The sequence below is a fragment of the Protopterus annectens genome, chromosome 1.part1 (assembly GCF_019279795.1).
Source record: "Protopterus annectens isolate FY-2018-M chromosome 1.part1, PAN1.0, whole genome shotgun sequence".
Classification (NCBI taxonomy): Eukaryota; Metazoa; Chordata; order Ceratodontiformes; family Protopteridae; genus Protopterus; species Protopterus annectens.
Window position 1 is genome coordinate 1,824,767,278 of NC_056726.1, and position 288,358 is coordinate 1,825,055,635.

The 288,358-nt window shown below is 41.6% G+C and overlaps 1 protein-coding gene across 1 annotated transcript; it reads right to left on the bottom strand.

Annotated features, from left to right (window-relative positions):
- Window positions 1-2,303: 2,303 nt before the first annotated feature.
- On the bottom strand, window positions 2,304-242,075 carry LOC122812517 (cornifelin-like). The gene is made up of 4 exons (XM_044084815.1): window positions 242,014-242,075; window positions 169,827-169,945; window positions 43,292-43,428; window positions 2,304-2,532 (listed from the first exon to the last, which is right to left on the bottom strand). Exons 2-4 carry the CDS (start codon window positions 169,924-169,926, stop codon window positions 2,431-2,433), a joined length of 339 nt encoding a protein of 112 aa, XP_043940750.1. The 5' UTR covers window positions 169,927-169,945; window positions 242,014-242,075; the 3' UTR covers window positions 2,304-2,430.
- Between the last annotated feature and the right edge of the window lie 46,283 nt (window positions 242,076-288,358).

Here is a 288,358-nt window from a genome sequence, read left to right on the forward strand (position 1 = left end):
AAACACATATGGGTACATGAGCCCACACACACACACACACACACACACACACACACACACACACACACACACACACACACACACACACACACACACACACACACACACACACACACACACACACACACACACACACACACACACACCTCTGGGAAACTTCGAGGGTCACCAGTTCACCTAAAAGCTCATCTTACAATGCAAGAGGAAACCAGTACAATTAGTGAAAATCCATACAGACACTGGAAGGGCATACAGACTTTGCACAGTGCTAGTGATGACCCTTTAGTAAATTGATGGCATTATTCTTTACATTAATTGTCATTCTACTGCTCTCCTTCAAAAAGCTCTCCAGAAAGATTTTACCAAAGAATGTCAATAACTGAGAAGCAACTACCTGATACCCAGTTTATCCAAAACCTCTACCATATTATTTTGAACACAACTGACACTAGCAGAATTAGCTGACAATGTTAATTATATTTTTAGCAACTCTGTTCTACAAAACAGTCTTGTACACAAATCTTCTGTGTCAGATGTAGTGACGTAGCTGTTCAAAAGATGCTCTGCATCATAGCAACCCTTATTTATGTAACTATATATATATATATATATATATATATATATATATATATATATATATATATATATATATGGATCACCTTCAGATGACACACAAATCACCGACACCAAAAGACCGACAACAAAAAATACCGACAATGCAAAACACCGAAAACCATTACACCAACACACTACACGTAAACAACACAGTACACTACATAACATATCCACTATCCCTAACCCAAACCCTAACCCTAAGGTCTGACACTACCTGCACCCTAACCCTAACTCACTTACCCACCCGTAACCCCAAGATCCGACACTACCGCACACTCACCCTACCTGCACCCTAACCCTAACTCACTTACCCACCCCTAAACCCAAGGTCACACTCACCCTACCTGCACCCTAACCCTAACTCACTTAACCCACCCCTAAACCCACAGTCCCTCACTATCGCACACACACCCTACCTGCACCCTAACCCTAACTCACTTAACCCACCCCTAAACCCACAGTCCCTCACTACCTGTCCGCTCCCTAACACTAAATCCTCACTGGTTCTCACCTTGTCGGTCATCTGCATTGTCGGTGTTTTGTCGGGCATCTGAAGGTGACCCATATATATATATATATATATATATATATATATATATATATATATATATATATATATATAGATATGGTATACGTTTAACTATTTGCATTGTTCTTCTCAAAGGTATGTATTCTGCTAGATGTAGGGCACTGTAATGAATGGACAGTGCCCTGACACCCTACAGATTGATGTCTGAACATTGATTGCACCAATAACAAAATATTTTGCGCATGCTCCAGGGATTATCCCAGAGCAGAGTAAACCAATGGCAAGTGTTTCTGCAGTGGGGCAAGCCCCCCGACACCCTGCTAATTATGTATACTAACTCCAAGACTGCATAATCCCCAGGGAAAGGAAATATTCTCCTACTCAGGGATTGTTGGTCTAGCACACCTGTCAACCCCCTGTCTGTGTTGACCATTTGATGTTGACCTATTGTGGGGACACTGTATGTTCAATACAGTGTCCTACACCCATTCTACCATAGTGCCCAAATTGTGGCTGAATAAGGTCCCCTGACCTGGTTAGTTAATGAATAAATAAAAATAAGCAAACATTAACATAGCAGTAACTGAATTAATAATGGCCTCTTGAGCTGCACTGCCACCTTCATTAGCTACTTATTAACTTGAGAATGCTAAAATTGGTTATTAATAGATGAGCATTCAGTCATATATAATACACAAATGAACAGAATCTTTCTAAATATTTTAAGCATCTAAATGTATTTATTTAGTTATTCATTCATTCATTCCTTTTCATTTATTAATGTGTTTATTATGTTCGCTATGGAGTTCCCCTACTTAGCCAAGACTGTATCAATCAGCTGTAAAACATAAAATAAAAAAAAAAAAAAAAAAAAAGATTGCAGTTGTAAGGCACACAAATGGGCTGCAAATAAAATTTCCACAGCTAAATTTCTTAAGCTACCCTTCACATATATGATGCAGTGGCTCATGGCCACTGGCCCAGAATCTATTATTTTTGGTTAAAGTTACTATAAATATGGAACGGCAATTATAAAGTTATCACATTGATGTTATTATATTCATTAAATATGGGACAGTGACAGCAACTGCAAAGGATATCAAATTAGCTTAAAATGGTAAATCAGTATTGCTAACAATTAACATCACTATGCATGATATAAGCAGGACATAAAGCAGCATTTATTTATTTTTTAGACAAGGAAATAACATTTTAATACAGCAGGGAATTAAACATTTACATGAAAAAAAATCCAGTGGTGGAAAAGTCAAAACACAAAATGTTGTTTAATGACTGGCCCTAGTTTGGATTCGAACTTCACGAGCCATTCTGCATACTTCACACACATGACAGCAGCATACCATCAAGGCATCATTACATAGGGTTCCCTGTAAAAGAGAAAAAAAAAGACAAACTCTAATTTACAACAGTTAAAGTGTGTTTCTGAGTTTTCTGCATAGATTTCTATCAACAGGGTAATGAAACACCGAACTGAACTAGTAGGCCACAGAATAAGAAGTTTCCAGCTGCTCAACTCTCACAAAAAAATGTCTGCTGCATAAAAGAGGTGGGACTGGTAAAGGACCTGTATTGGATAATTTCATTTACCTGGCAAAGGCATAAATATAACTAATTAAAATAAACAAAAAATAACTGAACATGACATTTCTTAATATTTTTATAAATCAATAGTTCCCCAAAACACGTTATTTCGACTTACCAGTGATCTCCTCAAGATTTTAACATTATTGCAGAAAATTGCCTTAATGTTAAATCACAAAGACAAAGATAATGATTTTTGGCTTTGTCCAGTTTCTTCAGAGTTCAGACTGTTGACATATTTTGTTTACCAGGCATTCAAAAGCCTTCATGTCTGAATCAGCCAGCATCAAATTCCTATGTCATGTAGGTACTTTTCAGTTTACTGTTAGGCTTAAAATGGAAGTCCAGTACTGCAAGAAATATGTGTTCTTCTATTGCTTCTCCATGTCCTTAAAGCCAAAGTTAAATTCTGCAATTAGACTAATGGGCTGTATTCACAGATAGTGACTGTCACAAAGCACATAAAATGACATAAAAGTTATTTCAGATTTATAAGCATCATTTCACAGTAGAGCAAACCTTGGGCATGGTAATACCTGACTGCACAGGGACAGTGCTTTAAGTGCTAGCTTCCCAAGCTATTGAGCTCTTCCCCAGATCATATGAAATTCATTAACAGTATAACATTCTTGTACATGCTGGTACAAAATGAGCAAACTACATGAGGCCAGCTGAGTTCAAATGGATGATGTACCACTTGTTAGTGCAGTGATGCTTATTCCTTTCTAGTACTTTACTCAGCAGCTAGCTCTGAGCAACATAGCAGTGCTGTCAAAGCAAAAAAAAAAAAAAGTGAACGCCCTACTGACAATGGAATTCAATATAGTACAGAGAAACCTGCTGCCACACAAAACATTGCCCTGCCTGTGCACTGTGATGCTGGTGAGCTGCAACCAAAGGGAGATAACATAGCCAGACCATCCAAAGCTGCCCTCTCAAGTACGGCCGGTGCACAGGGCCAAAAAGCAGAAACGGCAATTCAAAAAAAAGAGCACAGCACCACATCTCCTCATTACATATGGGAATGAATCCTAGTCTACCTTCAGGCCTAATGACTGTGACGCCTTTATGATTCATTCAGGCATGATGGTACACCACATCACATGTTAAGGTACAAAATGCCTTACCGAATATCTACACTTGGTAAGGCATTATGTACTGTGATAAGCTGCTTTATATCACTGAGCTATGTAGCAACTGCCATACTATTGCTTTTCATTCCAAGAACAGGATCACTTAGTGTAAATTGGTGTATTAGATGCTCCTGTGGACTATGCATAAAAGCAGTATGGATACTGTACATTGCTTTTGACTACTGTGATTTATAACTGTGGATCACAGTAGTCCCCAGTGGCAAGTTGCTTATCCATAACAGATAAAAACATGCAAAATCTGAAGGCTATGCTGCTCAAAGCTAGAAGTCTAAACCTCAAAATGCACTCTCTCGAGTCACTCCTAAAAAATGGAGAACATCGATATCTGTGCAGTAACCGAGACCTGGTTCAAGGCTCCAGAGAGCACCCCTGCAATATCAGGCTACAACTCTTACCACACTTTTCAGCCACCAAACCAGGACCGAAACACTAAAGGTGGTGGAATGTCCATATTCGCCAAGGATACTCACACCTCCAGGCTAGTTGCCCAACACAACACTTCTGAAATATTACAGGTGCAACTAACACTAGGTAAGACTGCAATCCAAATTATAGTTTGCTACAGATCCCCCACCATGCCCCAAGATTCTCACTACACCTTTCTAAGCATACTGGAAAATATTAAGATACAACCTAACACCCTAATACTGGGCAATTTCAACTACCCTGCCACTAATTGGGGAAATTACTCGGGTACCAACACCTTTGCCCAACGGTTCTTGGAATTCATAAATTCCAATGCCCTGGAGCATCTAATCCATAGTCCCACCAGGGGCTCAAATATCCTGACCTGGTCATTACCAACATGGGAGATCAATGCTCCACACCAGTGGTCACCCCCTCATTGGCGAGGTCTGACCATAAGCTAATCACACTTGGCGTCCACATCCACCCCCACCCTCCAGTAAGGAAACCTCCATAAAAAACTTGTCCAAAGCCAACTTCATACTACTCAAGTCAGAAGTGACAAACTTCATGACACCCATGTAGACGGAAACTGAAAGGTCGACTGTAGAATCCTTCACTAAGGCACTGCATGAGCACATCCACTCATGCATAAATTGTGCCATTCCAAATAGAACCAAGATACTCTCCTCCAAAAAAAGGAAGACAATCTGGTGGTCCCCTGCCATAAACAAGTTATACAACAGAAGGAAGAAACTGTTACAGAAAAAAGGAAAACCCCAGGATAAAAAAAAACTATCTTACCAGGCTCAGTAAAAAGCTGAAGTCCCTCATAAAATCCTCCAAAGCTAGTTGAAAAAAAAAAAAAAGACTAAAGGACAACCACAAGGCATTCTATAGTTATGTCAAAAATCTAAATGGCAATACTCAGATATGCTCTGAGCTACAACAAAATGGCTCTAAATCTACCGATCCCAAGTTTGTTTTGTGTCTTTCGGCTTTTCCCGGTTAGGGGAAACCACAGCGGAACTCCGGTCCGCTAATGATCGGCAGTCGATTTTTACGTACCGAGTTGCCGGCCCTGACACACAACCTTCAACGAAGGTATGCCCATTCACGCATGTCTCCACGCAGAAGACACTCTAACTGAGAATCAAATGGACAACGTCTAACTGTGAGGCGACAACGCTACCGCAGCACCATCCCAAGTATATTGCCAATATCCTAGCAGATCAGTTCAGTGCCAATTTCACCCCCTAAAGGGCCCATGTCAGTACCAAAAGAGTGCCAAATGCCGGTAATCATGGCCACACAGATGAAAAAATGCACTCTCCAAAGCTAAGAATACAGCATCCATGGGACCAGACGACATCTCAGGCTGTGTACTACATGAACTACAAAATGAACTGGCACCTCACCTAAGTATCTTGTTTAATCATAGCCTCACCTCTGGCTTCATGCCCAATGAGTGGCACACAGGTACAGTTATCCCACTCCACAAGGGGGGAGGTCCACTTTGGACCCCAGGAACTATCGTCCCATCAGCCTAATGAGTCTGATCTGCAAAGCCATGGAATGCATTATCATGGAACTTATAAACAAAGACATTGGCAACCTTCAAACACTGGACCCCACCCAGTTTGGGTTTGTGAATGGCCGATATTGTCTCCTCAACCTGACTGGCTTCTTTGAATCAGTCTCCAGAGCTGTGGACAAGGGTAAGACAGTTCACACAGCCTATCTGGACCTCGCCAAGGCCTTCAACACCATCCCCCACTCTGGAATCATAGATAAACTTACTAAGCTGGGCATTAATCCCTACGTCACATGATGGATCGCAAACTGGCTTACTGACAGAACCCACACTGTAAAAGTAGCTGACTCCAAATCTAGCTCCAGACAAGTGACAAGTGGAGTACCTCAGGGTTCAGTCCTGGGACTGCACTTGTTTAGCATCTACTTCTCCAAAGTACAGGCCAACACCAAGGGACTCTGGCTAACAAAGTTCGCAGATGACTGCAAACTGGGAGCCATTATCGAAGCCCCAAATGATGTGGATATCCTACAAAAGGGCCTTACAGAGACAGATGCTTGGTGCCAGAGCCACGGGCTCAAGTTCAATGCCAAGAAATGTATAGCTATCCCCTTTGGGAAAAAACATGTACCCATGAATTACCAAATAAGTGGCAGTACACTAAAAACTGAAAGTGTGATAAGGGACCTAGGGACACAGGTGGATAGTGGTCTCACCTTCGATAACCACATTGCCACAACAGTCAGGAATTCCTTCTATGTGGCACATCTCATTACTAAGGGCTTTTCATCCAGGAAAAAGGAGGTCATTGTCCCACTGTACTCATCCCTCATTAGACCCATTATAGAGTACAACGACCTGTTTGGTATGTACCTCACAAGACATCTGCAACAGTTGAAAAGGCCTTAGAAATACCTCACTAAAAGAATCACAGGCCTAAAGCAGATGTCCTATGCTGACCATCTAAAAAAACTCCAGCTATGTTCTGTCACATATCGTCTACTCAGAGGCGATCTCTGCTGCTTAACATGTAAAACCCAGAGCTGTTGGACATGCTACACTTAAAGAAATCCCAATCCCTCAGAGCCACACACTCTAGGGATCTAAACCTGGTTATCACAATGAACAAAACATGCTGGAAGGATAGATTCCTGTCCCAGAGACTTCCCATTTTCTGGAATAGACTGCCCATACATGGCAAGCAGAGTGCCTCTTTGGCCCTCTTCTAAAGGAACCTTGATGACTGGATGGGAGATAGGAAATTCACCCCGGGGATCACGTCAGTCGTCCTGCCAGACAGGGGACCAGGGAAGTAAAATTCCTTGGAAAAATAGCCGGGGAAATGTTATGGCTAGGCTTGTATAGGTCCTAGGGCCAATAACCTAGTACCAACCTATGAACCTAAATCTGAGAACTAGGTCCATGAATACCAAGGTCCATAAATGTTCTGTAGACTGTGGCTTCCTATACTTCTTTAAATGGCTAAATGAATTCCTCTTGAAGAGATCCTAAGCCATTCCTTCACTACTGTTTTGTAACACAGACACACACACACACACACACACACACACACACACACACACACACACACACACACACACACACACACACACACACACAAATATCATGCAGTTTATCTTGCCTCCCTTAGTATAAAATGGCTTTGGTTCTTTCCCTTACACCCTCTCTCCTACCTAATTTCCATTTCCTCCACTTCAAGAGCACTTCTTAGCTTAAATGTACAATGACTGAGCAGTAATTTTCCAGCCAATTTTGAGTACTAATGGACCATCCCCATCAACGTCTCTCATTTGTCTTGTAGTCAGTGTGCTTTCTTAGACTTTCCATTCACACTGTACTTGCTTCTGATCTTTACTTTTCTGTATCAAACACACTGCCAAAATAATTAATGTTCTTCTCTGGATTGACTTACTTTAAGGGACTTGACTCCTACACCAACCTGATACCACACCTGACTTCTGGGCTTAGGCTCTACCAATATCTTGCTCTAAAATCCACGAGTTAGGAATTAACACTGTACTCCTTTTATTTAAATCCACTCATAAGGTGTATAATATGTTGCATCTATCTTGTTCCATGTATCCTTAGTTGTTAAATTACTTGCATCCTGCAGATACTAACTGTACTTATGTTCCATATCTTGTCTTGCTTCTTCCATGTAGTGGTACTTCACCCTGAAATCTAGATTGTTAGTCCACTTTCATCTTGTCCTTCTTTTACATTTCTCAACAATCTCAGCACCTCCCCTGAACCTCTATGTTCTGCCCCTGTTTGACATAGGCCCATATTTCTATGACACCAGCAATGTCTGTCTCTTCAACCTTCCTCCCCATAATGTATATATATATATATATATATATATATATATATATATATATATATATATATATATATATATATATATAGGGAAAGAGAGCAGAGACATGTTTTTTTCTAGCTGCAACTTCTAATGCCAAATAATGCATCTTAGAAATAACAGTTTAGAATGTTCACAGTGAAAGTTAAATCATCAAACGGTTTGAAGTTGAGGCAAATTGCATTTAAATAGCACATCTTATTCACTCAAAGGCAACGAAACAATTTTAAAACATGCCTTTAATACACAACAAAACAAATTTTCAGTAAATGTGAAAAGTGCCATCATGTTATTTAAGGTAGGGATGTGAATGGTGTGTGCTTGTTTCCGTCAGAGGTGATGTCAACTTATATAGCAATTAGCTCTCGGGTTCAAATAAGCTTAGGATACATGCAATAATATATTGCGCCATCAGTACTTCTGTTGTAATAACAGGGCTTGCAATGTCCATAATTCTTGTAAACTAAGAAACATCCTTTAGTTTTGCAACTGTGGTTCACCAAATGAATGAAGCTGTGGGAAAAAAAACATGTCAATGTGTGGTACTGAACTACACTGAATGTAGTCTGTAGATATAACCATTAAAGATGTGCAGTCAACAGGAAGAGGAAGCGTAAGCAAGTGAAGAAGAAAAAATACAGCAGAACTTGACTTTTCTTTCACTGCATAGCACAATATGTAGGGAGGGGGAATAACTGGAAGAGGAACTCATTTGCCGAAGTGAAAAAAAAATGTTTGTTACAGTTTTATAATAAACATGTCATGCATGTTGTCATTACTTCAGTCAGCTCCTGTTCTCTGTAAACTTTAATAGTTTTTTCATAATGCTTAATTAGCTGCTTTTATTTCTATGTAGATTAACGCTCCCTCTCTACCCTGAGGTTCAGAATCTTTTAGTTTGCTGGGTTAGCTCAGATCCTCATCATTATGACTCTGTTCTTCCTATAACATTCTTTTATTCTTTTATCTAGTCTATCATCCCTTTCCAATACATCTGGTAGCCACAAATACCAGAGTGCTTACCTTGGGTTATGACCCAACTTCCTGTCTTGACCCAATCTTCATGTGCCTGTGTTCTGCTACTCTGAATTCTGGGTTGCTAGTTTTCCACCCCCCGCCCCCATCTCTGTCATTCCTAAGCAACCACTGCCCTGGCAACTCTGTGTTACACCCCTTCTTGTCAGTGGCCCATATTTCCATGATAGTAACAATATCTAAACTGTCTTACCTTAACTTTTCCACATCTGCTGTTTTTCCAGCTATCTTACTGATCAACTGCAATCAGTTAAATGGCTTTCTGCTCTATCCCCCTCCCCCCCATTAAAATGGGAGTTCCACAAGGCTCTATACTTGGTCCACTACTTTTTAATATCTTTACCAATCAACTCCACACCTCATGCCCCCAATCATCCCTGGTTCAATATGCTGATAACTCCACAGTCGTCACTATTGCTGACACCCTCTCTGAACTTTTATCCACTACCCAGGCTTCTTTTAACCTAGTTGAAACCTGGGTCTCAAAAATCAGGTTATACTGAATCCAAAGAAAACAAAACTCTTACTTTTCCTACCAAAAAATCTCAACCACCTTAAACATACCTTCTCTATTCAGTCTCTCAACAACTCTCCCATAGATGTAGATTCAAGCACAAAACTCTTAGCTGTCATCATAGATGATCAACTTGTTTCACTTACATGTCAATAACTACTCAGAAGACTCACTTAAAACTTGGCCTGCTGTATAGAAATAAAAAATTTCTTACTAACAAAGCTAAGGTTACTCTCTCTTATGGTTACTTCCTACCACGTCTACTGTATAGCTCACAAATCCTGACTAATCTCAACTCCTTCCTTTTTACTGAACTTGAATCAGCATATAATAAAGTAGCTAGATTTGCAGCAAGCCACACACATAAATCCCATCACTGCCTCTCACTTAAATTTTTGAAGTGGCTAGAATCACCACATCAGATTCTCCTCTCTCAGCTCCTAATTATTCACTCTATTCTATACCAGTCTTCCTACTGCCCTAGCTTACTTCCTCTTATTTCTCATTACTCTCCCATCAGATCTCTGTGTAGCTCTGACCATGATCTCCTTCAAATCTATAAACCTAAGACCAAAATGGGCAGCAGCCTCTATAGTTACCAAACTACCATTTCTTGGAATAGGCTTCCATTAGAAATTAGATCCCTCAATAAACTTAATCACTTCAAAGCAGCCACCAAGGGATACATAAAAAGACACTGGCTCTGTTCTTGCATTCACCCTCTTAACTCTCCTTTTATGCTAAGCTGATACTTTTTCTGCTCACATACCTCTTACCCACTTATAACCGTCTTTTCCTCCTCTTACACTTGCCATTTCTTACCATGTACAGTAACCTCTATAATTTTTACTATAAATAAGAATATTTTACTTCCCTCCTAAATCCATATTAGACCGTAACAGTAAACACCAGAGAATAATTCTTCCTACTGCTTCATGGACTACACCATATTTCCTTGATTTATTGTCATCTATATTGACTTGTATTGTAATTAGTTCTTTTTCTTCTTGCTTTTATATTCTTAGTCTAATGCTTTTTGCTATTCAATGTTATTTTCAATATAATGTGTATTTGTGGAGCTTTTCTCCCCAGGCCTCTGCTGAAAAAGGGCTACTATTAGCTCAGTCGGACATTCACGGTCAACAAATGTAAAATAAAATAAATAATAAAAAAATATCCACCCTCCCTTAATGCATCCCTGCTTAAATCTCCCCTTTCTTCCTCTTCAGTATCCTTGTGCTCCGTAGTGATACTACTAATAATAATACCCAATCATGCCTGAGTGTCCCCTGCTTGTTGCTCTGCTATATTCTGTGCTTGTTTTCTCTTTTTCTGTGCTGCCTAAATACTTATCCTGATCTCATTCTTCCCAACCCCCTCTGAGTACTGCCGTCCCTTCTGGATGAAAAAAAAGAATGTGTCCCTGCCATAAAACTGTGCTGCTGCCAGGTCATGTTCCCATCTTCCTACCAGTCTCAAGTTCCCAGTTTATTCTTCTTTGACAGTGGCCACAGACAATCATTATACTTCTTAATCCTCTCCTTCACTATGCTTACTGCTAATACAGGTATCAATTTTGATAATACTACATTCAACAGCCTATCATGGCATCTCTCCAACAAGGTTTGCCACCACCTCAGCTGTCTTCTTTTGAAGGTCATTGGTGCCTGCATGTCACAGCATATGCCCACCCTTTCCTATGGATGCCCATCTTGGTCACTACTTTCCACATATTAGTAAGTCCAGTTCCAACCTTCAGACTCGAGCCTCCTTCCAGCATATCATTTGTCCCATTCTTTTCTTCTAATGTGACATCACTTCAGCCCATTCATTCCCTTGAAGGCATGGGTCAAGCCACCAAGAAGGGATGTCATCAACTACTCGGTCATTATTTTTTTATTGTTTTTTTTAGGCCCTAGTGTTTCCCTGTGCATGCCCAATTGTATACAAAGGATTAGTGTGCAATGGGACATTACAATGTATGTACCTCCTTCTGGCCATATGTAAAGGCCTTCCACCCTCGTAGACAGAATCTCCACATGATCCCCAGTCTCCACCAGGGATTTTAACATGCAAGAGTGTCCATGCATGCATACATCCTCTCCTTGAGTAGAGCTAGCCCAACCAAAACATACCTCTCCTTTGCCCCCACCAGCTCCAACAGATGCCTGAGCCACAAATCTAACTTAGGTTACCTGGGTCATAGCCCAGGCTTTATCCCTTTATACCAACATGGCTTCAAGACTTGGTGACTGAGTCCTCAATTTTCAACATACTCTTCTCTGTTCCCATTTCCGGTCCTAGCCCATGCCATCCCCCCAACTATCTACAGTGGTTCTGGTTCTACTTAGAGTTTCATCACTCATAGCCTTTTCATTGTGAGGCACCTGATTTTCTTCCCATTCATCCTGCATTTTTCCACAAGCCCTTTTCAACGTTCTGTCCTTTTCACTGTGTGTGTTCCAGCCATCTGGCCAAGTACCCCAACTGCTCATTTTTGCCATTTCCTGCATGACAACCTCTGGCTCTAGATCCTAATTATCACCTGTGATTGCTCTCTGCACTTGTTCTTCCATCTTGTTTTCCTTCATACTGTCTTTGCTTTCATGGCTGCTTTTCCCACCTTCCTTTTCACCTTATTCTGTGCCACCTCATTTGCCTGGCATCTTCTGACATCCTCTATCTTCACCCCCTACTTTCTACCTTGCTTTGCTTACATTTTCCATCCCTTCCTCTGTAATGATCCTTTAGTCTAGCTCCCACTCTAAAATTTCTACCTGATTAGCCAATCAACTAGCACCTTTAGCATCCACGTTATCTTCTAAAACTCCTCATTCTTGTACAGACACCACATCCTCTGAAAACGCAAATCCTTCTGGGTCAAATGGCCACTCCGCCTTCTCTGTAATTCACAAATGTCTCTGGCATTCTTCATAACCAGCCTGCACTGCTACTTTAAACTAATCCCATGTTTGGCTTCTTCAAGTTTTTAATTATTTATTTTTTTGTTTTGATTATATTTTTGTTTATATAACTGTATCTTTTTATTAGCACCTGGCTTGGCCTCACTACTCTTTAAGGGTCATCTTTAACCAAGTAAACAAATGCCAGCCAAGTGAAAAATTAAAGGGTAAGAGAGTCAGAGCAGCAAAATTAAAATAAAATCATTGCATTGTTTATCCCAGTGATTCATTACTCAATGACTTTGAAAACAGTATGCACCAGAAGCTATCCATTCAAAATGATGGAAGTTTACAGGTTTCTGTTCAGACACCAAACAAAAAAAATATGTTTGTTTTGTATTCAGTCTCACATCAGAAGTTAAAAACAGAGATAAAAATGTAAGACTGAAATAATAAAATGTAAATGTATGTGTGGCTATACATTTATTAATTTATTTTAAGTTATAGACATTGAACATTGAACAACCAATGCAGCGTGGTGGCACCAGATGGATGTAAAAGATCCCTTAGCACTTATCAAAAAATATTGGGAGGGTTTCCTTGCTGCCCTACCTAGTGCAGTTGAATATTTCCACCTATTTTTACTTACTGTGTGACCTTGAGCAAGTCACTTACCAGACAGTGCTTTGGAGCAATTGGGAATTTGGGTTAGGCTTTTTAATGGTCTCCTGGACCGTATGCCTAGTAACTACCTATGAAACTATGGTTGTTTTTTGCCAACCATTCCCCACTGCATAGCTGATCTAGTTCTGGAAATGTTATGGTAATATCATCAGCACACCAACGGTTTAATGCAACATAGGTCATTCCATTCTTCAAGGGAAGCAGGCACTACATTTGTAGATGAAGGCCTGAAATGTAAAGTTGTATGCCAACAGCAACATCTGCATTAGTAATAGTTCTCTTTAATGTGGAATTATTCAGATGACTTTTACTTCTGCAGTGATTGTGCCTTTTAGTGGTTCACTATGTACTATGTATTTATTTCTTTAGCATTTTTTTGATGGGGAAAGTCTGACTAGGACAGAGCTTATTTTCTGTGGAGGACGGGGAGAAAGTCTCCAGATGCATATCTTTGGAATGTGGGAGGAAACCCATGCAAACGCAGGGAGGACATGCAGACTCTGCACAGAAGGCACCCAGGCCGAGAATCGAACTGGAGAACCTCTTGCTGTGAGGCAACAATGTTAACCACTGCAACATTGTCCCATCCATTTGACTGTGAATCCCAGCATGTATCTTGTAGTTTGATGGGTTGCTAGATACTTTTTCACTAAATGTTACTGCACGAGTGTAGTGTGACATCGGTGAGGTCTGTGGGTGGGAGTGACGGATGTGTTTAAGGTGGAGGTAAGATTACATCAAGGATCAGCTCTGAGCCCTTTCTTATTTGCAATGGTGATGGACAGTTGACAGACAAGATCAGACAGGAGTCCCCGTGGACTATGATGTTTGCAGATGACATTGTGATCTGTAGTGAGAGTAGGGAACAGGTGGAGGAGACCCTGGAGAGGTGGAGATATGCTCTAGAGAGAAGAGGAATGAAGGTCAGCAGGACCAAGACAGAATATGTGAGTGTGAATGAGAGGGAGGATAGAGGAATGGTGAGGATGCAGGGAGCAGAGGTGGTGAAGGTGGATGAGTTTAAATACTTGGGATAAACAGTTCAGAGTAATGGTGAGTGTGGAAGAGAAGTGAAGAAGAGAGTGCAAGCAGGATGGAGTGGGTGGAGAAGAGTGTCAGGAGTGATTTGTGACAGACGAGTACCTGTAAGAGTGAAAGGGAAGGTCTACAAGAGGGTAGTGAGACCAGCTATGTTATATGGGTTGGAGACAGTGGCATTGACAAAAAGGCAGGAGTCAGAGCTTGACGTGGCAGAGTTGAAGTAGTTAAGATTTGCACTAGGTGTGACTAGTATGGACAGGATTAGGAATAAGTATATTAGAGGGTCAGCCCAGGTTGGAAGGTTTGGAGACAAAGCCAAAGAGGCAAGATTACGCTGGTTTGGACATGTGCTGAGGAGAGATGCAGAGTATATTGGGAAAATGATGCTAATGATGAAGCTGCCAGGTAACAGGAAAAGAGGAAGGCCTAAAATAAGGTTTATGGATGTGGTGAGAGAGGACATGCAGGTGGTTAGTATGACAGAGCAAGATGCAGAGGACAGGAAGAAATGGAAACAGTTGATCTGCTGTGGCGACCCCTAACGGGAGCAGGCAAAAGAAGAACAAGTTACCAGGTAATTAATAGTTTTTATGCTCTCATCATAAAACTCTTCTATTTAAACTGTGTCCCACATGGCTGGGGCTTATGGTGTAGTGCTAGTGATCTTTATAAAGCAGTTAATAAAAAGGCAAGTTATAGTGATCAGACAGTGGGGTGTTAAACAAAAAGTATTACATTTTAGTATATGCAATGAAACGCCTTAACATAATGTAAGCGCTAAATACTTTTGGACTCTGTAATATAAAAACTGAAGTGTTCTTACCTTTGAAGCAGGTTTAAAATTATCATAAGCCTTTTAGTGCCTGGCACTTTAAAGGCATATATTAAGACATGGGCTTCAGCAGTGCCTAGGAGAGGTGAAGAACATAACAATGCATGACCATATGGTAAGGTGATAGAATACCTCATTCTGAAATGGATACTACAGCAATAATTAGGAGATTGCTGTTTTACTTTAATGGTAATTTAAAGTGGTCAAAAGAAAAGCATAACACATAATAGGCTTTGCATTCTTTTATTTTGTAGTTTGCAGATATTAGGAAGTTGAAAAAGGCTTTAGAGGGAAGTGAAGAAATAAATGGGAGAGCAGATGAGATTGAAAATTAACGGGAATAACAAAGGATAACAAAGGAAGGACAGGATCTACGCAAGATATATACATCACACCTCCAACATTTGACATCTACCTGAGTAAAATTCTTTGAAGTCTGCTTGGGGTATAAAAATACCTATGGAAACACTTCCAAGCAAAAATCGTAAACCTTCTGGACTTTGTTGCATACTTGGAACCATACATATGTCTTCTCATTGTTCTCTTGTACATTGCTTATCCGACCTTTCTTCCCAATCTTTTCTAACCTCCTCCAAATGATTCTTATAATTATTGTGCAATATCTTATATGCTCTACCAATTATTCCCTTTTTAACAGCAGCTCCAGTTCTACATTCAACCAAAAGCTCTACTAGATGAAGAGTTTCACTTAGGATTCTCCTATCCCTTTTTCTTTGCCAGTACTCTGAAATCAATCCTCAATAGGGAAGACAGTCTATCCTGCAGTCCAAATGTCTTTTTGTCCTTATCCTATTCTATTACCTTTCCCTGTCTAGTTATTTGCTCCCAATACCTTGGTCGCTTTGGCAGTTTTCTCCAATAAATTCCAGCCCCCTCTTGTGTATACCATGTACCCCTACTGCAGTGATCCCTAATGGCAAAATCTCATTACTTCATTATCATATTTCTTAGTTCTTAGAATACTTTCTGCTACTTTAAAAATGTTTAATTTTTTTAAATTTTATAAAATTCTGTATGACTGTTATATATATTCTCCTTAAAGATCTGCATCCAAAATCCTACTCCCTACTTATTTCTTGAATCCCCCTCCAAATTCATCATCTTCCCTTTCTACTTTGAACTATAACCTTCTGCCTGTGTTATGCACCTGTGCCTTAAATGGGTAGCTCTAAAGTATCCCATCAAATCAGGTAATCCTAAACAACCTCGTTCTATTGGAAGGATTAACTTATCTCACTTAACTTTTGCCCTGTTCCCTTCCCAGATAAATTTCTCCAACCCTTTATTAATTATTGTCCACAAGTTCTTCTCTGGTTGACAAAAATGTACCTGACCATTAAATAAAACTAAAGAGACTAAAACATTTCCACTGCTTGTATCTTGCTATCCATATCCATAAGCAAGAGCTTCCAGTTCCTCAGTTTTTGTGTTAGCTTTTATTTAGTCCCTTTGCACATATCCAAAGCTGCCATAACAAAAGCCTTTTGAATCCATACTCCTAAATACTTCATCTTATCATGTCTCCATAAATATGGGTATTGCTGAACCAATTCACATAATTTGCTCTTACAGTCTTGTTTTATCTTCATTAATTTTTTATCCTGAAAAGACCTGAAACTGCTTCAAAATGTTCCATAACACTGAGATATCCATTTCTGGTTTTATCAGATACAAAATTATATCATCAGTAAATAAAGCCAACTTTTCTTGATTACCATGCCAGTTATAGCCTTGAATTTCTGTGTCCCTTATTTTCTTTGCAAATGGCTCTAAATATAAAGCAAATAACAAAGGGGAAGAGGACAGTCCTGTCTGGTTCCTTTGTTTATGCACAAATTATCAGAAAGGAAACCTTCCACTTTAATCTTTACCTCGGATCTCTTGTATCCTGGAATGCAAAGGCTTTCATTGCCCTGCTCACGTTATCTCAGCTTACTCTGTGGAATGCTTTCTCTGGATCAAGACCCACCAACATAAGTGATATTTTCTTACATTCTGATTCCCTCTGGATCATCATTGGTCTATTAATGTTGTCAAATGTTTGCCTCCCCTCCACAAAAACAGACTGATCTATAGCTATCAATTTTGAAATGCATTTGCCATCCTTTTAGCTATTATGGACATAAAAATTGATAATCATGGTTTAAAACTGAAATAGATCTACATAAAGCTGGTTCTGCTGGGCCTTTACTGTCTTTAGGTCTTCCAGCCAGCATGGCTTTTTTACCAGGATGTTGGTGCTTCTCTTCTTTTGAAATACTGTTAAAATCTTCCATATCTTTATATTTCCCTTCTAGCTTTCAAACTTCTACAGGAATACCATCTGTTCCTGGAGAGTTTAATGCAGATTGATTATATGTTACAATTTTTGTCTCATCTCCTCCTATCTTACCTGTTAATTGTTGATCCTCATCAACCTCCATCTAACCTTGGCATATTTAATTCTTCCATAAATGTTTCAATGTGTGTTGCTTCCTGATTTCCACATTTATATGCTTTATACAAATTTTCACAAAATAACCGAAATATATCTAGGACTGCTGCAGGACCTCTGGTTATTTTTCTTGTTATAGACTCTAAGTTTGGCAACAACCCTTTCTGCTTTCTTTTGCCTAAGTTATTGTGCTAAATTTTTTTGAGCTCTGGAGCTATTATAAAAAAAAAAAAAAAAAAAAAAGAAGTTACGTACTCACCATAATGTTCCATCTGAGTAGTTGTACTTCATTTGTCTTCAACCTGTGGGTTACGGATCCGTATTGGCTCTGAGCTGGCAACTTTTGCTAGCATCAGCTTCGAGCTCCAAACTCCTCCCCTTACCCAAAATACACCTTCACTGCCTTCCATCCCCAGATCTCTTTTGCCGTGATTTGCTTCACATCGTGTCTTCTGAGCTCCAACTAGCAGTGGGTTTAAAACTTTCTGTGAATAGTTATTTTTTTTTAATTTCTCTACAGTTAGGCTAGTATAGGTCTCCCTTCTCCTCCCCTCGCTTGGTGCATTGAGTGTAGTGGTTTTTAGGTAGTTAAAGTAGATTATTGTAGTGTAGCTAGTAGCTTCCTCTCCCCACTCAGTGTTTTCTAAACACCAGTGTGGTGTGTGTGTGTGTGTGTGTGTGTGTGTGTGTGTGTGTGTGTGTGTGTGTGTGTGTGTGTGTGTGTGTGTGTGTGTTTATTACTTAGAAAGATCTTGCCTGTCTTTTTTCTAAGGCTGTCTTTCTGTTATTTAGGATGGCTGAAAAGCTTCTTTTCAAGCGCTGCACGGAGTGTTGCCATAAGATATCCCCAGTCGATGGCCACACTCTGTGTTTTGTGCTTGAGTGTGGCCCACCTGAGTGTGGATTGTAATATTTGTGTGGGCTTCAACCCCCGTGCCCTAAAGGATAAGAAGGCCAAGTTGGCCCTCAAAGTTTTTCCTCTTCCTTCAGACTCTCTTTCCTCAACTTCAGCTTCGGTCACAGCGGCTGCTATGGCCTATCTCGCTCCTCTCTTCCTCTGGCTTCTCCTCCCTCCCAGGCTGGGACTCAGCCTCCTTTACCAAAGCCTGTGGTAGCAGAGCAGAAGAGAGGTAGAGAAAGGGAGAGAGAGTTGAAGATGAGGGAAAAGAGTAAGAGGTCCCCAGACTTCGCTTCTCCAAGCAAGACAGCATGGATCCGTGACTCCCCTTGGCTCCAGTCTCCGAGGTTCTCCCCGGAGCAGGAGGAGAGACATCCAGCCTCTCGGGCCTCGGTGCCCCGACCCACCAGGTTGGAGTCCGTGGCCTCATCACGGTCCTCTCGCTCCTTGTCAGATATGGATATGGATAAGATGATGAGGGGCTTTATCCATACACAGATCCAGGTGGGGGTCTTGCCAGCCCCCTCCCTCTGGAGGGGGGAGCTCACTTCCTTTTTTTCAACCCATTTCTCCTTCTCCAATCCGACCTTCAGATTCAGAATAGTCAGATCCAAGGTTGGCTTTGGTTAGGGGTTGGCGTCGGCGGTACCTGCTTCCTCGATGCAGACAGCTGCCTGGAGCATTTTGGATCTGACCAGCTCAGATCCGAGCCACTCTCAGAGCCGGAGCTCGGGTGTCAGATCCTAGGGAGTAGAACCTTTTTCATCATCTCTGACTTTATCAGACCAGGTTCCCTCCCTCAGAGCTCTGTTCACCTCGGGCCTGGTTCCAGTTCTCATGTCGGACCCAGGGAGACTGACCTCCTTATTGGTTTCTCAGGAGGTTCGCTCTCCTTTGGCCTGTGATGTGGTAGAAAGGGTTCTCTCCATTGGATTGAGACTCCTGACCTCCCCCTCGGACTCCGCCCAGATCCCATCGGCTCAGTCTACAATCCCCACTGTCTTACCCGATGGACCGTCCATGCTCAAAGAGCCCCAGACGGTTTCCCCTGAGGAACAAATGGCTTGCAAGCACCCCCCGGAGAGCCCCACTGGAGATGTGCCCCACAAGCATACATGCAATTGGAGGCACTTGGACTCCCCCGAGTCCCTCACCGAGGACACAGACTTACATGATGGAGAGGGTTCCCCAAGGTCACCTCCTGAGGATGTCTCCTTTGGAGACATCATGGAGATTCTGCACCAGCGGGGAGGTTTGTCTGCCCCCAAACCTTCTTCTGATGAGGCTGTGTTCCTGGAGGCTTTTGGCACAGGCCCATCTACTTCCTGGGTGTCCCCTCTTGTGGATCCTTTGGTGGATTTGGCCACCTCATATGCATGGAAGGAACGGGACACCATGGAACCGATTCTGAAGCCACCTGATAAAATACTAAGCCCCCCCATAGATAGGCCATCTTGGAATAAGGGCTCCCCCATGGACGCCATGGTGGTAGCAGTGGCCACTAAGAAGGAACTTGCCCAGGAGAGTTCCTTGGTCCACCCTCCTGACCGAGAGTCATGGATGATGGACTGCCTAGGGAAGCGGATATATGCTTCAGCTACCTTCTCGATTAGGGCGGTGAATTACTTGGCCCATGTCACTAGACTCCAACACGACCTAGTAAAGGAGCTGGAGGAGTTTCCCTCCAAGTTCATGTCACAGGAGGACAATGCTTCATTCTCAGTGAGGATGGCCACTTTAAAAGCAGTATCTAACACGTCCATGCAAATCCTCTCCCATGCTATGGAAGGAGCAGCTAGAGCAACTGGGTACACCTGGCTCAGGTTATGTCAGTTTTCCAAACCCTTCAAGGCGTCGTTTGCCAATGCCCCTTATGACGGCTCTACACTCTTCAGTTAGACCATCAAGGAGACATTAGTCCAGAGTGAGAAGGATCAGAAGGCACTGTCTGCCTTTGGACTCTGCTTCTCTAACCCTCAAAGGTCCTTTTCCCGGAACCAGAGAGGGCAAAAAGAAGATGTGGTTCCAAAAGTCACAGTATTCCTAGGACACTCAGGGCTCTTCTTCCCCCAGAGGCAGAGGGAGACAGAATGGATGCCGGCCTAGAAGCAGAGGGGGCCCGTGGAACTTTGGGTCTCAAGAACCTTACTTGGACAGACCTTGGCAGCAACCCTGAGGAGTTGCCCGACTGCTCTACTCTGGAGGCAGTCAGGGGACAATTATCCTTGCATCCAGCAGTGTGGGAGTCCATAACAATGGACCACTGGGTGCTTCAAATCATATCCAGAGGATACTCTATCCTCTTCCTGGGTCCCTCCATATTTCCCGGACACCTCCCAGACATACCAACCATGCAAAGGGAGGCAGCAGCACAGGAAATTTCCAGGCTGCTAGGAAAATAAGCCATCAAAACCGTTCCCCCAGATCAGTCCGGATCGGGCTTCTACTCCAGGTTCTTTTTGGTGCCAAAGAAAATGGGGGACTTAAGGCCCATTCTGGACCTATCTTCCCTGAACCTGTCAGTTGCCAAAGAGAAGTTCTGGATGGTCACATTACAGTCCATCATGCCATATCTGCAATAGAGCAACTGGATGTGCCTGTTAGACTTCCAGGATGCTTACTATCACATAAAAATGCACAGAAGCTCCAGAAGGTTCCTCCAAGTCTGGCTAGGAGTCAATCATTACCAATTTTGAGCCCTACCCTTTGGTCTCACCACAGCCCCCAGGGTGTTTACCAAAGTGATGGCAGTTGTAGTGGCTCACTTGAGGCTTCAGGGCATTCAGGTCTATCTATACCTGGACAATTGGCTCCTCACTGCTCCCACCAGGTGTCTACTTTCCCAAACCAGGGATTATTTCCTGACACTTTCCCTGCATTTGGGGATCACAATCAACACATCCAAATCTCTCGTAGATCCTGTACAGGTGATAGACTACATTGGTGCCAGGATAGATACTCTTCAGTGCAAAATATTCCTGACTTTGGAGAGAGCTCACAACCTGAGGATGCATGTGTCCCTGACCTACCATACTCATCTTCCAATGGCGCAATCTGTGTTAAGGGCCTGACCATAACTCTTCTCCTGTGTGCTCAGTTGCACATGAGGATTCTACAGTTGACTTTAGCTGTACAATGGTCCCTGTTGACACTGCCATTGACATATCCAATTAAACTCAGTTGAGTCTTTTGGTCATCCCTCATATGGTGGATGAGCTTTATTCCTCCCCTGGCCCAAACCACATTGACCACGGATGCCTCCCAACATGGGTGGGGGGGCATTGTTCTGGCAGGACAGTCTAAGGCCTGTGGTCCCCCATAGAGGCCAGCTTGCATATAAATGTCCAAGAGATGAGGGTGGTCCTTCTAGCATTGCAGGCCCTTCATGCCTTTCTTCCTCTGGGAACGATTGCAATCCAATCAGACAACATATCAGTGGTCTGGTATATCAACAGATAGGGAGGGACCAGATCTTACTCCCTTTGTCACGAGGCCATGAGAGTGTGGGAATGGGCGATCTCCACCAGTCACTTTCTCATTGCAATGCACATTCCGGGACGGTCCAACATCCTAGTGGACAGGCTAAGTCGGACCATTCTGATGCCTTACAAGTGGTCTCTGAATCTGTCAGTAGCGGAACAGATCTTCAGTGAGTGGGGTCACCCTTGCTGTGATCTCTTTGCATCTCCTTCCATTGTGAAGTGCAGCAAGTTTTTCGCTTTGAACACCCTGTCAGGGGAGTCCCCCAGAGACGCTTTGGTTCATGCTTGGCCTCCCAGTCTTCTATATGCTTACCCACCGGTGCCTCTCATTCTGAGGTTTCTACAGAAAGCTTGTCAACTGGGGAACAAAGTGATCCTCATTGTCCTATTCAGGCCTCACCAGGCATAGTTTCCCTTCCTTTGGTCTCACCTTCTGGCTCCACTTTGGATCCTAGATCCCATTCAGGATTTAATTTCACACCCTTTAGGTGTGCCTTATCCGAGCCTAGACAGCCATTAGTTAAAAGCTTGGCTGCTTCAGTTCCCATGATTGCTAGGACTCCTGGACTATCCTCCTCAGTTAGAGCTATTTTGGTAGCTTCTCATAAGTCTTCGACCAGGAATGTTTACTGCAGCAAGTGGAAATGTTTTTCTTTCTGGGTCTCTCAAAGGAGTTTAGACCCTTTAATGGCTCCTATTTCTGCCATTCTTGATTTTCCAAATGATATTTTTCAACACAGAGCTAGTTCTTCTACTGTCAAAGTTCAGTTGGCTGCCATTTTTCATTTTCATGTGGGTGAGAATTCTGCCTCCTTAGCCTCTTCCAGACTGTGTAAAGCACCTTTTAGTTATGCCCCCCCCCGGTCAAAGATCCTGTTCCCCCGTGGGACCTTGCTATGGTCCTTCAAGCTTTGGTCGCTCTGCCTTTCGAGCCTGCTGCAATGGCAGATCTAAAATTTTTATCTCGGAAAACAGCTTTTCTGGTAGCTATTACCTCTGCAAGAAGGGTTTCAGAATTACAGGCCTTGTCCATCAAACTTTCGTACATGATTTTTCACAAAAATAGGGTTTCCCTTTGAACCAATCCATCCCTTCTTCCTAAGGTGGCATCACCAGTCAATATCAATCAGACTATCAATTTACCTGCGCTTTTTCCTAATTTTATGAACAAGATGGAATACAAACTCCACATGTTGGATGTTCATAGACAGTTACGATTCTATTTACACTGGACAAAAAATTTCCATAAATCTGATCAATTGTTTGTATTCTTCTATAAACCCTTTTTGGGGAAACCTATCTCAAAGGTCACTATAGCTAGATGGATTTCTTCATGCATCTTGCAGGTCTATAAGGACTGAGGCATGTCTCCTCCAGGTCAGGTGAAAGCTCATTCCACTAGGTCCATGGCTATGTCTGCAGCCTTTTGGTCTAGAGTGTCTTTGGATTATATTTGTTCTGCAGCTACTTGGTCCTCATCTCATACGTTTATTTCTCATTACAAATTGGATTTGACTTCCAGAAGGAGAGCATCCTTTGGTTCTGCGGTGCTCCGGAATATCCTTCCATGAGGGCCACCCAGGAGTTTAGTAGCTGGGGACTCTGTCTCACAGGTTGAAGACCAAATTAAGTAAACTACTTCAGATAAATAAGTTATGTACTCACTATAACATTCCATCTGAGTAATTGTACTTCATTTATCTTCAATCATCCCTGTTTCCTTCCCCTGGACATTGGCACATGATCAGCCTATGCGCTGCAGTACAAGTCACAAGTAAATCTTTCAGGTAGAGTTCTCAGTATAAGTTCAGCAAACTTGATCTGGGGATGGAAGGCAGTGGAAGTGTATTATGGGTAAAGGGAGGAGTTTGGAACCACACCAGCAGTAGATGAATAATTAACAGCAGCAATATATGAATAAAAAACAGTATTGGCAACCAGTTAAAAGTTCCAAAAACGCCAAGTGATTGATCTATTCAGATGCAATTCTTTTTACACTTGGCGTTTTTGGAACTTTTGACTGGTTGCTGATACTGTTTATTCATCTACTTGTATAGTTAATTATCCATCTACTGCTAGTGTGCTTCTCTAGAGGAGCACAGTGGGTTTTGCTGTTTTGGACCTTTATAGGATTCAGCAAATCATATGCTGTTATCGGTGCATGACCTGAAATAGTTACTGGATGTTTGTTGAAGCTTTCAATTAAATGAACATGTTCCTGTGAAATATAATTCTGTCTAGTCTATCCTAGTTATTATACTTTGGGAATAATATGCAAATTCTCTCAGAGTTCCTACTATTGAATTCACGTCATTTATTTTCTTAAATATCTTCAGAAATCTAACATTGTTTGTTATATTTCCCCTTCTAGGTCCCCCAGATACATCCTCGTTTTTGCAAATCAAGTTTCAGTCCCCATGTATATGTAATATTCCCTGCTGAAAGTTAATTATTTCTCCCAGAACTTTCTTAAGCTCCATAACAGCAGTTTTAGGTAGAATATAAACACGTGCCAGCCTAATCCTCCTCCCTTGCCAGTAGCCCCTTACTATCACAAATCTACCATTGTTATTTTCCTCTTCTATCACTACTGGAGCTCCTCTAGCAATTATTATTATGTACTTTCCTTTTCCTTTGTCCCTGATATTCTGCTGAAGATCCACCCTGAAATCCTTTATCAAATTTACATGCTCACTTTTTTCCAAATGTGTCTCCTGTACCACTGCTATTTGCACTCTGCATTTCTTAATATTAAATGCTCTTACCTTTTTGCTATACCTGTGAGGCCATTCTCAATCCAAAATAATATGGATAAAGTAATCATTATAATAAGAAGTTATTATACCCACCTATTATATATGTCAGCTTTTTAAATGTCTATTTCCAGCTTTTGTGTTACATGTACTCACAAATGTTTAGCAGGTTGATCCTTTATACAATTGTTTCTTGTCTACTGCATTTGAATCTGTGTCACATTTTACAAGACTTTTTGTTTTAATGAAAACCCTCAAAAAAAACACAAACAGAACCTATTAACTTAAAACAAACACACAAAACTATGTGCATCTAACCATCCTGATAGGAACAATTGTGTCAAATCAACAGCTGCACCCACAGACTAAAATTAAGCTAAAATTAAGGTTATCCATGCTAAGGCACATGTTCTAGCCTGTGCTCCTGTTTACACTAATTTGTTTATTGTCTGTTTTAGTCTTATCTTTATTCCCCTCCTAGAGATGAAAACCAGCTTGTATACTTTCAGAAAACATTACATTTTAGCATTAAGAGAAAGTGTACATGCTATCTTAAATAAAACTAAATTATACATTGTTGTAGTAAATGCATTTATATATTTAGGTTCTAGGAAATCTGCTCTTATTTACTTCCAATAATTTCAGACCTTATTTTATACTAGGTTGCTTGCTTTTGTACTTTTTAGTTATGTTTCTTTCAACAAACAATGTCCAGAGCTCTTGAGATTTATTGCCCGGAACTATAGTCAGCTTGTCTCCATGGAAACATAACAGAATATACAGCTGCCCCAAGTGCAGACATCAAAACTCACCTTGAACATTTATTTGCTAAGGGAAAACGTTTCATTACAGTCATTGTTTTTTTTATTTTTTATAGCATATATGCTTAAACAACAAACTTGTTATTAGATCACGCCAAAGGCATTAACGCAGACATTCACCTAAGCAAAAGATAAACGTGATCAACCCTACAAATGTTATACAAAAGAAAGAAAAGTACTTTGCTACTTTAGTATCTTTCTCACATACAACAATCACTGAAAAGGCTGTACTTTGCATCAAATTTATATCTTGAAATTCTTTATACAAATATTAAGAACAAAAATTGTTTTACTTACAGTTACTCTTTTTCCCATCTTTTTTCCTTTTAGTGTCCTTCTAAACATTAATGACAGGAAGTGGGGTATATGCCTTTCTGTCCCACCCCTCAAAAAGTTTAACAAAGTCAACCAAAGTCCAGTCTTTCTCAGACTCTTTTTCTTGTAGCCTTACTTCACAAATGTGATTGATGCTTTATAGTCTCACATTTATTCACTAATTTCAGTGTTTCTGGTTTTCTTTTTGTTCATTTTCATCTCACAACTCCAAACTCCACCTGAAGTCCAAGATGCTTCTGATCTTCTAGTCCATTCCTGTGCTTTTTTTGTCTCTCTGGAATTAATGGCAATGTCTGTCTATAGACTTTACTTACAGAAGCATGAGAACCAGAGTCCCCTTCTGCTTGATGACTCACTTTTTGTTGGACATTTTTTTTTATTTCCTCTTTAGCCTGTTCTGCATCAAAAAATGACTTTGATTCACCAGGAAAAAAATATTCTGATGACAGATAGATACACTAGCTTTAATCTCACACCTGCCTCTCGACATTCCCTAATTCCTGAGATTTGCTTCTCTTCTACCTGGTGTACAGTGAATAATCATTTTCAGCACTCTACCATCTCCAATGTTTAATATTTTACTGTTATGCCACAGTTTTTACAGGATCAGCTCATTCTGCTGGTATGATTGCATCTTTACTAATACAGGTATTGGCCGTGGCCATTTTCTTTTGGCCAGGTTTGGAGCTTAGACATGATGTGCCCTTTCAATTAACAAATCCTACTGTAGTCCAGTCCAGTTGCTTATTTGTGTTTTCATAAAATTAATACAGTTTGTTCTTTCCAGTTTCTCAGGTACAGTAGAAAATTTCAAGTTGTCTCTGTATGTTCTGTTCTCTAATGCTATCATTTTTTGAAACAACTCTTTTTCAGCTAGCCTTTTCTTCATTTTGACCATTGTTTTTTCAGTGTTATCAGTTCATCTGATAGCTATTTACAGCTTCTTCCATTTTTCCCCAACCTTTTGTTATTAAGAGTTGATATACGCCTCCAATGTTTGATTTATTTTAATCAGCTTTGAGCACATTTGATTAATGTTTTCTTCTAAATCACTCTTGCATCAAAGCTGGAGCTTGAACTTCTTTTTGCTGAACAGCTGCAGGATTCTTCCCAGTCAGTGGTTTCTGTTCACTTCTTCTAAACTACTTTCTTTCAGGCTCTCTAAGTTTCTTCTTTGCTGACATCCAGTACAGTGTACTCACTATCTAGAAACTGAATTTTACTCAAGCTGGCATAATTACCAGCTTTTACTTCTCAATTTCTTTTTTCACACTGGGAGAGATGAAATTAAGCTGCTGATCAGTGTGCAGCCATTTTGGAAGTCCATGGGCAGTGAATCTTGATCCTGCTTTAATATCAATATATATGTTATCCTCTGATGGTAATCTTAACTGGATAGCAGAACAATTGCTTATTGTAGGACACTTTAAATTATTCATTGTTGTTGTCTACATTCCACCCCCTTCTTCTATAGTCATGCTACTTTGCACTTATCACCGCAAGCTACTTATAATTGGTGATATAAACATTTTCTGTCTAGTCCCACTAAATCCACAATCGAATAGGGTTGCCTTTTTCCATAATCTCAGCTAGGTTGTATCTCATGGTACTAGGCCTAACTATGCTAAGCACAAGCTTACATGTTTAGCTATACTACTTACTAAACATACATGGAAAACTTGATCTTCGTCTTCCCTAACTCCCTAAATGGCCAAAAAAAAAAGCACACAAAAAAATCTCATCATCCAAACCACAACTATTTTAGGCAACTCTCTAGGCAATCTTATCTCAGAAGTATGTAACACTGATAGGGACCCTCTGCATTCTTGTACAGCTTCTATTTCTACTCTCGGCACCTTCTATAACAACATTCTTAATCACATTCAAGACTGACTCTTCCCCATTAGAAAAATCAGAAAACATGGTATACCTTGCCCTTGGATCACTTAGAAGTTATCTTTTCAAAGTTGGGGCAAAGCTTGGTCTGAAAGGAAATCTGTCACTTCCATTCCAGACAAACATAATATGCATCTCAAAAAAAAAAAAAATCGGACTAGCTACAAACAAGGGTAAAACTGAATATTGCAGGAAATTTTAAAGAAATACACTGGTCCATCTGTAAATCTACCTTTAGCAGGGGAGCCCGCAGGATTTTTTTGCAGGAGGGTACAAACCCAGGGCCCCCCCATGCAGCCATTCCCGTGTCCCATTACTTGACTATTTCTCCCCAGTTGTCATAAACACTGTTCAAAAATCTCAATGTGCATACTGTTTTATGCTTTACCTCTACGATGTTTATAGATATTTAGACTTAATTTACAACTTTTATTTCAAATTTTATATCACAAACACTGATAGACATTTGCTAAACAAAGCAATAGTCTTACAATGAAAACAGACTTAGCATTACAATGTCTCTACCTTTGAAACTCACATTCACTGAAATAGCACTGAAACCCACATTCAAAGAAAATGCATCTGGCCAGAGGGAGGTTAAGTTTACCTTTGGGCTGTTTTCAAATCATAGGCCCCTTAGAAAGTTTTAGGACCATGCAAAAGTTCTTTGATTCACCTTCTTGATTGTATTAATTATAATATATAACAATTGACTTATATCCCTTGTATAATACAGCACCGTTTTAAATTTATAGTTAACATTTTTCCAGTAAGCAATAAAAAAAAACATATGAACCAATAATGACAAACCACCCAATTCAGAACATTTCAATCATAAAACGCCATTCAAACTTTGTCATTATAATCCACCAATATCAGTCAATGTGCACAATCTCTGCAGAGGAAAAAGTCATTTGAATAATTACACATTAAAGAGATCTGAAACTAATGAAGAGGTTGTTGCTACAAAACAACTTTATATTTCATTGTTTCATCTACAAATTCAGTGCTGCCCTTAAATAATAAATTGCCTGTGTTGCATTAAAAAATGGTAAGCTGGTATACTGCAGTAAGGAATTGGTGACAAGCTGAAAAACAGGTTCATAGTTACTAGGCATCTCATCCAAAGGAGGACATATGCAGGACTGCAGCACCCCACCCCCTTAAAATACATATCTACATGCTGTGAGAGTAGAACCTACAGCCCTCTACATCAAGATGCAAGTATGCTACATACTAATACTGCTTTAAAATTCTATCCCACAATAGTGATACCATTTGCTAAACAAAACAGCTGAACATTTAAAGCAGAGTTAGCATGAGCAGCAGTAAACTTTTATTCCCTTGAAGCTCATAATTCCTTGAAAATGCACTTTAAATAAAATCCACCTGCTAACTCTAAATAGGGCATTTCACTCACATACACACCTCATCCTCTTAGTGCAAGAAATCTGGACAAAGCCTAAAATAAATAGGAACATATTATAAACATTACTCTCATCAACTTAAAAAATCGCTAGAATAACAGGATTTGTGTTAGTATGCATTTTTCTAAAGGATATGACTCTAAAACGCACGTCTGTTATTTAGCAACTTCAATCCTTTTTAGGAGGAATATGGGGCAAAATTCTGGACATTCTGCAAAAACCTGTACAGCTGAGGGATATGCAACCTTACACACACACACACACACACACACACACACACACACACACACACACACACACACACACACACTTATCAATCTCTTAGCACAAGAAATCTGAGCAAAGCCTGTTATAATGTTGGGGAAAAAGGCCCAAAACTAGGGACACATTTAGAAAATTGTTAGAATAACAGGATTTGTGTTAGAATGCATTTTCTAAAGGATATGAAGTCTGCAACTCAAAAACATGTCATTATTTAATAACTTTAAACCTTAGTTCATCCCAGTGATTTACGAGGAACAGACCAAAATATAAGGCACAATTTTGGACATTGTAAAAATCTGTACAGTTGAGAGGTATGACAAACACATACATTCACCTACCACCTTAGAAAGTGGATAGAACAACAAGCTTTGCATTAGTAAGCATTTTCTGAGGATATAAAATCTAAATCTCAAATGTCTGCCATTATTTTCTAACTTCAGTCCTCAATGGTTTGCCAGAAAAAAGTCAACTTTATGAGAAACAAACTGAAAATACAAGGCAAAATCTGGATAATTGCGAGGTATGACCCTCACACACACACACACACACACACACACACACACACACACACACACACACACACACACACACACACACACATACACACCCCTACCTTTACCTAGCTACTTCTTACATATACACACCCCCTACCTACCTACTTCTTACAGCCGCACAACCCTACCTATTTCTCACATACAAACCTCTTAAACACACACATGCACACACCTTCCTCTCACTTGACCCTTCGTCCACAGTACAAACATGTTCTGGAATTCAAATTCCACGTAGGTGTGGAAGATGAAGACGTAAACCATCAGTTGCACAGACAACTGTACACAAAGGGTGTTCTTAAAGAAGAAAGCTCTTAAAATTTTTTTTTTTATTAGTTTTATTTAAAAGAAAATTAATCTCCTGGCCTGCTGGTTCCGGGGGTGTGTGCAAATGCACCCCCTTGCACCTGTCTGTGGGCATCCTTGACCTTTAATCTCGTCCCAAAGTCTTGTGCCAGTCACAGACTTTCCACCTTTTTTCTCATACAAGTTAAGAGATTGTGTCACAAATGCTTTTGAAGCTGTTTAGTACACAGGAAATGAGGCTACATGGCCAGTATACTGGAGACACCGATAATTTAAAGGAGGAGGCCCCACAGTTATACATTTTTGTGTCATTTTTGTTATTCTCATTTTTTTAATCTTGTATTTCTGCTGACAATTCTTCTAGAAATGGGATGGTTTCGGTATTTAGATTTTATGCTAATTATATGTACCTACTTTTCAAGAGCCTTTGTACCTATTTTCAATGTCTGCAGGTTGAAAGGAATGATGACATTTTAAGTGAATTTTGAGACCATCATAAAGTTTAATGAGATTTTTTATCTAAAATCTTTGAACTACAACATATTAGTTTCAGTGGGTTTTACATCTATGCTTCTGTCTCATCAGGAGACAAATTTGGTATTAAGCAATATATGACATATTTCTTGCCTGACAGGTAGCACAGAAGGCTTTGAGGCAGTCATCAGAGCTGTGGACGAGGGTAAGGCAGTTTATACAGCCTACCTCGATCTGGCCAAGGCCTTTGATACCATTCCTCACTCCAGAATTATTGATAAACTCACCAAACTAGGCATCGACCCCTATATCATTAGGTGGGTTGCAAACTGGCTCACAGATAGAACCCACCGTGTGAAAGTAGTGGACTGCAAGTCAGACTGCCGACCAGTCACGAGTGGAGTCCCACAGGGATTGGTCCTGGATCCTCTCCTGTTTGGCATCTACTTCTCAGAAGCCCAGGCCAACATGGAGGGACTCTGGCTGACCAAGTTCGCAGATGAATGCAAGCTGGAAGCCATTATTAACTCCCCAAGTGATGCAAACATCCTACAGAAAGACCTCACTGAGACAAATGAGTGATGTTGAAACCATGGCCTTAAGCTTAATGGCAAAACAATGTGTCATCATCCCCTTTGGGAAAAACTCAGTTCCCACTAATTACCACATCGATGGGAGCCCACTGAACACTGAAGGCATTATAAGAGATCTGGGGACACAGGTTGACAGCAACCTCTCCTTCGACCACCAAATTGCCACTGTAGTCAGAAAGTCCTTCTATGTAGTACATCTCATTACCAAGGGTTTTGCACCCAGGAAGAAAGAGGTCATCATCTCTTTCTATTCTTCCCTCATTAGACCAATCATTGAGTTTAATGCTCCATTTGGCACGTACCTCACTAGAGACCTGCAACAGCTGGAGAAGCCACAAAAGTACCTCACAAAGAGGATCCTAGGACTTAAACATGTCCTATGCGGAAAGACTCAAAAAACTCCAGCCTTTCTCTGTCTCATATCATCTACTAAGAGGCAATCTCTGCTTGACCTACACTACAAAGCCATGTCTGACCCAGCTCTGTTAGAAATGCTACATCTAAAGAAATCCCAATCCTTCTGCACCACACGGTCCAGAGACCTCATCCTCATTACCACAATCAACAGAACATATTGGAGGGACAGGTTCATAACCAAAAGACTTCCCATGCTCTGGAATAAACTTCCCATACACGCCAAGCAGAGGCGTTTATATCACGTTATTGAAAGATGAAAATGGCGAACACTATTTCATCGGCCCCAAAACATCTAAACATGAAAATATCGAACATTCAGAACAGCGAATTTTTCCCATGGAAAAAATTTGCTGCTCCGAAACACATACACACAACACAAGTACATCAAACAAACTGCAACCACACACATACACTTAAATTCCTACATCTAATGCTACACTAAACTAAACATACACTACTATCTACCCACTTACCTTAACCCAAACCCTAACCCTAAGGTCCGTCACTATCGCACACTCACCTAGCCTGTGCCCTAACCCTAACTCATTTAAACTGCCCCTAATCCTAAAGTCTGTCACTATCGCACACATGCCTAACCCACGCCCTAACCCTAACTCACTTAACCCACCCCTAACCCTAACGTACAATCGCACACTTATCTGAACCCAAAACGTAACTTTCCACCACAGCGCTAAGAATAGTGAAGCCACAGAAACGGCCAACCAAATTCTTTCCCGAGGAAAGAATTCACTGTTCTGCAGCTTCGCTATTCTTAGTGTTCACTGAATAGTGTTCGATATCAGAACATTTGAAGTTTTAATACTTTGATGTTCTGATATAGCCCCAAGCAGAGCACCTCACTGGCCCTCTTCAAGAGAAATCTTGATGAGTGGATGGGAAATAGAAAGTTCACCCCGGGGATCACTCCAGTGGCTCTACTTGATACACGCACTGGTAACTAATGTCAGGTGGCACAATGCCAGGACACTTCTACGGCCTAGGCTTGCAAAGGCTCCAGGGCCATTGCCTAGTACACACCTATGAACCTATGAAGACACTTGACTGGGCTATCTCTATGGGATTCAGTGATTATAGTCAAGTGTGTATCAACACTAAATAGCAATTATTGGCAAGCCCTAAAGGGAAAGAATATAGGAGTTTGACTATATCCAGATATTCTAAACTTTACTAATTCCCTGCATTATTCCAAATGGTTAGTGTTGATACATAGTTTGGTCCACCCTCAAAACAGCATAATGGAACTGGTTTTCACATTAGTTATTTTATTTTCCGGCAATGTCTTCCTCTTGGAATATATCTTTCTCCTTCACAGCATGATGATGATGTTTGCTATTATCTCCCAACCTAGCTTGTTTCCATTTATTTATCTGTAACACCTTGAATCCAAGCTTTATGGAGTAGCTCTTGAAACAAGTATGGGTGGGTTTATTTTAATTAAATTCCATTATATGTGCTAGTTGTAAACTTCGGCATAGTGTTTTTACCTTTTCTTGCTTGATAAACAGCAAATTATCTTTCTTTTATAAGGAGCAAACCATATCTATGAATGACAGACTGAATGTAGGGTATAATTACTTTATAAAGCAGGGTGACTGGCAGTTTTATTAGTTGATTAAAAATAACACATTTCTCATTTATCTTATTAAACTGTTCTTCAAGTTTTCAGCCAAGACCCAATCTAGAAGAAAAAAAATAGTTCAGCCATATTACATGGCTTACTGACTTTCAACATTTAAAACACTGAATTGAAATAAAAAAAAGAAAGAAAAGTTGCAAAGCACTGTATATGCAGTGCTGCTGTTTTGACAACTTGCCATAATTTCTGGTCTGAGTCTCATCATTCTGATATAATGGCCTTAAGCAAAGAATAGGGGAATGGAATGCAAAACTGAAGGCACATGGGATGAAAGTGAGTACAGATAAAACAGTTGTAATGGTGGCCAATAGTGGAGTTCAAAAGAAGCTGAGAATTGAGATAGAAGGAAAATAGTGGAGCAGGTTAACAGTTTCAAGTAGCTGTGAGGGTTGGCTGAGGAGAAGGGAAGGCTGATGAGGAGGACAAAGCTAGAGTCAGCTGGGCTGCAGTCAACTGGCACATAGTGGCAGGGGTTGTTTTTGACAGAAGAATTTCAAAGAAGCTGAAAAGTAAGGTGTACAAAACAGCGGTGCAACCAGTACCACTGTATGGTACAGAAACACTGGTAGTAATGACAGAGCAGTTAGGGAAGCTAGAGGTGATGTAGATGAATTGCCTGCAAAGAGTTGTAGGATGCACACTGTGGGACAGATGAAGAAATGAGGGTATAAGAGCAGAATCCAAAGTAGCTCTAACTGCAGAAAAGGTAAAAGAGAACAGATTACGGTGGTTCAGGCACATATTCAGAAAAGCAAAATACAATCTGTTGAAGATGATTTGAGACAGACAGGAAGAAGGCAAGAGGAAACAAGGGCATCCAGTACACAGGCAGATGCACTGCATGAGAGAAAACCTGCGACAGTCAGTCATGAGTGTTAAAGAAGGCAGGACAGTGGCATTGAATGAAGAGACATGGCGACAGCTGACAATACCCTGACCCCCCCCCCATAGAAAATGAGAAAAAGGGGGTTAATGATAATGATTATGACACAATGGCCTTATAGCAAACATTTAGTTCATCTCCTGCTCAGAAACTGATTTTTCCTGTATGCTCCCAGAATAAGACAGAATTATATAATGACACTGTCTTAATTTTATGCAATCATGAATAAGTTTTCCCTATTTAGTATATTGAGCATCTGAGACCTGGAGCGCTATATTTAACTCATGTGCAGGTGGCCCAGGTTCAAGTAAGAGTTTTGGCAAGTAAAAAGCTAACCAGCTGAGATAGGATTGCACAACTAAAGGTTATGTCCTGTTTGTGGATGGGCGATAGCTTATCTGATGCAATCAAATCTTCCTTTGGAGACCAGGAGCTAAGTCTGATTAGTATACACCATGGTTGATCTGGGCAGCACACAATGTACACCTGCAGAATGTTTGGTGCAGAGGACACACTCCTAACTAGAATAAACCTCAGTATAAGAAGAAAAGTACAGTTGTATGTAGATGTTTGAGTGTATTCACTGTTGCAGTCATCACTTGTGGGTTAACCCTGGTGGTTAGCCCTCGGCCAGCCCAAATACCAGAGTAAAGGATTTCCCTCCTGTGTCAGCTGTTTAGGTACACAGACTGACGTCAGGTAGTCAGAGCTATAAAAAGAGATAGCCGACATCATTACATCAGTTTTTCTTGCCCCCAACTGGTATGAGCCCCCAAGAAGGAGGAATTAAATGGGGAAGGTGAGAGGGAAACAGGACTGCAACAGTGAATACATTTGAACATCTACATTTATGGTAAGTGCACACAACTGCACTATGTTCTTCTTGTTTTACTGTTGCAGTCATCACTTGTTGGAGGATTCCCAAAGCTGAGAAAAAGGGTGGAGGACGGAGTATAGGAATTAAAGGCAAGCACCATATTAAGAGGATTCCAGCATGCCCTGCAGGACTGCAGATGCAAAGGCTGCCCTGGTTTTGGAGAATGCAGCCAGCTGATATTGCTTGGTGAATATTTGGATGGATGTCCAGGTAGCAGCTTCCAAAGTATCCTTAGTTGGAACCCTTCTCAGGAAGGCAGTGGAAGTAGAGGCTGCTCTAGTGGAATGAGATCTGATAGATTTGGGAGGACGCTTTCCATGAAAGGAATAGCAAAAATGGATGCAATTAGAGATCCATTTAGAAATGGTCTGTTTAGAAATGGGCTTCCCCTCTGCCCCAGGAGCAAAGGAAAACAAAAGCTGGTCAGATTTCCTGATGATTTGGTCCTATCCAGGTAATATCTCAATTGTCTGTGTACGTCAAGGGTATGCAAAATTCTTTCCCCTTTATTTTGGGGGTTATGAAAGAAGGTAGGGAGATGGATGGCCTGGTTGAGGGTAACCTCCGAGACCACTTTAGGCATAAAGGAGGGGTTGGTCCAGAGAGACACCCTTTCAGCATGGAAAATAATGAAGGGCTGAGTGGCCATAAGGGCCTGGAGTTCAGAAACTATCCTGGCTAAGGTGATGGTCGACAAGAATGCAGTTTTCCATGACAGGTACTTTGGGTCAGCTGAAGCAGCTGGCTCAAAAGGAGGCAAAGTCAATTTTTCCAGGACCAAGTTTAGATCCCACACTGGAGCAGGTGGTCTTCTAGGTGGTCTGATGTGTGCCACTCCCCTAAGGAACATTTTTAACTGGTGTTGAGAAAATATAAGCTGATTCAACTGGACAAAGGCAGAAATAGCCGAGGCATGTCTCTTGATGGAAGAGTAAGACAATCTCTGTTCTAGGAGCAGGTAGTCCAGAACCAATGGCAGGAGTGGCATGGGAGCTGTTGACGCCCTTGCTGTGGCACCAGATAGTAAATCTTTTCCATTTGGCTGAGTAGGATTTTCTGGTGCTGGGCTTTCTGGCCTCCTTGATGATGTTTAAAACCTGCCTGCTGAAGGCTGTAGTGTCATCCACCTTTGGGGTATCAGCCATGCTGACAGCTTGAGAATAGGGAGGTTTTGGTGCAGTACCATCCCTTTCTCCTGAGTTAGAAGGCTTTCTAAGAGGGGCAGGTTCATGGGAGGCTGTTTGGCCAGACTGAGGAACAATGGGTACCAGTGCTGTCTGGGCCAGTCTGGAGCAATGAGAATAACCTTTGGTCCTTCCTCCCTGATCTTGAGAAGTACTCTGGGGATCAGGAGCAAGGGGGGAGGGACCGTACAGAAATAGGTTTCCCCAGTGGAAGGATAGGGTGTCCACCCTCCATGCTTCTGGATGGAACTCTCTGGAATAGAACTTGGTTAGCTGGTGGTTCTCTAGGGTTGCAAAAAGGTCTCTGTCCAGGTTCCCCCAGTTTTGGGTGATGATAAGGAAGGTCCCTCTGTGTAACTGCCACTCGTGGGGATCCAGGAGGCTTCTGCTTAGCTGGTCTGCCATGGTGTTTTGTTTCCCTGGGATATATTGAGCTATCAGGTGCAGTCCCAGATTTGAGGCTGACTGCCAGATTTGCATAGCTAAGTGACATAGAGGGTAAAAGTGAGTTCCCTCCCTGCTTGTTGATGTACCACATTACTGTTGCATTGTCTGTCTTGATTAAGAGCACTCCTGGTCTCAGACATTCTTTGAAAGCTAAGACTGCCCAGTGCACTGCCAACATCTCTTTTAGGTTGATATGGAGGCCCTTGAATTTCCTGTTCCCAAATGCCCAGAGTGCATGTACGCCCTTGCTGTGCCCCCCCCCCAGGCTGTGTCTGAGGTGTCTGTAGTGATGGTCTGGCCCTATGGGTTAGTGATGAAGGGTAGGCCCTTGTTTAGGGTACACGCCTCTGCCCACCATAAGAGCTCCTTCTTTAAGCAAGGAATCAAGGGCAGGTGGTGTTCTAGTGACTGTGAGTGCTGTCACCAGAAGTTCCTGAGGTACCACTGTAGTTTCCCCATGTATGTAGTCTGGCTAGGGGTTCCAACAGAATGCAGGAGGCCTTGTACCCCAGTGCTTGCAGGAATTTCCTTGCTGTGAGGTGGGTCCTGTGGGCCAGCTGTGTGAAGTATGAGTGGAGGAACCTCTGCTTCTCCCGAGGGAGGGAGTCTGTTTGAGTAGATGTGTCCAGTAGAGCTCCTATGAAGGTTAACCTTCTTGTGGGAAGAAATTGGGACTTCTCTTGGTTGATAGTGAAGCCCAGGGAGGATAGGAAAGTTTTAACAAAAGTGAGGTCCTGCAGGAGTCTCTCTTTGGTGTCTGCCTGAAAAAGCCAGTCATCCAGGTAGGGGTAAATCTAAATGCTCTTCTGTCTGCAAAAGGCAATGACAGGAGCCAAGCACTTGGTAAAGACTTTGGGAGCAGTAGATAAACCAAAGAGCAGAGCAGAGAACTGAAAGTGTAGTGACCCTGCTCTGAAGTTCAGGAAACTCCTGCAGGACTTCCTTATGGGAATATGGAGGTAGGCATCCTTCAGATCTAGGGTCACTAGTCAAGCAGAAGGCATCAGCATTGGTAAGAGTTTGTGTAAGATCAGCATTCTGAATTTTGGTACCAGGAAGGACAGATTCAGAATGGATAGGTCTAAAATGGGGTGCTAGATGCCCTCCTTTCTGGGTACCAGTAACAGTATTGAATAAAACCCTTTTCTGGCCTGTTCCTTTGGTACAGGTTCCACAGTGCCTTGGGCATAAAGATTTTGTATTTGGCAGATGGCTTCTGACCTCTGATTTGCTGGTACATCTGGGAAGCCTGAATATCTGGGGCTTTCTTTGAAAGATAATTTGTACCCACTGGAAATAATTTTTAGGACCCACAGATCTCAGGTGATGGCCTGCCAATTCTCTAGGAAGAGGGAGAGTCTTCCTCCTAGTCTCTCTGGGTGGTTGTGGGGAAGAGGGGGTGTAGAGTCATTGTGAGTCCTTCGAGAAGGGAGGGGGCTTAGAACTCCCCTGCCTAGTCATTGCAGCGGTCCATTGTCTGGATCTCTGTTGGCCTTGTGACTGGTGCCTGGTAGGTCTCTCCCTGCATGCCTTCCTCTGGATGGCTTTGTTTGAGTAGGAAAGGACTAATGCTTTGTGGGGAAGTTCCTGCTGAACCTGGGAGGCTGAACCTGCAAGAAATCCTTCACAGTCTGCATAGACTTGGCCTTGTCTTCCATTTTCTTAATAACCTCCTCAGCTTTGCGTCCAAACAGCTGAGCCTTATCCATATGGGCATCTAACAATTTGGACTTTACCTGGTCAGGTAAGGACTGTTTCCTTAACCAGGCATACCTTCTGATCACAGAGCCAGTGACTGCGTCCCTGCTGGAAGCCTCCAAGGCATCAAACCTGCAATGCAGGGAATGTTTGGCTATCTGGGAGCTGGAAATTATAAGATCCACTAGTTCCCTGGTAGTACTGCTGTCAGGTAGGGTTGAAATTTCCTGTTTTAGTAATTCCAGTACATTCTGCTTGTATTTCAGCATATGGAATTGACAATTCAGGGCCCTAATGGCCTCCCTCACTCTGGCAACAGCTGACTGACAAACTCGCAAAACTGCTTCTGCTTCGGGCTCCACGGCAAGAAAGACTGATGTAATGACTCGGCTGTCTCTTTTTATATCCCTGACGACCTGAAATCAGCCTCTGTATCTAGACAGCCAACAGCTACCCAGCAGGGATAACCCACAAGTGATGACTGCAACAGTGAAACACGAAGAACATCTAGGGTTAAACAGTTTTACACAAAAATGAAGTGAAAGGCCAAATTATTAATAGTGATTAGTAAAAGTGTACAGTCAGTAAGATACTGTTGAGAACATGCCAATAGTAGGCTTAGCAAGAGACAGAAATGAGAAAAATGTAAACATGAGTTAGAGGCAGTGAAGAAACTGAGCCCTGAGGCATGTGTTGGGCCAGTGAGGGGTTAATGAAAAAAACTGAAGACTATACATGCAGCTTTGTAGCAAATTTTACCACAAACAGAAAACTAGGCTAAGTCATTTTTCAGATTTGTCTGTACTGTTGCAAGCCAAAAGAGGTTTGAAGAGAAAGGTATTTTAAAGTGTAGCACGGAAATAGAGGATGACCATAACAACCTGGGAAAGTTTCATTTACCAAGCTATTCTAACAAATGCCAGTACTACTCCTGCTTTTACCAAGTCCAGACAGCTCATGTCATTGGATCACTTTTCTAAATTTTCAGGGATGCAATGTAGTTTTCTTTCTTTCTGTTAGGATTTTGTCTTTGGTTGACTGGTTATCTGCAATGTCCCAGCTGCTGGGTTATTTGTTGCCATAGTATAATAAATTGTGGAATATGGCCATAACTGATGAGATTGTTACCCAGTGAGAGGAAAACTGGAAGAATATATGTTTTTTTAAATGGAAGCATGGCTTTTTTATTTCAGAAATCCTACTAGTAGAGTAAGCATATAGCAGTGTCCTGTACTGAAACAATTACTGGAGAAAGGGCGGACATGCAGGAGGAAAGCAGAACTGTGGTGAATGAGAAGGGTTTTTGCCATTTTTTAAATCATAAACTTTAGTCATGATTCATATGAAATGACCACTTACTTCACTGCAAGCTAAGCATCATAGCAGTATCAACAAATGATCAAAGCACTTATAGTTTAAAGAATACTTTCTAGTTTTCTTTATTTCATATATGTCTTTAATTAATTTCTTTGTTTATTTTTTATTGAAGTTTAATAATTGGGGTAGTGGTATGATCTATAAGATCTAATTTTAGCTACTGTCCAGGAGGTACACAATAGCACATTTATTAAGTAAATAAAGTAACTGGTACTGTCCTTAAGTATTGCAGGGTGCATGCATAATTACATGAAAAGTATACAGTGGATATAAAAAGTGTACACACCTCTGTTAGAATGCCAGATTTTTGTGATATAAAAAAATGAGACCACAATAAATCATTTCAAAACTTTTCTCACCTTTAATGTGACTTATAACCTCTACAATTCAATTGAAAAACAAACAAATCTGTTAGGGGAAAAAAATATAAAAAATAAAAAACGTACAATATGCTGGTTGCATAAGTGTGCACACTCTTAAACTAATACTTTGTTTTAGGCAAAGAAGATAGTACAGTGTATGGACTTCATGAGGGTTCACTGCAAACAATGACAAGCAGCAATCTTGTTGAGATAATCTTGAAGGCCAATACTAAATTCTTTAGTAGTCAAGCAATTTCTAATGAAAAATAAACTGTCTCAAAGTTTGGGACCTGTGATGTGCAATGCATAGTCTGAATTAACAGAATTGGCCAGTGTGAAGATCATGGGTTATTGTTTGAGGGGGAGTGGAATTAATATGAGGTTGATCCAGAACAGGATTTTGAAGATAATTGTGGGTAAGCAAAATTGTTAAGGTTGTGAAAGAGTACATCAGTCATTTCAAGAATATGAAGTTACTTTGAACGAGATAGCAAGGTGTAGTGATGTTTAAAGTGTGGTAAGAAGAGAATAATTCTTTAAATTCTGTTTGAGAGAGACTGTAGATGAGCAATATTTTTTGTCAGTAAATAGCCATAAGAAATCTTGAGATTCTACAGTAAGCAATTATTGTTCTGATGATTTTACATTTTACATGATCAGTGTGAGCTTACTGGTATAGGAATCCAAGGTAATACCAAAGTATTTAAAGGTGGTAGGTTCTATGTTGCTGCTATTGGTGGAAATAGTTGTGGTTGTTTTGAGAACTATAAGCAGAATGCAGGTCTATGCTTAGCAGTATAGGAGCAGATGCTTACAAAGTACAGGAACAGGGACACTGCAAGGATTTTTTGAAAATGTATACCATTGCATAGTTTCCTGTCCCAGACAGTGCATGTTTCTGGACTGCATTCCTTTACAAGACTGAAAAAAAATCTTTGTCTCCCCTTTAGGACTATATAGGACCAAAATGTCTGCCCCCTCCATTTGCATATACCTCCAGATGACCATCAGCTGACCAGCTCCACCATTTATCCTTAAGTGTATCCAGTGTTATCCCTTGGGAATGGGACAGCCTGCCAATGGTAGGTTGGGCAGAGGAAGTGCAGGAGAGCAGTCATAGACACTGATCTTGCATGACACTGGATTTTTTGGTATGTCCAAACTGAGCAGAGCCAGTGATATCACATGCAACACCACATGCAGCATCAGCTGACTCTGGTCCCCCAGATGATGTAGTTTTAGTGTTAAGCTGTTCCACAGTTACTGTATATCCCCAGCACTGGGATGTATCTACATCTTAGACAGAAACCAATTATTCCCTCCCAGAGTGGATCAGCTAGCAAATATTCTCTTTCCTACCACTGCCCCTCCCTCTCCAACTCCTCTAGCACTCAGGCTGATAGCCATTCTCAGGTGTTTTGGTCACAGGACTCTATTCTTCTATGCTGTAGAGCTGGGGCAAGACCATAACTTGTTCTGTAAATGTTTACAATTGACCAATAGAGTCAGATGGCTTTTCAACTAAATTAGAATTATATAAATAGACTTCATTCACATTTTTTCATCTCCCTCTTTCCTGTCTTTTCCCTAAATCAGTTAACTACTCATCTAACCCAACATCATAATATATTTTCCACATTTTGGACTGAATTATTTAGTGGTAAAATTATGCATTTACAGTCTATAGTTTTGTAAATTTAAGTCCTACCCTTGGTCCATGTCTCAATGAAATTGCCCTTCTTAGTCAGTAATCAAATCATAAATTAACGAAACTAAAAAAAAAAACTTTTCCCCAATATGTGATAAAGGAAGCATTGCAGAATTATTGATTCATAGGCTCATATAAGGTTATTAGGCAATTGGCCCTAGAGTCCTTACAAGCCTTGCTATATTTATCCCGAGTTGCCCCAATTGTCGATGGCTAGATGACTGAAGTTCGCAGAAGTAAGGGTTTATGGTAGTTAATACTGATTTCCTCTGTCCAGTGGGGACATGGGTGCCACTCCAGGAGTGAATCTGTGGTCACCCATCCATTGATCTATGTTCTGTCTGAAGACAGGGAGGGGCTCTGTTTCACATGAATTGGAAGCTTCTTTCAGAGAAGTGGCATTCTCTGGGAGATGCATCTTTCTCTCCAGCATGACCTGTTCAGAGAAACACAGAAACATAGTCTTTGATGGGACAGAGGGGAAAATATCTTCACCATCTCTTACAATACTCCTCTCTACTGGATAAACAAATGATTCTAGGTTAAGCAACAGCCTCCATTTTCTTATCCCACACTAAAACTACTATACTTAACAGCTACATTTTTTTTAATTATCCTTTCACAGACCAACTTTTCCATATAAATATCACTCTTTCTGTGATAATTAAATCAACACTACTTCCTCAATTTGCTACTTAGTTATTCCATCTCTGTTGACATAATCCTGTTTTGTATCCACATGGAGAAAGTTTGCAATCACATCATAGCCTCTAGGCAGGTAAAAACATACAAGTTCTGGTGTGCTCTTTCAATGCATGTCACTTATTGATAAGTTAGGTTTCTGGATGTACATAGCTGGACTTGAGAGGAAAAGAAAGGCTAAGCCTGTGCTAAAATACAGTGCTGTGGGATTCACTACTCCAAAAGCAGAAAAGGAAACACACATCCAGTGAAGATACAAAAAAAAAAAAAAAAAAAGAATGAACTGAATAATTCTAATCTAGGAAATGAATACATTCAAATGAGTGAAGGAAGGGGAAGAGGCAACCGAAAATACTCATAAAATATTTGCGTTTTAAAATTAAAAGTGAAGAACAGTCTACCAATGAGTCCATGAAAAGACAAAGTGTAACCACTTAATATGGCTATATATATTCAATACTTCAAGCTAATGCGTAAGAAAAAGCATTATTAATTTACCTCAATCCCATAACTAAGACGCATATGAGTTCTCATGGCTGTCATGCCTCCAGGAACCACAGCCAGAAGAGGATTTTCTCCATAACGATCAGCTGCATAACATCCCAATATTAGTGGACAGAATGTTCCAAGTACACCTGCAACAGAAAAAGAAGTAAAAGCTTTTAATTCATGAAAATTGCTTGCTACAGTGTTGGATCAGGACAGATAACAGTTTTAGAGCTATCACGTGATTCTTTTTACATAGGACACTATTCATATGTGAGCTGTAGAATTCAACCCATATTTGTTAATGTCCATGTTTAATTCTTGGTTCCTTCATTGCAGCTCTGTCATTAAAATATTAATCAATCAATCAAGGACCTAAAACCAATAGCCAGATCTGGTCTACATATGTAGGGTCCATGTTTAGAAATATGACTGCATTTACAAAGTATATGAAACCAGTGAATGAAGTGATAGTGGTAGTTTTCTCCCTGGGTCTCCACTGAAAATGGATATTTATTAACCAGTTGGACTTTCCTAGTAAATAAATGTCAGTAAATAATCAAATAAATAATTATTGTGGCATTAATACTACAACCATAAAAAGCTGCAGTATAACAATCGTTACTTATTTGTGCTGTAACAGTAGCATGACAACCCTGTAATGGTGCTACAGTATAAAAATAAGTGCCACTGAGCAACAACAGTAGAGATATTTTGGGTACAGTTAAACTGAATCTTTGTTTTTTTTAATGAGAAGTTCCAGAGCTGAAAAAATTGTCTATTTTCAGAGCTATCCCATGGAAAAAAAATCACAAAGACTCCACAGGACATAGTTAAATTAAAAGAGGAATATTCACACACTCACACGTGTGTGTGTGTGTGTGTGTGTGTGTGTGTGTGTGTGTGTGTGTGTGTGTGTGTGTGTGTGTGTGTGTATGTGTGTGTGTGTGTATGTGTGTGTTATAAAATTGTTTTAGCATATATAAAGAAGACATACAGAATTTGCCTCTATCAAGAACAGCTACTGGAGTGATACCTGGGGTGAACATTCTATTACCCATTCACTCATCAAGATTTCTCTTGAAGCAGGACAGTGAGATGCTCTGCTTGACATGTATAGGAAGTCTATTCCAGAGCATGGGCAGTCTCTGGGTGAGGAACCTCTCCCTCCAGCATGTTCTGTTGATTGTGTTAATGAGGTTGAGGTCTCTGGAGTGTGTGGTGCAGAAGGATTGGGATTTCTTTAGATGTAGCATTTCTAACACAGCTGGGTCAGACATGGCTTTGTAAGTCAAGCAGAGACTACCTCTAAGTAGGTGATATGAGACAGAGAATAGCGGGAGTCTTTTGAGTCTGTCCATGTAGGATGTGTTAATGCCTAGGATCCTCTTTGTGAGGTACTTCTGTGGCCTCTGCAGCTGTTGCAGCTGTCTAGTGAGGTTCATGCTAAATGGGGCATTATATTCAATGATTGGTCTAATGAGGGAAGAATAGAGAGAGACAATGAGCTCTTTCTTCCTGGATGCTAAACCCTTGGTAATGAGATGTGCCACATAGAAGGACTTTCTGACCACAGTGGCAATGTGGTGGTCGAAGGAAAGGTTGCTGTCAACCTGCGTTCCCAAATTTCCTATAACGCCTTCAGTGTTCAATGGGCTCCCATCTATGTGTTAATTAGTGGAAACTGAGTTTTTACCAAAGGGGATGACGACACATTTTTTGGCATTAAGTTTAAAGCTATGGTTTCGACACCAGTCATTGGTCTCGGTGAGGCTTTTCTGTAGGATGTCTACATCACTTGGGGAGTTAATAATAGCTCCCAGCTTACAGTCATCTGTGAACTTGGTCAGTCAGAGTCCCTTTGTGTAAGAATCATACCCAATCCACTGTAAAAATGTGAATTATCTGTTGTATAAGGTGACAACAATAATATATATATATATATATATATATATATATATATATATATATATATATGTATATATATATATATATATATATATATATATATATAAAATACAATGGAATAGCTATACACTTGCACAATGCTAAATTCACTGAGTGAGCTGTCACTTTGTCACTTTCTAATATGTATATGCAAACAGTGATTGGGTTAGGGAGTAAGAGAAGGTAAATGTGTAAAAACAGAGGTTTCTCTGTAGGAAGAAGGTAAGAATCAGGTAACACAGGAGTGATGACACTTTCAGAAGGGTGGGTGTTAGGTAAGAAAGAGTACACATTGCAGTAGTAATGATAATGGGGGGTGGCACAGTCACATATCTATGATGGTAAAGTTTTTTAGAACATGGGAATCTAGTAGGAGAAAACAGCTGTACATCTGTTTTGAGATTTGAAAACTACTATGGAAGTTGTTGGCACTTGCTGGTGCTTTTGAATGGGTATGGATTTTGACCTGTAGTGTAAATGGAAGGGGCAGCTTTTTTGGAAATAATCATATACTGTAGAAAGGTGGGTTATAACGAAATGAGTATAAAGTGTAGGGCAGTTTAAAGATATTTAAAATGATTAGTGGTATCTCTGAGCGGATTCCCTTCTAATATTCAAAAGGCTGTATCATCGAATTTCATTTTCGCAAGGCGATAATTGCGAAAACGAAATACCCAAACAACAAATTTTTCCCAGGGCAAGTAAACCTTTGCCCAACATGCCCTTTTCTAAACTGTGGTGTGATCCCAGAGTTGGTATGTATAGTTAGGTGGGTGTGTGGGCTATGCCTCCCACATTGGGGGGTATGGGAGCATAGTCCCCTATCTAGGTGGGTGTTCTTTACTCTGGTGTGTGTGCTTCATTGAAGTTTGGGCAAGACTTTACTTGCCCTGGGAAAAATTTGTCATTCGGGTATTTCGTTTTCGCGATTTTCATCTTGCAAAAATGAAATTGTATGATGTGGCCTTTTGAATATTAGAAGTAGATCCCTCTGAACAGATGCTTTGGTCACAGACTTAATGATTACATGGTAGGTCATTTTAGCTTATTTTTAAAAAAGCTACAGAAGTACTTGTTAGACATATACGACTGAATAACAGTTTGGGAGGGTAACATGAAGCTAGTTTTTGTTGATCTGATCTCAAGGGTTAGGAAAATATTTGCTCTTTATAGAAATCCAGTCATTCTATGTGTGTTGGACATGAAAGAATGAATGGGATTATTTAAGCTAGATCATTATTAAGGAGCATTCCAACATATTTTATTGTTTTTACTACTTTGAGGGTGGATCCATAAGTAGAAAGTATCACGCATTTTGGTCTTTAGGGATTATGTAGAAGGAAACAGTGTCTTAGACAGAGTTGTAGAGAGAAGAGTCGTATTGGAGTTTCAGCTTCTCTAGCAGCTTTTGATGAACAGATATGGAAAAGACCATCTGTATAGTCTGCGATAATAGTACCAGGGCACTGGAACTGCATGTTGCTTACAAATTATGTGAAAAGAAATGGCCCAAGAAAGGATCTGTGTGATATCCCTTGAAGCACTGTTCATGACAATGTGACTACAAATGCCCATTGTATTTGTGTTCCCATGCTACATGAGTGCATGCTGATGTGCAAGAGACAATTAGAAACAGGGTGAGGGTGACTGAGTCAAATGCTTTTGAAAGTTCTACAAATGCTGCAGCCATTAAGTGCCCTTTGTTCAGTTATTTTTCTGGTAGCATCCATAAAAGCTAATAGACATGTGTCTACACATTGCTAAGGTTTGAAATTATGCTGCAAACCAGTGGATTGTGGGATAAGAATTGCTTAAATAGTCTGTGCATAGCTTTCATTAGAAGTATCGATAGAGGAGGGTTTTATGTTTAAAGTTGTTTAGCATTGTACTAAGTCCACCTTTATTACAATGAGAAAATAATTGCATTTTCCAGAGTTGTGGAATACAGGATTCTGTAATGCTCAATAAATTTAAATGAAACTGGTTCAGATTTACTAAAGTATACCATCTGAATGAATGTTGAAGGGGATGAAGTCGAGTCCAGGAGTGAAAAATAGGTAATCTTTAGTAACACAGCTACATGTACTGTTTGCTCAGTGGCTGGATTTTGAAATAAATGAGGCAATTAGCTACTACTGTGCATTGGTGGACATGATTTGTAGCTGAAGGCTTCGATTGGGTGGTTGGAAGTAATTTGCAAATTCTTGTACTCTGTGGTAACTAAGAGTTCTGGAAGGGATTTCAGATGTGTATTTGTGCTGGGATAAAAAGGGACGATATACAATTCCAGAAAGTCCTCCGGTCAGCTGTGAAAGTAATCTGGAGGTGACCAAAGTGATTTTGTTTATCTGTGTAAAATCTCTCATAGTTTTCTGGTCTTGGTATGAACAAGGTAGTTTTGAATCTTTGCAAATTTCCCACAACAGTTCTCTACCAGCTTCTTCATTATGAATCTCATTGTGATCTATTGTAATAAATTAATTGTATTCAGTTCTGAATGTTTTCATACTTGAACAACAAAAGCCAATTATAAATGCTTGAAAGGTTTTAAAGAGAGACCAGTCAGCTAATATTTTCAGTTAGTTGTACTCTACAGGGAAGTTTTAGCAGTTTCTAATTTGAATGTTGCATGGCTGTTAGTTGTTCTTTTTTAATGGATTAGGTTATGAAAAAAGATGTTATGTCTTACCATAACATTCCATCTGTGTTGTAGATCTTTATATAATCATTACTATTGGGACCTCGGTTCCATCCTCAGAACCGATACAGCCGTTTCCAAGCTTGTCCAGCCAAAAACTCTCAGCTAAGACATACCCATAATGCCCCTCTCCTAGTTAATCCAGATCGAGTTTACCCGCCCCTATATAATAGACGTAATAATAGAAAAAAAAATAGCAGAAGGCTCTGTCTGAGCAAATACCCTAATCAGGAGTTCCTAAAGTCCAGCAGGAGTCCAGGCAGGGGGAAGGAGGGTGGGAAGTAATGAATGAACAAAGATCTACAACACAGATCGAACGTTATGGTAAGACATAACTTCTTTATCTGATGTTGTAAATCTTTGTTCATTAATTACTATTAGGACCGAGTCCCCAGCTACTTGAGTCCTGGGTGGCCCTAAGGAAGGATATTCCTGAGCACCATAGAACCAAAAGATGCTCATCCCCTGGAGGCCAAATCCAATTTGTAATGAGAGATAAAGGTATGAGGTCTTGCCCAAGTGGCTGCTGTGCAGATATCATCCATAGTGGCTCTGAAATGAAATGCTACAGAAGTAGCCATAGATCTGGTAGAATGAGCCTTTATTCTGGAAGGTAAGGATAGCTTATTCTGTTAGTAGATAAAGGTAATGACATTTCTAAGCCAGGAGGATAAAATCACTTTGGAAACAGGTTTACCCAATCTGGGTCCTGCAAAGGCCACAAACAATTGATCTGTTTTCCTGAAAGATTTAGTCCTGTCCAAATAACAATGAAGCTGCCGATGCACATCAAGGTTGTGCAAAAGGTACTCCTCTCTATTAGAATGCCGAGGGAAGAAAACCAGCAGGTCAACAGACTGGTTAATGGAAAAGCCAGAAATAACCTTGGGCAAGAAAGAAGGGTCAGTACGAAGGGACACCCTATCAAGTAAGGTCTTTTGACACTCAAGGCCTGCAGCTCACTCTTTTCACTGAGGAAAGTGCTACTAGAAGTAAGGTTTTCCATGACAAAAATTTTAAATCACATAAATCAAAGAGCTCAAAAGGAGGACCTGTGAGAGACTGAAGTACCAAAGTCAAGTCCCAGGGTTCTAAGGGAGGCTTGACCGGAGCTTTAACATGTAATACTCCTTTCAAAAAAGTCTTGCACAGGTGGTGTCACATAATCGAGGAATTATCAAGTCCATTATGAAAATTGACGATAGCTGCTAAATGTACAGTGATCATCGATGCTGAGGCTCCTGCATGTAAAAGAGTAGTCAGGTATCGTAGGATCTTTTGAATAGACATAGAGAAAGGGTCTAAGTTCTGATCTTTGGCTCAAATAGAGAAACTAGTCCATTTACTAGAATAAACTTTCCTGGTGGAAGGTTTGTGTGAAACCAGAAGAATTCCACGAACAGGAGATGGGATGTCAGGCAGCCTGGCAATCATTGGAAGTGGAGGAACCAAGCTGTGAGCTTGAGACTGTGGAGGTTCAGATGAATCAGTCCCTGAGGATGAGATAACAGGTCTTGGGAATGATCCAGGATCCACGGGCTGTGAATCAGATGAGGCCACAGAAACGGTAACCAGACTTTACGGGGCCAGTAGGGGGCAATGAGGATCACTTTTCTTCTCAACCTCTGAGCTTTCTGGAGAAATTTTGGAATGAGGGGAAACGGGGGAAAGGCATACAGAAGACCCGGGGGCCAATCATGCATTAGCGTGTCCCTCAGTGGTTCCCCCTGATGGGGGATCGGTGCAAAGTAGCTTCTGCATTTGTAGTTTAGGGGGGAAGCAAAGAGATCACAGCAAGGCTTGCCTCAGCATTGGAAGATCCAATCCGCTGTTACAGGGTTGAGGGCTCACTCATGAGGCATCAGAATGTTCCTGCTCAGATTGTCCACAATAAGGTTGGAACTCCCGGGAATGTGTGCTGCTATAAGTAAGCAGTTGGAAGCTATCACCCAGTGCCAAATCCTCATGGCTTCCCAATGCAGAGGTAAGACCTAGTTCCACCTTGCTTGTTGATATACCAAATGACTGACATGTTGTCTGACTGAATTGCAATGGTCCCAGAGTGTAGGGATGTATGGAACGCTTGCAACGCTAAGAGAACTGCGGTCAGTTTCAAGACATTTATGTGCAAATTGGCCTCCATCTTTCCCTGGAAATGCCCCCCCACCCTAACAGGAAAGCATCCGTGGTCACCATGACCGTGGGCTGGGGAAGACAGAATGGTCGACACCAAAGATTTGTTTGTGGTTTCATCCACCATAGCATTTCTTCCTTGCAATGGTTTGTAAGACGTATCATGTGGTCGAGTGGGTGAGTTAGAAATGACCACTGTGCGGAAAGGAGTCACTGCAGGATTTTCATGTGTAGTCTTGGCAGTGGTACTAACGTAATGGCAGCCGCCATGGAACCTAAGAGTTGCAGTACAAGACGTGCTGGTACATAGGTCTGAGGAAGAAGGTCTTGGATTTGGTGTCTTATTTTCAAAAGCCTGTGAGGGGGGAGAGAAGCTTGACAGGATGTTGTGTCGAAGACCACTCTAATAAATTCCAGTGTCTTCACTGGGGACATTTGAGATTTGTCCTTGTTGATTGTAATCCCCAAGCGGAGAGCGAGACCCTGAGTGTAAGAGAGGCTGTAGACTAGGAGATTCCTGGTCGAAGCGGTAAGGAGCCAATCGTCTAGATACACAAACACCTGGAATCCTTGTAGTCGAAGATGAGCTACCACAACTGCCATACATTTGGTGAACACTCGGGGGCTGTCATGAGACCGAATGGCAGTGCCCTGAACTGGTAGTGATTGGCTCCCAGCCGAAAGCGGAGAAACCTCCGAGAGTGGTTATCCATCTTTATGTGGTAGTACGCATCCTGGAGGTCTAAAGAGCATATGGAGTTGTCCCTCCCTAGGAAGGGAAGAATGGACTGTACCGTGACCATCCGAAATTTTTGAGGTTTGATAAATTTGTTTAAAAGACCGAGATCTAGGATTGGTCTCCAGTCCACTGTCTTTTTTAGCACTAAAAAGAACCTTGAGTAAAACCCGGATCCTGTCTGGTCTGATGGGACTGGTTGGATGACTCTTTTTCTTAGCAGCTTTTCTATTTCTAAGACTGCTAATTCCCTCTGATTGGGTGGTACATCAGGGATTCATTTGACGGGTCTGGGAATTAAATCGAATGGTATTTGGTTGTCTCTGGATATTATTCTCTGCACCCAAACATTGGTAGTAATAAGATGCCAGGCTGGAAGGTGCAGAGAAAAACGATTCCCGACTACTTCAGAGGAAAGCAATCAGGCCGCTGCTCAGGAGTGCTAGTAGGGTCTGCCGGAGAAATAATCTCTAGTGCCCTGGTTACATGGACCCCCCTCTACCCCGAAAGGTGTGTCTTCCATATGGGTTGCCCCCTCTGCCCCGAGAGGATTGTTCACCACAAGTGTCATGAAAAGATCCTTGGGATTTCTTGAACCACATTTTTCCTCCCTTCTGGTTCCTGGAGTAGGACCTCTGGGGGTTGGAAAAGCGTATGCCCACAGCAGGCAAGGTCTTTCCATTTTTCTCACTACGTGCAAGTGTGTCTCGTACTTTGGGTCAAAAAAGTGCAGATTCGTCGACAGGTGCATTGACGAAGGAAGATTTAAAGGGGTTTGCGAAGTCACATAACCACACCCAAGCATTACGTCTCATGACAATGCCTGATGCGGCAGCTCAAGCTGCCCCCTCGGTGGTGTGAGATATCAAACGCATTGAGGAGTTCGAGATGGATTCAAGGGTAGCTAGCTGCGAGGCAACAGTATCACGCACCTCATCAGGCAGTACCCCCACCAAAGAGGAAGACATTTTGGAAATTAGGTTTCTTTGAAGGCAAGTAAAGTGTGCCAGATAGTTCAGCGACTGAATGGTGAAGGTCGCTGAAGCATAGGTCCACTTCCCTAGTCTGTCCATGGTCCAGGACTCCCTGTTTGCAGGATGGCAGTGGAGCTATCTTCTGCCAGTTCCCTCTTGGTGGCCACTGCCATGACCATAGAATCAACTGTCAACTGCTTGAACCAGTGGGGCTGGTCTTCAGGTGTAGATAAAATTTTGTCTGGCCTCCGGGGGGGCAGGTTCTACATTGTCCAGGGCCTTCCAGGCGCACTGCAAAATGAGTTTAACAAGGTCATCTGCCGGTGGGGTCACCCAGGAAGTAGATGGTTGGGCACAAAAGGCCTGCAAGAACAACAATTCCTCAGAAGAAGAGTTAGAGGACTTCCAGTCTCCCTGCTGCTTGAGGATTTCGAGAATGTCTTTGAATGAGACATCATCTGGGGGAGACCATGGGGACCGTTCCCCCTCATCACAATCAGTGTCTTCGGCGATAGATTCCTCTGGGGAATCAAGGTGCTTCCTCTTGCACCATTTCTTCCAGGGTGGCTCCCCAGTGGGATCTTCTGAGGAGGACTCCAGAGAAGGGGTTCCCTTCAAAGGGGGTTCTTGTGACTCCCGTGCCCCGGGGTCCCGAATTAGAGGGTTGGGAGAGGTGCATGATAAGGGGGTTCTGATACTGATGTCATTGGTGCTGACTGTGAGCCTTCGGAGTGAAGGACCCTCTCCATCACCTGGACAGCAGGCCCACCCGAGGAGGGATGGGAGCCCAGAACCAGGAAGGACAATCTTGCAAGTGGAATCACACCCTGCCCTGAAGAGCCCACCTCCAGGTGAGGAGCTCCGAGAGGACTGGAAGCCATTGGAGCCATGGACATAGACGGCGCCAACAAGAAAATAGGCACTGACCTAGGTACCAAGGTATGGACGGTCCAAGCACTGCTCTGTGAGAGCATTGGCTTCACTGAAGCTGATGCAGCAAGGGTGGTCGGTGCCAACAAGGGAAAAACTGCTGTCAGAACTGAGACAGTATGCACCAGAGTGGACATCGGTACTGAGATGTCCGGGATCTGGCTAGAGGCCAGAGGAGGATAAACAGGGGAAGATGTAGTAAAAGATTCCAAGCCAAGAGGGCGGAAGGTCTAGATAGAATGGGCAATCCCCTAGCTGCCAGAAGCTGGTCCACAACCCGCACAAAATCTAATTCAGAAAAACTCCTAGTGGCTCTAAAGGAGGCTGCTGAAGGAGAATCAGGTCTTTCTAGAAAGGGGCTAGACCTCTGCCCCAAAAAAGGATCATAAGTTGAAGAGTATCTTGTCCTTGGCAGATATTTGAGTTTTGGAGCCGATGGAGCCAAAGAAATGGTCGGCACCATGGCCGGGATGGTGCCGAATCAGGTACAGTCATCAGAGCCAATGTCAGATCCAAGGACGGCACCGAAGGCAGTAGTGCCAAGGTTGGAACCGAAATAGGGGTGAACATCATCAATGGCACTGAGGGAGAAGATACAGAGCCTGGTGCTGAAAAGGTCTGAGCCGAGGGCACCGGCAAAGCATGGAGCCAATTTGGTTCTGTAACTGACGGAGATGCAGGAACCAAGTGACTCCGTTTTTCCTTATGTTTTTTGGTCTTTGGAGGGGGTGAGACCTCCAACCCAGATACAGCCTCTGAAAAAGGTGTCTTGATTATACCTTTTAAAATAAGTTTATTTTTACGTTCTGCTAGTGTATGATTACTAAAACTAGCACAAATGTCAGAGACAGCTTTAATATGATCCATGCCCAAACAGTAGACACAACAAGCATGTGTATCCGAGTTAGACATCTTACGCCCACACTTGTCACACTGTTTAAACCCCAACTTAGCTTTGTCTGATATAGTAAGGCAACAAGGCTATCCTATATAAAAAACTAAATAAGGGAGAGAGAAAGGTGAGAGAATACCAATGATGGTATTTAAAAAATACCACAAGTGGGAAGGAAGGGCCTGTCAAAGGCAGGAGAGAGGGACAGTACTAATAATGGTAGAAATTAAATTACCAATTATGCAGACTTCCTCAGAAACGTAACAACAATACAAGAATACCTTTTAGATATTATTGCAACACTGGCAATGTGGTATATATATATATATATATATATATATATATATATATATATATATATATATATATATATATATATATATATATATATATATATATATATATTTATATCTTTGTGTTCTGGATGTCCTGCATACTATATAGGGATGACCACTAGATGTCTTAGTACTAGGATAAGAGAGCATTATTATGCCATTAAAACTAAGGATATCAACGACGCACTTTTCAGACATACACATTCTTGTGAGACATTAAAAAAATGTTTGTTTTCTATTTTAGAACAAGTTTTAGATGATGGTGGGGGGGTAATAATAAGAACAAAGTAGAAAGAAGGGAAACTTTATGGCAAATGAGATTAGGAGCAGACAGTTTTCAAAAGTGTTTGCACAAACCATCTACTTACAACCCCCCCCTTGCACACAACTTTAAAAGTTTTTGAAAGATATTGTGAGAAAGATATAAGGATGTTGTTGAGTGAAAAACCAAGACATCATTTTTACAATTTTACTAATGAGGACAGGAAATTTTTGTTGAATTTTGGTAAAGAAAAGCAGATACGTTGTATGAAAGCTGACAAAGGATTGGTTTTAATGTATAATAATGATTATATTACAGCTATTGAGCAAATGTTGAACAATGTAAATGCATATTGTAAAGTCACTTTTGATGTGATACTTAGAAGTCACAAATATGTAGAGTATTGCCTTTATGACTCCCTGATGAATGGTGAAATGTCAAATGAACTTTATAATTTTTTGGTGGTGGATAATCCTAAAGTGGGTATACTATTTGGTATACCCAAAATACATAAAAATGTTGAGAATCCACCGTTTCATCCTATAGTTTCAGCATCAGGGAGTTCAACTGAAGGGATATCCCTATTTTTAGATTCAGTTTTGAATCCGCTTGTTCAGCAATTAGCTTCTTATATCAAGGATTCGTGGTCCCTTTTAGATGGTATTCGTTTGTTTTCTTGCAGTAACCAATTCTTACAGTTGAACAATGAAGAATTTTACATGGCAGTACTTGATGTTCAGGCTTTATATACTTCTATACCGCAGATAGTGGGATTGGAATTTGTTACCAATTTCTTACACAAATATACTATTTGTGATTCTAGTGTTAAAATGTATAACACTTTGTTGGAAATATTGTTAGAAAATATTTTTTTTCTGTTTAATAATAAATATTATAAGCAGTTAAAAGGTGTGGCGATGGGGGCTACAGTAGCCCCTGACTTTGCAGGCCTCGTTATGGGATGGTGGGAGATGGAATTTTTAGTTAATCTAAGTTTCTTTCCCAATGTATTATACTATCGTAGGTTTATAGATGATTTGTTTTTTCTCATTCGAGGACCAGTAAGTTCTTTCTGTTCCTTTCTTGAACAGTTGAACTCTAGTAGTTCCTTTGTAAAGTTTGTGGTGGGTGATGGGCAGAAAGTGTGTTTTTTAGATGTCGAACTTAGCTGGCATTTGGATAAAAAACAGTTTGTCAGCAAAATACACAGAACACTTATGTGAATAATTATGTACATTACAATAGCAATCACCCTTTATGTATGAAGCAAGACATCCCTAAGGGACAGATGATTAGGGCCTCTCGAATGGTAAGTGAGGAAGTTGATTTCTATGAAGAAATGATTTTCATCACTTTGTTATTTGTAGAAAGGGGATATCCTTTAGAAGTGTTAGATAAAATTATTTCAGAAATAAAAAGTAGGAGAGAGACATTTCCACCTATTTTATCTCAAGGTCTAATAAGTAACAACAACAATAATAATATAGATCACAATTCTGACAATAACAAGAATGTTTCTTTACAGACCAATAGTTCAGTTGTCCCAAGCTTAGCAGTTGAAATGACAGTAGATAGCAGTGGGATCATTTCTACTGTGCGTAACAATTGGAAAATTATAGCCAGGAACAATGAACTGAAGTTGGTATTAGGTTCTACCCTTCAGTTTGTACACAAAAAAGGTTTAAATATAAAAAGTATGCTGGAAAGGAGTCAAGAGATCAGCCTTGGCATTAAATCTAATAAACCCTATGGCACTTACAATTGTAATAGTTGTAGGTATATACATGAGGGGCCTTATATTTGTTTGGATAAAGTGTTGCATACATGCTATCAGAATACCTGGTAGATATTATTGCAACACTAGTAATGTGGTATATATAGCTTTGTGCTCTGGATGTCCTGCATACTATATAGGGATGACCACTAGATGTCTTAGTACAAGGATAAGAGAGCATTACTATGCCATTAAAACTAAGGATATCAACAACGCACTTTTCAGACATACACGTTCTTGTGAGACATTTACAAATTTTTCGTTTTCTATTTTAGAACAAGTTTTAGATGATGGTAGGGGGGGTAATAATAAGAACAAAGTAGAAAGAAGGGAATCTTTATGGCAACTGAGATTAGGAGCAGACAGTTTTCCGGGTTTAAATGAGTCCATTAATATTAAATGTTTTTTAAGTAATAGAAAATTGATGATTTAATTGTTCAATTGCTTAATTGTTTCATGTGTTAATGGTTTTATCATATAAATCAACGGTGTTTGTATTGTTGTTATGTTTCTGAGGATGTCTGTGGATGAAAGCAATAATAAAAAGTTTTTTATGCTAAGCTGTTATAGTTCGTCTTGGTTCCAGCCTCATCTACCAGTTTATTGTTTTATTTGGGTTTATTTGGACTGGTGTTCCTAATTTTCTACTTAGCTTTGAGAGAGATGACTAGCATGTCTGACTAGGAACGTGGCAAACAAGATCTGGAGTAACTAGGAGAGGGGCATTATGGGTAGGTCTTAACTGAGATGTTTTGGCTGCTGCGAGCTTGGAAACGGCCGTATCAGTTCCGAGGACGGAACCAAAGTCCTAATAGTAATTAATGAGCAAAGATTTACAACATCAGATGTAGGCTTATGGTTGCTTAGACTATGAAATACAATATTGCTAGATGATGTATTCTGGAATGAGGATGCCAGAATCCAGTTAAGACAGTATTTTCTATTTGCAGATTTCTGCTTTTTTATCGCTGGAGAAAGTATCTGACAATACCTGAATGGAGTTAGGGAAGGACAAAAGTACTGGTTTAGAGTTATTTGTCCAGAAAATGTTTAGATTACCTAAATAGATTATAGGCTTGCCTTGTATGTTTGTTGAGATCCACAAAGTTTACTCTAGTAAATGTGGAGAATGTATCAGTGCAATGTAAATGTATACTATAGTGAGAATTTTGTGTGGGTTAATATTGGCAGATGGAAATGAGGTCTCTCTACATACAATGACTGGAATCTTTTTTTCCCATGTTTTTGTTTTCTCTTTCCCTGACTGTCATGTCCGAGAACCCCTCTATCACCTCTGCAGAGTGCTGATCTGTATAGCATTATTATAACCCCTGTGTGGGCTTTGTCATTTCTAAAGATACTGTAGCCATAAAAAACAATTCTTTCTGCTGAGTAGTTTAGGTTTCAACCAAATTTTCAGAGTGTACTAATATACCAGGCTTATATCTCTTAGGCCATACCTGCATTTGTGTTGGTTTGTTAAGATATTTTTTAGTTTATGTGGGCAGTTTTGCATATGTTGCTACTGCTGCAAGTTTTTGAAGAATAGTCACCTAAAAGCTAGTTTGTGGGTAATGGAACACGACTTGGGCTGGTATGAATGTGTCCACATGTGATTACCAAGACAGAGTTAAGTTTACAAAGGTAGCTACACTTACAGAGAATGTGGATTGAGTCTTGCTTTAGTCAACTTTTTTGTCACCTAGATTAATTTGGCATACCTCTCAACTGTACAGATTTTCACAGATTGTCCAAATGTTTGCCTCATATTTTTCATCTATTTTTCATAACATTATGGTTTTCTGTCAAGTCATTGGCAAATTATTGAACACTGAAGTCAGTAAATAATGACAGATGCTTGAGTTTCAGACTTCATACCCTGCAAACAATTCACGCTAATGCAAAACCTATTAATCTATCAACTTTCTAAGTTTGTAAGAGCAATATTTAAAAATTGTCCCTATTTTTGGGCCTTTGTCCCCCCATTATTTATAGCTTTGTCCAGATTCTTGCTCTAAGAGGTTGAGAGGTATGACTGGAGACAGGTTTGTACATGTGGCAGTTTGTGTGGGTATTGTACTAACAGGTATTTTCATATATTGTGGTAATGCTATCTGGTGTAGTATATTAATGCAGTATTCACTCATTCATTTCCAATGGGCTCATAAATTACCTGGCTGTTTCCTATAATCTAGGGCACAGGGACTAATCCCTTTCACCTTCATTTGCCTGCTATGTTTCTCTGAGCAAATTACTATCCAGACAGTGTTCCCAAGTCACTTTTGTTCAGATGGCTTATCTGGTTAACATGTGTATAAAAATGAATGTTAAGAGAATTGTAGTACTGCATGAAATAGTAAGGAATCAATTAGTATGCATAAAGTATAGGAAGAATTTATACCTCAGTATATTAAATGTTTATTGGCTAATGAAAAAATGTCATACACTTTAAGAAGGTGTTTATGCAGAGTCCAACACCAGGTCCATGTACCTTGAGAGTTTTCTTGCTGTTAAACAGTAGATGAATCACATGTGCTGGGTTGCTTTGAGGTGTGTCCCTCTCCAAGTGCATTACATACATTTACTGTCTGGTAGTTACACTGCTGCTGATGCCCACTCAGACTTCGGACACCATCTTTGTTTTTTCCTTGACCTAATGAGTATGTTATAAATAAGGGTGCACTAACTGGTATGTTAGCTTAGCGGAACACTGGAGTTCTTCTTACCCCTTTACATTTTGTTTATACTTTGCATGGGGGCGGCTGGGGCACCATTGATCTTCAAATGTCTATGCCTAAGTAAATGTTTTTGTATCAAGTTAGTGCAGGGTATCACACTCTACACCACATCTCCTTCACATACTAATTTTTTTGTACCTCTGAATAAAACAGAATAAGGTAGTACTCATCTTCATCTAGAATAGCAAACATTTATTGACTGCAGCCCTTGTTTTCTTAGCTTTCCTGAAATAAACATAAGATCCCCTATCTGATGTTTCAACTGCAACTAAAATAGTTGTGACTGCTTAAAACCAAAGTTGGTAAAATGTTAAGAATGACACATTGACGTGATAATTTTATTTTACTCTTTCAGTGTCTTTTCTATATACTTCGCTATCAAGCACACTGCATGTTATATATCATATATGTAACTATTTATTTATTTATTTGTTTCTTTCTTTCTTTATTTGTTTATTTCACCAGAACTCCAAAACTGTTTCTGAGTCTTTCTGGCTGATCACTCTTGATAGCTGACATATCATTAAGTAGTGATCACTCATTCATGTGATCATTAGTGTGTGACTATCCAACTTTTCATTGTTATGACAAATTCCCAGTGTAACAGGGATTCCCCTTACATCATGCATGTGTAACCTAGGAGTTGGTATATATAAGTAATGGGAGTGCAGGAAGCTTGGCCCCCAGCAAAAATGCTTTCTTTTTGTGTTTGTGTTTCCTCTCCTGAATGTTATTCACATTCAGGACATTTCAGTCATCTGTGATTGGACTTTTCTGAGGGGAATCACAAACGATTTGCAGATTTGTCAGAATCCCTATGCTCTACTTTAAAGTATGTAATGATCATTTATGAACTCCAGCTCTATTCAGTCGCTTACCGCTTGCTCAGAGGTGACCTTTGCCTAACATACAAGGCCATGTCAAACCCAGATTTGATGAATATGCTTCACCTCAAAAAATCTAGATCCATCAGAGCCACAAGGGCGGGAGACTTAAACCTCGACACGGCTATTAATAGGACGTGCTGGAGGGATAGATTCATCACCCAAAGACTCCCTATGCTGTGGAATAAAATCCCGGTATATGTGAGGCAGAGCACCTCGCTGGCCTTGTTCAAGAGAAATCTTGACCAATGGATGGGAGATCGCAGATATACCCCAGGGATTACCTCAGTGTCACTGCTCAACAGAGGCACAGCAAAATAATGGGTATAGTTCCCCATACTAAAGGGGTGGCGTAAGCCACAAAACTATGGGCTAGGCTTGTAAATGCCCTCGGGCAGATAGCCTAGTATGAACCTATGAACCTATGAACCTATGAAATTGAAATTAAAGAAACACTTCTGATAGTAAATTTAACAAAGACCAATTGTAACAAATTATGATGCCCTACTGGAAGACCCGAGACATGGCAGCATGAGTCCTGAAACTACAAAGTGAGTGTGAGTCAATGGAAATACCTGCAAGTTGTAAGTTACTGTTATGCATTAAAAGAAGACAGTAACAATTTAAGAATGGCACATAGGTGATGTTTTACTTTACTGTTTCATGTCTTTCCCATATTTAAAATACATTGCTATCTAGTACACAGCTTAAGTAATGTAACATACATCCACATGTTTATTTTATTTATTTAATTTATTTATTCATATTTATTTATTTATTTTACGATAGCTCCTAAATTGTTTCAGAAACTCTCTGGTTAATAACATTGGATGGTTGTAATATTGTTGTCGTCACAGAAATCATTATGCTCTATTTTAAGATCAGATGAAGTAAGATATTTTTTAAAACAAAAAACAGACAACTTAATGACATATACTGTGAATTTTATAAATAATTAACATAAATTATATATTATTTAGTAAAGCAAATAACACCACAAAATATCAGCCTGCTACACCTTCTGAAAAGTTACTAAGAAGACAACTATCAAGGGGAGTTTGATTAAAATGGGAGCTGCACAAGAACATGTATGAAACAAAATAGAAAACTCTGCCTTATTGTTCCCTATTGTGAAGTTATTCATGTATAGACGTGAAAAAAACAACGATTTTTCAACAAGTCAGAAATCAGTGGCCCACATAGTCTGCCAGTTTATCTGATTATTACATAAGGTGGACTTTCGACAATAGCTTCTTTCCTCTTAGCCCTCAAACTCTTTTTGTAACTGTAGCATGCATTCTTGACATATAGCATTCTTAGCACAAAATGAGAAGCCAATGCAAAAAAGTATACAAAACAGGGGTAATTCAAAAATATAGTTGTGTACTATCACAGATGTACAGTAGGTGTGGCTATATCACTAACATTTCATTACACTGATCAAAATAAAATTAAAGTCTATAACCTCACTGAAGCAGTAATGTGTTGTCTGGAGAACAATACTAACCACTGCAAAATGACTTCTACTTCATACAATGGTGAAAATCAAGAACAAAGAAAAGACGTTATGTACTCACCATAACGTTCCATCTGAGTAGTTCTACTTCATTTGTCTTCAACCTGTGGATACCGGATCCATATCGGATCCGAGCCGGCAACTTCACAAGCATCTGCTCTGAGCTCCAAGCTCCTCCCCCTACCCATAATACACCACCACTACCTTCCATCCCTCAGATCGAGTTTGCTGCACCTTACACTAAACAACTCAATCCAAACCACCTTACCGCACACAATGTGCCACCTATGTAACATGCCCATATGTAAGGCCAGGGGGAAGGAGGGAGGGATGGTTGAAGACAGATGAAGTAGAACTACTCAGATGGAACATTATGGTGAGTGCATAACTTCTTTATCTGATGTACTTTACTTCATTTGATCTTCAGTTTGTGAGACAGAGTCCCCAGCTACTTAATACCTGGGTGGCCCTCATGGAAGGATATTCCAGAGCACAGCAGAACCAAAGGACACTCTCCTTCAAGAAGTAAAATCCAATTTATAGTGAGAAATAAAAGTAGGAGATGAGGACCAAGTAGCCTCAGAACAAATGTCGTCTTAAGGATACTCTAGACCAAAAGGCCACAGAACAAATGTCTAAGGATACTCTAGACCAAAAGGCCACAGAAGTAGCCATGGACCTTGTCGAATGAGCTGTAATATGACCCGGAGGAGACAAACCTTTATCCTTATAGATGTGAAGGATGCATGGAGAAATCCACCTAACAATGGTTACCTTGGAAATAGGTTTAACCAAAACAGGTCTAGAAAAGGACACAAACAACTGGTCAGATTTACGAAATGATTTGGTCCTGTGCAAATAGGAATGTAGCTGTCTATGAACATCCAACAAATGCAACTTGTATTCATCTTTGTTTGTGAAATTTGGAAAGAAAACAAGTAAATTGATAGTCTGATTGATATTGACCTCGGATGCCACTTTTGGAAGAAAGGAGGGATTGGTGCAAAGAAAAACCCTGTCCTTATGAAAAATCATGCATGGAACCTTGACAGACAACACCTGAAGTTCTGAGACCCTCCTAGCCAGGATGATAGCCACTAGGAAGGCTGTCTTCCAAGACAGAAACTTAAGATCAACGGTTGCTGCAGGTTTAAAAGGAGGGGTAACCAGCGCTTGTAGTACCATAGTAAGGCCCCACAGGGGGATAGGATCTTTTACTGGAGGACATAAGAGAAAGGTACTTTTGATAAAGGCTTTGCACAATCTGAAAGGGGCCAAAGAAGCCAAGTTCTCACCAAAGTGAAAATGAGAAAAGGCAGCTAGCTGAACCTTCACTGTAGATGAGCTACCCCCTGTTGAAAAATTTTGCCAAAAAATCAAGGATAGCCAGAATGGGAGTGATGAAAGGATCTAAAATCCTTTGAAAGGCCCAAATGGAAAAACGCTTCCATTTGCTACGATAAATCTTCCTGGTGGATGACTTATGAGCTGCCACCAGAATCGTCCTGACCGAAGAAGACAACCCGGGAATCCTAGCAATTAAGGGAACTGGAGCAAGCAAGCCGTGAGCTTCAGACTGTCCAGATTCAGATGAGGGACCCTTGAAGGGTGAGAGATGAGATCCAGAAAGGAATCCAAGATCCAAGGAGGAGCTAGAAGATGAAACCAAAGGAAGGGAAACCATATCTGGAGAGGCAAAACGGGACAATGAGGATCACTTTGCTCCCCAGTCAACGAGTATTCTGGAGGAACTTTGGAATAAGGGGTACAGGAGGGTAAGCATAAAGAAGACTGGGAGGCCAAGCATGGACTAGAGCATCTCTGGGGGATTCCCCCACCGGGGGGGTTCAGAGCAAAGAACTCGCTGCACTTTGTGTTGGAAGGAGATGCAAAGAGATCGCAACTAGGCCAACCCCACTCTAGAAAGATCTGCTTCTCTACTGAAGGATTCAGAGACCACTCATAAGGCGTCACAATAGTCCGGCTTAGTTTGTCTGCCAGAATGCTGGACCATCCCAGAATGTGCGTTGCTACCAGAAAACAACCGGTGGAGATCGCCCATTCCCAAACTCTCGTGGCCTAGTGACAAAGGAGGTAAGATCTGGTCCCTCCCTGTTTGTTGATTTTTTATTATTTTATTATTTTATTTATTATTTGTTAACCGGGAAAGTCCGACTTGGAACGAAGCCAATTTTCAGTGGAGGCTCGGGGAGAAATGCTCCAGATGCATGTCTTTGTAACATGGGAGGAAACCAGAGTACCCGGAGGAAACCCACACGAACACAGGGAGGACATGCAGACTCCGCACAGAAGGCACCCCAGCTGAGAATCGAACCAGAGAACCTCTTGCTGTGAGGCGACAACGCTACTGCTGCACCACTGTGCCGTCCATTCATTGATATACCAGACCATCAACATGTTGTCTGATTGAATTGCAATGGATCCCGGAGGTAGAAAGGCATGAAGGGCCTGCAACGCTAAAAGGACCGCCCTCATCTCCAGAACATTTATATGCAAACTGATCTTGACCGGGGACCACATGCCTTGAACTGTCCTTCCCAAGCAATGCCCCTCCACCCTAGCTGGGAGGCATCCATGGTCACTGTGGCTTGAGCAGGGGCTGTGACAAAAGGTCGTCCTTCCAAGATTTCTGAAGAATGCATCTACCAGAGAAGGGACGATCTGCAGGCTTTGCTTATGTGTATCGGGTATGACAACGGAAGATCCAACATAGACCATTGCACTGCTAGAGTCCACTGAAGTACTTGCATGTGTAAGTGAGCACACGGTAGAAGTGTGATCATTACTGCCATAGAGCGTAGGGCCCTGAAAACTGACTTTGTTGAGGAGAAATGAGATTAATAAATGAAAGCGGCATGCATCCGTAAGCTTCGAATTCTCTCCGAGGTCAGGAAGACATTTGTCTGTAACATGTCTATCTATGCTCCTATGTATTCTATAACCTGGACAGGGTGCAGAAGAGATGTCTGTGCTGACTGTAATTCCCAGATGGTGTGCAAGGCGTAGGAAATAGTCTCTGGTCTGACACTTTGTGGGAGCAGTAAGGAGCCAATCGTCCAGGTAAAGGTAGACCTGAATACCCTGAAGCCTTAGGTGAGCCGCTCCAACTGCCATCACTTTGGTGAACACCCTGGGGGCTGTAGTGAGACCAAAGGGTAAGGCTTGAAACTGATAATGATTGGCCCCTAGCCAGAAACGGAGAAATCTCCTGGAACTCTGCATCTTTATTTGATAGTAAGCGTCCTGGAGGTCGAACGAGCACATCCAGTTGCTTTCTTGCAGGTATGGCAGGATGGATTGTAAGGTGACCATCCAGAACTTCTCTTTGGCAACTGACAGGTTCAGAGTAGACAGGTTCAGAATGGACTTTAAGTCCCCCGACTTTTTTGGCACCAAAAAGAACCTGAAATAGATGCTCGATCCGGACTGATCTAGGGGCACAGATTCAATGGCTCATTTCTTTAGCAGCTTGGAAACCTCTAGGGGTGCTGCCTCCCTTTGCATGGGTGGGATGTCTGGAAGGTGTTTAGAATGGGTGGGGGAACCAAAAATGGGACTGAATAGCCTCTGGATATTATCTGAAGCACCCAATGGTCTGATGACACAGACTCCCTTGCCACCAAGTGCAACGACAGGTGACCCCCGACTGCCTCCAGAGCAGAGCAGTCAGGCAACCCCTCAGGGCTGCTGCACGGGCCTGTCCGAGAACATTTCTTGAGACCCAACATTCCTCGGACCCCCTCTGCCTCTGGACCGGTGTCTGCCCTGTCTCCCTCTGTCTCTAGGGGAAGAAGGGCCCTGAGTATCCTGGGAATACTGAGACTTCTGGAACCTCATGGCAACACTGGACCCAGCCATCCTAGCCGCTCCTTTGGTAGTGTGTGAGAGAAGTCACATGGACAGATTAGAAACCACTGTGAAGGTAGCCATCCTCATGGAAAACGTACGCCTGTTCTCCTGCGACATGGACTGTGGGGGCGACTCAGACAGTTCCTTAACCAGGTCGTACTGTAGTAGAGTAACATGGGCCAGATAGTTCAGCGCTCTTATAGAAAAGGTTGCCGATGCATACACCCGCTTCCTTACACGATCTATCGTCCTACACTCACTATCAAGAGGATGGACCGAGGAACTCTCCTGGGCTAGTTCCCTCTTGGTGGTGGCTGCTACCACCATAGCATCTACCGGGGACCCTTTATTCCAAGCAGGTCTGTCCACAGGGGGGGCTTAAGATTTTATCCTGGCACTTTGGGATTGGTTCCATGGTGTCCGATTCCTTCCAAGCCCGTGAGGTGACCAAGTCCACTAATAGATCCGGGGGGGGGACACCCAGAATGTAGATGGGCCCATGCCAAAGGCCTCCAGGAACACCGATTCATCTGAGGAAGGCTTTGGGGTGGACCAACCTCCCCGCTGGCAAAATATTTCCAGGAGGTGATCTGGGGGAACCTTCCCCTTCATCCAAATCAGTGTCCTCAGTGAGGGACTCTGAAGAAGAGTCCAAGTGCCTCCTCTTGCATGTATGCTTGCAAGGAACCTCTCCACTGGGGCTCTCTGGAGCGGGCTCGCAAACCACATGTTGTTCCTCAAGAGAAACTGCCTGGGGCTCCTCGAGCATGGACTGTCCCTGCAGTAAAATGACAGGAGTTACACCAAAAGCAGAGGGAGTTGGAGCAGAGTCCGAAGATATAGGCAGGGGCCCTGCCCCAGTGGAGAGGACCCTTTCCACAATGTCGAACGCCAAAGGAAAGTGAGCTTCCAGGGACACTAGTAAGGGAACCGCTCTCCCCGGATCCGATGCAGGGATTGGAGCTGGGCCCAAAGTGGACAGAGCACCAAGGAGGTGGCCCTGACACGACAAGGTCAGCATTGACAGAAAAAACACCACCCCCTCAGATCTGACACCCAGACTGCGGTGCTGAGAGTCACTCGGATCTAGGCTAGTCAAATCCAATGTGCTCCAGGTAGCTGCCAGATTCAATGAATTAGGTACCATCTGCGCCGACCCTCTGACTAGGGAACCTCTCGGATCCATGTACTCTGAAACCAAGGATCAGATCAGAGAAGGAGATAAAGGTGTAAAGAAAGGAAGTGAGCTCCACTCTCCAGAGGGAGAGGGGGCCGACAAGACTCCCATCGGAATTTGTGTGCAAATAAATCTTCGCATCATTTTATCCATGTCAACTTCTGAAAGACTGTGGGTAGACTGCGATGAAGCTATGGAAGCCCTAGAAGATGGCCTAGACTCCTCCGGCTCCGGTGAAAACCTAGGAGATAGGAGCCGAGGGGAGTCAGGTCGGTGCCTAGTCTGAAGTTTAGGGGAAGGCCTGGCCAGAGCCAAATGGTCTGGGGACCTCTTCCTTTTGTCAACCTTGTGCTCTCTTTCCTTCTCTCTGCCCTTTCTATGCTCTCCTTCTCCAGGCCTAGTGGCAGAAGGATGAGTCCCAGCCTGGGAGGGAGAGGAATCGAGGGTGGGAGCCGAAGGAGAGGCAGTCACAGACATGACCAAAGCAGACATGGAGGCAGCCACTTCCGTAGAAGGGAGAAGGCCCTTCATCATAAGTTTAGCCCTATGGTCTTTAAGGGCTCATGGATTAAATCCCATGCAAATACTGCAATCAGTGGAGAGATGGGCAACACCCAAGCAAAGAACACACAGAATGTGGCCGTTGGCAGGCGACAGTTTGTGGCCACTCTCTGTGCATCTTTTAAAAATTTGTTTTGGCTGATCAGCCATAACCACAGCCAAAGAAAATACAAAAGACACCCCCCACCACACACTCAGAAACACTGAAAGCTGGGGAGGGAAGGGAGAAACTCTAACAACTTCAGAACAACTACCTAGAACTAAAAAAATATCTACAACTTGACGCACCAGCTAGGGGGAGGAAGGGAGAAGACCTACTCTACCAACAGAGATACTGAACTATCAAAAAGAAAACCAGAAAACTTCAAAGACTCTACTCATGACCAGGGATCACGATGCATTGCGAAGCCACTGCAAACAAGATCTGAGGGATGGAAGGTAGTGGTAGTGTATTATGGGTAGGGGGAGGAGCTTGGAGCTCTGAGCAGATGCTTGTGAAGTTGCCAGCTTGGATCCAATACAGATCTGGTACCCACAGGTTGAAGATCAAATGAAGTAAACTACTTCAGATCTTTATTTTCCTAAAAATTATAAGATGATAACTTATGAAATTGAAACTAATGAAATAATTCTAATACTTTATTAAAAGCCACTGATACTACATTATAGTGCCCTATTAGAAGATCGAGATTTGGCAATGTGAGCCCTGAAAAAAATGAGTGTGAGTCATCACGAGTACTAGCAAACTGTGAAAAAAAAGAAGTTATGTTCTTACCCTAACGTTCCATCTGTGTTGTCTTTCATCTGTCTTCAACTCATGGTTTCAGATCCGAACTCGGATCCGAATCCGCTGCATTGCATAGCTTGGCTCCAAGAACTGAGCTCCTCCTCCACCCACAATTCCCTACTCCACCATCATTACCTCAGATTGAATTTGATGAAACAGCCAGAGCAAAAGAATAAGAAATATGTATACCAGGAAAAAATAACACACCATCTTCAGGAGCTCAAAGGTGATCAGGAAATGGTCTGAGCTCCATCTCACCAGTCCTCGAAAACAAGGAAGGGGGATGGAAGGCAGGGTTGAAGACAGATTAAAGACAACAACACAGGTGGAACTTTTTAACTTCTTTATCTGATGTTGTTGCTTTCATCTGATCTTCAATCCATGGGACTCAGTCCCTAGCCACTTAGACCCTGGGTGGCCCTAAGGAAAGATGTTCCAGAGCATGGCAGAGCCAAAGGAAGCTCGGCTTCTGGAAATTATGTCCAATTTGTAGCGGTTGACAAAGGTATGAGGGTTAGCCCACGTAGCTGCAGTACAGATGTCATCTATGGCAACTCTGGACCAGAATGTAGAGGAGGTAGAAATGGATCTGGTGGAATAATCTTTCACTTTGTCTGGTAAGGTAATACATTTTAGATTATAAAGCAAGTGAATATACTTGGAAATCCAATTAGAAATTGTCACCTTTGAAACCAGTTTTCCTAGTGTGGACTTTGAAAAGGAGACAAATAATTGATCTGACTTGCGAAAGGATTTGGTTCTATCCAGATAAAATCTCAACTGCCTATGTATGTCCAGAGAATGGAGTCAGTATTCCCCTTTGTTTTGGTAGTTGGGGGAAAAAATGGTAGGTTGATCTCTTGAGTGATGTTGCCCACCGAAGCAACGTTTGGGACAAATGAGGGATTAGTGCAGAGAGTAACTCTGTCCTTATGAAAAATAAGGTATGGGGGCTTGATGCCTGATGCTTGAAGTTCTGAAACTCTCTTTTCTGATGTAATAGCTATGAGAAAAGCGGTTTTCCAGGATATGAATTGAAGATCCACTTGGGCAGCTGGCTCAAAGGAGGTAGATGTTAAGGCCTGAAGAACTAGGGTGAGATCCCAAGTAAGGTTGCCACCCGTCCCTTTGTCAGCAGGACACTCACAGGTTAAACCACCTTATCCCGTTGCCCACTGTATCAAGTAGTGGGACCTGAAAAGTCCTGCTTTTGTGATCGCACTGAATTGCCGTGGAAAAGTCACAATTACTTCCTGCTTTTTCATGGCAATTCAGTTACGTTACCAACCCGGACCTGCAGACAAAGCTGCTGCCTGTTAGGTCCGGGTGCTTTAATTTGTGCAGCAAATGGCTGTCATTCACGAAAGGGTGGGGATTGGGGCAGGAAGAGTGGACGCGAGGGCAACTGCAGCCATGGAAAACGCTCACAGTCTTGCATATAACGAAGTTTTAATTCACTTCCAAATGAGTGAATACGCGGGGCTCTCACCATAGCAGATGAAGGAAAAACCTGGAGATATATGGACCAAATGGTAAGCATTTAACTTCTGAGTATATACAATAAAATACAAACACAACAGTGTACATTAGCACCTCTGATAAAGCCCGACAAAATTATTTAGGTATATTTTATGTTACGGTCAAAATTAACAAATTTGCTGTGGGATGGGTCTTGGCAGATAACTCTATGACATCACGCTTCATTCAATTATGTTTTGTTACATTAAACTTTTCAGAATTTCAGTCAGTGCCACAATACTGTAATAGTTTCCAAAGGAAGATCTGGCATTTTCTTCAACCCCGGCAGTGTCTGCAGAGCCCTGCAAAGATCACAGCTATAGGAGTGTTTTGTTTTAAGCGCTTCTACAGCCGCTAAAAAAAAGACTGAGATTTTTTTTTATAACAAGCGATCCAGCCAGCCAGCCATCATCCTCCATCCATCCAGCCAGCCAGCCATCCTCCTCCAGCCAGCCATCTTCCTCCAGCCAGCCAGCCAGCCATCCACCTCCATCCAGCCAGCCATCCTCCTCCTCCATCCAGCCAGCCAGCCATCCTCCTCCATCCATCCATTAATCCAGCCAACCAGCCATCCTCCAGCCAGCCAGTCAGCCATCCTCCACTAGCCAGCCATCCTGCTCCAGCCAGCCAGTTGTCCTCCTCCAGTCAGCCAGCCATCCTCTTCCTCCATCCATCCAGCCAACCAGCCATCCTCCTCCTCCATCCATCCAGCCAGCCAGCCATCTTCCTCCAGCCAGCCAGCCATCCTCCTCCTCCATCCAGCCAGCCACCCTCCAACCATCCAGCCAGCCAGCCAGCCATCCATCCATTCATGCAGCCAGTCATCCATCCAGCCAGGCATCCATCCATCAAGCCATCCATCCAGCAGCTACTCCCACCATCCAGCTAGTCACTCCAGCCAGCCATCCATCCAGCCCCCAGCCATTCATGTAGCCAGCCATCCATCCATTCATGCAGCCAGCCATCCATCCAGCCATGCATCCATTCATTCAGCCATCCATCCATTAAGCCATCCATCCAGTCATTCATCCATCCAGCTGCTACTCCACCAACCAGCTAGCCACTCCAGCAGCCATCCGTTGTACCATAACAGCATCTCCTTCACTACTCTGGTGGTGACGTCACAGTAGAAGGTGTGGCCAGTGTCATATTGGCAACACCCCCATGACCCACTTTGGCCCACTTAAAAGGTGGCAACCCTAATCCCATGGGTGAATGACTTCTTTAGCGGGTGGATGGAGAAGGAAAGTATCCTTGAGAAATATTTTGCAAAGTTTTGAAGAAGTCAAAGAAGAGGCATTAAAACCAACATGTTAATTAGAAATGGCTGCTAATTGCACTTTAATGGTAGATGAACTGGAACTTTTGTGAAAAAGGTTAGAAAGAAAGTCCAAGATAAAGGGAGTAAGAGCGGGGAAAGGGTCAACTTTGTGTTGCTGAGCCCAGACAGAAAATCTCTTCCACTTACTAGCATACATTTTCCTAATGGAAGCTTTGTGTGCTGCTAAAATGATATTCTTAACAGAGGATGACAGCCCAGGAACTCTAGCCATCATTGGAAGTGGATTAGCCAAGCTGTCAACCTAAGATTGACAATGTTCAGGTGAGGGCGATCGGATGGGTGTGAAAGAAGATCCTGAGATGGATGCAGAGTCCAGGGAGGACACAACAGATGAGACCATATCATGGGAAACCATATCTGTTGAGGCCAGAATGGGGCAATGAGGATGATCTTGCACTTCAACCTCCTGTCTTTCTGAAGGAATTTTGGAAGAAGGGGCAAGGGAAGGAATGCATAAAGAAGACCAGGGGGGGGGGCCAAGTGTAAACTAGATTGTCTCTTGGGGATTCCCCTGGTGGAGGAATTAGGATGAAGAACTTGCTGCACTTTGTGTTGGAAGGAGAGACGAAGAGATTGCAGCAAGGATGACCTCATTTCTGGAAGATCATGTTCATCACTGCTGGGTTGAGAGACCACTCATGCAGCATCAACAGAGTTCGGTTGAGCCTGTTGGCTAGAATTTGAACTTTCCTGGAATGTGCATCGTGACAAGAAAGCAGTTGGAAAAGATCACCCATTCCCACAGTCTCATGGCTTCTCTGCATACGGGATAGGATCTGGTTCCTCCTTCTTTGCTTATATACCAGACTACTAACATATTGTCTGTCTGGAAAGCAATAGTCCCGGTCAGAAGAGAGTCCTGAAGTGCTCGCAATGCCAAAAGCACTGCTCTCATCTCCAGGATATTTATATGCAAATTGGTCTCCAGGGCTGACCACGTGTCTTGGACAGTCTGTTCCAGGTAATACCCCCCACCCCAACTAGGAAGCATCCGTGGTCACCATGGCTGAGGGTGTAGGAGGTAAGAAAGGATGACTATCCAGAAAATTTTGAGGGTGAAGCCACCACATCAGAGAAAGTTTGCATACCCTTGACAATCGAACTGGATGTGAGAAAGGAAGGTCCGAGAGAGACTATTGCACTGACAGGGGCCACTGACGTACTCTCATATGAAGTTGGGCTGCAGGAATAATGGTAATGGTTGCAGCCATGGACCCCAGAACTCAAAGGACCAGGTTTGCCAGGGGGCATGGAATGTGTAGAATTTGTCTGATATGAAGCTGCAATGACAGGATTCATTGGGGGGAAGAAAGACCTTGAACTGCAAAGTGTCAAGATGTGCTCCTATAAAGTCTAGGACTTGTACTGGCTGGAGATGTGACTTTTTCAAGTTGATAGAAATTCCCAAGTACTGAGATAGTTGTAAGATGTAATTCCTGGCTAGCAAGAGTCGATGTCTGGTGGAAGCAGCTATGAGCCAGTCATCCAGGTACAGGAATACTTGGAAACCCTACAGTCTGAGATGGGCTGCCACTACTACCATGACTTTGGTGAACACCGTGGGGGCTGTGGTGAGACCAAAGGGAAGTAGTCGGAACTGGAAGTGACTGTCTCCCAACTGGAAGTGGAGAAATCCTCTGGAGTGCCTGTCCACTTTTATATGGTAGTACGCATCCTGGAGGTCTATGGAGAACATCCAGTCATTCTCCTGTAACATGGGGAGAATGAAATGAATAGTGACCATGCAGAACTTTGTTTTGGCAACTGATTTGTTCAGATCTGTGAGGTCCAGTATAGGTCTCAAGTCCCCAGACTTTTTTGGCACCAAAAAGAATCTTGAGGAGATGCCTGATCTGGACTGGTCTGGGGGGACTGGCTGGATGACTCTTTTTCTTAGCAGACCGGAAATTTCCACAGCTGCTGCCTTCCTCAGATTGGGTGGAGCATTGGGGAGGGTTTTTCTGGTTCTGAGTTTGGACGAAAAGGAATGATGTACTCTCTGGATATGATGGTCAACACCTAACGGTCTGTGGTGATGGCTTCCCAGGCTGTTGGGTGAAGCGATAGACGGCCCCTGACTGCTTCCATAGTGGAGCAGTCGGGTAACCCCTCAGGGATGTGGAAGGGGTTTCTCTGAGAAAGGTTCTCGGGAACCCTTCTGCCCCTAGAATGGCATCCATTGTTTCGCCACATGCCTCTGGAGGGAACCTCTCCCTGAGACTGAAAGGACGAGCTCTGGGACTTCTGGAACCACAACTTCTTACCACCACACTGATTTTGGGAAAAGGATCTTTGTGGGGTAGCAAAGCGGATCCCTATGGCATAAAGTGCCTTCCCATCTTTCTCTCTCTGGAAGAGAGTGTCGTGAATGGAGGGACCAAACAAAGCTGATCCGTTGAAAGAGGCGTTGGTGAATGATGCCTTGAAGGGTTCAGAAAAATTGCAAAGCCATGTCAACTCATGGCATCTAATAGCAATGCCAGAAGCAGCTGCCCTAAAGGTTCCTTCCGCAGCATGTGAAAGTAGACTCATAGAGGTGTTGGAGATGGCAGTGAGGGTGGGCAGCTTAGAGGAGACGGATCTCTTTTCCTCTTCAGGCGTGGACCCTGTGGGAGGCTGAGTGATTGCTTTTATTAGATCCCTCTGAAGCCTAGTGATATGGGCCAAATAGTTCAGTGCTCTCAGGGCGGAGGTTGCTAAAGAATAAACCCACTTCCCGAATCTGTCCAAAGCCCTAGACTCCCTGTTATGGGGAAGGACAGTGGAACTTTCTTGAGCAAGTTCCTTTTTGGTGGCCACTGCAACCATCATGGCATTGACAGGGATACCCTTAGACCAATGAGGCCTGTGTGGGGGAGCACTAAGGACCTTGTCAGGATGACAGGGTATTGACTCTACCATGTCTGGTTCCTTCCATGCCCTGTGGAAGATAAGGTCTATCAAGGGATCTGCAGGGGGGGACAACCAGGAAGTAGAGGTCCTTTTTCAAAGGCCGCGAGGAACACTGATTTTCCAGACAGGGTTTTGGGTAGGCCACCCACTTTTCTGCCTGAGGATTTCCGTGATGTCTCCAAAGGTGACATCATCAGGTGGGGATCTGGGGGACTCTTCTCCTTCCTCAAAATCAGTGTCATTGGTGAAGGACTCTGGAGGTGAGTCCAAGTGCCTTCTCTTGCACTTGTGCTTTGTGGGTCTCCTCAGTGGGAAGATCTGGGAAGTCAACAAAAGGCTGTTGGGGTTCCAGTTGTGGAGCAAGGCTCAAGGACTGAAGAACCGCCAGTCACTGAGAGGACAGGAGGGATGCCTGCTGCACAGATACAGAGGGAACCGACAAGGTATCCGAAGATGGGAGTGTCGATGCTCTCACTGGAGTGGGGAGAACTCTGCACCACCTCAAATGCCAAATGACAGCGAGGACCCAAGGACAACTCCACTGGAGCTGAAGCCACCAACGTTGAAAATCCCTGGTCTCCAACTGCCCCCAGTGCCGAGGAGGCCATCAGAGCTGAGCTGTCAAATGCTGAGGTGCAGAGAGGTAGGGACAGATCCAAAAGCCTCGAACCAGATGACCAACCCTCAGATTCATCACCGAAGATGCGGCTCCAAGAGTCTATTGGCACTGAACTGGTTGGAGCCAAAGGACTCAGAGCTACTATCAGCATCGAGGTAAGAATACCCATCAGTGCTGAGGTCATGACACTTGGGAGCTTTGCACCAGAGAGTTCCGAAGCTGAGAGTTGGATCGGAAAAGGAGCCAAAGGTAAAGGTTGGGGCTGGGTGCTCATGGCTCTGGAGGGAGACAGAGCAGGCAGAACCGTCATCTGCATCTGTGCATGCAGAAAATGCATCAAAATCCTATCCATCTCAGTGTCAGAGAAGGAGCGAGAGGACCTGGTGGATGAAGCAATGGACCCCGGTCTGGAGTGGTGCCCGGGGGAGGTGATGACTGGGGAAGTGTGGGCAGGAGCAGGTTCAAGGGAGAACCTTGGAGTGGATGGGTGGGGAGAGGAGTGCTTTCTTTTGGGGGAGGGAGAACGAGAAGCCCTGGAGTCAGTAGGCCTCTTATGGGGTCTGTCTTCCTTGGGGCTTATGTCTGAATCTTTGGATTTGGCCGGGCAATCCCGGTCAGATCTGGAGGGAGTTTGGGCTCCTGAAGTAGAGGCTTGTGTAGAGGAAGAAGAGGGAAGCAGGCCCTTGAGAATAAGTTTGTTCCTCCTGTCTATCAGCGTTCGCTGGTTGAAGACCACGCAGAAGAACAGGAGGACTCTAGATGACTAACACCCAAGCAATAAACCCATAGGGTGTAGGTATAGGAGGGTGGTATTTTGTGCCCATACCTTGTGCATTTTTTAAATCCAGCCTTAGGGGCTTCGGACATGGCTAGAAGAGAAGGTTAGAAGAAAGAAGTAAAGCTTGTCTATAAGATTTTTTTTGCAAGAAGAACACGCTGAAAAAAAAAAAAAAGTTAAGAAGGGAAGAAAGGTGGAGAAAAGGCAAAACATGGTTTGCAATTCATGATGGAGGCAAACGAGATCTGAGGTAGTGATGGTGGAGTGGGGAATTGTGGGTGGAGGAGGAACTCAGTTCTTGGATCCAAGCTATGTAATGCGGCTGAGTCTAATCAGAGTTCAGATCGGAACCCATGGGTTGAAGATCAGATGAAAGCAACAACATCAGATGTTGCTATTAAACAAAAACATTTTTTCTCATGGGCAAGCCCTCCTGTACCCCATCCCACTGTAGGGAGTTGCACCCCCAACATTTATATATATACTAACTCCAATATCACTATACCTCAGAGAAAAGGGAATTCTCTAAGAAACATTAATTTTGGACTTACTATATTTTCCCCTAATTCCACCAAATTTTCTGTCATTCCAAGGATCACATGTATAGCCATGGTTCTTACAACAAGAATCCCCATGTTATGCTTTGCAGTACTATATTTCTAGACAATAATTAAAACTTAAGACCTAATTAGCTTCTTAAAAATATTGTAGATGGGAACTGAACAATTCACTGAAATTTTATGATACAAAATAATTGTTTACTTTCAACCTTCAGTTTACATTTCATGTATTTATTTCCAGCTTTCTGTTTTAGTTTTCTGCCTGTTTTGAAGCATCTTGGATATTATCAAACAGCTACCGCCACTCATTTCCATTCACTTCTGCATGAACTTACTCTGTCTGTTGATATTTCCAAACCAATACAAAATTTCATACATATCTGCAAAATAATCTAAAATCAAAGATTAACTGTCTTGTGGCAACAGGTGTAAGTGTAGGACTGTCATACACACGGTACTGGGTTCTAATGCAGGATATTCCACACACTTTTGACCTCTGTCTGGCATACAGAGAAATCTCAGACCCTGCTTTGATGAGACTACTACATATCCACAAGTCAAGCTCCACTCAAATAACCCGCACGCGTGACCTCACCCTGGTCTGTGACATCAATAGGACTTGTTGGCGGGACAGATTTTTGTCCCAGAGACTCCCCTTCTGTGGAATAGACTTCCTCTCCACATGAAGCAGAGTACCTCATTAACCCTTTTTAAGCGCAATCTGGATAACTGGATGAGGAACAGAAAATACACCCCTGGGATTCCACCTGTGTCCCTGCTGGACATGGGCATTGGGTGCCGACTTGTCAGAACGTGGGCTAAATTCTTGACTAGGCTTGTAAGGGCCTCAGGTCCAATAGCCTACTAACGTCCTATGATCCAAAATATTAGCAGATACATTTCTTCCTAGCCTTACCCCACCTACTCACATTATTAACCCACTTTAAATGAAAATTCAGCCCCCCCCCCCCGAAGCTACACTGGGTCAAGTCTTAGAATTCCTCTCTAAGGCTCAAAGTAATACTTCACTTGATGAGACAACGTAACAGGCTGTATTCTCATCATTGCCAAGAATGCAATATGTGAGCCTCTAGTTACACTTCAGCCTTATCCTATCCACACTGTTTGGGCCTGATGCTTGGAGAACAGCCAGTGACTCCCCTACACAAGGGTGACAATCTTGTAGTCCTGCAGCAGAAGCTGCAATATCTGCTGCCCGATGCTAGATGCTTAAACAGTCCATGCTCAGGATGCATGTTGTCCTGTATTATTTTAGTGGCCTTTCAGATGCTTCTTGCAGAATAAAGATGTTGTATCGCTGAAAGACTGGAACCTGTTACTTTCTCTGCAACCCTCATCACTCTTTGTAGCACCTTCCTTTCTGTAACTGTGCAGCTTACAAAGCACACTGTGAAGTTGCAGGTGAGGATTCTCTCTACTGCACCTCTATAGAAGGTTGAGAATATGAGAAGGAAGCTTAGCTTTTTTCAGCCTTCTTAAAAAGTGGAGGCATTGGTGTACTTTCTTGACCAGTTGGCTTGTGTTTCCTGACCACGAAAGATGCTCTAATATTTTTACACCCATGAATTTTGTATTCTTAACCCTCTCCACACTTTCACCATTTATCCTGAGCACTGGGTGGTTTGTTCACCTTTTCCTGAAGTTGATGATAATCTCTTTGGTCTTGCTTACATTCAGGTCAAGGCTGTTCCTCTCACACCAACTGATCAGAGATGCCACCTCCTCTCTGTACGCCCTTTCATCCTCATTTGTGATGAGACCTACGACTGTGGTGTCATCAGCAAACTTGATAATATGGTTGGACTTGTGCTTAGTATAGCAGTCATGGGTCAGGATGGTGAATAACAGTGGGCTGAAAACATATCCCTGTGGAACCCTGGTGCTAATTGTGATGCACTTTGATGTGTTCTCACCTGAACACACCCTCTGTGATCTCTCAATCAGGAAGTCCAGGATCCAATTACAGAGATGTTTACTGATTCCTAAATGTACCAGTTTTTCAGCTGCATTGGTACCACCGTATTAAATGGAGGGAGATGTGTAATGTTACTGATATGGCATCAGCTGTGGATCTGTGCGTATACACACACACACACACACACACACACACACACACACACACACACACACACACACACACACACACACACACACACACAAGTTAAAAAATGTGTTCCTAAAAACAACTTCTAAACCATTGAAAATCATTTATATCTCAATTCATGTTTTTTGAGAATATGTTTGAAATTAGTAAGTTCATTTAAACCACCTGAATTAAATGCATTTAACTCCATTTGTCATTCATATGCTTTAACATCTAATACATTTTCGGCATCATCTCCTCTTAAATCTGATTCTGTTACATCAATTACAAATAAAAATAAATCTTTTAAAATGTTTACATTTTAAAAGGTACTTGTTAAGGGCATTCTTTTTATCCCTCAGTTTTATGACATAACAGTGCTCGTAAATTCTAACAATATAAAAACCCTGACATGACAAGCATTCAGCCACATTTACTACATTGTTTGTAGCAAATTTACAATATTTTGGAGTTGAATCACTCCTTTCAGTATTGACACATAAAAATAGGGGGAATTAAAAAAAAAGACTACATTGACTACTGCAGTTACATGAAAAAGTACCCTTATTCCTCAACTAACAGCAACTTCCTTTATACAGATTTGTTTCAAACACTTTTTTGAGATTCTTACTCTTCCTATTACTCCTATCCCATAAAATTACACTTTCAAAAAAATTCTGAGCTTTTTATCAATATCAGCTTCAAAAAAACCAGGATAGAAAAGGATATATTTGTCCATATTCCCTATTAATATCATCCAAATCTACTTTATTCATAAAACATTTCATCACTTAATATTTCAATCATCTTTGTTTCATAAATGTTGGTGTTTATATAACATTAGACTTTCCTCGTCTACCTTCATGATCATAAAAGGTATTTTTGTCTTTTGACAAATTCATCTGTGCCTCTCTTTCCTCTTTAGTCAAATTATAAAATCTCTTCTTAATATAGTTTTAATAAAACAATTTCATTCTTAAACATTCTCTGAAATGAATCAAGAACATTACAGCCAGGTGGGGTAATTATATTTGGTTTTGCCAAAGCATTCCCCTCATTATTATTAGCTATACTATGCATTTTAAAATAGACCACTAAACTCAGTTTTCTAGTGTATAAATGCACTGCAGTCAAAGTATCCATTATGGTAGCCCTTCTAGATGGAATAAGACCTACTCCTTTCTGTAACACTACTGTATCAATGTATACCAAAATATTTTGTACAAGTTCAAAATTATATAGTTTGCATTACTTACATGCATGGATTCTTTATTAAGACTTGAACTAACCATCAATCCCAAAGCTTCTGTCACTGGGTGTTACAAAATATCCAAGACTTTTGCATTCATTGGTTGTAACCTACAGAGTAGATCTCAGTCTCACTGGGTTGATTCCCGTCCTGATGAAGTGACCAACTTGTTAGAGGATATCATCTCTGTAACACATTGCTGGTTTTCATTGTCCATGATTGTGGTTTTTGTCACCCAAACCATTCCTGAATCAATTGTTCTTGATCCCTTTTTCTCTATTTCATGGTCTCCCTGTAAAACTTGAATTTGTGATACTGAAAACAATTCCAAGCCAGCTCTCTCCAAAATGTCCAACCACTCCTTCATAAATTCATCACATCAAGAAACACTGTGTTTTAGTTGGTCTCAAACCTCATAGCACTCTTTTAAAGAGCTAACTTTGATAAAAAAAAACACAAATACCATGCAAGTCTCTTGCAATTTAAAACAATTCTTTCAATTTATCTAAAGTTAATATAATTATTAATTCCAGGGTCTCGCCTCAAAAGATACTGCAGGGTCTGAAACAGATCAACCAAAGATGGGTCTAACACACTGATGTTGATCTTGTTACTGCTTTCTCCATGTACAGCAGTTGCAGTATGTCAACTACCATCTTTGTTACTGCCCTTCTTGTCATTATTTTTATTTTTATGAACTAGTCCTTGAGTTTCAACAGGGGTGCCTTCACTATTACAATGTATAGTAAGCCACTGCGGCAACTCATTCAAAAATGATGTATCCTCATTGTTCTTGGCATTGTCTGAACAGAAATGAACCCCTTCATTGGTTGCAATATTTAATTCTTCAATTAGCTCCAATGAAGCCTCTCCTCTGCACACAGCCAGTCACACTATACCACTCAAAAAATAAATGCAAAATATACAGGACACCAGCTCTGGAAATAAAAAGTAAAACAATCATTAAATCAAAATCCCTTTCTTCACTGGAAGAAGGCAACAGGCACACTGCCAATGAAAACAACAACAATGAAAACTTTATTCTTTAGTGTATGTGCTTTTGTTTGCACAAAGACTTCCTCGGACTCTGATAAAAAAAAATCAGCCACAATAAATACTATAAAAGTTCTATAACATCATAAAAAGAGACCGATGGAAACCAAGAAATAAGCTAATAACTTCCTCCACAAGAAAAAAAAGTTTTTTTTTTTTACTTTTATAAGCACACTTTAAAATATAATAATTTTAGAATATTTATTTTTTATGTATTTGATGCAGCAGAACTAGATTTAAGAGGGGGGAGGATATGGAAAATGCACTGGATGTGAAAAATGCGAATGACAAATGTAGCTGAATGTACTTAATTCTGATGGTTTAAATAAACATATCAATTTCAAATGTATTCCCAAAAACAGATATTGAAAAAGAAAATATTTTAATGGTTTAAAATTTTTTTTCAGAAAAATATTTTAACATGTATGTATGTGTATATATATATATATATATATATATATATATATATATATATATATATATATATATATAAAACCCAGTCACTGGGGATGCACAAGCCAGTGCATTTCTTTGTGCCGGTCCCAAGCCCGGATAAATGGGGAGGGTTGCGTGAGGAAGGGCATCCGGCGTAAAACTTCGCCAAATCATTTCATGCAGACACCAGTCAATATTTCCATACCGGATTGTTCGAGGCCCAGGTTAACAATGACCGCCACCAGTACTGTTAGCCAACAGAGTGCTGGCGGAAATTGGGCTACTGTTGGCCGAAGGAGGAGAAGAGGCGGAAGGCATGGCCAAAGGCAGGAAAAGAGGAGAAAGGCTAGGACTGTGGTAGTGAGGGTCGGAACTTTGAATGTTGGCAGTATGACTGGTATAGGGAGAGAGCTAGCTGATATGATGGACAGAAGGAAGGTTGGTATATTGTGTGTGCAAGAGACCAGATGGAAGGGGAGTAAGGCTAGGTGTATCGGAGGTGGGTTCAAATTGTTTTATCAAGGTGTGGATGGGAGGAGAAATGGCATATGAGTTATTCTGAAGGAACAGTATGCTAAGAGTGCTTTGGAGGTGAAAAGAGTGTCAGATAGAGTGATGTTTATGAAGCTGGAAATTGATGGTGTAATGATGAATGTTGTTAGTGCATATGCTCCACAAATTGGGTTTACAATGGATGAGAAAGAAAAGATTTAGAGTGAATTGGATGAAGTGGTGATGACTATACCCAAGGGTGAGAGAGTGGTGATTGGAGCAGATTTCAATGGGCATGTTGGTGAAGGGAACAGAGGGGATGAGGAAGTGATGGGTAGGTATGGTGTTAAACAAAGGAATACAAAAGGTCAGATGGTAGTGGATTTTGTGAAAAGGATGGACATGGCTGTGGTGAATACGTATTTTAACAAGAGAGAGGAGCATAGGGTGACATACAAGAGTGGAGGAAGATGCACACAGGTGGATTATATCTTATGTAGGAGGGCCAGTTTGAAGGAGATTGGAGACTGTAAAGTGGTGACCGGAGAAAGTCTAGTTAGGCAGCATAGGATGGTGGTTTGTAGGATGACGTTTGTGATCAACAAGAGGAGGAGGAGTGTGAGGGCAGCACCAAGGATCAAATGGTGGAAATTGAAAACGGATAATTATGAGGTGGAGTTCAGGGATGAGTTAAGACAGGCACTGGGTGGCAGCGAAGAGTTACCAAATAGCTGGGTAACTACAGCAGAGCTAGTAAGGGAGATGGCTAGAAAGGTGCTTGGTATCACATCTGGACAGAGGAAGGATGACAAGGAGACATGGTGGTGGAATGAGGAAGTACAAGAGAGTATACAGACAAAGAGGTTGGCAAAGAAGAAGTGGGATTGTCAGAGAGATGAAGAAAGTAGACAGGAGTATAAGGAGATGAGGTGCATGGCAAAGAGAGAGGTGGCGAAGGCTAAGGATAAGGCATATGAAGAGTTGTATGAAAGGTTGGACACTAAGGAGGGAGAAAAGGACCTGTACCAATTGGCTAGACAGAGGGACCGAGCTAGGAAAGATGTGCAGCAGGTAAAGGTGATAAAGGATAATGAGGGAAAGATACTCACAAGCGAGGAGCGTGTGTTGAGGAGATGGAAAGAGTACTTTGAGGGGTTGATGAATGAAGAGAATGAGAGGGAGAGAAGGTTGGATGATGTAGGGATAGTGAATCATGAAGTACAATGGATTAGCAAGGAGGAAGTAAGGATAGCTATGAAGAGAATGAAGAATGGAAAGGCTGGTGGCCCAAATGATATACCTGTGGAAGCATGGAGGTGTTTAGGGGAAATGGCAGTGGAGTTTTTAACCAGATTGTTTAATGAAATCTTGGAAAGTGAGAGGATGCCTGACGAATGGAGAAAAAGTGTTTTGGTACCGATTTTTTAAGAATAAGGGTGATTTGCAGAGCTGTAGTAACTACAGAGGGATTAAATTGATCAGTCACAGCATGAAGTTATGGGAAAGAGTAGTGGAAGCTAGGTTAAGAAGGGACGTGATGATTAGTGATCAGCAGTATGGTTTCATGCTTGGAAAGAGCACTACAGATGCGATGTTTGCTCTGACAGTGTTGATGGAGAAGTACAGAGAATGTCAGAAGGAGTTGCATTGTGTTTTTGTAGACTTAGAGAAAGCATATGACAGGGTGCCTAGAGAGGAGTTATGGTATTGTATGAGGAAGTCAGGAGGGTCAGAGAAGTATGTAAGAGTGGTGCAGGATATGTACGAGGGTAGTGTGACAGTGGTGAGGTCTGCGGTGGAAGTGATGGATGCGTTTAAGGTGGAGATGGGGTTACATCAAGGATCAGCTCTGATCCCTTTCTTATTTGCAATGGTGATGGACAGGTTGACAGATGAGATCAGACAGGAGTCCCCGTGGACTATGATGTTTGCAGATGACATTGTGATCTGTAGTGAGAGTAGAGAACAGGTGGAGGAAACCCTGGAGAGATGGAGATATGCTCTAGAGAGAAGAGTAATGAAGGTCAGCAGGACTAAGACAGAGTATATGTGTGCGAATGAGAGGAAGGATAGAGAAATGGTGAGGATGCAAGGAGAAGAGGTGGCAAAGGTGGATGAGTTTAAATACTTGGGGTCAATAGTTCAGAGTAACGATGAGTGTGGAAGAGTGGTGAAGAAGAGAGTACAGGCAGAATGGAGTGGGTGGAGAAGAGTGTCAGGAGTGATTTGTGACAGACGAGTACCTGTAAGAGTGAATGGGAATATCTACAAGAGGGTAGTGAGACCAGCTATGTTATATGGGTTGGAGACAGTGGCATTGACAAAAAGTCAGGAGTTTGAGCTGGATGTGGCAGAGTTAAAGATGTTAAGATTTGTACTGGGTGTGACGAGGGTGGACAGGATTAGGACTAAGTATATTAGAGGGTCAGCCCAGGTTGGAAGGTTTGGAGACAAAGCCAGAGAGACAAGATTACATTGGTTTGAACATGTGCTGAGGAGGGATGCTGAGTATATTGGGAAAAAGATGCTAAGGATGAAGCTACCAGGTAACAGGAAAAGAGGAAGGCCTAAGATAAGGTTTATGGATGTGGTGAAAGAGGACATGCAGGTGGTTGGTGTGACAGAGCAAGATGCAGAGGACAGGAAGAAATGGAAACAGGTGATCCGCTGTGGCGACCCCTAACAGGAACAGCCAAAAGAAGATGATGATGATGTGTGTGTGTGTATATATATATATATATATATATATATATATATATATATATATATATATATATATATATATTTAAATATTTTTTCTTTCATTCTGCACTCTTATACTGCTTTGCATACTCTTTATACCCTTAAAAGTTCATGACTCTTATCACACCTTAGCTCAATGTTATGTAGCCTTTATCAGTCTGTGGATCAAATTACCAAAAACCCAAAATGGATCTATGCAAAAGAGCCACAGAAACCATCCATACACATAACATATATATATATATATATATATATATATATATATATATATATATATATATATATATATATCAGTAATTAACTCTGTGTCCTTTAACCCTTTAACTTCTTGATCTATATATATATTGTTTTGTTAATTATCATGGGTCTATATTATACTTGCGCCCCACACCCCCTGATGTGGGGGGCTGTGCCCCCCCCCCCAATTAAACATACCAACTCTGAGATCGCTCTACAGTAGACAAAAGGGCAAATTCCCAATGACAGCCAAGCGATTTTTGCCCCTGGGAAAAAAATTGCTGAAGTGGCAGTTCGTAGTTTTGTTACTTCAGTCTTTATGTGTCAATATTCTGGTGTTCAGCTAAAGACCCAATTATCATACCCTCAGATCCCAGGAACTACCATCCCATCAGTCTGATGAGCCTGATCTGCAAGGGCATGGAACACATTATCATGGAACTTATAAACAAACACATTGGCAACCTTCAAACACTGGACCCTACCCAGTTTGGGTTCGTGAAGGGCCAATCTTGTCTCCTGAACCTGATTGACATCTTCAAATCAGTCTCCAGAGTTGTGGATGAAGGTAAGGTGGTCCACACAGCCTATCTGGACCTCGCCAAGGCCTTCAACACCATCCCTCACTCTGGAATCATAGATAAACTTACTAATCTGGGCATAAATCCCTATGTGAAGAAACAAGCAGGTCCACCACAGGATGAGGCTGACAATAAGGCTGAAATCACGAACAGTTGTTAAGGAAGCCGTTTATTACAAACACACTGACTGAGCGCTTTCACCAGATAAACTGGTATCATCATGAGAGTCCAGTTTATCTGGTGAAAGCGCTCAGTCAGTGTGTTTGTAATAAACGGCTTCCTTAACAACTGTTCGTGATTTCAGCCTTATTGTCAGCCTCATCCTGTGGTGGACCTGCTTGTTTCTTCACTTGTTGTGGATTCCTTGTTTGGAGTCTGTTTTTGTTTTACATAAATCCCTATGTCACTTGATGGGTTGTCAAATGGCTTACTGACAGAACCCATACTGTAAAAGTAGCCGACTCTAATTCCAGCTCCAGACAATTGACAAGTGGAGTACCTCAGGGTTCAGTCCTGGGACGCTCTTGTTTGGCATCTACTTCTCTGACGTACAGGCCAACACTAACGGACTCTGGCTAACAAAGTTCACAGAAGACTGCAAACTGGGGGCCTTTATTGAATCCCCAAATAATGTGGATATTCTACTAAAGGGCCTTACAGAAACAGATGCTTGGTGCCAGAGCCACAGGCTCAAGCTTAATGCCAAGAAATGTATAGTCATCCCCTTTGGGAAAAACCATGTACCCATGAATTACCACATAGGTGGCAGTACACTAAACACCGAAAGTGTGATGAGAGACTTAGGGACATGGGTGGACAGTGGCCTCACCTTCAATAACCACATCGCCACAACAGTCAGGAAATCCTTCTATGTGGCACACCTCATCACTAAGGGCTTTTCATCCAGGAAAAAGGAGGTCATTGTCCCACTGTACTCATCCCTCATTAGACTCATTATAGAGTATAACACCCCATTTGGTATGTACCTCACAAGACATCTGCAACAGCTGGAAAGGCCGCAGAAATACCTCACTAAAAGAATCACAGGCCTAAAGCAGATATCATATACTGACTGTAAAAAAACTTCAGCTATACTCTGTGGCATATTGTCTACTCAAAGACTATCTCTGCTTAACATACAAGGCTAAGTCAAACCCTGAGCTGTTGGACATGCTCCACTTAAAGAAATCCCAATCCCTCAGAGCCACATGCTCCAGGGATCTAAACCTTGTCATCACAATGAACAAAACATGCTGGAGGGATAGGTTCCTGACCCAGAAACTCCCCATACTCTGGAATAGACTGCCCATACATGTCAAGCAAAGCACCTCCTTGGCCCTCTTCAAAGGGAACCTTGATGATTGGATGGGAGATAGGAAATTCACCCCAGGGATCATGTCAGTCACCCTGCTAGACAGGGTCCAGGGAAGTAAATATTGTGGGAAGAAATATCCATGGAATTGTTATGGCAAGGCTTGTAGGCTGATAGCCTAGTACCAACCTATGAACCTATGAGAATAATTCAGTTTTATTTAGTCTTAAATAAGCCCGGTGTGGGTAGCTCAAAAACTGCTGAAAATTCTACCTCAAATGAACACAATTGTGATCAGCAGATGCCAAGTGGGTATTTATCTGAAATTAATACTTTATACAGGTGGCAAGCTGTTTGCACTCCTACACTGCTATTACTTACAATCTCCTCCGAGGTTACTTATATTCAGAGAAAAAGCAGATATTTAACTTAGGATTCAGTAAAAGTTTCACTGTCTGTGCTAACGGCCTAGCATGGGTTGAGTAATTAGCATGAAGACAAGAAATTCTGATTCAGAGATAGGTATAGCAGCAATGAGAAAGACCTCATAATCAGTTCATTACTACGACTGTGAATCAAACCTGACCGAATTAATGTTCTCTCTAGCAACTCATGCATCATGTTAGCAAAGGCATCCCTCTCTACATGCTCACCCTTTACATGTTCAGATGCTGATGCACGTGCGCACTCACGCACACATACACATGCCCAGACACGCCCCCCCCCACACACACACACACACACACACACACATGCACACACATCCACTCATTCACAAACAAGTCACCCCTCACAGTAGGTCACACAGCAACACTCATCCATTAAGTCATATACATACGCAATAAACACACACACACTTCTAGACTCACAGTTCCTTACATAACCTCCTAGTATGACTACCTGGACAGACACACACACACACACACACACACACAAACACACACACACACACACACACACACACACACACACACACACATACATGCACACACACACCCCGGCTTACTACATTATTGATTTACCAATGATTTGTAGTCTGAGACATATATTCATTAACTATTATCTTTCTGTATTCAGCCAGACCCTACTTAAAACCAGTAATGAATGGGTTATACTTAAAGTATACAACATTTTCTGACTCCCTGAGAGCCCCTCAAAACAGGCATAGGTTTCCACATGTTGGCTACGCTCACCATTTGAGAAACACTGATCAAGGACTATCATGCATTGAACAGATTTATCATGTTCACCTATTTGCATCTGAGTTGCGATAATTCATTCCAAGCTGCCTAAATGAGGAGTGTGCCCTTTGAATGAATTCTGTCAGCTGTTAGTCTTTCTCAAGTTAACTACCATATGTTAGTCAGCATGGCATTGCAGCTGTGAAAATGATTTAGCAGCAATTGTTAGCATTTTTTTAAGTTGTTTTGAATCAGCCCTGTGATGATCTCTAAGCATTGCAGTCGTTAGCCCAAAGAGTTAAGGGATCTGGCCAAGGGAGCCCGCAGGATTTTTTGCAGGGGGGTGCAAACCCAGAGCCCCACCCACATAGCTCACCACGCCCCCTGCCAACACAGCCCCGCCCAAGTCCACCCACCCAAGCCCTGCCCACACAGCCATTCCAGTGTCCCATTGCTTGGCTATTTCTCCCCATTTACTGTAGACACTGTTCAAATCTGTGTGCATACTGTGTTATGCTTTAGTTCTACAATGATTACAGGCAGTTGGATTTAAATTTACAACTTTTATTTCAAACATTATAGCCCAAACACTGAGACATTTACTAAACCTAAACAAAGCAATAGTCTTGCAATGAAAACAGACTTGGCATTAAAGCTTCTCTACTTTTGAAACTCACATTCAATGAAACGGCATTGAAACCCACATTCAAAGAAAATGCATCTGGCCAGTGGCAGGTTATTTACCTTTGAACTGTTTTCAAGCAATAGGCTCCTTGCACACCGTTAGGGCCATGCAAAAGTTATTTGATTTACCTGATTGTATTAATTATAATATATAATTGAATTATATCCGTTGTATTAGACAGCAACACTTTTATATTTCAGTGTTTCATCTACAAATTCAGGGCCTGCTGTCAAAGAATAAATTGCCTAGGTTAAATTAAAAAAATGGTAAGCTGGTATATTGCAATAGAAAATGGATGACAAGCTGAAAAACAGGTTCATAGTTATTAGGCATCTCATCCAAAGGAGGACATCCTGAGGACTGCAGCATACAAATGTATATGCTGTAGGAATAGAACCTCAAGCCTTTACATTAAGATGCAAGTATTCTACTTGTGGTGCTACTAACATAGCTTTAAAACTTTATACCACAATAGAGATACCATTTGCTAAACAAAATGGTTGCACATTGTAAATAGACTTGGCATGAGCAGCAGTGAACTTCGCTTCCTTAAAACTCACAGTTCCTTGAAAATGCACTTGAAAATTCCACCTGCTAACTCTAACTTGGGCATTTCACTTTCTCTCTCTCTTACAAAGATACCACACCCCTCAAGGCTTCACCCTTCATGCAAGAAATCTTGACAAAGCCTAAAATAAATAGGGACAAATTATAAATATGGCTCTCAGAAAATTGCAAGAGTAACAGGATTTGTGTTAGTATGCAGTCTCATTATTTAGCAACTTCAATCCTTTTTAAGAGGAATATGGGGCAAAAATCTGGACAGCTGAGGGGTATGCTACCTCCCTCATACACACACCAAATAATTCTGGTCAGACTTGAATTAGTTCTGGGAAGGTTGCACTGAACGGCACCGTGCTTGATCTGAAGTGGGTGAAATCCTGGTAGCTAGTGATTGCAGCTCAGCAATGTAGAGCATTAAAGCATTTTTAGCAGAGCATTGTTTCATCACTACCTATTGTGTTTGCACATAAGCTGTAGTCATTTCAAACATTTGCCTTTTTTGATTACTACAGAGTACATTTACCCACCAGAGCTATTGTGTTTTGACTTCATTGTGGAGCTAGTTGTTGCAGGGCTTGGCTTTAAGTAAGGTAGCAATGCTTATTTACCATATACCATTAAAGCCACCCAACTACAAGTGTACTAACACACAGACACTGGTCTCCAATAAAATGTAATGAGCTTCTGAAAATACTGTAATCCTGTCCTTTTATTACAAATACTGTCATATGCATTTCAATACCCAAGGCTTATACATTATCTAGCTATGTAAATATTCTCTGCATGGCAACAACGAAAAGGCTTTCAATGCTAGCAATTCTTTAACAATATGCTTACTAAAGCTTACTTGCATCTTACAATGTCCGACAAGCTTACTAAAGCTTACTTGCATCTTACAATCTCCGACAAGCTTACCTGATGTTCATTAAACCATGGCTACTTAAAACAGAGCAACAGGACACTGATAGCATGCAGTTCCTGAATAATAAGAAGCATAAATCAACAGTATAAAAATCTGATAGAAAACCAGAACATTTTGCAAAATCAAGGACAGATGAAAAGCCACGGTCATATTTGTGATCTACCTTGGATGGGGGAATACTCTGCACACTTACTGCATAACTGCTTCTTGCCTTCCTTGGACACATCCCGAGCCACTACAATGGGGGCTGGGGTGCAATGAGTATGTCATAATTTGAAGGCTCTGACACTCCTACCTCTCAACTTCAGAGCAAGAAATCTGGACAAAGCCATACATAGAACTAGAAGTGGGACACAGGCCCAAAAATAAGGCCAATTTTTAAATATTGCCCTTATTAACTTAATAAAACAGGTAAATCTTGCATTAGTACAAATTTTCTGAAGGGTATAAAATCTGAAACTCAAATGTCTGCCATTATTTTCTAACTTCAATCTTTAATGACTTGCCACTAATTTGCCAGAAACCACAATTTTATGAAAAACAGACCAAAATGTGATGCAAAAATACCTGTCAAAAAGGGACACCTTTTAATATTAACAGTTAACTTGAAGCAGCTAACAAAATAAGAGCATCCACATGCATTTCTGAAATAAAGGTAATCTACAACTGATCATTACAGTTATAATTGTAAACCCTCCACATTTTCTTCCAAAATTGCCATTTTGGAGGAGGCATTATTAGGGAGAGCAACATTTTGAGCCAGAATTGGGGACAATTGAGATGTTTGGATATTCCTAATCTACAAAGTGATTTGCACGTACCTCTCAACCTCTTAATGCAGGAAATCTGAACAAGGCCAAATATATTGGGGAACATAGAAACACTACTAAAAATTGCTCTTGTATAAACTTAGACAGTCTTGCATTAGCATGCATTTTTCTGAAGATTATGACATCTGAAACTCAATGTCTGTCATTTAATGGCTTAATTCCTAAATGATTTTCTAGAAAACCACAAATTTTGAGAAACAAACCAAAAATAAGCAGCAAATATCTATTAATTCTGCAAAGATATGGACAACTGAGAGGTATAGTTCAACCGGGGCTGTCGAGTTTGCTACCCCCCCCCCTCACAAAATCATGGTCAAATGGAGCCTCCCCCCCTGCAGCCATTCCAATGTCCCATTCCTTGGTTATTTTGCCCCATTTACCATAAACACTAATGTGCATACTGCTCTACTTCTGCGATGATTTAGGATTTCATTTGAAAGTTTTATTTTACATTTTACAGCACAAACCCTAATACATATCTGTTAAAGCAATGCAGTCTCAATGAAAATAGACTAACATTAACACTTCTCTGCCCTTGAAACTCACATGCATTGAAACAGCACCGAAACCCACTTTCAGAGAAAATACATTTTGCCAATTGCAAATATTAACTCTGGGCTGTCTTCAAAATCATAGGCCACTCGAACATAACATACACATGCTCTTTGATACACCTTCCTGACTGTATTACATTATATTCCTTGTACAATACAGTACAGTTGTTAAAGGGCATTTTAAATTTATTGTTTTGAAAATTTTTCCAGTAAACAAAGAAACAAAAGCATCCACCAATGACAAAATTGCCCAATTCAGAACATTTCCATCATAACGTCTACTCAAGTCCACCAGTATCATTAAAAAATACACAATCTCTGTAGTAAAATCCACATTGAAGAAATTTGTAACTAATAGAGGTTGCTGCTCGCAAACACTTTTTCATTATTTAATCTACAAATAAAGTGCCCGTTACCCTTGAAGAATAAATTGCCTTTGTTGCATGCAGTAAAATGAAAAGCTAGTAATACCGCAATAGAGAATGGATAGCAAACTGTTAACAGGTTCATAGTTACTAGGTATCTTTGCCAAAAGGACTGCAGCATCAACCCCCCTTACAACACAATACAGCATCAGCAATGCATTTACTTACTGCGGGAGTAGAACCCACAGCCTTCAGCATCTAAAGCGAGTACACTATCTGTTGTGCTATTAATGTAAGCAGACTAAACATAATCAGCACTAAACTTTTGCTCCCCTGCAGCTCTCAGCTCCTTGTAAAATCTACTCGACACTCAGCTGTATCTCTGAACTTTGCAGCACAAGAAATCTGGAAAAAGCCGAAATTTATTGGGGGGGGGGCAAAAGGCCAAACAACAGGGACACATTTTAAACATTGCTTGTATAATGTTTGAAAGTTGCTAGAATAAAATGCTGCATTACCACCATACATTTCACTGCCACGTCTTGAACCCAGGGGACCCGTGCAAAAGTCAAAGCAACATACCACTACACCAAATCAGTTTTGTGAAAGAGGAAGACTGAAACTTTACCATTTAGTGAATTCAGTTCTCACCATAGCACAGCTGTCAACCTCTTAGCACAAAAGACCTGAACAAAGCCAATAATGGGTGACTACAACCACCAAACATTCAGTGAATTCAGTTCTCACCATAGCTCTCAACCTCTTAGCAAATAACACCCGGACAAAGCCAGTAATGAGAGAATATAGCCCCAAACATTTTCAGTGAAATCAGTTCTTACCATAGCTCTCAACATTAGCAAAAAACCTGGATGAAGCCAATAAATACCTGAACAAAGTCAACACTGGGTGAATACAGCCCCCAAACATTCAGTGAATTCAATTCTTACCATAACTCTCAACCCTAGCACAAAACCTGGATGAAGCCAATAATGGGGGGAATACAGTCCCAAACACAGGGATACATTTCAAATATCCATCTTGTACACTTAGAAAATTGCTAGAATAAAAGCTTGCTTTTGTTACCATACACTTTCTGAAGAAAAGAAGTCCAATATTTACATTTATTAACCAGGAAAGTCTGACTTTGAAAAAAAAAAGCTAATTTTTTTAGCAGAGGCCCAGGGAGAAACACTCCAGACATCCAAGAATATCAGGCAACAAGGACACAAATGCAGAAACCACAGATTTTATGAGGAACAGAAAAGGTATGAGGGAAAATCCTACAATATTTTTACAAATGGTGGTGGGTAGGGAATTCAGGCTCTTGCCACTTGGGCCCAAGGTACAAGGTTCAAGCCTTATTCTCTACCCACCACCATGTACACATGGGGCATTTTACACACACACACACACACCGGGTCTTCCGTTCCTGCATACTCCTACCTGAACGGATCTTCCGTCTGAGTTCCGCTGTCAGACTCTCCATCTTCCGTTCCCGCATACTCCATACTCCATCTGATTGACTCCGATTGACTCCCAATCTTCCGTTCCTGGCCATACTCTGAGTTCCTTTCCCGCTCGAATACCCTGTCTAAGTTCCTGCGATGATGTCAGCTCAGCCCATCTAAGTTCCCGCGATGATGTCAGCACGCCTACCCGCGATCTTCTTAAAGAAGAACGCACAAAAGAAAAACTTTGCTGTAGTCAGACAAACTTTGTTTGATGTATTCAGCCGATTGCTGATTCCAGGGGGGTGCAAGTGCACCCCCTTGCACCTGCCTGCGGGCGCCCTTGGATCTGGCATACAGAGGAGGTGAGTAGTGCTTATTTAGGCCCAAATACATATTTTCAATGTATTGCTCCTTTCTTCTTGTACTAAAGTGCCTGTTATTTATCTGTGTCTCATACCTTCCTCTGAAAATGAGAACATGTGCTTGGTCATTCATCTTTTCCCACCTTGGCTGATCATTTTAGTAACCTGACACTTGTCACTGGGACTAAATTATGCCTGCTGAGTAAATTAATTAAAAAAAAATATTGACCAGTAAGCCCACCCTACAGCTGTTGACACTGACAGCTCCAGATACTAGCTCTGAAGCAACATCTTTAGTAGGACCAGCAATCCTATCTCTCCGTCCCACACAAAGACTAGAAGCAGAATAGCCTGCTTGGTGGCACAGAGGGAAAAATCCCTGACTACTACCCCAGCATCCCAAGTTTGACTACTGGCTCAGGCACTTGACGGTACAGACAGGGAGGATGGGTGCACCCATCCTGGAGGGGGAAAGACCATGATTCACATCTGGCTTCTGCTGCTACTCCGAATACAGGGCCTTGGCTTGTGAGTGAAGGTCAGTCCTGATGCATGGAAGCAAAGCTGAAGATGTGTGTGTGGCTGCCTAAGCCAGAGATGGTATCCCTTGCTGATGCAGAATAAAGCATATGTGGGGTAGGGTGCATAGGTGGCCCTTGTGGTGATGAAAGTGCTCACATTATCACCAGAAGCAAGGTTAAGCAATAAAATAACAAAAAAAAATCACAAAGCACTGTCATGGCTGCATGGATGACAGTCCATCCTTGGACAGGGTATATCTGATTTGGGGGAGTCTTGATGTGCATCAGGCAGTGGTTAGCAAACATTACTTAAAAAAAAAATAAAAAAATAAAAAAAAAATCAGACTTTCTTCTGAGCAACTGAAAAACAGCTGAGATCTGCAATGTTCAGTTTCTAGTTCTAGTGGCCAATAAAAGAGACAGTTTTAAGTGCTCAGCTATGAAGCAGGCTAAGAAGTTTGAAGAAGTGTCAGGAGCAAGTATAGGTCTGTGAGTAGCAAAAGAGCTTTCAGATTTACAAACAGATCCTACAAACCCACCTATACAGTAATCACATTAAAACTAGGAGGATGAACACAGAGGGACTACCAGTTATACATGACACTTTAGAACAATATTTTAGTCATTAGTCAGTGAAATAAAGAAGTTATGTAGTCACCATAACATTCCATCTGAGTAGGTGTACTTCATTTGTCTTCAACCTGTGGGTTACGGATCCGTATCAGATCCGAGCCGGCAACTTTTACTAGCATCAGTTCTGAGCTCCAAGCTCCTCCCCTTACCCATAATACACCTTCACTGCCTTCCATCCCCAGATCGAGTTTGTTGAACCTCATACTGATAACCCGACCTTAAAAACTTTACTTATGACTTATACTGCAGTCCGTAGGCTGATCACATGCCAAGGTCCAGGAGAAGGAGGGAGGGACGGTTGAAGACAAATGAAGTACAACTACTCAGATGGAACGTTATGGTAAGTACATAACTTCTTTATCTGAAGTAGTTTACTTCATTTGATCTTCAACCTGTGGGACAGAGTCCCCAGCTACTAAACTCCTTGGAGGCCCTCATGGAAGGATAATCCGGTGCACTGCGGAACCAAAGGATGCTCTCCTTCTGGAAGTCAAATCCAATTTGCAGTGAGAAATAAACATATGAGCTGAGGACCAAGTAGCTGCAGAACAAATATCATCCAAAGACACTCTAAACCAAAAGGCCGCAGACATAGCCATGGACCTAGTGGAATGAGCTTTCACCTGACCTGGAGGAGACAAGCCTTTGTCCTTATAGACCTGCAGGATGCATGAAGAAATCCATCTAGTTATAGTGACCTTGGAGATAGGTTTCCCCAAAAAGAAGGATACAAACAATTGATCAGATTTATGGAACTTTTTTTGTCCTGTGTAAATAGAATCATAACTGTCTATGAACATCCAACATGTGGAGTTTATATTCCATCTTGTTAGTAAAATTAGGAAAAAAACACAGGCAAATTGATGGTTTGATTGATATTGACTGGTGATGCCACCTTAGGAAGAAGGCATGGATTGGTTTGAAGGGAAACTCTGTCTTTGTGAAAAATCATGTAAGGAATTTTGGTGGACAAGGCCTGTAATCCTGAAACCCTTTTTGCAGAGGTAATAGCCACCAGAAAAGCTGTTTTCCAAGATAGAAATTTCAGATCTGCAGTTGCGGCATGCTCGAAAGGCAGAGCAACCAAAGATTGCAGAACCATAGTAATGTCCCATGGGGGTACAGGATCTTTGACCAGGGGGAGTAACAAAAAAGTGCATTTGAAAAAGGCTTTACACAGTCTGGAAGAAGCTAAAGAAGCAGAATTCTCACCCATATGAAAATGAGAGATGGCAGCCAACTGAACTTTGACAGTAGAAGAACTAGCTCTGTGATGAAAAATATCAGCTAGAAAATCAAGAATGGCAGAAATAGGAGCCGTGAAAGGGTCTAAACTCCTTTGAGAGGCCCAAAAGGAAAAACGTTTCCACTTACTGCGATAAACCTTCCTGGTCGAAGACTTATGAGCAGCCACCTAACTGAGGAGGATAGTCCAGAAGTCCTAGCAATCACGGGAACTGGAGCAGACAAGCTGTGAGCTTCAGGCTGTCCAGATTCAGATAAGGCATCCCTGAAGGGTGTGAAATTAAATCCTGAATGGTTTCTAGGATCCAAGGCGGAGCCAGAAGGTGAAACCAAAGGAAGGGAAACCATACCTGGCGAGGCCAGAACGGGGCAATGAGGATCACTTTGCTCCCCAGTCGACAAGCTTTCTGTAGAAACCTCAGAATGAGAGGTACTGGCAGGTAAGCATATAGAAGACCAGGAGGTCAAGCAAGAACTAGAGCATCTCTAGGGGACTCCCCCGGCAGGGGGTTCAGAGCAAAAAACTTGCTGCATTTTGCATTGGAAGGAGATGCAAAGAGATCGCAGCAAGGTTGACCCCACTCGCTGAAGATCTGTTCCGCTACTGAAAAATTCAGAGACCACTCATAAGGAATCAGAATGGTCTAATTTAGCCTGTCCGCTAGGATGTTGGACCTTCCCAGAATATGCATTGTGATGAGAAAGCGACCAGTGGAGATCGCCCTTTCCCACACTCTCATGGCCTCGCGACAAAGGGGGTAAGATCTGGTCCCTCCCTGTTTGTTGATATACCAGACCACGGACACATTGTCTGACTGAATAGCAATTGTCCCCAGAGGAAGAAAGGCATGAAGGGCTTGCAACGCTAGAAGGACCACCCTCATCAATAGGACATTTATGTGCAAGCTGGTCTCTATGGGGGACCAAGGCCTTGGACTGTCCTGCCTGAACAATGCCCCCCACCCATGTTGAGAGGCATCCGTGGTCACTGTGGCTTGGGCCATGGCTGGAACAAAAGGTCGTCCCTCCAAAATGTCCGGAGATCACATCCACCATATGAGGGATGACCGACAAACTCGACTGAGTTGAATTGGATATGTCAATGGCAGTTCCAACAGGGACCATTGTACAGCTGGAGTCCACTGTAGAATTCTCATGTGTAATTGAGCACAAGGGAGAAGAGTTATGGTCACCTCCATCAAGCCTAAGGCCCTCAACACCAATTCCGCCATTGGGAGATGAGAGTGGTAGATCAGGGAGACATGCATCCATAGGTTTTGAACTCTCTCCGAGGTCAGGAAGATTTTGCTGTGAAGACTATCTATCCTGGCACCAATGTAGTCTATCACTTGTACAGGATCTATGAGAGATTTGGATGCATTGATTGTAATCCCCAAACACAGGGCAAGAATCAGGAAATAATCCCTGGTTTGGGAGAGTAGACACCTGGTGGGAGCAGTGATGAGCCAATCGTCCAGGTACGGATAGACCTGAATCTCCTGAAGCCTCAGGTGAGCCACTACCACCACCATCACTTTGGTAAACACCCTGGGGGCTGTGGTGAGACCAAAGGGTAGGGCTCGAAATTGGTAATGATTGACTCCTAGCCAGAAGCGGAGGAATCTCCTGGAGCTTCTGTGCATTTTTATGTCATAGCAAGCATCCTGCAGGTCTAACGAGCACATCCAGTCACTCTCTTGCAGGTAAGGCATGATGGACTGTAATGTGACCATCTGGAACTTCTCTTTGGCAACTGACAGGTTCAAGGTAGAGAGGACCAGAATGGGCCTTAAGTCCCCTGTTTTCTTTGGCACCAAAAAGAATCTGGAGTAGAAGCCCGATCCAGACTGATCTGGGTGGATGGTTTCTATGGCTCATTTTTCTAGCAGCTTGAAAATTTCCAGTACTGCTGTCTCCCTTTGCATGGGTGGTACATCTGGGAGGTGTCTGGGAGATTAGGGGGAACCCACAAAGGGGACAGAGTATCCTCTGGATATGATTTGAAGCACCCAGCAGTCCATTTGTTATGGAGTCCCATGCCGCTAGGTGCAAGGACAATTGTCCCCTGACTGCCTGGGTCTGTCCAAGAAAGGTTCTCGAGACCCAAAGTTCTTTGGACCCCCTCTGCCTGTGAGCCGTGTCCATTCTGTCCCCCTCTGCCTCTGGGGGAAGAAGAGCCCTGAGTGTCCCAGGAATACTGTGACTTCTGGAACCACATCTGCTTTTGCCCTCTCTGGTTCTGGAAAAAGGACATTTGAGGGTTAGAGAAGCAGATCCTGATAGCAGAAGGTTTCTTCCCATCCTTTTCACTCTGGACTAATGTTTCTTTGATGGTCTTACCAAAAGAGTGTAAAGTCATCATAAGGGGCATTGGCAAAGGATGCCTTGAAGGGTTCAAAAAACTGGCATAACCTGAGCCAGGCATTGCACCTCATGGACACACCGGACGCACCCACCCTAGCCGCTCCTTCCATAGCATGTGAAAGGAGTCACATGGATGTGCTAGATACTGCTTTTAAAGTGGCCATCCTCATGGAGAACAAAGCCTTGTCCTCCTGCAACATGGACTTAGGGGGAGACTCCTCCAGCTCCTCTACCAGGTTGCGTTGGAGTCAAATGACATGGGCCAGGTAGTTCAGTGTCTTAATCAAAAAGGTAGATGAAGTATAAACCCGCTTCCCTAGGCGGTCCATCATTAGCGACTCTCGGTCAAGAGGATGGACCGAGGAACTCTCCTGAGCAAGTTTCTTCTTACTGGCTGCTGCTACCAACATGGCATCTATGGGTAAGCCCTTGTTTTATGCTGGTCTGTCTATGGGGGGGGGGGGCTTAGAATCTTATCCGATCTTTTTGGGATAGGTTCCATGGTGTCCGGTTCCTTCCATGCCCACGAGGTGACCAGATCCACTAAAGGATCCACAGGAGGGGACACCCAGGAAGTAGATGGGCCCGTGCCAAAAGCCTCCAGGAACATGGACTCATCAGAAGAAGGTTTGAGGGCAGACCAACCTCCCAGTTGGTGCAGGATTTCCATGATGTCTCCAAAGGAGACATCCTTGGGAGGTGACCTAGAGGAACCTTCTCCATCATCTAAGTCCGTGTCCTCGGTGAGGGACTCGGGGTAGTCCAACTGCCTCCTCTTGCATGTATGCTTGCAAGGTACCTCTCTGGTGGGGCTCTCCGGGGCGGAGCTCGCAAGCCACTTTTTCCTTGGGGGGAATCGTCTGGGGCTCTTTGAACATGGGATGTCCCTCTGGTAAAATGATGGGGACCATAGTCAAAGTCAAGGGGGTCTGGGAGGAGTCCGAGGGGGCAGTCAGGGGTCTCAATCCAGCAGAGAGAACTCTTTCTACCACGTTGAACACTGAAGGAAAGCAAACCTCCTGAGAAACCAATAAGGAGGGAGGTCTCCCTGGGTCCGATGAGAGAATCAGAGTTGGGCCCAAGGTGGACGGAACTCCGAGGGAGGGAACCTGGCACGACAAAGTCGGAGCCAGAGAAAAAGGTTCCACTCCCTCAGATCCAACACCCAAGTTTTGGCTCCAAGAGTGGCTCAGATCCGAGCTGTTCAGATCCAAAATGCTCCAGGCAGCTGTTGGCATCGAGGAAGCAGGTACCATCGGCACCAACCTTTTGACCAAAGCCAACTTCAGATCCGAATACTCCAAACCCAAAGGTCAGATCAGAGAAGGAGATATAGGCTGGAAAAAAGGAAGCAAGCTCCCCCATCCTGAGGGAGGGGGGGCTGGCAAGACCCCCATCTGGAGCTGTGTAGGGATAAATTGCCTCATCATTTTATCCGGATCCATGTCAGACAAGGACCTGGTGGAATGTGGCGAGGCCACGTACTCCAACCTTGTGGGTCGGGGCACCAAGGCTCGAGAAGCTGGATGTGTCTCCTCCAGTTCCAGGGAGAACCTCGGAGGTCAGAGCTGAGGGGAGTCATGGATCCGTGGCATCTTAGTAGACGAAGTGAGGTCCGGAGACCTCTTTCTCTTTTACCTCGCCTTCGACTCTCTCTCCCTCTCTCTACCTGTTTTCTGCTCCACTACCACAGAGTTTGGTACAGGAGGTTGAATCCCAGCCTGGGAGGGAGGAGAAGCCAGAGGAAGAGAAGAAGGAGAGGCGGCCACAGCAGCCACTGTGACCGAAGCCAGAGATGAGGAAACAGAGTCTGAAGGGGAAAAAAGGCCTTTGAGGGCCAACTTGGCCTTACTATATTTAAGGGCACGGAGGTTGAAGCCCACACATATGTTGCAGTCCACACTCAGATGGGCAATGCCCAAGCACAAAACACACAGAGTGTGGCCATCCACTGGGGATAACCTATGGCCACACTCTGTGCAATGCTTGAAAACAAGCTTTTCAGCCATACTGCCTGAGTAGAAAGAACATGAGAAAAAAAAAAGGCAGTATATTTCTAAACTGGCACACTCACACTCACTCACCACACAAGTACAGAAGAAACACTGGGGGGGGGGGGGAGCTACAATCTATACAACAGTACAAACTACTTTTACTATCCTAAAATACTAAAACTCGATGCACCAAGAGAGGGGAGGAGAAAGGGGACCTACACCAACACTACCTAACAAAAAACTGTAGAAAAAGAGATACTCACTAAGGTTTTAACCCACTAACTAATTTGGAGCTCAAGAGACACGATGCAAAGCTATTCGTGGAAAACGAGATCTGGGTATGGAAGGCAGTGGAGGTGCATTATGGGTAAGGGGAGAAGTTTGGAGCTCGGAGCTGATGATAGTAAAAGTTGCCAGCTCGGATCCGATACAGATCCGTAACCCACAGGTTGAAGATCAAATGAAGTAAACTACTTCAGATTATAAGTTCTCTGACACCACCTTTACAACACAGCAATGACATATGGGATTTATAGGGGCTTGGGCTCTGTTAAGGAATGCAGATCAGACTGCAAACTACCTTGTTCTCAGATTAATGTTGTGTTGTGTGCAGACATAACACACACATTTTCACTGCCTTACAGGTTGCAATGAGCTTGTACAAGCTGTATCTCCCCATATAAGTACAACTAGCCGACAAAAAGACTGAAATGGATGAAGAAGAAAGCCAATCTTACTTACATATTCTGCATAAATAACGATGCTAACTTCTGACTTTTGTTTGCATTGTAAGCAAATGGTACCATATGTTACAAATTACAACTTCAAATGGATTGGACATGACATGTCAAAGCTTTAACAATACCTTACATTTCAGAATTTTACTAAATTAGCACAGTCAGCAACCAGGCATGATCAGCTTATGGGTACTGTATCACTCTTTCATATTGTATTTACAAGATGGATGCTGCAAAACAATGAATTATTTCCTACTTTATTTGTGATCATTGTTCAATAATCTTTTATTGGTCCTTTAGAAGATAAAGTCTGAAACGTCTTAATAAAATAAATATAACTTCCATTCTTTAAATAACATGTTTTTCACTCTAACTTATCTGAGTTAGACTGAGAAAGTCTTCTTTTATAAATTATGTTGAGGTTGCAATCCAAATGCTTACAAATGGTCTTCCGATGAATAAATAAAATATCTCATCTGGCACTGAAAAGTCTTAGGAGCCTTAGATGCTCATGTTTAACCAATGAATACAGGGTGCTGAGTTACATCAGTATTCTTCACTCTCTCTTTGTGTGTGTGTGCGTGTGTGCGTGTGTGTGTGTGTGTGTGTGTGTGTGTGTGTGTGTGTGTGTGTGTGTGTGTGTGTGTGTGTGTGTGTGTGTGAGTGTGTGTAAAGTTGTAAATGCTACAATTAAAAAATAAATTCCCACCCCAAAACACTTTACGCATAAATATTTCTAATAAGGAAGTACTCTAGTAATAATGAAACAATTATCCCAAAAAACTAACTAAAATAACCTAAGAATTAATCTGGAAGTGAGATGCACATTATTTATTACTCTTTTGTAACAGGTGATGGCTAGATAATGTATGACCCGCTACTATGGAAAGGAAGCACTAAGATCAGTTGCTGAAATGTAGCCAGTGTCAGTGCTTACCCATGACTGCCTCTTATTATAGGTTCATAGGTAAGTACTAGGCTAGCTGCCCTTGTGGGCTTTTTAAGCTTAGCCAATTTCCCTTTATGTGCTTAAAATAGCCTATCCCATTTTGTTATAGATTGGCCTTACCCATCCCATTGTTGATAATTATATATCATTACTAATGAGAATAACTGGGATCATACCATAGATAATCTGTGGGGATCCATGCATGGTAGAAAGCATTTAGGAACTGCCACTGTCCATTAGCAGTACATGGGGCAGTCCTGGGGTAAATTTTCTGTTTCCCATCCATAGATCTAAGTAGTGCTTGAAAATGGACAGGGAGGAAATGTGTTTTATGTGGATGGTGAGTCTGTTCCATACCAGCTGTATCCTCTGTGAAATATAGCTGTCCTCTGAACCATTCTGTTGATGTTGCAGAAGAGATTTAGAACCTTAATCTGAGTATTTCTGATGCCATTTGACTTGTTAAAATACAATAAATCCATCAGTAATGGGTTGGAGGATGCCTTGTATGCCTGACACAGGTCATCTCTTAGCAGTCTGTAGGATACGGAGTATAATGATATGGTTTTGAGTCAGATTATATTTTATTTTATTTTGAGACAGATCTTTGAAGGAAGCAAATGTTCTAACCTTCAAGTAAAATTTTATGTTGCAGTTTATATTAAATTGGAAAAATACTGCCAGGACCCTTGATAAAATTGTGTTGTAATCACAACAGTCAAAATCCACAACAACAATCAAATAATTAATTTACTTATTATACCAGTGGTGTCTGGAGGTGGAGTACATATAATATACAACAAATGCTGTTTGGAGCAGAAGACCAAATAACAATCAAAGTAAGACATCAAAGGTGCACAGTCAGATTGTGGTTATATAAAAGGAGTGATGTCACAAGCTATATGTGAAGGCAAAGAACATTAAATGTACTTATCTCAGTTAAAAGAACCATCAGTATGGCTTATTGTGGATAGGCTGTGCATGCATGTGAGAAAAACATAATGAAATATTTTACTATAGACATTATTTCTTTGAGCTGATCACAGTAAAACTTCAGTGGTGTATACAGTCAAGGAATGGTTGTATTGGAGGGACGGGAAGGCATACTGATTGAGAAGGCATGGGATATTAGATTTAATTCATTGCAATTAAAAGGCTGTTGATATGGATATCAGAGAGGGACACTGCATGTTGGTGTAGCCAATATTTCTTTCATCAGATAACAGTGAAACATCAAAAGTGTAAACAGTCAGGAAGTACTTATTTTGTACACTGTGAATGGATGCTGTATGTCAAGATAAGGAGTATTACATTTATTTGACTAGAGTTAAATGATCATCAGTTTAGCTTCTCAGGAAGAACAGTTAATGTGTGTAAAACAAGTTGAAATCTATTATTGCTACCATTATTTTTTTCATTAGATGATTGTCAAACAACAGAGGCATACATAGACAAAAAGCTGGTTATTTTGGGAAGGTGGGAGAGGAGGATATGTGTGAAGACAAGAGTAATTACATTTGACATATCACAGTTAGAGCAGTTCATATGCTTGAGTGAACCATTTGAATAGCATTATGGTGGCTATTTTTCATTTGATCACAGTCAAAAATCAGAAGCCTATACAGTTACAATGTAGATATTGTGGGGGTGGAGAGGTACTCTGTGTGTCTGTGTATAAAAGTAGTTGATCTGTCTGGTTTGTGTGTGTGTGTTCATGTCCGTATGTGTGCATACAGGTGTACTTCTAAATTTCAGCGTTTCAAAACTTCGAATTTCTTATGGTCGAGACCATAGGATCAAAGTTTTGAAATTTCTAAAAGTAAATAAAATAAAAATAAAAAGTAAAGACAAAAAATCTTTTCTTTCATGTTTTTGAAGGGGCAAGCCCCCCTGCACCACCCACTAATTAAATTAAATATACTAACTCAGAGATCGCACTACAGTGAGGAAAACAGTAACTGCACAGCAATCTCCATTTAAACGTTTTGAAGTTTCAAAACTTCGATCATATGGTCTCAACCATAAGAAATTCAAAGTTTTGAAACTTTTACATTTAGAAGTAGACCAGTGTATACATCAGTTTGTGTCTGTGCATGTCTCTGTGTGTGTAAGAGAGCTAGAGAGAGAGAGAAGCTGAATTACACGTGAAAGTGGGCATTCTTGAAGAAGGGGTTAGAGAGACAGGCTGTGTTTCAAAGTATCTGTATAAAATACACAGAAATATATTACAGTGACCAGAATTTACTTCTAGTAGTCATATAGATCAGAAGTGAATCCAAACGGTGATTATTTAAGGGATCCTGTGTGAAATAAACTGAATGAATGTTTTTCCATTGATCAGTCAAACATCATATATGTACTCAGCGACAAATTTATTGTTCTTTGAGAATAAGGAGGCAGTCTGTAAATGAAAGTGACATTGTCCACTACTGTTGTTTGATCACAAGTTAAACAATCATACTTCAGCCCTGTGAACAGCAGTATGAATGTTTGTTTGTGGGGAATCTGGGTGTGAAACAAACAGTAATCACCACAGTTTTTATACATAGGTAATCTGACTTTTATTAGTCAAACAGATACATTCTCTCAGCAGGGTACTTTTTGTTTGGAACAATATATTAAAGGATATGAAACTAGTGTTTGCAATACTTTAAGAACAAACTGAAAACACAGTCAATGCTCTGTCTTTCAGAACTGTAACTTTGTTATTATAATTTCATGTCAGTCTTACTGCAAGCATTCTTAATTCATTTTCAACAAATACATACTTTCATTTTTCTGACTAGAGCAAATACATAATACACAAAAATTATAATTATATTTTGATGTCATAAGAATTCAAGTCAATATTTTGTCCCCAAAAATGAGTTTTTAAGCATTTAAAATTGTCAGGTAGAAAAAAGAGAAACTGTAATGGGAACTGTGGTCTTGTGTGCAAAAGTTTAACATGCAACTGTTCATTATCAATGCACATAGAACTATAACTTATGTACAGTTTATAAATGAGTGTACAGATTTGTGATTCAAAAACTTTAATAGGAAATGTTAAACTGTTTTCATATTAATAGAAAATGTTAAGCCTTTTCATAAAAGATGGTTAAGGTCTTCACCTCCCATGCACAAGGTACAAGGTTAAATTCTGACCCCTGACCAATGCCTGTTTGGAGTTTGCAAGTTCTCCCTGTGTCTCCGTGGGGTTTCTCCCATTTCAGAAAAACATGCCGAGTGCTTCATCTTAAACTCACCAATGAATGGAGCTGTGGGCAGCAGCACAGACTCTACATGATGCCCTATAGGTGGAAGAGTTGTACAGACCAACTGCTTTGGGCATCTACTGTGGTGTGCAGTATCCTCAAGATAGAAGAATATGGATCACAAACTGCACACTTTGGCAGGACTAGCCACTTGATGGTGTAAACAAATATGGCTCTAGGTGATTCGGTCATGTTGACTAATGTCACCAAAATGGGAATGTAGTTACTGGTGATAAGTGGGTTGAGGACCCGGCCTACTCTGACCTAAGCCAGGGACCCTTGCTAACAGCGGGAGGGGTATATGTGCCCCTACTGGCCACTGTGTGTCCACCATAAAGCCCAGCACTGGATCAATAAGGTACTGGCCGGCCGATGTCTAGTTGTCCAGACTGGGTTACCTGGGATAGCTCCGCTGAGCAAAAGCTGGACGTAAAACTAACTAACCTGCCAAACATGAACCAAGAATTGGTATGCTTAATGGAGGTTCACTGACAAGATGCAGCTTGGAAGTGGATGACATGATGATATGGAGGAGACTGGACATCGTATGCATCCAACAGACTAGACAACATCCTATGTATCCAAGAGATGAGATGGAAGGTCAATGCAACAAAGCCACTTGGTTTGGGATCCAGACTCTCTTAGTCAGGAGTAGGACAGGCTAGAAATGGTGGAGGAATTGTAGCGAGAGGCTTCAGAAGGCAGTGAGGGATATCATTAGAGTCATCAGTCAGACTCCAGTGTAATGATAGGGCAGTATTCATAATCTCAACTATAGTCAGACACCCTTCATAAGGGATGATAGTGTGGAAAAGAGTGCATTTATATAGCAGTTGCAGGACCTACTAGATAAAGCAGGACAACATGAATTGATGTTGATAATGGGTGACTTGAATGCACATATCGGGAAGACAGAACAGGATATGAGGACTGACTGGGACTACATGGGTGGGGCAACAGCAATAAAGAAGGAGAAGCCATGCTTCTCTCTGGCATATGGCCTGATAGTAGCCAAGACATGGTTCAGAAAGAGAGACAGTCACAAGATCACATAGAAGAGTAGCCAACATTCAACTCAGGTAGACTTCCCCCTAGTAATAAAAAGACACTGGGGTAGAAACCATGACTGCAAAGTCATCCCCAGTGAAACATTCAGCCCACAGTACAAACCACTAGTTGCCAAAATCAACTGCAAGCAGTGGTCAGAGAAGGTTCTAAGGTCAACAGAGACCGGGATGAAGAGCTGGAAGTTGACTGGAGAGAAAGGACAACAGTTCAAGGAATTACTCAGGGCTCTAGCACCCCAAGATGAGGAGGAAATAGGTGGAGTTGAACAAGAATCCCAAAAACAAATGGTTCTGCCACCAATTCCACTTAAAAACACTTAAAACTTGAAAACTTTAATAAAATATACGATGATAAGATAAAATAAAAAAAAAACACACTGGCTCATAAACCGGATAAGCGCTTTCGGTATAAGACAGTCATTCTTTCAGGTTCATGGCACTAGCTAGGCTTCATGAAACACCAAGAGGTGGGGATTTAGTAAACCAAACAGAAATTGAAGAGATGAAGTGGATAATGAATTTGCAATCAGATCAGTCACCAGGTCTGAATGCATTTGTCCCTTTAAAACCTGCACTAAAAGGGAAAGCTCTTCAGCACTCAAAATGACATAATTAGAAGGGTGTGTATGCTGCTATGGTCACTAAATTCATCTAAGTGAGTGAACACTAGGAAATCAAGGTATTTAAGAAGAAGTTTCACTGGCAAACATTTAGGATTTGAAAAAGGTATTATACCGAAAGTGCTTATCTGGTTTATGAGCCAGTGTGTTTATTTTATTTTATCGTATCATCGTATATTTTATTAAAGTTTTCAAGTTTTAAGTGTTTTTAAGTGGAATTGGTGGCAGAACCATTTGTTTTTGGAGTTTTATATTTTGATGTGCTCTGCCTTTGGTGACGCTTCTTCTTTTTTTTGCAAGTTGAACAAGAATGGCAGCACCTAAAAACAGCATGTCTTAGGACTGCAGATATGATGTGGCTGAGTCAGGTACGGAAATAAGGTACATAAGGAAAGCTGGTGGTGGAATGCAGAAGTCCAGGAAGTCATCAAAAGAAAGAAGGAGTGCAGAAAGAAGTAGGAGATAGAAAAGACTGACCAGGCTAGAAAGGACTACTGGTTGGCTAACAAAGAAGCTAAGAAAGAGGTTGCAATAGCAAAGAATAGGGGATCAGAGGCACTCTACCAACTTCTGGAAATTGACTCAGCAAGGGGCATAAAGAAACTATAACAGGTTGCAAGGCAAAGACAGATAGATAAAGAAGATAGTCAGACACCCTTCATAAGTGCCAGAAACAACCTGCCCACCAGTCCGCAGGACATCAAAAAAATAAGTTATGTACTCACCATAAGGTTCCATCTGAGTAGTTCTACTTCATTTGTCTTCAAACTGTGGGATACCGGATCCATATCGGATCCGAGCCAGCAACTTTACTAGCATCTGCTCTGAGCTCCAAGCTCCTCCCCTTACCCATAATACACCTCCACTACCTTTCAACCCCCAGATCGAGTTTGCTGAACCTTATACTGATAACCCAACCTGAAAAAATACTTGTGACCTATAACTGCAGCCCATAGGCTGTTCATATGCCATGGTCCGGGGGAAGGAGGGATGGATGGTTGAAGACAAATGAAGTAGAACTACTCAGATGGGACATTATGATGAGTACACAACTTCTTTATCTGAAGTAGTTTACTTCATTTGATCTTCAACTTGTGAGACACAGTCCCCAGCTACTAAACTCCTGGGAGGCCCTCATGGAAGGCTATTCTGGAGCACGGCAGAACCAAAGGATGCTCTCCTTCTGGAAGTCAAATCCAATTTGTAATGAGAAATAAATGTATGCAATGAGGACCAAGTAGATGCAGAACAAATGTCATCCAAAAACACTCTAGACCAAAAAGCTGCAGACGTAGCCATCAATCTTGTGGAATGAGCTCTCACCTGACTCGGAGGAGACATGCCTCTGTCCTTATAGACCTGAAGGATGCATGAAGAAATCCATCTAGCAATAGTGGCCTTGGAGATAGGCTTTCCCAAAAAGGGTTTATAGAAGGATACAAACAATTGATCAGATTTACGGAAATTTTTTGTCCTGAGTAAATAGAATCATAGCTGTCTATGAACATGCAGCAGGTGGAGTTTATATTCCATCTTGTTAGTAAAATTAGGAAAGAGCACAGGCAAATTGATGGTCTGATTGATATTGACTGATGATGCCACCTTAGGAAGAAAGGATGGATTGGTCCGAAGGGAAACCCTATCTTTGTGAAAAATCATGTAAGGAACTTTGATGGACAAGGCCTGTAATTCAGAAACCCTTTTGGCAGAGGTAATAGCCACCAGAAAAGCTGTTTTCCAAGATAAATATTTCAGATCTGCTGTAGCGGCAGGTTCAAAAGGCAGAATGACCAAAGCTTGAAGACCCATAGTAAGGTCCCATGGGGGAACAGGATCCTTGACCAGGGGCGTAACAAAAAGGTGCCTATAATAAAGGCTTTACACAGTCTAGAGGAAGCTAGAGAGGCAGAATTCTCACCCACGTGAAAATGAGAAATGGCAGCCAACTAAACCTTGACAGTAGAAGAACTAGCTCCATGTTGAAAAATATCAGCTAGAAAATAAAGAATCGTGGAAATAGGAGCTGTGAAGGGGTCTAAACTCCTTTGAGAGGCCCAAAGGGAAAAACGTTTCCACTTATTGCAATAAACCTTCCTGGTGGAAGACTTATGAGCAGCCACCAAAATAAACCTAACTGAGGAGGATAATCCAGGAGTCCTAGCAATCATGAGAACTGGAGCAGCCAAGCTGTGAGCTTCAAACTGTCCAGATTCGGATGAGGTACCCTGGAAGGGTGTGAAATCAGATCCTGAATGGGATCCAAAATGCAAGGCGGAGCCAAAAGGTGAGACCAAAAGAAGGGAAACCATACCTGAGGAGGCCAAAATGGAGCAATGAGGATCACTTTGCTCCCCAGACAACGAGCTTTCTGTATAAACTTTGGAATAAGAGGTACTGGTGGGTAAGCATCCAGAAGACCGGGAAGCCAAGCATGAACTAGAGCATTTCTGGGGGACTCCCTTGGCAGGGGGCTCAGAGTGAAAAACTTGCTGCTCTTCGCGTTGGAAGGAGATGCAAAGAGATTGCAGCAAGGTTGACCCCACTTGCAGAAGATCTGTTCCGCTACTGAAAGATTCAGAGACCACTTGTAAGGCATCAGAATAGTCCGACTTAGCCTGTCCGCTAGGATGTTGGACCATCCCGGAATGTGCGATGCGATGAGAAAAGTGACCGGTAGAGATCACCCATTTCCACACTCTCATGGCCTTGCGACAAAGGTGGTAAGATCTGGTCCCTCCCTGTTTGTTGATATACCAGACCACTGACATGTTGTCTGACTGAATTGCAATTGTTAACAAAGGAAGAAAGGCATGAAGGGCCTGCACCGCTAGAAGGACCGCCTTCACCTCTAGGACATTTATGTGCAAGCTGGTCTCTACGAGGAACCACAGGCTTTGGACTGTCCTGCCCAAACAATGCCCCCCCACCCGAGTTGAGAGGCATCCGTGGTCATTGTGGCTTGGGCTGGGGCTGGAACAAAGGGTCGTACCTCCAAAATGTCCGGAGAACACATCCACCATATGAGGGACAACTGACAGACTTGACTGAGTTGAATTGGCTATGCCAATGGCAGGCTGTACAGCTAGAGTCCACTGTAGAATTCTCATGTGTAACTGGGCACATGGGAGAAGTGTTATGGTAACCGCCATAGAGCCTAAGGCCCTCAACACTGATTCCGCCATTGGGAGATGAGAGTGGTAGATCAGGGAGACATGCATCCTCAGGTTTTGCACTTTCTCTGAGGTCAGGAAGATTTTGCACTGTAAAGTATCTATCCTGGCGCCAATGTAGTCTATCACCTGTACAGGATCTAGGAGTGATTTGGATGCATTGATTGTGATCCCCAAAAGCAGGACAAGGATCAGGAAATAATCCCTGGTTTGGGAGAGTAGATGCCTGGTGGGAGCAGTGAGGAGCCAATCGTCCAGGTATGGATATACCTGAATCCCCTGAAGCCTCAGGTGAGCAGTTACCACTGCCATCACTTTGGTGAACACCCTGGGGGCTGTGGTGAGACCAAAGAGTAGGGCTCAAAATTGGTAATGATTGACTCCTAGCTGGAAGCGGAGGAAACTCCTGGAGCTTCTGTACATCTTTATGTGATAGTAAGCATCCTAGAAGTCTAACGAGCACATCCAGTCGCTCTCTTGCATGTACGGCATGATGGACTGTAGTGTGACCATCCTGAACTTCTCTTTGGCAATTGACAGGTTCAGGGTAGAAAGGCCCAGAATGGGCCTTAATTCCCCCATTTTCTTTGGCACCTAAAAGAACCTGGAGTAGAAGCTCGATCCAGACTGATCTGGGGGGGATGGTTTCAATGGCTCGTTTTTCTATAAGCTTGGAAATTTCCTGTGCTTCTGCCTCCCTTTGTGTGGGTGGTACATCCGGGAGGTGTTTAGGAGATTTGGGGGACCCACAAAGGGGATAGAGTATTCTCTGAATATGATCTGAAGCACCCAGCGGTCGAATGTTATGGACTCCCATACTGCTAGGTGCAAGGACAATTGTCCCCCAACTGCCTCCAGAGTAGAGCAGTCGGGTCACCCCTAAGGGTTGCTGCCTGGGTCTGTCTGAGAAAGGTTCTCAAGACCCAAAATTCCTCGGACCCCCTCTGCCTCTGGGCCGGCATCCATTTTGGCCCCCTCTGCCTCTGGGGGAAGAAGAGACCTGAGTGTCCCGGGAATACTGTGACTTCTGGAACCACATCTTCTTTTGCCTTCTTTGGTTCCAGGAAAAGGACCTTTGAGGGTTTGACAAGCAGATCCTGATGACAGACAGTGTCTTCCCATCCTTCTCACTCTGGACTAACGTCTCTTTGACGGTCTTACCAAAGAGAGTAAAGCCGTCATAAGGGGCATTGGCAAAGTACGCCTTGAAAGGTTCTGAAAATTGACATAATCTGAGCCAGGTGTTGTGCCTCATAGACACGCCCGACCCAGCCACCCTAGCTGCTCCTTCAGTAGCATGTGAAAGGAGTCACATGGACATATTGGAAATTGCTTTCAAAGTGGCCATCCTCGCGGACAACGAGCCCCTGTCCTCCTGCGACATGGACTTAGGGGGAGACTCCTCCAGCTCCTTTACCAGGTTGCATTGGAGTCTAGTGACATGGGCCAGGTAGTTCACCGCCCTAATAAAAAAGGTAGCTGAAGTGTAAACCCACTTTCCTAGGCGGTCCATCATCCACGACTCTTGGTCAGGAGGATGAACCGAGGAACTCTCCTGGGCAAGTTCCTTTTTTGTGGCTGCTGCTACCACCATAGAGTCTACAGGGGAGTCCTTGTTCCATGCTGGCCTATCTGTGGGAGAACTCAAAATTTTGTCGGGTCTTTTTGGAATTGGTTCCATGGTGTCCAGCTCCTTCCATGTCTGCGAGGTGACCAGGTCCACCAAAGGATCCGTGGGAGGGGACATCCAGGAAGTAGATGGGCCCATGCCAAAAGCCTCCAGGAACATGGTCTCATCAGAAGAAGGTTTGGGGGCAGACCAACCTCCCCGTTGACATAGGATTTCCAAGATGTCTTCAAAAGAGACATCCTTGGGAGGTGACCTAGGGGAACCTTCTCCATCATTCAAGTCCATATTCTCGGTGAGGGACTCGGGGGAGTCCAAGTGCCTCCTCTTGCACGTATGCTTGCAGGGCACCTCTCCAATGGGGCTCTCTGGGGGGAACTCACAAGCTACTTGTTCCTCAGGGGGAACCGTCTGGGGGTCCCTGAGCATGGGCTATCACTCTGGTAAATTGATGGGGATCATAGAAAGAGTTGAGGGGGTCTGGGTGGAGACCGATGGGACAGTCAGGGGTCTCAATCCAGTGGAGAGAACTCTTTCTACTAGGTTGAATGCCGAAGGAGAGCAAACCTCCCAAGAAACCAATAAGGGGGCCGGTCTCCCTGTCTCTGATGAGAGAATCAGAGCTGAGGCCGAAGTGGATGGAGCTCCGAGGGAGGGAACTTGACCTGACAAAGGTGGAGCCAATGAAAAAAGTTCCACTACCTTGGATCCAACACCCAAGCTCCAGCTCAGAGAGTGGCTCGGATCTGAGCTGGTTGGATCCAACACGCTCCAGGCAGCTGTCGTCATCGAGGAAGCAGGTACCATCGGCACAGACCCCCTGACTAAAGCCATCCTCAGATCCAAATACTCCGAACCTGATGGACGGATCAGAGAAGGAGATATTGGCTGGAAAAAAGGAAGTGAGCTCCTCCCTCCTGAGGGAGAGGGGCTTGCAAGACCCCCATCTGGATCTGAGTATGAATGAACCTTCTCATCATTTTATCCCTATTGACCTCAGACAAAGACCGGGTGAACCTCGATGAGGCCTGGACTCCAACCTTGCGGGTCGGGGCACCAAGGCCATAGAAGCTGAGTGTGTCTTCTCCCACTCCAGGGAAAACCTCAGAGATCGGAGCTGAGGGGAATCATAGATCCTTAGCATCTTGACTGGTTAAAGGAGGTCTGGAGACCTCTTACAGTTTTCCCTTGACTTCGACTTTCTCTTCTTCTCTCTGCCCCTTTTTTGCTCCGCATCCACATGCTTTTGCACAGGAGGTTGTCCCAGCCTGGGAGGGAGGAGAAGCCAGGGGAAGAAAAGAAGGAGAGGCAGCCACAGCAGCCGCTGTGACCAAAGCCAAAGACTAGGCAACTGTCTCAGAAGGGAGACGAAGGCCTTTCAGGGCCAACTTGGCCTTCCTGTCTTAAATGGTGCATGGGTTAAACCCCGCGCATATAGTGCAGTCTGTGCTCAGATGGACTACACCCAAGCACATAACACACAGAGTGTGGCCATCCACAGGGGATAACTTATGGCCACACTCAGTGCATCTTTTGAATATAGGCTTATCAGCCATGGTATCAGAAGAAAGAATAACTGAAAAAAGAATATTTCTTTCTTACTGAAAAGCACACACTCACCACACTCACACACAGAACACACTGGAGGGGAGCAAAAACACACAGAACTACTCAAAACTAAGCTAACAACTCTAAAAACTAGAAACTCAACACACCAAGCGAGGAGAGGAGAAAGGGGAACCTACACTATCACTGCCTAAAGTTTAGAAAGAAAAAAAGAGATATTTTAAATGTTTTCACCCACTTACAACATGGAGCTCTGGAGATTACGATGCTTTAGCTATTCACCGCAAATGAGATCTGGGGGTTGGAAGATAGTGGAGGTGTATTATGGGTAAGGGGAGGAGCTTGGAGCATGGAGCAGATGCTAGTAAAGTTGCTGGCTCGGATCCGATACGGATCCGGTATCCCACAGGTTGAAAACCAAATGAAGTAAACTACATCAGATGCAGATGGAAGGAGTATTTCTAGCAGCTTCTGAATGAAGAAAACCCAACAGAAGTGCTACTGCTCCAGAAACAGACTACAATGAGAGAAGAAGAGGAGCCCACCCTAGAAGTAAGAACAGCACTAAGGAAAATTAACTCAGGGAAAGCAGCAGGTTCAGATGAGGTCCCAGCAGATATGATAAAGATGTTGGGTGAGCTAGGGAAGAAATGTGTCCCGAAGGTACTAACAGCAGTGTGTAGAGAAATGTGTATCCCAGATGACTGGAAAATAAGCATACTTGTGCTAGTGTACAAGAACAAAGGGGACATCCACAATTGTGGGCAGTAGAGAGGCATCAATCTCCTATCACATTGCATGAAAGTTCTGGAGAGGGTGATTGATAAACAGATATGCAGAGTAGTAGAATATAAGATGGGAGATGATCAGTTCGGATTCAGATCAGGATGCAGCACAACTGACCCAATGTTTGCAGTGAGGCAGATACTTGAGAAGAAGCTAGAGATGAGGAGATAATCCAGCTGGGCATTCCTAGACTTGGAGAAAGCATATGACAATGTCCAAAGAAAGCTGATCTGAGCAGTACTGTGGTGGTGTGAAGTCCCAGAAACATTGGTAGAATTAGTGCAGGCTATGTACAGGGACCCAATGTCTCAAGTACAAACACTGTTCGGCCTTACAGAGGGGTTCCCAGTGGGGGTGGGTGCACACCAGGGTTCAGTTCTGAGCCCACTGCTGTTCATACTGGTGATGGACTACATTAGCAAACAGATCAGAGGGGACAGATCAATAAAGTTGCTGTATGCAGGCAATGTGGCATTACAGGCTGACTGTGAGCTACAACTTCAGCAAAGAATAGCAGAATGGAATGCAAAACTGAAGGCACATGGGATGAAACTAAGCACAGATAAGATGATGGTAATGGCAGCAAACTGGGGAAATTAGAAGAAGCTGAGAATAGAGATAAAAGGGAAGACAGTGGAACAGGTAAATAGCTTCAAGTATCTGGGAAGCGATGTTGAGGAGAAGAGAAGTCTGAAGCAAGAGGTCAAAGCTAGAATCAGAGGGGCTGCAGCCAACTGGCATAGAGTATCAGGTGTAGTATATAAAAGAAGAATGCCAAAGAAACTGAAAAGTAATGTGTACAAGGCAGTGGTGTGACCAGTACTACTGTGTGGTACAGAAATCTGAGCAGTAAAGGCAGAATAGTTGAAGTAGCTAAAGGTGATGGAAATGAAGTGCCTGAGAAGGGTGGTAGAATGCACACTGTGGGACAGACGAAGAAATGAGGACACAAGAACAGTAGCCAAAGTAGCTCCAATTGCAGAAAAGTTCAAAGATAACAGATTACAGTGGTTTGGATATGTGCAGAAAAGCAGAAGACAATCTGGTGAGGAATATTTGGGACAGACAGGAAGAAGGTAAGAGGAAGTGAGGATGTCCAGCAAAGAGGAGGATGCATTGTGTGAAAGAAGATCTGCAACAGTCATACATTAGTGTTGAAGAAGGCAGCAGTGTAGCACTGAATCAAGAGAGTTGGCAACAGTTAACATGATACCCCAACCCCATGTAGAAAAAAATGGGGAAAAGGGGGCTGATGATGATGTTAAACCTTTTCATAGTTATAAGCATGCACTGACAAATACCACAAATACATCTGCATGGCTATTAAATTGTATCAGGCTGCTAAGCAACACTATATTCTTTGACTGTTTCTGTATGGTGCATGTACATGACTTCACTTCAGGATGGAGAATGCAATACAGACAAAGAATAGATCTCTGGTAAATTGGGATTATATCAGAAGCAAAAATGATATGCATTTCTCCAGAGTAGGGAAACTTTGTTAATAGAAAAATGCCACTACCAAAACTCTAAAGTAAGATTGGATATGTGAGTCATACTTATGGTGCAGAATCCAGTACCTGTCTAGAATATATTTATATTAAGTTGGTATTACATCAGAAGTCAAGCTATATATATATTTTCTTTCAAAATTAGGAACACTTTGTTACTGTAACTTTGTTACTGGAAAAAATTCAAGTTACAAGATGAGGAACAATGAATGTCATCATAACACTTAGAAGCAGCAAAATATTATCAGACAGTACCCCTACAAGTATTATAGCATATCACAGTACATTTGGACTTATAGATGAGGTAGAAGATTTGAAATGTTGATTGTCTTTTACATATTAATACATTTTATCAAAATGAAATAGCATTTTTTATTAACTTTACTTTATTCAACCAAATTTTCTTACATTCACTAATTACTTTCAATTGTTTTATTCATTTTGTTACTCTTACAGCTCCTTTCCTTCCAATAAGTGACTCTTCGTGCCTACTTCATCTATCTAATTGAATCTTCACTTGTTCCTGTAATGTCCTACCCCCGGTTCTTGCACTTAATCTCTCTAATTGCTGGATACATTTTCACATTCAGGTACTTTAAAGTCTAATACAGAGAAGTCTATCATTCCATTCCTATTCTCCCCTGCCATAAGACCAAGAATGATACCACAATACCAACAAAAACTAATTGACTTTAACAATTGGCTTAGTTTCTGTTGTCATTCCAAGGGATCCAGTATCTGTCTGCCTGGGATGACATGGTTGACAGGCCTCAATGCTATGCCAGAGATGGTCTTCACCTGTTACCACTGGGATTCCGGATCCTGGCCAAGGCTCTTGCCTCCCCATATTGTGTCTTTTTAGGCAATGTCCCAAAGACAAATCTTCCAACATAAAAGATCTGTCAAAAAACAAACTGAAGGTCATGGTGCTAAACGCTAGGAGCCTTAACCTGAAAATGCACTCACTGGAAGCTCTCCTCATACTGGAAGATGCTGACATCTGTGCAGTCACAGAAACATGTTTCAAGGCAGCAGAGAGCACCCCTGCCTTAATAGACTTTACCTCATTCAACAAATCCTGACCCCAAAATGAGGTTGGGGAGACTAAGGGTGGTGGAGCCTATCTTCATTAAGGACAGGCACACCTCCAGACTGGTTTGCCAGCATGATGCACCGGAACAACTCCAGGTGCAACTGACAGTTGGCAAAGCACCTATTGAAGTTATAGCCAGATATAGACCCCCATCCATGACTCAGGTTACCCACTCCTCCTACCTGTATCTACTTGACTCCATCAAGGTAACCCCTAACACCCTGATCATTGGTGACTTCAGCTACCCCTCTATAGACTGGGTGAACTATTCCTGCACTAATGCACTCACCCAACAATTCCTTGACTTCATCAGTTGTAATGAACTAAACCAGTTTGTCTCACCCCCCACAAAGAGAGACAACGTTCTGGACTTGGTTCTCACCAACATGGGCAAACGCTGCATCACTCCCTTAGTAATGTTCTTCCCTGGAGAGATCAGATCATCTGTCTGTCTCATTCAAAGTTTCTATCCCCCCCCCACCCCCAGTCGTAATCAAGCTAAAAAATTTTTCAAAAGTTGACTACAACCTCCTAAGGGAGGGTATCAGTAGCTTCACACCACTGCCCCCCTCAGAGGATGCATACAACTATGCTGAACAGTATACCAGTGCAGTATACAAGCACCTGTACAACTGCATGGACTCAGCCATACCCAACAGAACTAAAACCTGCTCCTTAAGGAAACACAAACCTGTCTGGTGGACATCCTCTATCAAGGCTTTACAACCAAAGGAAGAAGTTGTTGTCCAAGGGTAAAAAGGAAAAATTCCCTCCTAAGTCTCAAAAAGCAAGTTAGATCACTAGTGAAAACCTCCAAAGCCAATTATGAATCAAAACTAGCCTCTGAAACAAGGGGAAGCCACAAAGTCTTCTTCAGTTATGTCAGGAACCTCCATGGCAAGCCCAGGTTTGTTCCGAATTAGTACTTAAGAGTATCACTTACACTGATCCTGCTGACTTAGCCAACCTGCTAGCACATAGGTTCAGTGCAAACTTCACCCCTACCCCCCCAAGGCCCTTTTGACATCCCCAATACTTGTCCCATACCTCACATCTCAGTAGATCAAGTGTTAAAGGCCCTAGCCAAGGCAAACAACACAGCTTCCATAGGACCTGATAGTATCCCAGGCTGTATTATGCACCATTTCTAGCATGAACTAGCTTTGCTATTGAGCACCCTATTCAAACACAGCCTAAGTACAGGCTTCATTCCAGCAGAGTGGAGAGCTGCCATTATCATCCCCTTGCACAAAGGTGGTGCCACTAATGACCGTGGAAACTATCGCCCCATTAGCTTGACAATTCTGATCTGTATAGCCATGGAGTGTGTTATTATGGAGTCATACACAAGGACATAGGCAATCATTTTGGATTTGTCAAGAGCAGACCTTGCCTGTTGAATCTGGTTGACTTTGAAACTGTCACCAAGCCCCTGGATGAGGGAAAGTCAGTACATACAGCTCAGCTTGACATTGCCAAGGTCTTTGACACAATCCTCCACTCAGGCATCATCAAAAAGCTAAAACAACTTGGCGTAAATCCCTATCTCATCAGGTGGGTGGCAAACTGACTCACTGACAGGACTCCCAAGATAAAAATAGGCACCTCCACCTCCTATAGCAGACCTTTCCCAAGTGGAGTTCCCTAGGGATCTGTCCTTGGACCCCCTGCTGTTTGACATCTACTTCTCAGAGGTCCAGACAAAGACAAAAGGCCTGTGGCTGACCAAGTTTGCAGACAACTGTAAGTTGGGTGCTGTCATTGACTCCCCAAATGATGTTAACATACTGCAAGAGGGTATTACAGCAACTAATGACTGGTGCCAAAATCATGGCCTCAAATTAAACATTAAAAATTGTGCTATCATACCATTCAATAAAAACACAGCCCCTACTGATTATCACATCAATGGCAACCCCCAAAGCACATAACCTGTGGTGAGAGACCAGGGTACTCAGGTTGACAACAATCTCACAGTCAACTACCATGTAGAGGCAGTGGTCAGAAAGGCCTTTTACTTGGTTCATCTCATAAGTAAAGCGATTGCATCCAGAAAAAAGGAGGTTATTACCTCTCTATACTCCTCCCTCATTAGACCAATAAATGAGTATAATACCCCATTTGGTATGTACCTCTCCAAACATCTTCACCAACAGGAAAGACCACAGAAATGCCTCACAAAGAGAATCCATGGCCTCCAACACCTGTCCTATGTGGCCAGGCTCAAATCACTATCACTCTACTCGGTATTGTACAGATTGCTCAAAGGTGATTTGTGTCTCGCCTACAAGGCAATCCCGGAAACCGCCCCATTAGAGATGCTCCATATTTGTAAGTCTAACTCCTCTTGCATTACCCACTCAAAAGGTCTGAAACTAATATGCAACATCAACAAAACCTGCTGGAGAGACAGGTTTGTCTCCTAGAGGCTGCCCTGCCTCTGGAATATACTTCCCATACATGTCAAACAGAGTACCTTGCTGTCTCTCTTCAAGCGCAACCTTCATAAATGGATGGGAAACCACAAATATGCCTCAGGGGTTCCATCTGTTTCCCTCATTGACAGGGGTGACAGGTGCTGACTGAGGTTTCTTTCTGGGGATAAACTCTTGCTAGGCTTGTAAGGGCCCCAGGGCATACCTCTCAACTGTATACATTTTTACAGAATGTCCAAATTTTTGCCTCAATTTTGGTCTGTTCCTCAAAAATAAAATGCCAAATAGAGAACATCTTCCATTTGCTGGAATAAACCTTTTTCATGGAAGGCTTCTGAGAAGCCAAAATAATGCCCTTCACTGGGGAAGGCAACTTGGTTTGGCTGACGATCACTGGAAATGGAGGTACCAAGTTGTCAGCCTCAAGGACTTCAGGTCAGGAGGGGGAAGTCCCCATGGATGGGAAATGGGATCCTGAATCGGATCCAATATCCAAGGCAGATATTTTAGATGAGACCAAAGCAGGGAGAACCATGTCTGATGAGGCCAAAGGGGGCAATGAGGATGAGGTGAGCCTTCAAGTGATGCTTTTATGCAGAAATTTGGGAATAAGGGGCACTGGAGGATAGGCATAAAGTAAACCCGGCAGCCAATTGTGAATCAGAGCATCCTGTGTGACTCCCCTGGTGGGCAGATCAGGGCAAAGAATCTGCTGCATTTGTGACTGGCTGGAGATGCAAACAGATCACAGCACAGAGATCCCCAATGATGGAAGATCCGACTTGCCACTGACTGTTTCAGGGACCACTCGTGGGGGCTCAGGATATAGTCCTGGTCAGCTTGTCTGCTAGCACATTGGAATCACCGGGAATTAAAAAAAAGCTGCCCGAGGCCATCGCCCATTCCCAAATTCTCATGGCCCCACTGCACAGTGAGTAAGATCATGTCCCCCCTTGCTTGTTGATATACCAGACCGCAGCCAAGTTGTCTGTCTAAATTGTCACTGTCAAGATTAGGAGAAGGTCCTGGAAGGCTTGCAACATTAGTAGGACTACTCTCATCTCAAGGACACTAATGTGCAACTTGGCCTCTGAGGTGGACCACGTGCCTTGGACAGTCCTTCCCTGGAAATGCCCCCCCCCACTCTAACAGGGAGGTGGTCATCATGGCTTGGGGTTGCAGAAGGCAAATGGTCTCCCCTAATAGGAGAGTCTCAGTCCAGACCCACCAGCTCAAGTCCTGCTTGAAGACCCGAGAAATTCCAACTGGAGTGGACATGGGGTGAAGATGAGCTGACCACTGTATCAGTAGGGTCCACTGTAGCACTTGCCTGTGATACCTGGTGAGTGGAACCAACTGAATCATTGCTGCCATCAACCCAAGGACGTGAAGAATGAGATGGGCAGAAGTAAGAAAACTAGCTCCCAGATCTTGATTACTCTATGCAGGGAAAAAGCTGCAGTCTCCAACACCGGGTTGAGAATCACTCCTAACTCCAGTGTCTGGCATGGGAGCAGGTATGACTTCGGAAGATTGATAGTAATGCCCAGATCTTGAAAAAGGCTTAGAGTGAAGTCTGTGGCTAGGGAAAGAAGATGCTTTGTGGGAGCCGTAAGGAGCCAATTGTCCATGTATGGAAAGTCCTGAAATCCCTGCAGCCGGAGATGGGCTGCAACCACTGCCATATATTTAGTGAACACCCATGGAGATGAGGAGAGACCGAAGGGCAGGGGTCTGAACTGATAATGATTGGCCCACAGCCAGAAGCGCAGAAATCTCCTGGAGTGCCTGTCTAATTTTATGTGATAGTATGGATCCTTGAGTTTTATTGAGCACACCCAATCATCCTTGTGCAGAAGCAGCAGAATGGACTGAACAGTGACCATCTGGAACTTCGACTTCTTGACCGATAAATTCAGTTTGATAAAGTCCATAATGGGACACAGATCCCCTGTTCTTTTTGGCACTAAAAAGAAGCAGGAGTAAGTACTGGATCCTTGTTGTCCTGTTGGGAACTTTTGGATGGCCCTTTTTTGAAGGAGGTCATGCAGCTCTAAGAGAACCAACTCCCTTTGGCGAGGTAGGATATCCAGGAGTGACCACTGGAGTAGAGGGGGGGTGATAAAAGGGTATAAAGTAACCCCTGGACATGATGTTTATCACCCACTGGTTTGAGGTAATAGCTGCCCAGGCCAGGTGATGCAGGGAGATATGACCCCTGACTGCCTCCAGGGCAGAACAGTCAGGCCACGCTTCGGGAGTGCTTCTGGAGATTCTCCAAGAATGGCTCTCAGAAGCCCTGATTCTGCAGACCCCCCTCTGCCCCTAAGGTGGCATCTGCCATCAAATCTCCTTCCTCGACCAGAGGAAGAGGATTCCTGCGGCACATCCTGGAAGGAAGACTGTGTCCTGTGGAACCATAGCTTCTTACTACCCCTCTGACTCTTAGAGAAGGATCGTTGGGGAGTTGAAAACTTGATCCTGACCTCTGACAAGGTCTTACCCTCCTGCTTACTACAGGTCAATGTATCCTTGACCAAGGGACCAAAAAGTGGATCCATCGAATGGAGCATTAGTAAAGGACACCTTAAAGTTGTCCACAAATACGCAAATGCAAATCCAGGCATGACACCTTATATCAATGCCTGTATCCACCACTCGAGAGGTGGCCTCGACAGAGTTCAAGATCAACCTCATCGATGCATTAGCTAGGGAAGTGAGTATGGATAGCTTCGGAGAAACCACCTTGAGGCTCTCTGGAGGCAACAACTCCGAAAGGGAAGAGGAGAGTTTCAAGACCAAATACTTTTGCAGCTGGGTAAAGTGTGCCATGTAATTTTCAGTCCTTAGTCCGCATGTGGCTGAGGCATACATCCGCTTCCTGAACTGATCCATCGCCCTAGACTCACTGTTAGGGGGATGGACCATAGAGCTCTGTTCTGCGAGCTTCTTGGTGGCTGCGGCAACCACAACAGCATCTACCGGGACCTGTTTGCTCCAAAATGGCTTGTCCTTGGGGGGCTAAGGAATTTCTCCACCCTCCTGGAAACCGGTTCAACTGTGTCTGGCTCTTTCCATGCCCTACAGTCCACGAGTTGGACTAACTCGTCCACAAGGGAATACAATCAAGAATAGATGGGGCACTCCTAACACCTTCAGGAAGACAGATTCCACAGAGGACAGGGTTGGGGAAGACCAACCACCCCTCTCTTTCAGGATTTCCAGAATGTCGCTGAAGGACATCTCCTCAGGCGGTAGTCTGGGGGACCCTTCTGCTTCCTTGAAATTCATGTCTTCTGTTACAGAAGAGACCATCGAAGGGAGTCTAGGTGCCTTCGCTTGCACATCCTCTTCTGAGGAGGCTCACCCACCGTGGGCTCTCGGGAGGACTCAGAGGAGAAGGAGGGGACCACAATGGAGGTAATGCCCCTCTGACGGTGATCCCTGGGTGGGGTGGAGGGTTTGCTGACCCCGACCAGTGATGTAAGCTTGCTGCCCAAAATGGAACCAGAAAGGGTAGGGTTCAGAGCCAAGGAAAAGGCTGCCGACCAACCAGAGATGGTCCTCTCTATCGCCTGAAAGGTGGAGGGACTGGATGAGGCCCCACACTCCTCCCCACTGGCTATGACTGACTGGGGCAGGAGGGGAGACCCCAGCACAATGCTGATGTCTCCAGACGATATCGGGCCTGAACTATCCAGGGCAGAGGCCCACAAGGGAAGGGAACAATCTGAAAACTTTGGACCAGAGGCCCCCCCAGTGCCCCCCCCATGGAACTCTTGGGCACAAGGCAAAGCTGACCTAGTGGGCAGATGGGCTGACTCAACCAGTGACCCAGGAGGTGTGGGAGTAGGGGCACTATCCAACACCAATTTCCCCTCCTTCAGCAAGCTCTGACCCTGGGGCACTGAACTCACAGGAGTTGGGTGGGTGGAGAGGAGATCAGGAGTGGGTGAAGCACCCCTTGGTACATAGCTAGGGGATGGGAGCAGACCCAGTTCCATTTGGGCTTTGAGGGAGCTCCTCATCATTTGGTCCATATCCAACAGGCGCAAACTCCTGGTGGACCAAGAGGAGACTGAAGAATGTCCATAGTGGGTAAAGTGCCTGCAGTCCCTGGATTAGGACCTTCTAGGCCCCTTCGGATCTGAAATCCTGGAGGGGGTTGGGGAGTCATCAATCACAATCAGCTCTAATGGAGCTGTTGGACCTGAATGTCTGGACAGATCCAAACTAACTAGAGTCCCTGCCAATGGATCCGATGAGGTTGTTGGAGCCGAGGGGGACCTCAAACCACTGATCGGATCCGAGGATCTGCCCACCTGAGAGGAGTTGGATCTGGCTGTGGGAGCCCAGGTTTTCAAGACGAACACCCCCGAGGCTGGGCTTGGATCCAGTGCACATAGATCCAAGAGCCTGACCATTTAGTTATGGAGTCCCGAGAGGAACAGGAATTCCTCTTGGGATCCGAGGGAACTTTGGAGGGAGACACTGAGACCAAAGGGCCCCCTTTTGCCAGTCCCTTGAGCAGCAGTTTATTTCTACAATCTAGGAGAGCACAGGGATTGAAACCCGCACAGATGTCCCACAGTCTCCAAATGGGGTTCTCCTAAACTGTAGATGCACTCCTCATGTGTGTCAGTGGGAGCAAGCTTCCGAATGCATGAGGAGCAGTGTCTGAATCCCAAACGTGTTTCAGTAATAACTGGGAAGAAATACCCTACCAGTCACACTCGCACAGAAAAACACCCTCACAGAAAGAGAGAGAAAGAGAGGGGAAAAAAGGGCGGGAAGAAACCCTAATGCCTGAGAAACACTAATATGGGGGGGGGGGACTACAACTTACCCTACCAAAAAACAGATATTAGAACTATTAAAAGGGAAAGAGAGGGAGACAAAAAGTACAGAAATAATAATAGTAATGTAATCCATAGTCACCATTCACCATGTCTGTGTCTAAGCTCCGACATCAGATCCAAGCCGGCACACTTTAGACAATATCTTAGCTCAAGCTCCTCCCATCCCATGATGCTCTGCTGCCCTCTAACCCCTCAGATAGAGTTTGCCCTGGATGAAGAAGACAGACAGGAGGAACTTGCTACCAACAAAGGTCCACCAAAATCCTGCCAATCCCTCAGGAAGGGGGTGGGAGGGTGGGATCATGATGAATGGTGACTACGGATAACACAGATACCAAGTTAAGGTGATTACATAACTATTAATCCGATGTTATCCTAGTCAACATTCATCATTTCTGGGTCAGACTCCCCAGCTACTCAAAATCCCTGGATGGCCTCAAGGAAGGACATGCAGAAGAACAGTGGAGCCAAAGGAAGCCCTTCCTTTAAAAACTAAATCAAGTTTGTAATGGAAGATAAAAGTATGAGGAGAAGAACAAGCTGCCACTGCACAAATATATTCCAAAGACTGACAGGCTACAAAGGCAGCTGAAATGGCCACTGACCTAGTGGAATGAGCCCTAACTGGTCCAGGCAAAGGAAAACCACATGAAGAATAAATTAAAGAAATGCGCTGAGAAATCCAATGGGAGATAGTAATTTTTGATACAGCTTGCCCCTTCATGTTAACTGAAAAGGCCACAAACAATTGGTCTGAGAGCTGAAAAGGCTTGTATTTGTGCAAATAGAAATGAAGCTGACGATGAACATTTAATGTATGTAAAATGTACTTTCCTTTATTAGCATAATTAGGGAAGAACACTGGAAGTTGGATTGATAGATTGAAATTCGCTTCAGTGGCCACCTTGTGCATAAATGAGGGGTTGGGTTTCAAAGCCACTCTATCTCCATGAAATATTAAGTAAGGATGCTTAATTTTAACAGCCTGCAACTCTGATAATCTCCTAGGTGAGGTTATAGTCATTAAAAAGGCAGTTTTCCAAGAAAGAAATTTAAGATCGCAGGATGTAGCAGGCTCAAAAGGGGACTTAGTTAAAGATTGCAGCACCAGAGAAAGATCCCATGGTAGAGAAGGATCCTTGACTGGGAGGGCACAACAAAAAAAAGAAGTTATGTACTCACCATAACATTCCATCTGAGTAGTTCTACTTCATTTGTCTTCAACCTGTGGGTACCGGATCCATATCGGATTCCAAGCCGGCAACTTCACAAGCACCTGCTCCGAGCTCCAAGCTCCTCCCCTATCCATAAATACACCACCACTACCTTCCAGCCCTCAGATCGACTTTGCTGCACCCTACACTAAACAACCCAATCCAAACCACCTTACAACACAAAATGTGAGAGAGAGAAGGAGAATTTCCACTATAGTGAAACCCTGTACTTTGAGGTATAGATGAACAGATGTTTTTTTTCTCTCCTTACACCACCTTACTATGTGTGCTAACCCTAAACCTACCCTTGTTCCTAACACTACATACTATATTAATAAAATCCCTTTCCCTAACAGTACCACTACTCAAGAACAAAGGGCACACACAACACTGAATCAATCTATCCTATTACCTAAAAAGGACATATACAACACTGAATCTGTCTCTTCCTTTACCTAAAAAGGACATATGTGATGCTGAATCAATCTCTCCCTTTACATACAAAGGACATACACAACACGGAATCTATCAAATCCCCCTAACCTTATTCTGACCCTAAACAATGAACATTTGCACATACCAGCTGCTATAACAGTCTTGCACATCTTCACAACCACAACATTAATTTTCCTGTATATTCCTACTTACTAACATGATATAAAAAAAGAAGTTATGTACTCACCATAACGTTCCATCTGAGTTGTTGTTCTTCATTTGTCTTCAACCTGTGGGCTCCTGGATCTGACACGGATCTGACTCGGACGCACATCCAGCATCTGGTCCGATCTCAAAGCTCCTCCACTACCCATAATGCACCTGTCTCTTTCCTCCCATCAGATCGAGTTTGCTGCCCAACTAACTTCCTCACCCGACCCAACACTTTATCTCAAATTAGACATCTGCATAAGCAAAATAAAGAGAGTAAGAGGCATGCAGGAGGTGACTACATCCTCTACTCATCAAACCACCACACAGTCTATGCAAGGCAGGGGGAAGGAAGGAAGAATGGCTGAAGACAAATGAAAAACAACAACTCAGATGGAACATTATGGTGAGTACATAACTTCTTTATCTGAAGTCATTGTCTTCATTTGGTCTTCAACCTGTGGGACAGAGTCCCCAGCTACTAAACACCTGGAAGGCCCTCATGGAAGGATGTTGCAGAGCACGGTGGAGCCAAAGGATGCCCTATTCCTGGATATGATGTCCAACTTGTAATCTGAAATGAAGGTATGAGATGAAGCCAAAATGGCCGCAGAGCAGATATCATCTAATGAAATTCTGGACCAGAAGGCCGCTGAAGTAGCCATTGATCTGGTGGAATGTGCCTTCACATGACCTGGCGGGGATAACCCACTAACAAAATACGCTAGAATAATACAGTGGGAAATCCAACGGGTGATGGTGACCTTAGATATTGGTTCCCCAAAAAAGGCTTAGTGTAAGAAATGAAAAACTGGTCACATTTGCAAAAGGATTTAGTCCTGTGCAGGTGAAAACGCAACTCCCTTAATACCATTTCTGTTGTTGATGACTGAGTTTGGAGAAGGCAAATGATGTGTAGCCTCAGAGACTGAATCCTGTCCAAGGTAAGAAAGATTTTGGTTTGAACTGTGTCCATTCGAGCCCCAATGAAATCTAACACTTGAACCAAGGCCAGAGAAGACTTGTTGTGATTGATGGTAATGCCCAACTGCTGGGCTAAGAGAAGAAGGGAATCCCTCACCTGATTGAGCTGATGCCTGGAAGGGGCTTCGAGGAACCAATCGTCCAAGTAGGGGAAAACCTGTATGCCTTGGAGTCTCAGGTGCACTGCTACCACTGCCATCACTTTGGTGAATACCCTGGGGTCTGTGGTGAGACCAAAGGGGAGCACTCTGAACTGATAATGATTAGCCCCCAGCTGGCACCAGAGGAACCTCCAAGAGCTCCTGTCAATTTTTATATGGTAGTATGCATCCTGGATGTTGATTGAGTACATCCAATCACTCTCCTGCAGGAAGGGGCAGGACAGATAGATGGGTAACCATCCGGAATTTTGTCTTGGCCACAGACAGGATCAAGGTGGAAAGATCCAGAATGGGTCTTCTTTGGCAGCAAAAAGAACCTGGAATAAATGCCTAACCCAGACTGGTCTGGGGGGACATCTGGGGGACAGGCGGGATGACTTGCTTTTCTAGCAGCCTTGCAACCTCCAGTGCTGCATCCTCCCTCTGCGCAGGTGGAACATCCAATAGGTGTCTGGGTGGATGGGTGTGACATGAGAAAGGGGAGTGAATAGCTTCTGGATATAATTTGCAACACCCAATGAGCTTCTGTGATGGACTCCCAAGCTGTTAGGTGCAGCGATAGTTGACCCCCGATTGCCTCCAGAGACAAGCAGCCGGACAACCTTTCAGGGTTGCTGCATGGGTCATTCCAAGAAAAGCTCATGCAACCCTTGATTCCTCAAACCCCCTCTGCCTCTAGGGCAGTGTCTATCAAATCCCCTTCTGCCTCTGGGGGAAGGAGAGTCCTGTGTGTCCTGGGAATAGTTCTGAGATTTTCGGGACTGCATCTTCTTGGCTCCCTGCTGATTCCTCGAGAAGATTCACTGAGGGACGAAAAGTGGATTCTGATGGCAGACAGAGTCTTCCCGCCCTTCTCACTCTGGACTAAGGTGGGATGTATCGACTTTCCCAAAAAGGGAGGAACCGTAGTACAGGGCATTTGCAAAGACGCCTTGAAGGGTTCCGAGAAGGCACAGAGCCAGAGCCAGGCACGGCGTCTTGATGGCAATGCCTGTTCCAGCAGCTCTAGCGGCATCCTCGGTAGCATGGGAAAAGAGATGCATAGAGGTGTTAGTGATAGAAGTCAGGGTGGCCATTCAAGAAGAAAACACTTTCTTGTCCTCTGCCAACATGGACCCAGGGGAAGACTCAGTGACCTCTTTGACTAGATCTCGCTGCAGCCTAATCACGTGCCATATAATTCAGTACCCACACAGAAAAGGTCACTGAAGCATACACCAGGTTTCCCAAAATGGTCCATCGGCCTGGACTCTCGGTCAGGAGGGTGGACCATGGAACTCTCCTGAGCAAGCTCCTTCTAAGTGGTGACCACCATCACCATGGCATCAACCGGAGATCCTTTATTCCAATGGGTCCTGTCCGAAGGGGGATTCAAAACCTTGTCAGGGCGTTTGGGAATGGGCTCAACTGTGTCTGGTTCCTTCCAAATCTGAGATGTGATAAGATCCAACAAAGGATCTACAGGAGTGGACACCCAGGAAGTACAGGGTCCTGCGCCAAATGCTTCCAGAAACACCGATTCGTCCAAGTTAGGTTTTTGGGAAGACCACCCCCCCACGCTGGCGTAGGAAGGAGACATTCTCGGGAGGGTGACAAGGGGTCGGGACCTTCCCCTTCCTCCAATTTGGTGTCTTCCATGAAGGACTCTGGAGGGGACTCCAAGTGCTCCCTTTGCATGTACGTTTGCAGGTGATCTCCTCAGTGGGGGTCTCTGGGGAGGACTCACCAAAGTCTCTCTGCTCCCAAGAGGGAATGCCCTGGGGCACAGATGCAGCAGGCTGTCCTTGAGATTGTAGAATGGCCAGGTCTGTGCCAGAAATAAAGGAAGCCAGAATGGACTCCAAAGATGACATTGTCAAGGGTCTCAGTGGGATCAAGAGGACCCTCTCCACCACATCGAAAACTGAAGGGGAACATATCTCCTGAGAAGGCACAATGGTCAAAGCCATAACCCTCTGACCTGACGGGGGGCTGAAGCTAAACCTCCAGGTGCCGAAATCCCAAAGGGAAGGCTCTGCTCCAAAAGGCTTGGAGCAGATGCCCCCCTCGGATCTGGTGACAAGGCTACAGCTTCGAGAGCTGGATGGATCTGAGCTAGTCGGATCTGACCTGCTCATGGCCATAGCCAGCATTGAGGTACAAGGCACCATTGGAGCTGACCCCTCAATGCCGAGTGCCCTCAGATCCAAGGGCTCTGAAACCAGTGGTTAGATCGGAGAAGGAGCTGAATGCCAATTGCATGCCCCCAGCTCAAGAGGGAGAGGAGGCAGGCAGGACTCCCAACTGAATCAGGGCTTAGATAAACTTCTGCATTATCCTATCCATCTCTGTTTTGGAAAGGCTGACACTGGCCTAGAGGGGTGGTGAGGGAAAGCCTGCACTGGTGACCAGGTCTGAAGCTCCTCCAGTGCAGGAGAGAACTGAGGGAAATGGAGTTGGGTAGACTCTGTCCTCGGAGCCGACCTAACTTTAGTAGGAGGGCTCACCAAAGCCTAGTGATCCGGGGATTGCTCTCTGGCCCTGTCCTTAGACTTGGCAGATTTGTCTGACTTATCTCCGTCCCTGGACCTCCTGGTAGGAGTGAGCCCCAGAGGCCGAGGCAAAGACCAAAGTAGAAGCCAGGGTAGAAGAGGCCTGTACTCCAGTGGTAGGAGGGGGAAGTAGGTGCCTCAAAATTAGCTTATTTCTCCTATCAGTGCCTGGGGTTTAAACCCAGCACAGATAGAACAGGAGGTGTCCAGATGGGCTGCCCCAAGACATTCAATGCACAGAGTGTGGCCATCAGCTGCAGAGAGCTTGTGGCCACACTCTGTGTATTTTCAGAAACCTGGTTTAGATGCATGGGACATACTCCTAACCTAAGGCCTAACATGCTCACTCACACACAAACCACACACATGAGAAAGAAAGAGAAGGTTTTTTTTTTACCAATGCAGAGAGCGCGAGGGGAGGTAGAAAAGATAGAGAAGTGGATAATATGAGAAAAAAAAGAGGAAATTAACAGTTATAGACATTTACCCAAACTTTATTTATTTATATTTATTTATTTATTCCAGTTTGATGACCGGGGAGGTCCACTGGGCTCGGGGAGCCCGTTTTCAGTGAAGGCCTGGGGAGAAAAGCTCCAACAATACATAGTTAGACCAGTCTTTTCAGCTCATCGTCTTAGTATCTTCAGCCATTGAATTCAAATTTGGTTCATCCAACAGGTCACCATTTTGATGAAGTTATTATGTATCCCTGTACAGAAGGAGGTTTTGCCATACGAAAAGAGAAATCTTTGTCAGCAAGTACTAATACAACATGTATACAGTAGTGAACAGCATCTTGTAGGGCATTGAAAGATTTAAAGAGTTCAGGAACTGGTAAACACCGACGAGCATCGACCAAAATGGTAAGTCCCAAAGCTCTGATTTCAATACTGATAATACTGGAGAAATACAAGAGTAAATGAACAAGGTGACAGCAATTACAATGTGGACTCAGCCAAACTGGATTCTTTGTAGAGATTATTATGACAGCACGTCCACTTCTGTCTCTGGTTCCAGGTAGACAGGCAACTCCAGACCAAAGAATGTCAAGATTAACTTCTTGTGCTTTAGAAGTAGTAGTCAATGAAAGTCTTGCAGTAGACGGGGGTGTTAACAGCAACCTGTGTTGCATAGGTACATTCTCCTTACTGGGCAGCAGTTGTGAAACGAGCACGTCTTCCTTTTTTTCATTAATGTTTTGTTCTTTGTATAGGCTTTTTGCTGAAGACACTGCAGAACGTGCTAATACTGCAACAAATGACTGTAAATAGTTTCGCCCACGCTTAAACTATTACAGAATCGCAATTAGTAAATAGTCCAACAACACAACAATATCCAAAAATTAAATATTTATAATATGAAGTATTTTCTTTTCATGGATTGCCAAGTCCCACCTGAATTGATGATGTCATACTGTAAAGTAAACTGCCTGGCTTATTTAAAGGACCGTTCAAAGCTGAGTTGAGCTTGGATCAGATGCTGGATATGCAGCCAAGTCAGAATCATGCCAGATCTGTGAACCCGCAGGTTGAAGACCAAATCAAGACAACAACTTCAGATCTTAATTTATCCATATGTGATTCACACAAATGAGTATTTCCTCATTTGTGCACTCTCTTCTTTTTACCACAAAAATGCTTCAACCTTTTATATATATCCAGAAAAAAAAAGGTGTGTGTGTGTGTGTGTGTGTGTGTGTGTGTGTGTGTGTGTGTGTGTGTGTGTGTGTATGTGTGTGTGTGTGTGACACCACTACCATGAAAATGGCACAAAGTCATAATGTAAATCTTTAATAATAAAAAGTTAAGAACTTTCATTTCATACAACACTGAAACTTCAACAGAACCCTTACAGAAAACAGCCTTTGCCTATTTAAATATATTAGCCTACTGATCCTGTTCTTGGTTGCATTTAAAGTTATATAGTATACATAATACATTTACTAAGTTTTTTTCCAATTCCATTTAAACATACCCATCTCCTTAACCCATAAAAGTGTGAAAAAAATTGTAATTAGAAAATATTAATACTAATTTCAATTTTTAACGGAATTTTACCCACAAAAAAGGATCATTGTAGCTTCATAGTTTACAAATTAGAACTTAGCTGTACTAAGTTTTTAATCAGAGGTAATGTATACATTCTCATTCAATCCTGGGGCAAGTGGCATTCAATATGAGCTGCCAATACAGCTTTCTATTTTCAAATAACATCTCCCAGTCTCCTCCCCTGGAGGGTAGATTAACTTTGTCAATAATACCAAATCTGAACTTTACAAAACCTGCACATTTCTCACTATGTTTAAACAGAGCATTATTGGTGTTTTAGTTGATATGTCATAAGAAAAGGATATACAGGGTAGGATGCATACTGTGGGAGAAACAACAAAATGAGGTCAAAGCAGACGCCGAAGGTGCCTCAATTTCAGAAAAGATCAAGGAGAAGAGATTATAATGGGTTGGTCACGTATACAAAAAAAGCAGAAGATGATTTGCTGAAGAAGATTTTGGAGAGACAGGAAAAAGGCAAGATGAAACAAGGACATTTAGTCAAGAGACAGATAGATGGAGGGATGAACGGACTGCATGAGAGACAGTTTAGCTAGGGTGGGGCAAAAGAGGCAATTGCCCCAGGCACAACGTGTTTGGGGAGGTGCGACCAGCCAGTCTGGATCTCTTTAATGCAATACTGGCTTTTAAAAGCCGGTATTGCGTTTTTGGTCAAAGCTGAGTGCTGTAGAGCTCTGTGTGGTCTAAACTGTACCAAACTACTTGCTATAATGGTTGGTGTACCAGTAGAAGAACAGCCTTTTTTTTTTTGCTCTTCAATGGAAGAGCTAGGGGTGGATCTATAATAAGCCAGTCACTACAATGTAGCAGATTGGCATATTACAATTAAAAAAAAAATTATATTTTCCTTGCTGTTTAATGGAGAAAGGTGGGTGGTGGGGGTGGGTGAGTGTAACTGTAATAAGCAGATTGCTACAATGTAGTAATGGGCGTATTACAGCAAAATGCTTTTTTTTGTTTTGCTCTTCACTTGTAGAAATGAGAGGGTGAGATTGTAGGGTGCTGATTGAGCCAGCTACACTTTTGAGAGAGAAAATCTGCAATAGTCAGAGAATGTCAAGTTTTTGCCTCATATTTGTGATCTGTTCCTCACAAAAAATGTGGTTTTCTGGTAAACCACAAAGAACTGAAGTCACCCATAATGACATACGTTTGAGTTTCAGACTTCATATTTCTCAAAAATATGCATGCTAACACAAATCATGTTATTCTAGAAACTTCTGAAGTTCATGAGAACAACGTTTAAAATCTGTCCTTATTTTGGGCATTTGTTACCCCGCTATTTTAGGCTTTGTCCAGTTTCTTGCTCTAAAAGGTTGATAGGTATGTTGTCAAAAAAGATAAGAAAGTGGCACTAAATTGAGATAGGTGGTGACATTTGGTGCTGCATCTCGATCCTATATAGAAAAATGGGACAAAGGGGGTTATGATGAACTTCAAGACAGCTATGACCTTAATAGTCAACAGCATATAGTGATGATGTGGAACTGCTTTAACCAGAGTGACGGGTCTCGTGAGGTATCCCAGAGGTACAGCAAGAACAGCATCATTGGCCATGACCAAGAGACTGTCCAATCATAAGTGTGGTGGCTGCCATGGCCAAGAATGACAGTGATGCAGTCTACAGAACACTTTATGCCACTGGAGTAAGTCTGGCCTATAACCATTCGGCACACACCCAACCCCCTGCATGGTCATGGCTGATAGAGCCAGGAAAGGAACAATGGAATGCACTTGCTACATAGATGTACCAGCGTGTAACATATTGGCTACCATTGACCTCAGCATGCATGGTCGCTCCAAGTTCCTATATGCCATGTCATGCTACATGTGTTGCAGGCCATCCCACAAGCCACAGAGTTGTAGCACATCTTCATAAATGCCTTGCAGAATTCTCATCAGCTCTACTATGATGTGTAGAGTGGCCAACCTCCATATCTGCTGACTGACGCCAAGTATCTTACTCAGGTTAGGGAAAGACATGGAGTCATGGTGGCGATGGCTACAATGGTAGGTGCATGCACAATGGAGGCAGTGTGGCTGACAAGTACTATCTGTAGTGGTACTCCTAGGCAGCCTGAAGAGGTTCACATTGATAGAACATCCAGTGCCAAACACAAGTAATACTGGACGTTTGTCCTGCTCCTCCACCTAGTATGTGGAGAATGTGAGCTTGGCCCTCCAATGTTAATGTTGCTGACAGTGTCCCTGTAACAACATCTGACCGTGCCATATGCATATTATCATCACTCTCAGTCACAGGTGACTTGCTGATACCAGACATGTGCTTTCCTGTTGTACTGGACTCTCCACCAGTGGAACCTGTGAAATCATAAGGATAACATAGCTGCATCAATGTTAAAACATATGTCTCTCTTCCCTAGTCCATGGCAAACATGTCGATACATTCTAATTATGTCACTTTTGTATGGACAAGTAATAACTTGTGCTGGAGAATAAATGTGCATAGGTGTTCTACTGCATAACTCCTTTTCACCAGGTGTGGCTCTTGGTACTGAATGCTGAGCTACAGCCCATTGTTGTTATTATTATTGTTATTATAATTTAAAAATATAAGTAATCATTATTCCTGTTTCAGGGAATCAAATTAGCACATGCAAATATGTATGTGTGGAGTTTCATGTTCTCTTAAAAAAATTGGTTTACTTGACAAAACAGCACTGTGTTATACAGAGCTCCTTGCACAAAGGAACTGAATGGGCTAATAAATGAAGCAGTAAGAACTTCTTTCAATTGATTCCTGAAAAAGAAGTGAAAGAAGTTATCAGGGATGAATTAGATGTGAGAGTAATTTTTTTTTAAGTTTTATTAATTTTTAAACTGATAATGCACAAATCCAGAAGTAATTAAGAACAAGAAGGCACACTTTTAAAACAGTACTGTTAAGTTGAGAAGTTGATAAAACAAGAGAATGTGAATTGACATGCATTTTCTTCCAATACCACCAGTTTTATAAGGTACAGAGGAGATTTTGATCCAGAATCTGGGTCATCCCTGAAAATCAAGACAATTGCAGGTATTGTGCATGTGTGTTTGTGTGTGTGCATATGTGCACACGCATGTGTGAGTGCATGATTCTGACAGCAACAACCTGAAATGCATTTATTTATTCATTTGGGGGCAAGCAGAAATTTGAATTTCATACAATCACACACATGGCACTGTGTACACCAGGAGGCTGTCTGTAGTGGTCTGGGCAGGATCTGAGTGACAGTAACTCCTCATTGGCACAGTGGGGCAGTGAGCAGCTTTGTAATCTCAAAATGCTTAGATCTGTGGTTGAGTTTTTGGCTGCAATTCCTTCTGTGTAGCAACTGCACATCACCCCTGTCTCACTGTGGGTTTTATAAAAGTGCCCTGGTTTCCTCCCTGTGACAGTCACTTATGTTATATATGTTTCCATCTGTGCTTTTACTTTTATAACACCAGAGGTGAACAGAGAAAGTAAAAAGAAGTTATGTCTTACCATAACGTTCCATCTGAGTTGTTTCATCTTCATTTATTCATTACTCTTGGGATTCGGTTCCGATCTCGGAACTGAACCGGCCTTTTTTTTCAAGCTCGCGTCAGCCACAAACCTCTCTAGCTAAGATTTTACCCATCATGCCCTTCTCCCTGTTACCTCAGATCTAGTTTGCAAGTTGGAAAGAATGAAGCCGAGGCTACCTCTGGTCAGACATGACCTAACAACCGGAAAGAAGGACAAATGAGATCCACCAGAAACCTTCGGAGGGGGAAGGTGGGTGGACCATAATGAATAAACGAAGATGAAACAACTCAGCTGGAACATTATAGTAAGACATAACTTCTTTATCTCATGGTGTTAATCTTCGTTTATTCCTTACTCTTGGGACAGAGTCCCCAGCTATCTTGTTCCCTGGGTGGCCCTATGGAAGGACATTCCTGAGCACCATAGAACCAAAAGAAGCTCTGCCTCTGGAGGCCAAGTACAACTTGTAATGAGTAATGAAGGTATGGGGCCTAGCCCAGGTTGCAGCTGCACAAATGTCATTGAAAGATGTTCTCACATGGAAGGCTGCAGAAGTTGACACTGATCTTGTAGAGTGGGCCTTTATTCTGCCAGGTAATGGGATACCAATCTTGCCATAAACGAAAGTAAAAATTCCAGCAACAAATGAATAGGAAGACACAGAGACAGCTGATATATCCAGTTCAAAACTTTTACTGCAGTGCAACAAAACACAAGTGCTTTCACCAAACAGGCATCATCAGGTATATAAATGAAAGTAATACAATTTCTCAACCAAGTGGCTAAAGTAACTTTTGAAACCGGACAACCTAGTCTGGATTCAGAAAAGGCCAAAAACAGCTGGTCAGGTTTTCTATTAAATTTAGTCCTGTCTAGGTAAAAACAAGTTTGTCTCTGTACATCCAAGGTATGCAGGCAATATTCCCCTCTGTTAGAATGATTAGGGAAGAACACTGGCAAATCAATAGTTTGACTGATAGATAACTCAAGGTCGGATTGGACCTTAATGAAACTCTGTCCTTGTGAAAGATGAGATAGGGGGGTTTGATAGATAAGGCCTGTAATTCAGAAATACATCTGGCAGAAGTAATAGCAACTGAGAACAACGTTTTCCATGACAGATACTTTAGATCACAGGTAGATGCAGGCTCAAAGGGAGAAGCTGTCAACCCTTGAAGGACTAAGACCAGGTCCCAAGGTTGAACAGGTTCTCTGAATGGAGGCTTTAGTTGGGTTATGCCCTTCAGAAAGGTCTTACAAAGTCTGTGTGACATTAAGGAAGCCCTAGAAGCCATTATGAAAATTAGAAATCGCAGCCAAATGAACACGAACTGTGGAGGCTGCTACCCCCGATTTAAAAAGGTGTGAAAGATATTCTAGCACAATAGAAACAGGGGCTGTAAAAGGGTCCATTTGTTTATTTTTTAGCCAGAGAGAAAACCTCTTCCATTTGCTGTGGTAGAGTAGTCTGGTGGATGATCTATGAGAGGCAATCAGGATGTCACGCACAGGGAAAGATAGATCCTGCTGCCTGTTAATCACTGGAAGTGGATAAACCAAGCTGTCAGTTTCGGGCTGCATAGGTTTGGATGAACCAGATTCTGTGGGTGCGAGATCAACTCTGGAGTTGGATTGAAAATCCATGGTCGATCTAGCAGGTGAGGCCACAGGAAGGGAAACCAAACTTGTCGAGGCCAATATGGAGCAATGAGGATCACTTTGCTCTTCAATCGACATGCTTTCTTGAGGGACAGGGGAATGAGAGGTATTGGAGGATAGGCATATAGCAGATCCAAGGGCCAATCGTGGACTAGGCATCTCTCGGTGACTGTCCCCAAGGGGGGATCAGGGCAAAGCAGTTGCTGCACTTGTGATTGGACAGGGATGCAAATAAGTCACAGCAAGGCTGGCCCCAGTGGTCAAAAATCTTCGCTGCCACTAGAGGATTGAGAGACCACTCTTGAGGCTGTAGAATTCATTTGCTCAACGTGTCCGCTATCACGTTGGAGCTCCCAGGAATGTGCGTCGCTATCAGAAAACGGTTGTAGGCTAACGCTTGCCATATTCTCATGGCCTCTCAACAGAGTGGGTATGATCTGGTTCCCCCTTGTTTGTTGATGTGCCAGACTACTGCCATGTTGTCTGACTGAATTGCAATAGTCCCTGATGGAAGGATCGATTGGAATGCTTGCAACGCTAGTAGCACCACCCTCAGTTCTAGGACATTGATATGCAGATGGGCCTCCATCTGTGATCAAGTGCCTTGGACTGTCTTTCCCTGAAACAGCCCCTCCACCCTGTCAGGAAGGCATCTGTGGTCACTGTGGCATTGGGCTGATGAGGGGTGAAGGGGTGAGACCACTGGTGAGGGTTGTTTGACATCCACCAGAGCAAATCATGTTTGCAAATCTTGGTTATTCGAATCGGAAAAGATAAGGGGTGCTGGGATGGGTACCACTGAGTAAGTAGTAGCCATTGAAGAAGCCTCATGTGTAGCCTTGCTAGAGGGAATATGGTGATGGAGGCTGCCATCGATCCCAGCAGTTGAAGAACGGATCAAGCTGAGGCTAGATTTTGTAAAAGTATTGCCTGAACCTGTTCTTTGATCCTATGAATTCTGTGATCTGGAAGAGAGGCTATGCAATTCATTGTGTCCAGAATCACTCCAATGTACTCTAATGAGTGACTTGGAGTAAGGTTTGACCTCTTCCAGTTTATCGATATTCCGAGCTGCTGTGCAGTGTTTAGGGTGTAAGTCAAGGCCTGATTCAGTAGACGTCTTTTTGGGGCAATAATGAGCCAGTTGTCTAGGTAGGGAAACACCTGGAATCCTTGAAGCCGCAGGTGAGCTGTGACTACTGCCATGCACTTTGTGAACACTCTGGGAGCTGTAGAGAGTCTGAAGGGCAGTCATGAAACTGGTAATGACTGGCTCCCACTCAGAAGTGAAGATATATTCTTGAGCACCTTTCCACCTTTATGTGGTAGTACGCGTCTTGAAGATCTATGGAGAACATCCAATCATCTTTTTCCAAAAGTAGAAGTATAGACTGAACCATAACCATCCAGAATTTTTCTGTCTTTACGAATTAGTTTAGTGCGCTGAGATCCAGAATTGGTCTCCAGTCCCCTGTCTTTTTTGGCATCAAAAAGAATCTTGAATAGAAGCTGGATCCTGTCTGGTCTGAGGAGACTGTTTGGATGACTCTTTTTTGAAGCAGCTCTGATATCTCTATAGCTGCGGCTTTCCTTTGACTGGGTGGTATGTTGGGTAAGCTTCTGGGTAAGGGGAGAGTGAATAAGAAAGGAATATGGTATCCTCTGGTGATGAGCCTTTGTACCCAAGCATCTGTGGTTATGGTTTGCCAGGCCGAAAGGTACAAGGAAAATCGACCCCCAACTGCTTCCAGAGGAAAGCAATTGGGCTGCTCCTCAGGAGCGCTGACAGGGCTGTCCAGAGAAAGATTCCCTGGAACCCTGGTTTCGCAGACCTCCCCTGCCTCGAAAAGGGCATCTTCCATTAGAATTCTCCCCCTTGCCTCTAGGGGAAAACTCAGCCTGAGAGTCACAGAAAGGATCCTGAGACTTTTTGTGCCACATTTTCCCACTCTTCTGATTCCTAGAATAGAACCGCTGAGGAGAAGATAAACGGACACCCATAGCAGATAGGGTCTCACCGTTCTGTTCACATCTGGCCAATGTATCTTTCACCTTGGAGCCAAACAAAGTAGTGGTCTCAATAGGGGCATTAAGGAAGGAAGCCTTGAAGGGATCCACAAAATCACAAAGGTGGATTCAGGCATGGCGTCTCATGATTATGCCTGCACCAGCAGCTCTCGCCACTCCCTCAGTAGAGTGTGATATCAAACGCATTGAGGAACTGGAAACTGATTCTAGGGTCTCTAACTGAGAGGCCACCTTGTCTTGGACCTCATCAGAAACTGCTCTTGTCAAGGTCTCAGAGAGTTCAGACACCAGGTCTCTCTGTAGCCTTGCAAAATGTGCCATGTACTTCAAGAACCTAACAGCAAAGGTCGATGATGCGAAGACTCACTTCCCTAATCTGTCCACTACCTGGGAATCCTTATTGGGTGGGTGAACAGCCTGGCTTTCCTCTGCCAGTTCCTTCTTTATAGTGGCAGCAACCACCATGGCATCTACTGGGAGACCTTTCGACCAATGGGGGCACTCTTCTGGGGGAGAAAGGATTTTGTCTGGCCTATGAGGTATGGTCTCCACAGAGTCCAGTGCCTTCCACTCATGCTGCACGATGAGCTTGATGAGTTCATCGGCAGGTAGGGTAATCCAGGAGGTAGGGCCGGGCACGAAAAGCCTGCAGGAACACAGACTCCTCTGAGGAAGGGTTAGAGGACTTCCATTCACCTCTCTGCTTTAAAATTTCAAAGATGCCACCAAAGGAAACCTTGTCAGAAGGTGAGCATGGGGACCCCTCCCCGTCATCATAATCTGTGTCTTTGGTGACTGACACTTCCATGGAGTCCATGTGCTTCCTCTTACATGTAGTCGTGTGGTGGACTTCCTCAGTGGGAGACTCTGGGGAAGGCTGCAAGGACGGGGTCTCCAGGGGGAGAATGGCCTGAGACTCTTGCACCCGGAGTCCAGGGGTTGTGACTTGAGACAGCTGAGACTCAGAGGAAGCAGCAGTCTCCAACAGAGGTGGCCGAGAAGCAGCAGCCAGTGTCCTCTCCAAGACCGAGAAGGTCGGCCTGCCCGAGGAGGGATGCCTTGAAACCTCCACAGAGGTTGAAGGAGTATAGGTAGGAGTCTGTTTAGAAGGGTGATCAACTCCAGAGGGGAGAGGCACTTTTGTAGGGGCAGGAATTCCTCTGGCCAATAGCAGCTGGTCTATAAGACGAACCACATCATGTTCAGAAAGGGTCCTGGTAGAACTCATTGAAAGTCCTGAAGGAGATTCAGGCCTGTCCAAAAAAGGACTAGCATGACCACTGAAAGAAGATGTCTGAATGGGTAATGTCTGCACCGAAACTGGCAGTGTTTGTATAGTCTGCGCCACTAAAGCTGGCGCAGAAGCAGTATGCACCAAAATCAATGGTGTGCAAGATTTCTGCACCGAGACTAGTCAGTGCCATAGTAGTCTGCACCATGAAGGCTGAAGTCTGTGTCAAAAGCAATGGTTTAGAGGGACCAGCAGACATAATCAGAGACAGAATCAACTGAGTCGGTTCCGAAGCAGCCGCTGGCACCAACGACTCTGATAATTTAGCCTTTTTATGTTTGAGTTCCTTAGGGTATCCAGAGGGGAGATGATGGAAGAGACTTAGACCTTTTATGTTGTTTGAAAGGGGTAGAAGATTCCTGCGACCCAGAAATAGCCTTGCAGAAAGAGGTCTTAAGGAGACCCTTTAGTACTAGTTTATTTTTACATTCGTTCAAAGTCCTGGAAGAAAAACCTTTACAAATCTGACAGGGCAGCTTCACTGTGAGATGAGGCATGCCCAAACAGTAAACACACAAATCATAGGTTCATAGGTTCATACTAGGCTATCTGCCCGAGGGCATTTACAAGCCTAGCCCATCGTTTTGTGGCTTACGCCACCCCTTTAGTATGGGGAACTATACCCATTATTTTGCTGTGCCTCTGTCGAGCAGTGACACTGAGGTAATCCCTGGGGTATATCTGCGATCTCCCATCCATTGGTCAAGATTTCTCTTGAACAAGGCCAGCGAGGTGCTCTGCCTCACATGTACCGGGATTTTGTTCCACAGCATAGGGAGTCTTTGGGTGATGAATCTATCCCTCCAGCACGTCCTATTAATAGCCGTGTCGAGGTTTAAGTCTCCGCCCTTGTGGCTCTGATGGATCTAGATTTTTGAGGTGAAGCATATTCATCAAATCTGGGTTTGACATGGCCTTGTATGTTAGGCAAAGGTCACCTCTGAGCAAGCGGTGCGACTGAATAGAGCTGGAGTTCTTTCAGTCGGGCAGCATAGGACAGATTTTTGAGACCCTTTATCCTTTTGGTGAGGAACTTTTGTGGCCTCTCCAGCTGCTGCAAGTGTCGGGTCAGATACATTCCGAATGGGGCATTGTACTCAATCATTGGTCTGATGAGTGATGAGTAAAGGGAGACTATGACCTCCCTTGATCTAGATGAGAATCCCTTCATGATAAGGTGGGCAATGTAGAAGGTCTTCCTAACTACTTTAGCTACATGGGTGTCGAATGACAGACTACTATCAACCTGGGTCCCCAGGTCCCTGATAACTTCTTCTGTGCTCAGTGGATTGCCACCTATTTGGTGTGTCGGAGTGAGGCAGTTTGTGTCCACACTACAAACACCTCTTAAAGGCTGGATTCCCTTTCTTCTCAGACATTATAACCACAAAATATTCAAAACTTAGGCACATACACACACACTGCAGCAAGGCCCAAGTGAGGGTGAGGAAAGACTACCAATAAAGGTAGTAGAAGATACCAAAAACGTACAGGTAATAAAAAGAAAGAAGATACAACTTAATAAAGTTGAAAAAACTAAGGATTCTGTGAGAAAAAAATAAAAAAAATCATCAAAATATACACTTAGCTGGAGAGGAACAGCTCAACACGGCTGAACAGCAACGCAGCAAACTAGATCTGGGGCAACAGGGAGAAGGGCATGATGGGTAAAATCTTAGCACAAGAGGTTTGTGGCTGATGTGAGCTTGAAAAAAAGGCCGCCTCAGTTCCGAGATCAGAACCGAATCCCAAGAGTAAGGAATAAACGAAGATTAACAACATCAGATCTATTTTTTTATAGAGAGGCAGGCATTACTCCCTTAGGAAATTTATATGTCCATGCAAGCATTTGCTTACTCATTTTATTGGAAACTACTATTTTTTCAGCTATGAACATTAAACTTTGGACAGAAAAAAAAGTTATGTACTCACCATAACATTCCATGTTTGTAGTCCATCTCATCCTTCATTCTTACTCATGGGATCAGAGCCAATCCTCGGCTCTGAATCAGCCTATTTATAAGCTTGACGTCTTCTAGTTGGGCTTGTGGCTAGGTAGGTATCCCATGGTACACCAGTACAATCCCCAGATCTTGTCTGCTGCTAACTAAGAGAAATAATAACAAACATACAGAAAGAAGCCAATAATAAAAGGTCTCCAGTGAATAATAATAACAATACTTTTCTGTCTCCAGATACTTCCAGGATGGGGGTTGGAGGGTGGGTTCATAAGAATGAAGAGTGAGATGGACTACAATCATGGAACGTTATGGTGAGTACACAACTTCTTTATGTTCTGTAGTCCTATCTCGCCTTCATTCTTACTCATGGGACAGCATCCCTAGCACCTTATTCTTGGGTGGCTCAAGGAAAAATATTCCTGAGTACCGTGGAACCAAAGGATGCTCTACCCCTGGAGGTTAAATCCAATTTATAATGAGTAATAAATGTGTGAGGGGTAGCTCAAGTTGCTGCTGCACAGATATTATCAAGTGGGACTCTGGCTTGAAAGGCTGCAGAGGTAGACTGAGATTTCATAGAACGAGCCTTAATTTTGAAAGGTAAAGGCTTACCATCAGAAGTGCAAATGTAAGCTATACAGCTAGAGATCCAATTTGAGAGGGTCAATTTGGAAACTGGTAGACCTGATCTGGATTCGGAGAAGGAAATAAATAATTGATCTGACTTCCTGATTTCCTTAGTCCGGTGCAAATAAAAACGTAATTGTCTATGAACATCCAACTGATGAAACCTGTATTCTGCTGCGTTGGAATGATTTGGGAATAAAACCGGAAGTTCTATGGATTGGTTCAAAGTGATACGGGAATAGACCTTGGGGACAAAGGATGGATTAGTATGAAGAGATACTCTGTCTTTGTGAAAAATCAGATAAGGGGGTTTTACAGACAGTGCTTGTAACTCTGAAACCCATCTAGCAGATGTGATTGCCACCGGAAACAAGGTTTTCTAAGACAGAAATTTCAAAGGCGATGAATGAGAAGGCTCAAAGGGTGGAGACATTAATTTGGATAGCACAAAATTCAAGTCCCATGAATCAACCAGTTCCTAAAGTGGGGGTCTTAACAAAGTGGCACCTTTGAGGAAGGTTTTGCACAGCCTATGTAACATCAGATTAGACTCTTGTATGCCTAGATGAAAATTAGAAATTGCTGCCAATTGAACCCTGATAGTGGCAGTCACAGATACCAGGTGAAAAAGTTCAGACAGGAATTCCAAAACCACCAGAATGGAAGCGGTATAAGAGTCAACATTCTTTTTCTCAGCCCAGATAGAGAATCTCCTCCATTTACTGGAATATAATTTCCTAGTGGAGGGTTTATGAGATGATGTTAGGATATGTGTCATGGAGGGTGAGAAGTTGTGAAGCCTGACTAGAGATGGAACTGGAGCAGCCAAGCTGTCAAATTGAGGGTGTGTAATGTGGGATGAAGCGAACCTGATATGTGCGTCAAGAGATCTGGCACTGGGTCCAGAATCCAAGGATCGTCTAGGAGAAGAGGCCCAAGAAAGGGGAACCAAACCTGACAAGGCCAGTAAGGAGCAATGAGGATCAGTTTGCTTCCCAGATTTTTTGCTTTCTGAATAACTTTGGATAAGAGAGGAAAGGGAGGGAAAGCATAAAGGAGACCCAGAGGCCAATCGTGAACAAGTGCATCCCTCGGTGACTCCCCCAGAGGGGAGATGAGGGAGAAATAGCTGCTACATTTGGCATTGATCGGGCTGGTAAAGAGATCTCAGCAAGGGTGTCCCCATCTGTGGAAAATTTGCTCCTCTATTTCCTGTTTCAGAGACCACTCGTGAGACATCAAAATTGCCTGGCTGAGTTTGTCGGCTATCATGTTGGTAGTCCCTGGGATGTGCATTGCCACCTGAAAATGCTAGGAAGATATCACCCATTTCCAAACTCGAATGGCCTCTCAACAGAGTGGGTATGATCAGGTTCCACCTCATTTGTTGATATACCATACTACCGACATGTTGTCTGATTGTACTGCAATTGTCCCAAGAGGCAGAAGGTCGTGAAGTGCTTGAAACACCAGGAGCACTGCCCTCATCTCTAGAACACTGATATGCAGGTGAGCCTTGTGATCTTGTCATGTGCCTTGGACAGTCCTGCCTAGATAATGCAACCCCCACCCTATCTGTGAGGCATCCGTGGTCACAGTGGCAATGGGTTGGCGAGGGACAAATGGAGTGCCCATGGTTAACTGGTTGGGTTGAGTCCACCAAATGAGGTCCTTCTTGCAAGAGTCTGTCAGCAGTATGTGATGAGGTAATGGTAGATGTTGAAAGGACCACTGGGATGACAGCAGCCACTGAAGAATCTGCATGTGTAGTCTGGCTAGCGGCACTAGTAGTATGGTAGAAGCCATGGTCCCTAGAAGATTCAGAACAGTCTTGGCCTTGACTTTTCATAGGGGGAGAAGACGGTGAATTTGAAGAACCAGATTCTGTGCCCTTTCTACTGGAAGACGAGCCAACATGTCTACTGTGTCTATCTCTGTGCCTATAAAATCACAGATTGAGAGGGCAATAAGGCAGATTTTTCCCAATTGATAGTAATCCCTAACTGGGAACAAAGTTGAATGGTAGTGTCCCTGGTCTGAAGAAGTAGATGCCTGGTGGGGGCGGTCAGGAGCCAGTTCTCCAGATACGGAAACATCTGGAATCCTCGACATCTCAGGTGAGCTGTCACTACTGCCATACTCTTGGTGAACACCCTGGGGGCTATTGCGAGACCAAAGGGCAGAGCACGAAACTGGTAGTGATTGACTCCCAGCCAGAAGTGTAGATGACTCCTTGATGCCCTGTCCATTTTTATGTGGTAGTAAGCATTTTGGAGGTCTGTTGAGCATGTCCAAGTGTTTTTCCCTAGTAACGGGAGTATAGACTGCAGTGCCACCATCCAGAACTTGTCCTTCTTTACTGATTCGTTCAGTCTGCTGAGGTCCAAGATGGGCCTCCAGTCCCCTGTACGTTTTGGCACTAAAAAGAATCTAGAATAAGTTCTGGATCCTATTTGGTCTGCTGGGATGGTTTGGATGACTCTTTTTGCCAGCAACTTGTTGACCTCCACAGTTGCCTGATCCCAGTGATTGGGTGGAACATCCAGGATCCTCTTGGGAACATGAGGTGGCAGATAAAAGGGTATGACATAACCTCTGGTGATAATTCTTTCCACCCATTTGTCTTGAGTGATACTTAGCCAGGCTTCCGGATACAAAGAAATGTGAACCCCGACCTTCTCCAGAGAAGCACAGTCAGGCCCTACATTAGGAGCACTGGTAGGGCCGGCCCCAAAATGAATCGCAGCCTCCCTGGTTTTACGGTCCACCCCTGTCTCTAGGGTGATGTCTACCATTTCCTCCTCCTCCTCTGCCTCTGAAGGAGGAGTCACCTTGTGCATCCTGGAAAAACCTCTGGGACTTCTTGAACCACATTTTACCACTCCTCTGACTCTTAGGGTATGGTCTAGAAGGGACGGTGAAACATACTCCCATGGCAGAGTGTTTTTCCTTCTTGCTCACACCGGGTGAGTGTATGCTTTATCTTAGGTCCAAACAATGAAGAACCATCAAAGGGGGCGTTGGCAAAGGTAGACTTGAATGGTTCCACAAAATTACACAAGCGCATCCAGGAATGACACCTTAGGGAAATTCCTGAACCCGCTACTCTACTCACTCCATTGGCTGCATATAAGATAAGCCTCATGGACGAGTTGACAATAGAGTTCAAGGTGGACAACTGGGCAGAAACCTTCTCAGGGACTCCATCAGTGAATATACCTTGTAGAGAATCTCCTTAAGGAGATCTCTCTGAAGCCTCATGAAGTGTGTAAAGTAGTTCAGTGTTCTAAGAGTGAATGCTGCTGATGAAAAGATATGCTTCCCGTATCTGTCTATCGTTCGAGATTCTTTATTTGGCAGATGAACAAAAGAAGAAGTTTCCGCTAACTCCATCTTAGTGGCTGCCGCCACCACCATGGCATCTACGGGAACACCCTTAGACAAAAATTCCATTTCCCTGGGCGCAGAAAGAAATTTGTTTGGTCTCCTGGGGACTAGCTCCACAGCATCAGGAATATCCCACACCTTCCGACTAATGAGCTCCATCTGCTGGTTGAAAGGTGGAGACACCCAAGAGGCTGAAGGTTGAGACCTGAAAGCCTTCAGGTACAATGACACCTCATCAGAAGGGATGACAGTGGGCCAGCCACACCTCTGCTTAAGGATTTCCAGGATGTCTACAAAGGAGACATCATCAGAGGATGACTTGGGGGACCCTTCTGACTCCTTGAGGTTGGTGTCTGAGGTAAGAGACTCATCCTGGGAGTCTACATGCTTCCTCTTGCATGTTCTCCTCTGTGGGGGCTCCTCAGAAGGATATTCTGGGGAGGTCTCGGAAGAATGGGGGCCACCAGCCGGTGATTCCTGAGGCTGCAGGTCTCTGCTGTCCAGAGAGGGAGTAGGAGCTGAGACAGAAGTAGGTGCCCTAGGAGGGAGAGTGTCGGTACCCCTGGTAGGAGCTGATGATTGGGACAGCCACTCCTCATCATCTCGAATGCCGACCTCTCCGGCTCTGAAGACCTGCCCGGCTCTGAGGAGGCCAAGGATGCCATCGGTTCCAGAGCCATCGGCTTCGAGATAGACGTAGGATCTGAGCTCACTCTCTCCGATGCACTGAGAGGGAGGCTTGGAACCAAAGAGGTATGGTTCCAGGTGTCCCTGTTGGGGCCGACTGAGGAGCTTCAGCTCCTAGACACCACAGATGGCACAGAGAGTGTCAGAATGGAACTCAGCTCCGAAACAACCTCAGGGGGAGCTGGAACCGAGGGTTTCACCAGTGGTACCAAACACTCTGGCTCCGAAAGACCAGCACAGCTCAGTGGAGAAATCACCGAAGGGGTAATGGACTCAAGTGGCCCTGGGACTGACTGGGTCGGAGCCAACAACAATTTAGGTAAGGCAGATTACTTTAGGAGTCTCAGCACTACTCTCTCCACATCTTCTTCCGATAAACGCCTGGAAGACCTGGTAGACATTGTGGGAGAACGGGGTCTCTGCAATATGGGTGACCTTAATGTAGGGGAGACTGGTAAAGGATCCATAGACCGGCTCCGGTGAATACTCTCAGTGGTCAGCTCTGAACTACTTGGTGCCAACCCTGTAGCCACAGTAGTAGAACCCTCAATCAGCTCTGAGCTCAGTAGAGCCGAGGAGGCAGTAATTTTGACAGATTTGGCAATTTTAAGAGGTGACTCCGAAGCACCAGCCAGCATTGGGGAGGGCCTCTTAGAAGATTTGGATTTCTCCTTTTTAGATCCCTGAGATCTAGCAGTGGAGGAAGAGCTAGCCAGATCTTCCTCAAAAGAGGGCTTTAGGAGACCTTTTAATATATTTTTCCTCTCTTGCAACACCCTGGCACTAAAAGAGTGACAAAATAAGCATGTTTTCTGTAAGTGGCTGGCCCCAAGACAGTATACGCAGTTACTGTGGCCATCCGTTATAGACATCTTCTGTGAGCATTTCACACACTTTTTAAAACCAGATGGCTTATGATCCTTGACCTCCTTAGACATCTCACAGAAGACTGCAATCAGACACACAGAGAAAGGGAAAGTGGGAGTACTAGTTCCTCTAACTTAAATGGGCCTAGCCCTAAAAGTACCAGCAAAGACACACCACTAGGACTAGATCCTCTAACTTAAATGGGCCTAGCCTTAAAAGTACCAACAAAGACACACCACTAGGACTAGGTCCACTAACTTAAATGGGCCTAGCCCTGAAAGTACCAACAAAGACACACCACTAGGACTAGGTCCTCTAACTTAAATGGACCTAGCCCTAAAAGTACAAACAAAGTCACACCACTAGGACTAGGTCCTCTAACTTAAATGGGCCTAGCCCTAAAAGTACCAACAAAGACACACAACTAGGACTAGGTTCTCTAACTTAAATGGGCCTAGCCCTAAAAGTACCAACAAAGACACACCACTAGGACTAGGTCCTCTAACTTAAATGGGCCCAGCCCTGGTAGAGAAGAAAGGAGGAAAGGTAGGTTGTCTAACCAAAATGGTCCTAGAGGGAAGTATAGAAGACAAGTCAAGAGTCTCGCACACACACACTAGAGCAGGAATACAAAGTCTAATTATTGAAAAAACAAGAACGAAGGTCAAACAGAACCCCGTTCTGTATGCAAACACCAATAACTGCAGGTATCAACAAGCGGAAAGCTCCACAAGTAAAGCTATTAATTATAATATATACGAAAAGCACAAACAGTCTAAACTAAGTGCAAAAGGTGCTTACAACTACTAATATAAACAGTATGAGGACTATGAATGCATATATATATATATATATATATATATATATATATATATATATATATATGTATATATTTATATGTGTATGTATATTAACAACCCAGTGAAGAAACAGCTGGCACACAGGATACCAAAGAGAACGCTAGGGCCAACGGCCAACTGTTCTCAGAGAAACTGCACACAAGAAGCACTCTAGTAAACAATAACTAACTACAAACATGACACTAACTATAGCTATATAAGGCTATCAAAATATGAAAATAGTAGAAATATCCAAAAATTAGAACAAAATGTGTTAGACTTAGCCACAGCCAAGAAGAAGCACATCCAAACTCGACGACGCAGCAAACAAGATCTGGGGATTGTAATGGTGCATCATGGGATACATACCTAGCCACGAGCCAACTAGAAGACTTTGAGCTTGTAAATAGGCCAAGTCAGAGTCGAGGATCGGCTCCGAACCCATACGTAAGAATGAAGGCAAGACAGGACTACAGAACATCTTATGTTTCATTGAAAGGAAAAAAAATAAGACTATGTTTGTTTACTTGTGATTTTGTACAGGCCATCACTGGATCAACTGGCTGGGAAAAAACTCTCTGTCCTTCAGATCATGTTGTACCCTATGGTTTCTTGCAGGATAGCAACCCTTAGATCCCTAGCTTAATTCATTTACTTCTTCCAGACTTATTGCAGTGCACTCTTGGTCAGTTAGAGTGTGTTAAATAGGTAGGGAAAAACTGAACAGTAAGAACAGGTATAGAAAAAATGCAAAAGAAAAGAAAATTTCTGGATGGTCAGGGAAACAGGGGAGGGGCACTGGGGGGTGCAGAAGGAACTAGTGTGTAATAGAGTGGTCCAGTACTGTATTTTTATCTAGGCATCCATTTCAACCAAGACTGGACCTGTTAATAACAGTCAGAAATCTGAGGTGTATATAGTCAATAAAGCAGCTAGAATGAGAGTACTGTGCCAATCTGCAGATTCAAGTAACTTAACCCATCTGTTGTGATCACAGATAAATGGGTATTGACCTACCATAATACAGCCTCACCCATTTCCAAATCACACCACCCATTCAATTGCTTCTTTCAATACCCTCTTGCTCTGAATTCACCAACTGCCAGTTTGTCTCATAAGTGGTTTTTATTGTATAAATTGAAATGTACCTGCTATTACTAACCTAATGCATACCCTACACACACTTGGGCAGTTGTTACCAGCCAGATGTCTGTATCCAAGCCACCACCAGGTATAAAAGCTCACTCACCTGCTCCAGACAGAGTTACCAGGAACCCTACCTCTGGCATCCATTTTTGTGTTGGTGGTCCATGTACTGTGTTGGAGGTTTTCCTAGTGATGTCTTGAGTCTTGGTGTTGGCATGCAGTATCACACTGGTGACCCTGCAGTGTACCTATATTAGTGCCCTATTATGGACACCCACATCACTGATGTTCTGCACCACTCTTTGCCACATTTGGTCCAAGAAAGCCTTGTTGGATTCTCCTTTTCCAAGATGCACATATGTTGTATGTGCAGAGCCTGCAATAAACCTCTGTCAACCTGAGGATGAACTTTTCCAGGTTTTGATGCTTTATCAAACTTATGCAAGTTTAAACCTGTGAGTTTTATATGTCATTTTGAGTGTGATGCATGCATAAATGTGTGCGTTTGTCCTTGGCTGATCTCTGTGTCTTGAGCATTCCCCACTCTCTACATTTGGTGGCCATGTACCTTTCTATTTTTCAGCTGTACCATATCCCATACTGGCAGTAGTAAAGGGCATGTTATCACTGTCCACCTTCTTACAGCATTGCGCTGAAATGATGTGCACTTACAGTGCCTCTCCCCTCCTTTACGTATAGCCATGCCTTGGCCTACCATTGTTTGCTCTGTAACCTTACAGTTTGTGCGCACAGACCACAAGGTTGACCCCACTGGGACATTTACCTATCATGCTCCAGTGCTATGCTGTCTATCATGCTGAGTCCCCCCCCCCCCCCTGGTTGGACAATCACCTCTCTTGCTTTAGTGGTATGCTTTCGGTCATGGTGAGATGCCCCTTCACATGTGAACATTCACCTGACATACCCTTGTGTTATGGTACTCTGTAATGGTATGTCCCCCAATCTGGATATTTATCTGTCATGCCCTTGTGCTATGTTTTCTGTCATGGTGAATCCCTTCAGCTGGATATTTACCATTCATGCTCTTGTGATAATGTTCCCTCATCCAGTCTGCATTTTCCAATGTGTCCCTCTTGCTGTCATGTATCATGTGTGCCCAGTGTAATGCAGAGGCATATCACCAGGTGTCATATCACATGTGGATGTTTTCTTTACTTAAACCCTTTTCCTGGCATGCTCATCATTACACAATCTTCTGTAATAAGGTAACTGCAGTTTTTATCATGGTAAAATGGATCTTGTAGTATGTCAGTTATAATGAGGTAACATAGTGTGCGCTATCACTCCCAGGTAGTGCTACCATGCCTGTAATGCCCATCACAGTGCTCAAGGGACATCTGCACACTATGCTTATACATGGAGCCTGTGAGGCTCATAATACTGTGACTGAGCTAGTGATATTTTTGCTAGCAAGGTTGCTTCCCAAGAACACATTGTATGTGATGATCAAATGTGTAGCAGTGTGAACAGAGCTACCATTCCATATCCTATGAAGGCCAATGGAATGGCTATGACCCCTTTATGCTTTTCCTAATTTCTCTGCAACCAGCCTGGCGAATATGGATATCCTGAGACAATGTAGCAATTGTCTTATGTTTACTGACAACTACTTAATCTTTAAAGCAACAGATGCAGTATGTGAGAGGTGTACATACACACTGTCACTGGAGGCTTAACTCTAACATTTAAGTACAAATTAGGTTGTCTAAACCATCCACATAACACCCACCAAACAAAACACACACACACACACACACACACACACACACACACACACACACACACACACACACACACACACACACACACACAGACATATAGACCAACATATGCTGAGGCACTTAAATGCAATCTTCCTAAACAACAAAGACCTCCTAAAATACCCATCAGCAAAGATTATCCTCAGCAAACACAAAAGCAATACCTAACTACATATAGCACAGTGTAGTCTCAAATACAAAGCCCATAGGGTAAGCAAACACTTCCCAGAACTCTAGTCATAGGGGACTCCATTGTAAGACATACTGATGCCCCTCGAACCAGGCAGAACAAGGAGAAGAGAACCGTTAGTTGCCTATCCAAGACCAGGATCTGCCAAATTACTTGTGCTCTCAAGTCACTGCACCACAGGTACCAGTATGATTCCATCATAGTCCATGTAGGTATAAATGACCTGAGACATACCCCCCTAGACTATATGAAGAGAGTCATTATAGACCTCCACACAAAGTAGGAGGATGTTAGCAGTAATTAAATCTTACCATGTGATTCATTGTCCAAGGGAGTAGTAGAGGAGAGTAAGGGGCACAGTTGAAAATGATGAGCAGTGGAATATGTTTTTTGGAGTAAGATAAACAGCAAATTATGGTACAGTTAGGAATCATATACAGACTGCAGGGTGCTACATGGTAAACTGGTAGAAGATAGGTGGCCTAAAGATTTGTAGAGGTTGATGGTGACAGTGTATAAGAATGACTGTGGAGTGCAGGGGTATAGCCAAGATTTATGCAGAATGTCCTTGTGAGTATTGTGTTGACTGTAACACTAGTAGGACATGTTGGAGAGACAGATATGTATCTCAGAGAATTCCCCTCTGTGTGGGACACATTTGGGTTGCTCAGCTAGGCTTATAAAGGCCCTAGTTGTAGTATAAATGGCATGATGGCACATTACATAAAATGGATGCTTGGCACCAGATTATCAAGGTGGTGAGCAGTGCCATTGCCATTACTTAGAATGCTGAGAAGTGGTGCAGACATCACTATAATGTCCTGCGGAGGCACCACTCTGACCTGCTCTGAGAGTGTGAGGCAGAAGTTAGGGATAGTTTGTCAATCTTTTGTAGTAAGAGCCACATATCTGACTTTTTTCTTTTTCTTACTTTTTTGTTTTTTAGCTATTTCCTATTTGCCTGAATTTTTCTTGACAGTGTCACAGTGTTCTGAATTGTCCCAACTTTCTTTTTAGTGGCCGGGGGGTGGGGGTGGGGGGTTGTAATACATGTCTTTCTAGGGAGGACGAGAAGCTGCCCCAGTAGTACAGTACATACACTAAGTCCAGGGCTGTAATGTGCAACTGCAAATCTATTTGTAACATATATGGGTACAAATGCAGTTTATGTATTCACTGTTTTCCCTCATCCTTCTACAGGCCCAGTTGTAGTGCAAATTGCACAGTGGTGGTAGGCACCTGGGCCTGTGCCAGATGACATGCCTGATGCTGGTCAGCAAGGAGTTACCAGGCTTGCTTCTCATCAGATGAGTGAAGATCATATGGGCTACCTATACCCTGCTATATCCCCCATCCTTGTGTTCCTCTCGATAAACGTGTCATTCTTGTACCATGTTGTGTCTAAGACTTCTACTGTAGGCCATACATTTTATATACATACCACCCTGTCAGTCTCTATCTGCATTTCATGCTTTTCTGTCCCTTTTTAACTTCCTTACCTTCCTTTCCTTCCCACATAAGCCACTTGTTCCCTTTGTCATCGACCTGTTCCCTTATACAGTATAAAATGGGCATCAATTCCCCCAGTGCCTTTCCTTCTCTAACTTATCTTTCCTTAAGGTTACTCCTGTATGTGCCTTGTTGCTTATGATTCTTCCTTTTCAGCCTTTATTGTCTCACCCTTCCTCCCCATTCATATAACTGAGTTGGCACTTCGCTGTGCCAGACCTCTGTGACCTGCTCACAATGCCTGAGTTGCTACTATGAGGCACGCTGTGGTGTAGGGAAAGGCCATAGCTCACCATGAGGCACTTTGTTGTACATGTGAAAGTCCACAGTATAGGGGATGCCACCTTACAGTTAGTCATGTGACTGCCCATAGCACAAGACCATTACTATTCAAAAGCATTACTACTGATGGTAACACAGCCATTCTAAATGTATAATGCATCTCTTTTCTTAGAATGCAGCACTATGAACGTCCTACTATATACCCAACGGAATCAGGCCACATTGTGTTTTGACATATTAGATACCTACCACTGTGCCATAAATTTGTAAATGCTTCTGATGTACTTTGTATACAGGGAGGTAATAGGTAAATAATCTTGCTAAATGGTCCCAATTATTAAAGCAGATCCAGATTTTTTTCAGACCACTTTATTTACTGGGTAACTCGCATGTGAGCTTCTGCAGGAAACCGTAGAATGTAATGCTTTTATAGCATAAAATTATACAAAACTGTAGGCATGTTAAGTGTTTTTAATTTTGATGTGTAACAATAATCAACTTATGTGAGTGTTACTTTATGTGACAGTTTTATTTTTTTTATTTAGTCATTTTTCCCTGTTGCCAGCTAAACATCAGATCCCATTTTCCTGACTTCCATGTGGGACCATCATGGAGGCAGTTATCTGGGATGTCTTGTTTATGGTCTTTAAAAAAAAAACTGTCCCCATGACTGTTCTGCCCTCACCTCACTAAAGCAATGATTGGACTGTAAGGCCTGTTAATGTGTGTTTGCTACAGCATACATTAATCATCAAATCTGCAGTGCAGCATAGATTGGTGATCTTTGTGTTGGATTACCCCACTGCAATCTGATGCATTGTTTTAACTTGAATTAGGAGGTGTTAGCAGGCAAAAATGATCAGCCTTTCCTTCCCCAGGACAATATCCCCAAGTCTGTCAGCACCCCAGTCACTAATCAGTCCTGGGTTGTGAGTCAGGGCTTCATCTGTCTGCACCACAGAAATGGACGGAACTGTACAGTGAAGTATATAGCATTGAAGGCACTTGAAAAACGTACACAATACTTAATGGAGAAGACATCAAAGCAAATTGGTTGTTGCCAATTCACTAGCACTGATCATAGAATAATATTTATTATATTTGTTTGTCTTTATTTACCAGGAAAATTTGACTGGACCATAAAAAAACAATTTTCACTACAGACCCCTGGAGAAAAGCTTCAAAAGATCCTTAACATTCAGAAAATTATTAACATTTAGAAATGACATTTCAGTAACAAGAAAGCAATTATAAAAGAACATAGATAAATTAATTAAGAACAATTATGTAAATATGTAGATACAGCATGGAAATTAAAAGTAATGAGTAACTGATAGCTTTGTAAGTATTAAGACACTTATGTGGTGTATTTAGATAAACAGTTTAGGATGTTAGTGATAGTACATGGGTTGCGGTGGTATACAAAGGAAGAGGATGTTAGCAGTGATTAATATTACAGTTTAATAGATTTTCCAATGGGAGTAGAAGAAGCACACAACGTAGGAGGATGCAAGCAGTAATTAAATCTTATCATGTGATTCGTTTTCGAAGGAAGTAGTAGAGGAGAGTAAGGGTCACAGTTGAAAATGATGAGCAGTGGAATATGGCATTGGGAGTAAGTGAAAGAGCAAGTTATGGTACAGTTAGGAATCATTACAGACTGCAGGATGCTACAAGGTAAATTGGTAGAAGATAGGTGGCTTAAAGATCTGTAGAGGTTGATGAAGACAATGTATAAGAATGACTGTGGAGTACAGGGGGAGAGCCAAGATTTCTGCAGAAGGTACTTGTGAGTGATATTAAACAAGAGTATGTTGGACAATTGTTTGATAGAGTTTAAGTATGCACAGAGTTTAAGCAGCCTCCATAGCTGTTATGGGAGATGTGCATACTTTCTGAAGATTTATATTTCAAGCACAGGGATCTTGCTGGTGTATACCATTCTAGGACTGACTTAATATAGTGTGTTGTAGGTCCATTTTAGCTGTGAGAAGAAAACCTAGCTTGGGACTTCCAGCTAATTTAGACTTCTGAAATGTGTGCAATGATATGATCTGATGTTATCCATGTCAGTATTCCTCACTTCTGGGTCGTAGGATCTGACATCGGATCCAAACCAGCAACGTTCCAGACATATCCTTGGCTAGAGCTCCTCCCACTTCCATAATCCCTTGCTGCTCTCTAACCCCTCAGATCTCATTTGCCACTTCACCATTACAGACGTGATTCCTTTGGCTCGAGTCCTTCTGTGGGATAAGTTCTCATTTTCAAAATCACTTTTGCCTTTGTCGTTGTCAGTTTTCTTGTATTATCTTTAGAATTATAGTCTTATAGTTTTTGTACCTAGCCCCCCCCCCCCCAACGAATTTCTTATTGTCAGTCCTTTTGGCACCAATTTTCCAGGTTAAGAATTTCTCTTTCAACGTAGGCTTAATTTAATTTCTTGTCTGTTTTTTGAATGAGTTAATTGTGTTAGTGTAGTTGTTGGCTTTTCCTGGTTTTTTACTTGGTTTGGCTCTCATTTACGGTTCTGGTTTGTGTTTTTGGCTTCCATGTCTGGTCAGCTTTTCTACCCCATGTCTGACAAACCAGCAGGGTTTAAGAGACATTTCTTGTATGGTTGGAAGATGCTCCTTTCCATCTCGCATGAGGAGTGTCTGTAGTGTTTGGGCACCAACCACCTGGAGGTTGAATGCAGCATTTGTGCCGCCTTTAATCCCAGGGCCTTAGTCAAGTGCCTGAATAAGTTGCTTTTAAAAGGGATGGCTCAGGGAGGTCCTTTGGTCAGGCCAGGTCCCTCTAACCACAAGAGGAAAGCACCCTCTGTCTCTGGGTCCTCTTCTAAGAAGCCTAGGTTGTCTGATCTTAGCTCCTTGGATCCAGATCCAGCACCGGCACTGTCAGATCTGAGAATCTTGGATCTGAGGTCCCGCTAGTCAACTCCTGGATCGAATGTCTCTGGTTTGAGACCTTTGGATCCAAGGTTCCAGAGGTCTACACCCCGATCCAAGGCCTCTGTATCAAGGCATTTGGATCCGACCCAGCCTATATCTGCCACTGATCCAACCTCCTCAGACAGATCCAAAGCGGACGGATCTGGGACCTGTGCTGGATTCCATCTTGACTGTGGATTCTCCATCAGGTTCTGGCCCAGAGCAGCGCTTTATAGCTCCTAATTACAGGAGCCATTCTTCAGAGAGGTATAGGAGGTCCTCAGCGTCTAGACAGGCATCACCAGCTAGGTCCTCAGCCTCTTTTAGATCCTCCAGGAGCTTGCTCCCATCGGACATGGACAGAATGATGAGGTCTTTCCTCAAGGCTCAGATTGAGCTAGGGCTTCTTGCGTCCCCTGCCCATCCAGCCAAAGGTACTTCCCCTGCCCCTACATTTCAATCTCCTTATCCAACCCAGGTGGTTTTGGAGTCCCAGGAGCAGGGGCGTAGCGAGGAGGTGACAGGGACTCCTACAGCCCACTTTATCTATACCCCATCCGAATCCCTGACCAACTCTGCTCTTCCTCCCTCAGAGCAGACTGTGCCCAGTCCCCAAGCAGTCATTCTGGAGTCCTGGTAGGCAGTTCTTGTCCATTTTGTTTAGTCAGGTCTCTGCTCCTCAGTGCTTGCTTTCAACAGTTCGGGGCCAGTATTATCCAGAAGTCTTGAGGCAGTGGCATGCTCTACTCCCTCTTTTCAGGTTGTCTTGCCTGTCGGGAATGGGGAGGGGGCATCCAGCCCTTTGGCCTTCTGGATAGTAGACAGGACCTTCTCCACTGCTACAGCTGGCTCCCATACACTCCAACCTCCTTCCCAGCCCCCCATCTCTGAGAGCTGAGCCTTCTTGTCCAGTTCTCGGTCAGCCCTCCTGAACTGGCCTTCAGGGGGGAGTTACCCCACTTGAGGTTCCCCAATTTTCTGAGTCTTCCCCTAAGCCCCCTTCAGAGGATATGCCTCAGAAAAGAAATGTAAGAGGAGGCACCTAAACTCCCAGATGGAGTCTCTCACTGAGGATAAGGATCTCAATGAAGGGGATGGGTCCCCCCAGATCTCCGCCTGAAGTTGCCTTCTTTGGAGACATCCTAGAGATCCTCAAATTTAAGGGTAGACAGTCTCCCCAACCCCTGTCCTCTGAGGAGTCCATGTTCCTGAAGAGGTTTGGGACAGGACCATCTACCACCTGGGTTTCCCCCTCTGCTGGTGAACTGATAGACCTTATCACTAACAGGGCATGGAAAGAGCCTGATGCTGTGGAGCCAGTGCCCAAATGAGTGGACAAATTCCTAAGTCCACCCACGAACAGACAGTTTTGGTCAAAAGGTGTGCCAGTTACTGATATTGTGGTAGCTGCTGCCATTAAAAAGGAGTTGTCGGAGCAGAGTACATCTGTCCACCCCCCCAAGTCGAGAATCCCGGGCAATCGACAGTCATGGTAAGTGGGTTTCACCTCAGCTACCTTTGGTCTGCAGGCGCTTAATTACTTGGCACAATTTGCCCACCTCCAAAGGGATTTGGTTAAGAAACTCACCACTTCCCTTTGAGTTGATGCCTGCCGAGGACTTGAATAAAGTGTCTCCCAAACTATCCACTCTTGTGCCCCTCGCTAATTCCTTGGTGAGGTTGACTTCCAATGCTGCAAAAGGCACCTCTCAAGTGGCTGGCACAAGCATCGCTATCAGGCATTTCACCCGGCTGTGCCTATGTGGGTTTGCAGAGTCCTTTGAAGCTTCCTTCACCAATGCCCCCGTTGATGGATCAACTCTCTTTGGTCTATCAGTCAAAGACACACTAACATGCAGTGAGCAAAGAGGGAAGACCTTGTCAACTGTGGGAATCAAATTTTTTACCCCTCAGTGGTCCTTTTCTAAGACACAATGAGAAACTAAGAAATTAAGGTTCCATAAGTCACAGTCTTCTTTTCAGGAGGCTCACGATGAACCCCCTTCTAGTGGTCAGGGGAAAGTGTCCAATGGCAGACGCTGCCCTAGAGGCAGAGGGGGTCCTCAACATAAGGGCCCCAGGAACCATTTTCTAAGAAGCCTTTCAGCACTCCTGATGCATTGCCTGACTATCTTACAATTGAGGTAGTTGGGGGTCATTTGTCTCTGCACCCTTTGGCCGGGGCAAACATCACAAGAGAACAGTGGGTGCTGAGCATTATTTCTAGGGGCTATTTTATCCCCCCCCCTCCACCAGTCAAACTCCTCCTTGAGGCACCACCCTGTCAAAGGGAGCTAGCTCAGCAAGAAGTGTTACAGCTTCTTCAGAAGAGGGCCATTCAAGAGGTCCCTCCAGGACAATGGGAATCCAAAAATTACTCTTGCTTCTTTTTGGTGTCAAAGACAATGGGGGACCTGCATCTTATTCTGGACTTGAGCAAGTTAAACCTCTCCATCAAGAAGTCAAAGTTTCAGATGGTCACTGTCCAGTCCATCATGCCCCTTTTGTACAAGGATGAGTGGATATGCTCTGTGGATCTCCAGGACGCATACTATCATATAAAAATAGACAAGTACTGCAGGAGATATCTCTGCTTTCACATAGGGGTCAATCATTACCAAGTGCGACTAATCAGATCTGAAGTTCAGTACCTACTAGAGTGGTCTCATCCTCAGGTCCTCTTCATTCTCAGGGTTTGGGGTCCATGGTGGTGGCAACCTAGTGCCAATAGCCAGGCTTTACATGAGGGTTCTACAGTGGACTGTAGTGGTCCAGTGGTCTTCTCTGTCTCATCTGATGACAATTTCCATCAGACTGACTCTGATGTGCAAGTGTCATCTTCTTTGGTGGATTCAATCTTCAGATCGCCTTGTGGGCAGACCTTTTTCTCCACCTTCCCCTGTGCCATGGTGACCACAGACTCTTCCCTGCTGGGTTGGGGGCACTGCTAGAGAAAGATGGTCCAAGGAATGTGGTCCTCTGCAGAGACCAAACTGCACAAAAACGTACTGGAGATGAGAATAGTTCTTCTCATGTTGCAAGCCTTTCAGGACTGCCTTCCTCTGGGTACCATTACAATGCACACAGACAACATGGCTATTGTGTGGTACATCAACAAGCAAGGGGGCACATGTTCATATCTGCTTTGTTGCAAGGCCAGGAGAGGGTGGGAATGGGCAATGTCCTTGGGACACTTTTTCCTTGCAATGCACATTCCAGGGAGACCAACGTTCTAGCAGACAAGATCATCAGAGCTACCTTGAGTCCCCACAAGTGGTCCCTGAATCCCTCAGTAGTGAGATAGATCTTTCTTTGCTGGGATCAACCAAACTGCGATCTGTTTGCTTCCCCTCTCAATCACAAATACAGTGAGTACTTCACCCTGATCCTCCCAGCTGGGGAATCCCCCAGGGATGCTCTAGTTCACAAGTGGCCTCCAGATCTCCTTTATACTTACCCCCCTATACCTCTCATTCCCAGGGTGGTTCAGAAAGCTCAATACCTCAAGGTACCCTTAATCCTCACTGCCCTCTTCTAGCCTTGGTAGGTGTGGTTCCCCCTCCTCAGATCTCATCTGAAGTACCCCCCTTGGGTACTGGATCCCCTTCTGGATCTGATCTCTCACCCCTAATCTTCAGATCCCAAACCTTCAGACCCTTTGTCTGACTGTGTGGTTTGTCCACTTTCTGCAATTCAAAACCAGCCCAGGCTTGCCTCTCTAGTTTGAAACATCATTCTGGCCTCTCAGAAGGCTTCCACCAGAAAGGTCTATGATAGTAAATGGATAAGGTTTTCTACCTGGGCCAATCAACAGAATATGGATACATTTTCAGCTCCCATTCCAGACATCTTACTGTTCTTGTCTTCTCTCTTTCAGGATGGAGCCAGTTTTTCCACTATTAAGCTGCAGCTGGCAGCCATCCCTAATTTTCATGTTGGTGACAAACCTACCTTTTCTTCTCACCAAGGCCTTTTTGAAAGGTGTCTTCCTGCTTTGGCCTCCTATCAAAGATCCCTCTCTTCCTTGGGACCTTTTATTTGTGCTGTAATCTCTTACACAGAGTCCTTTTGAGCCTGCTGCAACTTGCAGCATTAAGTTTTTGTCTTGGAAGACTGCCTTTTTGGTGGCTATAACATCAGCAAGGCGAGTTTCTGAATTGCAGGCTCTCTCCATCAAGCCTCCGTACATGATTTTTCATAGAGACAGAGTGGGTCTCAGGACTAATCCCTCCTTCATGCCCAAGGTAGCCACTGAAACAAATTTGAATCATACTATTCAGTTGCCAGTTTTCTTTCCTAACTATTCCAATAAAGGAGAGTATATGCTGCACACGCTTGACGTACATAGACAATTGCAATTCTATTTAGACAGAACAAAGAGCTTTTGAAAATCTGACCAGCTGTTTGTGGCCTTCTCTGTTAACAGAGTGGGTCAAGCAGTGTCCAAGATTACAATTTCTCATTGGATATCCTAATCTATTTCTACGGTTTATACATCTGAAGGATTGCCTTTGCCAGCACCTGTCAGAGGTCATTCCACTAGATCTGTGGCTATGTCAGCTGGCATTTTAGCCCGACATTCCTTAGATGAGATTTGTGCTGCGGCCACCTGGTCTACTCCTCACACCTTCATTACTCATTACAAGCTCAACCTAGTTTTCAGGTACATGGCTTCCTTTGGCACCCCATTTCTTCAGCATGTCCTTCCATGAGGCCACCCCGAATTGTATGGTAGCTGGGGACTCTGACCCAGAAGTGAGAAATAGTGACATGGATAACATCAAATAAAGAGTTCTGTACTTAGCATCTGTATTATCCTATGTCACTGTTCATCACTACCCCTCCCTCCTTCTCCCATCCTGTTGGATCTAGAGGAAGTTGAAGTGTCCTAGCTGGTAATTCAGGTCAGCTCTGGCTGTCTTCTAGCTCTGGGGAAAACTCAATCTGAGGGGTTAGAGGGCAGCAAGGGATTATGGGACTAGAGCCTAGGATCTGTCTGAAAAGTTGCCAGCTTGGATCCGATGTCAGATCCTGCAACACAGAAATGATGAATAGTGACATAGGATAATACAAATCGCAAGTTATGGTAAGTACATAACTTTTTGTTGTGTAAGTAGGCAGCATATTCAGCACTCTTTTTATAATATTGTTCTATTTTAGTTAGTTGATATTGCTATTAGTGAGAATCAAAGAGTCCTACTGCAGGCTAAGTAGAAAGTAAGTTCTAGCTAAAATGTTTAAGGCTTGTTCTGTTACATGCTGTGATGTTCTACAGAGGAGCCCTAATTTTTGATGAATGTTTTTTGATAACTGCTTGGATATGTAAATCAAATTTAAGGCTGTTACTGCGGTGGTGGTGCTGCGGTAGTGCTGTGGCCTCACAGTAAGACGTTGTCCCGCTCGATTCTCAGCTAGAGCGTCTTCTGTCTGGAGACATGCGTGAATGGGCATACCTTCATTGAAGGTTGTGCATCAGGGCTGGCAACTCGGCACTTAAAAATCTACTGCCAATCATTACTGGACCGGAGTTCCGCTGTGGCGACCCCTAACCGGGAAAAGCCAAAAGACACAACAATCTATCATTACTCTGAGTAAATTGGTTTAGGGAACATTTTCTGTTATGAAGTTATAGGCAAAGTAAATGCGAAAGTTGCTAAACATGTCAAAGAATGTTTTGGGGGCAGAGCATTATCTTATTTTTATTAGGATACAGCAGCTTTTGGGAGTGTTCTAAATTTTCAGTGGTGCTATAGTGGCATCATCAGCATATTGTACCATTGTAGTTTGATCTGTGGCTGTAATGAACTTATTAAAGAGTTTAAAAGTAAAGGTCCTAGGATGGATCTCTGTGGCCCACCTATTGTTACTTAGAGGCAGAATGAGAAGGAAGGTTTCTGTTTGAGACATTAAGTTTTATTGGCTAGATATTGAGTTAATCACTGACACATATGGTGGAAAGAGACCTAGTAAGGATAGATTATTCATTAGTAATGGGTGTTTGACTTTATTAAGGAAGGATAGCAGGACAGTGGTTAAGCTGTGATGTGCTCAGAATCTATGCTAAGTGGGAGTGAGCAAGTTATTGTTTAGTGGGTGGTATTTTAGCAGCTGGGAGTGAATGCATTCTTCTAACGTTTTAGAAAGTGCAGGAAAATGGCCATTAACCTATAGTTAGAGAAATCGGTTGAGGTGCCTCCCTTATGAAGGGGAATGATATAGTTTTTTTTCTACAATGTTGGGTCATAGGATTCAGAAACAGACCTTATGAGTATGGATACAGGATAGGTAAGTCATTTGGCATCCAAATAATAGATATTTGAGAGATTATTGGCAGCTGGCTTTTTAGTTAATACCTTTTATATGTATTTTGTTGGGGCAGGCTGTGGGCTGAAGACAAAACGTACCAGTATTATTAATACTGTTGTAGACAGAAGGGTAGAGTTGTTCTTAAATAAACATGTTGCTGCATTGATGAAATGTGAGTTGACGCTGATGCTGTCCTGAGATCTGTGTAGCTGGGTAGTGGGCTAAGTTGGGACATTTTCCTGATACTGGAAGTGTATTTATGACTGAACAGAACAATTTGTGATTGTAGATTTGTTTTTCTTGTAATATAATAAAATATATACTTTTATCTCTCAATACATGTTTTTAGCGATATTAAAATAGTTTTCTATTTTTCTGATACGGAGGGGCTGTTTTGACAGTTTGACATAGCTACCAGGCCTTGTTTCTTTGTGACATGAGGCTTTTTGTTTCTTCTGTGAGGCAGGGGGTAGGATTGGATTTTAACCTTTTATGCTCTGACAGGAGTGTGGGGATTTAGAATATTTAGAATGTGATAGTTAAATGTTTCAATGGCAAGGTCTAGAGGAAGAGCTTTCAGTGGAAGCCAAATGAATGTTTGTAGTGCATCTATCAAGGAGTTATAGTTGAAGTTTTTATGTTTCTTACTATGCTAAAGTAGATAGTTTTCTGCTGTCTAGTCCAGTGTTGAATGACATATTGTATATTGGATGATGGTCATTTAGGGTGTCAGGGAGAGTGACAGCTTAGGAAATTTTATCTCTTGAGTTTGTTAATATCCAGTCCAGTACTGTAATTGTGAAATATTTATCAGCTGGGTGAATTTGTAGAGATTTTGTGACTGGGTTGGGGAAGAGAGATTTTTGCTTGATCTATTTGGTCTGGTGTTTATGTCACTGAGTAAAATATTTTCATGGGTAATGTTTGATGTGACTCAGTATAGGGTGTTTTCTTTGGTAGTAAACGTGGCATTGTTATTTGTTTATTTGGGGGGTAAAGAGAGTAATAATGCATATTGCTTCCTTATGGTTAACCTTTAATAGGCAGGGTAATACTTTTCTATTCTTGAAGGAAATAATTGTAGAAGGGGGTGTCACTATGTTTAGTTGGTTTGCATACAGGATTGCAACTTCACTTCCCTTTTTGGTAGTAGTCTGCATATAGGAGGTTATAGCCCTATGGAGTGAAATCCTTGTTTTTTATTTCAGGCTTAAGCCAAGTATCTATCTGGGGAGTGTTGGTTAATCCATGTATGAAATTCACTTATTTTCTGTCAGATGCTATGAATGTTTTAGTTAATTAACGTAATATTGTAACATAATTTTGTAATATCAGCCATATACTAAAAAATTCATAAAAAAAGAATGCAGTGAACATTAGCTTGTACATGACTGGATAGTACTGCACACAATAGTTGTATCTGAAAGAAATTTAGGATGCAGTCAGTGTGTACATTCTATACATAGGTGCACATAAATGCAGTCTGTTACATCATCCTGTGAAACTAAAACAAATTGTCTGAAAGTAGGATTTTCCCATTTCTGTTTACTGCAGCAGGAGTTGTAGTCTTGCCAGTAATACAAGGACATTATATTTGCAATAAGATGCCCGTATCTGCAGTTTAGTATTCTTGTAAGTGTATGTGTCTCTAAGTCAAAATCAGTAATGGTAGATGAATCAAAATGAAAGATTTTGGGGGGATCCATGGAGACCAATTGTTGAGTTTTGCACAGACCAATACCCACAGATGCATGATTAACTTGACTAATATCCATCAATAGATGAATAAGCTGACCAGTACCCATAGACCAATGAATGTCCATACCAATGACCACAGGCTGATGGATGACCTATCTGATGCTTGTAGATAGGTGGGTGACCAGTTGTATGTCCAGAGAAGGAAGGGCATTCTAATCCATACACAGACAAGAATAGACATTTGTAGCTGTACAGTGGACATCAGTGTGATGCCCCTGCACTGGTCCAGTAATCAAGGAGCCTCAATCCTAACCACTGGCAATAGTGAGGGATGTACACAATGGGAGGATGACAAGTACACACAGAGTAAAGTACACTTTTCCTTAAGAGCACAGAGAGACCACAGTCTGCGACTGGTTTCTCCCTCCTTCTCCAGATCCTTGGTAAGAGTCCCCCATTGGCACTGCTATATGGTTGAAATCTCAGCTGAGTGGTGAAGCCAAAATCTCTAGCACCCTCTCTGTCCAACTAGTGCTTCATGTTCCTGCCCAAGTAGCCGACACACACACTTTGAGATTTGATTTACAGTATATACAAACACACACACACACACACACACACACACACACACCTGGGGAAGGCTGGCATAGGTTTACTAGCTATGCCCCCTTCTGCCCATACTATAAGGTAGTTATCACTGCCACCAACCACTCTTATCATCTACTCTAGGCACTTAAACAAAGGGTGTCCAATCTTACTGTGTAATATTAAAATAATCCAAATGGTAGTTTTGACCAAGCGCCATGCTATTAAGAGTGGCCTGTACAGTGTCAAGAAATACATATGCAAGTACTTTAAGAGCTTAAATATGTCTCAAAAATATCAGGCACAAAGATATGTTTAAATACATTTAGCAATAAATAAAAGAACAAAACAATATTCAAAAAACAAACCATTACTTCAGAGTTTAAACCACAGGAAATATTTTAAAACAACATTGCAGGACAGTCTCAAATACAGAAAATATCTAAACTAATCTTTACTATATTCCTATCTATATGTAAAATAGTTACTATGCCCTAAATCTTACTTACAGCCAGGCAAGAACATATGATGATGAGTGGATGTTTCCAGGTCAAAGACAAAAAACAAAATGCACAGTCTCTCTCTGAGAGACTTCCCAAATGACTGCTGGATCAGCCTGGATGACATCACTCTGTCACCTGGCTTCAGGTCCCAGTCTAAACAGGAACTAACAGAACTTAACATCTCTATGTGAGAAATACATATCTCTCAGATCTTTGCAATTGCTATTAGACAAAACAATAAAACACTTACAAAAGCCTGCAAAGGCACCCTAGTTCTGGACATCCTGTCTCCTTGATGCATCAAAACAAACTTTTATAGCACAATCGTAAAGCACTAAAATTCAACTTATTTTCTTGAATTTTGTAAGTTAATCTTCAATGTTCCAGCAGGGTATGTTGTGGTTACATTCTTGAAGCTCAGTACATAACATACAGTTCTGTATAAATCATATCAATATTCACAAATGGCAGAGAATTATTTACAAAATTCCAGATAGCTGGGCTAGCAGTGCCACAATCAGCATATAGTCAGTCATATGCAGTGCACACAAATATATGGGGTTTCTTCTTTGTGTCTATCTCCAAATAGATATACTAGAATATAGATGTAAAAAAGTCAGGCTGTCATTTCAAGAGGGTTTTTATTAGTAGACATTCCACAAACTGGGAACCAAACAACCAAAAGGAGAAGCGCCATACTGAAGATCAGACAAAAAGTTTTAATAAAATAATCTTAGCGCTTTCGTCAGACTGTATCTACAGACTTCCTCAGAAACCTTTTATTATTAGGGTTTTTATTAGTTTGCTTGTTTGTGTGCTTAAAATATTAATATGTTGTTTAGTAATATGCTCTGTCTGGAGTGTAGGACTACATTTGGAGGAGGGGGCTAGGGAGCTACATTCTGATACATGGTACACAAGTCCATAAGTCAGGGATATGGCCCTGCTAGCCATGATAGATGCCACATTGCATGCCTTTAAATAGAAGTCAGTTTCCGAAATTAGACAAGCTGCGATAACAGCCACTTGATTTCACCGCATCATCCAGAACTCTGTTCCTAGCAGAAATTCACATTGTAGACCTATACAGACTTTTGAGAGTATTGAGAAGCACTGTGCTGAGCACCACAAAACGTGAAGAGGTTGAAAAAAGGAAGTATTATTCTGAAATGAAAACAATGATGATAATACAAATGTAAGGCACTAAAACTTCAAGAGATCAAAGATTCAAATCTGGTTTAGCAATTATACAGTAATATAACTAGCATATTTAGCTATACTGTAAAACGTATATACATTATCTATATGTGTGTGTGTGTGTGTGTGTGTGTGTGTGTGTGTGTGTGTGTGTGTGTGTGTGTGTGTGTGCGTGTGTGTGTGTGTGTGTGTATGGACCCAAGGACAACAGCAGAAAGGTAGGCAATTACATTGGTTTTGGACAGCAGGGAAGTGCTTTGGTTTTAGATTACACACACACACACACACACACACACACACACACACACACACACACACACACACACACACACACACACCTATATATTTCTGTACCTATATCTATATATATCTATCTATGGGTGTACTGAAATAAACTGGAACACTCAACTGTTGACATGTAAAGATGGAAACCTGCAACATCAACAGACAATGCGCATACTCCGACCCTAACAGAGACTTGGCTAAAACTCCAAACTGCTGATAAAGACATTTTCCCCCCCTGATTATAATATACTCTGCATAGATCGCCAAAACAAAAAGGGGGTGGTGTAGCCATCCTCTACTTCAACCACCTCACCATTACAAGTATTATGAAATCTAGCCCATCCTTTTCTCCTGCTGAACTACTTACAGCTATCCTTAAAATCAATGACCACACCATTATCACAGTAGCAGCCATCTATATTCCTCCAGGAGACAACATTCCTGTGCTCGAAAATATTCTTTCATACTGTTCTCAACACATCCCCAAAGAAACTATCCTCCTTGGGATGTCAGCGTTAACTGGTTAACTCTCAGTAATCCAAACTCTAATACTCATATTAATTTACATGGCTTTACACAGTAAATCTCCCATCCTACTCATACAAACAACTCTCACACATCTTGTACTCTTATTGATTGGGTACTTGCATCTAATCCTTCCAAATATTATAACCCTGAAACCCTACCAAACACCCTGAGTGATCACTCCCCTATAAAAGTGCTTAGGCTCACTCCCCACTTCTCAAAACCTCCTAGATTTATCACTTGTTGCAAACTCTCTAACTTCCATCCAAAAACCTTTAATGCCTTCCTCCCTAAAGTAAACTGGAAATTCCTGCAGTCTTAGCTTTCAACTCCACCTTCCTTAGCATCTTAGACTCACTTGCTCCCCCTCGCAAAGTCCGAATTAAGTCCACCATATCTCCATGGCTTTCAAAAGCCACTCATACCCTTATGATAACTAGAGACAAATTATGGAAAAAAATGGTCACAAACTAAGCTCCCTGCAGACTTGCAAAAATATAAAGAACTCAGAAATCTGACAGAAAAATGCATAAACAAAGATAAAAAGGACTTCTATAACAAACCTTCCACAGCCCTAAAATCTAATCCTTAAAAATTCTGGAATGCTATTAACCAAATATTACATCCTAGTAACCTTAGCTCCCCCAATTCATGCCTAGACAAGACATCTGAAGAAACTGCCACTATCTTTAATACCTATTTTATCGATTCAATATCTAAGCTACTGAATCCTAACCCAAACTCCTCTACTACTAACATCTCCAACTTTTCTGAACCTACTCCTAATACTATCTCCTCAAATACCTTATCCCTCAAATATGTGCCTACTAGCTACAACAAAACTCCACTCTCTAAATTAAAACCATGCCCAGCATCATATTTGTTCCACTTTTCTTCTACTAGCAGCTGACTCTTTTGCTCTCCCTATATCTATCCTAATTAATCACTATCTCTGAATCTAAAGTCCTTTCCACCTGGAAACAATGCTACACTCTACCTATATACAAATGAGGTAACTCCTTATCTCCAACTTTAGACCTATTGCTATCCTCTCCCCTCTCTCTAAAGTACTAGAAAATGTATTTGTAAACAAGTTATGGAGTATCTAATACAGGAAAATCGGCTTACACCCACTCAGGACCGCTTCAGACCCAAATATAGCACTACTACAGCTCTATTATTCTTCTTCAATGCTTGTTCTATAGCCATGGATGACCATAAACTTATTTCTTGCCTATTCTTGGACCTCTCAAAAGCTTTTGACACTGTCTCACACTCTCCTTTGCTGCACAAACTGCATAACCTAAACCTCTCCTGTTTTACTGTTGCATGGTTCTACAGCTACCTCACTGATAGATCTCAATCAGTGAGATGGCACTCTGCACTCTCCCCTCCTCTCCCTGTAAAAATGGGTGCACCTCAAGAATCTATCCTAGAGCCTTTACTTTTTAATATCTTTACTAATCATCTCTATACCTCCTGTCCTCAGTCATCTCTACAGTCATCACCACAGCCAACTCTCCCTCTAAGATCTTCTCAGCTACTGAGGCATCTTTTAACTTAGTTGAAACATGGCTCTCCAACAATCAGGTCATCTTTAACCCTAACAAAAAAAAAAAAAAAAAAAAGCTGTTACTCTTCCTACCTAAAATGTTCAACAATATTAAACCCTCCTTCTCCATATAGTCCCGTAATAACACTCCATTTCAGGTAGAATCCAGCACTAAGCTCTTAGGCCTAACTGTCGACGATCAGCTTAAATTTGATTTGCATGTTAATAACTGTATCAAAAAGACCCATTCAAAACTAGGGCTCCTTTACCATAACAAGAAATCCCTTACCTCTGAAGCCAAGATTACTCTCTCTCTTACCTACCTTCTACCCAGCCTAATGTACAATTCTCATATTCTCACAAATCTTAACTCAGCACTCCTGACCAATCTCAAATCTACCTACAATAAGGAAGCTAGATTTGCTGCCCAACAAACCTATAAATCCCATCACTGTCTCTCTCTAAAACACCTAAACTGGCTTGAGTTACCCCACCAGCTTCTTCTCTCTCAGCTCCAGATCATCCATGCTATCCTATACCAGCCTTCCTACTGCCCAGCACTATCCCCTCTCATCTCCCATTATTCTCCCACCAGACCTCTCCAAAGCTCTAACCAAGACCTACTAGAAATCTACAAACCCAAGTCTAAATTTGGACTCAACATGTATAGCTTTCACACCACTATTGGTTGAAATAGACTCTCAATAGAAATCAGGACCCTTATACATCCTAAACAATTTAACACAGCCACCAAAGAGCACTTTAAAAGTCACTGGCCGTGCCACTGCACTCTCCCTCCTTAACATCCCCTACTTCTCATACCTTAATCTACTTTATGCCCTTAACTCACTCTTTTCACTAGCTCTCTCTAATCTTCCTTGACTACTCTTTCTACTGTCTTCTAAAATCTATTAAGCAAATCGCCTCAGAGAAACATTCTGTTGTAATTGTCTTGCCTTCATGCAACTACATTATGATAAAACTGGGTTTTTGTAACCACTTACCCCAAAAACTATATTCATCTTAATGACATATTTTCTTTTTATACATCTTGAAATAGTTTTGCTATACTCCTGATTATTGACACTGTATAACATTGTATTGCTACTTAATGCCTTGTACTAATCCTGTAACATTGCTGTTTAATGCTAATTTATAATGAAAATTGTATAATATGCTGCAGCTTTTCTCCCCAGACCTCTGCTAAAAAAGGGCTCTTCAGCTTGGTCGGACAATCCCAGTCAACAAATGTAAAATAAATAAATAAGTAAATAACCTTAGAGCATGCAAACACTAAAATATTGTTTTTGCAGGCATACTCCCTAACCCAGGGGACTGTCTATCTTGCACCTCTGTCAACCATTTGATTTTTCGACCAAAGTGTGTTGACAAAACAGATATTGACCAAAGCAACACCTGTCCACATCGAGTGTAACTGTTCATATATATCTATATCAGATAACATGTTTGTGGAGCTGGGTCTGCTTCCTTAATTATTTTGCAGGATTATATAGCAAGGTTATGTAACAAAGGCAGGAGGTGGTGCAGCAGTTAGCATTGTCGCCTCCCAGCAAGAGGTTCTCCAGTTCGATTCTTGGCTGGAGTGCTGTCTGTGTAAAGTCTGCATGTCCTCCCTATGGTCGAATGAGTTTTAAAGACATGCAGTAAGTGTATGTGTGCCTTCTGTAAAGATTGGGTGCAAGGCTGGCAACTCAACACTATAAAAACTCTACTGCCAATCAATCTGCAGACTGTGATGTTGACCCCTAATGGGAGAAGCCAAAAGACAATTTTTATATAACTAAATCAGGAAGGGGTGGGGGAGGGGAGGGGAGGAAGAGGTGTAGCATATACTGAAGCTACTGAGCATGTTATAGGTATGTGCATATGTACACACCACTTATACCCAGCTTAGATGTACCATTCTGAACGTTTAAAATGCAAGTTAAGGCTAATGGACTTCTCTTTGCAGTTTGTATGTTATTCATGTAGACATCGTACAACATATAGCTCTTGTCCACACGCAGTTATTGCAACAATGCAGTAAACTCCCATTTCATATTCTTAGTTTCACACATTTGATAACAGTTGATAACACCACCAACAAAAATTGATACTTACAGATGGGCAAATCAGCGCAACAGCTCACGACTCCTGTGCTCCATTGATTTGTTCCTACCACTGCAATAGAAGTAGGCTGACTGGTAACTGTCTGTGCCATTGTTATGTTATTCCGATTACTGCAGGTAGGTAAAAATACAACAGTCAGACTTTTTGAAGCAATGGGAACAATAGCTGTAGAATATAGAGATGCTACTAGTTTATGATTCAGTTCTGAATGTGTTATTCAGATGCATTATAGGAAAATTAATTTCTAAAAGTTTGCATTACTCATTCCCTTATTGCTTTTAAATAAATAGAGACCTTTCTCCTTTGCATCTTCAGAATCAGGTTTTGTGAATAATTTTGGATATGACTACTACTCAGCATCATGAAACACTCACCTGATTATATTACACCATATTATTGCATTACTTACATTATAAGGTTGTTCTCACGCAATGCCCCAAAATTTTCCATCATAAACACATTGCCTTCTTGGTGATGGCATGTAAATAAAAGTTACATACTCAAGAAAACGACAGATCTTTAGGAGTGGGGCTACCCAATGTAACTCCTAGGACTAACTATGTCCACAATATTAGGACCGCTTTACATAACAAAGTTCCCAGGTTGCTGTTTACTTACACCCATTCCATAATGCACTACACAGTTCTCCCTCTTCAGATCTGAGTTAATTACATTAAGAAAAAGTATGACCAGTCTAATATGCAAAGCCATGGAAATACTTAACATAGAATTAATCAGTCAGCACATAAAAAACTTCCAAACATCTGTCTCAGTTTGGATTCATCAATGGCAGGTCATGCTTACTGAACCTAGTAGATTTTTTGAAAAGGTCACCAAAGCAATGGATGAATGCAGAATGGTACACACCGCATACCCTGACCTGGCCAAACCTTTTGAAACAAATTCCCCACTCAGGCATAGTAGAAAAATGAAATAAACTGTGAATAAACCCCTGCTACAACAAAATTGCCAAATTCGCCACAGGAGCATCCTACCGTAGTCACCACTGTCTCTCACTTGTTGAACTGGGCTGGCTTGAACTCCCTCACCTCCTTCAATGGTATCAACTCTCACTCGCCCACAAACTAGTAAATCGTCCACTAAATGTCCCATCCCTCCAGAATCTACTCCAACCCTATCACACCACCAGACACTAAGATCCAGCAACAGAAATCACTTGCAGATCACTAAAGCCAATAACTCTGCTGGTGAAGCACTATTCTCTTGCACCATAGCCAAATTATGGAACTCCCTCCCACCCACAATTACCTCCGTACCATCATGCACCCACTTTAAAACTTTACTAAAAGTGCACCTAAAAACATGCTGGCTATGCTCTTGCAACTCCCGCTCTAATATCACCCTCCCCATTTAACCACTATCTTTCTTTCCACTACACTAACTGCCTTGATTATAGCAAGCTCAGATGCTCATAAGCCAGTACTTACAGCAGGAACTTCTTCTTGTAACATTAGTTAATGTCTGTTATGTACTTCACAGATAAAGATTCTAGTTGTCTACTGATGTACTATGTCCTTCATCTGTAAATATGTTGTAAGTAATTGCTATGTAAATTGTTAATCGCTATGTAATCCAATGTAACTACTGTCTGTTTATTTTAACTGTGGGGCTTTTCTCCCCAGGCCTCCGCTGAAAATGGACCTATGTCCAGTCGGACACTCCCGGTCAACAAATATAAATAAACAAATAAATAAATAAATAAATAAAATAAATAAATGTCACTTGCTGTAATTTCAACTGGTTCACAGATAGGATGCAGATAATCAAAATAGGGGAAGTTACCGCCACATAGAGACCAGTCAGTCACCAGTGGCGTCACCTAGAGTTCTGTGCTGCGACCTTTCCTCATTGGCATCTACATTTCTGAAGTAAAAACCAATACCAAAACACTTTGGCTAACTAAGTTTGCAGATGATTGCAAGCTAGTAGCAGTCATTGAATCCTCAAATGAATTTGTCATCCTGCAGGAACATTTTTCTCAAATAAATAACTGTTGCCAAAAACAGTGACTGAAAGTAAATGCCAAAAATGCATTATTGTATCCTTTGGAAAGTTATCTACCCCAGGAACTACTATATTGACAATACACCCCTAAAAGTTGACTCATTTGTTTGGGATTTAGGAATTTACCTGGACAGCGACCTAACTTCTGACCAACATGTGTCTATTGTTGTAAGTAAGTCCTTCTATATTCTACAGCTTATAAACAAAGGGATTGTATCTATATATATGGATGTCATTGTCCCCCTTTATTCAGCCCTCAAGTCAATTATTGAATATAATGCCTCCTTTGGCATGCATCTGGCCGAAAACATGCAACAGCTGGAATGGCCCCAGAGATACCATAATAAAAGCATACAAGACCTAAACAGTATGTCCTACATGGACCGACTCAGACACCTGTCACTATACTCTGAATCCTACAGACTGCTAAGATGTAATCTGTGTCTGATAAACAAAGTATCCTCTGACCCACTTCTGATGAATTTACAGCACATTGGCATGTCAAATGGCACCAGAAATACTAGGTTGAGGTACCTAAATTTTTTCTGCAACACCAACAGAACAGTTTGGAGGGACAGGTGTATCTCGCAGAGGATACTGCTGTTGTGGAACAAACTCCTCATGCATACAAGATAAAATTCATCCCTGTCCGTATTCACATACACCTTAGATATATGGATGTAAAACTGAAAATTTATCCCAGAACTGCCTCCTGTATTACTTATGGACAGTGGTAGTTCCTAAATGCTTTATTCCATGCATGGGTCCCCTCAAATTATCTATGGCACGATCCCAGTTATTCTCATTAGTGGTAATGTATAATTGACTGTGGGATAGGTAATTCTGAGCACAAAACAGGAAACTGGCTAGGTTTAAAATGGCCTGCAAGGGCACCTAGCCTAGTACTATACTTGGCCCATCATAGATATACCTATAGTGGGGACACCCTCCACATTTAGACATTCCTATCTTGATAGTGTGATTACTAAACCTTTTTTGATTACTTTTCAGTAATGACTTAATGTCTTTCCCTTTCTTATAAACCACTATAGGGCATTCACCCAACTTGGGGTACTTGGGGATCAAGTTAAAAGTGTGAAACACTCCTTTCCAGTTCTCCAAAATACCCCACATCTCATTAAAATTCTGTCTGTGCAGTAAGATCATTGTCCTAGAAAAATCTGTCTTTTTGACAGTCATTAATACCTTAACCTGATCTGGAAACCTTATTAGTTACCAAAAGTATACAAAAAAATTCATAATTCCCCTACTTCAGTATTTTATATTTTATTTACAGAACAATGACAATCAGAATGCATTTATTTATTGACTGGGCATGTGGATAGTCGGAAGGCCTTTTTCAGCCACAACCCAAGCTAAAAGCAGAACAAACTTATTTAACACATCATTTGTTAGAATAGTAAAACTATTTATAGTAACTTATAATCTGCTTAAAACAATTTACAGTAAGTTACAGTTTATTAAAAACAGCAATTTCTTGATACAACACAAACAGATTGTTTACTTCACTTGAAGTTATAACTGACTATAGCAGTTAGGGGAAAAAGTTATTTTTATATGATGGTGTAAAATGTTATTTTTATATGATGGTGTAACTTATACATTATTGCAGTTTGAATAAATAGTTGTTTGAGAGCTGGGTTCAACAGCCAAGTTACGGATTCAGACAGATTTAAAGCATTTATGCTATAGCAGTATAATGGAAACATTGCTACTCTAATTTTTAGGCATGATTGCTTTGGGGAAAAAGATGATAGCTTGCTGAAACACTGATGCTGATAATTTAAAGATGTAATCTTGAAAGTGCACAAAACACAAGGAACAATGAGGAAGAAAGAGTTATTCATGAGTGCAGACAGAGTATAATAAGAACGTAGTTAAGTGTGGACAGCCTTGACAACAAAGTGGCAAACAGGCAGAAGAGTGATTCCAAAGAAATGTAGAGAAAATGCTAGCATTTAGTGGTCACTCAGTCATGCGATGAATGTAGTAACCAAGGAGAGAAACAAATAGTGAGGAAGGATGCTGAAGTAGAATCTGAGGCAGGCTGTGTCTAATCAGCAGTTGATTTACTGTCTTAAGCAGAAGCTTTAATTGCACCTTCATTATTGATTATTTTCTATTCTAATGGTATAACAAATACATTTGGAACCTGAGGCAAAGGAAATAGAGTTTAGGTCTAACCAATTATCGCTAAAACAATTACAGGAGTAGATAGAGTAGGTATTTTTAGGTGTTGTACTAATTAGAAACCTGATTGCCATCACTTTGAAACCTAAGTTTAGTAGAAAGATGATTCTAATTGGCACAGGCAAATTTCCTAAAGATGCTTTCACCTACTGAGGTCTTTGGAGGGATAGGGGTAATTTATTCCGAACATAGGTCATAAAGATTTATTCTTTTGTTAATCTTTCTAGGGGGTGGGTAGCACCTGCTGTTTATTGGTTTAAAGGTGAGCGAATATGGGAGAGAGTGGTATGGCCTTGGACAAGCGATAAAGTGAAGTTCTTGTCCTGAGGTTAGACATATGAAAAAAAGATAAAGCCAGCAACTGGATGGCTGTGAAAAATAAATAGTCTCAGTTTATTCGCATGAGGCGTAATTGTTCAAATGATAGTACTTTTCATTTATATAGCCATGATTTAGTACAGAGGTTCAATAACAGGGGATACAAACCAGGCCATGTCACAATTGCTAAAAGGTATGCATCACAACTGACCAGAGATGATTTGTTAACATATAAAGAAAAAACAGGTTTCTCTTCATCTACTCCACCTAGACTTACTACCACTTATGGAAGGAATACTGGGCAATTTATTAATATTATTAAGAATAATTGGAATATTTTGTCTGCTGATCCTACATTATCTTCTGTTATACCAAAAAATTGCTCTTTTTCTTTTAGGAAAGGTAAAAACCTAGGTACTTATTTCAATCATTATAAACACCATTCACGATCTATACTGTTACAGATTACACAAACCACTTTGCTTGGGGATAAACTTATTGGATGTGTGCCTTGTGGCCATTGTAACAACTGCAAACATGTTTTAAAGACTAAAGAGTTTTCAAGTAGCAACTGTAGCACTGTTTATGATATAAAATTTTTTGCTAATTGCAATAGTGATTGGATAATCTATATGGCATGCTGCAGTTGCCGCTGCTTTTATGTAAGACAAACATCAAGGCCATTCAAGCTACGTATCTCTGAGCATCTCAGTGATATAAGGTGTAAAAAATCCAGCAATGCGCTTTATAAACATACATTAAAACACTCCACAGCTAGGTTTCATTTTTTTGTTATTGATAAAATTTTAGGTGATCGTACAATAAAATCAGGTTGGCATAAGAAATTAGATATCAAAGAGAAAAAATGGATAATTAAGTTGGGTGCTCTTTTTTATCCAGGACTTAATGAACATCTTTGAATGTTTTATTTATTCATGAGTTCACCAATCATGTCTAATGGTTTTTGTATCCAATTAACATTTCTGTATTAAAGGACTTCTTTTTTCTTTCTGTTTTATTACACTGAAGAAGGCTAAGCTAACTCTATGCCGAAACCGGTCTGGGATTGAAGTCTGAATAATGTTTTGACCAATAAATTATTTTTCACAGCCATCCAATTGCTGGCTTTATCTTTTTTTCTGAGAATCTTTTCTGGCCGTGCAATTTTCTCTGTGCAGGGGACTGTTTTTTGGTTAGACATATGAAGCTACATATTTTATTGATTATGTTTGCGTTAGGTGCTGTGGCTGTAAATGACAGTGATAACTGACGAACTGCATTCTAGTTCAGGGATTAAAATGATTTTTCCAATATTGCTTAGACTCACAGTCCATACTGAGTGCAAGGTTCACTAGTTCATATCTCTCTAGATTTCTCAGAATTGTTGATGAATAAACCTTCTCTAAGACAATGTTGGGAACAAAAATATCAATCTTCAAATCATCTGGGCCAGGCCAGTGAGGCTAAGGATGCAAGTATAATATCAAATGCAGAAGCAAAGACTTGCAGACTATAGACCAAAGCAACTCTATCAATATGTTGTACTGATACAAGGAAGAACAGCAAGTGAAAAACTGGATATATTAATGTAACAAACATTATAGATTCATAGGTAGGTACTAGACTCTCGGCCCAAGGGCCTAAGTAAGCCTAGCCAGCAAGGTACCATAGCTTACGCCACCCAGGAAAGCTATTTTCCTGTGCCACTTCTTAGCAGAGATACAGAAGTGATCCCCGGGGTGTATTTCCTATTTCCCATCTACTCATCAAGATTTTTCTTGAAGAGTGCTAATGAAGAACTCTGCTTGACATAGATGGGTAGCCTGTTCCAGAGTATAGAAAGTCTCCGGGACAGGAATCTATCCCTCCAGCACGTCCTGTTCATTGTGGTGACAAGGTTTAGGTCCCTAGAGCATGGAGCTTGGAGTGATTGGGATTTCTTTAGGTGTAGCATCTCCAACAGCTCTGGGTTTGACATAGCTTTATATGTTAGGCAGAGATCACCTCGGAGTAGGCGATATGCTACGGAGTAAAGCTGGAGTTTTTTGAGGCAGTCAGTGTAGGGCATTTGTTTGAGGCCAGTAATCCTCTTTGTGAGGTACTTCTGTGGCCTTTCCAGCTGCTGTAGATGTCTTGTGAGGTACATTCCAAAAGGGGTGTTGTACTCTATAATGGGTCTAATGAGTGACGAGTAGAGGGGAACAATGACCTCTTTTTCCTGGATGAGAACCCTTTTATGATGAGGTGTGCCATGTAGAAGAACTTCCTGACTACTGTGGCGATGTGACTATCAAAGGAGAGACTACTGTCCACCTGGGTCCCAAGGTCACTTATCACGCATTCGGTGTTAAGTAGATTGTTGCTTATGTGGTAGTTCATGTGTACAGAGTTTCTAACAAAGGGGATGACACTGCACTTTTTGGCACTGAGCTTGAGGCCATGGCTCTGACACCAGGCATCTGTCTCAGTGAGGCCCTTCTGTAGGATGTCCACATCATTTGGGGACTTGACTATGGCTCCTAGTTTGCAGTCATCTGCGAACTTCGTCAGCCAGAGACCTTCTGTGTTAGCCTGTACTTCAGAGAAGTAGATACCAAACAGGAGAGGTCCCAGGATGGAACCCTGTGGCACTCCACCTGTCACTGCCTTGAGGTCAGACTTGGAGTCTATAACTTTTACAGTGTGGGTTCTGTCAGTGAACCAGTTGGCAACCCATCTTGTGACGTAGGGATTTATACCTGGTTTAGTGAGTTTAGCTATAATTCCAGAATGGGGGATGGTGTTGAAAGCCTTGGTGAGGTCAAGATAGGCTGTGTGAACCACCTTACCCTCATCCACGGCTTTGGTGACAGCCTCAAAGGTGTCAATCAGGTTTATGAGGCATGATCTGCCTTTCACAAACCCAAACTGGCTGGGATCCAGAGTTTGGAGGTTACCAATGTCTTTGTTTATGAGTTCCATGATGATACATTCCATGGCTTTGCAGACCAGACTCGTTGGGCTAATAGGTCGATAGTTCCCGGGATCAGTGGTGGCTCCCCCTTTGTGGAGTGGGATAACTTTTGCTGTGTGCCATTCAGTGAGCACAAAGCCTGATGTGAGGCTATTATTGAACATGGTGCTATCCTATCCCATGATGCACCTTGTGTTTCCCTCAGATCTTGTTTGCTGCCAACAGGCTACATACTACTAGTAATATGCTAATATTGGAAACTGGATAAGAGACAGTAACACCATGACATAAATAAATTCTCGGTCCTCAAGAAGCCTGGATGGGGGTTGGAGGATGGGACATAAGAATAAAGGCGAGATGAACAACTCACATGGAATGTTATGGTGAGTACATAACTTCTTTATGTGAAGTTGTTCTATCTCACTGTCCATTTTTACTGATGGGTAGCGTCCCAAGCACCATCTTTCTCGGGTGGCTCATGGGAGAATGTTCTTTAGGACAGTGAAACCAAAGAAAGCCCTGTCTCTGGAGGCCTTGTCTACTTTGTAATGATTGATGAAGATATGAGGTTTTGACCAAGTAGCTGCTGCACAAATAGTATCTAATGGTAATTTAGCAGTAAAGGCTAATGAAGTAGATGCAGCTCTAGCCTTTATCTTCTGTTGTAACGGTGTACTCACTGAACTGCAACTGAGGGATATACAATCTGATAACCATTTTAGTAAAATAGTTTTCGCCACTGGAGCACTTTTTTTAGACTGTGAAAAGGAGACAAAGAGCTGTTCTGTTCTCCTGAAATGTTTAGTCCTGTCTAAACTGAATCGAAGTTGTCTGTAAACATCAAGCTTGTGCAGCATATGTTCCATCTTATTAGTGCAGTTAAGGAAAAATACGGGCAATTCAATAGATTGGTTGAGATTTGTCTCTGAGCAAACTTTAGGTAAAAATGATGGATTCGTTCTGAATGAGACTTTGTCATTATGGAAAATCAAATAAGGGGGTTTAATGGACAAGGCCTGTAACTCTGAAACCCTCTGAGCAGAAGTAATAGCTATTAAAAATATGGTTTTCCATGATATATATTTCAAGTCACAAGATGCGGTTTGTTCAAAGGGGGACAGGATTATATGGGACAGAACAAAATTTAGGTTCCATGGCATAAATGGAGCTTTGATGGGTGGACTCAAATGGACAGTACCCTTGAGAAAAGCTTTGGAGAGTCTATATGACATAATATTAGACCCCTGGTCACCTAAATGAAAGTTAGCAATCGCTGCCTACTGAACTCTAATGGTTGCTGCAGCTGCTGCTTCATTGAAAAGTTTAGTCAAAAACTCCAGAATGGATGAAATTAAAGCCAGGTACAGATCAATATTGTTCTGAAGCACACATATAGAAAATCTCTTCCATTTACTAAGATATAACTTCCTGGTAGACGATTTATGAGAGGATGTTAAAATATATTAAGCCGCAGCTGATAGATTATGAATCCTGGCTATATCTGGAATTGGAGCAGCCAAGCTGTCAGTTTGAGGGACTGAAGAGAAGGGTGGAGAGCCTCTGATGAATGAGTCAGGAGATCTGGCACTGGGTTCAGAATCCAAGGTTCTTCCAATAGATGAGGCTGGAGGAAGGGGGAACCAAATTTGACGAGGCCAGTAAGGGGCTATTAAAATGATGGCCCTTCCCAGAGCCTTGGGTTTTAGTAAAACTTTGGGTATCAGAGGAAAAAGGAGAGAAGGCATACAGGAGATCTAGGGGCCAATTGTGTACAAGTGCATCCCTGGGGGCATCCCCCGGAGGGGAGATTAGGGAAAAGTAGCTGCTGAATTTCATGTTTGTTGGAGTTGCAAAGAGATTGCAGCAAGGCTGGTCCCATCTGCGGAATATAATTTCCACTACTTCTTCTTTTAGGTACCACTTGTGAGGCAGTAAAATCGTCCTGCTCAGCTTGTCTGCTATCACATTGGATCTCCCCGGGATGTGTGTTGCTATCAGAAAGCACTGGGTGGAAGTTGCCCATTGCCATACTCTCAGGGCCTCTCGACAAAGGGGGTAAGATCTGATTCCTCCTTGTTTGTTTATGTACCAGACCACTGACATATTGTCTGTCCGAATTGCAATAGTTCCCAGAGGGAGAGAGTCTTGAAAGGACTGCAACACTAGAAGTACCGCTCTCACCTCCAGAACATTGATATGCAGGTGAGCCTCATATCTGTTCCACGTGCCTTGGGCTGTTGTTCACTGATAATGCCCCCCCCACCCTATCATTGAGACATCCATGGTCACTGTGGCTATGGGAGCGGGTAGAACAAAAGGGTGACCTAGAGTTACTTGGTGAGATGTCAGCCACCACTGAAGATCCTTCTTGCAGGAATTCGTTATCAGGATTTTGTATGACATTGGGAGTTCTTGAAAGGACCATTGCGTGAACAGGAGCCATTGTAGTACATGCATATGCATCCGACCCAAAGGATTCACAATGATCGCTGCCCACCATTGTCCATAGCAATTTGAGTACCACTGACACAGGGGCTTTTTCTCTCAGAAGCAGGTCCAGAACCTGATTTTGTAGAACACAAACTCTTTCTGGAGGAAGGTTTAGGGTCATAGTAATGGTATTTAGTTCTGCTCCTATAAAAACGGTATGTTGCAATGGTGACAAGGCAGATTTTCCTGAATTTATAGTAATCCCCAACTGACTGCAGAGGTTCAAGGTTGTGTCCCCTGTTTGTATGAGTTGATGGCTGGTGGTGACAGTGAAAAGCCAGTCTAGGTATGGAAACATCTGGAATCCCAAAGTCTCAGATGAGCCATGACTACTGCCATGCATTTGGTGAACACTCTTGGGGCTGTAGTGAGACCAAAGAACAGAGCCCAAAATTGATAATGACTGGCTCCCAGCTGGAAGTGCAGATGAACTCTGGATGGCCTGTCTATTTCTATGTGGTAGTACGCATCCTGGATATCCATTGAGCACATCCAATGGTTTTTCCCTAAAAAGGGAAGAATTGACTGTAGCATGACCATCCAGAATTTCATTTTTCTGACCGACTTGTTTAGTTTGCTGAGACCCAAAATGGGCCTCCAGTCCCCTGTTTTTTTTGGAACTAAAAAGGACCTTGAGTAAGTTCCGGATCCTCTTTGGTCTGCTGGGACTGGTTGGATGACCTTTTTCCAGCAACCTTTGAATCTCTAAGGCTGCCTGTTCCCTGTGACTGGGTGGAAGTCAGGGATTTTCCTTATGGGGGGGTGGCAAAGGGAATTGAGTATCCTCTGGATATGATGCTTTGAACCCAGCTGTCTTTTGTTACTTTTAGCCAGATGTCTGGGTACAAAGAGAAGCACCCCCTGACTGCCTCCAGAGATGGACAGGTGGGCCTCCTCTCAGGAGTGCTGATAGGGCTTGCCAAAGAACTTTTCTCTGTCTCCCTGGTTCTGCGGACCCCCTCTGCTGCATGGGCAGCATCTTCCATTGTTACCCCCTTCTCTGCCTCTAGAGGGAGGTTCACCATGAGTTCCCTGGAAAGCTCCTCGAGTTTTACGGAACCACATCTTCCCTCCCTTCTGACCTTTGGGGTAAGGTCTGGTAGGGGTGGAAAAGCAGACTCCAATGGCAGACAGAGTCGTTCCATCCTGTTGACCCCTGGTAAGGGTTTCCTTAACTTTGGGTCCAAAAAAGGACAAGCCATTAAAAGGGGTGTTAATAAAGGATGACTTAAAGGGCTCTGCAAAGGAACATAAGCACATCCAGGAATGTCTCCTAAGAGCAATTCCTGTCCCCGCTGCCCTACTCGTTCCATCAGCTGCATAGGAGACCAGGCGCATGGAAGAGTTTACAAGAGAATTTAGGGTAGTGAGCTGGGAGGTTACCTTCTCTGAGACCCTCGCAGCTACTGAACACTGTAGAGTATCCCCTAGTTCTTTCAGGAGATCCCTTTGCAACCTTGTGAAGTGTGTTAGATAGTTCAGTGATCGGAGAGCAAAAGTCGCTGAACTAAACATGCGCTTACCATATCTGTCCATGATCCTAGAATCCTTATTAGGAGGATGCACAGATGTAGAAGTTTCTGACAGTTCCTTCTTGGTGGCTGCCACCACAACCATAGCATTAACGGGCACTCCTTTGGTCAGGAAGGTCTTGTCCTGGGGGGGAGTTATAAATTTATTAGGCCTCCTAGGGACAGGATCCATGGTATCGAGGTACTCCCACGCCCTTCGAGAAATTAGCTCAACTCATCAAAGGGTGGTGACACCCAAGAGGTGGAGGGTTGAGACCCAAAAGCCTTCAGAAGCACTGACTCATCATCAGTAGGGTTAAGGGACTTCCAGCCACCCCTCTGCTTAAGAATTTCCAGGATATCTGCGAAGGAGATATCCTCCGAGTGGGACCGTGGGGACCCTTCTGACTCATTTAAGTGAGTGTCCGAAGCGACGGATTCCTGAGGGGAGTGCTTCCTCTTGCAAAGTCTCTTCCTGGGAACCTCTTTAGTGGGAGCTTCTGGAGAGGTCTCGGAAGAGCAGGGTTCACCCAATGGGGCTTCCTGAGGCTCAGGGTCTCTACGTTTTAGATGGATGTGTGATGAAGAGGTAGACACCAGTCCTCTGGGGGTAAGGAGCTACTGGTTCTCATGATGTGGCTGTCATTGTGGACAACACCCTCCTCATAGCATCGAAGGCACCTTGGTTCATATGTGAAGAACCCCCTGGATCCAAAGATATGGAAGATTCCCTTGGCGCCAGAACAGAGGGCGCTGAGCCGAGGTTGGAGCTGAGCTCACCTGAACCGAAGCCCTGAGAGGCAAAGTTGGAACTGAAAAATTAGTCCAACTATCCTCCCCAGACCTGACCAGCGAGTGTCGGCTCCTAGACCCCTTGGTCGGCACCAAAGATGTCAGGGTTGTCGGGACTGACAAGCCTGAAGTAGACGTCGGGCCTGAAGGCTCCACAATCAACTCTGAGCACTCCGGCTCCAAAACTTCGAGAGAGATCGGAGGAGGAACAGAAGACAGTGGGGGGGGGGGGGATTTTGTTGTTTCCGAAGTCCTAGGGATTAGCACCAATAAAAGTTTGGCAAGCGCCAGTGTCTGCAGAAGCCTCTGCACCACATGATCCACATCCTTATCCGAGAGACTTGATGACCGGGAAGAGGCTATGGAAGAGGCCACTGACTTAAGGATTGGAGACTTTAAAGTAGGAGATACCAGCTCCAATATTGGGGACTGGCTCCTACAAACAGTTAACAACCTCTGGTTCTGAAAGCAGTGGAGCCGAGGTAGGAGTCCCAATAGGTTTTGAGGTCGATGAACCCTTTTTGGCTCCAACCCAGAAAATGACTTAGAAGACAAGGTCTTTGAAGATTCTGATGTCTTGTCTGATGAGTTGTCCTTATCCAATGATTCCTGAAAGGAAGACTTCAGTAATCCACTAGCTATCAGATTACTCTTACATTCATGAAGAACATGAGAGCTAAATAAATGACAGATAGCACAGTTCTCATGTAGGTGAACTTCATCTAAACAATAAACACATTCTATGTGACCATCTGTTATTGACATTTTTTGTCCACATTTAGGACATTTTTTAAATCCTGACTAGCCTTTTCTTGCTGAGACATGGCAGAACTATCAAATATCTAACTATGATTAAAGTATAACAAAACAAGAAATAACACTACAGAACTCCTGAAAAATGTACTATTTAAAGAAGGAAACAGAATTATAGCCCTAACTTCTATAATATATGCAAACACACGCTGAAGTATAACAAAACAAGTAATAACACTATAGAACTCCTGAAAAATGTACTATTTAAAAAAGGAAACAGAATTATAGCCCTAACTTCTATAATATATGCAAACACACACTAAGAAGAATATGGAACTACTGGCCCTAAAACTTGGGCCCAGGTTCAAATAGCCTTAAAATCTAGCAGGCTTAACACACACTATGGATAAGGAGGAAGAAATATCCAGACAACCCTCTAATTTAAACAGGTTGTCACTCTAAGGAAGATAGATGCAAAAAAAATGGCCTAGAAAAAACACTGCCACCAACAAGTAGTAAAACACAAACACACACACACACACACACACACACACACACACACACACACACACACACACACACACACACACACACACACACACACACACACACACACACACACACACACACACACACACACACACACACACACACACACACACACACCTTATTCCTAATTATCTATGTCCATAGTATAAAGAAAACTTAACCAGCTACAAAAATTAGCTATCCAAGGTAAACTATCACTTTTTTAAAAGAAATATCAAAGTTTCACTGGCCAGAGCTGTCGAAGCACCCCCGATCTGTTGCAGTGGCAAACAAGATCTGAGGGTAGCACAAGGTGCATCATGGGATAGGGAGTGGGCCTTGAGCTAATTGAAGACCTCGAGCTTTTGCAGTTGGCTGAGTCGGAGCCGAGGATTGGCTCTGAACCCATCAATAAGAATGTACGGCTAGATAGAACAACTTCACATCCCCACTTTGTGTCACCAGTTCTGAACAAGACAACTATTCATCTGATCAAACTTGAAAAGTACCACCTTATCTATAATTTTGTATTTATTAGTAAGGTTATTTCAAAATAAAATAATCCAAAGACAATTGCACTAGGTCCACAAAGATTATTTGTAAAACAAACAATAGACTTGGGAAGGCGTACAATAAAGCTCGCAGACAGTCAAATTCTCTTCCTTTAATGTCCCAACCAAAGCATTAAAACAAAGCTCTGCATTAACGTTCTGAATTACATTTTCATTTGTAAAACTTCATCAGATGTGGGCTTTTAAGGTTGCTTAAACAACTTACTTATGTACTGTCTTTGGATATTTTTTTGGTTTGGCTTCACATGTCCTTTCCAATCTCTAGCAGCTGGGATGGGAGAGCAGAGGGATTCTAATGGTCAACCCTTCCTTTGTGCCATCTACACCTGTGGGACCAGCATATATGAGCTGTCAGCAATGAACTGGGTGCTCGTACTGAGTTGGAGAGCACGATTCTACCATCTCACCATGTAGTTACTGCGGAGGTGGCCATTTCCCTGGCTGAGTGTGGCACTCAGATGGCAACAGGAAGTCACTGACAAATGGCCTTGACTTTCAGTCTGTGATCAAGGATAAATCTGAGATCTTGTACCTTACCAACAAAGTCAAGACAAACTAATACAGCTGTTCAAAACCATATAATTCAAGTTTCTCATGGTGGCATGTATTACAATGCCAACACAATGTACTCGCACATAACACAAGTGCAAAAGGCCAAAAAAACAAATGTAAAAGTCAAAATGAGGCCAGCACTAAAGAGTGAATACATATATAATTTAATATGGCATAACCAAAAGAATCAGACCGGTTTCGGCCCCATGGCCTTCCTCAGTGATACAACACTGACAGGGGAGGACTTGTCTACTACAGAAATTGAACAAGTACACACTCAGGGGTCCCCAGCACATATAAAATCCAGAAATCCGGATGACCCTTTAGGGTTAAGCAACACAGGGGTGGTAGAAAACATAGAAAAAGTGAAAAATGTGGAAACTTTGTTACAGGTTTTAATATCTCGATAGAAGATGTCTTTAATGTGCACAACATCTCCTCTGTTGATCTTACTGATGTTGAATTACAACTACTCAATAAAGGATTATCATATGTTCCTGGATTTTTTGTGAATGAAGACACTGTTGTCAGTGATGTGTTGGCCTTTTGCCATCTGTTAAATTTGAAACTATTTTTTGGTGAACAGGACAACGCTCAGAAAGGTATGGATTTTCGGTTTTGAAAATCAAATTTTCAGCCTCCTATGGATAAATTTGTTTCAGTGTTTCAAGAGTCATGTCTCAAAGGTTTACATTTTAAACAATATGATTCACGCATGTTAGGTCATAATTTGTCAGGACAAGAACAGCAGGCTTTAATAAATTTGAAAAGCAATTCTAATATTGTCATTACTTTAGCAGATAAAGGAGGAGCAGTGGTGGTCATGGACATGCAATATTATCTGAATTAAGCTTTTAGACAACTACATGATTCCAGGTACTATATGTCAATGCCACTGGATCCCACTATGCAGTTCAAAAAGGATATAGATTCATTTTTGGAACTTGCAGTAGATGAAGGGATTATTGATGTGGCTACTAAAGGACAACTTGTGGTGGATGATCCTCAGAAGCAGATTTTTTTATCTGCTACCAAAAATTTATAAATGTTTGGAGAAACCACCAGGAAGACCTATAGTATCTGGCAGGGGTTCATTGACGGAACCTCTTTCAATGTTTTTAACGCAATATTTGCAACCTTTGTTAAACATGGCTCATTCAAGATTAAAGGACACCACTCAATTTCTCCAAATTTTGTCTGAGTTATAGTTTGAACTGCTTTGGATAATGTGTACTTTACATGTCACAGCCCTTTATATGAATATCCCTCAATGGGCTGGATTGGAAGCCCTACAATATTGGCTTGATAAGGCGGATATTTATCCACCCGGTTTCAACACTTTGTTAACATGTATGGCCGAACATGTACTAACAAATAATGTTTTCTATTTTCAAACAGACTGCTTTTGGCAAATACAAGGAACTGCAATGGGGCTTCATTTGCATCCATTTATGCAGATCTTTTTATGGGGTACCTGGAAGGACATCTTATCTATAACCTATTACATAACATCTATTTAGGGGATATGGATATTTGGTGGAGGTACCTCGACGATTGCTGGTTGATTTGGCGGGGGTGATACTACACATTTATTAGAGTTTATCCAGTATTTAAATGATAATAAATGGGGGATGGAGTTTACACTCAATATGCATCATCAGAAAATCAATTTTTTGGATGTTCGGATAACAAGGAACCCGGATCACACATTTTCTACACAGGTGTTCCATAAATACCCCCAGTATAACAGTTTATTAGAGGCAACTAGTTTACACCCCCATCATATTATTAAAATATACCCAAATCCCAGTTTGTTAGTGTGAGGAGAATTTGTTCAGATCAAGGTACCTATGACCACCATCAACAGGACCTCATATACAGGTTTCGCAGCAGGGGATATAAACCTGGGTATGTTAGGACAGCCAGTAATTGGGCTAGACAACAAAATAGAGCCCAATTATTGGAATACAAGGTGAAAACAGGCACAGAGGATAATGTTGTTCGGTTTGTGAGAACTTATGGCAGGAATATCAATGCCATTAGAATTGTGGTTAAGGACAATTGGAACATTCTTTGGGCAAATCAGGAATTAGCCAAGATACTAACTCCTGAGTGTCAATTTTCATATCGATGAGGCTGTAATTTGGGTTCGTATTTCAATCATTATAAAACTGGGCGTACATTTACAGGCTTGGGTCAGCAATTAACATTAACAGGAGATAAATTGATTGGTTCTTTCCCGTGTGGACACTGCTCATTTTGTATACATATGCTCAAATCCAAGGAATTTTCCATCAAAAATACCAGCAGGGTATATAATATTGAATGTTTTGGAAATTGCGGAATGGATTGGGTAGTCTATTTGGCTACCTGTTCTTGCTCCGCCTTTTATGTGGGACAGACGTCCAGACCATTTAGGATTAGAATGTCGGAACATCTTAGTGACATTAGAAATCAACGTCTAACAAATGCTCTATATAAACATGTGTTAAATCATAAAACAGCCAAATTTAGTTTCATGATTATTGATAAAATATGGGGGGATAGATCCAACAAAATGGGATGGCATGGTATATTAAATAATAAAGAGAGGGGTTGGATTATAAAATTAGGGGGGCTATTTTCCCCTGGTTTGAATGACCATGTGTAAGTGAATTTGAAAGTTAGTTGTATATGTGTATATATTTTAAACCCCTTGTTAGGAAACTGTGTCTTTAAATACTTGTTTGTCTTACTTACTTACTTACTTACTTAATTAATTAATTAATTAATTAATTAATTAATTACTTAATTAAGAATAGTATATAAAGTATTTATTATTTGTCAGTGTTGTATCACTAAGGAAGGCCATGGGGCCGAAACCGGTCTGATTCTTTTGGTTATGCCATATTAAATTATACATACATTCACTCTTTGGTGCTGGCCTCATTTTGACTTTTACATGTGTTTTTTGGCCTTTTGCACCTGCCTTACGTGCAAGTACGTTGTGTTGGCATTGTAATACATGCCACCCTGAGAAACTTGAATTATATCGTTTTGAACAGCTGTATTAGTTTGGCTTGACTTTGTCGGTAAGATGCAAGACCTCAGATTTATACTTGATCACAGACTGAAAGTCAAGACCATTTGTCAATGACTTCCTGTTGCCATCTAAGAACAGAACACAGATCAAATACCTTCTTCCACCTGAGAACCACTCAGTGGCACTTCAGAGTTTGCTCTTTTTGTGGTTTGATTACTGTGATTCCCTTACCTGGGGCTTCCTAACTCAAAACATAAGATCTGACATTGATTTACTATTCTGCAGACTGATTACTTACTGGTACTCCATATTACCAAAATGTTCCTCCATTTCTGCAGTGTCTGCATTAGTTGACTGACATTCCTCCATTTCTGTAGTGTCTGCATTAGTTGCCCATTTAGTCAAATGTCACCTTTGAATGTCTAGTGTTAGTATACTTAGCTCTGCAATACAACTGAATTTAATTCCTTAGTTAAGAATTTTGTTCAGACCATCACAAAGGAAATATATTGCAGAAAGCGTTAAACATACTCTAAGCATCTCTAATCTCATGGTTTCTGGGTGTCTGGCATTCTCCAGACCACCTGCTTATTTACTTCCACCACAGTTATTATGCTGTAATCTTGGCCAGTTAGGATGTGCTGAAATGACTGAGGAAAAAGCAAAAGAAAGTAATCTGTTTAAATATTATGGCAAAGCCAGGATGGATTGGGGGGGGGAGCATTGGGGTGTAAACAGGAAGCAGTGGGCAGTGGGGATGCATCATGAAGTCCACTGAATGGGGCTCCATTTCACCTAAAGCCAGCCCTGTTAACCATATCTGAGCTATATACAGCCTAAAAGTGGATAAAATGACTGCGATACTGAAGCAGTCTTTGGATGGAAGTGACTGATTCCAGCTGTTGATTGATCACAGGTCATTAACATACCATAATATCATCTTCCCATTCTAGTTAGCTCCACTTGTTTATTTTGCTTCCTGTACCCCTCTTGCTTTGAAGTCTCCATCTCTCAGTGAGGATGCCAAGGACTGAATAACTCCCAATTACTTGAACATCAGCTGCAGGACTGCTAATGGAAGCAAATTATATCATTATGCAAGCATCCTTTAGTGAAAGTATGATTCGCACAAGTTTAAAAAATGTATGCTTACTTCAGTAAAGCTGAGCATCACTTGTTTAATTTGCTGCTCAGCTAAAATGTCTAAAGTTGGTAAATGTTTTGAAGTATGAAGAACAGAAACAAGTGTCTCTTCAGAAGGGTTAGGCTATGACAAAAGATACAGGGTGTAATTCTGCATTCTGACTAAAATAACAAAAATGTTAATGTTCCTCTTCTGTTTTTGAACTCTGCTATTTTTCTCTTATCTAACCCTGCCAGTTAGGCACAAAGGCTTAAGATTGTGAGCTGTCAAGCAGTTTCCTGTAGTCCAGTGACTCTAAGCAAATCACTTAACCAGACAATGCTCTGGGACTGAAACTGAAAAAGGTCCATAAGGATCAGTGCTCTATCTGATAACAAATCCATAAGTAAGGTAATATTGTATCAATGCATAACCCTCACAAAATCGAAGCAAACATCATCACCAATCCCTTTCCCCATTTTCCTACATGGGTCGGAGTGTCACTTCAGCTGCCTCCACCTTTCTCACCTCAATATCACTCTCCTTCCTGCTTCAGCAATCAAGCCTGGCTGCTGCAGGTCTTCTCTCATGCAGTCCATCTATCTTTTGGCTGGACATCCTTTTAAACCAAAATTTCTTCTGCTTTCTTGCACTTGTGCCTGAACCATCATAAACTGTTCTCTTTGACCATCTCTGCAATCAGGGCTATTTTAAAGTTCTACACTGATATCATCAATTCTTTCTCACATTATGCATTCTACTACCCATCGGAGTCACATCATGTCTATCACCTCTAGCTTCCTCAGCTGTTTTCCTTTCACTATCCAGGTTTCTGTACCATACAGAAGTACTTATTGCACCACTGTTTTGTATACCATACTTTTCAGCTTCTTTGGCATTCTTCTGTCATACACTATCCTAGACACTCTGTGCCAGTTGGCTGCGGGCCCTCTGAATCTCGCTTTAACCTCCTCAGACTCCCCTTCTCCTCATCCACCTCTCACAGATGCTAGAAGCTATTAATATGCCACATTTCCCTTCTGTCTCAATTTTGAGCTTCTTCATATTTTCCCCATTTTCTGCCATGGCAACTGTCTTGTTTACATTCAGTTTCATGCCTTGGGCCTTCAGTTTACATTCAGTATGAACAGCAGTGGGCTCAGGGATGAACCCTGATGTACACCCACTTCCTCTCCAAACCTCTCTAGAAGTCTGAACATAGCCTGCACATCAGGCTGGTTTTACTGCATTCTGTTCTGAATCCATGCTGCTCATTTCCAATATTACTTTCTACCACTCTGTGTATTTTTTAATTAATCATCCTCTCCAGCACTTTCATGCATTGTGACTGCTAATGTAAATGTAAATAGTGTTTACTAATTAAGCTTGGGAAGTTAGCATAATGGTTAAGGTGTTTACCTTACAAGTCAGTAGATGCAGGGTTTGATTCTCACATGGGGTAATTAGCTAAGCTTAAAATGGCCCTCAAGGACAGTTAACTTAGTACTAATGATTGAGCCTACAATATAATTTAAGTTGGAGGGTGGCCTAATGGTTAAGGTGTTTGTCTTACAAGCACAAGGTGCAGGGTTTGAGTCTCACAAGGGATAATTGGCTAGGCTTAAAATGGCTCGCAGGGGCAGTTAGCTTAGTACTAATCTATGAACCTAATTACATTTTCTTTCTCTGGTAAGAGGACCGTTAACCCAGCATTACCAAGGCACAGTCTAAAGTTTATTCCATGATTTTAGGAACATAATGATTCATCATAGATTATCCCACTGAATGCACATCTTACAGTGTTGGAGCATCTTTAATGATGTTGCATTTAAATAATTGTTGAAATGAACCCCTACATGTGGGAGTGCAGGAAGTATAGCTTCCTTACACAAAACTGCTTGCCTTTACCTTTGAGTTGGACACTCAAGTTGTGTTTTGATGACATGGACTTAAAACAGAATGTTACCAGTGGACATTTTCATCACTTCAAGATGCATTGAAACACCTTTCTACAGGGAATGGAAATGTTTCACACCTCCCAGCTTCCTAGCCTGCCAGACAGAAACAAAGACTTTAATAGAAGCTATGGAAACATTTTGATCTCCTCATGATCTCATCAGCTTTTTGTAAGTGGAATATAAATTATGTTCTGAAAAGTTCAGTTTAAACAAAAATGATGCTGCCACCTGGGGTAGGTTTCCAATTAAGGATAAACATTATGTGCCAGTGAAATCATTCATCCATTTTCTAATACCCACTTAATTCTTAAAGGTCATGCTGGAGTAATCCTGACAAGCAATGGACACTAGGCAGAAAATTAGATGTGAATGGGGTGGAATGACACAGACATAGTCCCACTTGCATGAAATTTAGAAAATTTAGAGAACTGATGAACACTTATTATGATGTCTTTTAATTATAGGGGAAAAAAAAAAAAAAAGACTTCAACAAAAAGACCCTTGCAGTCATGGATAAAATATGCAGATTCTGTAGAGAAGTCATCCCAGATAGAAATCAGACTGGAGAACCACCCACTGTGATGTTGCAATACTAACTAATGCACTCCTTTGCCACCCAAATGAGATCATATTAAGATCAAAAAGGTCATATGGACCCACCCACTCTGCGCTCTTTGCAACCCACCCTTTACCAGAAGTCACCAGCTGTTTCAGTGCTAAACTTGTTTATTCTTTGTGAGGGTGCCTGAGCTGAAGCAGTTAAATGTAATAAGTGTTAGATACTAAGGGATAACTTTGGTGTCATAGACTAGGCTTGGAGAAACGGAACAGTAATCACTCCTTCCCAAAAAAAACCCAAAAAAATGCATATTGGGAATTTTCAGGGGTGGCAATATTAGATGCAAATTGTGTCCAGTGGGGAAAAAAATACTTGGGAGAGCAGTCAGTGTACTATCTTACAATGCACAATGCTGTAAGATAATTATGTCTGTCTCATGTAATGTGACAAGGGTATGATGCTTGCTATACTAGCTACACCAGTGTAGCTTATTGAACAGACATAGACCATCTGCAGCCAGAACTCTGTCTGCCACGCACGGCTATGACATGCACAGCTTAAAGAGCTTTCATGCACTCTAACACACTCGGAGCAATAAACGTTTGAAAACTACTGCTTATTTTCCTGTTTCATGCATGTAAATATTTTTATTGGTGATGCACAGACATTAAGGAGGGTGAGAAGGATGCTGGAAGAATGGTACAGAAAATTCCCCACATAAAATTTTATTGGAAATGTCTGGTGTAATGTACTTTAATGGTGAATTCCCAGGGTAGATGGTAAAGCAGAGATTAGGATATCATCAGAAACAGACAGCTCTATATAATGGCACACCATTTCATTTGTGGCTTAGTTTTAACAGATGCAAACCACACTGCACAGCTCTGAAACTCCCATTACAGGAAATGTGGCTAGCACCACTGCAAACTGCCTTAACATCACAGCATTAACATTTCTAGGCTGTAACTCTGCACTTTAATGAGGTCAGCCATTACGAGGCAAAGTATGTTTGAAAATGTGATGCAGTGCAATTTGCACCTAGAACATGGTGTATATCCATTATTTTACTATAACCAATTTAAATCATGTTGTTGAATATGAAAAGTGGACCCACTGTCTCAGTCATAAGCCTAGATACAAATAAATTATCAGTGTTGCAAATACAAACACTGACATCAGTTTGTATTTTGATATACAAAATGTGTGAATGCTACATCTAAAGAAATCCCAATCCCTCTGCACCACATGCTCCAGAGACCTGAACCTCCTTACCACAATCAACATAACTCAGAGACTGCCCATGCTATGGAATAGACTTCCCATACATGTCAAACAGAGCACCTCACTGGCCCTCTTCAACAGAAATCTTGATGAGTGGATGGGAAATAGAAAATTCACCCTGGAGATCACTCCAGTGGTTCTGCTTGATAGAGGCACTGGGAACTAATTCGGGTGGCACGATGCCAGGGTAATCCTAAGGGCTAGGCTTGTAAAGGCTCCAGGACCATTAGCCTAGTACACACCTATGAACCTATGAGCTACAAACACCTCATCTTTTATTTCATTTGTGTTTGTTTACCAGGATAGAACACTTATCTTCATGGACCTTTTTTAGACTCAGTCGGAAGCACTGTCTGTAGAAGTAACTTGCTCAGAGTCACAAAATTAGGCAATGGAGTCTGAGGGAATCAAACCCTGAATCACAGGAAACATCTTCCTGAGAAATATGGTGCTACTCCTACTAAACTTGACTTATTCCCAGAAATGAGCTACAGTACTCCGGTTCATGAGGAATGTTGAGTACCTAGAAGTAGCTAGTTGAGGTTAACAATGGTGGTGCCTTGTATGGGGGCGGCTTCTCCGACTACCGATATGCACTTTGTTTTATTTGTTCTACCTGTGATTCTTTTTAAATGGTGAGTCCGTTTTGCTGTCAAGTGAGCGGATGTTGCATAGGTGGGGTTCGTGGTGTCCTCAACGGAATTGCTTGTTTATTGCCTGTTTTTCGGTAATGTAACAGATTTGGAGTGGTGGATGTTAGGCCTGAAATGGTGAGTCGAGCTGATTCGGAGTGTGGGAAGCAGAATTTCATTGGGCCTGTGTTAAATGGCTTAACCTGGAGATGCAACAGATGATGGAGTATTGAAAACAGTGATGGTAATGAACTGGATGTTGGTTTGTGTGGGTCAAAGGTGCTGGAAGGAAGAACTTGGATGTTGCTAGTGAAATACACCGAACCCACAGACATTGCCAGCATCCTAGCTGACAGGTTCAGCGCAAACTCTCCCCCCCCCACCAAAAGGGCAAATATCTATCCCAGCAGAGTGCTGCCCCCCTGACATCTCAGATGCTCAGGTAAGAGCTGCCCTCTCCAAAGCAAAAGACACAGCATCAATGGGACCAGACGGTGTCCCGGGCTGCATTCTACATGAACTCCAAGAAGAGCTAAACCCAAACATAAAACTACTGTTCAATCTCAGCCTTACTACAGGATATGTACCCAAAGAGTGGCATACAGCAACAGTGGTCCCTCTCCACAAAGGTGGTGCCTCAACGGATCCTGGAAACTATCACCCCATAAGCCTGACTAGCTTGGTCTGCAAAGCTATGGAAAGGATCATCATGGACCTCATAAATAAAGATATTGGGGACCTACAGACACTGGATCCTACCCAGTTCGGCTTTGTTAAGGGCAGATCCTGCCTCTTAAACCTGGTTGATTTCTTTGAAACAGTCACCAAGGCCATTGACGAGGGGAAGGTGGTCACACAGCCTACCCAGACCTCGCAAAAGCCTTCGATACAATACCCCACTCGGGCATTATAGATAAGCTCACCAGCTTAAATATAAACCCCTATGTCACTAGATGGGTTGCAAACTGGCTCAAGGACAGAACCCACATGGTTAGAATTGCTGGAGCCATGTCAGACACCAAACCAGTTACAAGTGGCATCCTAAAAGGCTCAGTCCTGGGACCTCTCTTGTTCAGTATATATTTCTCGGAGGTACAGGCCAACACGGAAGGACTGTGGCTGACCAAGTTTGCAGATGACTGCAAACTGGGCGCCATAATCGACACTCCAGCCGACACAAATATCCTCCAAAAGGGCCTCATAGAAACAGACAACTGGTGCCAGAGCCATGGCCTCAAGCTAAATGCCAAAAAGTGTATAGTCATCCCCTTTGGCAAAAACAAAATGCCCACAAATTACCACATAGGTGGTAATCCATTAAGTACAGAAGAAGTAATTAGGGACCTGGGGACCCAAGTTGATAGCAATCTCTCATTTGATAACCACATGGCCAAAGTGGTTAGAAAAACATTTTATATAGCCCACCTAATCATGAATGGAGTCACATCTAGATCAGGGGAGGTCATCATGCCTCTTTACTTATCCCTCATCAGGCCCATAATTGAGTGCAATGCCCCTTTTGGGATGTACCTTACCAAACACCTGCAGCAACTGGAAAGACCCCAAAAGTACCTCACCAAGAGGATCAAAGGGCTCAAACAGATGCCATATGCTGCCCGGTTAAAGAAACTCCATCTGTACTCAGTGGCATACCGCCTGCTCAGAGGCGATCTGTGCCTGATGTATAAAGCCATGTCCAACCCAGAATTAATGGACATGCTGCACCTCAGAAAATCCAAATCCCATCAAGCTACGTGCTCGAGAGACTTGAACCTCAGCACTGAAATAAATAGGACATGCTGGAGGGACAGATTCATAACCCAGAGGCTCCCTTCACTCTGGAATAAAATAATAACACCTGCAATAAAAGCTGCAGCATCATCTTCCCACATGAACCACACTAGTTCTTACGCACAAAGCGTTGCTGACTTTATGAACCAAAAAATGATTTCAGTCATGCCATTGCTAGGCAGCACACAACTATGCATTCTGAATAATAATACAATATTGAAACAACTGGAACCAAAGTCATTTTAATTAGATAATGGGAATTCGTATCTTGAAAGCTGCTGTTATTTACTCTCTCCTGGCTTGGGATCAAACCTGGCCAACTGGGAGTAAATGCCATAATTTCTGCCCCTCCAAGTTATTTGTGCAATAATTTATATTTTATTCGTGTGCTTGATTATTTCAGTATCTTAGCTTATGGATATTCTCTTGTCAGCAAAATAGAAACTCTAATCAGCCATGCAATCAGTCAGTCAAGTGGAGAGAAGTTCCTTCTCTCATCATGCATACATTTTCGTGTCCACTTTATGCTAGTTATTGCTGTAGGGGAACAGGAACGGCCATGATTTTGATAAAAAAACGGAGAATTAAAGATTTCCAGAGATCTAAACACCATCAACTGTAAAATGTCTTTGCATAACAGTTTACAGGCACAAGTATATGTAGTGTTAACAACAGTCATTCATTCTATTCAGGCACAAGTATACGTACTGTTAACAACAGTCATTCATTCATTCTACCTTTCAGATACACATCCCTGAATGTGAAACATTTAGGTTACTTCAACACTGAGTATATGAAGCACCGGGCGTGTGATGTATTTGCTATGTATTAGGTTTCATACCTCAGTTATTTTTGGTTCTATTTCTGCTATTCTATAAACTGTGAAAATGCAATCTACTAACGTAAAAAGTGGCACAGGGCTACTTTTTTCATTTCCTCTACCCCTGTCAGCATGTTAAGTTGTTTCTTCTTACAGGTTTTAATGAAGTTGTCTCTGGGCTGTGTTAAGGTTTGGTGAATTCTCAGCATACTTGAAATGGATATCTTTTTGATGATGTTTTGCAGAAAATATACTCAAATAATGAATAAATAAACTCCATTCCATCTCTTCTTAAAACATGTATTATATTGCTACCATAACTATACCATTGCAACATCATCTCTTGACATTAAAACTAAGGAGTGGTCACAATGCAGCCACACAGACTAAAGAACACATCAAAGTTTAGAACACTGTGAAACCACAATATTTACACAGATTATACTTTGTAGTTTAAAGGTTTAACTCTCAGTATATGAGCATCACATTTTAGTGAGTGGCCGAAAAGTGTCAGAGCACATTTTAAAAGGTAAAATTCAGGTTGTCCTGCATAATGAAAAAACTTCAGGAGGTGTAAAATATAAATGAAAGCAATGCAAACATTTTTTATTCAGCACAAAGTTCTTACTGGGATACAGATACCTTAGGCAGGAAGCAAGTCAATAGCGTTTTGGAAAGCTATAGAAAAAGCAAGACAATAGCAGCAGTTTCTTTTGGCAGTGCAAGAGTGTCAAAAATAGTTTCCATTCTCAAATGCACCCCATTTTCCTAAATTATTCCTATAATACAGTACTAGCTATAGTTCTTCCCAATATGCATACACACACTGTTTCCTTTTACCATATATTTCCGTATATCCTTTATTTTTTATTAAGTAAAATCCAAACATTAGCTTGTCTAGCACCACAATCTGGTCATCCTTTCTAGGTCTAAAGCTTCATTCAGTGACCTTCAATCCTTCCATAACTTAGCATTTTTCCTGTAGACAAGCAGTTTAGCAGTTTCTGGTTTTCATTCCTGTAGGTCATTTATGACTTTCCTTTGCCAGGTAGTTTTCAGCAAAATCTACATTCAAAAGCCAGATACAACTCCTTTAGCTCTATCACACAGCTCTGCTATCCCCACAAGCAGAAGTAATGGAAATGTGACTTTGATTGGTGGTAAGAGGGTTCCATTAGATACATAGATCTCTGAAATGAGTTGCATATGTAGTGATTATAAGGTAATGGAACCTAGATACCATGGAAAACATACTCAGGCGACTGTCTCACTGTTACTGGCATAGTGAGTTGGACCTGACTTCACAGTCAGTGACTATGGCTTGATTTGCTTAGCTTCCCCGGACTAGAGGGCTGATTTGAGTGAAAGGACAGCTCTGTCATGATGGGAAAGAGACTGGGACTCTTCAGAGCAACACCATGAGCTAGTAGACGGCAGGACGTTGTATTGTAATACTCAATGTGACTAGCACTTAATAGTGCCTTAGGCAGGCACATATATGGATATGTGTTCATTTAAAGCCTATTCGGGGCTAGGCAAGGGCAAGAATAATGCATAACCCCCCAGTGAACCTACACTTCACCACTGTACACCACTGTGACAGTGGGGACAGTATAAAAATTACGTTGGTAGTGTAAGGAAGGAAAGAGGGATGTCTTGCACTAGGCCAAGAAAAATATGCTGATATGAATAAAGAGACAATCACTCATTTGCATGGTGTGGATAGAAGGGTATGACCTATTAATCTTAAGGAATCTTTTAACATTACAGCATCTTAAGAATAGTGGGATTGGAATTTGTTACAGCTATGAACGATTTGTAGGTAGGAATGGTGCAGCGGTAGCGTTGTCACCTCACAGCAAGAGGTTCTCCAGTTTGATTCTCGGCTGGGGTGCCATCTGTGCGGAGGCTGCATGCCCCCCCTGCATTCGTGTGGGTTTCCTCCAGGTGATCCGCTTTCCTCCCATGTTACAAAAATATGCATCTGGAGAGTTTCTCCCTGGGCCTCCACTGAAAATTGGCTTTGTTACAAGTCAGACTTTCCCGGTTAACAAATGTTAACTAGATAATTACTAAACTTGATGTTTCACTGAAGTATGGAAAATAAAAGCAACAGGATCTGAATACCAGGATCATCTGTACTGTGACTCATGACTATTCAGGTTCATGGAACACCTACACATATCTAATAATATGCTTCTCTGTCCTAACTCAGAATTTGCCCTCCTTTGCTGCATCAAATCAGTAGTTTAAGTTATAATTTGTATATTACTAGAATATAGCGCATTCCCATTAATGGGAATAACTTTTTGAACTTCATGCAAACACTGCAAGTTCCATCCTTAAATGTAAATAACACTCTCTTGATTTTACCTTAATTTTATGCTACTGTTCATGCAGCCATTTACAAACATTGTTTTATAATGAATTATCTCATTGTTAAATAATTGAACTGGATAGGACGTAAATTCACTGAAAAAATAAAAACACAAGCACTAGGCTTGCAATAAAATAACCAAGTAAATGTTTTAAGTAAGCTATATGATTACCTCAAAGAAATAGCAGTCAACAATATACTCAACGCTATCATTTTTTGGCATATCTGTAAATAGTATGTACTGTACTATACCTTTAAGAAGCTAGAAATAACATGGCATGTGAGTCATGTGAAAAAGAGGGATTCAGTAACTTGAAAGTAAAGCTTCAATGGAGCAGCATCTCTGCTTTGTCTCATGTTAACATTTTAGCCATTATCACCTTCATTCTAGGTATACAGTACTTGATTTGATGTCCAGAACGCAGTTCCAGAGTTTCATAAAAGTTCTGGGATGTGCATACTTCCTTTTACACGATATTGTGCCTCTTTAGTATTCAGTAACTGCCCTAACATGGTACTGCATGGTGTTCTAGTACTAAGACATGCAGCATTGTGAAGGGCTGGCCCTGGGGCCATGCTGAATGCTGATTAGTCAGACGGGGGCTGGAAAAGTTCACCCAGACTCTCGCACGACTTGCTGTGAGGGAAGGGTTAGTTTGTTTTTGCTTTCTTTTATTTTGTATAGTTTTATTTCCTTCTTTTTTATTGTGATATATTTTCTTTACACTATGTTTTACTTGTATTCTGCTTTTGATTGCATATTTAAACTAGGAAAGAAATCTCAGCTATGTCTCTTGTGAGCCACACAAAAATTATAACAGGTCAATTAAGGTTAATTACCTGTGAAATGAAGGTGGAGCTAGGAAGTAAACCTTCAACTTAAAGAGTAAAATAAAACATTTCAAGGCTTTAATGGGTAAGCTTACCCAGACCCTGACACAACTTGCTGTTAGGGAATTGTTTTTGCTTTTTGTACTTTGTATTGATTTATTGCCTTCTTCTATTTTGTATATTGTGCTGTATTTTATTTTCTGTATTTTACTTGTATTCTGCTTTTGCTCATATATTTAAACTAGGAAAAAGACCACAGCTGTGTCTCACAGAAAATAACTTTTCCCCACCCTCCCACTGTGGAGCTGTTGTGTTTTAAATGCAGCTGTCTTTCTAGTTGCCTGCCACTTATGTTAATTTGACCACATATCTCCTTCCTTCTCCCCTTTCATTGGTTATTGTGAGTTAGCATAAAATTATCATCGTGTGAAATCACTCCCCTCCAACTACTTAAATTAATTGGCCATCCCACTGTATTCCATAGAACCAGGATATAAAGTGCTCATCGCTTTGAATCTATTTTGCTCTTTTAAAATTAGTGGCTCTCCACATAGACAGATGTGAAAGAGGGAGGTAATTTAAGCTTTAGCTAACTGATAACTGCACCCTACAGTTCTTAGGATAGTAACCCATTTTTCCACGTTATCTTTAAAATCTGCAGCATCTACTCCAAGTCCATCAATTATTGGAGAGCCTACATTCTGCATCTCAGCAGTGATCTTGGGAACAGTGCTTCTGTTTTGTTGCTGGTGAGAGATGAACATAAGGACAATATTTCCTGGCGAATGCTGATCACCAGAAAGCCTAATAAATGTTTCATGGGTGCCAGCTTGGAATGTGTGCTTATATGTTGCTCCTGGTGAGAGAAGGAGCAGAGCAAATTAATTCCTGACTGTTTTTGGTTGGGCAGTCTCTGTCCATGATCTTCCTGATTGGTCTGGTGGCTATTCAGGAAAAGGCTACAAGCCTACAGACCCTTGCATCATCTGGGATAAAACTGTGGACCACCAAACAGGCTAATATGCTTCTCATCTTAGAACTGGTGCTGTTTACTGCTTGATTTGCTTCTAACATCAGAATATCTGCCTAACTTCTTAATCCATAAATAATCAGGGTCTACTTATTCGTTTCCCCTCAAGTGTTTGGCAGTGCCCTGTATAGACACTGACACCTTGAGATGACATTCTTCTCCTGTAAAAGCACCACTGAAATTTCACCAATACCTAGTTGCACACAGAATAACTAGGTCGCAGTGACAAGCACTGCCCACAGAGGTGCAAACTGGATACTCCTGACATTACTTTTTATTCTCATTCCAACTGTCTAATCAATAAAAATGGGTCTGTTGTCATGGATATGAGCTTTCTCACCATTTCTATTACCAGCTTGGTGGATATGGGCATCCTGAGGCAATGCAGAATTGTCTCATATTTACTGACAAGCAGTTAATTCTGAAACTGATATGGTATGTGAGAGATGTATTTATACAATTACACTGGAGACAAAGCTCTATCATAAAAGCACTCAATGTCAGTAAAGGTGTCAGTAGTACACACACTGCACCCATCACACACAATTCAAAGCAAACACATACACCAATATATGCTGAAGCACTTAAATGTAACCTACCTAAACCCCAAAGACCTCCTAGATGAAGTACACATAAACACCCTCAGCAGCCCAAAACAAGACCCGCATCAACACATACAGCCACATCTCATGGAGCCTCCACTTCTAAGTCCACACTTCAACATTATGGTCATTGGAGACTCCATTCTGAGACACACTGATGTCCCTCTCACCAGGCCGAGTGAGGAGAAAATAACAGTCATTTGCTTATCAGTGGCTGGGATCAGCCGCATTACTCACACTCAGGTCACTGGACCAGAAGTACCAGTATGACTTCATCATAGTCCATGTGGGTGTAAATGACCTGAGATGTACCTCCCTAGACTATATGAAGAGAGATGTCATGGAGCTCTCTGAATGTGCGTCCCAGGCTGTTATGAGCCTAGCTTTCAGCAGCATTTTACCTTCTCCAAGGATGATGCCACAATACGAACAAATGATGACTAACTTTAATAATTGGCTTAGTTTCTCGTGTCATTCTAAGGGGGTGCAATATTTGTCAGCATTGTAGGAGATGGTCAGGCCATGCTGCTTGACCAGGGATGGTCTGCACCTCTTCCCTCTAGGCTTTCAAATATTAGCTAAAATGTTGTCATCTCCCTTAGTGCCTCTTTTGGCCAATGCCATACTGAAAGTACTTCCGACATAGCAAATCAAAACCAAGAAAATTTAAAGGTGTTACTGCTCAGTGCTAGGAGTCTAAACAAAGCTCCACTCTATAGAAGCTCTATTCACCCTAAAGAATGTTGATGTCTGTGCAGTCACTAAGACATAGTTTAAAGCTGCAGAGTGCACACTGACAGTGCAAGATTATAATGGCTTCCACACACTTAGACCAGCTACTACACAGACAAGGACTAAAGGTGGAAGTATTTCGATTTACATCAAAAATAAATATACCTCAAGGCTGGTCAAACAGAACAATGCACTTGAGTTTCTCCACATTCAAATCACCATAGGCAAAATCCAATGCCACTTCCTTGCAAGCTACAGCCCACCCCCCCCCCATGACAAAGGATACCCATACCATGTATTTAAACTTATTGGAAACACTCACCATCCATCCCAATACCATATTCATGGGCGACTTCAATTACCCCACTATTAGCTGGGAATCACTTATGACATCTAACCTAATCTACAGGCACAGAGATCACTGTATTTTGTACCTGGAACCCCAGCTAACCCTGGAATATTCAGGAACTACTCTAAGGCTATCTTCCTACTGTTAAGTGATAAACTGGCAACATTTCACCGTATATCCAGAGTATATTGTTGCCTATGCTGAACTGTTCACAGACACCCTATACAAGCATGTTAATAGCTGCATAGAAGTAACTGTATCCACCAGGAAGAAGTACAGAACTAACTCAAAAAATAACCACCCTGGTGAAATCACATCAATAGGCTATATAACAGAAGGAGAAAATCATGGCAAAAATTAGGAGGTGCAGCACCCAGCAGGATAAAAACACTCTCAAACTAAACCACCTCAGAGGACAAATAAAGTCTACCAAAAGTCAAATTTGAGGTAAATTTGGCCTCCCAGACCAAGGACAACCACAAGGCAATTTTTGGCTATACACCATAGTGAGTGCAGCTCATTCTAAATGGATCCACCTATACTGAGCCAGAAGATATAGCAAACCTACTGGCTGACAAATTCAGCTCCGACTTTACCCCTCTCTCCCCTTCAACCTTCCCTCAGGAAATACCAAATATAACTCCCCCTGCAGAACAGGTCCCTAATGCTTTCTCTTTAAGTCCAAGAGCACTGCATCAATGGGCCTAAACAATATCCCAGGATGACTTACAAAATAGCATGAAACATGACCTATCAGACCCTCTGGAATTTATCTGTCCTGGGACTGCTACCTTTTGGCGTTTACTTCTCTGAAGTAAAGACAAATTGCAATGGCCCCTGGCTGACTAAATTTGCAGATGATTGCAAATTAGGAGCGATCATCAAATCACCTACCGACACAAATGTTCTCCAGGAAGGGCTGACAAACAACTGGTGTCAGTGCCATGGACTAAAATGAAATGCCCAGAAATGCATAATAGTATCATTTGGCAAGTCATTCTCCCCTGGTATCTATCATATTGACAACACACCCTTAAGAGATGACCCAGTTGTCAAGGACTTGGGGACATGCATAGAAAGTATGCTAGCCTTTGACCATCATGTTTTTATAGTAGTAAGGAAATTATTCTACATTGTGCAACTTATAAACAAAGATATGGCATTTAGGTTCAAGGAAGTCATTCTTCCACTGTATTTGGCATTCACCAGACCTGTCATTGAGTACAATGCCCTCCAAATCTTGATCCTGTATAAATCTCTAGTTTGTGGTTAAAGTGGAATGTGTTACTTGGTTTGTTCGCTTATTGCTCTAAGCTGTTCTTGTTTTTACATATTCTGAGGGCTCAGTCATAGTTTGTTTGCTTATTGTTCTATGCTGTTCTTGCTTTTACATATTCTGAGGGCTCAGTCATAGTTTGTTCACTTATTGCTCTATGCTGTTCTTGCTTTTACATATTCTGAGGGCTCAGTTATAATTTGTTCGCTTATTGCTCTATGCTGTTCTTGTTTTTACATATTCTAAGGGCTCAAGTCATAGTTTGTTTGCTTATTGCTCTATGCTGTTCTTGCTTTTACATATTCTGAGGGCTCAGCCATAGCTTGTTCACTTATTGCTCTATGCTGTTCTTGCTTTTACATATTCTGAGGGCTCAGTCATAGTTTGTTCACTTATTGCTCTATGCTTTTCTTGCTTTTACATATTCTGAGGGCTCAGTCATAGTTTGTTCGCTTATTGCTCTATGCTGTTCTTTCTTTTACATATTCTGAGGGCTCAGTCATAGTTTGTTCGCTTATTGCTCTATGCTGTTCTTTCTTTTACATATTCTGAGGGCTCAGTCATAGTTTGTTCACTTATTGCTCTATGCTGTTCTTTCTTTTACATATTCTGAGGGCTCAGTCATAGTTTGGTCACTTATTGCTCTATGCTGTTCTTTCTTTTACATATTCTCGGGGCTCAGTCATAGTTTGTTCACTTATTGCTCTATGCTGTTCTTGCTTTTACATATTCTGAGGGCTCAGTCATAGTTTGTTCACTTATTGCTCTATGCTATTCTTGCTTTTACATATTCTGAGGGCTCAGTCATAGTTCGTTTGCTTATTGCTCTATGCTGTTCTTGTTTTTACATATTCTCAGGGCTCAGTCATAGTTTGTTCACTTATTGCTCTATGCTGTTCTTGCTTTTACATATTCTGAGGGCTCAGTCATAGTTTGTTCGCTTATTGTTCTATGTTGTTCTTGCTTGCTTTTACATATTCTTAGGGCTCAATCATGTCTCTCTTCATATAGTCCAAGGAGGTACATACCAGGTCATTTACATCCATATGGTCTAGGACTGAGTCATGCTGGCACTTAGAGGTAAGTGACCTGAGTGATTGCATGATCTGGCTAATCCTGGCCCCTGACAGGCACCTAACTGTAACCTTCCCCTTATCCAGCCTGGTAAGAGGGACATTAGTATCTCACAAAGGAGTCTCCTATGACCAGAATATTAGATCGTGGAGCATTTCACCTTAAGGGCTTAGTACCTGAGGCACAATGAGATATGGCTTTATTGTGTTATGATGGGAAGTGTCTTGCTTGTGTACATACAGAGATTCTGAAGACTGCATCTGAGAGGCCTTTGAGGTTTGGGTAAGTTACATGTGAGCACCTCGGTATATGTGGGTCTATATGTGTGGTCCTTAGTGGGTGCAGTGAGTCGATGACAACCCATTTGTTGCTTTCTGTGAATGTATGTGACTGTCTAGCCTCCAATGTCAATGTGTAACTACATCTCTCACATACTGTATTTGTCTGTTTGAAAATTAAGTGACTGACAGTGTACATAATGCAATTGCTACATTGCCTCAGGATACCCATGTCCACCAAGCTGAATGCAAAGACTGCAGGAAAGTGCCTAGCCATGGTTGCTGGTCCTAATGTGTACTTGAAAGGAATAGGTGGAGGGTGTTTGTAACCGGATGTGGGAAGGGTGTTTACATGGTGTAATCTGCAGCTAACCTAACCAGCTAACGTAACTAACATTGTTACCCAGCACCAAAATCAGATGTACTCTGAGCAGCAATAATCCTGGGGGTTATAAGATAACTATTTCAGTGTTGTCAAGCTTTCCTTCCTTTTACAGAGAAAAAAAGATTAAATTCATTGAGGGTTTCCTCACCTGTGATATGAAGAAGCACGGCACCTTGGCCATTCTATGGTTTGTCAATGAGGTCTCTCTCAGTGAGGCAGCTCAACTCTCTAGAACTAGGACTTCCAATTTCTAATGGGTTCCTCTGCAGCTACAGAGATTACTGTACATTTATTTGACGCCATTTGAGATAAAAATTGTAGATAAAGTTTTCCAAAAAGCTTCATACCTGAAGTTACTAGAATCACTCACCATTTAGCCCCAAACCACACTCATTGGTGATTTTAACTACCCTTCCCTTAATTGGGAGGCATGCATGACCACTAACATGCAAGCCCAAAAATGTCTTGACTATGTAACGTCTCTGAAAGCAGACTGAGGTAAAAATGGCCTCCAAAACTAAGGATAATCATAAGGCATTTTTCATTTATGTCTGCTGTGTTAAGGGCAATACCCATCAATGTGTGGAATTAGTTGTAGACGGCATCAACTATACTCAGCCAGACATAGCAAATCTGCTGGCTGACAAATTCAGTTCAAATTTCACCTCCCCATCACCCCCAGTTCTCCCCCAAGAAATACTCTCCGCCACTTCATGAGCAATTATCACAAAAAAAAAAAAAACACACCACAGGTTGCCACTGTGCTCTCTAAAGCTAAAAACATGGCTTCAGTGGGGCCTGACAATATACCAGGTTGCCTCTTAAACAGTTTAAAATCAAGACTTATTAGGCCCATCAGGATCTCTGTTTAACCACAGACTGGCTTTGTCTCAATACAGTGGAGGACATCAATCATCCCTCTGCATAAAGGGGACCATCTACTGAACTGGGAAATTACAGACTCACAAGTTTGACTAGTCTAACATGTAAGGCCATAGAAAGAATAATCATGGACCTGATAAATAATGACAATAGGAGGCCTCCAAACACTGGATTTGATGCAATTTGGCTTTGTCAAGGACAGGTCATGCCTACTGAATCACTAAGGCCGTCTATGAGGGTAAAACAGTACATACCGCCTACCTTGACCTGGTCAAGATATTTGACACAATTAATTCCCCACTCAAGTATTATAATCATTATCATCGTGATCATCACCAGCCCCCTTTTCCTCATTTTTCTACATGGGGTTGGGGTATCGTGTTAACTGTTGCCAACTCTCTCAGTGCAGTCCCACACTCCTGCCTTCTTCAATTCTCATGCCTGACTGTCACAGATCTTCTTTCACACAATCCTTCCACCTCTTTGCTGGACATCCTCGCTTCCTCTTACCTTCTTCCTGTCTGTCCCAAATCTTCCTCACCAGATTTGGGACAGACAGGAAGAAGGTAAGAGGAACATAAACTCACAAAACTGGGCATAAATCCATATGTCAGATAGACGGCCAACTGACTCATGGACAGGATACATGGTTAAGGTTATGAATCCAGATCCAGCAAGAGGCCACTTAGTGGTGTGCCACAGGGATCAGTACTGGGACCACTCCTGTTCAGAAAATACTTCTCTGAAGTCAAGGCAAATGTGGAAGGCCTCTGGATGAAAAAGTGTATGATGACTGCAAGCTGGGGACAATCACTGAATCCCTAAGTAATGTAGATATCCTTCAGTAGGGTCTAGCTCAGACAAATGATCGGAGTCAGAACCATGACCTAAAACTAAAGCAAAAAATGCATAATCATACCCTTTGGGAAGTCAAATACCCCTGCAAATTACAATATCAATAATACACCCCTCAGAGTAGACTCAGAGGTGAGCAATCTAGGTACATAGATAGTAGCCTGAATTTTGACTACAAATTGTCCATAGTGGTGAGGAAGTCCTTCTATGTGGCACAACTTATAAGTAAAGATATGGCATTCAGACCCAAGGAAATTATAGTCCTACTGTACTCAGCTCTCATTAGACCAATAATCAAGTACAGTTTGCCATTTGGCATGTACTTGACTAGGCACAGAGAGCAACCGGAGCAACATCAGAGATTTCTCACAAAGAAAATACAGGGTGGAAACATGAATTAGGCAGATAGACTAAAGGGATAGGGGTTTTAGTCTGTCTTCTACTGACTATTAAGGGGTTCTCTATGGCTAACCTACAAGGCACTCACAAATTCAGCCATAATGGAGCTGCTACACATCCGCAAGTCAAACAGCACGAGGGTCACCTGATCTAGGGATCTAAACATAGTCTGCGACTCAAACAAAACATGTTGCAAAGACAGATATGCATCTCAATGATTATCCCTGCTTTGAAACAGGCTTCCTATTCACATTAAATCAGAGCCCTTCCCTGGCCCTCTTGAAACACAGTTTGGATCACTGGATGGGGAATTGCAAATTCACACCTGAAGTAGTTCCTATGCCCCTTATGGACAAGGGCAATCTGTAAAATATTCAATGTACAGACACAAATCCATGCCATCCTCTTTCCCCCAGGGGCCATATATTGGGTATAATCAGGTTATATTGGTTAGGCCTGTAATGGCCTTTAAGCTGTTAGCCTAGTAATTTCCTATGAACCTATAAATTTCAGATATAAGGCAAGTCAAAGAAGAATTCCCCTATAAAAGGCATTTAACCTTTACCAGAAATCAAGGTGTGCAAGGCAATATTGATGCATGTCTTACAAAGTTAAAATACAGGTGCATGACAATGAATTTGGTAATTGTACTGGTTCTTTAATCAGAGGAAGAATAATTTACAGCACAAGAAGCACCATGTAAGAGCCAAACTGTTGAGGAATCTCATTTCACAGAGTCATAGATGTGCCATGCCAGTGTTTATATATATATATATATCTATATATATATATATATATATATATATATATATATATATATATATATATATATAGTAAAATACAGACATTTAAATGCATGTACATTTCTGTTTGTTAGCATATATACAGTAAAGTATTAAACGTTTCTTAGTTAAGTAGAAAAATGGCATCCAGCTGTATGTATTACAGAGTGTTCTGGGCTTGGTACAAGCTTCAAGAATTACAGATAAAAAACCCAGGTGCAGAGAGGATTGGAGACAGAAACAACCTCCCAACAGGAATGACTACTTATAAGTTAGTTACATAATTCACCTTCAAACAGAATACAATGCACAGACTGCATGACATCAAGCAAAAATTTCATAAAAAAAAAAAAAAAAGTATAAAAAAGAACAGTGACTGAATGGTGGGGTTGATCTGATTTTTTGTTAGATATGGCACATGTAGGAACACGTTTGTTCTGGAAAATAAAAGCTGTCATTCATACATGCATTGCAAAACTAAACTTGGTCCATTAAAAGCTGTAAACCGTCACAGTATTGTACGTGTCAGCTGCAACACAGACAAGTTATTTTATTAGTAACTGCGCAGAAGTTAATACAGTGCTGAAAAAGTACATTAACCAGACTTTGGTTTCAGCAAACAGCAAGTGGCTTCATCTTATCAGCTGCACCATCATAAATAACTTTAATATATCTGCTAATTTAGAATTGTATATAATTAACATTATGCATGAAAATACAAATATAAGCCCTAGAATCTATACAATAATGAGATAAACATAAAAATGCTAGTGACTAAACGTTGACCAAGATGATGCATGGCAGTAAGCTGCAATGAAAGGTACTCAGTGTAGGCATTGTGGTTTCAGGCATGAAAAGAGGGAAAATAAAGCTAAATGAACAAATCTGCATAACATGGGGAACTGTTGGGTGTTATGCAGGAATATATTTTCACAAACATAACTCACAAAAGCAGAATAGTAATGTTTTAGAGACGTTATCAGCTAAAAACAAAAATGCTGGTGAGTAAAGAAAAAAAAACTGTTGTATATGAACACTTCACAAACTAATGGCAGAGATGCATCATGTAAAAAAAAAAGTTTGACAAAAATGTCTTGTTGACAATAAAACTGAGGACTGCTAGAAGAGTTTAAGAGTGGACTGAAAAACTGTGGATAAATTTAAAACAGCCCTTTTACCATAGGTGTCAAAAGGGACTTTTGCCTATAGGTAAAGAGTTATAAATACCTTAGACCAAGCCTATTATCCTGCTGGGAATAAAAAACACCATTTAAATTAAGAATAAACATAAAAAAAAAAAAAAAATCAGAGAAGCACATACTAAATGAGCTCCTGAGTGGGTGAATCTCCCAGGGAACAACTGTAATGTCTCAGTCCGAGGTTAGGGAAAAAAGGAAGTAAGACTCAGCTAAAATCCCAGCATTAGTCCTCAGTGGGCTTCTCTTTAGAAAAATCTTAGTAAAAATTTCAGCTGAAAATAAATAAATACACTGAATGCCGTTCAATTCAGTAGATCTTTATTCATCTTCAACAGAGTGGTAGGCAGATAAGAGCTGTGAGTTGAGTGAACAGCTAAGGAAAGTTGTCTTATTACATTTATATCCAGAAAAGTGTGTGTGTGTGTGTGTGTGTGTGTGTGTGTGTGTGTGTGTGTGTGTGTGAGATGTTCATCCTGGGGGCGTGTCCATGATGTGACACTCCCTGGGGCTGGCCATCTTACAGAGTTCCCTGCCCTTTACTGGATATCTGAGCATTACTAGGATTTTATATTAGTAATTATGTATTTTTTATTATTTGTATACAGTTTATTATTGAACTTTAAATAAATCAATCATACTAATGTTTTTTAATCTAAGATTCATGTACGTAATAACATGACTTTATGTTTGGGACATGTCAGGTGTTAAAAGATTTTGTTCAAACAAAGACCATTTTGCTAGGAGGGTAAACCTCTTTATTGTTCATAATCAGTGCTTTTGCTTAGTTGAGCGTCGTCAGATTTGCGTACTATTTAAACTTCGTCAGATCTGTGTACTATACATCTAAAAGGGAAGGCCCAGCTTTGTGCCAAATACGCGGTGGACATTACCACCTATACTGAACCTGAGGACATCAACAACCTGCTAGGAGACAGGTTTGGTGAAAACTTCACCCCCCTGCCCCATCAATCATACCTGTCACCAGTCATCTGCCTAGTATCTCCAGACAGCAGGTCAAAGCTACACTCTCCAAGGCCAAAACCACAGCATCTAATAGGACTGGACAACATCTCAGGCTGCCTATTAAATGGTCTAAAACAGGAATTAGTGGAACCACTGAGCACTCTCTTCAATCTCAGTCTAAGCACTGGCTTTGTCCCAGCCGAGTGGAAAACAGCAACCATAATCCCCTTGCACCCCAGGAACTATAGACCCATAAGTCTAACCAGCCTTATCTGCAAGGCCATGGAAAGGTTACACAACAAGGATATCAGTGACCTTCAAACTCTTGACCTGACCCTGTTTAGCTTTTTTAAGGGCAGATCTTGCCTTCTAAACCTGGTGGACTTCTTTGAGAATGTCACCAAGGCCCTGGATGAAGGCAAAACAGTACACACTGCCTATCATGACCTAGCCAAAGTCTTTGACAAAATTCCTCACTCAGGTATCATTGAGAAACTCACCCAGCTGGGGATTAACCCTTACATCACTAGATGAGTTGTCAAATGGCTCACAAACAGAACACATACAGTCAAAATTGGGAATCCCAACTCTACTAGCAGACCTGTTACCAGTGATGTTCCAGAGGAAACTGTGCTAGGCACCCTACTGTTTGGTATCTATTTTTCAGAAGTCCAGGTGAAAATAAATGGCCTATGGCTTACCAAGTTTGCTGATGACTGAAAAATGGCTGCAGTCATCGAATCCCCAAAGATGTCAACATACTACAAAATGGGCTTACACAGACAAATGATTGGTGTCAAAGTCATGGACTTAAACTAAACACAAAAATGGATTATCATCCCCTTCGGCAAAGAAGAAACCCCTGCTAGTTACAACATTAATAATATTCCGCCAAGTTCAAACCCATTGGTGAGAGATTTAGGAACACAAGTTGATGGCCTTAATTTTGATCATCTGGTGTCCACAGTAGTAAGGAAGGTCTTCTACTTTGCACATATCATAAGCAAGGGTATAGCATCCAAAGCTAAGTAGGTTATAACTCCCCTGTACTCTGCTATCAGACCAATAACAGAGTACAATGCTCCTTTTCTATGTATCTCACCAGACAGCTGTAGCAACTGGAGAGTCCTCAGACATTTCTCACCAAGAAAATTCAGGGCCTACAATATATGACCTACAGGAACAGACTGAAGGCCTTATCATTTAGTATTTTACAGACTGCTTAGAGGCGACTTGTGCCTGGCCTACAGAGCAGTCTTAGACCCTGCCTTGATGAAGCTGTTGCACATCCACAAATTCAATTGGACATGATTCACTCACTCTAGGGATCATAACCTAGCCTGCGATATTAACAGGACATGCTGGAGAGACAGATATGTCTCCCAGAGGTTGCCGTCCCTCAGGAACAAACTCGCAACTCATGTAGAACAGATCTCAATTACCCCATTTAAGTGTAACCTGAACAATTGGATGGGAAACTATAAATTTACACTGGAGATTTCAACTATGTCCCTCACAGACAGGGGCAGCCAGTGCTGATCTTAGATTCGCACGCAAACATAGACTATATATCTTGGTCTGTAAGGGAAAACAAGGGTATAAAATGGCTAGGTTTGTAAAGGCCTTAGGGCCAACAGCCTATTAACCCCCTATGATGATCCTGTATCTATAGAAATCTAGGCCTTAATGCTGCTCTCCTGAGGTGTGCCTCTAGGAGGGAAAAAATGTGTTAAAATGTTATAGTTAGACAATAAAAGTAAAATAAGACTGAAATTAAAATTAAAACTCAATTGATAGTGAGCATTGTTTTTTTTTTAGGGACAGTCATTCAGGGATATGGGGCTGGTTCCTTTACTGCTACCTTTTTTCCTTATATTTTGTATATATTATATGGGGTTCTAGATGGTTAAATAATTCAGACATTTTATTAAACTGCCACCATGGCTGCAGTGGCTGTTTTAGCAGGGAAGCTACACTGTGGTTGTAGAGCACAATTATATGGGGGGAGGTTGAGTACGAGTTTAGCGGCTAGCTGGTCTTACTTTGATCAGGTTGACCATACCGCTTATTTACCTTGTGGACTTGCTTGAATGTATATCCCGCTAACAACATACAGTGTATTTATTTTCAGCTGAAAAGTTTTACTGACATTTTTTTGAAAAGAAGCCTACTGTGGATTAATTCTGAGATTTTACTTCCTTTTTTCCCTAACCTTAAACTGAAACAATACAATCATTCCCTGGAAGATTTACCCACTCGGGAGCTCATCTAATATCTGCTTCTCTGATTTTTGGATGGTTATTCTTGATTTAAATGGTGTTTTTTTTATTTCTAACAGGGAAATATACTTGGTTTAACTTATTCACCCCAATGAAGATCAGGAAGTTTGCACTGTAACTTCCAATGGACAGAGACTAAGCCTTTTGACAGAATCAAATTATGTCCTCACATTTCAAACAAATGCTCGTATTTCTGGAACAATAGGGGTTTGAAAGTATAAATGGCAAACTCTTCATGACAGGCTACTTTTATAGTGATAATATTGTTTAGGTTCTAGGTCTTAAACTGAATTTTATAAGTCACAGTAAACACAGTGACTATTACATTTGTAACATTTTGTAAACAACTTACAATATCTCAAGAACTATTCAAGTTAGACACATACTGTCAGCAGCATTTTATTCATCTAGCTGAGTGCTTTCATATGAGGCTAAAGTTCTGTCAGTGTCACTTGGCTGTTGAGATGTATAGATATAATTTTCAAAATTTGTCCAAATAAATTATCATAAAAAACAGTTAATATCTATATACCTGCACTTGACAGAGGTCAAATATTAATGCAGTTGAGTCTGCCGTTGTATAAGCTTTAAGATGCAATCTTTTAAAACCTTCTACATAGCATGGTTTTGGAATTATTGATGCAAATATGAACAAGCAATATTTAACATCTAGAGGCGTCCGTAGGAGTTAACTGCAGATGCACCTGGAGGCATCACTGGACGTAATGAGTTAAGGCATTTATAACCCCTTTACCTATAGGCAAAAGTGCCTTTTGAGCACCTCTGGTAAAAGGACTCTTTTGGATTTTGTGTTTTTCAATCCTAGCAGCAACTACTCCTCACCTAAAATGCAAGGCTTGTTATATCTGCTGGATTACAGGGTAACTGTAGTTTTCAAACTATTATGCCCGATGACTGAAGGACCATGTAAAATAATGCCCAAGTCCACATTCAAAATGCTGACTTTAAAATGTTAATTAAATAAATCTATGGGTGTATTATCACATTCTAGATACAACGTAAAGCCTACAGGTCAAATTTGCTAGGCCTGTGTATATAAAAATAAAGTGGTTAATCATCTGCTTCAGGTTGTAGCTTTGCAGCTTCAGTTAATATACTAGCCAAATATGTATGTGTGTCTATAGCCACAATTAAGATAATGTAGACAATACAGCTGGAAAATAGAACAAAAATTCAGTTTACAGTCAGAAACAAATCAAATGAAGAGAGAAATGAAGTATACTTGCGTGCTGCTGTTCAGTAACAATGTGCAAGAGCATAGCTCACATGATTACAGAGGCAGTCAGAAGACTTATGATGACTGTAGAGTCACATGTTTGAATTGTGTTAAAGCAAAGTCAGTGCACAGACAGTCCAATTCAGACTACAAAGCAAATGGGACTGCATTAAAAGGCAAATGTTCAGGGGTTCCAGACAAAATGTTTGCTGAAAAAAGAGACTGCAGGCACAAATGCATATATCATATTAGCATAATTGAAAATACATAAATGTACAATGCAGAATTCAGGAACAAAACAGACATCCTGGAGAACTGTTTTGGTCAGTTTAAGGGTTTGGAATGCTTGAAAACATAACTGTATTAAATTATCACTAAAAGGTATGCTAATGATACATGTTCTGCACAGTTTGCCTATAGAGCAACAGCCCAAATGCATGGAACTGCTAAGTGTAATAGTTAAATAGGCAGCCCTACTGAACAGGTCACCAGCATGAGCACCATCCTGAAGAAATACAAAGCTGAAATTATACAGACACACAGGACCTTAACAAATAGATTCTGAGAGAACACTATGTTATGTAATCAATAAATGAAGCAGCTGCCACTAAGCCAAGTTCTTCAAGGTGCTGGATGCTAATCAAGAGTTTTGGTAAAATAAATCTGAATGAGGCAAGTTCTAAGTCATGCACCCTTACACACTTAGTAAATATTTCTCTCCGAGACTACTAGTTGGTATTTCATCTAGAAATGTATCAACACACTGTGGATGATTAAAGTCCTACAAGGTGATCTACATATTATTGATATTTTCATATGGTAGTACTACAAAACAAGAGCATGACATCAGATTAGTTATGCTTCTACAAAGACTAAAATCTCAAGACTTAAACTGAACACAAAGTGTGAGTGGTGTACCATTTTTGAAAATATACAGCAGTGGCAGCTCTAGGAATTTGCAAAAGGGGGGGTGCAGTCTGATTAGTTGACTACAGGGGTGGAAGTGGGAAAGTAGGTCACTAGGTTTGGTGGTTGTGAAAAGATCACCTTAAGAAGCTCTGAGATGTGGAAAGAGCTCAATTTACATTTAGCTGCACATGATTTTGCTGTGGATATGCAGTAGAAACAGGTAATTCCCGTGCAGCACACAGTACATGTACAGATGGGCTAATCTCTGGGATACATACCTGTTTCTCCTCCAGGTTCTATTTAAATTACAGGCAAGGTTTAAGTCTTTAAAACAGGTAATTCTGGTGCTGTTTGTTTTGCAGATCTGCAGGAGGTCCACCAGAGTGGGGTCTGACAATGCCCTATATGTCAGGCATAGATCTCTCCCCAAAAGCCTGTAGGAAACAGAATACAGGGATAGAGCCTTGAGGCGGTCTGCATAGAACATTTTACTTAAGCCCTGTATTCTTTTAGTGAGGAACGTCTGTGGATATGCCTGGTTAGTACATACCAAAGGGTGCACTGTAGTCAACAGGTCTTATGAACGCTGAATGCAATGGAACAATGACTTCCTTGGATTTAAGATGCCATACCTTTGTTTATAAGTTGTGCAATATATAATTTCCTCACTACTGTAGAACTGATAGTCAAAGACTAGATTACTGTGCGGGTCCCTAATTCCCTGGCTACTGGGGTCAACTCTAAGGGGTATGTTGTCAATATGATGGTTACCAGGGTTGGATGACTTCTCAAAGGATATTATTATGCATTTCTTGGTATTTAGTTTTAGTTTATCGCTCTGACACCAGTTGTTTGTCTGTGTCTGTGCCCCTGGAGAACATTTGTGTCAATGTGAGATTCAATGACAGCTCCTAATTTGCAATCATCTGCAAATTTAGTCAGCCAGAGACCACTGACATTGGCCTTGACTTCAGAGAAGTAAATGCCAAAACTGAGCTGTCCAAGGACTGATCCCTGAGGGACTCCAGTTGTGACTGGCTTCTTCATAGAAGTGGACTCCCGAATTCTAACTTCCTGGGTCCTGTCTGTGAGCCAGTTTGCTATCCACCAGGTGACATATGAGTTTGTACCTGACCTTTTGAGTTTGTCAACAATGCCTGAGTGAGATATTGTGTCAAATGCCTTAGCCAGGTCAAGGTAGGCAATGTGAACCATTCTGCCCTCATCCACTGCTTTTGTGACCTTCTCAAAGAAGTCCACCAGGTTCAGTAGGCATGACCTGCCCTTGATGAGACCAAACTGGGTTGGATCCAGTGTCTGGAGGTTTACTATATCACTACTGATGATTTCCATGATAATTCTTCCCATGGCTTGACATCTAATACTAGTGAAATTTATGGGTCTAGTGTCCAGAGTCTGTTGCTGGCTCACCTTTGTGCAGAGGGATGACTGTTGTTGTTTTCCATTCATGCAGTACAAAGCCTGTTTGCAGTCTATAGTTAAATAACAATTCTAGAGGCCCTGATAGGTCATGTTTCATGCTATTTAGAAGGCATCCTCGGATACTGTCTGGACCTACTGATGCAGTGTTCTTGGCTTTAGAGAGCATTAAGCACCTGTTCCCTAGTGATAGCAGGGGGAGTTACATTAGATGGTATTTCTGAGGGAAAGTTGAGGGGGAGAGAGGGGTAAAGTTGGAGTCTAATTTATCGGCCAGTAGGTTTGCTGTATCTTCTGGATCAGTAACCTAATAAATCAACAAATGAAAGCAGGCTATGCCATAAAACACATTTTTAGCCAAGAAAGCAAAATAAAATTATTGCTATCAAACCTTTCCCTGGCTAATTGTCTCTGTTACACATTCCAATAGGTACCCTCAAACAATTCAAAACTGAATCTCTTACCCTGTACTTTAAATGCACTCCCAAATGTCTATCAAACCTTTCCCTTGCTAATTGTCTCTGCTACACATTCCAATAGGTGCCCTCAAACAATTCAAAACTGAATCTCTTACCCTGTACTTTAAATGCACTCCCAAATGTCTAACAACCATAAAATGAATACCAATTGCTGATTAAGGTCCTACTAATCCTCATATGCAAACCTGTTCCACAACTATTACTCAGCTCTCTCTCCTCTGCACCATCATAAAAAAAGGTCAGAAACTCACCTAAAGCCATAGCATGTTCACCTCAGACATACCATTCATCAAATAAGCACTACACCACCACTGAAGCATTCTGCATTTCTTACTTTGAATGGCAAATGTACTCCCAAATGCTTAAGTACCATAAATGATTAGCAGTCACTGATTAAGCTCCTATCAACTCACATATACAACCACTTTTTCCTTAACTATTGCCCAGCACTCATCTCCGCATTATCAAAAACACATCCAAGCACTCAAAGGCATGACATGTTCACCTCACACATGGCATCCATCACAGAAGCTCCACACCAATACAAAAGCATTCTGTATAAATGGAACTATTACACAGGACAAAATCCATGCCAGTGATAACAACCTCATATTTCAAAGCAATAAAACTTTGACCTTACTTCTCTGTGACACCCCTGCACTTGCCCAATAATCAAGCAGCCTCAGTCCTCACCACTAGCACCAGTGAAGGACTTGCACATTGGGAGGATGACAAGTACACACAGTAAACTACAATTTCCCTTAAGAGCACACAGAGATCACAGTCAGTCTGGGGCGAGTTTCTCCCTCCCTCTTCAGATCCCTAATAAGACTCCCTGCTGGCACAGCTATAGGGTTCAGATCTCAGCCGAGTGGTCAAGCCAAAACCTCCAGCACCCTCTCTGTCCAATCAGTGCTTCGTGTCCCTGCCCAAGTAGCTGGGACACACACATACACTTTGTGATTTGATTTATATACAAACCCACAGACACTCCTAGGGAAAGGAGTCACAGGTTTACTAGCTATGCCCCCTTCTGCCCAGACTATAAGGTAGCACCAGCTGCCATCAACCACTCTTACTTATCAGCTACTAATAAGGGCCTTACAAAGGGTGACCAATTCTACTGTGTAATGTTACTATTATCCAAATGGCAAGTGTCCAAGACTAAGGGTATTTAAGAGTGGCCTGTACAATATTACTAAATACATGCAAGTACACTAAGAGCTTAAATATCTCTAAACAAAACCAGCCACAATTAAAAAGTTTAAATATGTTTAATAATAAATAATAACAGAACAGGACAATACTCAATAACCCAATACAGTTGCAACAGAGTTCAGAATCATAGGAAATACTTTAAAACAACATTGTAGGACAGTCTCACATAAACACAGAAAACATTTAGACTGATCTTATTATTTTCCTATCTATCTCTAAGAGAGATACTATAATCTAAGTCTTACTTACACAGCAAGCCAAGTGCTGGTGAGATGTTTGCAGGTCCAGAGACAAATATAAAATGCACAGACTTTCTCTCTGAGATCGTTCTTAAATTACTATCAGACATTTCTCAGATTACATCATTCTTGTCACCGCTGCCTTAATTCCCAGGCTAACAGAATTTAACATATCTCTGTCAAAAATACTTATCTCTTAGAAGCTGACACTTATCTCTTAGAAGTTTGCCTGATACTGGAAGTCATAAAACAATTAACATTTTTACAATTTAAACCTAGTAATTATTTCTGTCTCAAGACAATAGAAAGAAACTCTAGCTGTAGACATTCTGTGTTCTAGATGTGGTAAACACAATCATAAAACTCTTTACTTATTTTCTCAGAGTTTGCAAGTTAACTCTATATGTCCTAATTTCATCTATGAAAACATACATTTGCACAGCCATATAGTCCATATACATTTCTGCACTTTTCCAGCAAGGTGCACTGTGGTTACATTTTTGAAGCGCAGCACATAACATACATGTTACTTGCATTTGTAGACAAGACTATTGATCATATTAATGTTTACAATGACATAGAATTATTTACAAAATTCTAGCTAGCTGGGCTGGCATCTTTCACATTTTTCCGCCCATGAGAACTCAAGCTAGTTTTTCAAGTGACCCTTGAGAAACGTTGCTTGAGAGGGTTGAGTCTATCTGGGAATACCTTACCCCATTCCCTGTCTTGAGAGCCCATCTGCGTTGGCATTGCTAACCCCATTGTGGTGCTGCACTGACATATCATATGTGTGCAATCCCAGGCTCCACCTTAGTAACTTGGCATTTTGCTGGCTGGCTCGATGTAGCCATGTAAAGGGATTGTAGTCTGTAACTACACTGAATTTCCTTCCATACAGATAAGGCTTAAGTTTCCGCAGTGCACACGCTATGCCTAGACATTCCTTTTCTACAGCTGCATAGCATTCATCCCTGGGTTGGAGCCTATGACTGAGATAAACGACTGGGTGCTCTTCTCCTTCTGAAAAAAATCTGGCTAAGTGCAGCCCCCACCCCATGGTTTGAAGCATTCACCTGTACAACAAATTATTTGCTGTAATCTGGACTGGCTAACACATGGAGTCCAGCTTCTGGAATGCTTGCTCTCATGCTGGGGTCCACACTACCTTATCTGGCCTGTTTTTCCTTGTCAGGTCTGTGAGGGGCACAGCTATAGTACTATAAATGGGGACAAACTTTCTGTAGTACCCTGCTGTCCCCAACAATGCCCTTACCTGCTTTTTGGTAACAGGTGCAGGCCATGCCTGAATGGCTTCCACTTTGGCAGGTTCTGGCCTTATCTTACCACTCCTCACTCTATGTCCGAGGTAAGAGACATCTGCCATACCCACCTGACATTTGCTGGGCTTAATGGTCAACCCTCTCCTCTGCAGTCTGCCCAGCACCTCCCTGACATGCTGAAGGTGCTCTTGCCAGGAATGGCTGTAGATGGCAATATCATCTAGGTAAGCAAAAACAAAATCTCCTGCTCCTGCTAAGATATGATCTACCAGCCTCTGGAAAGTTGCTGGGACATTTTTCATCCCAAAGAGCATCTTTGTGAACTCATAAAAGCCAAAAGGAGTCACAAAGGCTGACCTCTCTCTGGCACTGGAAGTCAAGGGCACCTACCAGTAACCCTTGGAAAGATCAATGATGGTAAGATACTTAGCCCCACCCAGCTGCTCTATGGTTTCATCTGTCCTATGCATGGGGTAAGCATCTGACTGTGTGACTATTTAATTTCCTGTAGTCCTCACAGAACATGGTGCTGCCATTCTTCTTTGGTACCAGCAGCACTGGGGAGGTCCAGGGACTGCTCAACTCCTGAATTATCCCTAGTTCCAACATTTCCTGTATCTCCTCCCTCAGAGTCTGTTTGACTCTCTCAGGTACCCTATAAGGGGCCTGCTTAATAGGCCTTTGGGGTCCTGTATCAACATGATGTTGCACCAGGTGGGTGCACCCTGGTTTCCCAGTGAACATGGCCCCAAACTCCTGTAACACTGCTCTGATTTCTCAAACTTGGGTAGGAGATAGCTGCTGGGAAATTGCTACCCCTTCCATGGAGGTGTCAGTCTGAGCCTCACTGAGGAAATCAGACAACAGATCTCCCTCAGTCTCCTGCTACAATTACTCAGCACAAGGGTCTCCCTATCATGGTAAAGTTTCATCACGTTAACATGGTACAATTTGTGCCCTTGCCTCCTGCCTAGCAGTTCTACCATGTAGTTAAGATCACTGACCTTCCTTACCACTTTGTTAGGGTCCTTCCCAAGCTGTCTGCAGCTTGTTGTGTCTGACAGGAATGAGAACCATTACCTGCTGCCCTACAGCATACTCTCTAGCTTGAGAATTCCTGTCATACCACACCTTTTTCTGTTGTTGAACTTCTGCCAGGTTCTCCTGGGCCAAGCCCATGAGTTCCCTGAGCCTTGTCCTGAGGTTTAGGACATATGCCACAACAGACCTCTTGTGGGATTCACACTCACCCTCCCACTCATCTCAAATTAAATCTAGAGGTCCCCTCACCCTATGCCCATTCAGCAACTCAAAGGGTGAAAAAACTGTGGATTTCTTGGGTACCTCTCTGTACACAAACAACAGATGGAGCAACTATTTGTCCCAATCCCTCTTAAACTGGTCTGCAAATGCCTGTAGCATGGTCTTGAGTGTAGAGTTTAACCTCTCAACAAGACCATTAATCTGGGGATGGTAGAGGGTGGTCTTTAGGTGCTTCACCCCACAGTACTTCCACACACAAGTCAGCAGGTCTGACATAAAATTGACACCTCTGTCAGTCAGTATTTCTTTTGGGAAACCTACCCTGCTGAAAATCTCTAACAAAGCATTTGCCACCTTTTCTGCCTTAATGGAGGACAGAGCCACTGTCTCAGGGTATCTGGTAGCATAAACTACTACCACTAGGATATACTTTTTCCCTGTGAAACGTGGGGTACTCAGAGGCCCTACAATGTCCATTGCTACCCTCTGAAATGGCTCCTCAATCACAGCAAAGGCATCAAAGGAGCTTTCACCTCATCTCCTGCCTTGCCTATCTTTCGGCACTGCTCACAGGTCCTGCAGTACCCTGTTACATCTCTGGAAATCCCAGGCCAGTAAAAGGTCTGCAAAATACTTCTCTTTGTATGTTTTATGCCCATATGACCTGCAAAGGGAATATCATGGGCTATGGCTAGGAGTGCCAGAGTGTAGGCTCTGAGCACTGCCAACTGCTGTATTCTCTCACACTCTAGCCCTCCCTCAGAGGACCACTCTCTATACAGTAATCCTTTGTCCCACTATACAAAATCCCCCTTCCCTTGAGAATCAGGTGCCTCACTAGCTACCCCTCTCAGGCCTTGTAATGTAGGGTCTGAGAACTGAGCCTGTCTCAACTCTCTCTATAAACCTTCCCAGCTCCCCTTCCACATGAAGTCTGGTATTGTCTGACAGCGGTGCCTCACTGTCAGCCTGGATACTACTATTCACTTCTGCCCTTGCAGCCACTCTGTCCAAGGGAACATCAGTCCCCACAAGCAGCTGTGGCTTACCCTCAGTCTCACTGCTACAGGGTAGCTCCCTCTTTGAAGTAACCACCTCACCAGTCCTGGCTGCAAATGTGCAGTCTGTCTGGGTCTCCCACAGGCTACCAGACCCACATGCTTGTCTCCAAGCCTGACTGAGTGTAACTGCATGAACACACAGTACTGCATTACCAAAATCATTCCCTATCAGGACATCTGCAGGGTAGTAGTTTGGTACCCTTGTTGTCTCAGGATGATCTATTGTTGGCATTTTGTCATTCCCACTTACTGACTTTCCAACCTTTTGTTCCCCACCTTGCCTCTGTGGACATCTTTATGCTACATGGTCCCACTGGTTTCATTTAAAACATGTAATCCTAGGTCCTTGACATGTACCTGGACTAGTGGCTTCCCCTGCTACTATCAGATTCTGTTGGGGCAGTCTGGGCTGCCTACCATGGGATCCCTTATACCCATGAGCAGCACTGGGTGTCCCTTTCCTGTGCAGGGATGCTCTGCTTGCTAGGTAAAGGTCTCCCTTCTTCCTCAACTCATCTACAGCATGGCATTGCCTATCAGCTAACCAGATTCTCATATCCTCAGGCAATGTGCTAAGGGCTTGTTCCCTCACCAAAAGGTCTGCTAGCCCTTCAAAAGTGGTGACCTGACATCCACTCACCCATCTATGAAAATAAGTGCTTAGTTCAGCAACATATTCACACACACTTTCATCTGCCTTACGTCTATGCTCACAAAACTTTTTTCTCTAAACTTCAGGTGTTAACTTAAAAAAAATCTAGCAAACAATTATTTACAGCATTGTAATTTAAAAAGTCATTATCTGTTTGGACAGAACAACTACAGCTTTACTGCGGAGTAAGGGGGTCAGGAACCGTACCCAGAGCCCTTGTTCAACATAATACTGTTTATGTACCCTTTCAAACATATGAATGAAATTATCAAAATTATCTTCCTCTGTAAATTGTGAAATAATTTTACTAACTTTGTTGCTTCTGGGGTTGTTACTTCCTTCCCCACTACCTCCATGACTCTGGTGAAGAGTCAGCATCTCCCTTTCATGTTGCCTCTGCCTCTCCTTCTCCTCAGCATCCAGGTGTAACAGTTTCTCATTCTCCTCAGCCTGCAAACATCTCAGTCTCTCTTCTGCTTCTATTTCCAAACACTTGGCCTCTAACTCAATTCTCTTTAACTCCAGATGGATTTTTAATCCTCTGTGGAAAGGTTGAGCTGTCCATTCTCTGACAGTTGTACATCTCCACAGCCAATCTGGTCATCCTCCTGGTTGCTATTCTCTGATGCAGCTGTGACTAAACCTGCTATCATGTCTGCCTTAGTCAGGTTGGCAAGCACCAGTCTCTTAGCCTGGCACATCTCAGCCAACTGGCCCCTTATCAGCTTGCAATACTCCTCTGTTGACATGCTTGCCTGCTCTCCCTGACTAACTAAGCTAACAAAAGAAATAAAACAATTGTGATATGAACTCTGAATGTTCCCTGTGTGGCTGATTAAGAGTACAAGCACCTTCAGTGCTCACTGTACACAAGCTACAGGAATTCAATAGCCACACCACTACAAGCCAGTTAATATGTGATGTGACTATCTCACCACTATCAACCAATTAATATGTGATGTGGCTATCCCACCACTGCCAGACAATTAATAAGTGACGCCCCTGCACTGACCCAGTAATCAAACAGCCTCAATCCTCACCACTAGCACCAGTAAGGGACGTGCACATTGGGAGGATGACAAGTATACACACAGTAAAGCACAATTTCCCTTAAGAGCACACAGAGATCACAGTCAGTCTGGGGCTGTCTTTCCCCCCTCTCTCTCCAGATCCCCAATAAGTGTCTCCACTTGCACAGCTATAGGGCTCAGATCTCAGCTGAGTCATCAAGCCAAAACCTCCAGCACCCTCTCTGTCCCAACTAGTGCTTTGTGTCCCTGCCCAGTTAGCTGAAGCACACACACATTGAGATTTGATTTATATACAAGCACACAGACACTCCTGGGGAAGGCTGGCACAGGTTTACTAGCTATGCTCCCATCTGTCCAGACTATAAGGTAGTACCAGCTGCCACCCACCACTCTTACTTATCAGCTACTAATAAGGCCCTTACAAAGGGTGACCAATTCTACTGTGCAATGTTACTATTATCCAAATGGTAAATGTGTCCAAGACTAAGGCTATTTAAGAGTGACCTGTACAGTGTTATCAAATACATGCAAGTAGTCTAAGAGCTTAAATATCTCTAAACAAAACCAGCCACAATCAAAAGGTTTAAATATATTTAATAATAAATGATAACAGGACAAGATAATACTCAATAACCCAATGCAGTGACAACAGAGTTCAGAATCACAGGAAATACTTTAAAACAACATTGCAGGACAGTCTCACATAAATACAGAAAACATTTATAGGTTCATAGGTTCATAGGTTCATACTAGGCTATCTGCCCAAGGGCATTTATAAGCCTAGCCCATAGTTATGTGGCTTTCGCCACCCCTTTAGTTTGAATAAAACTATGCCTATTATTTTGCTGTGCCTCTGTCAAGCAGCGACACTGAAGTAATCCCTGGGGTATATCTGCGATCTCCCATCCATTGGTCAAGATTCCTCTTGAACAAGGCCAGAGAGGTGCTCTGCCTCACATGTACCGGGATTTTGTTCCACAGCATAGGGAGTCTCTGGGTGATGAATTTGTCTCGACAGCACGTTCTATTTATAACCGTGTCAAGGTTTAAGTCTCCCGCCCTTGTGGTTCTGAGGGATCTAGATTTTTTGAGGTGAAGCATATTCATCAAATCTGGGTTTGACATGGCCTTATATGTCAGGCACAGGTCACCTCTGAGCAAGCGGTATGAGACTGAATAGAGCTGGAGTTCTTTCAGTCGGGCAGCATAAGACATATTTTTGAGACCCTTTATCCTTTTGGTGAGGAACTTTTGGGGCCTTTCCAGCTGCTGCAGGTGTCGGGTCAGATACATTCCGAATGGGGCATTGTACTCAATCATAGGTCTAATGAGTGATGAGTACAGGGGACGATGACCTCCCTTGATCTAGATGTGAATCCCTTCATGATCAGGTGGGCAATGTAGAAGGTTTTCCTAACTACTTTAGCAACATGAGTGTCAAGCGAAGGCTACTGTCAACCTGGGTCCCCAGATCCCTGATGACTTCTTCTGTGCTCAGTGGATTGCCACCTATATGGTAGCTAGGGGTAACCTTGTTTTTCCCGAAGGGTATGACTATGCATTTCTTGGCGTTTAACTTTAGGCCATGGCTCTGGCACCAGTTATCCATTACTGTGAGGCCCTTCTGAAGGATATCTGTGTCAGATGTGTTTTCGACTATGGCGCCCAGTTTGCAGTCATCTGCAAACTTTGTCAGCCATAACCCTCCTGTGTTTGCTTGTACTTCAGAAAAGTAGATGCCGAACAAGAGTGGACCCAGGACTGAGCCCTGTGGGACACCACTTGTGACAGGCTTTGAGTCTGATATGGCTCCAGCAACTCTGACCCTGTGGGTTCTGTCACTTAGCCAGTTTGCAACCCATCTTGTGATGTATGGATTTACATTCAAGCTGATGAGTTTTTCGATGATACCTGAGTGGGGTATTGTGTTGAAGGCCTTTGCCAGGTTGAGGTAGGCTGTATGGACTGCCTTTCCCTCATCAATGGCCTTGGTGACTGTCTCGAAAAAGTCAACCAAGTTTAAAAGGCATGATCTGCCTTTGACAAAGCCAAACTAGGTTGGATCCAAAGTCTGCAAGTTCCCTATGTCTTTATTTATGAATTCCATTATGATCCTCTCCATGGCTTTGCAGATAAGGCTTGTCAAGCTAATGGGACGGTAATTACCAGGGTCGGTGGAGGCACCGCCCTTGTGAAGTGGGACCACAGTCGCCGTGCGCCACTCCTTGGGTACATATCCTGAGGTGAGGCTAAGATTAAACAGCTGTCCTAACTGCGGGTTTAATTCCTCATTGAGTTCGTGGAGCACACAGCCAGGGACACCATCCGGTCCCATGGATGCTGTGTTTTTTGCCTTGGAGAGGGCAGTTCTCACCTGGGCGTTGGAGATGTTTGGGGGCTACAATCCTCTGGTATAGATATCTCTCCTTTTGGGGGGGAGGGGGGGGAATTTGCACTGAACCTGTCAGCCAGTATGTTGGCAATGTGTGTAGGTTCAGTAATCTTCACATCATTTTGAACTAATTCTGAGCATATCTGGGAGCTTCCTCCTAGGTTTCTAACATAGCTAAAGAAGGCCTTATGATTGTCTTTTGAGTCCTTGGTGATTTTTCTCTCAAAATTTGCCTTGGATGATTTTATGAGAGCTCTTAGTTTTTTACTTATAATGATCAAAGGTGTCTTACCTTTCAAGGATTTTGCTCTATCTTGTAGTAGCTTCCTCCTTTTGTTGTAGAGCTTGTTTATGGCTGGGGTCTACCAGACTGGACGCTTGCCTTTGGTACAAAGAGTCTTAGTTTTGTTTGGGATTGCCTGATCCATGCAGTCCTGTAGGTGCTGGTAGAAGGCATTTGTAAGTGATTCAGCGGTTTGAGTAATGTTTACCACTGGCTCAGGGGCCTTAAAGGAGACCACGCTAGTTTTTAGAAGTGTGAAGTCGGCTTTTGAGAAGTTTTTCACTGTGGTCTTTTTATTTCAGGTGGGGGCGGGATGAGGACCTCCAGCGAGATTAGTTTATGATCTGATCTCACCAGTGAGGGGTATACTTCGGTGTTGAACATTGTGATCCCATGTTCGTGATGATGAGATCAAGTATGTTTTCTCCTCTTGTGGGGATGGTGACTAGTTGTTCCATGGCATTTGAGTTTATGAACTCCAGGAACCTTTGGGCTAGAGTGTTTGGGCTTGAGTAGTATTCCCAGTCTATATTAGGGTAGTTGAAATCACCTAGTATGATGGTGTTTGGAGATACATTTATCCCCTCCAATGTTTTCAGGAAGGCCATGTGAGGTTCCTGAGTTTGAGAGGGTGGCCTGTAACATGCTACAAATTGCAGAGCAGTCTTGCCTATGGTTAATTGCACCTGGATGGTCTCCGATGCATCGTGCGTTGCCACCAACCTTGAGGTGTGGGTGTCCTTTATGAATATGGACACCCCCCCTCCTTTCTTGGTGTTGTCCGGATTTTGGGGCCGGAACGCATGATATGAGGTGAAACCTGATAGTGCTGGGGTGCTCTCAGGAGCCTTGAACCAGGTTTCTGTCACAGCACAGACATCGATGTTCTCCATACTGAGAAGGGCCTCGAGTGCGGGCATCTTGAGATTGAGACTTCTGGCATTGAGCAGCATTACCCTTAGATTTTTTCCTTTTTTGTGTTCTAGGGTGGTAGGTTTAGAATTTGAGCCTTGCCTAAAAAAGGCACTATGGGGGTGGCAAGAGCCTTTGCCAATATCCGGAAGCCTAGGGGTAACAGGTGCAAGCCGTCCCTTGCGAAGCAGCGTGGCTTGTCCAGCATGTCATCCCAGGCAGACAGACATTGGATCCCCTTTGAATGACACCAGAATTTAAGCCAATTATTAAAGCTGATCATCTTATCATTGTATTGTGGCATCATTCTAGGTGAAGGTAGGATACTGCTCAAGGTCAGGGTCATACCTGCCTGGGCTACATAATCAGAGAGCTCCTCAATGTCTCTTTTCATGTAGTCCAAGGAGGTACATCTCAGGTCGTTGACACCAGCGTGGACAATGACTGAGTCGTACTTGTACCTGCTGTTGAGAGACCTGAGTGATTGCGTTATGTGGCGGATTCTAGCGCCCGACAGGCAGCTTACTGTGATCTTCTCCTTACTCAGTCTGGTGAGCGGGACGTCAGTGTGTCTGACTATGGAGTCACCTATGACAAGTATGTTTGGTGTTGTATTTGGCCTTAAGGGCAGTGACTGCTTTGCACACTGATTTTGATGCCTCTTACTATTTTCCTATCTCTAAGAGAGATACTATAAGTCTTACTTACAGAGCAAGGTAAGTGCTGGAGAGATGTTTACAGGTCCAGAGACAAATACAAAAATCACATACTTTCTCTCTGAAATAGTTCTTAAATTACTATCAAACATTTCTGCTGGGTAATCACAGATTACATCATTCTTGTCACCTCTGCCTTAGTTCCCAGGCTAACAGGAACAAAAAGAATTTAACATATCTCTGTTAAAAATACTTATCTCTTAGAAGCTGATACTTATCTCTTAGAAGCTTGTCTGATACTGGAAGTAGTAAAACAATTAACATTTTTACAATTTAAAACTAGTAATTATTTCTGTCTTAAGACAATAGAAAGAAACTCTAGCTGTAGACATTCTTTCTAGCTGTGGTAAACACAATCATAAAACTCTTTATTTATTTTCTCAGAGTTTGTGAGTCAACTCTGTATGTCCCAATTTCTACTATGAAAATATACATTTGCACAGGCATATAGTCCATACACATTTCTGCTCTTTTCCAGCAGGGTACACTGTGGTTACATTTTTGAAGCTCAGCACATAACATACAGATTATTTAACATTTGTAGACAAGCCTTTGGATCATATTAATATTTACAATGACTTAGAATTATTTACAAAATTCTAGCTCGCTGGGCTGGCAGTCTTCACATTCCCCATCCTCCATCTATTCTTCCAACTCTACCTTTGTTACCATCCCCAAGACATCTACAAATCCCAATCAGCTACTCAACTTCAATTTTCTCCTTCTGTGTAATGAAAACCTCATTCCCTTTCCAGTCTCATCCCCCTGCCATCACTACCATGTTCTCTTAACCTAACCACCAATAGCTAATAACCTTCCTACTTGTACATACATAAACCTTTCAAGTATACTTCATTTAAACTTCATGCTCCACTTTAAAAGCATCTGTCACATGTTTAATGACATTTTTAACAAAATATCCATTGTAAATAATATAGAATCATGTGTATTCATCAATATACTGTAAATTATGACATTTATAACAATGATGTCATCTTTCTAGATGCAGCTGTTAGTAAAACTATCACATTATGGAGGGCTACACAGGTATGTACACAGACAACATTTTTGAGTTATAGAAACTTTAAACCAAACACCATCCATTAAAAATACATATTCACTGACACTTGTTACTGGCTACTATGTATACTATTCCCGTACAATAAGTTAATCTTTTACTATTATTTTTTACGTGTTGTCTCTTTTCCTTACATCTATTTCAATTATATATTTTTCTGTTATATTTCTAATCATCATTTCATTTTACTAAGAACACCAGGACTGTTGCTGAACTGACATCCTGACGCCATGTGCACAAGTGGGGACAAAAGAGGGTTGTGACTGGATGGATAAGGATCGTTGGTTGAAAAGTCCGCCAAGCTGTGTGTCTTGTAACCTATTTTGGCTCTAAGTAAAACTGAATTTAAGTGACATCATGACCAGTTTTTGACTGCAGTTACAAAGTATCTCAATAGGTAGTTCAGCCCAAGTCAGACTATGTATTTTCTTATTCGATTATAAATTGAACATTTCTCAGTTGAAGACAAGGACTGTCAGGTCTGAAAATTCCCTGCTGAGAGAAAACAGGGATATATATTTACATTCATAAACATAAACAGCTGTCTTTGGGTTTCAGTTCAAATATCTAACACAATATTCTACAATAGCTCTAAATAACTTGACCAAAAGCGTTTTACTTTAGTTATGTGACATTTGTTTTTTAACTTACCTCCTACACATCGAACTTCATTTACTCTACAAAAAGAATAAGGATCAGCTGTCCATATAAACATTATTCATTTGCATTATAATTTCTTCACAGCGCCATACCCTGTCACCCTCGCTGGTACCAACGAACTGCCGCTCCAAACTTTTACAGAGGTAACAGGGTAAAAAGGAATACGCTCGGCAAATACACAATCAACTTTGCTAATACTTAGCCCCCAACATTCAGCCTGCCTCAGGGCAAGCATCCTACTTAATTATTGGTTTAAAACAATACCTAGAAGTGCGCAGTAGGCCACTCACAACACGCTACTGGAATATTTTAATACAGCTTGTGATTTGTGCCTCAGCACTGTTAAGCATTTGGATAGCTACCTGATGGATGGAATTCAAAATAGACATATAACAGTGTTTAAGGGGAGAACTAAGAAAATCACTATCCCCGGTCATTTAAAGAATACAGAGAACTACACATTATACCCAGCTGGAGAAAACTGTACCCACTTTTTTGGCGACTTGAAAATTGGTAAGCCAATAAAATAATTATCATTACCTCAATGCAGATCACTCCCTCACTGTCGAAGAGCAGTTTCAAAGTAGTATGCCTCACTGTATTTTTATTTTAACATTAAATTTCTGACAAAAGGTTAACTTTTACACTTTTACTCACCAAGATCACAGATCTCACCAACACGCCTAAAATTACAATGGAGATGCAGCTGGAGGAGGATTGTTATAAAAAAAATAATCTGACTGCAACCTCCAATCGCATCTCTGATGTATTAGGCATGTTTGGTGACAGGGTTCTTTGGGAAGATGCACATGATTTAAAAAAAATATATAAAAAAGGGGCCCTGCACCCATGTCTAAATCCGCCATCTTCTAATTGCTAATGAGTTACAGACAGATGCCAATGAAGGTGCATGACTGTAAATATGTCAGCTTCAATTGGCAAACTCTTGTTAATGTGATGTTTGGAAATAGTACACTACTTATTTAAGATTGTACCACATTTTTCTAATATAACTGGACCTTTAGGAAAGCTGTGTGAGCAAGATAAAATTTTGAAATGATTAAAGGATCAAGTTAGAAGCTTTGGGTTATTAGACTGGTTTGCAATGCACCTACACTCAGATATTATGATGCAGCATTACTCGTGACACTGTAACTGGATACAAGCCAAAACAAGCTATGATTTGTACTACTGTAAGAAGAGAAAACTATTGCTTCTGGACTAAGAGATTACCCAGATGCACAATAAGGTACGCACAGACAAAGCTTTTGTTTGTTTCATGATTATGAGCACAGAAACCATATTAAATTAGGGAATATCAGAACTGTTGCACAACATTTTCAAAGGTCACGACACAAAACACTAGTCAAACTACTGCTGTTGACTGTCCAGAGATATGATGTTGAAGTGCAGTACAAATCGGACAAGATAATACATATTATTACCAGCTAAGCAGAGATAATCTGAATTACTGCAAGGAAGATTTGCCAGAAGCGGATCTTGAAGTTTCCTGAGTAATCTTACAAATGCAAGTAACACCTAAGAAAGTTCAAGAAATTAAATTAACTTTAAGATATGTCACAGCAGTCCAGCTGTTGAGAGAAGCTGTTGTGTCAGAATAGCCAAACAAAATGTTAAGCAACTTTCTCCAATAATTAAAACACTGCTTTCAGAGAAACACTATCATATATACAAAGTCTCTTTTACAAGGGAGATAAAGTCATCTATTCCACCTGACCTAAGGTATCAGCTACTGCTGAAGATTCATGAATCATATTTGGGAATGTCTAAATACCAACAAACAGCCAAATATGTTGTGTACTGGACAGGCATTTTAGTGCAAATCAAATAAATGGCACAGTACTGCCTACTCTATGGCATTCATAAAAATCATAATCATAAAATAAAAATGATGCTTCATGAAATAAAAGCAGTGTCATGGTGGAAAGTAGGAAATGACCTGCTTCAAAATAAACATGTTCACTTCCTACTATGTGTTCACTGTTATTTTAGATATCCAGAAGTTGTTCACCTCAGGAATATGACAGCCACATCAGTAATTAATGTGCAAAGTCAATGTTTTCAAGACATGGAATACTTAAAACAAGTGTTATCAGATAACAGATCACAGTTTGTGTCCAAAGAGTTCAGAGCATTTTCTAGAACAAAGGAATTTCGATATACACTACTGAGTCCAAAATATCCATTCTGCAATCGGCAGACTGAGTGGATGATTCATACTGTGAAGAACATGTTAAGAATTGTGCTGCATCAGATAACCTAGACATTAATTTCAATACTACCGGACTACAGCAATACAGTACAAGCCTTGTTCATGTAACATTGTTGGACTACAACACTATTCAAGCCTTATTCTTTTAACATTGTTGGAGAGTAACATAGTATAAGCCTTATTCATTTAACATTGTTGGGCATTGATGGAGAATGTAAACATCTATGCTGTTACTGAGATTTGGTTTGAAGCCACAGAAAGTATTCCAGCAGTCAAGGGCGCCCGCAGGCAGGTGCAAGGGGGTGCACTTGCACCCCCCCTGGATTTTCTTAATGCTATCTGCAAAACACACTTTTTTCTATTTTATTTCCACTTACTTTTTCTTTCCTGTAAAGCCTGCACTGCATTGTTTGTAGAATCGGACCTTTAGGAAGAGATGTTAGTGGAGGTGGCGTGGCAGGCAGCCACACGACATGATGATGCATAATTGACGACTGACGTGATGAGCGTCAAACTCCTCCTTAAACTTTATAACTGGCGACCGCATCATTATGGACGACTGCAGGTGGACGGTGGAGAAGAGTATCCTTCCTGATTCCTGGCTGTGGCTATTCCAAACCATCGTGTGGTGGAAGGACTGGACTGGACTAGTGGTGGTGGTACAAGAAGAAGGTAGGTTGGTTGCTCCACTCCTGACTGAGTCAGAGTCCTTTTGTTTTCTACAGTGACTGAACACTTGGCGGTTAGCGCCAAAACGCAAAAGTGGCACACTTACTTGAGATGGAGTGTGTGTGAGTGAGTAGTGCTTTGCACCCTCCCTGCGTATATTTTTCCCTAGTGTGTATTTTCCCGTCTTATATATATAAGTTTTAATATGGGTACCCTTGGTAGGGATGTTTTGTGTAAGATGAATTTTATGGCGTTCATCTTCTGATGCACAACTCTTAAACTCTCATGTCATCATTTTGAATTGACAGGCTGGTATTCAGCAAAACTTCAATTAAAAGTATGTCGCACTGTACTAGTCACAAACCTAAAGAATAAAACTGGAGTGTGTCTTTTGTTTTTTCTTTATTTTTATTTTTTTACACACATTCTGTCAACTAATGGATGCAGGAGTGTTCATCATTGTGTGTACTACTAAATGATTATTTTACTAATAAATGATTTTAAATTTTAAACCACAACTGTGGCTACTAATTTTTCGGATATCCTTTGGCATAGTTACATTGAATATTTTCGTAACGCTTGCGGTTTGGGCAGCGGATTGTGGCATTTTTTTTCTTTGCCAAGACTGGAGATATTTGGATATCTTGTGCACCAACTTGAAGGTAGTTTTTTGCTAAACTTTCTTAGGAGGATGGCAGCATTTTGGTTTTTGTTCTGTTGTTGTGGTTCAGACAGCGGTCAGAGGTTTTCTTTACCGCTAAGGTTGCATTTAACCAGTAGAGTGAACGCCTTACATAGAGACTAAATGATTATTTGAGTCTCACATTACTTCGAAACAAGAAAGTTGTGTGAAAGTATTAGAAATTATTTACTAGTGGAAATAGAATACCTGGATGTGTGTGTGTGTGTGTGTGTGTGTGTGTGTGTGTGTGTGTGTGTGTGTGTGTGTGTGTGTGTGTGTGTGTGTGTGCGTGCGCGTGCGATTTGCAGGCAGAAATGAGAGCAATGTGGAAGAAAGATACCCAGGCAGTTCCAGTAGTAGTAGTAGGAGCAATGGGTCTTATTAAAAAAGAATATACATTCGTATTTAGACATGTTACCAATGCATGTAACTCCATACGAATTGCAGGAGGACTGAGGAGTCATTACTGGGCACATTCATTGCAGGTACTCTGAAGAACACTTTGGCAGACATCAAAGATTGACACAGTACTGATTTCATGAACTTTAATCGTACTTTGATTTAGTAATGCAGTATATTCCTGCCACAATGCTAGAAACCCAAAAGATTTGCTCTATCCATCTATCCACTTTCTAAGGAGGTACTACAAGGTAGGTAGGGAGATTTGTCTGTCATACCTGTCAAATGTATAGATTTTCACTGTCCAGATTTCTGCTTTATATTTTTAGTCTGTTCCTCATAAAAATCTTTTTTTTTTTTTTTGGTACAAATCACTGGGATGATGAGCTAACCATTTAAGTTAATAAGTAATGACATGCATTTCAGTTTCAGACTTCATATCATTCAGGAAATGCATTCTAACACAAATCCTTTTATTCTAGCAACTTTCTCAATGTGTTCCCAGTTTTGGGCCTTACACATTACTTGTGCTATGAGATGAGATTGACAGGTAGGGGTGTGTATCAGAGGAAGGTAGTATACCCCGTGGGCCGTGCCTCAGCTATCCAGGTTTTTGTAGAACGTCCAGAATTTTGCCTCATATTCCACCTGAAAAGGATTGCAGTTGCTAAATAGTGACAGACATTTTCAGTTTTACGTGTCATATCCTTTAGAAAAATGCTTACTAACACAAATCCTGTTATTCTAGCAACTTAACTTTATAAGTTCATCAGAGCAATATTTTTAATCTGTCCCTGTTTATTTTAGGCTTTGTCCAGATTTCTTTTACTAACGGGTCAAGTGTGTGTGTGTCTGAAATTATCTACTTAGAGTTAGCAGGTGGAATTTATTTTCAAGGAATTGAGAGCTTCAAGGGAAGAGAAGTTTACTGCTGCTCATCATGCTAGGTTTGTAAAAATGTGCAACTGTTTTGTTTAGCAAATGGTATCATTGTAGTATAGAATTTTAAAGCAGTGTTAGTAGCACAGCAAGTAGCATACTTGCATCTTGCTACAGAGGGCTGTAGCTTCTACTCCCACAGCATGTAAATGTGTATTTTAAGGGGGTGGGGTGCTGCAGTCCTGTCCTGAGTATGTCCCTTTGGTGCCTAGTAACTATGAACCTCGTTTTCAGCTTGTCACATATTCCCTTTTGCAATATACCAGCTTACCATTTCTTTTAACGTAACACAGGCAATTTATTCTTCTAGGGCAATGGGCACTACATTTGTAGATGAAACACTGAAATATAAATATATGTTTTATAGCAACAATCTCTTCATTAGTTTCAGATCTTTTTAATGCGGAATTCAGATGACTTCTGCAGACTGCAGAGATTGTGCATATGGACTAATATCGGTGGATTATAATGATAGAAGTTTGAGTGGCCTTTTATGTTTTAAATGTTCTGAACTAGGCACTTTGTCATTTCTGGTTCATATGTTTTGAATTGTTTCACTGCTTACTGGAAAATGTTCAAAACTGTAAATTTAAAATACACTCTAACAGGTGGTGCAGGTGCTGTACAAGGGATATAATTCAATTATCAGGAACATGAATCACCATACTTTTGCATGGGCCTAAAAATGTGTGCATTTGATATGCTTTGAAAACAGCCCAAAGGTAAACTTAACCTGCCACTGCCCAGATGCATTCATTCTCTTTGAATGTGGGTTTCAGTGCTGTTTCAATCAATGTGAGTTTCAAAAGCAGAGAAGTTTTAATGCTAAGTCTATTTTCATTGCAAGACTGTTGCTTTGTTTAGCAAATGTGAAATGCGTGCCTCAGTGTTTCTGCTATAAAATTTGAAATCAAAGTTGTAACTTAAATCCAAATATCTGTAATCATTGTAGAAGTAAAGCATAAAACAGTATGCATACTGATAGATTTGAACAGTGTCTGTCTGTGGCAAATGGGGAGAAATAGCCAAGTAATGGGACACTGGAATGGCTGTGTGTGTGGGGGGTGGGGGGGGCTGCGTGGGGGAGGGGGCGGGACTGCGTGGGTGGGGCTCTGGGTTTTCCACCCCCCTGCAAAAAATCCTGCGGGCTCCATTGCCAGCAGTGTAAGGCTACAGTGCCTTCCATACATTTTGACCAACAGCAGTACAGACAGGGGGTAATTGTAGACATGTTTCAATCATCATTACTAGCATATAAAACTCTAGGTTGGTTAAACAGGATGATGACCTGGAGTTCATTTACATCCAAGTCTCCATAGACAAGGTTTCCTACCATGTACTGGCCAGCTACAGGTCACCCTGTATGGCCCACAAAGCTCACAACTCTTACCTAGACTTACTAGAGGCTCTCACCATCTAACAGAATACCCTGTTCATGGGAGACTTTCACTACCTTTATATAGACTGGGAAACATACACTGCCTGTAACTTATAGGCACAATGTTTCATGGACTTTATCAACACAAACATCCTGGACCAGATTGTTTCCTGAATTGTATGTTTAATAAGAATCTATGAACCCTGTGATCAAACAACAGATGAGGTCAGTATCTTTCTTCCATAGACTGTCTTATTACCCACTCATTCTAGTCAATTTATTGACTGTATACACCACAGATGTCTAATTGCAATCAACAGGAAGAGCCTTATGTGAAAAGAAGACAAAAAAATTATTGATCCTTTCCACTGCTCACTAGTCCCCTCAGTACCCCAAAGTGCCCATCTCCTACTCTTTTGCCACATGCCACCCATTTAGATTACTTCTTTATTATTTTTCACATTTCTCTTAATTTCTGGCCTTTCCCATCCTTTTAATACACTCCACTGTATTGGAATAAGTGTGAAAGAAGTAACTATAATAAGCTAGAAGTTAAGTATAAAGTTCTAGATGCTCTGGGAGGCATCTTAGAATGTATTTTCCAAACCTTTGATCCAATGATGCAATGAACAAAAATCGTGAGTAAAGAAAGAAATGTAGCCTTATTTTTTCTTTCAAGGAAAACATAAGTTGCATCCAAAACTTAATGTTCAAAGCTGACAAAACAGTAGTTCCCAATAATTTGAGAAGACAAATGCTTGCAAGGATACATAAATCCTATCTAAAAATAGTGCCTACATTCTTACTCCTCCAAAAGAGAGTATTACCTTCTGTGTATCTCTCTGGTGTTTGACAGAAAGTAAATTAGCAAATGGCTACAGGCATACGTTCTACAGCTGAGAGTCTGGGGGAAGAAACCAGAGTATCTGGCTGAAACCCACACACAGTGACATGAAGTACGTGCAGCTTTCACCCAGAAGCAAATCTATCCAAAAACTCAATCAGAGAATCAAGTACTGTGAAATGGCAATGCTGTTCCATCCACCACTGCATCACTGATCAATTGGTATCAATCACATCCTGCCCAAACTGCTACAGACAGCCACTTATCATGTGCAATAATAATGCCTGACTGTGACGGAAAGTGAAAGAACATATGGGCAGTTTACTACTTTTAGAGACACTGCTACCTCACTCTATATAAACACTTTAGATGTTTTATTCTGGTCAAATGAATGAATAGATAAACTGGGTCTATATTAGTTTGCCGAAATATAATTTCTGCAAGCACCTAATCATCGACCCCAATTCAGCGAAAATCATTTCAATGATTCACTATATCTACCAAGGACAAAGAAGTAGTTGGCCAACTACACAAGTTTGCCCTTTTCTCCACTTCAGTGCAATCTTGGAGTTGATATATATAGTTAGGGGGGTGGGCCCCCCCAACTTAGATGTGGGTGCATTGTGCTGCACGGCAAGTATTTACTTGCTCATGGTAAATTCAGTGAATCGCTGAAATGATTTTTGCTGAATTGGGGTCGATGATTAGGTGTTGGCTGAAATTGCATTTTGGTGAACTAATATAGACCCGATAAACTGCCACACAGGTATAAATCTTCTCAGCTTAGTGCTGTTGGAATACAGTGTGCAGCCCTATTGCAGCCAATCACTTGCACACCTCTTAACCTCTTAGCTGAAAAATCAGGACTACAACTAAAACATCATAAGTGACAAACAAAGGACCAAATCAGAGGCAGACACTGGTCTTACATATTTAGAAAATTAATAACACGTTAGCATGCTTTTTCTGAAGGCTGTTGAGTCTGAAACTTAAATGCCTGTCATTATTTAATGATTGCATTCCTTTCTGATTTGTTGGAAAATCAAAGATTTTATGATAAGCAGACCAAAATATGATCCAAAATTAGGGACAATCTGTGAAATTAGTAAAATATACACACAGGCACCCATACACACTCGCACATAAATAAATTGCAATACCTTTCTATATTCTGGCAGTGGCAGGTATAGTGCTGGCTAAAAAATAAACACTGTACCAAAAAAAAAACACTTGCTTTTGCACTTATGCCTTTGCAAGTGTCCATTAATTTCTTTGCATCACTCTACTTCAGTCATCCACATGAAGCAGCCTGTGCCAACAGGAACAGCTCCTCCCTACGTTATATAGTAGACTGGTGAGAGGGTTGTTGAGCAACATTTCTGCACTTTTAAAATGGCATGAAGATTTGTAATAATGTGTAATCATCTTATTCTACATCTGGAATAAGAACAATTCTAAGCAGCATGCTGATTTCTTTTTTTTTCTGTTTTTTTGTTTGTAATCTCATTTTTTTTAATATCTCGGAACTCCTCAACTCTCTGCGTGGTTAAATGAAGAGTTCCAAGAAGCAGAAGTAAATGGAAGTCAGCTATTATTTTTCTCCTGCCAACTCCCAGGTACTAACAGTACTGCTACTTTGGTCTTTCCCATCTGTTTAACACACTCCGCTGTATTGGAATAAGTAATAATAAGCTAGACGTAAAATATTAAGTTCTAGATGCTGTGACAGGCATCTTAGAACTTCTTTTCCAAACTTTTCATCCAATAATGAGATAAAAATCATGACTAAAGAAAGAAATGTAGCACTACTGACATATTTCCAACCCTCTCAGTGTTGTATTGCATTGTAATTCAGTAGGTGCTGGATAAGCAACAGATTGCAACAAGTCAAGGTGGGGGTTGCCATTCTATCCTAACATAGGCTATCAGAGGTGTAACACTGGGGTCTATAATAGGGACATTTCTTTTTGGACTATCTTCACAGAGATGTAAGTGGGAAATAGGCTATGAATAACCAAATGTGGATGATTGCAAAATGTGTAACATCATAACTTCTATAAAAAATTCTAAGGTACTCCAGGATGGTCTATAAAAGCATAAAAAAACAATTCATGATACGACAGTAATGACCTCATCTTTAATGCCATTATCTGTAGAATAGTGAGGCTCAGGAAGAAAAAAAAAACAGATATTTTGATTACAAAGTACACAGTCAAATCCTAAAAATGACAACATTGTTAAATATTTACTGAAGAAATAGAAAACAATTTAAACTTTGCCCAGTATATAATTATTAAAGTCAGTAAAACAAGTTATGTAGCCCTTATAATTCTAAATGCAATGTCCAGCCTACAATGCAGCAGAGTATGACTTAGCCTTTGAGCAAGATACATGAAAGAATTTAAAAAGATACAATTCCTTACTAGAAAAATTGTATGGTTGGAAAAGCTAAACTACTCAGAAAAGCTTCAAGAAATGTCATTAGATTCTGTTTCATGGATGTTACTAATAACGTGACCTCTGCCCTTTTATATAATGCAGTATCTGAGTCAGTTATATTTGAAAGTTTATGCCTGCAACACATTCCTAGGGGAGCTAACTTCAGCTCAGGGAGCCTTCAACTAGAAATAAACATAAATAATAGAAAGAAGACAATCCGACAGATGACACCGTCTAAGGTTATGCAATAAGAACACAGACACAAAGTGTTTTGCTTTCTCTGAAAGTTTCTCTTATTTCAAACTATGTCATGAAATATCTAGTCCTGTAATTTACAGTTTGAGGTACCTGGGTGCAGTTTCTATTTCCATCGAATTTTCAGTATGAGCTTAATCTCAGCTCAGAATGTCTTTTCTTGTTATAGGCATGTAGGCATTTTGTGTGCATCTGTGTATTTGAATGTATTAATAGATGCAAATGTCCATTTGCACATGGGCATATATATATATATATATATATATATATATATATATATATATATATACACACACAAATTATTAGCCTCCCTTTCCCTGTTTCCTCTCTAACTATATATATATATATATATATATATATATATAAAAGCATATATGTATATATATATATATATATATATATATATATATATATATATATATATATATATATATATGGGTTCCCTTCAGAAGCTCAAAATACTGAAGTGTCAAATTTCAGTATTTCGAGCCCAAGAAGCCGAATTCACATAATAGCGAAAGTTTAGAAGTGCGAAATTCAAAACCTCGAATACCGGAGGTTTTGAATTTCGCGCTTCTAAAGTTCCGCTATGGTCATGTATTCAGGTAAGTGTGTGTGTGAGTTAAGGGGTTTGGGAAGGGGTTGTGGTGTGTGTCAGTGTGTTTTGTTGCTGTGATGTGTGTGTGCAAAGAGAAAGCAGCTTGTGTGGTGGTGTTTTGTGTGTGTTTGTATGTAGTATGACCTCGGAGTGAGAATATTTAAGTAGGGGATGTGGGGGGGGGGTGCAGGTGGGCTTGCCACCCTGCTTTCATGTAGCAGAGTGACTGTCTGTGTTTGTGTGGTGGATGGTGTGCGTTTGTGTGTGTGTGTGTGTGTGTGTGTGCACGCATGTGTGTGTGTAGTGAAACCGTGAAATTCAAAACTTCCGGTATTCGACGTTTTGAATTTCGCGGTTTTTACTTTTCGTTGTTTTGTGGATTCGACTTGTTGGGTTCAAGATACTGAAATTTGAGATTTCAATATTTCGAGCTTATGAAGTGAATCCATATATATATATATATATATATATATATATATATATATATATATATATATATAAAATATATATATATATATATATATATATATATACACACAGTATATATATCTTGGGCACTGACATGGTAGCATTTAGAAATATTACCACTTTGCCTACAGTATCAGAAGATAACAATATTTTTTTCCTGTGTTATCACTTCTAAAATCTTATTTTAAATATTTTTAGTTATAGCTGACTTATTCACTATGGTTGTATTTCTTGTCTGGTTCCATTGCCTCTGCTCATTAAATCCTAGCATATCTAATAGCCCGGTAAGCTTATGCTAAGCCACAAGGGGACCTAGTACAGCCACCCTTCATTCAGGGAATGATCACTTTTATCATATTTTTAAACATTACGGATAATGAAAAGTATACACTAAGATTAACCTTCAACCTTAGCTGCACAGAGTAGCTACGTCACCTGAGCAGCTTTGTTTGCTGTGCATTTAGTGCATTAAAGCTGTGTGGTTTTCCTTTAGTATTTTGCTGCTGAAGATAATGAGACACTGGCTTGGTTGAGAAAGCTGTTCTGCGACTATGAAGTTGCTATGTTTGTAAGTTCAGTATGGTGTGTGGCTTGTTCACTTGCTCCCCTTGTGAAGGGTTTGCCCCGTACAAAAAAAATGTTTTGAAGTGTTCCATTGACTTGCATGTTAAATGCAGATTTTGACCAAGCATTTCCTGCCTGTTTCTTGTTGCAAGATTTCCTAGTAAAGCGAAGTTCATCTTTTATCTTCAAAACCGAGTCAGGGGACTGCTTGCTCAGCAGCTCAGGGTTTCTTAACTTTTTTTCCCTTTATAATCCATCCATGTATTGGGAATAATATCTGACACACTACCTTAAACTAGCTGCAAATACTCGTTGTTAATGGTGAAGTCTTTTTGACAGCCCCCCTCTATTTAAAGTCAAATAATATAAAAACAGAAGAGATACATGTGTGCTGTAAACTGTGTTTTTTCATAAAGGTGTACAAAATTACAACTTTATTAAAGTATGTGCAATTTTTAGGTGTTTGTTGTTTGGGAAAAAAAGGAAATTTAATATTTAAAAATATATAAATTAAGTGAAATAGAACATAATAAAATATCCACAAAATGAATGGTATTTCATGTGAAGATAATTTTTTTTACATTTTTAATGAACAAATCAAAGACAGGTAAGGTAGTTTCTTACTTTACTTAATAATAAGATGTGAACAGCTTTAATGATATCACAGTATAGTAAGGGCTATTCAACATGCAGTTTTATAAGACATCAATAAGTTTTTATGCAAAATTTTTCTGTAAATATACAAATAATATATAAAGAAATGTTTCATACCTTAAAATATAACTGCATTATAAAAGCAGAAACCAGAACTACAAAATTGTTTGCCACCAACTTGATAAAAATTATTTCGTTTACAGTGACATTTTCAATAGTGTTAATTTGTAAAATAAGCAAAAAAGAAAATCATATATATTGTACATATTCGTTTTCTGTAAACACTTCTTTACATTAATATAGAAAAATAACTCCCTCAAAGAAAAAACAAATGTAATATGTGATATACAGATGTTATATCATTAATATCTTATTACAGCAATGCATGCACACTCGTAGCTTACATAGCCCCAAACTGCAGTGCACAAAATAATATATGAAAAACAGAAAAAAAGATTTATATAAAAACAAATAAATGATATAAGCGGGACCTATAGGTAAACATTGCATTCATTTATTGTACAATAATGGCTTAAGTGTTCTTTCATGTCAATGTGGCTTTACCAGGCAAGGGTACAAGATAAAAACTGTTACCCTACCTCACAACTCTCTACATTCCATCTTTTGATGTTTGTGTCTGTCTGTTTCCTCAGAAAATATATGTGTGTTTGTGTGTGTGTGTGTGTGTGTGCGCGCGCGCGCGAGTGTACATGAGTGTGTAAATACACAGTTTAATTTGTACTTATACTGATAGACTGTTTGTAAGCATTTTACTTTTATTAATTTGTGCTAATTAGCTTTAAAGTGGATATATGCATGATGCATGAAACAAACTGTTGACCACAGTCAGAAACCATTTAACCGCAATGTGAGGTCTTGTTGCTGACACTGTAGAAATGCTGAATAAAGTTTCCGTACTAGAAGATACATATCTTACAGCAAGCTAAAATGATCTGTTCAACATCATGCTATTATATCTACAGAACATTGTCTAAAAATTAAGACAAGACTTAACTTACCTCTGCCAGAGAAGCTATGATCTAAACATTGAAGTGAAGTGCATCTCTTAAAGAAACCAAAAGAGGAAGTTTTAAATTGCGTAATTACCTACCATGTCTGCAAAAAGGAAGTTTTCAAATTAGAATGTGCTCATAGCATTGCCAAATGCCCATTTAAGAGGAGTCAGTAGGTTAGCTTGTGTCTTTAATGCATACATTTAAGTAACAAGTAATCTCCGTGGTATCCCCGAAGTCTCAAACGGCCCACTATGCAAGTATAATCAACAACAGGCAAGGTTTTAGATATAACAGGGAATACAGGACAAATTATAACCGGGCCAGCAGACCTCAGTGGGATTTTCCAGGGGAGATCATTGCACAGAACCAGACAGGGGCACAATGCTGGACCACCAGGAGGGTGACCCCCCCCCACCACCTCATTCCCAGCCATCCCAATCCCCTCTGGATATCAGCAGTCTGCATAAACCTATGACATCATTGATGGATCAAAACAGGAACATGAGCCACTTCAGGAGAACAGAACCAACAGAGGGATCTATAGCAGCAGTCTCCAACCTTTTTTTCACCAAGGACTGGTTTCATGTAAGACAATTTTCCACAGACCGTCCATTGGGGGGGGCATAAAACTAAAGCATAATAAATACAACTCACCATAATGAGAATCAATGGGAATGCTGTGCCTGTTTCTCTGCATTAAAACAGCCTCACCTAGAGGTGATGGGAGACAATGAAACCCAAAATGTGTTCCTTATGTCCAATCTACACTGTAATTTCATTTTGGTTGCTGGCATTGCAGAACCCCCCTCTTCACAAAGATAGGATGTTGGAAATGGATGCAGGGTATTCAGTACTAATTCTAGAAACTTTCTAAGTCTATAACAGCAATATTTAAAATCTGTCCCTATTATTTGAGTCTCTGTCCAGATTTATTGTGCGAGAGGTACACAAACCTAATGGAAACCTTTTTATGAATCTAGCAACTTTCTAAGTTTATAAGAACAATATTTAAAATCTGTCCCCATTTTGGGGTCATTATTTTGGGTTTTATCCACATTTCTTGTCTTAAGAGGTTGAGAGGTATGCTGTATGCACCTGGATTAGACCTAAAAGGCACTAGCAACTAGCACCTACAATGATACTGAAATAAAACATTAACAAGTTTATCTGATGTTTCAAGTTATGAAGTATCCCATCTCCAGTTGTTTTGGGGAGAGGCATGTTGTTTTTCTTTCGGCTTCTCCCAGTTAGGGGTCGCCACAGTGGAACTCCGGTCCGCTAATGATTGGCAGTAGATTTTTACAGTGCCGAGGTGCCAGCTCAACGCCCAACCTTCAGTGAAGGCACGCCCATTCTACGCATGTCTTTCGGACACCACTCGACCACGGGGAGAACATGCAGAGTACACACAGAAAGCGCTCCAGCCAAGAATCGAACAGGAGAACCTCTTGCTGTGAGGCGACAACACTACTGCTGCATCACCACAGCTAATCTTTTGGGGAGAGCCATGTGAAAAGTAGTAAGACAAAAGCTTACACAAAAAACAGTTTTTAATGATCTGCTGGCATCCCTGTCATTAACAACTTCCAACCACATTTAAAGCTTGCTTACCTAGACCAGTAAGAGTCAAAGCTGGAAGAAGAGCTGCCAGGTTTTCCTCCGAAGTGAGCAGATGGGAGAAGGGGCAGCAGCTGTGCATCCCCCAGAACCATTTTTGTATCATTGCTGGCAGCACTAATCAGCAGCACATTTTCAGCTATTTAAGACTTTTTTCAATTTCACCATATTGCAGTCGCACAAAAACTATTGCCAGTGTGTGATTGGATGACTTGTGGTGCTTGTCACTGGCTCCCTTTGCCTCAGGAGGGGTTAAATAATTGGTTCATATACTGCAATTTGCACTTTATTGAGACCATTTTTATTGTGTGGGAAGTTAACACCTTGCAGATTGGATATTTTATCACTTACCTCAATCAAACTACTCCCTTCCTGAAATTTACCTTTTCCACAGTTCTGCTTCAATCACTTGCTTAGATATGCAGATTTCTAAGGACATCAACTGTGATGATGTGAGGTATTGCCAGCTATGCTAGGAAAAGTAGGGCAGCGGATGTGTAACATGTGCCAGCATAGCTAGCTGGAGTTTTGTAAAGAATTCTATGTCATTTCTACATCAAACAGAATTGTACAGGTGCTTGTGTTGAAAATGCATTTGCAATGCTGAATGGCTGTAATTGCAGTATATGAACCAATCAAAACTTGTGTAGTGGAACCACCACTGTTCAATACGGAACAGCAGAACAGTGGGTAATTTCAATGTTAAATGCAAAGTGTTCCGCATAATCTGGAGTACTAGGCTGCTCAGCTTGCATTCTTTCAATTTATTAAGTTTATAAGATCAATATTTAAAAATGTTCTCTATTTTTGGAGCTTTGTTCCTCTATTATTTTTGGCTTTGTCCATATTTTTTGTGCTCATAGGTTCAGAGCTATGGGCTTTGTCCAGATTTATTGTGCAAAAGGTTGAGAGATATGGTCGAGAGGTCAGGGATGGCTCTCACTCTTCAGTCTCTCTCTCTCTCTCTCTCTGTTTCTCTTGCATACACACATACACACACACACACACACACATACACACACACACACACACACACACACACACACACACATACACACACACACACACACACACACACACACACACATACACACGCGCTCGTGCACACACACATTGTTCTGCTTTCATGCACACATTCACTCACACACGCAATCAGAAGCATACACATGCACACCCACATACATTTTTCTGTTTCATTTATTTTTATTTTACACTAGCTAAACAGCAAAAGCACTGCTTAGCGAGTGTAAAATAATGGCTCAATCGATCTTACTGTTCCCTCTGTCATACACACGTACAGTCTCTTCTGCATTCACGCACCCACACACATACATTCTGTTTTCATACACACATTCACTCACACAAGACCGCTCTCACTGTCTCTCGATCTGTCACACACATGGTCTCCTCTGCTTTCACACACTTATTCACTCACACAGATAGACAGAAACAGACACACTCACACACATACTTGCACATTCACTTTTTTGTTTCACTCCCTTTTATGTGGCCTGGTAACAAATGATTCACGGCCAAGTACCCGTCCGTGGCCAGGAGGTTGGGGACTGCTGATCTGCAGAATGAATTACAGAACCACTGGGACAAATGGGACCACAGACAATCCAACTACCAGGAACAGCAGCACATTCACAGTGACCAGTTTCTTTGAGAATACCAATATCAATAGCAGAGACACCAATCAGCACACCAATACCAGAGCCAACACCAGTACCAGAACAAGTTCCAGAAACATGACCACCACCAGAGCCCCAGGGCTGGTCCCCCTACCACAGCTACAGTGGGGAATATTACTACAACACACCAAGATTCCAGAAAGCAGAGGAGGATTTCCAAAGATCTCAGACCCTATCCATGAATCTCCAAGGAGACAGGAGAATTAAGCAATGAACAGGGGTGAGGAAAATGCAATACCTGGGCAATTCCAACTGCAACCCCAACTACAACCCAGGTCCCAGGCTCAGACGGAGAAACCAGCCACAGTCACAACACTAGGTGCTCCAATTATCTGGAGCCACTCTGTTAAAGCACTGACCAAAAACGAAAGAAGTGTATTATCAAAATGACTTACATTTGTAACAAGCTGCAGGAGCAATGCAGCTTAGGTACTTATAAAACTTAAAATGTTTGTGAGGCAGTTTAACTTAAAGGTACAGTTTCATGGCAAAATTAATGACTTTGTAAATAAACATACTGATGAACTATAAAAAGACTAGCAGCTACTAGTCAAACATTAGCTGCTTTTGAAGTCAAGTGTGAGATGGATATCAGAAAACTACTTGTAAAAACCTCCTAAGAAAAAAAAACTTTATAACTTAATAAAGGGAGAAAGAAAAGCATTGATTAAGCTAGGCAATGATAAATCCAGGCACATAATGAAGACAGAGAAGAGAGGAGGTATTATTGTGAATGATACCACTAGCTACAACCAAAAGATAGAGAACATGTTGGAGAATAACAGATTTTATGAGTTATTTACATGGATGACATAAAAAGAGCATACGATGTATGGAACACTAATTTCACCACATTATGGAAAGAAAGACTTAGTGAAAATCTTTATAAGTATTTATGGAGCCCATGCCCTCATTCACCTAACTGTTTTGGAATACCAAAGCCACACAAGAACAGAGAAGTCCCACCCTACAGATCGGTGGTGGCAAGTGGAGGTTCTCTTACTGAAGCCATGGCCATTTACCTTGCTAACATCTTTAGCAGAAAAGAATAAGTCATACATAGGTTCATAGGTTCATACTAGGCTATCTGCCCTAGGGTATTTATTAGACTAGCCAGAGTGTGTTTGGCTTTCGCCATCCATTTTAAATTAATTTTGCTATGCCCTTTTTCGAGGTTAGTATACTGTGCCTCTGTCTAACAGTGACACAGAAGTGATACCCGGGGTAAACCAACAATCTCCCATCCACTCATCAAGATTCCTCTTGAACAGAGTCAGTGAGAGACTCTGCCTAACCTGGACTGGGATTTTATTCCAGTGTGAAGGGAGCCTCTGGGTTATGAATCTGTCCCTCCAGCATGTCCTATTTATTTCAGTGCTGAGGTTCAAGTCTCTCGAGCTCGTAGCTCGATGGGATTTGGATTTTCTGAGGTGCAGCATGTCCATTAATTCCGGGTTGGACATGGCTTTATACGCCAGGCACAGATCGCCTCTGAGCAGGCGGTATGCCACTGAGTAGAGCTGGAGTTTCTTTAACCGGGCAGCATATGGCATCTGTTTGAGCCCTGTGATCCTCTTGGTGAGGTACTTCTGGGGTCTTTCCAGTTGCTGCAGGTGTCTGGTAAGGTACATCCCAAAAGGGGCATTGTACTCAATTATGGACCTGATGAGGGATGAGTAAAGAGGCATGATGACCTCCCCTGATCTACATGTAAATCCCTTCATGATTAGGTGGGCTATATAAAATGTTTTTCTAACCACTTTGACCACGTGGTTGTCAAATGTGAGATTGCTATCAACTTGGGTACCCAGGTCCCTAATTACTTCTTCTGTACTTAATGGATTACCACCTATGTGGTAATTTGTGGGCACTTTGTTTTTGCCAAAGGGGATGACTATACACTTTTTGGTGTTTAGCTTGAGGCCATGGCTCTGGCACCAGTTGTCTGTTTCTATGAGGCCCTTTTGGAGGATGCTTGTGTCGGCTGTAGAGTCGATTATGGCGCTCAGTTTGCAGTCATATGTGAACTTGGTCAGCCACAGTCCTTCCGTGTTGGCCTGTACCTCCGAGAAATATATACCGAACAACAGAGGTCCCAGGACTGAGCCTTGTGGGACGCCACTTGTAACTGGTTTGGAGTCTGACATGGCTCCAGCAATTCTAACCATGTGGGTTCTGTCCTTGAGCCAGTTTGCAACCCATCTAGTGACATAGGGGTTTATATTTAAGCTGGTGAGCTTTTCTATAATGCCCGAGTGGGGTATTGCATCGAAGGCTTTTGCGAGGTCCAGGTAGGCTGTGTGGACCACCTTCCCCTCATCAATGGCCTTGGTGACTGTTTCAAAGAAATTGACCAGGTTTAAGAGGCAGGATCTACCCTTAACAAAGCCAAACTGGGTAGGATCCAGTGTCTGTAGGTCCCCAATATCTTTATTTATGAGGTCCATGATGATCCTTTCCATAGCTTTGCAGACCAAGCTAGTCAGGCTTATGGGGCGATAGTTTCCAGGATCCGTTGAGGCACCACCTTTGTGGAGAGGGACCACTGTTGCTGTACGCCACTCTTTGGGTACATATCCTGTAGTAAGGCTGAGATTGAACAGTAGTTTTATGTTTGGGTTTAGCTTTTCTTGGAGTTCATGTAAGACGCAGCCCGGGACACCGTCTGGTCCCATTGATGCTGTGTTTTTTGCTTTGGAGAGATGCCAAGAGATGCCTTCCTCTTACCTGAGCATCTGAGATGTCAGGGGGGCAGCACTCTGCTGGGATAGATATTTGCCCTTTTGGTGGGGGGGGGGGGAGTTTGCGCTGAACCTGTCAGCTAGGATGTTGGCAATGTCTGTGGGTTCAGTGTATTTTTTGTAATTTTGGACTAATTCTGAGCATATCTGGGAAATCCCACCCAGGTTCCTAACATAACTAAAGAAAGCCTTGTGATTATCCTTAGTGTCCTGTGCAATTTTTCTCTCGAAGCTGGCCTTAGACAATTTTATGAGTGCCCAAGTTTTTTGCTAATACTGATCAGAGATGCCTTCCCTTTTTGGGATTTTGCTCTATCATGTAGTAGCTTCCTCCTTCTATTGTATAGTTTGTTTATGGCTGGGGTCCACCAGACAGGACGTCTGCCTTTGGAGGATTGAGTCTTGGTTTTATTTGGGATTGCATGAGCCATGCATTTCTGAAGGTGTTCATAGAATGCGTTTATAAAGGATTCTGTGGTCTGGGCCATATTTTTCACAGGCCCGGGGGCTTTGAAGGATTCCACCTCGGTTTTGAGGAGTGTGAAATTTGCTTTAGAGAAGTTTTTCACTGTGGTTTTCTGGGCAGGGGGTGGGGTCGGGATGTGAATATCCAGTGAGATTAGTTTATTGTCTGATCTTACCAGTGAGGGATACACTTCTGGTCTGGAGCATAGAGTCCCCATGTTGGTGATGATCAGGTCCAGTATGTTTTCCCCTCTTGTGGGAGTCATAACAAGTTTTTCCATAGCATTTGAGTTTATAAATTCTAGGAAACTTTGGGCTAGGGTGTTGGAGCTAGAGTAATGCTCCCAGTCTATGTTTGGGTAGTTGAAGTCACCCAATATAATGGTGTTTGGAGAGACCTTCATATTTTCCAGTGTTCTCAGGAAGGCCGAGTGGGGTTCCTGGGTTTGGGAGGGTGGTCTGTAGCAGGCTATAAACTGGAAGGCAGTTTTACCCACTGTTAGTTGCACATGGATAGTCTCTGATGCTTCGTGCTGTGCCACCAACCTGGAGGTGTGGGTATCTTTGACGAATATTGATACTCCCCCTCCTTTTGTGGTTCGGTCCAAGTTTTGGGGTCGAAAAGCATGGTATGAGGTATAACCTGGTAGTGCTGGGGTGCTCTTGGGAGCCTTGAACCAGGTTTCTGTTACTGCACAGATATCGATGTTCTCCATGCTAAGGAGAATTTCGAGTGCGTGCATCTTGAGGTTTAGACTTCTGGCGTTGAGTAGTATTACTCTTAGTTTCTTATCCCTTATGATACCTATGGAGGTGGGTTTGCCTTTTGAGCCTTGCCTAAAAAAAGGCACTATGGGGGTAGCAAGAGCCTTTGCCAATATCCAAAAGCCCAGGGGTGACAGGTGCAAGCCGTCCCTAGTGAAGCATCGTGCCTTGTCGAGCATGTCATCCCAGGCTGACAGGCATTGGATCCCCTTTGAATGACACCAATACTTAAGCCAATTGTTGAAATTGAGTATCTTGTCTTCATATTGTGGCATCATTCTTGGTGAGGGTAAGATGCTACTCAAGGTCAGGGTCATACTGGCCTGGGCTACATGCTCAGAGAGCTCCTCTATGTCTCTTTTCATGTAGTCCAGGGAGGTACATCTTAGGTCATTCACACCAGCATGGACAATGACTGAGTCATATTTGTACTTGCCTTGGAGTGACTTGAGTGCTTGTGTTATGTGGCGGATCCTAGCACCCAACAGACAGCTCACCGTGACCTTCTCCTTGTTCAGCCTGGTGAGTGGGACGTCAGTGTGCCTGATGATAGAGTCACCTATTACAAGTGTATCAGGTGTGTTGTTTAGCCTTAAGGGCTGTGACTGTTCAGCACACTGGCTTTGTGAGCTATGTGTTGCACGTGTTTTATTTTGGGGTAGCGGTTGCTTGGGTGTCTGCTTTGGAGGTCTCTGCTGCTTAGGCAGATTTTTATTTAGAGCCTCCGAGTAAGTTTTTGTGTGTTTATGTGTTTGGTTTGCTGTCGTGGTAGGTCTATGTGAGACTGGAATTGTAGTGAGTGTGGTTTCCTTCTCCTCCTGACTGGTTACGCCAGTACTTAGTTAAGAGAGCTTAGCCTCCAGTTTGGCTATATGGCTGCATCTCTCACATGTGTTGGAATTTGTTGGGAGGAGGAGAGGGTTGTCTGTGTACATGAGGCAGTTGTAACATTGCCTCAAGATTCCCAGATTCACCAGCTGGACCAGAGAGGAGATTGACAACTGACCTTTGGACATGCTAGAATAGTATAGGGAATTCCTTTATAATTGAAAAAAAGGGCCAATGGGGAACAAGGTATTCAAGGGGAGTTTGTGAGGGTATAGTGCTTTTAATTTTTTAGTGCTGACTTATATAATTGCTTTAGTGAGCAAGTGCCAGGTAACTTAAATGCAATGTGTTACAGGTAACTTAAATGCAAAAATGACAAACAGTAACTTTCTTTCAAGTGAAACAAGGAAATAAGTACAGTAAGCAATGCAGATATCACTAGGGATCCACAGAAGTGCTGAAAAGCCGCGTTTTAGGTGGAATTAGAGTTTCAGGGAAATAACAAGCATACAAACAAAGCTAGATTCAGCAGGCCTGGATCTAGGCTATGCTACAGCAAACAAGGTGTACCAATTTCAGTAAGAAACAGTTCAAATATGCAGGCACTATAAGCCTTTAACCAGAAATTCCCAGCTCAGAAGGGCAGAGTCCAGCCTCTCCTCCCACAAGAGTGCAGACCACGAACCTTCTTAATGTAAAATAACTGGCCTGAAGCCCAAGTGCTTAAACCAGAACTAATACACTTTTAGAATAACAGACAATGAGCCCTCAATCAGCAGTTCCCAACTTAGAAGGATGTAAGCTACCTGTCCTGCCACCACAGTGCAGGCCACAAACCTTCCTAATGTAAAACATCTGGTTTGAAGCCCAAGTGCTTAATCCAAAAGACTTAGAATGATAGCTACACTTTAATCAAGTTACTACCAAGCAGTAATAAATACAATTGAATACTTTAAAGAATGTCTGGCTTAATGCTCAAGTTATACAAAGAAAGCTAGATTCAGCAGGCCTGGATATAGTCTATGCTACAGCAAATAAGGTGTACCAATTTCAGTAAGAAGCAGTTCAAATATGCAGGCACTATAAGCCTTTAACCAGAAATTCCCAGCTCAGAAGGGCAGAGTCCAGCCTCTCCTCCCACAAGAGTGCAGACCACGAACCCTCTTAATGTAAAACAACTGGCCTGACGCCCAAGTGCTTAAACCAGAATTAATACACTTTTAGAATAACAGACACTGAGCCCTCAATCAGCAGTTCCCAACTTAGAAGGATGTAAGCTACCTGTTCTGCCACTACAGTGCAGACCACAAACCTTCTTAATGTAAAACAACTGGTCTGAAGCCCAAGTGCTTAAACTAAAAGGCTTAGAATGAGTTACACCAAGCAGTAATAAATACAATTGAGTACTTTTAAGATGATGCAAAAGCAAAATAAAGTAGGAAGAAACACAAATACAGTAAAAGCAGATATTTTTTTTTTTCACAACTTAACTTCTTAGGTAATAGAAGGTTGAAACCTGAGACAGCTTTTAAGAAAGAAATCTCAAAAGAACCAATGAGGTGCTTAGTCTAAGCTGTAGTCCAGGTGACCTCAGTCAGCCAATGACCTCAAACAATTCTCTCTCACTGAAATGCCTGATGGCTTTGGCTAAACCAAGATGTCCCTGAATATGTGCTCAGACACACAGCCTCCACAAACACTAGGCCCAAATACAAGCCTGAATATGGAAATGCTACAAATATCCCCACTACTTAGAACAAACTGCAGAAATGTTTCTCACAGCCGAAAAGCAGCAGTGAGCCTTTAAATGAAAGTTTTAAACAGCTAAAGGATCCTCTAGAAAAAAAGAGTTTAACTGCAACAAGTTATCAGAAACAAACAACCCAACAGATGCTTAATAAAAGTGGACAATTTCCAGTTAATACCTCACACACAGTGAAACTAGCTAGAAAAATACACAGTACACAAAGTGCTATAAATAACAAAGAAATAAAGAACAAAATAAACAAAAAACAGGATACTTAATGTTATATATTATAGCTCCGAGTTTCCTCAGTGTCCTTCTTTCAATTAGCTCAGTGTGAAATGGATATAATAGATTTAATGGATTTTTGAGGAAAATAAAAAACATTATAGTGGAAGCTGACCGTATTTTATTAACTATCGATGTGGAATCCTTATACACAGTGCTCCCTCACAATTACTGTACAACAGCAGCTGTGGAATCATTTAAGAGATATAATCAACGTACAAAGGCACAACTGCAAAAGTTAAGCAAGCTCATTAATCTTGCACTGGATTTTAATTTCTTTATTTTCAATGGAAAACACTACAAATAAAAAACTGGTATGGCCATGAGGACTGCCATGGCTCTCAGCATAGCTAACATAACCCTGAGCAAATGCGGGGAGGACTTTGTGTTAAACAACACAGACTGCATGCAGCATATCACATGCTATTTGCACTTTATTGAGAACATTTGTATTGTGTGGGAAGTTAACACTTTGCAGCTTGGATATTTTATCACTTAGCTCAAACTACTCCCTTCCTGAAATTTACCTTTTCGACAGCTCTGCTTCAATCACTTGCTTAGATATGCAGATTTTTATGGACATCAACTGTGATGATGTGAGGTATTGCCAGCTATGCTAGGAAAAGTAGGGCAGTGGATGTGTAACATGTGCCAGCATAGCTAGCTGGAGGTTTGTAAAGAAATCTATGTCATTTGTACATCAAACTGAATTGTACAGGTGCTTGTGTTGAAAATGCATTTGTAAAGCTGCTTGTGTTAAAAATGACATTCCTTTTGCAGGTCATATGGGCATAAAGTGTACCAAAAGACATATTTTGCAGAACTTTTATTTGCCTGGGATTGCAAAGGATGTAACAGGGTACTGTAGGACCTGTGAGCAGTGCCAAAAAGTAGGCAAGGCAGAAGACAAGGTCAAAACTCCTTTGATGCCTTTGCCTGTGATTCAGGGGCCATTTCAGAGGGTTGTTATTGATATTGTGGGGCCTCTTGAGTACCCAAGTTCCACAGGGAAGAAGTGTATCCTGGTGGTAGTAGAGTATGCTACTAGATACCCTGAGGCTGTGGATATGTCCTCCATCGAGGTATAGAAGGTGGCAAATGCTTTGTTAGAGATTTTCAACAGGGTAGGTTTCCCGAGAGAAATACTGACTGGTAGAGGTGTCAATTTCATGTCAGATCTGCTGGCTTGTCTGTGGAAGCATTGTGTGGTGAAGCACCTAAACACCACCCCTACTTACAGTGGGTCCTGCTGGACAGAAAAGAAATACACCTGTATGCCAGACTGTATTGTAACTGTTGAAATAAATATATTGTAACAAAGGATGCTGAAAATGAAGAGGTTAATCTCAGTCCACCTAACTGTGAAAAATAGTCTGAAATTATATTACCTGGTTTAGGCCATAAAGATTGAATTTTACAGTTCTGACTGCAGTCTGTGAAAACCATGACTAGGAATCCTACTGTATTGTCCTTGGGGTGAACTAATTGCTACCCTGGAAGGGTGGAAGATTTTGAAATGGTTTTATATTTTCCAGATGCTATAGCACATCTTAGCAAAGCTCTATGTGTGTGTGTATTATGACACATGCTAGATTCTGGTTCATTTTCTAGTAGGTTTTAGCCTTAGTCACAGCTGTAGTCCAGACCAGCAACCAGGAGGATAACCAGTCAGGTGATGGTAATTTGCAGCCCTCAGAAACAGAACAGTTTACCTTTTCCTCAGAGAACTTAAAAATCTATCTAGAGTTAAAGAGACTTGAACTGGAGGCCAAAGTTTGGAATTAGAATCAGCAGAGAGACGCAGTAGGTGACATATGGAATTAGAATCAACAGAGAGACTGCTACATGTGAAAGCCAAAGAAAATGAGAGACTCTGGCATTTGGAGGCTGAAGGAAATGAGAAGCAGCATCAACGTGAGAGGGAGATGATGACTCTTCGCCAGGGTCATGGAGGTAATGGGGAGGGGAATAACCGAACCCCAGAAGCAACAAAGGTCAGTAAATTTCTTCACAGTTTATAGAGGATGATAATTTTGATAGTTTTATTCATATATTTGAAAGAGCATGTAATTAGTATAATGTTGACCAAGGGCTCTGCGTACTGTCCCTGACCACTTTACTCCATGGTAAAGTTGTAAATGGTGTTTCTAAATTGTCTGATACTCATTGTTTAAACTATGATAAAGTTAAATAATGTTTATTGGCATGTTTTAAGTTAACACCTGACGCTTACAGAAAAAAGTTTTCTGAACATAGATGCAAGGCAGATGAACGTATATCATGATTATATTGCTCAGTTAACCAGTTATTTTCATAGACTGGTGACTGGGTGTCAGGTTACCACTTTTGAAAGGCTGGCAGACCTTTTGGTGAGGGAACAAGCCCTCAGTGCTTTGCCTGAGGACATGAGAATTTGGTTGGCAGACTGGGTCTGTAACTCTGCAGATGAGCTGGGGAAAAAAGGGGATCGCTACTTAGCAAGCAGGGCATCACTGCACAAGAAGGGGATACCCAAGTACTGCACAAGGATATAAGGGAACACATGGTGGGCAGCCTAAACTGCCCAACAGAGTCCACAAATAACAGGGGAAGCCACTAGTTCAGGTACATGGCTAGGATCAAGGGTTAGATGTTTTAAATGTAACCAGTGGGGCCATGTAATATACAGATGTCCACAGAAGCAAGGTGGGGAACAAAAAGAGGGGAAACCAGCAAGTGGGATTAACAGTATGCCAGTAGTAAGTTGTATGGAGACAAGAGGGGTACCAGACTATCACCAGAGTTTATATGCTATCTTAGTGGATGGAAAATGGGCCACTGCTAAGAGACACACATAGTCTCTGACATAACCATTCTCAAGCTTGCAGTGGTTAAAGAAGAGCACTACTTGCTTGGGCAGTCCACTCCAGTCAGAGCTTTAGGAGTCACCCCATTCCAAATACCTTTGGGCAGGGTTCATCTTGACTGGGAGGGTGGAAAAGGAAGCAAGCAAGTTGGTGTGTTTGAGGCTATCCTTGCAGAAGTCTTGATAGGGAATGATTTTGATAATGCAGTACTTTGTGTGCATGCAGTTACATGTAGTCAGGCATGGAGACATGCATGTGGGTCTGTTAGCCTGGAGGAGTCCCAGACAGACCCCCCCCCTCAACTGAAGCCAGGGCAGGTGAAGTGGCTATTTCAGGGAGTGGGCTATCCTGTAACAGTAAGCCTGAAGGTGAGCCACAGCTCCTGGGAGGTACTGATATTCCCTTGGGCAGAGTGACTGCAAGGGCAGAGGTGTGTGGTAGTACCCAGGCTGACAGTAAGGCACTGCTGTCAGAGGATACCAGACTTCCTGTGGAAAGGGAGCTGGGAAGGGTCACAAAGGTAGATTTGAGACAGGCTCAGCTTTCAGACTGTATACTAAGAGGCTTGAGGGATGCGCCTGATTCTCAAGGAAAAGGGGAGCCTGTATACTGGAAGAAAGGGTTACTATGTAGTGAGTGGACCCCCAAGGGAGGGCTAAAGGGTGAGGTAATACAACAGTGGGTAGTGCCTACAGCTTACCTCTTGGCACTTTTAGCCATAGCCCATGACATTCCTTTTGTAGGTCATATGGGCATAAAGTGTACCAAAAGACATATTATGCAGAACTTTTATTTGCCTGGGATTGCAAAGGATGTAACAGGGTACTGTAGGACCTGTGAGCAGTGCCAAAAAGTAGGCAAGGCAGAAGACAAGGTCAAAACTCCTTTGATGCCTTTACCTGTGATTCAGGGGCCATTTCAGAGGGTAGTTATTGATATTGTGGGGCCTCTGAGTACTCAAGTTCCACAGGGAAGAAGTGTATACTGGTGGTAGTAGATTATGCTACTAGATACCCTGTGGCAGTGGCTCTGTCCTCCATCGAGGTATAGAAGGTGGCAAATGCTTTGTTAGAGATTTTCAACAGGGTAGGTTTCCCGAGAGAAATACTGACTGGTAGAGGTGTCAATTTCATGTCAGATCTGCTGGCTTGTCTGTGGAAGCATTGTGGGGTAAAGCACCTAAACACCACCCCTACCATCCCCAGACTGATGTTATTGTGAAGAAGTTAAACTCTACACTAAAGACCATGCTATGGGCATTTGTAGACCAGTTTAAGAGACAGTAGGACACATATTTGCCCCATCTGTTGTTTGCATACAGATAGGTACCTCAGGAATCCACAGTTTTTTCGCCCTTCGAGTTATTGTATGGACAAAGGGTGAGGGGGCCTTTAGATTTAATTCATGATAAGTGGGAGAGTGAGTATGAATCCCGCAAGGAGTCTGTTGTGGCATATGACCTAAACCTCAAGACAAGGCTTAGGGAGCTCATGGGCTTGACCCAGGAGAATCTGTCAGGAGCTCAACAGCAGAGAAAGGTCTGGTGAGACAGGAAAGCTTGAACCCGAGAGTATGCTGTGGGACACAGGTTATGGTTTTCATTCCTGTCAGACACAATAAGCTGCAGGCAGTTTGGGAGGGACCCTTCAAAGTGGTAAGGAAGGTCAGTGATGTTAACTAAATGGTAGAACTGTTAGGCAGGAGGCATGGGCACAAATTGTACCATGTTAACATGATGAAGCCTTATCATTATAGGGAGGCCCTAGTGCTGAGTATTTGCAGTGGATGGCAGGAAGAGTCTGAGGAGGATCTGCTGACTGATCTCCTCAGTGTGGCTTGGACTGTCACCTTAGTGGAAGGGGTAGCAATGTCGCAGTGGCTACCCACTACCCAGGTTCAAGAAATACGATCAGTGTTACAGGAGTTTGGGGGCATGTTCACTGGGAAACCTGGGTGCACCCACCTGGTGCGGCACCATGTGGATATAAGATCCCAAAGGCCTATTAAGCAGGCCCCTTACATGGTGGCTGAGTGAGTCAGACAGACTCTGAGGGAGGAGATAAAGAAAATGTTGGAACTGGGAATAATATAGGAGTCCAGCAGTCCCTGGGCTTCCCCAGTCATGCTGGCACCAAAGAAAGATATCAGCACCAGTTTCTGTGTAGACTGCAATAAACTAAATAGTCACACAGAGTCAGATGCCTACTCCATGCCTAGGACAAATAAAACCTTAAAGCAGCTGGGTGGAGCTAAGTATCTGACCACTAATGGTCTGACCAAGGGCCACTAGAGAGAGGTTAGCCTTTGTGACTCCTTTTGGATTATACAAGTTCACAAAGATACCCTTTGGGGTGAAAAATGCCCCAACAACCTTCCAGAGGCTGGTAGATCATATTCTAGCAGGAGCAGGAGATTATGCCCTTGCTTACATGAATGATATTGCTATCTACAGCCATTCCTGGAAAGAGCACCATCAGCATGTCAGGTAGGTCCTGGGCAGAATGCAAAGGGTAAGGTTGACCATTAAGCCCAGTAAGTGTCAGGTGGGTATGATGTAAGTCTCTTACCTAGGTAATAGAGTGGGGGAGTGGTAAGATCAGGCAAGAACCTGCCAAAGTGGAAAGCATTCAGGCGTGGCCTGCCCATTACCAAAATGCGGGTGAGGCCATTCTTGGGGACAGTGTGGTACTATAGAAAATTTGTTCCAAATTATAGTACAATACACAGTGATTGAAATTGTAGACTTATTTAAAGACCTAGGTATATGGGTAGATTCAGCTATGAGTTGTTCTAATCATATCAATCACTAATGATAGTTATAGAATTATAGGTTGTATAAAAAGATTTATAAAGCCTAGGGAATCAAAAATAATGAAGGCAATGTTTCTTAGTTACATTAGACCCAAACTTGAGTATGGAATAACAATATGGAAACCCTATAAGAAAACAAGCATGAGTAAACTGGAAAGACTACAGTGGAAATATACCAAGGGCATCCATGGATGTGAAAATTTAAGTTATTATGAAGGACTAAAATATCTGAACTTGTACAGTGTCTGTTACAGATATCTAAGAGGAGATCTTATTCAGGTATATAGGGCATTTAGGGACAACTACCTCTGGGAATGTTTGGGGTTATCAAAAAGTACTAGAGAATCATCAGATAACCTATGTAGAAAAGTCAATAGGAATAACAAGTGTACTAATCAGTTCTCTGACAGAGTAGCTGATGTATGGAACAGACTACCAAATTACATTAAAGCAAGCACTAGTTTAGATATTTTTAAGAACAGCCTGGACACTTATTATGGGGACAAGTGTTTTGGTATATTGGCAAGGTAGAATGGTGTTGATGCCCTTGCTTGAAATATTTGTATGTATGCATGTATGTATGTATAGCTGCTCCCCTCAAAGACCTGATAAGGAAAAACAGGCCAGATAAGGTTGTGTGGACCCCCAGCGTGTCAGCAGGCATTCCAAAAGCTTAAAGGGACTTTAGGATAACACACTGTGTTAGCCAGTCCAGATTACATCAAATAATTTGTTGCGCAGGTGGATGCTTCAAACCATGGGGTAGGGGCTGTACTCAGCCAGTTTCCTCAGTGGAAAATAACACCTAGTTGTATATCTCAGTCATAGACTCCAAGCTAGGGAGGAATGTTATGCAGCAGCTGAAAAATAATGTCTAGCCATAGTATGTGCACTCCAGAAACTTCATCCCTATCTGTATGGAAGGAAATTCACTGTAGTTATGAACCACAATCCCTTAACATAGCTACATTGAGCCAGCCAGCAAAATGCCAAGTTATTAAGGTGGAGCCTAGGGTTGCAGGCATATGATATAACAGTGCAGCACTGTAGTGGGGTCAGCAATGCTAATGCAGATGGGCTGTCAAGACAAGGTATGGATTAATATGTTCTTAGACAGGCTCATGTCCCTCAAGCCACATTTCTCAAGAGTCACTTGAAACAACTAGCTTGAGTCTTCAAGGGGGGAGAGATGTGATGATGTGAGGTATTGAAAAGTAGGTGAGGATGAACGCAATGAGAGCCAGCAAACTGACAATAAAATAAAAGAAACTTGCATTTATTAGTAAGCGCTTTTGGTGTGGATCAGTGCCTCACCTTCATCAGACTGAAACAAAGTGAAAATCAATTAACATTCTTTATATAGAAAAGGTTGGAATAAGAGTTTTATCTCTTCTCCAAATGCAGAACATGTCATCCTGGTATCTTGTATACCAGGAGACATGCTATTGGTAAAGACTGTTCTGAAATAGTAACTCATTTTCCCAATATGCCATGATGGCATTGGCAAAACTACCCCCACATGGTGACCCCATTGCTACACCCGACTTCTGCAAATACAGTTTTCCCTCAAAAACCATGAAATTGTTTGTCAAAACTATTTCCAATAAGGTTTCGATTACATATATGGTGTTCTCCTCTAAGGGCTTATTCTGAGAAAAAACAACATTTATCAACAACTAAAAACATCCTCAGCGCTTCTGAACAGGATTTTGTCCATCTACTTAATGACTGTAACATCGGGGTCATGAATCCCGACAAGGGAGGAGGACTTGTGTTTATGGATAATTTCATTTACGTTGAAGCAATGCAAAAACATCTTAACACAAACGTTTATGAAAGAGTGTCCCTTAATGAAGTCAATCAGGCATATAGAAAAATTAGGTCAATATTGGATGACTTGTTTTTAGAGGGGTCTATAGACAAGGATCTATTTCAATACTTGTCAATGATTGCACCCAAAACACCCGCCTTATTTGGTACTCCTAAAATACACAAATCTATTAATAGTCCCCCATTTAGACCTATAGTGGATGGTAGGGGATCCACCACACACAGTTGTGCCAAATATATTGATTCTATTTTAAAACCATTGGTTGATAGCGAGCCCCAGATATGTAAAGATTCTTGGGGTTTTTTAAGTACTATAAACAGACTAGACTATCAACTTGAGGCATGCTTTATTACCATAGACATCAAAGACCTCTACACAGTTATCCCCCAGGAAACTGGACTTAAATGGATCAGGGACTTTTTGGTCCTAAAAAAAGTAGAGGAGAACACCATATATGTAATCAAAACCTTATTGGAAATAGTTTTGACAAACAATTTCATGGTTTTTGAGGGGAAAACTGTATTTGCAGAAGTCGGGTGTAGCAATGGGGTCACCATGTGGGGGTAGTTTTGCCAATGCCATCATGGCATATTGGGAAAATGAGTTACTATTTCAGAACAGTCTTTACCAACAGCATGTCTCCTGGTATACAAGATACCAGGATGACATGTTCTGCATTTGGAGAAGAGATAAAACTCTTATTCCAACCTTTATCCGTAACATTTCAACCATGACAAGTCTCCTTGAGTTTACATACAACATTGACGACATTTCGATTAACTATTTAGACATTCTTTTAGTGAATGACAGATGTAAACGTAGGTACATCAGTAGGATTTACAGGAAACGTACACATTCAAATACCTTTTTGCATTTTTCAAGTAATCACCCCTACCACCAAAAGAAGGCCATTATAAAAGGTCAGATGGTTAGGGCAGCCCGAATGGTGTCTGATAATGATGAGTTCGAGACTGAATGTGAAAACCTGCAAGGCATGTTTATGCATAGAGGCTACCCTGCTTCCTTGATTGATAATATAAAGCAAGAAGTTTGTCATAAAAGAAAAAACGGGTATTTTCAGCCTTTACTTAGTGGGTTACAGCAACAGCCCATGCCAATGGAATCTTTATTGGATAACAAGAATAATAGGGTTTACACGACCAGCTTCTTATCAACGTTTTCCCTAGATTATGTATTTATCAGGGATATTATAAATAAAAATTGGAACGTCATTAGAGAAGAATCAACATTGATTAAAACATTAGGTGAGAAACCACGTATTACGTATAGGAAAGGGCTTAACTTGAAAGCATTACTTGAGAAAAAGACAAGAGTCCCAAATAGTAGGGTTAAAAGTATGTTCAAATGTGGTACTTTCCCTCAGTGCAAACACATATTTGAAGGTACTAGATGTATAATTAATAACAAAAGATACATGACTGGTTCAAGATTCAATTGTGATAGCAAAAGTGTGGTATATGCAGCCTTATGTTGCCAATGTAATGCATATTACATTGGCAAAACTGAAAGGAAACTCAAACAGCACATGTACGAACATTTTTATGCCATTAACAAGGGGGACATTAAAAACGCTTTGGCTAAACACATTTTAGAATACCCTGGACATATTTTTAAATTTTTAGTGTTACAACATCGAGATAATGACATAAATCACCAGCCAGAAGTGGCAAAAGCACCAGGAGTCAGGAAACTATGCTCAAACAACTTGTTTTATTGATAAAAACGATGGTTAAGCGCTTTCCACAGTACAAGACTGTCTTCATCAGAACAACATGTAGTAAAATTCATTATCTTATATACTAAATGACACACTGAAATCCCGCCCATAACTGCAATTAATCAATTATGTCCTTAACATTTAATTAGTGTAACAAACTTAAACTAAGAACCTAAAAACTTACACAAATCAAAATGCATACATAAGATAAATATCTGCATATGATATCTATACAATTTAGAAATATTGCTAATATAATTAAAGACACAAATGTGGTATGCATGTATAAAATATAACATCTCACTATCCACAATACAAATGGACTGTATGCCCATTATAAAAAATTCTTTCACTATTATAAAATTTATAAAAATGAAAAACATAAAATATAACATAATGAGAAAAAACTTATGTATGTAAAGTACTACAAATTGTATACAGTGGTGGGAAAGAAAACCTATGAAATGAACAGAAGTAATACTACAAACTGTATTAAACCCTAACAAGGGGTTTGGTAGGAATCATCTCATTAAGCCCCGGGGGGGTAGCTGCATCTAACCTGATCTGCCACCTGATCTCCCTCTCCCCCACTACTGCCTTAATATTACCCCCTCGTGGGTTAGGGGTAATCACATCCAGTATAGCAAATTTGAACACCTTACATTGTGGACTATTTATAAGATGTCTCGACAAGGCGTTGTTGACATCACACTTCCTCATGCAATATGTGTGGTCATAGATTCTGTTCTTTAAACAACGATCCGTCTTTCCCACATAATAGCTCATACAAGTTTGGCAAACACCCAGATAAACTATATGTTTGGTCAAACAATTGCCATTGGAGAACCAGATCTTACTTTTTAAACAGTTCTTAAGAATAATATTAGGTGTATCCAGTATATATTTACAAAAATTACATTGGCCACATTTTTTGGTACCTGTTTTCTGTACCTTCATAGTTTGTTGATATTTTGATTTAATTTCTATGATTCTTTTCAGATTGTTACCTGTTTTGTAAACAAAATGTGGTCTGTCAGTAATCTTGTTTTTTATTGACTGGTCACTAGTCAAGATATTCCAATTTGTTGTAATGATGTTCTTCACTTCACTAGAGTGTCTACCATATTTGATAATACATGACTTTGTGTGTACATTGTCAAGAACTGCTTTATCAATCATATTGATTTTATCATCCTTTGCAGAAATCTTGACAATACCCACCCCCAATAATGGTTTATATTTATGTCCCCATTCATTACTGACATACCCAATAATGTCCTTGATCATCTTTTGTGGGTATCCCTTGTCAGCAAATAACTGCCCAATATAATCCATCTCTCGATGCATAAAATCCCTTTCAGTTGTCATACGAGCAGCCCGTATGCACTGCCCCTTAATAATGCCCCTTTTGGTGTTATAGGTGTGTGCACTGCTGTAATGTAAATATCCGTTGCTGAAAGTATCCTTCCTGTGGATACGGGATTGGAACTCTTCACCCTTACTATAAATGAAGACGTCAAGATAGTTTATACCATTACAATCATAATGGTGGGTGAACTTAAGATATTCAGTGGTACTGTTGATGTATTTCATAAATTCCAACAAAACCTGTTCTTCACCCTCCCATAAGATAAAGATGTCATCCAGGTATCTAACATATCTCTTGATATGTGACATCCAATCAGAATAAAGAATGAATTCCATTTCCCAATCCAGCAACACCAAATTAGCATATATAGGGGCGCATGCAGTACCCATGGCTACCCCCGTTTTCTGTCTGTAATGCTCGCCCTCAAAGTAAATGTAATTGTGGTCCAACACGATGTCCATAAATTCCGTCAAGAGTGAAATGTCATCCTGCCCCAAACCACTCACTCTACGGATACTGCTGATGAATCTATTGAGTCCATCCTCTTTAGGGATACATGAAAATAAATCCTGGACATCGATTGTAACATAAACAACATTGGGAGACCACAATTCCTTCTTAAATATACCCAGGAACTCCCAGGAATCTTTCATAATGTGTTCCACTAAGTTGTAAACATGTTTCAATTTATGATGGATCACCTGACCAAAGGGGAAAGCTTTGCTTGCACTTCCAGAGATAATGGGACGAAATGGTGGATCATAGATGTCTTTATGGACTTTGGGGATGCCGGTAATTGTAGCAAGAATAGGGAACTCCACCTTGAGAAATCTATACAGTTCTTCACTAATTCTATTCTCTACTATAAACTCTTCCAAATAGGAATCAATACGGCCGTGGCCAATGTTGACTTCATTTAAGGAAGAGGGTGTGTATTGTGTTGAATTATTCAATAATTCAAAGATCTTACTTTTATATTTCTTCCTGATCATAAACACAATCCCCACCCTTGTCAGCAGACATAATGCGAATATTGTTGTCGCACAATGATTGTATCCGTCCATTGTATCAATCCCAAACTGTTTCTCACCTCTTGTATGCTTACATTTATTATAAAGAGAATAAACCTGATTATTGACCACATTCTCAAAAGATGTTAACGTATTGCACATAGGTGGAGTAAATGCACTCCTTTTCTTTAATTCATCAGACTGTGTCCCACTAATGACATTTTGATTTCTGAAAAATATTCCTAAATTCAATTTTCTCAGAAATAATTTGAATTCCACAAGGGTATCGGTCAAATCTAACTTAAAGTCTGGTATGAACTTCATACCCTTTGAAAATATTTGAAAGAACTCAGGTAAAACTGGGTGGGCACTATAGTTATAAATTTTAAACTCCCCACTACTGTGCAAAATCCCGCAGTCATTATCCACTACAGAATGTTCCCTGCAGGAAGTATCAAGACACATAATGTCAGTGTAACTAAAATTGGGGTGAGGAATATCCGCTTCTAATTGTATTTGCGGTTTCTCCACACATTCCGCCCTTTCCCCTTGTGTTCTACTGTTCTCCACTGATCTCTTCCATCCTCTAAAAAACATTCCTCATCATTAGGATGAACATCACCATCATAGCGGGAAACTGAATACTTTCCATATCTTTTCTCTGCAACATATTTCCTATCGTTGTTAAATTTCCACCTATATGCAGTTCCTTTCTCATACTGTGCAATATCCTTCTGCAACTTCTTGCATTTCCTCTTATACGTTTTTTTGTACATGTTTTCAGCGTATTCATACTGCTTAAAATATAGCTTTTCCCATTGTGTAAACAATACATCATTTTGTATCAATTTGTCAGTTCTTTCAATCTCATCTAACAACAAACTTATTTTAGAATCGTTACATTCAATTATGAACAATATGAACTTTTTACCAAATTCATCAAACATATCATTGCAATATTTGATATTTTGAACATTCATATCTACCCCCATCGGTTCCTTGTAGAACCGCAAACCCATAGGTACTACACCACTGTCCAAGCATTTACGTAGGTACAAATTTTCAACTTGAAGGTTTTTGACCTTGGTTAAATTATTGCCAAACGAATAAATAAGCTTCTTAAGAGAAGGAAACTCTCCTCCTCCTCTTACATATTGATTAGTAGAAGCCGCCCTAGAAATATCTTTAAAGTCTAGCGGCATAGACATAAATTTATCCAAATTGTATGGCTGCCTAGTAACATGGTCTCCCCGAACGGAAGAACCTACAGCAGTATCTTTAACAGTACCTTTAGTCAGTGCATTCGTGACAGCTCTGTTTTTCTCCTCCCCAGCGTACGTTCGGACTGGAGGTTGGCGCTTAGGTTTAGCGCCAGATATTAAACATTGATCCTCATCCATGTTGTCAGTCACTACTAACAAATTGTTAGAAATATCTCGACAGCCAGTTACTTCATGGAAGTCCTTCCTCGGCGTATGCCTGGACGACACTGGAGACGAAAACCTCCTCTGTCCGTTAGGGATGTCGTCATCACTGACATTGCCAATGGAGGAACGGATAGACGTACTAACCGGCGGGTTAGGTTGCATACATTTGTTTGAAATTGTACTTGCCGGAGTTAGCAGCTCACCAAGGCGAGTAATTTCACCTCTGATAATAATCATTTCAGAGTGAATTTTGTCGATCTCATCTCGTGACACAAAGTTAGAAGTATTAAGCATCTCCTGCATAGAATCCATAATGTACGACAAACGAAACACAAGTATCCTGGTGATCAACAAAGTACATAAATCACCAGCCAGAAGTGGCAAAAGCACCAGGAGTTAGGAAACTATGCTCAAACAACTTGTTTTATTGATAAAAACGATGGTTAAGCGCTTTCCACAGTACAAGGCTGTCTTCATCAGAACAACATGTAGTAAAATTCATTATCTTATATACTAAATGACACACTGAAATCCCGCCCATAACTGCAATTAATCAATAATTGATTAATTGTAGTCATGGGCGGGATTTCAGTGTGTCATTTAGTATATAAGATAATGAATTTTACTACATGTTGTTCTGATGAAGACAGTCTTGTACTGTGGTTTAACCATCGTTTTTATCAATAAAACAAGTTGTTTGAGCATAGTTTCCTGACTCCTGGTGCTTTTGCCACTTCTGGCTGGTGATTTATGTACTTTGTTGATCACCAGGATACTTGTGTTTGTTTGTCGTACATTATGGATTCTATGCAGGAGATGCTTAATACTTCTAACTTTGTGTCACGAGATGAGATCGACAAAATTCACTCTGAAATGATTATTATCAGAGGTGAAATTACTCGCCTTGTGGAGCTGCTAACTCCGGCAAGTACAATTTCAAACAAATGTATGCAACCTAACCCGCCGGTTAGTACGTCTATCCGTTCCTCCATTGGCAATGTCAGTGATGACGACATCCCTAACGGACAGAGGAGGTTTTCGTCTCCAGTGTCGTCCAGGCATACGCCAAGGAAGGACTTCCATGAAGTAACGGGCTGTCGAGATATTTCTAATAATTTGTTAGCAGTGACTGACAACATGGACGAGGATCGATGTTTAATATCTGGCGCTAAACCTAAGCGCCAACCTCCAGTCCGAACGTATGCTGGGGAGGAGAAAAACAGAGTTGTCACGAATGCACTGACTAAAGATACTGTTAAAGATACTGTTGTAGGTTCTTCCTTTCGGGGAGACCATGTTACAAGGCAGCCATATAATTTGGATAAATTTATGCATATGCCGCTAGACTTTAAAGATATTTCTAGGGCTGCTTCTACCAATCAATATGTAAGAGGAGGAGGAGAGTTTCCTTCTCTTAAGAAGCTTATTTATTCGTTTGGCAATAATTTAACTAAGGTCAAAAACCTTCAAGTTGAAAATTTGTACCTACGTAAATGCTTGGACAGTGGTGTAGTACCTATGGGTTTGCGGTTCTTCAAGGAACCGATGGGGGTAGATATGAATGTTCAAAATATCAAATATTGCAATGATATGTTTGATGAATTTGGTAAAAAGTTCATATTGTTCATAATTGAATGTAACAATTCTAAAATAAGTTTGTTGTTAGATGAGATAGAAAGAACTGGCAAATTGATACAAAATGATGTATTGTTTACACAATGGGAAAAGCTATATTTTAAGCAGTATGAATACGCTGAAAACATGTACAAAAAAACGTATGAGAGGAAATGCAAGAAGTTGCAGAAGGATATTGCACAGTATGAGAAAGGAACTGCATATAGGTGGAAATTTAACAACGATAGGAAATATGTTGCAGAGAAAAGATATGGAAAGTATTCAGTTTCCCGCTATGATGGTGATGTTCATCCTAATGATGAGGAATGTTTTTTAGAGGATGGAAGAGATCAGTGGAGAACAGTAGAACACAAGGGGAAAGGGCGGAATGTGTGGAGAAACCGCAAATACAATTAGAAGCGGATATTCCTCACCCCAATTTTAGTTACACTGACATTATGTGTCTTGATACTTCCTGCAGGGAACATTCTGTAGTGGATAATGACTGCGGGATTTTGCACAGTAGTGGGGAGTTTAAAATTTATAACTATAGTGCCCACCCAGTTTTACCTGAGTTCTTTCAAATATTTTCAAAGGGTATGAAGTTCATACCAGACTTTAAGTTAGATTTGACCGATACCCTTGTGGAATTCAAATTATTTCTGAGAAAATTGAATTTAGGAATATTTTTCAGAAATCAAAATGTCATTAGTGGGACACAGTCTGATGAATTAAAGAAAAGGAGTGCATTTACTCCACCTATGTGCAATACGTTAACATCTTTTGAGAATGTGGTCAATAATCAGGTTTATTCTCTTTATAATAAATGTAAGCATACAAGAGGTGAGAAACAGTTTGGGATTGATACAATGGACGTGATACAATCATTGTGCGACAACAATATTCGCATTATGTCTGCTGACAAGGGTGGGGGGATTGTGTTTTATGATCAGGAAAAATATAAAAGTAAGATCTTTGAATTATTGAATAATTCAACACAATACACACCCTCTTCCTTAAATGAAGTCAACATTGGCCACGGCCGTATTGATTCCTATTTGGAAGAGTTTATAGTAGAGAATAGAATTAGTGAAGAACTGTATAGATTTCTCAAGGTGGAGTTCCCTATTCTTGCTACAATTACCGGCATCCCCAAAGTCCATAAAGACATCTATGATCCACCATTTCGTCCCATTATCTCTGGAAGTGCAAGCAAAGCTTTCCCCTTTGGTCAGGTGATCCATCATAAATTGAAACATGTTTACAACTTAGTGGAACACATTATGAAAGATTCCTGGGAGTTCCTGGGTATATTTAAGAAGGAATTGTGGTCTCCCAATGTTGTTTATGTTACAATCGATGTCCAGGATTTATTTTCATGTATCCCTAAAGAGGATGGACTCAATAGATTCATCAGCAGTATCCGTAGAGTGAGTGGTTTGGGGCAGGATGACATTTCACTCTTGACGGAATTTATGGACATCGTGTTGGACCACAATTACATTTACTTTGAGGGCGAGCATTACAGACAGAAAATGGGGGTAGCCATGGGTACTGCATGCGCCCCTATATATGCTAATTTGGTGTTGCTGGATTGGGAAATGGAATTCATTCTTTATTCTGATTGGATGTCACATATCAAGAGATATGTTAGATACCTGGATGACATCTTTATCTTATGGGAGGGTGAAGAACAGGTTTTGTTGGAATTTATGAAATATATCAACAGTACCACTGAATATCTTAAGTTCACCCATCATTATGATTGTAATGGTATTAACTATCTTGACGTCTTCATTTATAGTAAGGGTGAAGAGTTCCAATCCCGTATCCATAGGAAGGATACTTTCAGTAACGGATATTTACATTACAGCAGTGCACACACTTACAACACCAAAAGGGGCATTATTAAGGGGCAGTGCATACGGGCTGCCTGTATGACAACTGAAAGGGATATTATGCTTCGAGAGATGGATTATATTGGGCAGTTATTTGCTGATAAGGGATATCCACAAAAGATGATCAAGGACATTACTGCGTTTGTCAGTAATGAATGGGGACATAAGTATAAACCACTATTAGGGGTGGGTATAGTCAAGATTCCTGCAAAGGATGATAAAATCAGTAAGACTGATAAAGCAGTTCTTGACAATGTACACACTAAGTCATGTATTATCAAATTTGGTAGACACTCCAGTGAAGTGAAGAACATCATTACAAAAAATTGGAATATCTTGACTAGTGACCAGTCAATAAAAAACAAGATTACTGACAGACCACATTTTGTTTACAAAACAGGTAACAATCTGAAAAGAATCATAGAAATTAAATCTAAATATCAACAAACTATGAAGGTACAGAAAACAGGTACCAAAAAATGTGGCCAATGTAACTTTTGTAAATATATACTGGATACACCTAGTATTATTCTTAAGAACTGTTTAAAAAGTAAGATCTGGTTCTCTAATGGCAATTGTTTGACCAAACATATAGTTTATCTGGGGGTCTGCCAAACTTGTATGAGCTATTATGTGGGGAAGACGGATCGCTGTTTAAAGAATAGAATATATGACCACACATATTGCATGAGGAAGTGTGATGCCAACAACGCTTTGTCGAGACATCTTATGAATAGTCCACAATGTAAGGTGTTTAAGTTTGCTATACTGGATGTGATTACCCCCAACCCACGAGGGGGTAATATTAAGGCAGTAGTGGGGGAGAGGGAGATCAGGTGGCAGATCAAGTTAGATGCAGCTACCCCCCCGGGCCTCAATGAGATGATTCCTACCAAACCCCTTGTTAGGGTTTAATACAGTTTGTAGTATTACTTCTGTTCATTCCATAGGTTTTTATTCCTACCACTGTATACAATTTGTAGTACTTTACATACATAAGTTTTTTCTCATTATGTTATATTTTATGTTTTTCATTTTTATAAATTTTATAATAGTGAAAGAATTTTTTATAATGGGCATACAGTCCATTTGTATTGTGGATAGTGAGATGTTATATTTTATACATGCATACCACATTTGTGTCTTTAATTATATTAGCAATATTTCTAAATTGTATAGATATCATATGCAGATATTTATCTTATGTATGCATTTTGATTTGTGTAAGTTTTTAGGTTCTTAGTTTAAGTTTGTTACACTAATTAAATGTTAAGGACATAATTGATTAATTGCAGTTATGGGCGGGATTTCAGTGTGTCATTTAGTATATAAGATAATGAATTTTACTACATGTTGTTCTGATGAAGACAGTCTTGTACTGTGGAAAGCACTTAACCATCGTTTTTATCAATAAAACAAGTTGTTTGAGCATAGTTTCCTGACTCCTGGTGCTTTTGCCACTTCTGGCTGGTGATTTATGTACTTTGTTGATCACCAGGATACTTGTGTTTCGTTTATCGAGATAATGACATTAGAGGAGGCCCTTGGCAGATTTTACTAGACATTAATGAGCTTATTTGGCAAATAAAAACAGGGGCGTCCATTCCACCAGGGCTGAATGAAAATCTGTCTATTAAATGTGTTTTGAAATTGCATGCCCTTAAGAGATGATTATTTGACAGGTACTGTTTTATCTAGTATTTATACATAATGGCATATATAATGATGTATTTGTATTTATTCACTATTAATTATTATTACTTATTTATATCTTATTAGATTATTAGGATTATATTTATATATATACGTATATATATATATATATATATATATATATATATATATATATATATATTCATTTACTAGCAACTACATCGGCGATAGATATTTATACATAATAATTAACTAATTGACTTTTACTATATATTGTTTATTTAAATTTACTAACTAATTTATAGTTAGTTTCATCATTAATTTTGCTATTGCTAGCTTAGTCAACTAGCTATAAGGCTTGATGTCGTTTTTATTTATGGTAACTATTATGGATTTTTTGAATTAATATGTATTGCTGCTTTTTATTTTTATTTTTAACTAATTCAACAAGATAAAGGAAATGTGTTCATGTTTGCACATGACTTCAAGTTAAAAACAGTGTATCTTACCAGTATATTACTTGAAGAATGTGCACGAAGGCTTTCCCTTTTAAGAATTAACTGGGTTCACTAATTTAGTTTTTAATTCATTGATTGTTAGATTTTTTATATATAAAGAATGTTAATTGATTTTCACTTTGTTTCAGTCTGATGAAGGTGAGGCACTGATCCACACCGAAAGCGCTTACTAATAAATGCAAGTTTCTTTTATTTTATTGTCAGTTTGCTGGCTCTCATTGCGTTCATCCACGCCTACTTTTCAATAGTTTGATTTCTTGTTTTTCATGATGTGAGGTATTGCCAGTTATGCCAGGAGAAGTAGGGCAGTGAATGTATAACATATGCCAGCATAACTAGCTGTAGTTTTGTAAAGAACTATATGTCATTTGTATATCAAACTGATTTATACAGGTGCTTGTGTTGAAAATGTATTTGTAAAGCTGCTTGTGTTAAAAATGTACCAACAGTGGGTCCAGCTGGACAGAAAAGAAATACACCTGTATATCAGACTGTATTGTAAGTGCTGAAATTGATATATTGTAACAGAGGATACTGGAACAGAAGAGGTTAATTTCAGTCTACCTAACTTTGAAAAATAGTCTGAAATTAAATTACCTGGTTTAGGCCATAAAGATTGTATCTTACAGGTCTGACTGCAGGCAGAGTCAAAACGTCTGTGAAAACCAGAAGTAGGAATCCTACTGTATTGTCTTTAGGGGTGAACTAATTGCTACCCTGGAAGGGTGGAAGTTTTAGAAATGGGTTTATAGCTTCTGGATGCCATAGCACATCTTAGCCAACCTCTATGTGTGTGTGTATTATGACACATATGTGATAGATTCTCATTCAGTTTCTAGTAAAGGGGGAGTGTGGGTGAACCAGAGTCAAATAACCAAATGTATGTGATGTCATTCTGTAATTCAGCACTGAAATTATGTTTTAATACCAGATGAGCCAGATGTCTCAGGGCAGTCTGTTCTTTTTAAATCTGACAAAGAAGGATCACTCAACCACTTCATCTTGCCTTGCTCTAGTAAGGGAACTAGGGAACAGTCATTCTTTAATCAGTCAGGAAATATAGTGAGATTAGTTAAGTATTGTTTTTCTGTATCTGTGTGACCCTTTCCATTGGTGTTAGTTTTAATATTTCCTATGATTGAAACTCTGGTGTTTATTGTAATTAGATATTTAGAATTTTCATGTTCTTTTATTATTTATTAAAGTAAAAATCAAAGTAAACTTTATTGTCTTTCAAACCCACACATAGTACGAGTTAAATGAAATTACAAATAAAAAGATTGCTGGAAAGTCACCAAAAATAGACACCGGTGAAATAAAGTAGTTTAATCCAGGAAACACTCAACACATAAACACCACAATACTCGTACGTTTTCGTCGTAATCCAGACTTCATCAGACAAAAGTCTAAAAGGTAGTGAACTTTTCTAGTAAAATGTTAACCAAACATCAGGAATCCATACTTGAACGTGGTTTGACTTTCATTCCAACTTCAGGCACTGACTTTTGTCTGATGAAGTCTGGATTACAATGCAAACATATGAGTATTGTGGCATTTATGTGTTGAGTGTTTCCTGGATTAAACTACTTTATTTCACCGGTGTCTATTTTTGGTGACTCTCCAGGAATCTTTTTATTTGTTATTTGTGATTTAGAGATTGAGTTCTCCACCTTTTCCTTGTTTTAAATGAAATTATGTTGCTTCAGCTCCAAGTGCATATATCACATACAACTACAGAGAATAACAAGGACATAGTACAGTAACATATACATATACTAAACAAGACTGACAAGATCTGAGATACCTGTATAACACTGGTAGCAGCCATCATCAACACTGCACATGTGGAAAAGGATTTATTGCATGGAGTATACAGAATATACTGAATAGCACAAGTATATTGTACAGAATGTTCAATTACTACTGATTGCACTTTTAAAGCAGATGATGTAGGCATTGCACAAGAAGATAGCTGTACTACTGATTGTTCTGGTCACCCACTATTGATATGCTGTAGAGTTCAACAGTCTGATAGCCTGTGAGAAGAAGCTCCTACTAAACCTGGAGGACTTACAATGCATACTATGGTATCGTCTTCCTGAAGATAAACAGCAGAACAGTCCATGTGCAGCATGTGTGATCTCTGATTATTTTTCCGGCTCTGCCAATACATTGTGCTTCATATAGGGCATGCAGAGCTGGAAGTGGGGATCCAATGATCTTCTCCACTACCGTCAATCACCTTCTGTAGGACCTTTTGGTCCGAGGCTTTGCAGTTCCCCAACCAGACTGTCAGATTACTAGTCAAGCTGCTTTCAGTGATACCCCTATAGAAGGTTTTGAGGAGAGAGAAAGGGAGACTAGCTTTCCTCAACTTCCACAAGAAAGTGCAGGCAGGTATTCTGATGAAGTCTCACTTGATATGAGATCTTCTTCTTCTTCTTCTTCTTTCGGCTGCTCCTGTTAGGGGTCGCCACAGCAGATCAACTGTTTCCATTTCTTCCTGTCCTCTGCATCTTGCTCTGTCACACCAACCACCTGCATGTCCTCTCTCACCACATCCATAAACCTTATCTTAAACCTTCCTCTATTCCTGTTACCTGGCAGCTTCATCCTTAGCATCTTTTTCCCAAAATACTCTGCATCCCTCCTCAGCACATGTCCAAACCAACGTAATCTTGCCTCTCTGGCTTTGTCTCCAAACCTTCCAACCTGGGCTGACCCTCTAATATACTTATTCCTAATCCTGTCCATCCTCGTCACACCCAGTGCAAATCTTAACATCTTCAACTCTGCCACGTAAAGTTCTGACTCCTGCCTTTTTGTCAATGCCACTGTCTCCAACCCATATAACATAGCTGGTCTCACTACCCTCTTGTAGACCTTCCCTTTCACTCTTACTGGTACTCGTCTGTCACAAATCACTCCTGACACTCTTCTCCACCCACTTCATTCTGCCTGCACTCTCTTCTTCACCTCTCTTCCACACTCACCATTACTCTGAACTGTTGATCCCAAGTACTTAAACTCATTCACCTTCACCACTTCTACTCCCTGCTTCCTCACCATTTCTCTATCCTCCCTCTCATTCACACACATATATTCTGTCTTAGTCCTGCTGACCTTCATTCTTCTTCTCTCTAAAGCATATCTCCACATCTCCAGTGTCTCCTCCACCTGTTCCCTACTCTCACTACAGATCACAATGTCATCTGCAAACATCATAGTTGATATGAGATGAAAGTGCTAAATACTGTGTGTAATTATTAAATATTTAATTTGCAGCTGGTGCTGTGCTGGTTTGGAACCAACTATCTTTTATTATTTTTACAAGTTTAACAGTGTTGTGAATTTTAAAGTGCAAGCTTTGGTGTGCTTTCTTCACAGTGTGGTTAGTATTTGCTGACCATGCTAAGTGCTCAGAAATATACACACCCAGATATTTGGTGCTATTCACTCTCTCCACTGTTTCTCCTTTAAATATGAGTGGGTGATGTGAGTCCTGATTCTTTCTGAAGTGTATTACTAACTCCTTGGTTTTATTCACATTACGGCCACGTTATTAATATCGCACCAGTTAATGAAGTGGCTCACCTTATCTCCACTCATGATAAGACCCACTTTAGTGGTATCATCTTCAAACTTGATGATCTTGTTCGAATTATGTCTGTTGATGCAGTCATGAGTTAGTAAGGTAAACAGGAGAGGGCTCATGACACATCCCTGAGGGACTCCTCTGCTTAGTGTTAAGCTCCTTGAGGTGTTGTTGCCCACACATGCTTTTTGGGGTCTATCAATGAGAAAGTCCAGGATCCAGTTGCATAAGCAGGTGTTGAGAGGCTGGCCATGTAGGCAAACTGAAGAGGGTCTAGTGATGCTGGTAGGTTTGCAAATAGCTGGTCCTTGATCAGCTGTTCAATGCATTTCATCACCATCAAGGTTGGAGCAACTGGACAGTAGTCATTTAGGCTGGCTGACTGCGACTTCTTTGTTAGGGGTATTATAGTAGTATTCTTGAAGCACCTTGGTACTCAGGCTTGGCTCAGAGATATGTTGAAAATGCCCACAAGTACTGTTGACAGTTGAGCAGAGCAGTCTCTGAGCATTCTCCCTCAAATGTTGTCAGGGCTATCTGCTTTTCTGGGATTTATTCTGCTTATACATATTTTGGACTTCCACTGGGTTGAAGCAGAGTACTTCTTCATTTTGTTTGATTGGGAGTTTAGTTGTCATGGTGTTGTTCCCCTCATCGAACCTACTGAAGTAGTTGTTAATTTCATTCAGGAATTTGATGTTGCCATCACATTTTGAAGAAACAGGCCTGTAGTCCATAATAGCTTGTATCCCCTACCACAGGTGTCTGGTGTCTCTGATGTCATGAAGTGACCCTGTATCCTCTGGCCATACTCAAGTTTTGCCTCCTTTATTATCCTGCTGATATTAGCTCTGGCCACCCTGAGTGCATCTTGTTATTTGCTTTTTATGCGGCATTCCTTGCTTTCAGGAGCTCATATACCTTGCTTGTCAGCCATGGTTTCTGGTTTGCCCATGTGGTGATGCTTTTAGTGACTGTGACATCGTTATATTATTAAATAGATTTAAAATTTTCATTGTTCTTTTTAGGAAGTATTTAACCTTTGGAAGTACTTATATCTATTTGGTAACACTGTGGCCACTCTTGAGAGCCTTGCTGTTTGGTCAACATTACCATTTGTATTAGTATTAATTTTACTCAGTACAATTGGGTACTGTTGTAAGAGCCTTACAGTAGCTGGCTTTGGAGTGTTCTGGTGGCATTCTCTACCTTATAGAGGCAGAGGGGACATAGCTGGTAAATCTGTGCCAGCCTTTCCCAGGTGTGTGTGTGTGTGTGTGTGTGTGTGTGTGTGTGTGTGTGTGTGTGCGTGCGTGCGTGCGTGCGTGCGTGCGTGTGTGTGTGTGTGTGTGTGTGTGAGAAAATCAAATCTAAAAGAGTGTGTATGTCAGCTACTTGGAGCAGAGACACAGAGCACTAGTTTCACAAAGAAGGTGGAAGATTTTGCTTGGAACACATGACTGAGGACTCAACTCTACAGCTGTGGTCAGTGAGGAGTCTTATTTGGTGGTGAGAGAGAGAGGGAAACCCACCCCCAGGTTGGGAGTGTGTTCCTGTGTGCTATTAAGGGAAATTGTGTTTGGTGCGAGCTGCATCTGGAAATACTGTGTGTATCTATAGTTGTTCCAGGTGAATGTCTCTCACTGGTGTCAGTGGTGAGGATTGAGCCTCCTTGATTACTGACGCAGGGGAGGGACGTCACACCAACAATAGCAGAATCATCACTGATCTGTTCAGAAAACCAATGAGAGTTATTTTACTACTCCATAGTAAGTCTGCATTCTGCAAACACCAAGCATAATGTAGTGAAGTCCCAGGGCAATAGATTAGCTAGAATTACCACAGAGATGGAACCCTTTCTGAGATAACTGAACAATTTAGACAATGATTTCCTTGTGACAGGCTATAAAAGTCAGATGTTAGAAAATATCCTTGAACCCATTACAGAACTAAAAAGGATCGAAGCACCTTCACTAAACCTCCTTATTAGGAGAATATTAAGAAATTCCACGGAGAATAACAAATGCAAAAATAGCTGCATCTTGACATACATTCTGGATTATAAAAGTATCACAAATGTTATTAAAGGAAACTGGGCCATTGTCACAGGAAACCCTTATCTGAGTAGCATCTTAGACAAAGCCGCAACCTTTGTAGACAGGAAGGCCAGAAGCAGTAGGGGTTTTGTTGGATTTAAACCTAGACTATATGAGAGCAATACTAAAAGATGTGAAGCTAATTGTACATTCTGTATGTGTGTATGTATGTATATATATATATATATATATATATATATATATATATATATATATATATTGCCCTTAACAGTGCAATGAATGTGATGTGGTTTATGTGGGGAAGACTATAAATAAACTTAAATATAGGATTTCATGTCATCTGTTGTAAAAACAATGCACTACTCAAACACGTTTCCCTGCATAGAAGACACACAGGTTTTAAATTCCAGATATTGGATCGCATAAACATGTTCACTTTAAAATGTACTGGAACTTAGAAAATTGCCACATTGTTTACTAGACTAATTTTATTTCTCCACTATCCTTATTTATCCACTATCATCTTTTTCCAATTTTCCACAATCATGTTTTTACAGTTGTTTATAATACCATGGTAAATAATATTTAAGAGTAGTGTAAAATATGTTTCTATCATCACATCTCCTTTAGCTTAAATACTGAATGCTCTTTTTCCACTTTATTACAAATAATTTTTAATATTAATACTATCTAATTATTATTTGTCACACGTTTTTAGTTATTAATAGTTATTAATAGTTTTTTTCTTTTAATTTTTATTGGGTTATTAATTTATTTTTAAGTATTGATTTTAGTGTTATTTAGAGTGTTCACTACTTTTATAAGGACGCTACTTTTTTTTCTGTCCCACACTGGCTAGTACATAGTTGATGCACTTTTCCGGGTTTAACTTAATCACTAATTGTACATATAAAGCTGTATTCTTGTTTTAATTTTGGTTTAACATGTTTACTATGCATATTGGTTAGTTTTAGTAAGATTTTTTTGTAGATATATATTTTTAGGGTTCTTGTACACAGACCTGAAGTCTAGAGGGATGAAAACAATCTTTGTTAACAATAATTTATGGAAATAGATTATGGTTTGGACAATATGTTTTTTCTGGATGCCAAAATATAATTATTTGATTTCCAAAGGGTCTAGGGTTTAAGTATTTCCAACCATTTATTATAGTATATTTGATAAACTCACAGACTTTGTTTAATAATAATCTGTTTAATAAGAAGTACCACATCTTCATTAATTTTTTTTAATGTTATTTAAAGTGCATAAGGTTTAAATTATTAGGTCATTTACTAAGCAGGGCAGTACCAGCTCAAATATCAGACTGATAAGGATTAGGGAAGGGATTTGAATTTGGAGGAGAAGAGGCGGAAGGCATGCCCGAAGGCAGGTAAGGGCTAGGACTGTGATAGTGAGGGTCGGAACTTTGAATGTTGGCAGTATGACTGGTATAAGGAGGGAGCTAGCTGATATGATGAACCGAAGGACGGTTGGTATTTTGTATGTGCAAGAGACCAGATGGAAGGGGAGAAAGGCTAGGTGTATCGGAGGTGGTTTCAAATTGTTTTATCATGGTGTGGATGGGAGAAGAAATGGCATAGGCCTTATCCTGAAGGAAGAGTATGCTAAGAGTGTTTTGGAGGTGAAAAGAGTGTCAGATAGAGTGATGTTTATGAAGCTGGAAATTGATGGTGTAATGATGAATGTTGTTAGTGCATATGCTCCACAAGTTGGGTGTGCGATGGATGAGAAAGAAAAATTTTGGAGTGAGTTGGATGAAGTGGTGATGACTGTACCCAAGGGTGAGAGACTGGTGATTGGAGAAGATTTCAATGGGCATGTTGTTGAAGGGAACAGAGGGAATGAGGAAGTGATGGGTAGGTATGGTGTTAAACAAAGGAATGCAGAAGGTCAGATGGTAGTGGATTTTGCGAAAAGGATGGACATGGCTGTGATGAATACATATTTTAACAAGAGGGAGGAGCATAGGGTGACATACAAGAGTGGAGGAAGATGCACACAGGTGGATTATATCTTATGTAGAAGGGTCAATCTGAAGGAGATCGGAGACTGTAAAGTGGTGGCAGGGGAAAGTGTAGTTAGGCAGCATAGGATGGTGGTTTGTAGGATGACATTGGTGATCAAGAAGAGGAGGATGACTGTGAGGGCAGCACCAAGGATCAAATGGTGGAAATTGAAAAAGGGTAATTGTGAGGTGATGTTCAGGGAAGAGTCAAGACAGGCACTGAGTGGCAGTGAAGACTTACCAAATAGCTGGGTAACTACAGCAGAGCTAGTAAGAGAGATGGCTAGAAGGGTGCTTGGTGTGACATCTGGAAAGAGGAAGGAGGACAAGGAGACCTGGTGGTGAAATGAAGAAGTACAGGAGAGTATACAGAGAAAGTGGTTGGTGAAGAAGTGGAATTGTCAAAGAGATGAAGAAAGTAGACAAGAGTATAAGGAGATGAGGTGTATGGCAAAGAGAGAGGTGGCGAAGGCTAAGGATAAGGCGTATGAAGAGTTGTATAAAAGGTTGGACACTAAGGAGGGAGAAAAGGACCTGTACCAATTGGCTAGACAGAGGGACCGAGCTAGTAAAAATGTGCAGCAGGTAAGGGTGATAAAGGATAATGAGGGAAACGTACTCAGAAGTGAGGAGAGTGTGTTGAGTAGATGGAAAGAGTACTTTGAGGGGTTGATGAATGAAGTGAATGAGAGAGAGAGAGAAGGTTGGATGATGTGCGGATAGTGAATCATGAAGTGCAGTGGATTAGCAAGGAGGAAGTAAGGATAGCTATGAAGAGGATGAAGAACGGAAAGGCCGTTGGTCCGGATGACATACCTGTGGAAGTATGGAGGTGTTTAGGTGAAATGGCAGTGGAGTTTTTAACTAGATTGTTTAATGAAATCTTGGAAAGTGAGAGGATGCCTGAGGAATGGAGAAAAAGTGTTTTGGTACCAATTTTTAAGAATAAGGGTGATGTGCAGAGCTGTAGTAACTACAAAGGGATTAAACTGATCTGTCACAGCATGAAGTTATGGGAAAGAGTAGTGGAAGCTAGGTTAAGAAGGGAAGTGATGATTAGTGATCAGCAGTATGGTTTCATGCCAGGAAAGAGCACTACAGATGCGATGTTTGCTCTGAGAGTGTTGATGGAGAAGTACAGAGAAGATCAGAAGGGGTTGCATTGTGTCTTTGTGGATTTAGAGAAAGCATATGACAGGGTGCCTAGAGAGGAGTTGTGGTATTGTATGAGGAAGTCGGGAGTGTCAGAGAAGTATGTAAGAGTGGTACAAGATATGTACAAGGGTAGAGTGACAGCAGTGAGGTCTGCGGTGGTAGTGATGGATGCGTTTAAGGTGGAGGTGGGATTACATCAAGGATCAGCTGTGAGCCCATTCTTCTTTGCAATGGTGTGGACAGGTTGACAGACGAGATCAGACAGGAGTCCCCGTGGACTATGATGTTTGCAGATGACATTGTGATCTATAGTGAGAGTAGGGAACAGGTGGAGGAGACCCTGGAGAGGCGGAAATATGCTCTAGAGAGAAGAGGAATGAAGGTCAGCAGGACTAAGACAGAATATATGTGTGTGAATGAGAGGAAGGATAGAGGAATGGTGAGGATGCAGGGAGTAAAGGTGGTGAAGATGAATGAGTTTAAGTACTTGGGATCAACAGTTCAGAGTAATGGTGAGTGTGGAAGAGAGGTGAAGAAGAGAGTACAGGCAGGATGGAGTGGGTGGAGAAGAGTGTCAGGAGTAATTTGTGACAGACGAGTACCAGTAAGAGTGAAAGGGAAGGTCTACAAGAGGGTAGTGAGACCAGCTATGTTATACGGGTTGGAGACAGTGGCGGTGACAAAAAGGCAGGAGTCAGAGTTTGATGTGGCAGAGTTGAAGATGTTAAGATTTGCACTGGGTGTGACGAGGATGGACAGGATTAGGAATAAGTATATTAGAGGCTCAGCAAAGGTTGGAAGGTTTGGAGACAAAGCCAGAGAGGCAAGATTACATTGGTTTGGACATGTGCTGAGGAGTGATGCTGAGTATATTGGGAAAAAGATGCTAAGGATGAAGTTGCCCGGTAACAGGAATAGAGGAAGGTTTAAGATAAGGTTTATGGATGTGGTGAGAGAGGATATGCAGGTGGTTGGTGTGACAGAGCAAGATGCAGAGGACAGGAGGAAATGGAAACAGTTGATCTGCTGTGGCGACCCCTAAAGGGAGCAGCTGAAAGAAGAAGTATATGCATACCAATACACTTTGTTTTACAACAAAATAAACCACTCCCATACCTGATAACAGGTATATATAGTCAGAAAGTTTGGGATGAAACTATCATTCTGTTTATTTTTTGTTTTGTTTGGATTGCTTGTCTGTCTGCTTAATAAAGGATTTTGTTTGGAAACAGACTGTCTACCCTGCTTGGATTACTTCTGAATACCTCCTAGAGTTAATAATTCTGTATAATATTAATAATATTTCAAAATAAGTTTTTATTTTTGATTTAGGACAGTTTAAGTTTGCTACTTCTACTACCATTTTCTGATTTGTTTCTGCTTTTTAATATATAGTGATTAACTAGACATACAGGACATGAAAAACTTCCACACAGTGAAGTTTCTTACACTGTTTTAATTCATAAATTTAAATACTGGGATCACGTGCTGCAATAAATGTTAGCTGTATATGCAGAATGTAAATACATTTAAAAAATGAAGTTGTAAGAGTCAGAAATTTAATCCTCCCACATACCAAAAACAAACATAATCCAATGTTGAAATAGTGCCCTCAGTTTCTATAAACTATTAGTCCTATGAGTCAGACAGCATGGAAGACATCACATCACTGTAGGTACTAAAGAGGGACAGGTCCTTTGTGGAGTACTTCTAAAGCTCTGACTAGTTATAGAATTACGCTCTATAGATTTTACCAAACCCTTGAGACATCCATTCTTTGACTCAAAATGGTGTCATTTTATTCTATCATATTTCTTTTTCTGAAAGCTGTCACCCTATTGAGCTCATGATGTTCTTTAAGAACTTTTATATGCCCTTTTACCCTCAAGTAAGTATTCCAAATTCTTTAAATTTCTCTTCATAAGCCTTCTTACGTAGATCGTACACATTTTGCCCCTTTCCAGAATATATGTTTATATGTATTTATTATTTGTATACTGGAAAAGTCCAACTGGGACAGAGCCCATTTTCAGCAGAGGCCTGGGAAGAAACACTCCAAATGCATGTCTTTGGAAAGTGGAAGGAAACCGGAGCACCCAGAGTTAACCCACATGAATGCAGTGAGGACATGCAGACTTTGCATTAAAGGCACCCCAGCCAAGAATCAAATCGGAGAACCTCTTGCTGTGAGGTGACAATGCTAACCGCTGTACCACTTCACCACCCAATATCCATCCATCCTCAACCCCTTTTCCCATTTTGCACATGGGGTTGGGGTGTCACTTCCTCAGTTTATATATATATATATATATATATATATATATATATATATATATATATATGTACACAAGAGATATAAAAAGTTTACACACCCCTGTTAAAATGCCATTTTTTTTATGATATAAAAAATGAGACCACAATAAATCATTTCAAAACTTTTCCCACCTTTAATGTGACCTATAACCTGTACAAGTCAATTGAAAAACAAACAAATCTGTTAGGGGAACAGATATAAGAAATAAAAAATGTGCAATACACTGGTTGCATAAGTGTGCACACCCTTAAACTAATACTTGGTTGTGTGCACACCCTTAAACTGATACTTTGCTGAAGCACCTTTTGATTTAATTACAGCATTCAGTCTTCTTGGGTACACACCTGCCATCAATTAAAGAGACTCTGATTAACCCCAAATAAAGTTCAGCTGTCCTGGTAGGATTTTCCTGACATTTACTCAATTGCCTGCTACAGCAAAAAGCATGGTTCGCAGAGAGCTTACAAAGCATCAAAGGGATCTCATTGTTGAAAGGTATCAGTCAGGAGAAGGGTACAAAAACATTTCCACAGCATTGGATATACCATGGAACACAGTGAAGACAGTCATCAAAAAGTGGAGAAAATATGGGACAACAGTGACATTGCAAAGAACTGGATGCCCCTCCAAAATTGATGAAAAGACAAGATGAAAACTGGTCAGGGAGGCTGCCAAGAGACCTACAGCAACAGTGAAGGAGCTGCAGGAATTTCTTGCAAGTACTGGTTGTGTACTACATGTGACAACAATCTCCCATATTCTCCGTATGTCTGGACTATGGGATAGGGTTGCAAGACAGAAGCCTTTTCTTACACAGAAAAACATCCAGGCCCAGCTAAAATTTGCAAAAGAATACATCAAGTCTCCCAAAAAGCATGTGGGAAAATGTATTATCGTCTGATGAGACCAAGGTTGAACTTTCTGGCCACAATTCCAAAAGGTATGTTTGGTGCAAAAACAACACTTCACATCACCAAAAGAACACCATCCCCACGGTGAAGCATGGTGGTGGCAGTATCATGCTTTGGGATTGCTTTTCTTCAGCTGGAACTGGAGCTTTAGTCAAGGTGGAGGGAATTATAAACACATCCAAAAACCAGTCACTTTTGGCAAAAAACCTTCAGGCGTTTGCTAGAAAGATGAAGATGAAGTGGAATTTCACCTTTCAACATAACAATGACCTCAAACATGCATCCAAATCAACAAAAAGATGGCATCACCAGAAGAAAATTAAAGTTTTGTAATGGCTCAGCCAGAGCCCAGACCTAAATCCAACAGAAAATATGTGGGGTTACCAGAAGAGGACTGTGCACAAGACATGCCCGCGCAATCTGACAGATTTGGAGCACTTTTGAAAGGAAGAGTAGGCAAATATTGCCAAGTCCAGATGTGCCATGCTGATAGACTCCTACCCAAGAAGACTGAATGCTGTAATTAAATCAAAAGGTGCTTCAACAAAGTATTAGTTTAAGGGTGTGCACACTTATGCAACCAGCTTATTGTATGTTTTTATAGGTTCACAGGTTCTTTTTGAAGAGGGCCAAAGAGGCACTCTGCTTGACATGTATAAGCAATCTATTCTAGAGTCTGGGGAGTCTCTGAGTCAGGAATCTATCGCTCCAGCATGTTTTGTTCATTGCGATGACAAGGTTTAGATCCCTGGAGCGTGTGGCTCTGAGGGATTGGGATTTCTTTAAGTGTAGCATGTCCAACAGCTCTGGGTTTGACATGGCCTTGTATGTTAAGCAGAGATCGCCTCTGAGTAGATGATATGTGACAAGAGTATAGCTGGAGTTTTTTAAGGAGGTCAGCATAGGGCATCTGCTTTAGGCCTGTGATTCTTTTAGTGAGGTATTTTTGTGGCCTTTCCAGTTGTTGCAGGTGTCTTGAGAGGTACATACCAAACGGGGCATTGTGTTCTATAATGGGTCTAATGATGGATGAGTACAGTGGGACAATGACCTCCTTTTTTCTGGATGAAAAGCCCTCAGTAATGAGGTGTGCCACAAAGAAGGATTTCCAGACTGTTGTGGTGATATGGTTATCGAAGGTGAGACCACTGTCCACCTGTGTCCCTAAGTCTCTTATCACACTTTCAGTATTTAATGTACTGCCACCTATGTGGTAATTCACGGGTACATGTTTTTTCCCAAAAAGGACAACTCTACATTTCTTGGCATTGAGCTTGAGCCTATGACTCGGGCACCAAGCATCTATTTTTGTAAGGCCCTTTTGTAGAGTATCCACATCATTTGGGGATTCAGTAATGGCTCCCAGCTTGCTGTCATCTATGAACTTTGTCAGCCTGAGTCCCTTAGTGTTGGCCTTTACATCAGAGTAGTAGATGCCAAACAAGAGTGGTCCCAGGACTGAACCCTGAGGTGCTCCACTTGTCACTTCTCTGGAGATGGATTTGGAGTCGGCTACTTTTACAGTGTGGGTTCTGTCAGTGAGCCAGTTGGCAACCCATCGAGTGATGTAGGGATTAACGCCCAGCTTAGTAAGTTTATCTATGATGCCAGAGTGGGGGATGGTATGAAAGGCCTTGGCGAGGTCCAGATAGGCTGTGTGGACCACCTTACCCTCGTCCACGGCTCTGGATACTGATTCAAAGAAGTCAATCAGGTTCAGGAGACAAGATCGGCCCTTCATGAACCCAAACTGGGTAGGGTCCAGTGTTTGAAGGTTGCCAATGTCTTTGTTTATAAGTTCCATGATAATACTTTTGTCGAAGCGCCTTTTGATTTAATATGTTCCATGGCCTTGCAGATCAAATTCATCAGACTGATGGGGCAGTAGGTCCTGGGATCTAAGGTGGATCCCCCTTGTGGAGTGGACAGGAGATGCCCTTGCAATCTGACAGATTTGGAGCACTTTTGAAATGAAGAGTGGAAGAGTGGGCATATATTGCCAAGTCCAGATGTGCCATGCTGATAGACTCCTATCCAAGATGACTGAATGCTGTAATTAAATCAAAAGGTGCTTCAACAAAGTATTAGTTTAAGGCTGAGCAGACTTATGCAACCAGCTTATTGTATGTTTTTTATTTTTTATGTTTTTCCCCTAACAGATGTATTTATTTTTCAATTGAATTGTGCAGGTTATAGGTCACATTAAAGGTGGGAAAAGTTTTGAAATGATTTATTGTTGTCTCATTTTTTATATTACAAAAACCTGGCATTTTAACAGGGGTGTGTACACTTTTTATATCCACTGTATATAGATATAAATGGGTGCAGTTATTTCAGTTGACAGTCTGTTTGATCGACATTTGTTTAGTCAACTGCTTTTGGTCAACTCGACAGATAATCAATAGGATTGTGAGACTGCACAGTTCTTGGGGTTGGGGAACATTTCCTTTTCCCAATTTTGTGCAGTCTCAGAATTAATATATATAATTAGCTAGATGATGTGGGAGGATGTGTAGGGGCTTTGCAAAAAATGATTTTTATATGCCAAGGTTACTTCTCAGCACGTGTCATAACACATTAAAATATGCATTTTTGATGGATTATGGTCTCTGTTTGCAACAGCAACATTTGTATTTGTCCATCAAAGTACGTATTGTCATATACAAATATACACACACACACACACACATATGTGTGTGTGTGTGTGTGTGTGTGTGTGTGTGTGTGTGTGTGTGTGTGTATATATATATATATATATATATATATATATATATATATATATATATATATATATATATATATTATGCAGAGTATGATTTTTGAAGACAGGGGACTCCAGAACTGTCTGCACTTGGCTGGTAGCAGTCATATAAGGTCCCTTCAAATAAATTTGCAGAAAAACAACACCTTTTTGTTCAATATTAGTTGCACCTCTTCATCTGTATTACAGTTTCCCCATAACTTGTTTATTACTTTCTGATATGACCGGCTATACATGTTCTAAAATCACCACTTAAGGTTCTTTTTACTATTGTTGTTGCTGTGCATACCCCTCTTACCATGTGCTTTCCACTTTGCAGTGCTTTATTTTATTTTATTTTATTTTATTAGTTGACCAGTTAAGCCCACTAGATATAAGCCTTTATTTTCACTAGTAATCAAGAGCATTGTTTGCTTAAGTGACTTTCTTACAGTCATACAGTATGTAATTCGAGAATGAAGTACTCAAATCCAGAACAACAGGATGAAGCTTATTAGTAGCTTATATTCATAATCTTCTTCTGTAAGCAGTCAGATATTGAGTCTGTCTGACATATTTATAACCATTTATCTAACTTCAAAAAGTATTTTTGTATCCTTCCTGTTAGGGATGAAAATATAGAATTAAAGTCTCAGTACTGGTTCAGAACTGTCATGGCCTTTCCATGCTGCATAGACTTCAGACCTTGGAAAAATAGAGGTGTGAACTTTCCGAATATAGAAACTTATGCAAAAAAGGTTGAATCTTTCATGGCTCAAAAAGCTAGACACGGCTGTCCATGCTGGAGTCTATAAAGATTGAGTACAGAGAAAGTGGTGTCAGTCTGTCCTGATAATATCACTAAGAATCAAAATGTGAAGACTTACTTTCTTAAATGAGGTTGAAATTAAAGAAATTAAAGTAAATAAGAGAAGAATATATCCAAACAAACTGAGGAATAATTCTTGGTTGAAGGTTTTGGCCCTTATTGAATCAATATCTTTTTCTACTTAATTATTCAGACTTTTGTTAGGGTTATTTTTTTTTTTTTTCTTGTTTAAAAATCGTCTTGCCTCATTTGGTCTCAGCTTATTGTACATATTGTAGATAGCATTTTGTTTGTTCTTCAAAAATATAATTCATTATATTCCCTTATTGTATGACATTTAAATTTTATCATTTTTGTAATTTATTTCTCTTTCAAAAATGTTAAAAATATTTCAAGCAAAAAAAAATCAACTCGTTTTGATCTCCTGTTCTGAGAACAAATGGTACCTCAAATAAAACGAGGAACTAAGCATTAATCAGAAAATAAATAAGACATGTTAGTGTGATTCATATCCAAAACAGAGTAACATCTTTGCCAAGGTAAACCTTAATAGTTGGATGTACAACCTCAAATTTTTCCCAGATCTATCCCATTTTTGTCCTCCTAGAGGCTATAGATAACTTTTCAATGGGGGGGGGGGTGGCAGGGCTTTTAATGGTCTGCAGAATAATTGCCAAGTACTTACTTATGAACCTGAGAAACTAAAATAATTTTTATGTGAAAACTAGCATGGCTGGACAACTACCTAGCTACAGCAGTGTGGAATAATGAGGCAAAGAATATCAAAAAACAAGGAATGTGAGCATGCTGAAGAGAAAAGGACAGATGAGAACAACACTGGGAATAAGAATTTACAAACAGTGGATATAGCAACATAGGTATTAAAAGGGGGAAAAGGAAACAGGAGAAATCACTTAGGAGCCTATGACAGACATGGGGAAGGGACCAACTGTGCAACAAAGTGGAAGAAGATAAGGCCCATATGGTTCTCCCTGGTTATAGAACCTACAATTAGTGCATCTGCAAAGTCAGGCCATGTAAAGGCCATTCTGAATATAGTTTCACAGTAGAATGGATCCATGATGTATTCTTCTATATAGTTGCTGTTCTGTGGTGAAGTTTTCTGCTGAAGTTACTGAAAATGGATTAAAGTCTTAAACACGCACCTAGTCTAATACCAAAGTATTTGAAAAAAGGAAACTAATCTAAAGCAGAAGTCATAAGATATATTTTTAGCCATGACATTTTAATAACTTGAAACAGACCTAGATGAAAGTTTTAAAACTTATAGCTCTTTTGTTTTCCTCTGCCCAGAATGAGGAGTCATCTCTACAATAGGACTTCAGTATCACGCTAGTGGCAACTCTGAAAAATGTATTTAGATGATTTGGTGCAAGTCTTGAGTAAAATGAATCAGCTTTTTCAGACTGACTGCCAAATGCATTGCTGTATTATGCTGTCATTCATTCATTCTGGTATCGAACAAAATGGCTGGCCTGTATTTTTTTTTTAATTAATTCATTTGATAGCCATATTCATGTAAGTAAACTGATCTTCCAGACTTCTTTTTAGTTGTAACTTGGGTCATGAGGCCAAGGGGAAAAATGCAATGCACAAGGATAATTTCAAGTACACAAGCAAAAAACATGCCTTTAAAGTAGGAGATAATATTGGAATATCTGGAGTAAAACCACATGGACATGGTGAGGACATACAAATTCTACACAAGAGTCAGGATCAGACTCTCAGCTGTGGAGCAGCAAAAGCAGCACTTACTGCTGTGATACCATTCTCTCAACTCTGGCATTCTGTCTTCCAGACATCATTTCTGCAATTATTGGATAGAGGCATACAAGCATGA

What these genes read in the sequence shown, in the direction of transcription:
- LOC122812517 (XM_044084815.1), bottom strand. Translation starts at nt 169,926, where the DNA reads ATGGCACAGACAGTTACCAGTCAGCCTACTTCTATTGCAGTGGTAGGA. An exon ending in TTGCGCTGATTTGCCCATCT is followed by an intron (nt 43,429 to 169,826) that starts GTAAGTATCAAT and finishes TTTCTGTTGCAG; the next exon opens with GTGTACTTGGAACATTCTGT. An exon ending in GTCTTAGTTATGGGATTGAG is followed by an intron (nt 2,533 to 43,291) that starts GTAAATTAATAA and finishes TCTCTTTTACAG; the next exon opens with GGAACCCTATGTAATGATGC.